Here is a 223850-nt window from a genome sequence, read left to right on the forward strand (position 1 = left end):
AGGATGGGGCTGCAGCCCAAAACTTAATGCCTGGACTGGTTTTTCGCCAATAGTTATTGGTTTTCCAGGATCTAGTTAATTAAATTACTTTTCTTTTCATTTTACAGTCATTAAAATAAGTGTTATTGTAACTATGTACTTTTCAGCGGTGATCTACACATTTTGTTTGTTACTTGTAGGCTTACATGCATGCAATTTAATATTAAAATGTAGCTTAGATCTGTTTGGTCCATTAACTCGCATGCACATTTTAAGCGCACATTTGGATGACTTTCCATTCTACCATTGAGATATAAAGTCTATAATAGCCTTAATTCTATTTCTATGATTCTACAGACCTTGGCTGGGAATGTGGGGCTCACCAAAATTGTTCCCAATTGGGCCCCGCACCTCCTAATGCCGGCCCTGCCCGCTTCCCTGCATTTGGCAATATCCCTCTACACATTTTCTACCCCAGAACCTGCCCAAATGGGCATAGTAACTGTATCTGCCTTTACAGCTTCTCCTGGCAGCTCATTTTTTACACCCAATTATGTGAAAAAGATGTGTAAGAAGGAACTGCAGATGCTGGTTTCAACCGAATATAAACACTCAAAGTTGGAGTAGCTCAGCGGGACAGGCATTATCTCTGAAGAGAAGGAATGGCCGTCATTTCGGGTCGAGACTCTTCAGACTGGTTAGGACTCTTAAACATCGGCAAGACCAAATACAGACTGGGCGATCATTTTGCCGAACACCTTCGCTCAGCCCCTGAACCTACCTGATCTCCCGGTTGCTGGACACTTTAATTCTCCTTCCCATTCGCCATGGAGGAGTGAGGCTAAATGCAAATTGGAGGAACAGCACCTCATATTTCACCTAGGCAGCTTACACCCCAGTGGTATGAATATTGATTTCTCTCACATCAGGTAACCCCGGCATTCCCTCTCTCTCTACCCCCCCCCCCCCCACCCACCCAAGTCACACCAGCTTCTCATTTTCACCCTACAAACAGCTAACAATGGCCTGTTTCCTTTATCATCGTTACTTTTTTGCATATCTTTCATTCATTGTTCTTTATCTCTCCACATCACCGTCTATATCTCTCGTTTCCTTTATCCATAACCACTGAAGAAGGGTCTCGACCCGGAAAGTCACCCATTCCTTCTCTCCAGAGATGCTGCCTGACCCGCTGAGTTACTCCAGCTTTTTGTGTCTATCTTATGTGAAAAAGATGAGCAATTGATCATCCAGTTTGTATTGATGCTTAAAGTTTTTTTTCAGGATTGTGAAATGTTTTTTAAATTGTTAATTTTACTTGCATGCACAATCTTGAGAAAATAAATAGACTAATGGCTGAAAATTTCTGAATATGAGTAATCTGATTGGTCTCTTTATTGTTAACTTTGGAATCGAGAAATTTAATCAGTTTACTTTCTCATGATTTTTTGTTTCCCATTTGAGAGTTTTGACTTGTTCATAGTTCATCAATCCAACTTTTTGATTGATTATGATGCTGAGTCCTATTGTAATCTTTCTTCAGGAGGTGCGTGGCAATTTACTCTCTACATGCCTCTTCATCAAACATTGCCCACCTGATGCCTTTGAAAATTCCAAGTGATTAGAGGGCACAAGATCAACAACTGTGCTTTACTGATGAAATAAATCTGTCAGCAAGGAAAAGCTGGTTTATAAATGCTGTACAAAACTGCAAAATGCATTGCAAAGTAAAATTACTGCTGGGAAAACCAAAGCGATTTTCAAACCTCACTATCACCAAGAGCAACGATGTAGGAAGATCAGCAATAAAACATTGGAAAGAGTAACGAGTTATAAATATCTGGATATCACCAAAGTAGATCTGAAAAGGAAATCAAGACTAGAATAGCTGTTGCCATAAGCTGCCCAATAATACTATTGAAAATCTGTTCAACAGAAATAATATACCAAAGATAGTGCTGCATCTGCTATGTGCAATCATTGTTTCTATGACGCTTTATGGCTGGTGCATGAATGCCCAACAAGACATTAGAGAAGTGAAAGATTTGATGCGCACTACTTCAGGAAATTATTCTCATTTGAGTTAAGAGCAGAACTCAACCACTTGGCTCCTCAATGACTCTAATGCAGTAGGACACTCACATCCCTCTGCTTCTCAAGAGCTCTGCAATTTCTCACCATTTAGATAATGCGCTTTTTCATTTTCCTATCAAAATTGACAATTTCACATTTTCCCACACTAATTACACAATCTGACAGATCTTTGCCCACTCATCAACAACCATTTCTCTTTGTAGCCCCATTAATTCCTATTTAGAGCTTGCCTTCCTACCTATGCTTGTGACACTAGCAAATACAGCAGTCATGCTTTTGCTTTATTTATACACCATTCAATACATCTTGGAACCAGAAAAAGACCCAATTATGCTGACCTGTTTCCTGTTAGCCGGGCAACATTCCATCCATGCCAATATGTTACCTCCCAGGTTGTGAGCTTTTATATTCACAATAAGTTTAGATCTGGCACCTTATCAAATGCCTTCTGGAAAACTAAGTATATCCACTGGTTCCATTTTATCTACAGCACATGTTATTTCTTCAAATAACTTTTTTTTCTTTTTTTTTTTTTTTTTTTCTTTTTTTTTTTAAAGCTACTGTAATGCGCCTTTTTAAATTGCCCCTCGGGGACGAATAAAGTGCTTTAAATTGAATTGAATTGAATTGAATAAATTGGTCAAACATGATTTCCCTTTCACAACACGATTTGCGTTTTGCCAAATTATGAGTTTTCCAAGTGCTTTGCCGTAACATCTTTAAAAATAATTTTTAACATTTCCCTATGACAGCTGCTGACATAACTGGCCTGTGGATTCTTGCCATCTGTTTCTCTCTCTTTGAATAAAGGGAATGCATTTACTATTTTCAATCTAATTCAAAATTTAGGTTTAGGTTTATTATTGTCATGGGTACCAAGATACAGTGTAAAGCTTTTGTTTGTTTGCTAACCAATCAAATTAAATAATACTCTGTATGAATATAATCAAGCCAAACACAAGTACAAGATGGAGCAATGAGAAAGATACCGATAAAGACATAAACATGTACAAAAGATAAAGATAGAGGAGTGCCAAATACAACTCTCAGCATTGTAGCATAACAGTTCGAGAGGATCACTCCAACATATGAGGAATGAAATTCCTCGTATGTTGCAAAACATACTTGGCAAATAAAGCACTATTCTGATTCTGATTCTGATGTCTGCAATGAGGTAGGTTGGAGAATCGGGGCTGTAACCTAGCTTATGAAAGTACCATTCTGAAGTCTGATCACAGAGGGGAAGTAGCTGTTCCTGAGTCTGGTTTGTACACACTTTTAAGTTAGTCTATCTTCTGCCCAACGAGGGCAGAGAGAAGGAATGGCTGGGTCAGAAAGGTCCTACATTATGTTGGTTGCCTTCCCGAATTATTGGGATTTGTTTACAACCCATACTGTTTGTTTACAACCCAACAGTATGAACATTGAAATCTCCAATTTTACTTTGCACCCCCTCCCCCCCCACATTCCCCCCCTCTCTTTCCTGTGTCCCACCCTGTCCTTCTCCCTTAATGGGAGAAGTACTCCCAACAGCAAAGAGATCTAGAGGAGGCGTTGCCTCAAAAAGGCAGCCAGCCCAACATCAAGAACCCACACTTTCCTGGTCCAGCTCTCATTTCACTCCTGCCTTTGGGAAGAAGGCAGAGCAGTCTGAAAACTGTAAAGTGTAGATTCAGGAACAACTTCTTCCCAACAGGCTATTGAACACAACAAAGTCCAACTAAACTACGAACTACTTTGGTTACTTTGGGGTATATTTTGTTTTCGGCACTATATTGTTTTTTAAATTTATTGAATTTATTTTTTAATGTTTGTTTATTATATTGTCTATTGAGTACTGTGTTTACAAACCTGTTGTGCTCCATCAAGTAAGAATTTCATTGTTCCGTTTCAGTACATATGACAATGAAACACTGTTGACTCTTGGCTTCAACTTTAATTAAATTTCATTTGAAGGCTTCTAAAAGTCCACTTAAATTCTCTGTATACAACTTCAATCACCTCTTCAAAACTTTGGGCTAACGAGTGTGATGATATGCATGGTGTACTTACCTGAAGGATTTTTGACTCTCCCAGTCCAATTGCAAATATTAACCCAAGAGAAACAATATCATTTTAAAACAATTTTTGGGTGTTTTCTGGGGCACAATAGGTTTTTCTTCTTTCCCAAGATTTAGACAAATTGCTACATTATAGAAGCTACTGCAAAAAAGGGAACCTACCACTTTTTCTAAGAATTGTTTAAAGGAAGCCTTCTGGGCATGCAACATCTTCCACTATTCAGTTTATTCCAAAGGGTGTCACAATCAAATATTTTAGAAATGTAGTATCATGTTTATATAGGAATCACTCCCTGACTACTGGACTAAAATACTAGGCTAGATTCTATGCTTAATTCTGTGGAATGGGACTTGAACTCACAACCTCTCAGTACTTCACCAAGGACTCAATTAGTAACTGAAGCATCCAGTGTGCAAACAGAATGTAAGGTTCACCCATATTCATTTATGATTTGATTTAGGAAGAACCTAAAAATAAATACTTCACAACAGTCATGATCAAGTGTTTTTTTCCCCACAGTTAAGGCAAATGTATTCACTGCGGTTTTGCTTATACTAATCACCACAGGAATGACAGAAAAAAGGAGAGCAGTTCTTTTTCTTGTTCAGCAATTCTTAAGTTTTGTCATGCTGACTCCTGTCTCCTGCCATTTTCTTGCCATGATGCTTGGACTGTGGGAGTATGTCAAAGGTAATACTTATGAGCTGACTCAGAGTAGCTAAAAATTTGTGGTACTGAAACATTACTCCCACGTACCTTCAACCTTTAGTATTTACAACAATTAAAATAAAACTGGTTAATCTCTCATTGCATTGTTCATGGACAAATATATACTCTAAACGCCCCGTTGTCTGTTTGCCTCCCACTCTCTTTCTGTGTTGTTCTATTTGTTATCCCACTCATTCATTCCTTTTGTTTCATTTGGTTATAATGGAGCATAAGAAGGAGTATTGCACCAGAGCTTGCCTATTATGTGGTTATGAAATACTTTCTTTTAGTTTTTAACACCTGGGCATCACTGGCAAAATCAACATTTTTTGCCGGCCATAATTGCTCTTGAGAAGCTGGCAAGGAGCTGCGTTCTTGAATAGTTTAGTTTGGAGATACACCATGGATATAGCCCTTTGGCCCACCGTGTTCATGCCGACCACCAGGAAATGATGGCCATTCCAAGACATGATGTGCGACATGGAGGGTATCCAGGAAATGTTAGTATTCCCATGCTTTTGAAGCTCTTGATCTTCATTAGTTGGGGTGAGGAGGGGGAGACTCTTCAAATAGTTGTGCATTTTAATACAGTGCAGTATTCATACATCAATGGTTTTTAGGGTGGTAAATTAGGTGCCAAACCAGTGGGCCCTTTGTCCTGGACGGTACTATGTCTCATGGATGTTATGGAGCTGCACTCATTGAAGTACGCATCCCATCACACTCCTGATGTGAATTATAGATGGAAAAGCTCTGTGGTGGCAAGAGATGAGACATTTGCCTCAGAATGCCAAACCTCTGACTGTTTTTATAGCCAAAGCAGTTAAGGGCCTGTCCCACTTGACGATTTTTTCGACCACTGCCGGTGGTATATCAGGGTCGCCAAAAGATTTTGAACATTTCAAAATCCAGCGGCAACAAAACATATGTTGTGACATTTGAGGAAACACCGTGCGTTAATACATCATCACGTCGCGTCACGCCGTGTCACACCGCATCACGCTGCGACTTTTTCGGTGACCTGATACGTCAGTCAATGATGCCGGCAGTCGTCGAAAAAAATTGCCAAATGGGACAGGCCCTTTAAGTGGCTCATCCAATTGCGATTCAGGTCAATTATGACCTTCAGGATGGTGGGGATCCAGTGACAACAATGGTACTGATATCAAGTGGGGCCACAGTGGCGCAGCAGTAGTTGCTGCCTTACAGCGCTTGCAGCGCCGGAGACCCGGGTTTGATCCCGCCTAATGAAGATAAGCGTACCATACACCTTCGTTACCACAAGTTACTTGTGTTTTCACTTTCAGAGACCTATGAACGTGGACCCGAAGAACTCTCTGTGCATCAGAGTAACAGTGAACCCTGTCCTCCATCAAGTACCTGAATAGGATAGCTTTAGAGGGATATGGGCCAATATGGGCCACGGATATCTCATGCCACTTTTTGCTCTCCTAATTTCCATCTTAAGCGTATTCCTAAATCCTTTATACTCATCAAGGGATTGACAATCCCATTTGCATATTCCTGACATCTGCCTCCTCCTTTTCATGATGAAACATTGATTTCCTACATCACTCTATCTTGCATCCTCATGTGCAGTCATCTAATCCAGTGAGAGGCAAAGAAAAAAAGAGGAAAATAAACACTGCGCCAATCAAAAAAAATCTCACCCAGGTGATTACATTAGTCCAGAAGATCTTATGATCCCATGGGACAAGGATTGTCAATTCCATAGGTCTGATGTGATATCTAGTTTCATCAAGAATCACTCCAGCTATCTCCAGCAGCAAAGTTGTCTAACATTTGCCATGATTATTGGCAAGGCATTTCAGAGACTCACAACTATATGAGAAAACAAGAACAGCCTAACCCTGACTATTCCTATCTTTATACTGTTTAAACTGATGTCTGATCAGGTAAACCCATCAGATTATAATTTTAGAAAAAATATCCATATTAGTTTAGTTGAGTTTAATTTAGTTTAGAGATATAACGTGGAAAGATGCCCATGGCCTACCAAATCCACGCTGACCAATCATCAATACACTAACTCTATCCTACACCCGAGGGACAATTTATAGAAGCCAATTAACCTACAAACCTGCACGTCTTTGGAATGTGTGCAGGAACCGGAACACCTGGAGGAAACCAACTCGGTCACATGGAGAACGTACAAATCCTGAGATCAGGATCGAACCCAAGTCTCCGGCGCTGAAAGGCAACAACTCTACTGCTGCGTCACTGTGTCGCCCTTGCAGATATTGATTGTTAAAATTGTCTCTATCAGCAACAAAACTCTCCACATACAGGAAGTATACAGTTCAATTTAGAAGTAAAATTAATGGGAATTTATTTTTAATTTTGAGCACACCAAAAATTATTCTCAAGTTAACCCCTTTGACTGTGACTGTAGACTTCAGTCAACAGTCAACTTTTTCTATTCTTTGTCACTGATCAGGGTTAGCTTTCACACAGATGAACTGCTGTGCTAGCCACTTTATTTACTTCCAGAATCACAACTGAAATATGGGAGGCAACCACTTTTTCAAAGTTAGGAGATATCATCAAAACGGTCAAAACATCAACATGTTCAGGTGCAAGATTTGCAAGTATTTATTACAAAATTCTAAAATTAACTTAGATAACCTTTACTTGACCATCTTTAATGTACCGTGGGTCACTACAGGTTAATTGAGTATTGCTTAAAAGCCTTCCATAAACATTGGGTTCAGCATAGAGGTTAAGCAGTTTGTCTGGGGTCAAGAACTTTTCTGTGTGCTAAGTTGAGGAGTTGAGCATGAAGTTACTGAAGGAAGTTGTTGAATTCCATTTACTCTGCAAAAATCTGGCTCCATTTTTTCAGCTTTAGCACACCATATGTATTGCTAACTTGCTCATGTATTTATAGTCTGGTTTTGTCATTGAAAAAATACTGTACAAAGTAGAATTACAAATGTATTGTGGCACCTTATTTTTAATTTTGTATTTTTATACGTATTTGTACTCTGCTCTATGGCTTCAAAACTCATTATGTATATAATCCAGATACTTCAGTGCAGTGCAAAGGTGAGGGAGTGCGATATTGTCAGAAGTACCGTATTTCAGGTAAGATGTCAAATCCGCACCCATTTGCCAGTGCAAGAGGTAGCAAACTATTCCATGGGACTATTTTAAAGGAGACCAGAATCGTTCCTGTGCTATCATTCCTATTAGATCGAAGACTAGACATAAAAATGTTTTGTCATCTAATATGTTTAGGTTGTAACTGGCCATGCTTTGAAAATCAAAACAACACAGCAGATGCTGGAAATCTAAAATTAAACAGAAGACACCAGAAATAATTAGCCAGTCAGGCTGCATTAGTGGGAAGACTAACTGTTCTGGCAATGGACATAAAACATGGACCGCATTTCTCTTCTCACAGATGTGGTCTGACTTGCAGAGCATTTTCTTTAAAAGCATTTAATTGGGTGGAAACTACTTTGGGTTATTCTTAGAATAGGAACACCATAAAAATAAATTTGTCAATGACAAGCAATTTACCAAATAATTTACAAAATCATTTACAAAGTTTAATAGCAAATACTTTGAAATCACTGAATGCTAGGTTAGGAGTACTTAAAGAATGAAGAAGAATAATGATTGTGTAGGAAAATTATCGAGACTGCAGTAAGGCTGGGAAAAGGTCTGATCAAATAACAACATCTAAAACACTGAATTACAGAGTTTGTCTGAAGATATCAACAAGTCGTCTGGTTCTCAAATAAAGGTTTGCAATCTGGCTAGTGCAATAAAATGAAATAATTTTCTTAGTTAACATTAAAGCTGAATGTGAAGTTAAAATAGCTTATTTTCTCAGTAAAAGATGGTATAGCACATAGTGTCTGTCCATCTTGGTTCAGGGATTAAGCTTCCATCTTCTTCTGGGGTAGGTATAAGTGATGGAGGATGGAGCGGGGTGGAAATCCAAACTACCTTATTTGAAACACAAAATTCTAGTATTATAAATGGAACCTTTCCTAGTCTTTCATGAACAATTTTCACTCCTAATTAGAAAGCTAGCCATTTTCAAATTAAATATACGGGAAGCATTACACAAAGCTCCATAACTTGTCTTCCATACCTGACATGTTGCTTTTCAGTAATGGTGGGGCCCACTGAGGGTTCAAATGTAATGTACATAGCAAGTGATCTGATGTTAAATGAAGCAGCCATGTAACAATATACTGAACATCTGGTCTTAGTTTCCTTGGCAGTGGTTATAAGTATCCAAGAGGATGAGGAGGTGTCCTGGCTAAAAGTTCAACAGTATATTCTTACAAAAAGGGTCAAAGATTACACAGGAAATACATCAAGTAAAGAAGTACAACTAAAGAGAGATAAAGGAGTAACTTTAACCCCAATGTGTGGTCTGTTTGGAAGTGTATGGGGGCAGGGGGATGCAGTGGTTAAGTCTTCAGAAGTTGATCAAGGAAGGGAGGGTGGCATCTTGATGTTCAACCACACACTTTACAGGTCTGAGAAAATCCATCCATTGACTGCTGGGGGTATTCCCTGGTATGGAATGCCAATGTGGCATCGTCGACAGAGAGCAACTCACTAATATGGACCTGGCACACTGCTGTCTTCGCTCAGGGGGGGGGGGGGGGGTTGCGGGATATCTAGGACAATTTAAACAAACTCTCTACATTCAGGTTTATGTCAAATGTTGCTCTGAATACAGTTGACCAGATCTGTCTAGACCGTCACAAGAACATAATAGGATTGGGAGTAGGCCACCAGGCCCCTCAAACCTGCCCCACCATTCAATATGATCTTGGATGATTTATACTGGCCTCAACATCTCTTCTGTGCCATTTCCCCATCACCTTTAATCATTCAAATATTTATCTATTTCCACCTTAAATATATTTAATGACATGGTCTCCACTACCCATGGGGCAGTGAATTTGAGATATTGTCCAGGATCGGGCACACATTGAAAGACCTGGTCCCAATGCAAATGTTGCTAGTAGGGAAGTGTTGGGGAGTCATGAGAGGAAAGTGTTGACTGGGGACATGGGACTCTAACCAAAGTATTGTACATTCCCTTAACAATAGTTGTTCCCTGCCTCAGTTATTTTTCCACAGGCTGATTAGTGTGCTGATTTTTCATGGTAAAATCTGCCTTGACACCAGTGCAGGTGAAGTTGTCCTTGGAACCCACCAGGGCATTGTTAAATTCATCTTATTAAGAACTTGTTAAATTCTTATGATCATCTCAGCTATCATAGCACAGTTCTGAGTAGTCTGTCTCAGCCTCTGCTGAAGCTAAATATCAAGTATACATCAAGTGTAGAAAAGAGAGTCAAGATCTGGGATTGCAGAAGAATGCACGTATTACAGGTTCTACATTCCACCGAGATGGAACAATTTCATATAATTAGTAATTCAGCCTTGGAATCTACTATTTCCAGCAGTCACTACTTTTTATATTGCTGCTGGAAATCTTATGGAATTACTAATAATCTCTGTTTCACACCGTCTCCTGACCTATTTTTTATTATTCACAGTTGCCTCTATCATCCTATGTTTTTCCCCTAAACTATCAACAATGTGTCATTTAATCTCTCCTTCCCTCCAGCCTTTCGGAGACCTTTCTTTGCGATCTAATTTTTCCTTCCCTATTTATTAACATCTCAAAACTTGTTTGATCTTCTCTCAATTTTGAAGAATTTTTGAAGACCCATATTCTGTTCCATTCTTTGGACAAACACAAAATTTGCTTCTTGACGCTAAATTTTTGTTGGAAATATTTGGGGTAATTGGAAAGCAAATGGGTTTTCAACTTGTATGGAATGGGGAGGCATCAGATCAATGCCATGTAATAGAAGGATGTGGGATTAGTTTGTGTTATGGAAAGGGTTGAGACAAACACTGTCATCTGGATGCAGCTGGAGGATTCCAATTGAAGAAGAACAACAGCAACACACACAAAGCTCTTTACACAGTCATCAGTCCTTAGTCCCAGCTTTTTACACTATGTGGAGTAATAATGCAAAGGAAGAAGACAGTGAAGATCTCATGAAATGAATGTCCATGAAAGACTTGTGCCTCTGAAGATTGCTTCCTATCTTGATAGTACAAGCACCAAAACCATTCCAAAGTTGACCTGATGCAGGAGCTTGAGGTAAGTCCCCCACTCTAACCCATGTGGTTCTTAACTTCACAATGCCTTCAACACATTCAAAACAGATAATTGGCAACATTAAAATAAGGGTACATTTATCAAGAAGTTACCATGTATAAATTGGGGAGCACAAATGGAAATGGAAACCATAAACATTCCTACTGTACAATCAGTGATTAAGAATACACTATGGAAAAAGAACACTGCTTCAGAAGTGACCAATCGTACTGTGGCTCATCCATTTGTAAACCTGATTTAAAAACAAACTTCTAGAGGAACGTTGGGTCAGGCAGCATGTGTGTGACATAATGAACAGACAATGTTTTGGATCAGGAGCCCTCTTTAGAAAATCGTGCATGACCCTCTGAGTTCCTCCAGCAGTTTATTATCTGCTGAAGATTCCAGCATCTGGTCTCTCATGTCTCCATCTGTAATGCTGGTTAGTTTTCCTCTCCCATAGCACTGCTTGACTTGCATGGCATTTCCTTCAGCTCTGCATTTCAATCTCCACATTTGTTTGTGCTCTCTCTCTAACCACCCTCATTTCACAACTTTCTTTGCTAACGCTGCCTCTCTCTATTTGCCTTCATTACCCTATCTACCAAATGACTTAATCTACAGCTCATTCCCAACACAGCCCTGGCTTCACCCTATCTTTGCCCTATCCATCCCTCCCCTATCTTCTCTATATTATAATACCAACTCTTTGCTCTATTTTCCACTGTTGACAAAGTCCTTGATCTAAAACATTTCTCTGTTTCTCTTTCCACAGACCCTGCCTGGCTTGCTGAATATCTCCACATTTGCTGTTTTTATTTTATGAAAACATATGACTCATTGCTTAATCCACAAACATGAATGAACTAAGCTGATGCATTCTGCTATCACCAGAGCCATTACTTGTTTTAAGGATCTAAATATAAAATTACAGTTGCTGCCATGACTTGACTCGATGCCACATGAAAGAAGGTTGGAGTATTGTATATTGAATATTATAGTTCTAACAGCAAGTCAATGACCTGAAACCCTATAGGAAATGAGTTACGCCTTAACTCCCAAAGCACTTTCATCACCTACTTGGCACAGGGCAGCCATGTGATTAAATAATCTCCACTTGCCATTGCATGCCTGAAATGTAGCCATGTTTTGATGTCAAAGACAATCACTCTCACTTTATCTCTCAACTTCAATTCTTCCAATCCACATTTAGGCAATCGTTGTAATGAGATTGGAACTGAGTGGTTCTGACAAAATGCAAACGGAACATCAGCTGCAGATTGTTGGACAGTATGTGTAGCTTGATTGTAGTCATAATATCAAAGCCTGGACAACTTTCAGCAAAGGCTTGATAGTGCAGGTGACATTCCTGATATTTTTATCACTTTCCTGTGATAAGCTAATGGTAGCTCCAACACTGAAGAAACTCAAGTTCATTTAGGACTAACCACCCCACATAAAAGGTGGTTAATATTCAACCCTAAAAAATAATTTTAGCTGCAATGTGTATTATCTCCAACATGCAACTAGCTAAGACTTCTAGAATAATATCTCTCAAATGCATAACTGCCATTACAGAGGAATGATCATTCCCTCATGTGGCTGTAAGAAGTGATGAACTGGAGTAAAGCAAAGTGGGCGTAATGAGTGAATAAGGTCAATTGCCACATCAGGATAAAAGTGAATGTGCCATTGTGATAATTCTTCCTAATCCAATGAGAATTACAGTGCTTCCAGCATTAGGCCCAGAAATGGGGTAGATTTACTCCTGCCTCATGCCATACATTTTTGTTAGCATCTGCAGGTTTCTTTCCTCCATAGAAATAAAAATCATAATCCTGCAGTGCAGATGGCCTCCAACGTGGTATTAAAGAATGTAGTCAAGAGTCAAGAGTGTTTTATTGTCAAATGTCCCAGACAGATGAAATATGTACTTGCAGCAGCACAACAGAATATGTAAACATAGTACTCTATAAACAACATAATAAATGAGAAAAACAAGTTCAGTATATATATATATATATATATATATTATACATACACATAAAAACAAACAATAATAGTGCAAAGAGACAAAACCAATGCCCCCAAGTCTATATAGTTCAGAGCTTATATGGAGGTTGTAGTGTTTAATAGCCTGATGACTGCAGGGAAGAAGTTGTTCTGAATCTAGACGTTATAGTTTTCAGGTGTTTTAGTTTCTTCCCGATGGCAGGAGAGAAATGAGTGTGTAGCCAAGGTGGTGTGGGTCTCTGATGATGCTGAGTATCTTTTTGAGGCAGCAACCACTTTGGTGGTGGTGAGGTCAGAACCTGTGATGGTCTGTGCAGTGTTCACCACTTTTTGCAGTCTTCTTCGCTCCTGGGTGTTCAAATTGCCAAACCAGGCCGTGATGCAACCAGGCAATATGCTTTCATAAGACAAGTTTTCAGTGCATTCTAATGGGCCCGTCCCACTTAGGCGATTTTTCAGGCGACTACAAGAGACTATGAGGTCACCACATGCTCACCGGAGGTTCCCAGGGTGTCGCCTGCATAGTTCCCGCATTCTCGTAACTAGTAGCGGCTTCATTCTGGTCGCCACTAATTTTTCAACGTTGAAAAATTAGCGGCGAACAGAATTTTGACACCATGGAGAGTGGCGAGAATTCTCGTGACCTAGATGCAGTGGTAGTGGGTTGCCAGGAGGTCATAGATTGCCATAGGTTGTCGTAGGTTGTCGCCGGTGCTGGTCGGTGAATTTAATTGGCTTATTGGGGGAAAAAAACGTAAACAGTAGTTTTCAGAACCAAGGATAACTGACCAGTAATGTTAATGTCCGCCGAGCTTCACAGCTGTGTATCTTTGGCTTCTTAAAAGATGTCTCCACTCCTTCTCCCCACCCTGTCTCCCCCTTCTCCCCCCTCTTTTAAAGGACTTAAGTGACCCTTCCCATACACTGTGCTTTCACTGTCTTAATTACAGCGCCAACCTTCCTGTTAATCGTGGTGTGTGTCTGTATCATATTAGTTTTGCAGCGTGTGAATTTCACTCAGACAGTGCTTCTCCCCGCTTGCCCTGTCCCCCGCCTGCATAACTGGCTGGTGAAGGAATCGATGTGTGTATGTGTGTGTATGTTCCAATCTTGACAGACGCCATTCCAGTTGTCATTCCAGACGCCAGTTTTTCAGCGACCTGCTACGACTTGAAAATTCGCCTAAGTGGGACAGGCCCATAAGGCTTCTCTTTTCTTCTCTGTTGTCTAATGTTTGCATGTGTGCAGCTCTTAATTGTGGATGTGAAACAGAGTTGTGTGTGTCATCATTGTACTTGGGCAGCTTGAACAGTTTTTATAAATCCATTGCAGACACTTTTATATCTCCAATTTAGAGGTGGTCTCCTCCATTCCCGGCACTTTGTAATTGTTAACATTCAGCATAAAACGGAATTGACAAACGGAAAAGCACGTAAGCAAATGGGAGAAGGTAAAATATTCTCGAAAATGTGAAAATGAATAGGAAGCAAATTGGTGAAAAAAAAGGCAGATGACCAAGACAAAGGTACTGATGACCAATGAGATGGTGGAATTGCAAAACATATGGAGGAAAGACAAAACAAAGTCCCTTCATTGCACCAAGTTTTTGCATTCCTATTACTCATTCAATAGTGTATCTGCAATAATAATTGTACACATCTTCATCCTCAAGGTAGAGTTATTATTTAGCTTGTCTCCTTAGCCTTAAAATTGTTGTGTTTTATCTGCATGCATTTATGTCATTGCATTAGTCTGAAGTTATATTCTTTAATATTTATTTTAAGCAGATCGACATTCCACAAAAGGGAAAAGAAAGGAATTGTAGACAAATATTTAATAATGTTGCACAGTACTACATATTTATAATGTTGCTGTTTTGCATTAAAAATCCAATAATCTGATAAGAAAAATAAATAACACAGCATATCAGAAATTTAATGTCAACTGTATTCAATTAGAAAAAAATTCAGATTAAACTCACCTTATTTAAGAAATGTGGACAATAATCCTCTGTATCTGTGGAGAGAGAAACTGAATTAACATTTCAGGTCAAATTGAAGGGTTAGAAATTAAGGGTTAATTAAGGGTCAGAACATTGTTTATGAGCATTAGGAAGTCATGATCCAGCATTGTAGGACTTTGGCTTCATTTGGAGTATTGTGAGGAGTTTTGCTTGCCCCAATACAGGAAGGGAATGGAGGGTTTGGAAAGGGTGCAGAGGAGGTTTACCAGAATGATGTCTGGATAAGAGGTATTAGCTACAGGGAGAGGTTGGACAGACTATGGTTGTTTTCTCTGGAATGCCGGAGTTTGCAGGGACATCTGACAGAAGTATATAAAATTATGAGAGGCATAGATAGGGTAGGCAGTCAGAATATTTTTTCCAGGATGGATAAATCAAATATTAGAGGGCATAGCTTTGAGAGGTGTTATTTTAAAGGAAATGTGTGTGGTAAGTTGTTATACACAGAGGGTGATGAATGCCTGGAACGTGACGCCAGGGGTGGTGGTTGAAGCAATACGTTAGAGGCATTTAAAAGTATTTTGGATAAGTATATCAATATGCAGGAATGGAAGGAAATGGGTTAATGGCAGGCAGATTAGTGATAGTCTCGGCATCATGTTTGGCACAGATATTGTGGGCCAAAGGGCCCGTTCTTGTGCTATACTATTTGAACTTCCAAATCAAACAGGTTTTAAATTGCAGGGAAAAATCAGGGGTGGAGAAAACATAGGTGATGGAGACAAGTGACAAGATGCCGGCACATAGCTCTGCCACAACAGATCAACAGTGAATGCAATCTCGCTGGCTCTCCATCATATACTGGACTACTTGGACACCAGGAACATGTCCGTCAGGCTGTTGTTCATCAACTTTATCTCAGTTATATCTATATAAAATAATTCCTTTAATTAAATAAATCACTAATGACAAGTTAGTATCAATAAAGAGATGAAATGTATCGAATTGTTTTGAAAAACCATCTAGACATACTTGTATCAAACATGGTCTGGCCTTTGTTTGATTTCATTCCTGTAGCCAAGCAGCAAACTTTTAATTGCTCTCTGAAATGGTTATGCTAACATTTCAGTTCAAGAACAGTGTGAAATGAAGAAAATACTTTGGCTTTGCCGATTACACTAACATCTCATAAAAACAAGCTGTGGTCTCCGGTGAAATAAAGAACTAGAAAGACAAACTTAAGATGGAGTGGCGGGCATTACACCAGAGGAAGATTAGGAAAATCATACATAAATTGATAGAAAGTGTGGAGAGATCAGCAGTGAATTCTTGGTTTAGTTTAGCTTAGTTTAGAGATACAGCGCGGAAACAGGACTTTCGGCCCACCGGGTCCGTGCCGACCAGTGATCCTGGCACACTAACACTATCCTACAAACACTAGGGACAATTTATAATTTTACCAAGTCAATTAGCCCACAAGCCTGTACGTCTTTGCAATGTGGGAGGAAACCGGAGCTCCCAGAGAAAACCCATGCCGGTCATGGGGAGAACATACAAACTCCATCCAGACAGCACTTGTAGTCAGTATCAAGCCCATGTCTCTGGCGTTGTAAGGCAGCAACTCTACCGCTGCACCACCTGTCTCGTAACCCTAAAATAATATTGAAAAAGCTCCATCTTCTCACCTTACTATAATTGCTGAGATTCCTGAGGCTGGAAAATATGAACTGCCATCAAGTTCGGAGCAGAGAAATATATCTGAGTCTTAAACTTCATTAAAACAGCTAAATTAGAAAATCACTTTCTTATGCAAATTGATTGCTCTTTCTGAGAACCATATGCTGAAATTGGAAGTGTATGGAAAGAAGAAAGGGAAGAAAATATGGAAGCTCAGACTCTCATCTTTCAATTTTTCTTGACTACAGAGGAGTGGTGCCTAAAGATCCCCATCTTATGCGATGAACTCTCTCCATTTCAATCCTCTTAAAGTGACTAAGACAGATAGGAAATATGTCAGTTCAAAGCTCCCCAGCTATGGATAACTTCAAAATCATAACAGATCGAAAGTGGATGCCATCTCGCTGGCTCTCCACTCCGCACTGGACCACTTGACAACAGGAAAATGTACATCAGGTTGTTCGTCATTGATCTTTCATTCATCTTCATTATCCCTTTCAAACTCATTGTCAAACACACAGAATTGGGTCTCTGCTCCTCGAATGTTAGCAAGTTCAAGGATATGACTTGACTATGGGAAGGTTACGCTGATTTTCCGTGAACCTGTCCTCATTAGTGGGATAGCAGTGGGGAGAAACAACAGCTTCAAATTCCTGGGCTACACATCGCTGATGATTTGTTCTGGCCCAAAACATTGAAGCAATTACACAGCAAATTAATCAATTCCTCTTCTTCCACAGAAGTTTGAGAAGATTCGGCATGTTGTTGAATACTCTATCGAACTTCTAAAGTTGTGTGGTGGAAATTATACTGACTGGTTGCATCATGATTTAGTTTGGTAACTCGAATGCTCGACATTGAAGGAGGCTGCAGAAAATGGTAGACAATGCCCGGTCCATCATGGGAATTTACTTCACCACCATCAAAGAGATCCACAGGAAGCACTGCTTCAAGAAAACAGCTATAATTAAAGAACCACACCACTCGGGTAACTCTCGCTTCTACCATTGGGAAGAAGGTATAATAACTTGGGAACTGTTACCTTGGTGTTCAAGAACAACTTCTTCCCATCAAGCTCTTAAACAACCCTACACATCCCTCACCACACTGTGTCAGCATTGAACTACTATGAACTTTGTGTAAGTTTACTCTGCATACTTGAGCTTGCACCATTGTCACCCAGTTTGCCTAAAAATAACTGAGTTTGTATATTTGTCTTGATTCATTTAATTTAACTACACCAAGTAAGAATTTCATTGTTCTGGTCCTGGTGCATATAACAATGTCCCTTGCTTGCAAATCAGGAGCTCTTAGATTACTTTGTTGGTGGTGGGAGAGAGGAGAATATAAGATCCAAGAGAAGTTTGCATGTAATGATTGTCTCACTAAAATGGCAGCACCCATGCCTACATTTCATTCCAAAACAAGATCAGGATGCATTTCATGATTAAAGTATGGTGTTTGTGGGGGAGGGGGGTAAGTATATTTACTGAGCAGATAGGGTGCAGATGGTAACCCCTCGATTTCGATATGCTCCGAGGGCAACGGAGCAATTCACAATATTATGGTCAAACATTTGGCCTGACGTTGAAATGTTGATGTAATTCAATGAAAGGAATGAGGTAGGCCTGGGACTACAGATGATGTCATTGCTCGATGTCTCTTTATGTTTACGAGGTGTAATATGCCTTTAAAATAACTGCAACATTCAAGCAAACAAAAGGAAAACTAAACCCACGTATTGCAGGCCAGAATTTTCGTCCAACCCTGGACCTGGGACAAACCCCCCCACAGGTAACGTCATCGCGCTTGGTCGCGTCATTCAATTCGACGAGGGACGTATATGAATGACGCGCGCATCGGCCAATCGGGGCGGGGGGCTTTGATGTCGACGCGCTGGATGACGTCACGCGCATGGCGCGGGAGGCGGAACTTGGTTACCTTCAGCGGTTACGGTTGGGCGGAGGGAGGGGGAGATGCCGGGCGGGGAATGTTGTTCGTCACCGCGTGCACCTCTCCGCGCGTGCTCACTTTTGAATGATCAACGCACCGCCCGCGCGCGATGATTGACGCGGCGAAAACACCACCTCGGCCGAATGGTGCAACGCTGATTCCGCCCACCTCCCCTTATCATTGGCGACGGTGATCGCGGAGGGCGGGCAATCGTGCCAGATCCGAGCGCCGATTAGACAACACCCGCGTCAGTTAATCAGATCCCGAGGCTTTTTTTTCATTGTGAAGTTAGGTTGAGCAGCAGTAGATGGAGGAAGCTCCTTAGTGAATGTTGAGTGTATTCTGTTAGAGTCTGCTAATAGAGCCATGACTGGATTTCTTTGGCTGGGCAGCATGAATTGTGAAAGGTCATGGCACTGAGTCCTGATGATGAAGACTATGACACCTCCCAGGTCAGCCTTTAAGAATCATTTTGCTACTTTACTTAAAGGCTTAATATGCTTGCGTGTGTTGTGTGGTAATATGAGGAGGAAAGTCTCAGTAGTGTCTGCTGTTGCTACTGGGCAAGGCCTTTTCATACCACTCTTACAAAACACACAGCACTGGGAAATAATGGTATCCTTTTCAGAGACAAGTGAAAGGTTCAAGCAAGTGGGATAGTTTGTAGCTCAAGGTGTCAATCTCTCCATTTGGGGGAAAAAAGTGACCTAATTGATTATTCAAGCTAACCGTGCAGGAATTTGCTTTAATGAGTCATAAATCTTTTCAGAGATTACATGAGATAGCAGGATATCGCCTTGTTGTGCATCATCTGTACATAAAGATGGTGTACACATGGAATGAGTGTAACTGATCTTTCTTTTGTGGTGCTATTTAAAAAAAATAGTTGTAACTCTAGATAGGTTCCCATGTGCTTCAGTATAATTTTGAATGTATTTTGAAACGTTATGAAATGCAGTTTAAAGCTGTAAATATTTGTGGTTCAAACCAATGTTAGATCTCGTTGCAGAAACCTTTTCACCTTAAATTAACTAAAATAATGATTGGTTAATTGGTAATGGTTTGCTATATCAATATATTAAATATCTACATCAGCAATGCCCTTGTGTTTGAATTAAAATTTAAAGCATTACTGTCTCAATATGTCATGCTCATTACAATTTTTAATGACAGTTTTTAATATGTCTGATTATTTTTTTTGAATTGGTTCTAGGAGTAATTTTATTAGGAAGGGAATTTCATTGTTATTCTGACATCAAACAGGAAATAAAATGATCGTTGAGCCTACAAAATTAACCTTTAAATTTAATTAGCTAATGTTTTACCAAAAGTCTATTGTTCTGCAATGCAAGAACTTAAGGGGATCAGGGTTACAGGGTTTTTTTGTATGTTCCTAACTTTACTGAAGGATCAATATATGTAGACATTGAGCTGCATTTTTGCAAGCTAATAATTATCTTGCATGGGTACTCTGAAGTGTTAAGATGGCTCTTGTGGAAGTTTTATATTGACTTGTTTGCTATATTGTGTGAATGGTGAAGGACAGTTTGTTCTTTGTAATTTTGCAGAAATGGTCAGTTTCATTTTCTTGTGATGATTGTGAAGTACTCTCACTTCCTTTTTAGATTTAAAGGAAACCAGTGTGACTTCTGAAATGCAGATTTTAGAGCAAAACCTTGTATGTTTCTTATATTTCTTATCTGTTATTGCCCTCTGGACATACTGCTGTCTCAAGTTGGCAGCCATTAAGCTTGCCAAAGCTAATTTTGTAACCTGTCCCAGGTTCTAAACGATTTTAGTTTAATTTTCAAACGCTGAAATGTGAATCTGCATCAAAACACCCTAGCTATCCCATGTCATGTTTAACTGGAAATAGCTGTGAGGAATGGGCAATGATTTAACTGAATTTGAAATGTGGAGCAGCTATTATTTAAAGAAAAAAATCAAATGTTGTGATGAGTTATAAGCTATCATTTTTTTGGCCACTGGGATTGGACCCTCAAATACCATGTTGTTTGTCCTGCAGCATCACAATGGTACCTAATGTAATCACTTGCCATATTGTTAATTAATACAATCTTGTTTAAAATTGGGCCTATCAGTGAAGTTGGTGAATATGTTTATGTTGTGCAGCAAGAGCCATAACTGGATATCTATACAGTTCAGACTTCAAACTGTCCTACTTTTGTTGCATTTTATTTACTTTTTTTTATTAATAGATGTTTGTTTACTTTAGTTTTAGTCTGGCAAAGCATTAAGTAAAGGCTTCATTTTGGCAGTGTGGATGGCTCAGTAAGTTCCTTTGTGACCAGTTGGCAGTGTTTTGGACAGTAAATGCTTTGATTGCTTTTATGATTTGGTTTATCAGGGTAAGATTTGAGAAGTAACCTGAGCACATTTCATTTGTCTTAGCTACCGTGTTGTCTTGCTGCAACACTAATCTTAGCTGCTGTCTTGTGGGTGCCTGCAGAATTTCTGTGGTTGCTATATTGGTGAGTGTGTTCCTTGTCAGCTGGTACTGTAACTGCAGAAGTAGTTTAAAGTTTATAGTGGGAGTGTAATTATAAATTGTTTCAAACCTCTGCATGTCATTTAATTATGTTTCAGTACTTTAATATTCTGTATTTTAACACAGCGATTGTGTTTTATACTGCACGCTTTAAGCTAGACCGCTGTCTAAAAATAAGATGGAAGCTGATTGCATAGTAATTTTCTTAAAGGAAATTGATCATTTTCAGGGATTATGGGATAGAGCGGACAAATTAGACCATTTCATCGCCTGACTCCCCTCCATGCTGACAGATAGGGGAAAAGGCTTTCATGTTCCACTGTGCTACCTCACTGAGATGACAGTAGGTCACCTGGTAGCTTTTGATGTAGTAAACCCAATTGTTTAGATGCCACGTATCATTCCCACAATGCAGGAATCTAGTCAGAATCCCTATCACTATCCCAGTCTATTTGTGGAAAAATGACATTCAAACATATGTGTACTCTGTTTCATACCCCCAAAGACATAGAGCTATTTCTTTTAGTATTTTCTTTTCCAGCAAGGCTCTTATGGATGTATTTTTGACTTGGAGTGGCAGAAAATATTGATACTCTGGTTAATTATCAAATGTTAGTAACTTGTATTTTACAACGAATTTTACTGTAAAGTTGTTTGCGGGTCACAAGTTGTTTCAGAGTAATGTAGGATAATGGAGATTAATAGAGATGGGGTTAATGCAGGGAAATGCTATTGAAGTAAAAGATCAACCATGATCTTACTGAATGGCAAATGGCCTACTACCCTTTTTCTCCTATTGAAGAAAGGTTCAAGTTGCAGGGTGGAAGGCATCAGGATAGAAAGGTGGACTAGGAGATAGTGGTTGAATGAGAAGCTAGATTGTGGATATGGGGGAGTGGAATTTGGAGAAGTATTTTTTGGGATACGAAGGGTACATCAACAGTGCAAGGAGGATACCAAGTTCGGCAGGGCGAGGCTCAGAAGGATTGAGTACAAGAATTTTGAAATCAACTGCGTAGTGTGGAAAGCCACTGGAGTTTATGTAGCTGTGAGGGTTGTGCCTTCTTGAGATGCATTTTGATGGCACTGTAATGCTATGGGATAAATTGTTATATAGTCGAAGTTTAAAAGTGACAAACTCTCTCATTTTGAACAATTTCGGTTACTTTTTGGCAGACTTAAATTTTTTAAGCAAATGCTTTCTTCATTCCACTCGAACTTTGTATCAATTTTGGTTGCTTCCTCTTTAAGTACATGTTGAGCCTTGCCTTTGCAACACCAAAGTTTGTTTGTGAGAATGTTGCTGTACTTGAAATTACAGTCTTTGCATTTCAATGCTTTTTTTACAGTTAATATTTATATTAATGGTTTTTTATTTAGAAGTCTTTCCAGCTGCACCTTTGTGGTTCCGAAATGTTTAAGTTTACATATTTTATGTAAACTTGAAAGTAAATGTGTTCGGAAACTGAATTGTTTGGGTTTTAACTTTTAATTCTCGTGTCAATTACAGTGAAACTCCCAAATTCTCGCGTCCAATTGTTTGGAAATCCTGATGGTCTGACATTAGGCTTATTAGTCCAGGGTGTGAGTTGGGGGTCCAGAGCGCAAAGAGGATGTGCTCTCAGACCCTGTGGTACGGAATACATCTTCAGATGAAGTTGTGGTCTGGAATACCAAAGGGGCAGGAACATGGGTGGGTTTGCAGCAGGAGTACTTGTATATTTCTGGCTCCCTTTAAACTGACTAGGTACATGCAACATCTATTCCAGAGAGAATCCAAAGAACTATAGGCTAGTGAGCCTCACAGCACTAGTAGGGAAATTATTGGAGGGAATTCTTTGAGATGGGATTTACTCCCATTTGGAATGGACTAATTAGGGATAGTCAGTATGATTTTATACGCGGTAGGTTGTGTCTTACTAATTTGATTATGTTTTTTTGAGGAGGTGATGAAGGAAATTAATGATAGTAGGGTGGTGGATGTTGTATACATGGATTTTGATAAGGTCCCTCATGGTAGGCAGATCCGGTAGATTAAGGTGTACAGGATTCATGATGATTTGATCGTATGAATTCAGAACTGGCTTATTGATAGAAAACAGGCTGGAGATCTGGGACCAGTGGAATTCTGCAGGGATCTTTGCTGGAACCCCTGTGTGTGTGTGTGTATGTATGTGTATATGTGTGTGAGTATGCACATGTGCACGCGCGCACACACACACACACACACACACACACACACACACACACACACACACACACACACACACACACACACACACATCTGGAGGAGTTGTAGACAGTGAGGAATGTTGTCAGAAGATAGTGGGATATAGATCAGCAGTAGAAATGGGCAGAGAAATGCAGATGGGGTGGTAAAGAAGGTGTATGGCAGATAGGGTGGTAAAGCAGGTGTATGCTTCCCTTCATTGCTAGGGGCATTGAATAAGAGTCAGGAAGTTATGATGGTGCTCTGTAGGACTTTGGTTAGGCCGCATTTGGATTATTGCGTGAAGTTCTGGTTGCCTCATTACAGGAAAGATGTGCAGGCTTTGGAGAGAGCGCAGAGGAGGTTTATCAGAATGCTGCCTGGATCCGAGGGTTTTAGCTACAGGGAGAGGTTGGATGGACTTGAATTGTTTCTTCTGGAACTCCAGAAGGTTTGGGAAAACCTGATAGATGTATATAATTATGAGGCATAGATAGGGTAGACAGTCAGAACCTTTTTCCCCAGTGTGGAAATGTGCATTACTGGAGAGCATTGCTATTGAGAGCGGAAAAGTTTAATTGGGGGGGGGGGGGGGGGGCAGTTTTTGTTTTACAGTGTCGTGGGGTGCTGGAATCCACTGTCTGGGGTGGTGTTGGAGGCTGATGCGATAGTGATGTTTAACCAGCGTTCTTCTTCCTCGTGTCCGGCCATCTTCTATATCACGTCTTTCCGGTCGGTCAGTGACGGTTGACAGTCGGTGGTTGCAGAATTGGCTACTTCAGTCAGTCACTGTGGTTTCTGTCGTCAGCATTGCCCGGGGATGCGCCACGTGGAGGCTTCTGCTTGCATCTCAACCGGCGTTTAGATAGGCACATGGAAATGCAAGGAGTAGAGGCATGTGGATCATGTACAGGCAGATGAGATCAGTTTAACTTGGCATCATGTTTGGCACAAACATTGTTGGCCGTAGGGGCAAATCCTGCGATGTACTGTTCTGTTCTATATAATACTATTGTTTAACTTTTTTTTTAATGAAGTTAAAGTGTTTGGTTATTAATAGGGATATCGTCCAATAATTGGGAAAATCTGCTTGTCTGGTGCTACCAAAGTCCCAAAGGTGCTGCATTAATGGACTTTTACCAAAAATAGTTTGCAAATTATCTGAGCTACGAGTTGGGACTCACTGTAATTCTTTGATCATTGTGGTTTTTCTTCATTTTGGACCTTTTATTGTACGGGTCTTGTAAGATGCTTTCTGACAAAGTTGCTACTTGGAGTAATTTATGTTATCAACTGACGATCATTCTAAAGGTTTAGTGATTTGTGACTGAAGAATTTGATTGTGATGAACTGTCAGTTAAAGGAAATAATCTGATTCATTCCTCCATACCCAGGAACACTCAGTAGACATTGGGTTGTCTATATCTCTATATATCTAATTTTCAGTACAGAATCTGTGCGATTTTATAAATAATTTTTTTTGATATATATTTTGTCACAGTTTGATCTTGCATGTTTTTCAATTCCTTGGAAAAAGTGGAGAAACTTGTTTGTTTCTTGAACCCCTTTATTTCTTTCCTTTAATCATCCAAACCCATATCTTTCAGTGTCTGACATATGATGTACTTTCCAGCACTTCCTTGATCAGACTTTTCTTTCTGCTTGCTTTTTTCCCAAGGAGATGTTTGGCTCTGCTGCTTGCATTGCATGTAATGAGATAAGAAGTTCAGCACATGGGGATTCCTCGTTGAATTGCCTCTGTGTATTCATGGTTGCAGAGCCCTTTGATATATTCTATTATGTTCGTTTGTAATGTTTTATGATGAAGAGAAATTTCTCCAATATAATGACCAGGAAATTCTCTTCAATTATATCCTTATTACAGGAATAAATGACGTTAAGCTAATTATTTTATGGATATTCTTGTTCATTTTTGGGATGGCGAGACTACTGGCGCGGCCATAATTTATTGTCTATCCTTATTTGCCCTTGTGAAGATGGTGCCGATACAACATTTTGAGGCACTATAATCCTCATGATATTGGTACTTCCGCAGTCTTTACACTTTACACTTCTGCGTTTTGGACTGTTATCTTTTTGTTGCTGGGATAATGTGACCTGGATGGCAACTTGCAAACAACGGTTCTCCCTGTCCCCTTACTTGTCCTTCTAAGAGGTGAAGGTTACAGATTTGGGAGATGGTCTTGAAGAAGCGGTACCAAATAATTACACTGCTGACGTAGTCTGCTGATGTTTAAGAAAGTGAATATTTAGGTTGGTTAATGGGCTTCTTTGTTTGGGATGGAGTTAGTTTCTTGAATGTTTTCATCCATGCAGGTGGAGTTTGTTAAGTCATTCTCCTGAGTGTGCTTTGCACTTAATGGAAAGGCCTTTGCGACTAATGTGGGTTGCTCAGCATTTGACCTGTTCTTGTTAGCCTCAGCATTTAATTGACCTGTCCAGAAATTTCTGGTCAGTCCTGAACTCAGCGATAATCTCATGACTATAATAGTGGCTTGACTGTCAAGTGGATGTTGTTCAATGCCTCACATTTATGTGGCTCAGTTGTAACTTGACAATGCCTACATGTTTTTTTTTTCTGTCTTAAGACATACAAGCATGCTTCACTTCCTACAAATGGAATTCAGCATTGTTCGATCCCATCCTCTCCCATCATGATTACTGATCTATAAAAATCATTACCGGATCCTTTTGTGCAAAGTTTGATAGAGCAAATGGAGAATGTTCTTCCCTGATTCTCATTAATTTCAATTTTGCTAGGGATATTAAATGCCTCCATTGACCACTTGTAACCTGACATCAGGAACAGCCATTTTCACCTTCTCTTGTGCAAAATTTTCAATACTTGGACCAAGTTTGTAATCTAGAACCAAATAATTTGAGACAAATTTGAAAGCTGTCATTGGAGAGTAGCGCTGCTTCATTGCATTGTAAAGAGCACCATTGATTGAGAGAAATTTAATTTTACCGGGAACTGGATATGGAACATTTTGAGTATTAAATGCAACACCAATTCTGTTATGGTAATCAAGTATTTGAAAGTATTTTGAACCCAGTACAAAATGGTTGCTATATAAACAAAATTCTGAAAATGGCAAGACGGGCAGCATTTGTGGAGAGAAACAAGTTCATATTTCAGATCAATGACCTTTCATCGGCATGGTTATTGTTTTTCGATGAAATGCGTTGTATGACATTTGTGTTTCAGTGACATTGATCCATGCATATTGTTTCGTATACTATTGGATACAGCCCTTATTTCCCTAACTCCTCTTTTACAATTTCTGAGTACTTTAATTTATATGTCAATTTTGTTGCAGCAGCTTCATAAACTACAGTCTGGAGGCCTGAATAAAAATTCAAATCCTACCATTTTAGTTGTGGAATTTAACTTCATTTACTCATTTGAATTTTTTTTTTAAAATCACTAATGACCATAAAACTACTAGCTTGTTGAAAAGTCATACATGGTTCTGTAACTGTCTCCTTGCTCATGACTCTCCCATTCGTGAAAACATCTCATCATCCACCCTATCGGGCTTTCTTAGCATCTTATATGTTTAAACAAGGCCATCTCTCATTCTTATGGACTCCAGGGAATACAGTCTCAAACTCTTTGGCCTCTTTTAATAGGGTATATCTCGCTCATCCCAGAATTGACTAGGTAAATCTCCTTGCACTGCCGGTAATGCTACAATATCCTTTTAGGAAGTAGGATTGAAACTGCATAGTACAGTGATGAGGTCTCACTACCCAGCTATAACAAAACCTACCTTTTAAACTCAATTGGAGGTAAGCGCAATTTGGGTCGAAACCCTTCTTCAGACCTATTAAACTCTATTCATTTTATTCTATTCTAGTAAACTCAATTCATTTGTTGTTAAGGCCAAAAAGCAATACACTTTCTTAACTACTTGCTGGACCTGGCTGCTAACATTTGTGCCATGCACCAGAATATCTAGATTCATCTGCTTCACTGTCTTGCAATCTCTCCATTTAGTTAATCCACCTTTTGATTCTTCTTGACCTCTCGCATGCCCACATTAAACTCCATTAACAAGGTTTTTGTTCAGTCGCCCAATCTATCCATATGTATTTGTAAAATCACAATGTCCACATTGCAATGTGCCCTTTACCCACTTTCATATCGTTGGCAAACTTGGATACATAGATTTTGTTCCATCCTCTAGGTCATTTAATGTAAATGGTAAATAATTATGTAAGAGCCAAATTGTAATCCCTGGAGTACATTTTGCCCTTCTGATAAAGATCCATTTATTCCAGCTCATTAGTTTTATATGTGAGACACAATTTTCAATGCACTTATTACAATACCTTGGGCTCTTAATTTATGCACCAACCTCTTATGTGGCATGTTGTCTAATGTCTTTTGGAAATCTAAATACGCTACATTTGTAGGTAACCCTCTATTGACACTCCCCATCGTGTTTGCTAGTTTACCAACTTTCAGGGGACGAAAAACTGTCATGCTTGTCAAGTTTGGACCATATGTATAGACCCACCAATTAAGTTGTTTCTTAAAGCACTGTCTGATAATTGCTAAGCATGCTCTTTGTTCAAGATCAATGAAGGATGGGCAAAAATTAATTTTACATCCGATTTTTGAAACAATCAATCCACTGTCACTCAAACTTTCTATTCATGTAGAGACGTTTTGTAATGGCAAAAACTATTTCTTTTAGAACTACCTTGATAATGGAATATGGTGCCTATGAACGATGCAAATATAAATTAGTTATTTAACTTGCTAGTTTCTTCAGATGTGAATTTGTTCAAAATTAAAAGTACAATTTTCTCTGAAACTAGGCTTACATTGAGTAGCTGATTTATTTTCTTGTTTTGAATGCTTAAAAATAAAAATTGAAAAACACCTGGAGGGGAAATTTTTTTGAAAAGTCAATAATGAAAATTAATTTAACAGATTGTATGTTATAACAAAATAAAAATGGAACAATTTCCTCTAGTTTCATTGAAACTAGTGTTTTTAAGACCTAAAACTACAGACCCTAATTACAACTAAATTACAATTGTATTCTGGTGTTTCTTTTGGAACTAATGAATTAAGGATTGACTCATAGATTTTCTTTGATTTCAGTAATCACCATTCAATTAAGAGCTATTTTTGACGGACAAAAATGCACTGAGCTTTTCTTGCTACTGGAGACGCTTGGAATTGCACATGCTAAAATCTGGAAAAAAAAATGCTGGAGGAACGTAGAGGGTCAGCCAAAATCTAGGAAGGCAATGGACAGAGGACTGGTTGCTAGCCCCCTCCCCCCCAAAGCATGGTGTGCCCACATTTCTCCCACCACCTAAGTCATGCTGCTCCCTTCTTTGAATGCTCAGCTCCTGTCCCCCTTCTATCTTTCACCCCTGGCCCTTCCCTCTGGCTTTTAGCCTTCTCCTCAAATCAGTCTGAGGGTGATTTCTGACTCAAATTCATCTGTCTATCTCTCCATTGCTGCCTCGCCCACTAGTTCCTCTAACACTCTTTATTACTTGCCACTTCTATTCTTCTTTGGTAGAGACTTGGTGGAGCTAGTCTCTATTGAATTAGAACTAATTTGGTAGAAATATGTTCTATCAAATTCTTAGCTCTGAAAACAACATCTGTGTCTATGGATGTTGAGTAACAGCAGAATTGAGCTAGCTATCCTGTAGTTAGCATCTTGAGTGCTCGGCACGGAGCTCAGTTGGGTGAATTGTGTGGAGTTAACATGGAAATGGAAGAGTATGCAGAGTGGACGTTGGTACATTTTATTTAATTTTGTTTTGTTTGGAGAATCACAGTTGCTTATGTCTTTTGCAGGGTTAAGTTATTGCAAAAATTCATAAAGCTGAGGGAACAGTGCTGTCCTTTGGAGCTAGAAACCAGTGTGATAAAATTGCAATAATTAGTGCCCCAAAGGGAACTTGAATTGCTATTTAAGGCAATATGTTGAAAGAAAATTGTTTTGGATTCCATTTGCCTTCTCCATCCAGGATTTTTGTGTTTAGAATAATTGCATTTGTTCTTCAATTTTAAGGAATGCAAGACTCGTTGTTTTACAACAAATATATTGACATGAATTGCTTCTTAATTGACCTAAAGTCATAGCCACAATAGTGTAGAATCTTTTTCAAAGCCTCTAATTGGTATCATTCATTGACACTTGGATTTTGTATGAATAACTAGTTATGTATTAATTTTTATCTTAAAATGTGCAGTCAATTCAAGAAAATGCTGTGGCCTATGCATGTACCACATAGGACAAAACATGCACAGAAGCAAAGAAGGTAGAATAAATGATTATGTGGTGGAATTGATATGGTGTTTGCAGAAGAAAGGTGCTCAATTGCATGGTTCACATATTTCTGACTCCTATAAAGTGTACCACTATGAAATAAGGCATTGCAATGCATAGTTAAACTGCCCCCATTATGAGCAATACAACAGTCTGGAGCTCTATGAACAGCATTGCCATCTTTTGATATGATGATCAACATGCTGTTCCACGTGAGTTGCAAAGCAAGCATTTTTCCAAGGGGCATTTCTGGATTATAATCCAAACTGAGTGTAATGATTTTTCAAAGCAGAGATCTGGTTTTGCTTACTTATTTATGCTTTATAGCATCAAGAATTACATTTGCAGTCTTTGTCTTGAACAAAAGTATATATTTTTGATACGTCATTTTATTTACATTTTTTACATCATTAAGGTTAGTTATCTGTCAAAAAATAAGCATTTGGATCCATGTTTATGTTTGCATTTTATTTGAACTCTGGTGTATAGAAAATGAGGCAGACAATTTTTGATACAAATTTTTCCAACAAAACCACCAGAATATACTTTTCTTAATGTTACTTGAGGGATAAAAATTGGACTGGAAGAATGGCCTCGATCCATCTGAGAGATAAAAGGGGATTTCTTAACATCTCCTCTGACAGTGAACTAATCCTTTGGGAGTGATATCATACAAACTTGGATTGTGTTTCTTCTTGATCTTGATTCTAATTGACTGCCTAATTTGCTAACATGCTAGTTCTGAGTGGCTGATAACCCCAATATATGATCCATAGGTGAGCCAAGAGATCCTGATAAGGGAGGTAGTGGGTAGTTTGGGAGGCAGTCCAATCCTTGTATAACTTTAGTGTTTTGTCTGTTCCCAAAAAAGAGACCAGGTTCTTGTGCCTTTCCGGATGTCACTTCTCTGCAGCGAATCCTTATGAGGATGTTGCTTTACATTTCCCAGAAAGATATGCATTTCTGGTTATCTTTCCCCTTGAAGGGACTTCAGGAGTCTGGTGTCAGGCTTATGAACAGCGTAGCTCACACTAACACTGATTTACTGTATTTAGCACCTCGTAGCTGGGAGCTTTACTTTGGGAAAGGAGATTACTTTGCCTCAACTAAATCCTAGTAGAACAAGCAATATTGGTGGTACCTCTCCAATATTTTGAGGTGCCTAATATAAGGTAGAGCATTCCCTCTGAAGTATTTGGGAACATGGTAACTACTGGCCACTAAATCATGAGCTCAGTGCCAAGTTTAAGGCCTTGAGTTTCAGATTATTTTCCTCAGCACTGTAAGTTGTGCTGGCAAGGTGGAACTGATGATGAATTTCATTATTGATGTCTGCCTTTGCTGAGAGATGACTTCTATTTGGAAAGTGTTCAATATTTTCTATTGTCTCATCATCTACCTTTTTTTATGAATGTCTCATGTAAGGCTTGTGCTTGGGTATGTTTCAATGAACAAATTAGCAATGACTTAAAGCTTGACCCATAAATGTGCACAAAGCAAACCGCCTTAGTTGTATGCAGCATGGTAGGTTGTGACGGCTTTAAAATGAAGGTGATAAATATTGAATCGTTTCTCATTTATCCTGATTATTAGCTGCACCATAATTGGCAACTTATTAGATGTGAGGTACAATATGTTGGCAAAGAAGGTAGATTTGATGGGGATATTGGCAAGCTCAATGCATTCTATGCTTGCTTTGAACTGAAGCTCAGATGGTATGACATCATCCTCTCTGACTGCCTCTGGTGCGCTTGTGCCCACAGTCACTATTGCAGATGTCGAATTAGCCATCCTGAGAGTGAACCCGTAGAAAGCATCAGGCCTGGATGGAGTTCCTGGCTGTGTCCTCGGGACCTGTGAGGACCAGCTGGCAGGTGTTTTCATAGATATCTTTAAACTCTTGCTATTTCATTCTGAGGTCCCCACCAGCTTTAAGGATACCACTATCATCTTGCTGCCAAAGAAAAGGAAGGTAGTATTAATTAATGATTACCGTCCAGTGGCTCTGATGTCTATCATCATAAAGTGCTTTAAGAGGTAGGTTATAGTGCACATTAACTCCAAGCTCCCAGATGACCTTGATCCGCTGCAATTTGCCTATTCGTAACAGGTCAGCAGCAGACACTATCTCCTTGGCCCTGCACCCGTCCCTGAAGAATCTTGATAACAAGGACGGCCAGTTAGTGTATGTATAACCGACTAAACTGCCCTAGAAGTCCACACTCTCCTCTGCAACTGGATCTTCGACCTCCTGACCGGGAGACTGTATTCAGTGAGGATAAACAACAAAACATTCTTCACAATGATTGTTAACACACAGTGTCTTGCAGGGATGCATTCTCAGTCTACTATATTCCCTATTAACTTTCAATTATGCCATCTAATTCTAACTACATTTACAAGTTTGCAAAGCTAGTGGGCTGCATCTAAAACAATGACGAGACAGAGTACAGAAAGGAGGCGGGGAGAACATGGTCAAGGCAATAACCTCTCCCTTGGTGTCAGCAAGGCAAAGGTGCTTGAAATTCACTTGTGGGAGTGAGTTGATGTGCAGGTCCCTGTCAGCATCAATGGTGCTGAAGTGGACATGGTTAGGAGCTTCAGGTCCCTATGCGTAATTATCACTCTCACATTGAAGCTATGGCCGAGATAGTACACCAACCCCTCTACTTCCTCTGAAAACTAAGAATGTTTGCCATTTTTTTTAGTTTTACAAATACAGAATGGAAGCAGGCCCTTCAATGATAATAAAGTAGGCTTTAAATTTGTGAGGCATGAATGCTGCGTTAACCAGCATTTTTCAAGAGCACAAGAAATGAATTTGCAACTGGAGAAAGGATTGGGGTACAGGTGCACAACCTTTTATCCGAAAGCCTTGGGACCAGACACTTTTCGTAATTCAGAATTTGTCGGTCTTCGGAATGGAATTTTTTTAGCGTAGATTTTAATGGCTGGCTCAGTGGTAGAGTGCTCGGCTCATATCCGCAAGGTCGCGAGTTTGCGCCTTGATCCCGGCAGTAAACTCGGTCGCGAGTTTGAGTCTTCAATGTAGTTTTTTCTTGCAGAATAAATGTTTGTATGAAATGTAGTGTAGGAGAGGTGTACTGACTGTGTGGGCAGAACTTTGGAAGTGATTGCCCACCAGTCTAAAAAGCCGCTGTGTCTCCCTGTCCCTGGGATAGCAGGGGGCGATCAAACAGCACAATACCCCCCTCCCCCTCCAACTCCAGAGGAATCCGCTCCCTAATGGGCCGCTACGGCGACAAGTGGCTGTTTGCCCACAGCCCGAGCTGCGCCCCCTTATCCGCCACCCCAAGAACAAGACGTACCTTGCACACCATCAGCTTCTGCCCCTACGTGTTCCTCTGGAGTTGGAGCGGGGCTGGGCTGGAGTTGCTGCTGGCTGTGGGTCTCTGGGATCTCCGTGCTCGCAGTGGGCCTGGGGGTCGGTGTCCCGATGAGACCCCCCTGGACTGGAGCTGAGACTGGGAACTGTACCGCCCTTGCCCCCTCCCTCTGCAACAGCAAACAACCCCACTCTCCTGCAAGGGCGGTACAGTTCCCGGAGGATGGCAGGTGGCCGGAGACGTCAAGACCAACAGGAACCCGCTCCCCGATGGGCCCCTACGACGCCCCGAGCTGCGCCCCGTCATCCGCAACCCAGGTTCCTCTGTAGTTGGAGCGGGGCTGGGCTGGGCTGCTGCTGGCTGTGGGTCTCTGGGATCTCCGTGCTTGCAGTGGGCCTGGGGGTCGGTGTCCCGTTGGTCCTGACGTCTCCGGTGACTGTCACTGTCCTGCTGCAATCGCTGACTTGAAGACAGTGCAAAGCCCCCGCGCCGGTGCAGAGGGGAGGGAAGGGGTCACACACATGGCCGGGAAGCAGAGGGGTGTAGGTGGGGTGAAACTGAAGCGAGCGACAATCTGCTGCTGCCTGCCCGCTGAGTTAAAAAGTTCCCACGCAAGACTCACGATACACTGTGTATCGTGAGTCTACCGTGGGAACTTTTTAACTCAGCGGGCAGGCAGCAGCATATTGTCAATTATTAACCCTCCCGCACAATATACCCTCACCTTCTCTTTTATGAATGGGGATTTAGTTCCCCTTTCTTCGAGGACCGACCGGAGGTTCCGCTGTCACCTCTGCGGGCCGCCCTCGGTGAACGTTTTCAAGGACCTTTCTTCAAGGACCGAAAAAATGTCCGCTATTCGGAGGTTTTCGTTATTTGGATCTTCGGATAAAAGGTTGTGCACCTGTACTAAGTATAATAATACATTATTATAAGGTCATAAGTGATAGGAGCAGAATTAGCCCATTCAGCCTATCAAGTCTACTCCACCATTCAATCATGGCTGATCTATCTCTTCTTCCTAACCCCTTCTCCTGTCTTCTCCCCATAACCCTTGACACCCATACTTATCAGTAGAGCCAGGATTTTGCCATAAATGCCATGTGCCTTTTATGCCTTTTATGATGATTTCACCAGGATAATGCCTTTTTCACGATCGAGTGCCTAAATCAGCCTTTTTCTGCCGTTTTGCTCAAAGGTCGTGCTATTTCCTCTAGTTGTACCATGATTACAATGTCGTTTTCTATGTTAATATTAATATTATTATTAACGTGTTAACATAGTATAACATACAAGAAAACTTCCGGGGCAAAATCGGGGGCGTCACCGTCGCTCGTTCATTCGTTCGTGCCGCTGCCCGCTGGTTCAATTTTATCGAAGATCTATTTAAGAAACAACTGCAGATGCTGGAAAAAATTCAACGGTAGACAAAAAAATGCTGGAGAAACAGTGAATGAGGCGGCATCTACGGATAGAAGGAACAGGCGACGTTTTGGGTCGAGACTCTTCTTCAGACTGATGTGGGGGGGAGGGGGAAAGAAAGGAAGAAGCAGAGACAGTAGGACTAGAAGGAGAGCTGGGAAGGGGAGGGGGAGGAGGGAGAAGACAAGGGCTAGCTAAAATTAGAGAAGTCAATGTTGATACCACTGGGGTGCAGGCTACCCAAGCGAAATACCCAAGCTTGTCTCCTCACTACATTTACTGCTGGCTCCAGTCACAAGTATGAGTTTTTGAGTGATCTGTGTAAGGCATTCATTGATGCTGGAATTCCACTGTGGAAATTGGAAAACAAATCTCTCAGAGGTTTTTTAGAGAAATACACAGTGGAACATATACCTAGTCATCATTATGGAAAAATTATGTTGACAGCAACTTCAACATTGTTGTGCCGAAAATTAGAGATGAAGTTGCATGCAACAAAACATAGATCCCAATAGGCAAGACAACTGATGCTGTGGGGAGATATATTGCCAATGTGGTCATCTATACACTGGAGGCAGGTCAACCATCAAAGGAGTATTTGTTGACATCGGAAGTATTGGAGAAGTCAAACAGTTCAACTATTGCTCAGTTGTATACATCTTCACTTGGTGGACTTTGGCCAGAAGGTATAAAACACGATAATGTACTTCTGTTTGTGACTTAAAGTTTTATTCCCCAAAATGTTGCATTTGACATGCTTAGCTCAAGGACTTCATAGAATTGCCAGGCACAGACGTAGCATGTTCCAAATGTCGATCGCCTACGCAATGTCAAGAAAATCTTCCTCAAAATACCGTAATGTGTGCAGTTGTTCAAGGAAATAACACCCGAGATTCCGCTACCACCTCAGTCTGTTTTGACTAGGTGGGGTACATGGCTCTCTGCTGCACTCTACTATGCTGCAAATTTTGAAAAGATAAAATAAATCGTCAACTGTTTTGAAGAAGAAGGATCTGCTGCAGTCAGGATCGACAGTGAAATCATGCAGAAAAAGTCCCTCCACCATGATCTTGTGTTTATTGCTTCCAATTTTGCTAACTTCCCACAAGCTATCACTTCCCTTAATAAACGTGGTGAAACATTAGTGAATAACTTGCAGGCTTTCAACAAAGTAACTGACGATATTCGTAAAGTTCTTGGCGATGTAGGTAAAGACATGCAAGGAAAATGTGAGAGTGATTATAGCTAACAAAGATCTTGAAGAAATAGAAAACATAGCTAAAGTTCTCAAAGGTAGTTGTAATGCACAAGATATCAATATGAATTTGCTGTAGCTTGTTTCGGGTATGCACCAGTGACCTCAGCTGGGGTAGAAAAAAGTTTTTCACAACTGAAGCATATTCTGTCTGACAGACGGCATAGTTTACCACAAGATAATTTGAAAAAAATGTTAGTAATTTTGAGCAACCAGGCAACTTTGGTCATTTAATGTAGTATGCCTTTAAGGGCCTGTCCCACTTACAAGACTTTTTCGGCGACTGCAGGCACCCGTCATAGGTCGTTGCAGGTCAGCGAAAATTTCCAACATGTTGAAAATTCAACGGCGACCAGAAAGACGCTACGACTCTGTGGGTGACTGAGGAGACTACTCACGACCATACAGGCGACACCCTGGCGACATGTCGCGGGGTGAAGCCTGTATGGTCGTGAGTAGTCTCCCAAAGAGTCGTACCTTGTTCTGGTCACCGCTGGATTTTCAACATATTGAAAATTTCCGGCCTGCAACGACCTATGACGGGTGCCGTCTTGACCCGAAAAGTCAAGACCCTTCTTTCAGACTGAATAATGGTCTCGACTCGAAACATTACCATTCCTTCTCTCCAGAGATGCTGCCAGTCCTGCTGAGTTACTCCTGCATTTTGTGTCTATCTTCAATTTTTTTGGCCCCGCTCTAGGAGGCGGATCAAACGGCCGTGAGCCCCAGGCTGAGTTTGACGATCGTTTACCTGCTTCTGCTGCTGTTGGAGGTGAGACGTTGCGTCGCGCCAGGGTCTTGGGCCTGTCCCACTTTGGCCGTCAGTTACGCGACAGGCCGGAGGCGCTCGAAGATTTTGTTCGCTACAAAATTTCGGAGTGCCGCGCGATACCGCGCACAACTCCATACCCCTCCGCGCTACTCAGTGGGACCGGCCCCGCGTGCCCACACGATGCCCGTGCGCCTCAACGCGACAATGTGTCGCGTAATTTGCGTGCCAAGGACACGTAAGTGGGACAGGGCCTTAAACATCCTGGCTCTACTTAGCAGGAATCTATCTGTATCTGCCTTAAAAATATCCATTGACGGCCTCCACAGCCTTCCGTGGCAAATAATTCCACAGATTTACCACCCTCTGACTAAATAAATTCCATCTCATCTCCTTCCTAAAGGAACGTTCTTTAATTCTGAGGCTATGACCTCTGGTCCTAGACTATCCCACCAGACTTGATGGGCCGAATGGCCTAATTCTCCTCTCACTTATGACCTTGTAATTTATTTTTAATATCCATCTTAATACCACCAGTGGGAGAGTCCACTATCCAAGCCTTTCACTATTCTCGTGTAAAGAAAGGATAATTTACTCTCAAATTAACTTGTTACCAGCTCCAAGCACTGTAGCAAAGTGATCAAAGCCAATGGAAAGCTGTATATAATCTATATAACTAAAAGTCTCATCTTGACCACTTCCTGTCTGCGCTGTATATTGATTTTAGAACAAAAGCTACCGTATATCACTATGATTTTTGGCCATCTTATTCACAGTCCTCCACCGCTGAGGCAGCCCCGAGGATTTTTCCGATCAATGAAAAATAAAAAAGTTATGAGTGTTTAAAAAATCTTGATCAGCTGACTGGTCATCTCGCCTGTCAATCACCACGATGAAGGTAACACGCCTTCCGGGGGGGGGGGGGCAGGACTATAAAACCCCGGATGGCTGGACGCGAGTCGGTCACTCTGGAAGATTGCGAGGGAGAGTCCACAACTATGAATCTAAGCTGTAAATCAACTGAACTGTGAGTCTGCAATGTACTTGCAATAAATGATTTGTTAGCCCTTAATGACAATGCAATGAGTTGTTTGGCAATTTGGTGGCCTGCACTCTGCTTGAAATGCTATTAAATTGAATTTGGTGGCCTGCACTCTGCTTGAAATGCTATTAAATTGAATTTGGTGGCCTGCACTCTGCTTGAAATGCTATGAAATTGAACTTGGTGGCATGCGCTCTGCTTGAAATGCTATGAAATTGAATTTGGTGGCCTGCACTCTGCTTAAAATGGAATTTCAAGGAATAACCGTGAGTGAACTACCAGCCCTGAGTGACTGAGCTGCCAGCCCCCCAGGCCTGAGTGACTGAGCTGCCCGCCCACCAGGCCTGATTGACTGAGCTGCCAGCCCAAGAATCCATTCGGCCCACAATGTCCATACTAGCCCTCTGGAAACCATTACCTTCAGCCCACAACACCCATACTAGCGCTCTAGAAAGCCCCCCCCCCCCCCCCCCACCACTGGCCACCAATATTGGAATTGGTGGAGAGGTGGAATATTGCATTGGGGAACCAGCCCTCCTACGTGAACATGGGATCCAACGGGTCCCACTTAGTCTAGTAGCTGTCTAAATAGATTATGTTTTGTAATAGTTTGGAGCTGCATTTTAGCAGAAAACAAAACATGTTGGAGATGCTCAGCAAGTACCATTTATGAGGAGAAAAACATTTGATGTTTTTATTTTAATCTCAAGGGCTGCATGTGCCGAGATGGAAGATGAGGTTATGTTCTTTGAGCTTCCATTGGGCTTCTTGGGAAATGTCTTTGGCCTTCTACAGTGAGATCAGCAAAGGATGGAGAATTACATTGCCAGGCAATTGGAATCTTTGAGTCACTCTTACTTTCTGAGCAAAGGTGTTTTGTGAATGGGATATCTATTCTGCATTTGTAATTTTTGTGAGCAATAGATTTGGTTTCACTGAATTGGAAAAAGTGCAAATGATTTGATGCTTCACCAGGACAGACCTAGAACTCTGAATGATGGATGCAAAGTTGTAAAAGGGCTACCTGCTGTTGCGCTACCTGCAGTTGCTTAGGAACAATAGGAGATGCATTCTGGATGCTTGTGATATAACTTGAGTGCTTACATTTCATAAGTCTGGCAACATTGGTTTAACAATCACATTTAATCTATTCATGACTTGGGTTATGGGCTACTTCAATTATTTTCATTTTTATTCCTGACTCTATTTTGCTTTTTTTTAATCATTTTCGCTGTTCCTTTTCCAACCATCACCACCACTCTCTTCCCTGATTTTTCTCCTCTTCATTGGACCAACACGTCCAAAGGCTTTCTATACGAATAGGATAGTTCTTAACAATGCAGATGAAGGCTATTTAGTCCAACAGTTTCATGCCATTTTTCTCTCTCTGCATTCCTATGGAAGTAGCTTCAAATTATTTAATAACATGTGATCGCAATGACTAGGCAAAAATGTTTTGCATGGATGTACTACAATGAGATAATTGAACTTATATTTGATTAGAGATTTGCAAAATATCAAGTACCAATGTATATTGAAATACAACAAATTTTAAGGAAGACATTTACATTGTCATTCTAAGAAACAATCATATTATTAACACAATTTTCTGTACTGTCTAATAATAGATTGGACGAGCGTATATTGAGACAGAATTTTAGGATCTGGGGATTATTTGTATGAAATATTTGAATGCATCTAAAAAGTTTAGAATTGTCTTGTGGAACTAGTACTGCAAACCAATTTATCTCCTTGCCCAATAAAACATTAATTTTATCCATTTAACATTCCCATTATTCTGAGAAGTTGCATATACACATATCATAGAAGGTGAGTTAAGATAACAGTCTACATTCCATTAACTTTTTGATCTTTGTGACAATGAAGATGGCCTTTGATAATAAATGCCTAAAATTATTAATAGTAATAAGCTACATAATTGAGAAATCTGCAATAAAAGCAAGAAAATACAGGAAACCTGTAATAAAACCAGAAGGTGGTCAAATCCATTTTTAAAGGCAGAAAAAGTGAAAAATCTTCGGGCCAAGCCATATTTGTTGAGATGTCAACAGTTTATGTTTCGGGTCAATTATTATTTTGATTGACCTTAATTATATTCTCTTTTTCTTTCTACACATGCTACCTGTTCTGAGTATTGAAGCATTTTTCCCAATTTTAATCCTAACTCTTTTTCTTGTGCATTTCTGCATTTGAAACAGCGTTTAGCAGCCTTGACTTCGCTGTGCTCCATTATACCTTATTTATTCATTCTTCCTTACCTGGTGTCATCTCAAGTTTTGAATGTACTCTCTGCTATTTCTTCTTCAAAGTCATTGAGTAGACTCCCCACAATTTCAAATTTGAACAAAGAAAACTTTGGCTTCAAATGCAAAAGCTGGACATTTGAAATTATGGATGGCCCTTGCAAAGTGTATAGTATTTTGCGAGGCATGATTATGTTTAAATCTCACTTTTTTAGAAATATTTTGTATGCTTTTATGGCAGTATATTCTACTGCACTTTAATTTGTTGTTGAGGCAGGGTGCTTTTGAACATTTTGGTTGTTGGGCTCCTGCTGAAAATATCAGTTGTATCAAATATGCTGCTGGAAATTCTGTGGGATAGGAATGGGATGATAGCTGGAAGCTATGGATTCTGACCTGTCACAGAGTCACGAAACAGGCCCTTCTGCCCAACTTGCCCACACCAGCCAACATGTCCCAGCTACACTGGTCCCACCTGCCTGTGTTTGATCCATATCCCTCCAAAACTATCCTATCCATGTACCTGTTTAACTGTTTCTTAAATGTTTGGATAGACCCTGCCACAACTACCTCCTCTGGCAGCTTGTTCCATACACTCACCACCCTTTGTGTGGAAAAGATACCCCTCATATTCCTATTAAATATTTTCCTCTTCACCTTAAACCTGTGTCTTCTGGCCCTCAATTCACCTACTCTGGGCAAGAAACTCTGCATCAAAGGAACTGAGAAAAATGAATGTAGTAGAGAGGTATGAGTATGTGGAAATTTGAGTAGGATTGGGATGTGGGGGGAGAGATAAAAATCGGATGAGTTTGGGGATTGCTGGATTGTGTGCAAGTGGTCGGATTGAATCATCAGTGAGTTGAGGCAGTGGATGGGAGGAATGGTGTCAGGACTGTATGAGCAGTTAGGGAGTGGAATGATTGCAGAAGAATCAAAGATACGCGATGGACTTGAACTACAGGGAACTCAAACTGCTGTTACAATAATTCAAATATTGTTGACCCATGAAATTTCTATGACCGAGAAAATTTAGACCGTTCCTCAAACCTTCAAAGGATTTTTGTGGGAATGGCATAATACCTGCCATAATAGTGACTATTATGGAAACTGACAGTCAAAAGTGGCTAAAATTCAGAACTGTTTAGAGTGATGTGAGACATCTTGGAACTGATTGTTAAAATGTAAAGGTATATTTTCAAAAAGTTTAAATAATGGTTAATGTGCTTTTATTAAAAAAAAAAATCAAAACCAAAAGTGATTATCCAGAGTCGAATATTTTTCCCATTCAATCAAGATGAATGATAGATGCTCTGTCAGTTTTCAACAAATATAGGCACGTCCTTTCTTGATCTTAATCCAATATATTGCACGGTTAAAGTTCCCAATCGTGAAGCTTGAGCAATACAAAATTAGTTATGGGAAAAATACTTTTGAGGAGGTGAAGAACTGAAGCTTTAATTTTAACAATGTGTGATATTTTTTAATGAACATTTTGAGGCTACTGTGACTAATGTTTAAGCATTACCACCTATTTGAATAAACAGGAAATGTTTATGGACTATGACGTTAAAGGTTTAAACCAGCTGCATCTCTTGTGAATGAAATAGTCATAGCTAGAATTAAAAAAGTTATCTTACTATAGACGGCTGTTTTGAAGTTAGATGTCAAATGTAAATGTGGCTGTCACTGGCAAGAACATCGATTGTTGTCCATCGCTAACTGAGAAGGCAATAAAAAGTCACAATGAAAGCCTGTTTCCAATAGGCCTGACAGAATGAAGATGGCATTTTGCCTCCCTGAGGAATGTTGATGAACCAGATGGTTCGACACATGACAATCCGTAGTTTCATGACTATTACTAATGCCCACTTTTAATTCCAGATTTATTTAATTACTTGAATATAAATTCCCCAGTTGGGATTCAAACTGTGCCTTGAAACGGTAATCTTGGCCTCTAGGTACCAGTTCAATAATTTAAGCACTGTTACCATTTCCTATTTTCCTGTATGACAAACCTTTCAACGATATTACAACATACAGTTATTTTAATGCATTCATGTTAGATATAAATGAAAAATATTTGACATTGAAAAATGTTTTAACCAGATGGAAAAGATACCGGTTTTAAAGGTAGTTTCACTGAATAGTTTGTCTGCTCTACGTGAATTTAAAAGTGAACTTCCTAGCTTTGACTTTGCTTATTCAGCATTTCCTGGCTGCATGCTAAACCTGATTACTGTTTGGGGAAAAATGTGTTGCAATTTAAATTTTGTGGAATCTGTAAAAAGTGTGCACAAATTAAATGGCTTGCATTAATAATGACATTTAGCATTTTGGCAGCCATTAAGATCTAACAAGATTAATATTTGATAAACCATAATATTTTAAATTCCATGAAATGTTAGTTGTCCCTAATTAAAGTATTTTTGTACATGCAGTTTTTCTGACACTGAGCCAGGCAAAAGCACAGATAGTCCATTAATATATTTGCTGCTGAGTACCTCAGAGCTCTCTGTTGTTCTTTTTGCCTATTGTTTGGTAGTTGTAATGAATCTGGAAAGCAAAATGCTACTTTATTTTCACTTGTTTCTTTCCACCCAGCACATTGCTCTTCCTTTAAAAGTAAACCAGGAACCATTGCACTAAATTTACAATGATTTTTTAGAATCAAATATTCTGAATGCACTCAGCGCACTTGTATGAATGCACCTGCTATTTTTGCAACATGTTCTGAAAATCAAATCAGTACTTCTGTGATAATGTCAAATTTTGTTTGAAATGGTTGCCCCATTACAGGGAGGATGTTGAGACTTTAAGAGGATGCTGAAGAGGTTTACCAGAATATTGCTTGGAATAGAGCATTTTAACAATATGAGAGATGGACAGACTTGCATCGTTTTATCTGGAACATCGGAGGTTGAGGGGAGACAATAGAAGTATATATAATATGAAGTATATGTCCTATAAAGGGCATGGATAGGGGAGACAGTCAGAACTTATTTTCCAGGGTGAAAATGTCAAAGACTAGGGTCTATAGCTTTAAGGTGAGAGGAGCAAAGTTCAAAGGAGATGTGAGGAGCAAATGTTTTACTCAAAGAATGGTGGGTGCCTGGAATGTGCTGCCAGGGGTGGTGATGGAGGTTGACACAATAGTGGCATTTAAGAAACTTTTAGATAGGCACATGGATATGCCAAAAATAGAGGCACATGGATCACATGCAAATTCGGCAAGGACATTGTGGGCTGTAGGCCCTGTTCCTGTACTGTACTGTTCTAGAAGTGAGCGGCTAAATTACAATGAGAAGGTGACCTATCAATGTCATTTGCACTGAGATTTTGTGACTTCTCAACATGGTACAAATTTGCACATGATATTGAAAGAGTTAGTTATTAATTGATTGTTGTCATATTTAAGCTTTCCTGTTGTAAAAAGCCAATTGTAATGCATGATGGGATTTGGACAACTCCCATCGTGACAAGGGTTTTTTTAACTGGAAATGAAATGAATAGTTTGGCCTGCCTAAAACAACTCATTTCGGCCCACAAGACCCCTATTAGCCGAGAAACCAGTCCCTTTTGCCCTGCAGGCCTGTACTAGCCCAGGAGGAGTCCCTTCACCCCACCAGTGAGTATTCCCCCTGCAATTATTAAACCTCACCTCAGTATTTTTCTCCCTCCATTGGCTCCCTGTGAGATCCAGGCCAGGATAGACTTTCCTCCCTCATTGCTGTGATCTGCAGAAAAAGTTGAAAAATGTCTAAAATTGATTCTCCACCCTCTCCCGCTTCTCTTTCATAGTCTCTCACCTGTTTTGGGCAGAATTTCTGGCAGTTTCTGAGCAGCCAGCCCACCAGGCCTGAGTGACTGAGCTGCCAGCCCACCAGGCCTGAGTGACTGAGCTGCCAGCCCAAGAATCCATTCGGCCTGCAATGTCCATACTAGCCCTCTGGAAACCAGTCTCTTTTGCCCACAATACCCATACTAGTGCTCCAGAAATTTACAATGAGTAAAGTGCAGCTGCTGATAAAGTGCACAGTAAACTACCGCAAATGACAATGTACCAAGGATAACATTCCAATCCTTTTGGAGATAATTACTTAAGATCTTAATATGTACTTAAGGATAAAAAAGACATTGATTTGAAGGATGTCACCTCTTCCAGTGAGCTTTTTCACAATACGGCACTGGAATGCCAACCCAAGGTTTTTGTTGTTGGGCCTCACTTGGGAATCTTGGCCCATGACCATTCTAATGTGTGCCACACCTGACACAATTATGGTTTTTAAAATATTTGTATTTGCACTGATACTAACATACTAATACTTCTGTACTACTGTAAATTGGATCAGCTGTGCTAACTTGTAATCAATCACGACTCTTGTATACAAGAAAGATTGAAAAGGTGATAATGATACAGCCTTGTCTGACACCAGTCTTCATGGCTCACACGTCATCAGAAAACAAACATAAATTGGAGTCTCATTTCTGTGGGAACTGAATTTAAGGAGGGTACTACAGTTGTACCTGTTTGAAGTCAACGATTTTCATGAAAAACTCACTCCAAAAATCCATCTACTGTTCCCTCAATTTCATTTGAATTTCTCACGCAGTGCAAATCATGTCCTTGGTGTCTCCAAGATGAATGAAGACTACACTGCATTTCATGATGCAGCTCTTTGACAATTGTGATAAGTCATTTGAGAAGGACCCTGGCAACAACTTTTCCCATCGGCAACAACAGGAAATTATCACAGATCTTGTTTTTTTTTGACAATGCACACAAGTATGAAGTTCCCAGTATGAAGTAAAAGTCCTGTTTTATTTATCTGGGATATAACCCATACCTGGAGTATTGTGTGCAGTTTTGGTCTCCTAATTTGAGGAAGGACATTCTTGCTATTGAGTGAATGCAGCGTAGGTTCACGAGATCTTAAATAAAACAGGGCCTTGGGAATAAACAGTATAACCACAGAACACCTAAAATGTGGCTGTGAAAAATTTCACGTCACAAATCCACAACCTTATCATCTGCCACAGGGAACAGATCTATGGTCCCTGATCTTAGGTTCACAATGTTAATTCCCGGGATGGCGGGACTGTCATATGATGAAAGAATGGAGCGCCTGGGCTTGTATTCACTGGAATTTAGAAGGATGAGAGGATATCTTTTAGAAACATATAGCATTATTAAGGGATTAGACACGCTAGATGCAGGAAACATGTTCCCAATGTTGCTGGAATCCAGAAACGGGGGCCACAGTTTAAGAATAAGGGGTAGGCCATTTTGAACTGAGATGAGGAAAAACTTTTTCACAGAGTTGTGAATTTGTGGAATTCTCTGCCTCAGTAGGCAATGGCGGTCGATTCACTGGATGCATTCAAAAGAGAGTTGGGTAGAGCTCTTAGGGCTAGCGGAATCAAGGGGTATGTGGAGGAGGCAGGAACTGGGTACTGATTGTGGATGATCAGCCATGATCACATTGAATGGCGGTGCTGACTCGAAGGCCCGAATGGCCTATTCCTGCACCTATTGTCTATGTATCTATGTATAAAATCATGAGAGGAATAGATCGGGTAGATGCCCAGAGTAGGTGAATCGGTGACCAGAGGACATAGGATTAAATTAAAGGGGAAAATATTTAATTGGAATCTGATGGGTAACTTTTTCACACAAAGGATGGTGGGTGTGTGGAACCAGCTGCCAGAGGAGGTATTGAGGCACAAACTATCCCAACGTTTAAGAAACGGTTGGACAGGTACATGGATAGGACTGGTTTTGTGAGGTGTGGACCAAATGTGGGCAGGTGGGACAATAGACAATAAGGGCAGGAGTAGGCCATTCAGCCCTTCGAGCCAGCACCGCCATTCAATGTGATCATGGCTGATCATCCCCAATCAGTACCCTGTTCCTGCCTTCTCCCCATATACCCTGACTCTGCTATCTTTAAGAGCCCTATCTAGTTCTCTCTTGAAAGTATCCAGAGAACCAGCCTCCAGCGCCCTCTGAAGCAGAGAATTCCACAGACTCACAACTCTCTGTATGAAAAAGTGTTTCCTCATCTCTGTTCTAAATAGCTTACCCCTTATTCTTAAACGGTGGCCCCTGGTTCTGGACTCCCCCAACATCAGGAACATGTTTCCTGCCTCTAGCATATCCAAACCCTTAATAATCTTATGTTTTGATAAGATACCCTCTCATCTTTCTAAACTCCAGAGTATACAAGCTGGGACAAGTTGATTGGTGTGGGCAAGTTCGGCCGAATGGCCTGTTTCCACACTGTATCACCCTATAAATGTTGATGCAAGAAAATCAAAGATTTCTCTTCTCAATGGTGTCATTAAAAGCAACCTGTCAACTCTCAACCAATGTAGGATGTAGTGTCCATAGCTTGTGGGCTGCCCTGAAATCCACCATAATTGATGTGTGTATAATCTGCTGGCATTTCTGCCAAGATGAACCAAGAATGACTTGGTGTGAATCTCCAGGACATTGACATTTTCAGTTAATTAGTTTCTCAATGGCTATAATAATGACACCCGGAGATTCGGAAGCTCATACCGCAGGTCTGTGGACCGGGAGCCCGCGGGTTCCTGGTGGGAGACCGCTTTTCGGGGCTTCCGCAACGGCGACTTCTCCCGCCCGAGTTGCGGGGTTGAAGATTACCTGGAGCGGGGGCCTACATCACCGCTCCGCGCGGCTTGGAATGGTCGCGGGACTTTGTGAGCGCCCGCCGGGGCTCCAACACCAAGAGCCCGCCGGGGCTCCAACACCAAGAGCCCGCCGGGGCTCCAACACCAAGACCCGGTGCGTGGCCTTGCATCACCCGGCGTGACTTTAATGGCTGCGGGATATTTAACATCGCCCGCCGGGGGCTTTGACTCTGTCTTTGACTCTGACATGGGGGGGAGAGGGGAGTGTAGGGGAGAGATATGTTTGTTTTGCCTTCCTTCACAGCGAGGAGAAGATGCGCTGTGAAGGATGTTTGTGTAAATTGTGTTGGGTCTTGGGTCTTTTTTGTTTTGTATGTATGGCTGCAGAAACGGCATTTCGTTTGGACCTCAACGGGGTCCAAATGACAAATAAATGTATTGTATTGTATTGTATTGACATCTGAATATTCTAAGAAAGTTAGGTTTATTTTAATAAGGGGTTTCTATGCACCTGCCTCGGTTAACCTAGAAAGGTTGGCAAGATTTGGCTTGAATTGTATAGAGTATATTTGACCTATTGCGGGCCTCTCCACCACATCTCAATGATTAATGCAAGACAGCAAACTAGATTGTATATGGTGGATTTGGGTGAATTTATTTGATACTGATTGGCACTTTTATAAGGTCAGTGGAATATTGTTCCTATGGCATTCTACCAATTATTCTTTAAGTGCATCTCTTTTGTTTTGGAAATACATTTTTCAAACTGAATTTGCTTCTTCCTGTTTGGGGGAGAAAAAAAACCTTGAAACCAACAGCTTCCTCTTCCTGGCCGTTTGTAATACTTATACTTCAACTGTGGCCTTGATTACTTGTCAGGCGCTTTGCTAACCCAGTAGCCTGAAATTTCTGTTTTTAAACAAAAAAAGTTCCACATGTAACAGCTGGATTTATCTCTGTGGCGAAATGAACATCCTTACAGCTGATTGCTGCTGACAAGTTCCTAGTCTGGACTCCTTGTGGAGTGCAGCAACAGTGCATGAACTGTATGCAGTTTCCTTAATTTATGTTGGAAATCTGCTAATTTTAGTTCTTTAACTCCATTTTGTTTCAATGGAACAGCACAGCCAAGAGAGAGTTTGAATGTGCATTTTGTAAATTTTTAGTGTTTGATATTTTAATATTTTAATGTAATTTACAATTTTTTGTAATTATATTTTTGAACATGGGAGATATTAATAAACCTTCCAGTTCTTTGAGTTCATTGATAGCCAGTACAGCCTAGGATTTGAACAGCTTTAAAACTTTTCTCTGGGTTATTTATTGCCATTTAAGTTGAACCCAGCTTCCGTGAGGAAGTTCATGCCAAGCAACGTGATCCAACGGAGTAGGTGTAATAGTTGGGATCTGATGGGTGCAGATGTCACTGACAGGGAAGTCTGCTTTTGGTAGTTTTTTCACAGGATGTGCTCACATGCCCTTTATAAAGTTGATGTGGGTGAGCTGTGTTAAGATGGTGGAATTCTAAGATAAATGCAGCTGTGCAATGTTGTTTTCTGCTGTAAAAACTCCTGAAAATTATCATTCAAGTAAAAACCTCAAAAAACATACTTGCTTTGCAATGATTTTTGTTTTGCAATAAAATGGAAAAGAAAAACATAACACAACAACATGGGATGAAATCAGTTTATTGTTTTCTATCTCCTCTGTTAAAATTTTGGTCACGGGACATGTTTTTTTTACAAAGTCCACACCCATCATCAAGTACTCGTACTCATTTGCATAATTTTACTTCATTCTCCTTGGAGGACCTGGACAGATTAGGAGAGTGCAGAGAAGTGGCAAATGGAATACAGCAGAGGAAGTCTTGCACTTTGGTAGAAAGAATAAAGGCATAGTCTACTTTCTGAATTGAGAGAGGATTTCCGAAATTGGATGTGCTAAGGGACTTGGGGGTGCTAATGCATGAATGCCAGCATTCATTTCGAGGGGATAAGAATATAAAAGCAAGGATGTAATGTTGAGGACTTGTGATGTGTCACTGAGGACATATTTTGGACTGCATATCTGAGGAAGGATGTCCTGGCTTTGAAGAATGGTCCAGAGAAGCTTTACGAGAATGATCCTGGGAATGATTGGGTTAATGTATGAGGAGCGTTTGCTGGCTCTGGGACTACTCACTAGTGTTTAGAAGGATGAGAGAGGGCAGAATCTCATTGAAACCTACTGAGTTATGAAACACCTAGATAGAATTGATATAGAAAGGATGTTACTAGTAATAGGAGAGTCTAGAACCAGAGAGCACAGCCTCAGATTAAAAGGATGTACCTTTTTTTTGAATGGAGATGTGAAAGAATTTCTTTAGCCAGAAGATGGTGAATCTGTGGCATTCATTGCCACAGACGGCCGTGGAGGCCAAGACAAGTGGTACTTTTAAAGCGGACATGGGTTATTGATTAGTAAGGACGTCAAAGGTTACGGGGACCCCTAAAGAGAATGGAGTTGAGAGGAAAAGAATAGGTCAACCATGATTGAATGGCGGTGTAGGGTGGCGCAGTGGCAGAGTTGCTGCCTGACAGCACCAGAGACCCAGGGTCGATCCTGACTATGGGTGCTGTCTGTATGGAGTTTGTACGTTCACCCTGTGACCGCTTCGGTTTTCTCTGGGTGTTCCGGTTTCCTCCCACGCGAAAGATTTGCAGACTTGTAGGTAAATTGGCTATTGTAAATTGTCCCTGTTGTGTAGGATACTGCTAGTGTATGGAGTGATTGCTGGTTGGCATGCACTCATTGGGCCTAAGGGCCTATTTCCACTCTATCTCGTCTAAAGTAGACTCAATGGGCTAAATGGCCCAATTCTGCTCCCATGTCTTATATTTCTAAGATTATTTTAATGAGAATCAAAGAAGCAAATATTTTGAATATGATGAGACCTAGTTTCTTAAGAACATATTTGTTTGAGTTATTTGGAGAACGTGTGAATAATTGCCCAGGCCTGGCAGCCCTGCAGCGGGAATCCAATTCTCTGACTTCAGTGGCACGTTATTGACATTCTATAAAGGATGTGAAGGATGCTGCTTAAATGCATGTTTATTTTTCCTTTGAGTCAGAAGCACTTTGGTTGCTGGATTTCACTTGTACAATAAAATGTATTCTTTATTAGAAACTAGATGGGCAGTGAAAAGAGTTAAAGGTTTTTTTTGCAGAAGATGTTTGAATTTGATAAATTAGATTTTTCAGCCATTCTCTACTTAACCAAGATCGGGAGTGCTGGATTGCATTAGATAGTTAAACGTGGTCTCTTGGTTGGGCATAAAGTTTGCAAAAGTGCAATTTCACAAGCAGTTTGAAGAAGAGCTGTGAAAGCTGCTGGTGTTCTGGCCAACAGTTAACATTCAGTCGACATCGCCGTGGTCATTTATTTTATTATTGTTTGAAGACTCTTGTATGTGTATATTGGCTTGAATGAGTCAGTAACTGAGAAATAAATGCATGTTTCACGCAATGGCCATCTTTTGTAGGAGATTGAACAAACACTCCTTGACATTGCATCTTCTGCTGAATTTCTTAAATAACCTGTGGCTGCCATTCACCAGAAATCTGAATGTACTACTCATAGAACCAATACAATTAGGAAGAGTAGATCAGAGGTTGAGCATTCTATAGTTAGTGGTCTTTTGACTTTCCAAGCGTTTTCAGTCTGTAAAGTACGTCAGAAATGTGATAGAATTCTTCCTTGTTAATTGAATGAGTGTCTGTCCAACAGCTCATGAAGCTTAATACCATCTAGGTAAAAGTATTTCCTTAAGTGACATTCAACCCACCATTCATTCCTTCCGCCACATTTCTTTCTGTGGTCCTAGTTTGCAGAATCAGTAATATAGAGCGCAGCAACTCGACAAAATTAAACACTACCTCAAAAAGGACCTGCAGTTTAATTCAAATTTTGTTATTTGCTGGCCTGGAAATGTATTTCCCTTGTTGCTGATTCAAAATCTTGGAATTACACTCCAAACGGCATTTGGCTATGCCATCACCATGATTACAGTAGATAAGAAGATGTTTCATCACCATCATTGCCTTGCTAATGGGAAACAAGGACAGGCATTACATGCTGGATTTCCTGTTGATGCCCATGCTATCAAAGTTAGCATTTCTTTGGATGTATTTTGTAGTATTCATCATTTACTGCTGTGTTCATTGCTTACGCCAAGAAAATGCTCTGAGGAGTCTTTCTGTACTGCATGATATTCAATGGATTATTTTGTTCTTGGAAAGATGTGCTATGCTTTGAATAATTGAATGCTGGAAGTAAGATGGGATTCTAGTTAGAAAACTGTATTTTGAAGTGCTTATTTATAGATTCTCTCTCAACATAACACAAACGCCCATTTGACCTAACAGGTCCAAACCACTACATACTTAATGTTTGAGCCACCCCCTTCACTATCTTTTTTACACCCTCCCACAGGGCCTGAAATATGCCAAAGTTGCCTTTTAATCACACGGTATGGCACTTTACTGTTTTTGAAATAGTCAATGAACCAATTTTTTTTTTTACCAGCATATGTTTTACGGTTATATTCGGTTTGCATCAGGGTGCTATGTGTTCATATATTTGACTTTGTGGAGGATTAGTGGTCAGCTCATTTGTTTTAAGTTTCATTGTTGCTAACTGCATACATAAAAAGTTTGCAAATTGATGAGTTGCATGGGTGTTCAATCATGTAAGCTGCTTTGCCCTTAATGGTGTTGAACAACTCGTTTCTGAAAGTTCAGTCAATTTGAGAATATTTTGTCAATTTGCTCACGTGTCTTTTCGAGGGTGGAAAGGTTTTGAGGTGTCAGGAGGTGAGTAGCTCACTGCAGGAGACCCAGCCCCTGTCGTTGTAGTCATGTTATTTATGGCTGGTCCAGTCGAGTTCCTCATCAATGGAGAACACTGCCCCCATCACCTCCCTGTAGCATTTTCCATTGTTATTTGTCATTGCCTAGCATTTGGTTGGAAGTTCCTACTTCGTGATGTGAGTGTTCTACCTCTAACTCGTAAGCAAGGTTACCACTCACAATTTCCTGGTGCTGGGATGCTTTGCACACTGACTGTATTGCTCTACTTTCCTGGAGTAAATAGCTTTGCAATTCTGCTCCCAGCATCCTGGAGACAGAATATATCATTGCTGCTGTTCTCTGTTTAGTTTCTGGCTCTGGTTTCTTGTCTTGGCATCATTGGCAACGTCACCTTTCTTTCTGTTCCCTCTTCACCCTATGCTTTGCCACTTTTCCTAATTTCCTTGTTCCATCATACTATAGAACTCTCTTTTGTCTGAAGAGATGTTTGGGCATCTCTTGCACCTTGAACATTGGTACTGCAAGCTTTTCTTTCTCCAGTTGTATGATGTAGCCCTAATCAGCTGCTGGGTCGCTTTAAACTCTATAACCTCTTGTCTCAGTTCTCGGGTAACACAATGGCGTAGCGGTAGAGTTGATGCCTTGTCGTGCCAGAGACCAGGTTCAATCCTGAATATGGATGCTGTCTGTACGAAGCTTGTACTTTCTCCCTGTGATTGTGTGGGTTTCCTCCCTCATTCCAAAGGTGTGCAAGTTTATAAGGTAATTGGCTTCTGTAAATTGTCCCTAGTGTGTAGGATAGAACCATTGCACGGGTGGTCGTTGGTCAGCACGGTCTCTGTGGGCTGAATGGCCTGTTTCCACGCTGTATCTCTAAACTTAAACTGAACTAAACTGTCTGGATTAATTACATTCCTTCTCAACATTGTCCTGTTTCTCTGTTGCTGAATACCACATAGGATGTGTCGCCTATGAATACCACGGACAACCGACTATGAGTATCAAATGCAGATGTGGTAAGGTTTGCAAGAACAGCCGAGGCCTGAAGATTCACCAGACCCGGATGAAGTGTTTGGAGGGACAGGGAGTGTCACAACGCACAAGTATTTTACCTGGTGAGACGCAGGAGGAGCCGGGCCCGGAATCACCCCATAGAGCCCGAAGCCTCCAAGTGGCGCAACTAGTCCCTCGGAACAGTTCTCCGGAGAAGGTTCGAGTCAGATGGCCTCAGGCCTGCAAGACGGCAGTCTGGCATCAGTTCGACGAGGACGTCGACAAGGTGCTAGAAGCAACTGCGAAGGGAGATGTGGACCGAAGGTTGAGGACGATGACGACAATCATCATCAGCCTAGCTGTGGAAAGGTTTGGAGAAGTGGAGAAGAAGCCGGCCAGAACACCTTTCACCATGAACCAACGAGCAACGAAGATCCACAAGATCCGGCAGGAGCTAAAGTCCCTCAAGAAGCAGTATAAAGAGGCCAGATAAGAGCAACGTCCCCCCTTGGCTGAGCTGCGAACCATCCTGAGGAAGAAGCTGATGACCCTCCGTAGAGCTGAGTGGCACCGAAGACGCCAGAAGGAAAGAGCCAGGAAGCGAGCATCCTTCATAGCCAACCCCTTCGGCTTCACCAAACAACTACTCGGGCAGAAGCGCAGTGGGAGTTTGGCTTGCTCTAAGGATGAGATCGACCAGCACATCCAGATGACCTACAGTGACCCCGTCAGGCAGCAGGAGCTGGACCAGTGCAACATCCTGATAAAACCACCTCCACCCATCAAGGAGTTTGATAGTAAAGAGCCACACCTGAAAGAGGTCCAGGACGAAGAGAGCAAGAGCTGGCTCAGCCCCTGGCCCGAGCGGAGTCCCCTACAGGGTCTACAAGAACTGCCCCTTGTTACTGAAACGGCTGTGGAAGATCCTGAAAGTCATCTGGAGGAGAGGAAAAGTGGCGCAGCAGTGGCGATTCGCTGAAGGAGTCTGGATGCCAAAGGAGGAAGATTCCTAGACGATCGATCAGTTCAGAATCATCTCCTTGCTAAGTGTTGAAGGCAAAATTTTCTTCAGCATAGTGGCGAGGCGGCTGACCAACTTCCTCTCCAGCAATGGTTACATCGACAGCTCAGTGCAAAAGGGAGGCTTATCTGGAGTGCCAGTGTGTCTAGAACACACGGGAGTGGTGACCCAGCTCATCAGAGAAGCCAGGGAGAACAAGGGTGACTGCACAAGCTGATCCAGACAGTCATGGCCAAGCATCATGTGCCGGGCCAAGTGGCAGATCTCATCCTGGACTATTACAACCAGTTCAGCATGAGAGTCTCATCAGGGTCAGTAACATCAGAGTGGCACAGACTAGAGGTTGGGATCATCACAGGCTGTACCATCTCTGTGATCCTTTTTGCCTTGGCGATGAACATGATTGTCAAGTCTGCTGAGCCAGAGTGCTGGGGCCCTCGGACCAAGTCAGGAATACGCCAACCACCAATCAGAGCCTTCATGGACGACCTGACTGTCACCACTGAGTCAGTGCCAGGAAGCAGGTGGATCCTGCAGGGATTGGAGAAACTGATTGGATGGGCAAGGATGAGGTTTAAGCCAGGAAAATCAAGGTCACTGGTGCTGAAGAAGGGCAAAGTCATGGACAGGTTCCGCTTCAGCATCGAAGGGTCACCAATCCCAACTGTCTCCGAAAAGCCAGTGAAGAGTCTTGGCAAGGTGTTTAACAGCAGCCTGAAGGATACAGCATCTGTCCAGGCAACCTGTCAGGAACTGGAGAGCTGGTTGAGAGCAGTGGACCAGTCGGGGCTTCCCGGCAAGTTCAAGGCATGGATTTACCAGCATGGTATCCTGCCAAGGATACTCTGGCCACTGCTTGTCTACGGTCCCAATATCCATCATAGAGAGATTGGAGAGGAAAGTCAGCAGCTTTCTCAGAAGGTGGCTGGGACTGCCCAGGAGCCTTAGCAGCATCGCCCTTTACGGAAATAGCACCAAGCTCCAGCTGCCCCTGAAGTCCCTGGAGGAGGAGTTCAAGGTGACTCGGGCCAGAGAGGTGATGATGTACAGGGACTCCAGGTGGCTCAAGCAGGGGTGGAGGTGAAAACTGGGAGGAAGTGGAGAGCCGGCGAAGCCGTGCTGCAAGCAGAGTCCCGGATACGCCACAGAGTCCTGGTGAGAGCAGTGACTCGGGGAAGAGCAGGCCTGGGAATCTTCCCATCTCCCCAGTTTGACAAGGCCAAGGGGAATGAGAGGCGCAGGCTGGTCCAGGAGGAAGTGAGGGCAGTGGTGGAGGAGGAGAGGTGTACCAGAGCAGTTGGATTGAGGCAGCAGGGAGCCTGGACAAGGTGGGAGCAGGCCATGGACCGAGAAGTCACATGGACTGAGCTCTGGCAGGCTGAACTACAGCGCATCAAGTTCCTGGTCCAGGCAGTGTATGATGTCCTGCCCAGCCCATCGAACCTCTTCATCTGGGGCAAAGCGGAATCTCCAGATTGCCCGCAATGCTCAGGCAAGGGGACGTTGGAACACAACCTGAGCTGTTGCCCAAAGTCTCTTGGGCAGGGCCGGTACACATGGCGTCACGACCAGGTTCTCAAACCCATTGCAGAAGCCATCAGCATGGGAATCAGCAGCTGCAGACGAGAACGCCCCACCACCCAGATGATCACCTTCGTGAAGGCCGGAGTGCAGCTGCCAAGAACCACAGCAGTCAGGAATCAGTCAGGAATCCTGGCGACTGCGCAGGACTGGCAGCGTTCCGTAGACCTGGTGAAACAGCTGAAGTTTCCACAGCACATTGCCACGACCACCCTGAGGCCAGATATCCTCCTGGTCTCAGAGGCGACCAAAAACATCGTCTTGTTGGAACTGACAGTGCCGTGGGAGGACCGTCTGGAGGAGGCCCACGAGAGGAAGATGGCCAAGTATGAAGAGCTGGTCATAGACTGCCGTAAGCAAGGCTGGAAGGCAAGGTGTATGCCCATCGAGGTTGGCTGCAGAGGTTTTGCAGGGCAATCGCTCTACAAAGCCTTGAATGCACTGGGCATCAACGGAGTGGCAAGGAGAAGGGCCATCAAGAACACCACAGAGGCAGCGGAGAAGGCATCAAGATGGCTCTGGATCAGGAGAGGAGGTCCATGGGGAGGAGCGAATGCCACCTGAACACAAGTCGTGGTCTGATCAACCACGGCTGGGTCGCCTGGGTGAGGGTGTCTGATGTTGAAAGACCCGAAACACCCAATGACCCTAGGTTACATCACTGATGATGTGTTCAGGAGCATCTATCGATGTATTTGTATCAAACCACATAGGATGTGTCGCCTAATCCTGCTTGATTTTGCCCAGCCATTCCAAATATGGAACAGTCCTGCATGATTTGATTTCCAGTCAAAGCTGAGAGTAACTTTGCTTAAAAACAGTTGTGTTCTTGGGAATGTGCTTGCATATTAAATCTGGGTTAATTTTTAATTCTTATGCATTGCTAAACCTCAAAGTATGAGACCCAAATTTGTTTTTGAAAAATATTGTAATAACAATATTAATAATTGGGTATTTATTTTCAATCAAAGAACTGATGGTGTTACTTGTCCCTTCTCCTTCTGTACCTTTTTTTTAAAAACTTTTCCTGAGGTTAAATTCAAGATTGACATAAACCTACAAGTTTTCATGTGTAAAACACACAGTACTGGACGAACTCAGCAGGTCAGGCAGCATCTGTGGAGGGAATGAACTGGCAATGTTTCATATATGTCTGGCTTTGGATTTTTGTAACTGGAAGATGAGTTTGTAAAATATGAAAGCTGTTCAAAGGCAAATTAGCATACAAGATAATTAAAATCTATATTTTCATGGTTAGGAATACACACAGTAATTCATAAAAGTACTATTCTTGCACTGCAGATTTGAAATTTACTATAATTTGATTTATTAATTGCATTATAGCTTTATTGAAAATTAGCTAAGTAGAGTATTAGAATATGTGAAAAAGGCAAAGGGTTGCAATTAATTTAAGACTAAATATTTGTTATGGAAAAAATTACACACACGCAATAAAACAAGTGCTTTAGTGATTTAAGTAGATTGTTTACTATAGGTACATTGGACACCAGCTACTAGCTGGACTAATATCCTGCGTATAGGGTTCAAAAACTGGATTGATATTCCTCCAAGCACAATGTTGCCATTTGGAGGAATGTTGCATTACACTTGATCCCTATCAATTCGCCTACAGAACCAACAGAAGTGTAGATGATGCAGTGTCCCTCTGTGTGCACTCCATCCTCCAACACCCGGAATCCAGATCCACATATGCTCGCATTCTTTTTGTGGATTTTAGCTCCGCTTTCAATACCATCGTTCCTGTAAAGTTGATACACACTTTACAGGAACTGGGGGTCAACTCATCTCTATGTAAATGGATCTATAGCTTTCTATGTGACTGAAAACAGGTGGTAAAAATTGGTAACCATGTCTAGGTTCCTGAACATCCTGAACATCGGCGCCCCCCAGGGTTGCGTTTTATCACCTCTTCTGTACTCTGTATACACACATTTTTGCTGTTCACACTCTGACTCTGTCTTGTTATTTAAGTTTGCAGATGACACATCTGTGGCAGGTCTTATTACCAATAACATCGAAACCGTTTACCGTAGTGAAGTAGAGGAGCTAGTAAGGTGGTGTGAGAACAACAACCTCATACTTAACATCTCAAAAACTAAGGAGCTGGTTGTTGATTTCAGAAAGAAGGCCATCCCCCTCCTCCCTCTCTTCATCAATGGAGAGGTGGTTGAGAGGGTCACCTCCTTTAAGTTCCTCGGGACCACCATACATCAATCCCTATCATGGGAGTTCAACACCAGTAAGTGCCACCAGCGACTCTACTTCCTGCGGCAGCTCAAAAAATTCAGGGTCAGTCGACCAGCCATGACCCACTTCTATAGGTCTACCATAGAAAGCATACTCACATTCTCCATGCTTGTCTGGTATGGTCACACAACCTCGCAGGATAAGATTCGGCTGGAGAGAATAGTGCGCCGAGCTTCTAAGATCATCGGTTGCAGCAGACTTCCCTCAGTGACATCACTTTACTCAACAAGACTCACCAGAAAGGCCAAAAAAATCATAGCAGACCACTTTCACCCGGCACATTACCTCTTTAATCTCCTCCCATCAGGAAGGAGATATAGAAGCATTAAAAGTAAAACATCTCGCTTCAGAGACAGCACCTACCTCCAAGCCATCAGATATTTGAATTTGCACTAATCACTCTGCACTTTCTTTTGCACTTGCACTTACGCTTAACATGACGCTGCTGGGTACTGTCCTTCCTGTATATATTGTCCTTCGTACGGTATTGTCTGTATTATTTATTGTGGTGTATGTGGTGGTTGTATTGTACCGTATTGTATCTGAGAGCGAACCAAGACACATTCCTATCAACTTGTTGACATGGCAATAAACTTCTTGAATCTGAATCTGAATCTGGATCAGTTACTTCTGGCATGCTGTAATGTACTTGATTACTTCACAGCCAAGCTGATATGAATAAATAAAAAACATTGAAGAACAAATCTTTTGTTTTAAAGAGTTTTGTTCTGTCAGATTTGTGGCTGTTTAAAGACCATCTGGCTGGATCTCATTGAATTCTGCCAGCCGTATGGAATTTGAAAAGAGGAACTACAGATGCAGCTTTACAAAAAAAGGCACTGTACCAGAGTGACTCAGCGGGTTGGGCAGCATCTCTGGTGTTTAAAAAAAAAAAAGTTTTTTAATTTAAAAATAAAAAAATTCTGGAGTTTAAAAAAAAAAAAATCCCCAAAAGAATTAGAAAATGCAGAGTTATTTATACAGATAGAAATGAAAGGTTAGATCTAGCTCCCATTACAGGGTGTTAGCAGCATCAAGTGTAGGATCTCATTTTGGGATCCCAAAATGTCATCGCTGGTTGGTGTCTGCAGACACCTTATATAGAAGCACAGGTGGCGAGTCATTTTGAATCATAGAATATAGAACAGTACAGCACAGGAACAGGCCTCTCAACCCACAGTACCCACGCCATACATAATGTCAGGCCAAACTGACTCAACGTTACCTCCATGTTCTCCAGAGATGTTGCCTGACCCGCTGGGTTACTTCAGTACTTTTTTTAAGCTGTATGGAATTGCTGATTGTAGTCTCAGTGCTCTCCCTACTTTTACCCCAACCCCCAAATCCTCAGGACAGGAGGTAAAGGCCTAAATTAATTTTCCCTTTGTAGATTCAAGTTGGATAGCATGTTTTTTAGCAATGACAAGGCCTTAAATTATGTATCCAGAAGGCAACTGAAGTTATTGTTTCTATCAAAGCTACTGAGGGCTTTAAGTTTTAAACTGTTGCTAAAAATGATTAAAAGTGAAATTCAATTATCAGAGGTAATCAGACTTACATTCTATTTTATTTGTTTCTGTTTCAAAAAAATTGCCCACACTTTGGTTTTCATCAGCAGTTCTAAAATCCTCATTGAAATCTGTAGGGTTTGACCAGATATCAAAGAGAATCTGCGGAGAATTAATGGAAATTGGGAAAAATAAAATGGGATCAATTTAGGCTTAATGTAAATGGGTGGTCAATGATCAGTGCAGAATCAGTCTGAAGAAGGGTCTTGACCCGAAACGTCACCCATTCCTTCTATCCAGAGATGCTGCCTACCCTGCTGAGATACTCCAGCATTTTGTGTCTATCTTCTGTGGCTTGAAGGGCACGTTTCCGTGCTATTTCTCCCAATTACCTTAAATCTCAAACTTCATGTTGATCAGCATGTGCACCTAAGTCCAAGATTTGCTGAATTATCTGGTCAGACAAAGAGCCTTGCTTCGCAAAGGAAACTGGTTAGTGTAGAGTGATCGGTTCCAGAGAAGAAAATGAAGCAATTCCAATGTCACAAAACCTTTAATGTCCGTTTGCTGCTATATCAAGAGTTTGTCTCCTGTAATGCATTTGATTCTGTAACAGATGGTCCAACTAGGGTTTTGTTTTTGTTATCCTTGTCCTTGGGGCAACTCTGATAAATGGTTAGGTCCATTACATATTGCTCTTCCAGCTGAATTACATGTCAGAAATAGGTAATGTAATGTATTTCTTGTTGCTTTGATGCATTGTTGCCATTCTGTAAAACTGGATGGCCTATATTTCAGCAGCGTTTCTTTTATTCCCCTCAACCATTTTTAAGTGGTTGCTTTTCTAAGTAGGGATAGCACACTAATGTTGGGGGTGGGAGGAGAATTGGTTTTAGAAATGTTTGCAGTTTCATTTGACTAATTTGGGACAATTTTAATTTTTTCTATTAAAGTTCCGAAGGTTTTTTTATACTTCCACTCTGGTTTTGTGGGGTTTGTGGTGATTGAGGCTAATGTGTGAATTGTAGACTTTTTTTACAGATGGGGGAGGTGGTGGTTAATGCAATGGGTAGATTGTGAAATTGTCTGCTCCTTCCATCACCTTGCTCGATCTCTGTGCGCTGTTGCATGGCCTTAAAATTTTCAATAGCTTTGGTTTCATTTAGAGATGCAGCGTGGAAACAGGCCCTTCAGTCTACTGACATTGATCACCTGCACACTAGTTCTATGTTGTTCCACTTTTGCATTCACTCCCTACACACTAGTGAATTTACAGAGGCCAATGAACCTACAACCCGCACGTCTTTGGGAAGGGGGAAGCACCCAGAGGAAACCCACACTGTTACAGGGAGAATGTGCAAACTCCACTCAGCAGGCACCCAAGGTCAGGATTGACTGCAGATCTCTGGTGTTATGAGGCAGGAACCCTACCAGTTGTGCCACTGAGCTGCCTTGTTGAAGGGTAGTGTAGAGCAGCAGGGGGAGTTGATAGAGGACTTTTATCTTGCTGGTGTTGAGTACAAGGCTCAACCTTGTGTGCTGCACCTCAAGTACTTGCTTTAGGGTAACCTTGCTTCTGGAATATAATTGATATTGTTTGAACAACGTCATTAGTTCTGAAGATCAGTTAAAATCATTTGGGAAATTTGTTAGAAGTGAGTAGCAACTTTTGTGGCAAGGTAATTTGAGAAAAGGGGACAACGAAACCGCCTGTGTTTGACGAGAGTCTTCTCTGAGAATAGTTGCATTACAAATCACATTGGTTAACATTACAGTTTCCACACCATGGAGCTAGCATAAAGTGGAGTTTCCAGCATCAACAGCGAAACTTGCACAGGCTGTTTTACAACACCTACTGGCTGTTGAAGTCAAACTCTTTGTACGAATAAAATAGGCAATGATTGATGACCAGTGCACATTGTAATTTGTGACTAGTTCTTTGACCAAGCCAATTATTAATGTTTTGTGTCATTCCTAACTGTCACTATGTCATGTCACTTGCAGGCGGAACACCATGGCAAATTCCTTGTATGGGAATACTTGGCCAATAAACATTTTCAACTTTTTCATTCATTCATTGGGAGGAAGTAGCAGAGGACCCTGGCGATGATTTGGTCTGCGGTGGTTATTCGGGAGGTCCCACTGTATGGCATATTTCCACTTGTCACCAGATGGTCACAATCTCTGCATCTCAGAGGACCCCAGGGCCAACCTTTCAAGGTATGGCTAATGAGGCTGTGAATTAGAGACTTAATTTCAGCAGGAATATCTGCTCCCAAGGCCTAGTTGTCTCGAGTTGAAGTATGATTTTTTTCTTTCAACCTTTTGGTCACGTGTGGCAGCACAACTTGCTCTGAAAAGATGCTTTTATGATGAAATCAAGTTTCGCCAATTTGCGCCGACCAGCAATTCCTCGTATATTAACATTATCCGACACACACTAGGGATAATTTACAATTATACCAAGCCAATTAACCTATACACTTGTAAGTCTTTTGAGTGTGGGAGGAAACCGGAAATCCCAAAGAAAACTCATGCAGATCACGGGGAGAAAGTACAAATTCCATACAGACAGCGCCCATAGTTGGGATCAAACCTGGGCCTCTGCCGCTGTATGGCAGCAACTCTACCGCTGCGCCACTATGCCCCTCACTTAAAGAGCAGAATGGAAACTTAAGGGCATGTCCCACTTGGCCGTCATTTGCTCATAATTTATGAGTCACGACGCGCACGACGTGGCACGCACATGATGCGCGCATGTTGCGCATTACCCACGCATGGTGCGCGATGACATGGGCAGTGATGCGCGGCGTTGCAGGATTTTGTGATGTACAAAATCTTTGCGCGCCATCTGCCTGACGCACAAATGACGGCCAAGTGGGACAGGCCCTTATGTCTCCGTCACTCTCTCGTACCACCATCACTCCTTTAGGCTACAGACATTTGCGAATAGCCTCATGCCTTCTCTAAAAAGGGTAACTTGGACTAGTTGGATGAGAATGACTAGAAGATTGTAGGACAAATTTACTGTACATTTGTTCCTGGATTGGAAGGATGGCAGAGGTACAACAGATATTATTTTAATCTATGCTTGATGTGCCACTGGAGAACTTCACTTCATTTTCTCTCATCCCTAATAGTCGGGCCTCTTGATGGTAATTAATAGAACCTCTTTGGAGACTGCAGGAATAGTGGGTAGAATTTTTTAGTGACAATAGCTTTATTGTTTTTAATTGTTATCTTAATCCACCTTTAAATTAGCAAAGTGCCAAGATATTTGGGTATGCATTCTCAAGATTTTAATTAATACTCCTATAGCATGATTAATTGCAATGCTGCCTGGTCGAGCAGCATCACATTGTTTTGAGAATGTTAATGTTATTTTGGCTGAAATTGGAATCAAATTCAATACAGAGCATGTTTATTGGATCGGTATAATTTGAGTGAGCATGTTTTGCTTGTTTCTAAGGTTGAAATTTCATTTTAAAAGTCAAAGATCTCATTTATTGCCTACGAGAAATAATTTGATAATTGGATTACTATTTCAATTTTAATCTATTTTTAGGATTTAATATTCATATTGTTCAGATTTATGCACTGGTTGATGCTGGCCAAGAGGCAGAAATTAAAATATTTTAAATTACCAACAAATTATAAAGCCCTCACATTCTTGGAATTGTGCAAAAATCAACTGTCACAATTGCATCTGTAGCTTTTGAAACCTCAACAGCAGCCTTAGCTTAGTAACCTTCCAACCCAGCAATACACTCTGAATTGTGTTGTGTGATAACAATATTTTGAGCAGCTACAAGAACTGGGACACATTGTGCTTGGAGAGTTTACGATAATGATGATCATCATCTGGCCTCAATAATTGTGTACTTTTACTTTTTGCTTCTAATCTTCAAAGGAGCCACAGAATCAGTATTTGGTGAGATATTTAAGAACTTTATATATGTTCATCAAATCGCAACTATGATATGCTTCTGAAATGGATAAGTGCAGAACAAAAACATTTTGGAAAAATACCTAATAAATGGTCGACATTTTTTTAAGTCTTGTGATGCCAGAGTTGTCCTTTGCCTTAATATTAGTTGATTTTCCCTGAAGGGAAATATCTTAATGTGCAACTCATTTTTCAGCAAAGGAAAATTGTGATACGGAAAGTTTCAAATCTTTAGTTCAACTTGTTGAGAATTTTCCTTTAAATTGCTACGTTAATAAATGAAATCTTTCAAATTTTACGCACGCTGCCATTTTCCTTTGCCTTCACATCTCTAACTGAATTTGGGGTTGGAGATTTTTTTAAAACAAGACTTTTGTGACATCTGTCTAGGCCTTATGAATTGCACAATCGGATTGCTTCAAAGATCACAGAGTATCCTGCATGTAAAATAAACTTATTTATCATCTATATTACTAAAACTCTTTGTTTGTGCCAACCATGTGTCACTCTGCTCTGCGTTTTCCTTTCTTCTTCCTAATGCTACGTTCCATTGCATTAACCCCCTCCCTCTCTACCACCTCCCCCTCCCTCTCTACCCCTCTCCCTCTCTACCCTCCTCCCCCTCCCTGTCTATCCCCCCCCCCCCCGTCCCTCTCGAGGGAGTGGCGAGTATTGGGACCTATGGGTGAGTGGTGGAATATTGCGTTCGGGGACCAGCCCTGTGACGTCGCCCTCCCCTCAACGTGGTCTAGTTATTTCTATCATTTATTGCTTGACAATCCTACTGATTTTTTAAAAACATGGTGCTTAATTGAAATCTTTTACAAATTATTAGTTTACATCATTAATTTAGGTCATCCCCCAATACAGTAAAGCATTGAACAATGTGTCTGCTATCCCAATCAGTGCTGTGCCTCCTATTTTTTAAATATCTGCTTCCAGGGGGACAAAAGTAATTGATGTGTATGTCGTAGTGTTATACACACCAAGAGCAGACACAGCAAAAACTGTATGGCTATCCTTCAAAAATCATGACAGCATATCAACTCTATCCATGTTCTCCAAAGATGATGCCTGACTCGCTGAGTTACTCTAGCACTTTATTTCCTTTTTTTCGTAAACCAGAATCTGCAGTTCCTTGTTTCAATATCTATTCTACTCCTGTTTTGAAATGGTTTGTCTGGGTTTAATCAAATGTGTTGAATAATAGAAAGTAAAAGGAGATGGTAAAAGTACAAAAGGCCTTGCTGTTTCCATCTTTGTTTCATTTGACATGTATCATTGTGGGAAATTGTCAGTATTAATACTTGCCTGGACATTGCTGTGTTAAAATATGGCTGTGCTTAGTGCAAATGCCCATTTCTGTATCCCAGCAAAAGATCATGTAATTGACCAAAATCAAATTGAAATTACATTAAGTAGGTTTACTTCTGGAAGCAAGCATTGACACAGAACCTGCATGTTTCCCCATAGGACCTTGCCTAATTTAGCATACTCCACATTGTTGTGTAACATTCAGAAGAGCATTCCCCTTGAAGGCCCACTTTTCTTGCCAGCTGCACAGCAACAATTTATACTTTGGTTGCCACAGAGTATAGCCGACTGTCGCATTCCAGACTTTCAGGTTAAGGAAATTTGCCCCTCAGAATTTTTAATTCGTTACCTAAAAATTTGTGAAACAGAAAATTCACAGTCATAGTTTGAATGAAAAGTAAATACAGATTGTTTTTTCAACTTGACGCATTTATAGATGACATGACTTTCGGGTCGCCTTCATACAGAAATCAGAGGAAAACTTGGCAGCTCCTACAATCATTTGTCATTGAAATCTGGATCAATGAGAACTATGATGGGAAGAAGTCCTTCGTATTGGGAGACCAGGAAATGAATGAGGCCCACTAAACAACTCCTGGCAAGATGTAGCTATAGTAGTCTCCTCCATGAGTGAGAATCTCTACATACTGGTTAAATGCTGAGAGAAGCATGTTATAACAAGCTATGTTGAGATGACCACTGTTTATAACTCCAGGTCAGATATCCTCACTAAAAACGTATCTTGTGATGAGATTTAAGCCATTAAATGTGGTGCCACTCATTAGGAACTGAACATTCGTGCAAAGTAATTGAATCATGAACTGATTTTGCTATTGTTTCAAATGATTAGTTTCTATGTCCATCATTTGTATTTGTATTTAAATCCAATAACATCCAAAATAAATTACAAGCAAAATTGCGGCTGCCCAGTGTTTTATTATCATTTGAGAAGATTTATGTTATTATCATTTGCAAAAGGTAGACTACTCTGAGAGATGAGGTCTTGCTGATTTGGGAAACTAAGAATGATCAGTGAAAGACAAGTGATGCCCAGAAGATTTTGAGGCAGTAGGTGTCTCAAAAAGATCCAGCACTGTGTACTGACAGAAGACCTGTGGGGGAAAAAAAGAAACACCTAACTAGTGTGATGAAGAAACGGTAACAGTGGGCCTTAAAATATAAAGATTGCACATGTGAGGACTAAAGGAGTTATTCAGTGTCGGGGCCAATATAGTAGATATGTCAACAGTGAGAAAATGCCACATCGACCAGTTTGACAAACGTCCTGATGAAATGATGTTCAGGGATTGTTTCAGCTGCCACCATGTTCGTCTGCTGTACCCAGTTAATAGAATGATGAGATTGTTGCAATATATCAACAATTGCAGAAAAGAATGCTGTTAGATGGCTAAGACTTTTCCAAATGGATTTGGGATATTCCAGCAAGACCTCAAAGATGGTGACTCAATATTTCCAGCAGAAGGGGATGCGTGTCTTGGACTGGCCTGGTAACTTGCCTGACCTGAATCCGATTGAGAATTTGTGATCGATTATCAAGGAGAGACTGAAAGGAAAGGTTTGTACCATTTGTATCATCGGGGCCACAATTCTGCTGTGGCATCAAGATGTAAATTTTCTTGAACTGTCAGAATCTGGTTGATTCCATGTCAAATACTGGATAAAGATCTGTGGTGGGCATATAATGTAAATAAAACTTTATGGTGCGATAATAATGAATAAAAGGTAGATTTGTGGCATTTATATTGACTTGTTATATCCAAGAATGTAGTTGATTCAAGTAATTTGCAAAAGGATGTAACAAATTGAGGCAGGATTTTATTCATTCATTTTATTTCATTCATTCATGTCACATTTAGTGCAGTTGTGTCTGTATAATGGGATTGAGGGAATTTTATGTTTTAAATCAATCATATCTCTCGGTTCCCTCTCCCCTGACTCAACCTGAAACATCACCTTTTCTCCAGAGATGCTGAGTTACTCCAGCTTTTTGTGCCTATCAGGGATTATAGAATTGTCTGATTATAGGCAATAAAATCTCATATCCAGATGACCAATGGTATTTTCCGTGATTGTATTTTGCACTATGATCCTAGCTCTTCTGTGGCTCTTATTCTATTTGCATGCATTGTCTTGGTTGTTGTACGCAATAGTGTGATGAGTGTTATCGCCTATTGTGATGAGTTTGAGAGTTAATCATCATGGACAAACCCAACTAGGTGTAGGAGTGTGATTGAAGGTCTTCCTGCAAAATTACATGTCCTAGTGGTAATATTGGAAAATCTGGTTCTGTGAATATCTTTTGTCAGCGAGGCCTATTTGGGATGTTGTGATTTGGAAAACTCCCTGCCTTTTGCCTCCTGCCATGATGTCCCTGACCAGTCATTGTCACAGCGATACGCCCAGGCATTTAAGTGTTGACAATGGTGTCATTGCTAAAGTATTAATTGAATAAATATCTCAACAGCTAAAAAAATACTTCTAATATGATTTCTCCAAATAATATTACTTGATGTCAACCAAATGATCCTTTTTATTTGTTTAAGAAGGAACTGCAGATGCTGGAAATTCAAAGGTAGACAAAAGGGCTGGAGAAACGGGTGCGGCAGCATCTATGGAGCGAAGAAAATAGGCAACATTTCGGGCCGAAACCCTTCTTCAGACTCCTTTTTATTTGTTGAGAAAATGGGCAAACCAAAACAATGAACTAGTTCTTATATTATTCCATGATGGCCATAACATGAAGACTTCTGCACCAATTTAAGCTGTTATGGGTGGAAATTGGTATTGTGTAAATATTTTGGTGTGTACGCGACACTGAGAAAAGGAATTTACAATGTCTGGTCCAGTTTTGTACTTGGCTCAATTATCTTTTCACCTGAACATTGTTGCATATTCTGACTATAGTAAAAATTGAGTTATGATGGAACAACGTTTTGCCCATTTATTAGCAATTCCTACTTAGTTCATGAAAGCACATAGCAAGCATTATCTCAAATGCTAGGGGTATACTTAGGTGGGGGTTCTTCCATTATGGTGCTCTTATAGACCTCGTAGTTTAAAATAAAATTAGTTAGAGGTGAGTAATAAATACCAGCTTTTTCAATGACATGCACATTCAAAAAATTAAATAATAAATAATGAGCATTTTGCTATCTAATTCAACCTGAATTTCATCATAGGTAAACAATTACCTCCCCTCATCTATGTCTTCTGACCTTGCATAAAGAAATCATTTCTCAACTCTGTGGCATCAAGTGAGGTTTTGGTTTTAACATAGCTAGTTGGGAGAAATAGAGGCTTGGTGACCTTCAGCACATTGAAGAGCAGTATACTGGTGTAGTAGTTAACACTAGTTGTGGAGTCTCAAACACCAGCTCTCGAGTTGGTTTCCGTACTTGGGAGTTTGCTTGTTCTCCACATGAACAGGTGTTTATGTTAGGTTCTCTGCTTTCCTCCCACATTCGAAAGATCCACAAGTAGGTTAATTGGCTGCTGTAAGTTATCCCTCAGTGGATATGTGTCAAGAATCAAAGGGGATTTGGTGAGTATGAGACGTATGTTGGTCTGCAGGGAAAATAAGGAGTGAGAGGATGGATCTGATGAGCAGAATGGCCTCCTACATTGTAACAAGTAACCGGGCACTATGGATGCATTTTTAGTTTTGGGAAGAACTTTTGTAATATTGGAACATTATCAAGCAAGAATATTTTAAATATTTGAGCTTGTGGATATATTAATAGCATATATTGAGTTTTCTTTTAAAATGCCATGACCAAATGAATTAATTTATCTCCAGATATGCACTTTTACTGTGGCTGTAAACTTGTAGGGAGGATAATTTCCTTCAGAGGACCTTTCAAGATCTGTTTGGTTGGCCTGCCCAAGTATAGACCTGGTTTCTTCATAACTGCTTGGGTCATGGTTGGCAGTTAGTTTAGATTTTAGTTTAGAAATACAGCGCTGAAACAGGCCCTTCGGCCCACCGAGTCCGCGCTGACCAACGATCCCGCACATTAACACTATCCAACACACACTAGGGACAATTTACAATTATACCAATCCAATTAACCTACATACCTGTACGTCTTTGGAGTGTGGGAGGAAACTGAAGATCTCGGAGAAATCTCACAGGGCGAGCGTACAAACTCTGTACAGACAAGTACCCATGGTCGGGATCGAACCCGGGTCTCCGACGCTGTAAGCACTGTAAGGCAGCAAATCTACCGCTGTGCCACCGTGTCGCCCTATTGCAGTTCCATTGCAGTTTTGTGTAATTGTGCTTCACGATTTTTTCTTATGATGAAGCTTTGAGCAAAGATGGTGGCAATTCAGGAGATGGCCCCTAACTAAAATTCAACGCAAATAATCTCATTAGCAGCTGTATATTGGGATTGATTTGTTTCCCAGAGAAATTTCACTTTTCTTTTTAATCTTTATTCAACTATCGACCTGAATATTTAATGTTCAGATATCCAAAAGCAATTCCAAAAGTGGGTTATTGTGAAATATGATGTTTAACCGTCAAATATTGTAGTCCATTTGCATAAATTATGTAGGAGAACTATAAAAGTAGCAAGGTTCTGCTTAAGAATGGTAGTTGAATAACCAAGGCAACAAAATCTCAGTTGACCATGTTGCCTCAAAGGATATGATTTGGATAACAACGTATTCCTGCTGTAATGCATAACAATGTCAAGATATGAAGCAGCACTTGAATCTGTAATCGTTTGATACTGTGCCAAATTCATTTACCTAAGATTAATCACAAACAGACAGTGACAACGCGCAATTCATAAGATGTAGAAAGCATGAGGAAATCTGCCCCCAGTGAGTCAAAAATCATTTTCTTTTGCTAATCTGCATGAATTTTGGAGAAAACATTTCTTCAAGGATTATTTCATGCAATGTTTATAGGATAATATTAAAGCAATGTTACAAAATGTTGACCATTTGGAACGTTGTGGTTTGCAGTGATTTAGATCCCCATATCTGCATGGAAAACACTGCCGGTTGGTATGGGGACTAAGTCACCGTTTCGCAACATAAAATGTGAACTAAAGGTATCTTAAGGACCACTTTTATACATAAAAATAAACCGCTTTCTTTTACCTGTCACCTACATTAAATCCGTCGGCGTTGACGGCTTTAGAAGCTGATTTTAAAATTAATCCAGCGCTGAACGAGTCGGACGATTTTTTTTTTTTTTAAAAGAAAAAAAAAAAAAAAGACAGTACGCCCGTCGGAACGATTCTTCAACAAAAGCTTGCACTCCAACCAAATATAATCCAGGACAAGGTAAGAAAAAAACCGCGTTTTAACCCCGCCCCCCCCTCAAACGCACCAAAATCGCGCACACGGCCAGTGGCAGAATTGCAGCGCCGCTGAAGGTAAGTATTGTAACATACCTACCAGAAGGAACAACTGTCAATTAGAAATGAAACTGAACTAATTTTGAGAAGAAAGGTAATGTCCTTTCCTTCAACATAGGTTTGAGGTAGTTGAGGCAGGGACAACCCAACATTTAAGAAACAGTTAGACGGGTACATGGATAGGACATGTTTGGAGGGATATGGACCAAATGCGGGCAGGTGGTGTACTAGTGTAGCTGGTACATGTGTGGCAAGTTGGGCTGAAAGGCCTGTTTCCACACTATCACTCTATGACTCTTAACGTCTTTCATGTTCATTGCAATATAAGGTGTCATTAAAGCAGCCATTCAAGAAAATCGTTTGCCAATTTTGACCAGTCTTCAGATATGTACACATTAAAAGAATATATCTCTCTTTCTGAGTGGCATTAGCAGGGAAGGCTAGTAGTGTCTCACTTAAAGCCCTGAATTGGCATATTTTTATGAATTGGCTATTTCCTGAAGTAGCAGAAGAGAGGTCACCTTTATCATGTCAATTGGCAGGCATATCAGACAATAAAGTAGAAATCGTAAATGATTTTCTTAATGTGTAGTCATTAGTCAAGTGTAAATTATGTCTTCTGGCTCCTAATTAGCCCTTATAGTTGAAAAAGATAACATTACTCAATGGTTTTTTGTTCATTAATATTCAAATATTGTTGCCTAGCTTGTCTGTTCTCATCTTCTTTTGATCAGTTATGTAGCATTCACTGTCATTCAAATATATGTGGTTATTGTTTCCAGAACATATTGTAAAATTGTCGTATTTCATTCAGTTTAGGTTTAGATAGTGTGGAGGAACAGGGAAACTTAGGGGTTCACGCTTTCAATTAAATATCTGTTTTTGATTACATCCTCTCATTTACTAATCCTGCAGTCTTTTCTTTGCTTTTAAAATGGAAATGAAAAATTGCCACTAAATATGGAACTTCCTGTTTTAAAACTGGCCCAGCCCATTTCTAAATTAAAAAATCATCCAAATGACAGTGGATTACTACTATTTATAATTAAATAAATATACTGTGTTGAAAAGGATACTTTGGGCAGAATGGAAACTATCTCGCGTTCTTGTCAAATATAATTTTCTCCTTATGAACTGTTTTGATTGTGAAGGTGGTATTTCGAGATCCATTCTTGGGAAATGGTGACATCCTGATTCTTTTAGTGGGCACAGCTGTCCCAGCATTGAAGCAATGCTAGGATTCCTTCTGACCAAGAAAATATCAGAGATTTGTTGCAGCACAGAAGGAGGCCATTCAACTCATGTTTTATGGTGGCTTCTGGAAGAACAGTCCTATTCTAATACACTTGTTTCCATGGCTTGCACATTATTATCTCGAGTGGCTTTTCAATTTATTTTAATTTCTAATGAATTGCAGATTATATAACAGTTTTTATTCTTCTATGTATCTTAAGGCTCTGGTCCTTCAACCATCTGCTAATGGGAATATCTTTCCTCTATCTACCCTATTATCACATAATTCTTGTTTAGATCTTCTCTCCACCTCCTGAGTGGAAGGAGAACAGTCCCAGCATCTTCATTCTAACAATGTCACTGAAATCCCTCATCCTCATAAACTTTTGCGTAACTTTTCTGAACCCTGTCTAGGACTTTCACTTCCTTCCTAAAATTAGCAGAATAGAAATCGATGCAATACTTCATTTGTGGCCTAACTGGTATTTATATGTATTCATCATAACTTCCCTAGTTTTGAACTCTGTCTATATTTATGATTTCCAGTATCCAAGGTGCTTGAGGAAAGAACTGCAGATGCTGGTTTAAATCAAAGGTAGACACAACCTGCTGGAGTAACTCTGCGGGGCAGGCATCATCTCTGGATAGAAGGAATGGGTGACGTTCAGACTGTTGTCAGGGGAGTGGGCGGGACAGAGATAGAATGTGGTCGGAGACAGTAAGACTGGTGGGAGAACTGGGAAGGGGAGAGGATGGAAAGAGAGGGTTATTTGAAGTTAGATTTTGATGGTTCCCAATGGCAGTATCCCCAAACTGCTTTATTTACCAACTGCTCTCTCTTAACATCTGCCACTTTCAAGTATCTATATGCATGTACACTTAAGTTTCTCTATTACGGCACAACCTTTTATACTGTGCCATTCATCAGTATTGTTTCCGCTTTTTTCTTTTTACCAAGGTGTACCATCTATTAAATTTAATCTGTCACTCGTCTTCCCTTTCAGCCAGCCTCTGTGTCTTGCTGTCCTATTACCTCACCTTGGAGCTTCATGTGATGTAATGAGAATTTCTATCTGTACCACCCTTTCTGTAAGAGAGTTCCAGACCTCTATTTTCTTATTCCTCATCTCACTTCTAATCTTTCTACCAATTACTTTAAATCTATGCCCCTGGGTTTTTGACCTCTGCGAAGGAAATAGATTTTATTGCTCCAAGCTCATTATTTTATTCACTTCAATTAAGTCTTCCCTCGGGCTCATCCTTTCCAAAATAAACAATGCTAGCTTATTCAATTTGCCCCCTCAGCTGCAGTATTCCAGACCTGGCAACGTCACTGTAAATCACCGGTGCATGCTCTCGAACTGCAATCACATATTTTCTGTGATCAAGTATTAGCATCATACTACATTGAAATGGGCCCTTTGGCCCACTTTGTCTGAACAGATCATGTATGCACCTATAAAAATGCAATTTTATCAGTAACTAGCATGTACCCTTGGCGACTCAGATACTCATCTAGATATTGTGAGAATATCTGCCCCGCACTCTGAGTGTGTTCCAGCTCAGCTTCAGCTGAAACTCACATGCCCATACCTGCTGGGTGAAATAATCTTCCTCCAATACCTTTCAAATCTTTTGCCCTGAAGCTACACTCTCTCCAATCTTCTCTACAGCTGAAACGCTCCATCTTGGTTAGCATGGTGTTGCGTTTTACCTTTAGACCTGCCAAAGAGCACAACCACTCGCTTATCGAGATTAAATTGCATCTGCCTTGCTTGGACCTATTTTAGCCACTGATCAATGTCATCCTGTAGCCTAACACTATCCTCCTCGCTACCAACAATACAACACATTTTCATATCCTCTACGTATCTATTAATTATGCCTCCAACATGTTCAATTTTGGCAGGTGAAAACATTGCAGGAATGGTGGAATAATTAAATCGAAATGCTTCACAGCAAGATTGGAGGAATGCTTTATTTTGGAAGTTGTGGACTGGAGACGTTGAGGATGGAAATGGGGTTGTCCATAGAGGGATTTAAAATGAGTGAGTTGTTACATAATCAGGAGTCAATGGATGTTTTGGGATGAATGGTGAAGAAAGTGCAAAGATGCTGGTAGAAAACGTTTTGGATGTCCAGCCTGGAGCCAGTCAGCAGTTCTTCAGAATAGTCTGATCTAAAGATTTACAAAATATACTTGTGAGTTTTGGCTGCAGGTGATCTGAGCCAAGGCTGTAGTTGAGCAGTATGGAGAGACTGGAGTAAATTGTCTGTGATGGCATTGATCTGAACCTTAGCTCTGGTTATATGCACAAAGAAATACATATTGCCCCTGGAGATTACTCCACCAATTAATATGATTTTGGTCCACTTCCCACCAATCCCCATGTCATCTGATTCCATAGTGATTTAAAACTCTAATATGCTCAACTTTGAATATAAGTAAGGTTTTTCAACTTTTCATTTTCAACCAATACACAAATGCCTCTGAAGACCTGCTTAAAAAAACAAGTTTTCTTTTGTTCTGTTCAATACTAAAGCTCATTGCCAGCAGTAAAATTTTGACCATGCAGAATTTGCATTTGCACCCTCGTACTTTAAAAATGCCCATCATTCAAAATGGGCAGATACACCACCAGCCAATCTCATTTGTCTGTGGGGTGGTGTGGTCAGAAGTGCAACTGTGGTGGCAAAAATAAAAAGTAAAAATAAAGATATAAATGGATGAGAACTTTCTTCAAAAACGTACAAAGGCGCGAAACAAAATGTTCTTGCTGAAGAAATAATTAAGACAAATTCTGAACATGCCTGTAATAATTACTGGAGAATTGTAATTTCTATGGTTTCTGGATAACTGGCCTGCAAGGTATAGAAGGTATAGATTTGCTTTGGGCAAACATACAAACTATTCACTCTTTTGTAAGCAATTTTTATGAATTATTGATAATTACATTTAAGGGATGCCGCAGATTCACTCCAATGAGTGCGTAATCACTCCAGTATCTAAAAATCTGGATGTTGGTGCATTATGTGCTGGAAAGGACTATGCGCAGCAGCCAAAACATAACCAACTTTTTTTAATTGTTTTCAATTTCATTAATAACTACACAGAATGAGTATTGATGTCTACAGAAACATTAAAAAAAAGTTCCACTATAATAGATTTTGTTAATCATAATCGTGGAAGTGCTTCAATCTTACTATTCTTTTATGTACAGCTATACCTTTATACAGTTATTGTGTAGATATTTTTGCCATATTTTGTATATTTTAACTGATTTGGTAAGGATTCTGGTAGGGCCTTGAGAGTGTTAATATACAGGGAATCCTTGAGGTTCATGTATCAATAATCCCTGAAAGTGTTAACACTGATACTGAAAAAAGCATTTGGCATGCTTGCCTTTGCAGGTTGAGGTATTGTGTATGTGTGTTGTGGCATCATGTTGCAATTATGCAAAACATTGATTAGACCATACTTAGAATATTGTGTACCAATTCTGGTCACTACACTATAGGAAGGATGAAGTAGTAATAGAAAGTGTGCGGAAGAGATTCACCAGAATGTTGCCTGCAATGGAGCCCTGCAATTATAAGGAGAGATTGTATAGGCTGGGTTTATTTTCACAGGAACATAGGAGGCTGAGAAGTGAGCTGTAGAAGTATTAATAGTCAAGGGTCATAGATACAATGGTCAAAATCTTTTTTACCATAGGGCAGGGATGTCTAGGAAGCGAGGATGCAGGTCTAAGATGAAGAGAAATTTTAAAGGAGGCGAGAGGGATATGTTTTTCCTGACATTGTGGTAAATATCTGGTATGAGCTGGCAGAGGAGGTGATAGATGCAGATACAATTATTATGTTCAAAATATGTTTGGACAAGTGCTTGGTAAGGAAAGGAGTAAAGGGATATGGGGCTAATATGGCCAAATAGAGTTAACATAGATAGGCATCACTGTTGATATGGATGAGTTGGGCCAAAAGAGCTTATTTTTGTGCTGTATGTTTCTATCATCTATGATTTTATATTTAATTTGTTTTTGAAGATGGAATGCTCTGGGGCATAAATGGTGATTTTTAAAATTAATATTAATAGAATTTTGTGTTATTGTTAATTCTAATTTAATTGCATTTTGTGGAAATAAATTGCATCTCAAAGATTAAGTCAAAATTACGTAATTTTCTTGTGTACTAATAAAAAGCAAAACATCCCTAAATTCATCAAATTACCATCCACTGGGTAGGGACTGATAGATTTGCAAACCTTCACATAATTTCCCCAGGCTTAAAGGGGTATTAAATTAGGACAAACACTGCTTCCTTCCTGGTTCTAAGATGAGGAAACAATCCCTTGTTATCAGCATCAGGCTAATGACTATCTATGCACGTCAGTCACCAAGTGCATTTATAGGTATATGTTATGAAGGTTTTACCACAGTTTCATGGAGTTAATTCCAGATCTCTAACCCTTCTTTCACCTCTCTAATCCTACTACTTGCTTTAAATTTGCAACCCCCTAAATTTCTCATCTCTGCTAAGGGCAATTTTATTTATTCTAACTAGACCCTTACAGAATTTAATGATTTTACAGTCCTGGTATTCATTCTTGTATATCTGTTCTGCACCTTCCACAATCTGAAAAGATTGGACCCATTCCAGAAGAGATTCATTGGGCAATTTTTTGGGATGAAAAGGTTATGACTAGTGGCTGAAAAAATTTACATCTGCATTCTTCTGAAGTATAAGGGGTAATTTTATTGAAACCTGTAATATTTTAAGTGGGCATGTAGAAATTAAGTTGTTTCTACTAGTGGGAGAGTATCCAATGAGGGACTGAGTTTCAAGAGAAACAATGAGGGGTAGAGTTTCAAGCGTTTAAAATTGAGTTGTGTAGGTCTGTCTTCATCGCAAAGGCTAGAGAATGTGGAATTCTCTGCCCCTGTGGGTTATGGAGGCTAGATGTCTGGAGACTATTACGAGGTAGATAAATTGAGTGCTATAAAACTGGCACAGCAGAGGAGCTGAGGCCTGGGTGAGTTTAACCATAATCATATTGAATGGAAAAGTTGGATTGGGGAGCCAGGTGACTGCCTACTGCAATTTTCATATGTTCCTATAACAGAAGTTGAAATTGTATGCAGCAGTCAAATCATGGACTAACTAGTTTTGTATACAGATCTAACATAACTTCCCTGCTTTTACTTTCTACACCTCAACTAATAAAGTAAAACATTCCAACTATTATTTTTATGACCTGTCCTGATTACTTTTCAAGTTCAGTTTTCAATATTAGAAAAGCTGTATGTAAGTAGATTAGATAACTTTATCGAGAAGCACGAATTGCTAGTTGATAGTCAATATGGATTCAGGTCAAACAGATCGACATCCATGGCATTAATGGAGTTAATTGAAGACATTACCAGTTCTATAGATAACAAGAAATATGCAGTGGGTGTATTTATAGATTTGAAAAAAGCATTCGATACAATTGATCATCATTTGCTAATCAAAAAACTGGAAAAGTATGGAATCAGAGGGGTTGTACTAGAGTGGATGAGAAGCTACATAAGTAAAAGACATCAGTTTGTGCAAATAGGGGACTGCAAATCAACATGCTTAGAAATAACTTGTGGAGTCCCACAGGGGGTCGGTTTTGGGCCCCAAATTATTTATTTTGTATATTAATGATATATGTAGGGTGTCAAACCTCTTGAAATTTGTGTTATTTGCAGATGACACTAATATTTTCTGTGATGGGGACAATTTGCAGCAGCTTTTGGAGGTGGTCACAGCAGAAATGAGTAAACTAAAAACATGGTTTGATTTGAATAAATTATCATTAAATTTAAACAAAACCAAACTTATGCTGTTTGGAAAACGCAAAATAAATACACAAGTAAAAGTAATGATAAATAATGTTGAAATAGAAAGAGTGTATGAAAATAAATTTCTGGGTGTGATTCTTGATCACAAAATCTGCTGGAAACCCCATATAAAACATGTGAGAGCAAAAGTAGCACGGAGTATTGGAGTGATGGGGAAAGCATGTTTTGAATGAGAGAGCACTGTATATTCTGTACAGCTCACTTGTGTTACCGTATTTAAATTACTGTGTGGAAGTATGGGGCAACACCTACAAAACCACCTTACAATCACTAAGCACACTGCAAAAAAGAGCTATTCGTATAGTAAACAATGTAGGATATCATGAACACACAAATATACCTGTATTTAAAATTACACACCTTAAAGATTAAGGATCTGGTAGAATTTAAGACTGCACAAATAATTTATAAAGCAAAAAATAAACTGCTACCTGTAAACATACAAAAACTGTTCAAAGACAGAGGGAGGTTATAACTTTAGAGGGAAACTAAACTTGAAACAGCATTATGCTCGGACCAATTTAAAAAGTATGTGTATTTCCATTTGTGGGGTGGTTTTGTGGAATGGTCTTGACGAAACGATTAAACAAAGTATGAATATAATGCAATTTAAAAAAACGCACAAAAGATATATCTTTGAAAAGTACAGTAATGAGGAAGGAGAATGTAAATCTCACAGATGTTAATGGTGCTTGTTCTTTTTGTACTTTTCTTTTTTTGTTCTTTTTTTCTTAATAGCTTGATTGGAGTAGTTTTATTTGAATTGTCTGTTTAGTTTATTTTATTGAATTTTGCATTTGTTAATGGTGAAGAATGGGGGTAGGACTTGACAAGCGTAGGCTTCTTCCTATCCCTTTTCGAACGAGTCTAATGTGTATTATGTTGAAATTGGCTTTTGATTTTTTAATTTATGTATGTACATATATGTTATGTATATGTGTAAGTGTGTATATGTATGTATATATGTATATGTATGTGTGTATGTATTTATGTATATATATATATGTATATATAATTTTCCTTTTATTTATTCATTTTCATCTTTTCTTTTCTTTTTTTTTTTTTTTAAATCGTTCGAAATAAAAGATAAAAAAGAAAGATAAAGATAATTTCCATATTGAAGGAGAGAAAACGGAAAACTGAAGAACAGTTAGCCTGACAACAGTAATTGAGAAATTGCTAGAATGTATTACTAAATTGGTAAAGTAATTACAAGATTATAATAATAACGCTGGACAGTGCGAGTTGTAGCTTGTCTGTATCGCACTTTATATCATTGACAAACTTTAGATATTTTATGTCATTTGGTCCTCTCAGCCAAATTTTTCTTTGCCTTTATGAATAGATGGGCTCTCAAGCACCAATCTTAGGCCAAGTGATAGTTTCCAGTTTCCTTTCTTCCTTCCATAATGCAGTCACATTTACGACGCACCAATCCATAGACAATTCCAGAATCAATAGAGTTGTGGAACATGGAAGGTACACAAAATTGCTGGGGAAACTCAGCGGGTGCAGCAGCATCTATGGAGCGAAGGAAATAGGTGACGTTTCGGGCCGAAACCCTTCTTCAGACTGATGGGGGGTGGGGGGGGGAAAGAAAGAAGGAAAAGGGGAGGAGGAGCCCGAGGGCGGGCGGATGGGAGGGTGGGAGGAGACAGCTAGAGGGTTAAGGAAGGGGAGGAGACAGCAAGGGCTAGCCAAATTGGGAGAATTCAATGTTAATGCCATAAGGACGCAAGGTCCCCAGACGGAATATGAGGTGCTGTTCCTCCAATTTCCGCTGTTGCTCACTCTGGCAATGGAGGAGACCCAGGACAGAGAGGTCGGATTGGGAATGGGAGGGGGAGTTGAAGTGCTGAGCCACCGGGAGGTCAGGTAGGTTATTGTGGACTGAGCGGAGGTGTTCGGCGAAACGATCGCCCAACCTACGCTTGGTCTCACCGATGTAAATCAGCTGACATCTAGAGCAGCGGATGCAGTAGATGAGGTTGGAGGAGATACAGGTGAACCTTTGTCGCACCTGGAACGACTGCTTGGGACCTTGAATGGAGTCGAGGGGGGAGGTGAAGGGACAGGTGTTGCATTTCTTGCGGTTGCAACGGAAAGTGCCCGGGGAGGGGGTGGTGCGGGAGGGAAGGGAAGAATTGACGAGGGAGTTGCGGAGGGAGCGGTCTTTGCGGAAGGCAGACATGGGGGGAGATGGGAAGATGTGGCGAGTGGTGGGGTCACGTTGGAGGTGGCGGAAATGGCGGAGGATTATGTGTTGTATTTGCCGGCTGGTGGGGTGAAAGGTGAGGACCAGAGGGACTCTGCCCTTGTTGCGTGTGCGGGGATGGGGAGAGAGAGCAGTGTTACGGGGTATGGATGAGACCCTGGTGTGAGCCTGAAGAACGAGGACATTTCCGATGCCCTGGTATGAAATGTCTCATCCTGGGAACAGATGCGGCGTAGGCGGAGGAATTGGGAGTAGGGGATGGAGTCTTTACAGGGGGCAGGGTGGGAAGACGTGTAGTCCAGATAGCCATGTGAGTCAGTGGGTTTGTAATGTATGTCGGTCAGGAGTCTGTCCCCTGCGATGGAGATGGTGAGGTCAAGGAATGGTAGGGAAGTGTCGGAAATCGTCCAGGTGTATTGGAGTGCCGGATGGAAGTTGGTGGTGAAGTGGATGACGTCAGTCAGTTGTGTGTAGGTGCAGGAGGTGGCACCAAAGCAGTCGTCAATGTAACGGAGGTAGAGGTCGGGGATGGGGCCCTGGTACGTCTCGAACAAGGATTGTTCAACGTACCCGACAAAGAGGCAGGCGTAGCTGGGGCCCATGCGTGTGCCCATAGCTACGCCTTGTGTTTGGAGGAAATGGAAGGAGTCAAATGTAAAGTTGTTGAGGGTGAGGACCAACTCCGCTAAACGGAGGAGAGTGTCAGTGGCTGGGTATAGGTTGCTCCTCTGGTCGAGGAAGAACCGGAGGGCTCCGAGGCCATCCTGGTGGGGGATGGAGGTGTAGAGTGACCGGACATCCATGGTGAAGATGAGGGGGTGAGGGCCCAGAGAGTGGAATGCGTGGAGGCGGCGGAGAGTATCTGAGGGTCCAGATCAATTGCCTCTTTCAAAACTCTGGTGTATAGATCACTATATCTTTGCAATGTATTAGCTTTGAGTTTCATCAATTTCTCTTGTACTATTATTACTTCCAATCCCTCATTCTCAAAAGACTTTGTTTTGTATATTTCTGGCAGCTTTTTGGTGTCTTGTTAATTCGGACACAAAATAGTTTAATTTTGCTGCCACTCCAGTATAAAGCTCCCATCTCTGTGTAACGCAACCACATTTTTCCTTACTAGTTTGCACTTTACCTACTTATACGTTCTTAAAATTCATTTTTAATGTTTCTTGCCAGTTTACTCATTGATTCCTGGTTTGTTGTGGGAGATATTGAGCAGACCGAGTCACTTGAAGACAGAATCCTTGGCAAGGCTTGATGCAGTAAATGAAGGAATGATTGCTTCCCACTCTATCTACTTGAGTCACCGCTTTCTGGGAGTTATGGACTCCAAGATCCGCTGTACGTTAATGTTGTTAAGGGTCATGCCATTTATTGTACATTTTTCCTTTACATTTAACCTCACACTTGCTCTGACTAAACTCCATCTTCAGTTTTGTTTATTGTCATGTGTACTGAGGTACAGTGAATTAATTTTGTTGCGTGCTAACCAGTCGGCGGAAAGACAATACATGGTTACAATCAAAGTGTACAGATACATAATAAGAATAACATTTAGTGCCAGATAAAGCCAGTAAAATCCAATCAATGATAGTCCAAGGGTCTCCAATGAGGTCGACTGCTCTCTTGTTGTGGTAGGATTGTTCAATTGCTTGATAGCAGCTGGGAAGAAACTGTTCTTGAATCTGGAGGTGTGCGTTTTCACACTTCTATACCTTTTGCAAGATGGGAGAGGGGAGAAGCGGGAGTGGCCAGAGTGCAACTCGTCGTTGATTATTCTGCTGGCCTTGCCGAGGTATAAATGGAGTCAATGGAAGGGAGGTTGGTTTGAGTGATGGTTTGGGCTGCATCCACAATTCTCTGCAATTCCTTGAGGTATTGGATGAAGCTGTTCCCAAACCAAGCTGTGATGCATCCCAATAAAATATGTTCTGCCATCTGACATTTCTTCACCAATTTCTGTAGTTGATCTATATATCCCGCCGTATACTTTGACAGCCTTCCTCGCAGCCTGCTCCCTCAACATCTTGATGTCATCTGCAAACTTACTAACCAACCCGTCTACATTTATGTCCATGTCATTATATATATATCATACAGCAGATGTCCCAGCACAGATCCCTGCAAACCACTGGTCATAGACCTCCAATATTGTTCTTCCACCATAACCCTCTATCTTCTATCAGTAAGCCAGTTTTGAGTCCATACGACCAATCTCATGCATTTTAATTTTCTGGATCAGACTACCAGGGGATTTTACCAAATGCCTTACCAAAGTCCAGTTCGTTGCTCTCTCCACATTTTCACATTTTGACTTCATTTCAAATTATGCGCCAGTGGTATATCTTGTTTGTGTGATATTGAATAACGTCTTATGACATTTTGAAAAGTCTAGTTGCGATATTTCAGTTTCAGTTTCTACTTCATTTGTACATTTACATTATGATCTTTATTTATTGCAAACTAAAGAAAATTAACAATGTGAATATCACAGCTGCAGCATTTTTTTTGTCTCTCTATTTGCATGAATGTGCTATTTAATGCGCTTGGCTTGCTCAGCCTGATGACACCACAGCTAGTGGACATGAGGAAATAACTGAACTAAGTAGACAGAATTGGAACGCCCAAAGAGATTTCCTAGAATGCTTTGGCTCATCTATACATAGAGTCAGTAGTAATGATTTTACTCTATGAATCAGCTATTAAGCTGGAAATGGAAAGAGAGCAGGAAAGATTTACTAGGATGCTGCCAAGACCCGAGGGACTGAGTTCTAGAGAGAGGTTGGGCAGGCTTGGAATTTATTCCTTGGAACATGGGAGACTGAGGGGTGGCCTTAGAGGTGTATAAAATCATGAGGGGCATAGATGGGGTGAATGCAAACAATCTTTCTCCCCAGGGTTGGGGAATCAAGAAGTTGAAGGCATACATTTAAGGTGATAGGGGAAAGGTTCCATAGAAACTTGAGGAACCATTTTGAGGGTGGCACGTATATGGAATAAGCTGCTAGAGGAACTAGTTGAACAATAACAACATTTAAGGGACATTTAGACAAGTACATAGACAGGGAACTTTTAGAGGGATATGGGTCAAACATAGGCAAATGGAACTACTATAGGTAGGCATCTTGGGTTGGGCAAAAGTTCCTGCCTCCAAGCTGTATGGCTATGACTGTACCCACACCACAGATTCTACTTAGTGTCAGTGTCAATCCTTTGGTCCTTTGCTCATATCCAATCACATTTCTATCCCTTGGCAGCATCCATCCAATAGAATAAGAATCATAGAAACATAGAAAATAGGTGCAGGAGTTGACCATTTGGCCCTTCAAGCCAGCACCACATTTCAATATGATCATGGCTGATCATCCAGAATCAGTATCATGTTCCTGCTTTCTCCCCATATCCCTTGATTCAGTTAGCCCTAAGAATTATATCTAATTCTCTCTTGAATACATCCAGTGAATTGGCCTACATTGCCTTCCGTGGCAGAGAATTCTACAGATTCACAACTCTCTGGCTGAAAAATATTTTCTTTATCTCAGTCCTAAATGACCTACCTCTTTCTTAAACTGACCCCTGGTTCTGGACTCTCCCAACATAGGGAACATTTTTCCTCCAATCCCTTAAGAATTTTATATGTTTCTAGAAAATTCCCTCTCATCCCTCAAAATTCCAGTGAAGAAGCCCAGTCGATCCATTCTTTCATCATATGCACATCAGACAGGCCCCCTCACTGTCCATCTTCAAAACCAGTCTTAAAACCCTTTTCTATTCCTTGGCTTTTGACCCTGCATGAGACTTTGCTCCTGTTTTAGTGTTTTTAATGTTTTTTATTGTTTTTACTCTCTCTTTTAATGTTTTTATTGTCTTGTAATAATTTTTTTATTCATGATTAGTCATGTACAGCACTTTGTTGCAACAGTGGTTGTTTTTAAAGTGCTCTATAAATAAAGTTATTATTATTATATATCAGTCCCGCCATCCCGGGAATTAACCTGTTGAATTTACACTGCACTACCTCAACAGCAAGAATGTCCTTCCCAAATTAGGAGACCAAAACTGCACACAATACTCCAGGTGTAGTCTCACCAGGCCCCTGTACAACTGCAGTAGGACCTCCTTGCTCCTATACTCAAATCCTCTTGCGATGTAGGCCAACAGGCCATTTGCTTTCTTCACTGCCTGCTGTACCTGCATGCTTACTTTCAGGTCTCCCTCAACCTCGGGTGTTCTCGAGAAAACAATTCAAGTTGTTCAACTTTCACTTGTAGCTAATAACCCCTCACCCAGGCAACATTCTGGTAAACCTGTTCTGCACCCTCCCAAAAGCCTTCGCATCTTGCCAAATCAAAGTTTTACGGAGCTGCATCATGACTTCCTGATTCTAATACTTTATGCCCCAACCAAGACAAGCATAGCATATGCCTCCTTTACCACTCTATCTATTTCTGTTGCCACCTTCAGGAAATTATGGGCCTGCAAAATCTCTCTGTACATCAATGCTGTCAATTTATTTCACTACACTCAGCATAAGGGAAAATAATAAACTTAAACCTAAACCTAAAATCAGCCATATACCTTCCCGTTACATTCAACCTCCTAAGGTGCAGCACCTTACACTTGCTTGGATTAAACTCAACCTGCCATCTCTCTGCCCATTTCTGTAGCTGATCAACTTCTCATCGCGCTGTCCCGCACCCTCACCTGCGCGGAGCCCTGCGGAGCGCGCAGCACGACCTGAGCAGCAGTTTAAAAACACTAAGTGACAAATTTAAAGAAGTGAAAGTTAAGAAGCCAAGAAGTACAGAAGACAGAACAGGGGTGACGTCACTCGAAGCGCGAGCAGAGGCATCATATCCATTGTGACAGTACGAGCAGAGGCAGGCAGGCAGGCAGGCAGAGCCATTGTGACGTCATCAGCGAGACCATCTCGTTTATTTACCAAGTTATTTGAATTTTTTGAACATTTTCATAAATAATTAGGGGAAATAATACATAAAATTTGCAGATGAGGCGATTTTTGGCATCATGGCATAAATCTCTATCGGAATATGTAAAAATGTCACCGTTAGCACGTCGTGTTTTCGAGGAGATGTGAATCGCAGACGAACGAACAAATACACAAATAAATACATCCACAATCAGAGTTTTATAATTATAGAGATAGAACAGTACATCACAGGAACGAACCCAAGTTAAACTAATCGCATCTGCCTGTACATGATCCATATCTCTCTAGTCCCTGCGCCTCCATGTGTCTCTTAAAAGCCACCATCGTGTCTATGTCCCCCGCCACCTCTGGCAGTGCGCTCCAGGCCCCCACCACTCTCTTTGTATAAAAGAAACTTGCCCCAGACACTTCTATTAAACTCTTCCCGCTCTCACCGTACAGCTATGCCCTCTTAAGTTGGACATTTGCACATCGATGCTGTTAAGGATTTTGCCATTAAAAATGTATACTCCTGGCATTCAACTGTACCACCTCACACTTGCCCGAGTTAAACTCCATCTGCATTTTTCCGCACACTTCTGCAGTTGCTCCCTGTGCCACTGTATCTGCTGACAGCATTCTTCACTGTCTGCAACTCTTCCAATTTTGTTATTGTCAGCATACTCACTCACCAATCCATCTACATTTAAGCCTAGTGTGTAGGAAGGAACTGCAGATACTCGTTTGAACCAAAAATAGGCACAAAAAGTGGAAGTAACTCAGGGACGGGCAGCATCTCTGGAGAAAAGGAATGGGTGACGTTTCGGGTCGAGCCCAGGCAGATCATACCATACAGGAGTTCATCAGGTAGTGCAAAAGAGAATTAAATAGAGTACATAATTTAATGTTACTGTTACAGAGAAAGTGCAGGTAAATAAAAGTGCGAGTGCCGCAAGAGGTAGATTGTAAAATGGGTAATATATATCCTTGGTATATGAACAAGAGTCTCAACCCAAAACGTCACCAAAACTTCGCTCCAGAGATGCTGCCCGCCCCCGCTGAGTTACTCCACCTTTTTGTGTCTCTGACATTGAAGTCTAGGTGTTTTGTTTGTCTCATTTTAATACTATAAAAGTTGGCCTTAGCCTGTTTACAGTAACAGCTTTCAAATATTTACCCAATCTACCTTTGTTAATGTGGCCCTGGCTGCACAGCCCACATTGCATTAGGGAACTATAAATGAGCACAATGCCAAACCATCAGGATTTCCATGTAATTCCAAGGATTATCAGAGTTTTATTATAATCCTTAGGCAACTTTCATAACCAGCAGTAGTGTTAAACTTAATGCTATTTTAAGGCTTCAATTCTGGGTCTTTTTTTGTGGTTTTTACCATTCTTTTTCTTTGTTCACTCAGCAACATGGAATGTGTCACTTTTTGCATCTGTAATTTGTCTTTTGGAGTATCGTGATTCCAAGTTTACAAATTAGCCCTGGATGTCAAATAATATTGAAGCACTGGTTTGGTCAGTCACTCAATTGATTTAAGTCTTTCTCCAAAAGAGGTTGATTATCTAGTGTTGGAAGGTGTTATCGTATTTGTCTTATCTGACAGGTAATCCATTGAATAACTCTATTGGATTCACTCCGAGTCCCATCCTTTAAAACCTGCTGCATTGCTAAAGCTCATCCATCACCATTCAGCATTTTATCGGGATGCATCACAGCATGGTTTAGGAACAGCTTCATCCAAGACCGGAAGACATTGCAGAGAATTGTGGATGTAGCCCAAACTATCACGCAAACAAACTTCCTTTGCCTTGACTCCATCTACACTTCATGCTGCCTCAGCAAGGCCACCAGCATAATCAAAGACAAGTCTTATTTTGGTTACTCCCTATTCTCCCCTCTCCCATCAGGCAGGAGGTACAGAAGTTTGAAAATGCATGCCTTCAGATTCAAGGCTAGTTTCTTCCTGGCTGTTATCAAGCAACTGAACCGTCCTCTCACCAGTATGGTCCTGACCTCCCATCTGCCTCATTGGAGACCTTTGAACTATCTTTAATTGGACTTTATCTTGTACTAAATATGTACCTTTTATCCTTTACGTGTGCACTTTGGACGGCTTGATTGTAATCATGTACAGTCTTAGATTGGATAGCACGCAACAAAAAGCTTTTCACTGTCACTAGTACATGTGATAATAAACTAAACTAAATTGTTTTTCACCAGAGTAACCAGTCAGATAAGACTTGGGAACATTGCATATTAAGTCATCATGTTCTGAATGGAACAAACAAAACGATAACACTTAAAGGTGGTTTGGCTCTGACATTTTTTTTCTTGTTAGATTATTTGTTAAAAGAATTATAAATTCCTCATTCATGTAGTCAAATTCTTAATTAACTGAAGCATATCAGGAAATTGCTTTCTGCACTTGATGCAGAGAGGCTAAGTGGTGAATGGCCCAGTCGATTTAAGAACAGTACTCTCCTTTTATATGATCTAATGACTAGGTTCACTGCCAATTTGCTCTGAATGGAAAAATGTGACAGTTACAATGTAGTCTAAAGTATTTTTTTTTTTGAATGTTGGATGTTTTTGTAAAGATATTATTACTTTATTACAGTCCAGGGCTTCAGCAAGACTAAAACCTCGGCCAGCCCCTTCATCAGGACCCAAACTCCTTCCTCACAAATCAACCAGTGGTGCACGCAGACGCAGAACACGATGCCGCAAATGCGAAGCATGCTTGCGAACGGAATGTGGAGAATGCAACTTCTGCAAAGACATGAAGAAGTTTGGAGGCCCTGGCAGAATGAAGCAGTCCTGTATCAAGAGGCAATGTATTGCTGTAAGTGCAAGGGTATAATGCTTTGATTACTCTGGCGGTGGGCAGCATGGAAACCTATTTCGGTGAGGATGATGTTATTCGTTGCTTAATTTTGAGAATGCCGTAACCAATCCGGTTCAGATCATCAAGGTTCGGATCATAGAATCCTATGGTACGGAAAAGGGCCCTTTGGCCCAATTTGTCTATGTCGATCAAGATGCCTCATGTAAGCCAGTCCCATTTGGCCCATATCCCTCTAGACCTTTCCTATTCAAGCACCAGTCCAAATATCTTTTCATTGATTTCATTGATATACCCACCACCCTCTGAGTGAAAAGGTTCATAGTAAATCTCTTATCCTGCATGTTTACTTTCAGTGACTGGTGCACAAGGACATCCAGGTATTGTTGCACTTCCCTTTTTCCTAATCTGACACCATTGAGATAATAATCTGCCTCCTTGTTCTTGCCGCCAAAGTAGATAACCTCACATTTATATTATACTGCATCTGCCATGCATCTGCCCACTCACTCAACCTGTCCAAGTCAACCTACAACCTCCAAGCATCCTCTTCGCAGTTTACACTGCCACCCAGCTTTGTCACCTGCAAATTTACTAGTGTTACTTTTAATTCCATCATCTAAATTGTTGCGGCCCCAGCACCGAGTCTTACGACACTCCACTCGCCACTGCCCGCCATTGACAGGGACCCTTTTTATTCCTACTCTTTGTTTCCTGTCTGCCAATCAACTCTCCATGTCAATACCCTACCCCCAGTACCATGTGCTCTAATTTTGCCCACTAATCTCCTGTGTGGGACCTTATCAAATGCTTTCTGAGAGTCCAGATACACTACATCCACTGACTCTCCTTCATCCATTTTACATCACATCCTCAAAAAATTCCAGATTAGTCAAGCAGGATTTCCCCATCATAAATCCATGCTGATTTGAAATAATCCTTTTACTGCTATCCAAATGCGCAGTTATTACTTCTTTAATAATTGACTCCAGCATCTTCCCCACCACCGATGTCAGGCCAACTGGTCTATAATTCCCAGTTTTCTCTCTCGCTCCTTTCTTGGAAAGTGGGATAACATTAGTTACCCTCCAATCCACAGGAACTGATCCTGAATCTATAGAAAATTGGAAAATGATCACCAATGCGTCCACGATTTCTAGAGCCACCTCCTTGAGTACCCTGGGATGCAGACCATCAGGCCCTGGGGATTTATCAGCCTTCAGTCCCATCAGTCTACCGAATATTATTTCTCGCCTAATGCAAATTTCTTTCAGTTACTCTGTCTCCCTAGATCTTCTGTCCTCTAGTACATCTAGGAGATTATTTGTGTCTTCCTTGGTGAAGACAGAACCTAAGTACCTGTTCAACTCCTTTGCCATTTCCTTGTTCCTCATAATAATTTCACCTGTTTCTGTCTTCAAGGGATCCACATTTGTCTTTACTAATCTTTTTCTCTTAACATATCTAAAGAAGCTTTTACTGTCCTTTATATTCTTGGCGAGCTTACCTTCGTAATTCATCTTTTCACCCCGTATTGCTCTTTTTGTTACCTTCTGATGTCCTTTGAAATTTTCCCATTCCTCTGGCTTCCCGCTACTCTTTGCTATGTTATACACTTTTTCTTTAAGTTTTATACCGTCCATAACTTCCCTTGTCAGCCATGGTTGCCTCTTACTCCCCTTAGAATCATCCTTCTTCTTTGGAATGAAATGATCCTGCATCTTCTGGATTATACCCAGAAATTCCTGCCATTGCTGTTCCATGTCATTTCTGCTAGGATCCTTTTCCAGTCAACCTTGGCCAGCTCCTCTCTCATGCCTTCATAGTCCCCTTTGTTCAACTGCAACGCTGACACTTCTGATTTAACCTAGTCCCTCTCAAATTGCAGATTAAAACTTATCATGTTATGGTCACTACCTCTTCGCGGTTCCTTTACCTTGAGTTCCCTTATTAAATCTGGTTCATTAGACAACACTAAATCCAGAATTGCCTTCTCTGTGGTAGGCTCCAATACAAGCTGCTCTAAGAATCCATCTCGGAGGCACTCTACAAACTCCCTTTCTTGGGGTCCAGAACCAACCTGATTTTCTCAGTCTACCTACATATTGAAATCTCCCATAACCACAGTGACATTAACTTTGTTACATGCCAATTTTAACTCCTGCTGCAACTTGCACCCTATATCCAGGCTACTGTTTGGGGGCCTGTAGATAAATCCCATTAATGTCTTCTTACCTTTACAATTCCTCAATTCTATCCACAGCGACTCTACATCGTCATTCCCCATGTCACACCTCGCAAGGGACTGAATTTCATCCCTCACCAACAGAGCTACCCCACCTCCTCTGCCCACCTTCCTGTCCTTTCTATTGGACGTATAACCCTGAATATTCAGATCCCAGCCCCGATCCTCCTGCAGTCATGTCTCTGTAATCCCCACAATGTCATATCTACCAATCTCTAACTGAGCCTCAAACTCATCCACTTTACTTCTTATATTTCGCGCATTCATATAAAATACTATAAATCCATTGCTCACCTCACATTTCACATTGATTCCTATTTCACTTGGCCATATTATCCTATCCCTTCGTGAGCTTTCTGGTCACCTGCCTGCATTCTGCCTGCCAGAATGCCTGGTCCCCCACCTGTTAAGGTGCAACCCGTCCCATTTGCAAAATTCACCCTTACCCCAAAACAGATCCCAGTAGTCTAAGAATCAAAATCTCTGCCCCCTGCACCAGCTCGTCAGCCACACATTCAGATCCCTTACCTCCCTGTTCCTGCATGAGGAACTGGAAGCAAACCGGAGATAACCACCCTGGAGGTCCTGCTTTTCAGCCGCCTTCCGAGCTCTCCAAAGTCTCGCTGCAGAATCTCTTTCCTCTTTTTCCCCAATGTCATTTGTGCTGACATGCACTACTACTTCCGGCTGCCCCCCCTCCCCCTTGAGGATGCCCTGCAATCGGTCTGTGACGTTCCGGATCCTAGCACCAGGGAGGCAACACACCATCCTTGAATCCCGCCTGTTGCCGCAGAAACCCTTGTCTGTACCTCTCACTATGGAGTCCCCTACTATCACGGCTCTGCCTGACGTCTGTCTCTTCGGCTTTGCCTCAGCTCCACGTTTTGACTCGCAGACCTGTCCGCCGCACAGACTGGCAATGTCTTCTGCCCCGACAGCTTCCAAGAGGGTGTATCTGTTTTCAAGAGGTACAACCCCTGGGGTCTCCTGCAGTCGAAGCTTCCTTCCCTTCCTCATCGTCACCCACCTTCTCTCTTCCGGTAACCAGGAAACTCTCGTTTTCCCAGATGATCCTGAGGTCATCCAGTTGCCTCTCCAGTTCCCTAACACGGTCTTTCAGGAGCTGAACCTGGACACAGTTGTAGCAGCCAGAGGCACCAGCAGTGTCCCTGACCTCCCACATCCTGCAAGCGTCACACTGAATCAGCTTGCCTGTCATTTATTCACTGCATCTCATCCTCTCCAATTTATGGTGTAGTCTCCTCACCTCAGCCTCCTCGCCTCACATATTTGTGTTTTGTATAATTGAACAGTAATCCAAACACAGAATATTGCAATTGCTGAAAATGTAGACCCTGGATATCTCAAATGTTTTTCTTTGCGTTGGTGCAGGTGCTAACTAAAGTCATGACATTAATGGATGGCAGCTTTCTAATAAGTTTATAATAAACACATTAAATTACCTAATTTATATAATTTAAACATTGAGCTGTATGTGCAAGTTCAAATGTAATGGAATGCAGGGTCTCAAATATGTTTTCTTTAATTAGATACCATATTGAAAACTCATAGTAGTCCACATAGATTAGTTATCATTTAAATATAATTATCGAGTGCTGTGATGGCAGCAATTCTATATTATTTTTACCAGCAGGAACTTTCCAAGGCACCTAGGCTGCTGAAACGTGGTATATTATGAGCACATTTGACATGATTAAGTTTATCTACATTTCACTCGAGTAATATAATGATAAACATTTTCAAGGTTGATTCTACATTTATTTTAAGAGATACTTCAGGAATTCATTTGTATAATTTTAAATAGTAGATTGCCAGTTAGTTTAACCACTCCTTTTATAAGGTTTTTGTGGACAAGTATTTTTTGTTTGACACCATATTTGCATAAGCAAATTTTGAGTCTTTGCCAGCAATTCTAAAAATAATTACGCAAAATCTAATTTAAACAACTAATCAGAAAGGAATCTGCTTGTTAACCAAATGTTCTGCAAGCTGCTCCCAATGGGTGTGCAAAAACAATTTAGTAATGAAGTACTTCCGGAATTTATTCTGCTTGACTCAAGGGCACTAGGGGAATTGACAATGTCTCAATCTTTTCTGAGTTAGAGATTAAGAGTTCAGCCTTCAATGCAGCACCAAACACATCATATAGGCCAGCTCACGGAAGTTTTGAGGTACTGCTTCGCTCTCTGAAGTGTAGTCTGTCATGTTGTAAAATACCTAAAGTAAGGTCTTGCCCACCATTTAGGTGAAGGTAATAGAGTCTAAAGAAATGCATCGCTATTCAACAAAAAACGAACTTATTCTCCTGTTCTGGCTAGCAATTCACATTTAAATTACATAATGAATAACAAAATAACATGCCGCCCTTTTCATTTAGTGTTGGTGGTCCTTGCTTTAAATATGACAGTGGTCACATTTCAATAGTCATTCATTGTGAAGAGCTGTAGGATACTCATGAAATTAATTATTGTCATGAAATCTTGCCTCATAGTTGGATAGTAAATAAGTTTTTGAAGGTGGGTAGATATTAGTTACCAAATATTAACATAGGCTAGCTTTGTCGTCTTTTGAAAGTGAAAGTGATACATTTTGTCAAAGCTTTCTGTACTTTAGGATGTTCTGCAATACAGAGCTTGCTGTATGCCAAACGAATGTAGATCATCCTGGAGTCGGTCTTGGAGTCATCCCAGTACAGAATGGGAACATTCAGCCTATTGATTATGTGCTAGCTTGCTGTTGACAAATCTAGTTCTCTCATTGCTCTATCCTATTCCAACAGTCCTGCAAGTATATTACCTTGAATACCTATCCAATTTCCTGTTTTGAAATCATTTGGCCATCTCTACTTTTATAAAGTTTTGCAGGCTGCAACTTCCAAGATCCCTTCAATAGTTTCTCATTAGATTTAGTGATAATGAATTAAATCAAATTTCATAAATCAATACCTGTAGAGTACTCCAGTGCAACCTGACGTGGTGACTCAATCCAATTTTACCTTCTCTCTGTGGAGATTTCTAGCCTCTGAACAATGGATAAATAAGCTTGTTTTCTGAGATTGAAATATGGTGGAAATCAAACTTGAACAATAGTGATATTGTATCAAACTTTGCTATCACCAAATTTATGCTGTTTCTAAAATAGTAGGCAAAAAAACCTGAATGGTGATTTTATGAATATTTTATGCTGAGTATTATTGTGGAGCAGAATCTATTGACCTCTATTACTTTATTGCAGCCTGTGCTACCACACACTGCAGTATGCAAGATCTGCGGTGAGGCAGGAAAGGAGGACAATGTGGTGGATGAAGCGGAGAAATTTAATGCAAGCTTAATGGAATGCTCCATCTGCAATGAAATAATACACCCAGGTTGTTTAAAGGTATGCTGGATTTAATTGACCTGATGGCTTAGAACTTAGAGAAAAATTGATCTTGTCTCTTTCATTTTTGAAATAATTTAATAGAATTAATTCAAATAATGAAAGATCAACAGTATGTCTTGTGTGAATAATTGAATGTCAGTGAGATCATGCATATTCACAACATGTACAACAGTTAGTGACACCAGGAAATTATTTGTTTTGGTTTGCTGTAGAGTATTGATCATTTTGGCTTTATTGAATAAAGCTCTGCAAAGAAAGTTCTATTCCTAAAGTTTGCATCTGGTCTGAATAACTCCATAAATGGAACCTTCAGACAATAGGTGCAGGAGTAGGCCATTCGGCCCTTTGTGCCAGCATGATCATGATCACTGTGATCATGGCTGATCATCCACAATCAGTACCCCGTTCCTGCCTTCTCCCCATATCCCTTGACTCTGCTATCTTTAAGAGCTCTATCTAACTCTCTATTGAAAGCATCCAGAGAATTGGCCTCCACTGCCTTCTGAGGCAGAGAATTCCACAGATTCACAACTCTCTGGGTGAAAATGTTTTTTGTCACATCTGTTCTAAATGGCCTTCCCCTTATTCTTAAACTGTGGCCCCTGGTCTGGACTCCCCCAACTTTGCACACAATATTGTACACAATACTCCGGGTGTGGTCTCACCAACTGCAGAAGGACCTCTTTGCTCCGATACTCAACTCAACCTTCATGCCTATTTATTTCCCGTGTCTTTGAAGCCAATTTGGTCAGAATTTAATTCAAGCTGTTGTCCCACCTCTTGTGCTACTACTGAAATTTTGGTTTGGTGAAAAAGCGTGCAGTATAGACGTGAGAATGTCAATTATTGTAGCAATCCATTTAGTTAATGCCTCATGTAAAGCCGTCTAGTTAATGCACTATGTAAGTTGTGAATTGAAAGCAGGGTCTTGCTGGAAGAATACCCTAATCATACTATAAGATTTTTATACGAAGGCAGGGAGGATAGAAATTCTTGCCTATCTCCGAAATGGGAGCGTTATTGTTGATACACTGGGCATCCAGCCTAGAACCAGTGAAGGCTGATGAAAGATTGGTGGAAAGGGTATCGACCAAGAGTCTGATTCAACGTGAATCCTCTGGGTCTTTTTTTCAGATTCGATGCTTGTAATGAGTGGTATGCCACAGGAATTGGTGCTGGGTTTCCGTTCAGTATTTAGATGTGAACGTAAGTGGCATGGTTAGTAAGTTTGTAGATGACGCTAAAATTTGAAGTATTATTGAAGTGAAGAATCTACATCTTTAACTGAACTGAGGAATGGCAGATGGAGTCTAGAACATAGAATAGTACAGCACAAGAACAGTCCCTTCGGTCCACAATGCATACACCAAATATGATGTCAAACCCATTTCTTATCTACTTGTGCATAATCCATACCCCTCCATTCCCTGCATATCCATATGCCTATCCAAAAGTCTCTTAAATGGCGATGTTGTATCTGTCTCAACCACCCATATATAGCTAGTCATCATGTGCTGCCTCTAATAAACTTCCATATTCTACTAGTGAATAAAAATAAAGAAGTAAAGTCTCCATTACATCAGAGTTGTCACTAACCCCAGGTGACAATCTATACATTCCGCCCTTTTGTTACAGAAGAATCTGAGTATTGGAGTAAAGACATCTTGCTGCATTCATGAAATCCTTGGTCAGCAGAAGTATCATGTACGATTTGCAAAGAATGTATTTGCTGTAAAGAGTACAACAAAGATTTCTTGGACTTGTTCTAGACTGATGTTTGCAAAAGGATGAGAGATTGAGTAGAAGAGGTCTACATTTCCTAGAGTTTAGAAGCATGATAGGAGCTCTCATTTGAATTTACAAAAGTCTGATGGGCTTTATGTGCCCGATATAGGAAGGATGTTCCCACAGGATAAGATGCCTAGAAACGGTCAGTTTGGAATTAAGGGTAGGCCATTTAAGACTGATTTGAGGCTAATTCTTTATCTCTAAGAACTGAAAGCACATTGAGTTAATTCAAAATGGAGAACAATATGTTTCTGAGATAATGAGGAATGTGAGGATTGCAAAGGAAAGTGGCACAGAGGTAGAAAATAAATCACGATCTTGACAAAAGTAGAGATTTAAAGGGCCTACTCCTGCTTCTATATCTTGTGTAATCTGTTGGCTGGATTGCTGGAGTTGACGACTTCTAACAGCTCGAGGTTTCTACCCGGAGTTGTGATGCCACATGTATGACATTCCGTGGCAGGTGTTGAACTTCCACACGAGTACATGAGCATCGTTCTCCTTCCTAAGTAACAATAGAAGTAGAGGCAGATTACTTCATATGTTGCAATAGTCAGGCCATGAGTTTTTAAAGGAGGTGGCCACTTTTTCCATTTGAGATAATTTATTTTCCGACACGCCTCATCAAGGTCTTGACCGACATTCCTCTGAATTCCCAATAATGTAAAATTATTATCTTCCTGGCCATAAATCCTATTGTCTTACACCAATCTCCCCTTTAAAAAAAGATGCCCACTTTTACTGCAACTCCTGTATTCGGCAGCATATATTCCAGTTGTGAAAGGAGGCAGTAAGTATCTCTCCTTTGAGGTGTAGTCATTTCTTCAATTGGATCAGTTGGTGCTAACAACTCCTGGAATTGCATCCATGAAATTGCACTTAATGATACTGTTGATGTTACTTGTTTGTTCCAGTCATTAAAATGAGTTGCGTGAATGCATTTCAGGTATAACATCGGCAAGGATTTTTTTCATAACTCATTTCCAGTACAATGTTGCTAAACCACAGTTGTTGGACTACCTGCAAGCTTTATCATGTAATTTGAGGCTGCCAAATATTATATAGTTACATTTGGACATTTTATGCATGACAGTGTATATATAGCACCTTAATGTAGGTTCTATCTCAAGACACTTCTTAAATGAGCAAATAAAAGTAAAGAGGTAGGAAAATTGAAAGTGAATTTTAAAGATGAGGGCTTTTGGCATGCAAAGGCATAACTAATAACAGGAAAGTGACAAAAATGGTATATGTGCAAATGAATATTATTAATTTCCTTTTCTAGTGAGTATGGTGTTGACATTCTGGGGCATGTTATGCGATATCAACTTGTGGTTTGATGGATTATAATATAAGCGAGTCAATCCTGTGTTGCGATTGTTCCGAACCTCTTACTGCCACATAGATCCAGTGATGCACATTCCATCGTGACTTAGTGGTGTCTACATGAAATTTTAGTGTTTCCCCCTGTGACAACATGGCTTTTCCCTAGGTATTCCAGTTTCTTGCCATATCCAAAATACTAGCCAATTTATAGATTAATTAACATTTGATGGGCATCTGTGTGAGTTTACTGGGAATTGTAGTTCTATTGATCCCCAAGTGAGCAGACATAGTTTCATGAGTGATAGGAGCAGGATTATGCTACTTGGCCCATCAAGTCTACTCTGCCATTCAATCATGGCTGATCTATCTCTGCTTCCTAACTCCATTCTCCTGCCATCTCCCCATAACCTCTGTCACCTACACTAATCAAGAATATCTCTATCACTGCCTTAGTTTAGTTTGGTCTAGAGATACAGTGTGGAACCAGGACCTTCGGCCCACCGAGCCCACGCTGACCATCGATCACCTGTATATTAGTTCTGCCCTATTCACTAGAGACAATTTACAGAAGCCAATTAATCCACAGACCTGCACCTTTAGAATGTGGGAGTAAATCAAAGCACCTGGAGAAAACCCATGCAGTTCCAGAGAGAACTGACAAAATCCATGCATTCAGCATCTAGTCATGATCTAACCTGGATCTCTCGCACTGTAACTCAACTTCTGTGCCATTGTGTCTTAATGGGCTGACTGGCCTTCTATATCATAAGAAAGTATGAATATAAGAATTTAAATAAATCAAAAACAATGAAAATGCATAATGTATACATTGTACATTTTTAATATTCATCTTAATATGTTTTGATTTTCCTATAAATCCTTTCATTTTCTAACACGGACTCATTAAAAGCTATCTGAACACCTTGAGTTTTTTGAATTACCTTATTTATTGAACTGCCCATTGTCGACTTAAGAAGAATTCCATGGATTGCACGTAGATAGGACCGTCTATTTCTGTGATTTGCGTCAACTGCTATTATCCAAGGAGACAATCCACAGATGTTGCTAGAGCTGCACAGGCGTTGGGGGATGGGTGTCAGAGAAGAATTGGGAATGGAGGTGGGAGTGTGCTAATGAGCTCTCTTGAAGCTTTGCATCTCCCATTTCCAGGTAGAAGATGTTACTCTGCCCTGAATGTATGAAGCTTCCCCTTTAAAACAAAATAAGCTTTGCAATCTACTGATGTGAACTTCATTTATGTTATGCTAATATCTGGACATATTTTGATTTTTGCAATGTAAATCTTATTACCGAGAGCTTAGATTTCGGAATGTTTTCTCTTGATCTGGAAGGTTCAGAGTTCTTTATGGATAGGAAAGGTTTAGAAGGATATGGGCCAAATGCGGGCAAATGGGACACATCTTCGTCGGCATGAATGGGTTGGGCTGTTTCCGTGCTATATAATTCCATGACTTTGTTGACAAGTGTTCTTCCTACTTGAGGTAAAAAATCATCGAGCCTGCATTGAAAAACATGTTGCAGATAATGTCAAACTTTGTAGCAGGTGAGCTATTAAAAAGTTTTGTATGCTACTGCAAATTTGATTGGATGTTTGTTGCTGTTCAGCACTTCCTTTCAAATTACAATTTTAATTTATTTAAATCATTAATATGGTTGTTTAACTTAGTACATTACATCATTCAATGCAGAAAATTACTAATTTGCTTTGGGTCTGTTATGGTTGCAGGTATATCAAATGCAGTAATTAATACATATCTATTATCTTTTGAATCAGGTGGAAGAGTCGGAAGGGGTTATAAATGATGAGTTACCAAATTGCTGGGAATGTCCAAAGTGTAACCAGGAGGGAAAAACTGGAAAAGTAAGTACTGACAAAATGTGATTTACTTACAAGGAAAATTTGTGATCTAATAGAATTTTTAAACCTAATAGGCACAGCTATGTCAAGAACTGTTTGGATTAGATATAATCTGAAGCAAAAATTTAAAATAAAATAAATACTGTGTAATCTCACATTGATGTATTTATTATAAGTTAATTGTCGCATAATTCCCAATGTTACCCTCAATCAAGATTTCCCATTTTCCACCCACCCTCCTTATTTCTTTCCCCACCACATTATAAATATTAAAAATTCAAAGCAGAATGTTTCCTTATTTAGTATACTTTAAAGGAATGTTTGTGTACACATCACTAACAGTTAGTGCAAAACCCAATCAAAAAGGTTATTACAATATTGGCCAGAGAAATGGAATAGAGAAATGTTTGGAGGACATACGAGGAAGTGGTACTTCAACGTTTGTTTCTTTTTTTTGTTTTATCTTTAATCTTTGTGACTGAAATGAACACTTCCAAAAACAATATTTGGTGACCTGTCTCATTATAAAAATTTCCATCAAAAGTATTTGTAATTGATTCCACCCACTACTAGATATAGCAAGTGAATATTTAAGATTGGCAATTTTTCAAAATTTCATGATGCACATAATTGATAAACCAGACTAGAATATAAAGGGATATCCCCATTGAAGGTGAAGATGGAGGGAGAAGAAGGTGAGATTGTTTTTCTCACTGGTCTGAGGGTAACTCCAAAGTAGGTAATCTGACTAAAACACAATAAGTTTGAGCGGTTTACAGTAGTTCTCTAATTAGCTTTATTGTTTGTGAGCATTTTGCATTTGTTGGGAGAGGAATAAAGTGTGAAGCCATAACTAATCCAGCCGGCAAATAGAATATGGAACAGTACAGCACAAGAATGGGGTCCCTTGGGTCACATTGTCTGTGCCGAACATAATGCCAAGACCACCTCTTATCTGCTTGCACATCGTTTGGTTGAATTGGGTGATCAACCTCATGATAGGTATCCATATCTGTCGATCACCTGACTGACAATATTCCCCACTTTCTATTGCACAACCCAAGCTACTTAAAATGAACAATCATTTGTACTGTGAAGCATAAAAGAGAGCAAGCAGGTGTTTGAGACCCATGTTAAATGTTATATACATGTGATACAGTGAATACATAAAACCATCTTTGTAAATTTCAGCAGCACCAGGAATGCATGCACATAATTAATCTTTACTCTTGTCACGATATTTATAGATCTGTTTTTGTAGTACAGAAATAATTTGAAAAGTGAGCGCAATGTAAAGGTCTACACAACAGTTGCAGTATTTTTGTTTTCCAGACCAGTTTTAGGGAAATAGGATTATTTTACAATACAATTTTAATCTTCTGGGGTGAAGTTAAATCCAGGTATTTAATGTGTTAATATGAAATGTTATTATCTAGAATTTATCACTTTGTTAAACATGTATAGCTTTATAGTTATAAATAAATAAAGTACGGGGGGAAAATGGATTAAAGTAAAGTATATGTAGACCACATACCACACCAGGCAGTGCTGCGCAAGCTTCTCTGCAACAGCGGGTGGTAATGTGCGTTTATTCCCATTTCCGATCTTCATGCAGAAGAGAGGCCCTGGGTTTAAATTCGCCTCCAATCTTCCTGGGTCTCTCTTAAAGGAGTTTAAAGAAGGTGAAGATGGAGGGAGACGAAAATCTGAAGATCTTGGACGTCCAAGAATGGAGGAGTATCATTCCAATAGGCGGAAATCTGATGATGGGCTAGGACTCAAACGAAGAAAAGACAAGGATCTACCTACAGATTTGGGCCCAAGGAAAAAGGTATTGCATTTTTTTAATGTTTATGTTAAAAAAAATTATTTTAACCTTTTTAAAAAGTCCACCCAGATACAAACATAAATTCACATTACAAGGATACTGTTTTACAAAACTACTTGCACATCTGCAAACTCTTTGTAAGAATACATGGAGTTTTAGGTATTTAGGGGGGGTGGCGGCGAATTGTGGATTGTACTGACCTTACATCAATTGATGTATTGGATTATGTGAAATGTATTAGTTGAAACAGGAAATGAGCTGCAGCAATATCTGATTTATCTTCATTAATGTCCATATCAAAGAATAACTTAATTTTGTGAACTGCAGTTGTTAACTACCAATTTTATGAATATAAAGAGTTGTGGTTATTGGAATGTGCAAGACCCAGTAGGAAATGAAAGCCCCAGTGATAATGATGAAGGAACATTGAAGCAGGACAAAGCCAGTTTGCATTTCTAACTCGTGCTACCATTTAAATAGATCATGACTGAAACATAATCTAACTCAATTTACCTGCTTTTTTAATCTCCAAGACCTGCACCCCAAGCAGATCTTTTAATGCTTTTGGTTATGAAAAATATAGTCAACTCAGAATTTAAACATTATCAGTTGCTTTTTGTAGATGGATGAGTGTTCCAAAGTTCTACCATTCTAATCCTTCACTCAAAGGTTTAAACTTTTTAAAGACTGTATCCCTGGATCTTAATACCTCAGCTGGGGGAATGGTCCTTCAAGGATTCACTGAATAGCTTTTTTTTTAAATTCATTAATTTGCAAGTATGGGTGTTATTGATAAGGCCAGCATTTATTGCCAATCCCCAATTATCCTCAGAAATCAGTGATGAGCTACCTTTTTGAATCGCTACGGTCTTTCTGGTAAGTACTTTAAAAGGAACTTCGTACTTAGACCCAACAATGATCAAGGGACATGATGGTAATACTTTTCCAAGTAAAGATAATATCTGATTTCGAAGGCAATTTGTAGGTGATAGTTTTCCCCTTTTCGTATGTTTGAAAGGCCACCAGAGGCGCCGGAGAGATGGCAGCCTTGCCGGCAGTCTGTTTGTCTTTTCACTCTTTTTGTTATTTTTAGTTTGTTAAAAGTTTTTGTTTTAATGTTCTTCGGTTTGTTTTATGAGGGGGGAGGGAATCGGGGGAAACTTTTTTTCAAGTTCCTACCATGCCGGAGATGTGATCAATTTTCGGATCACAGTCTCTGGGCTCTGCAGCCTACCATCGCTGGAGCTGGAAGCCTCCTCGGACTGTCGTGAGCCCCACCGCAGGGCGCGGACTTAACATCGGAGCTGATCCCTTGCCTGGGATCGCTCCCACCGCGGAATCACCATCAAGGGCTCGCAGTCTTCTGGTGAGGCCGAGTCGGGAGCTCCAACGTCGTGGAAGGTTCACCAGCCCCGTCGCGAGGTTCGATCGCCCGGCGTGGGTGAGCTGACATCCCCTCGATGCGGCAGCTTGATCGCCTCGACGCGGAGGGCCCGAACGTCGCCGGCTACGGGAGTCAAAATCGTCCTGTCAACGGGGGCTTGAGGAAGAATTAAGGGAAGGACTTGAGCTTTATTTCGCCTTCCATCACAGTGAGGAATGTGTAGGAGTCACTGTGGTGGATGTTCATGTTAAAATGTGTTTTTGAGTGTTCTGTTACTTTTAATTGTATGACTGACCTGCCAATGAAATTCCTCGTATGTTGCAAAACATACTTGGCGAATAAAGTGTGATTCTGATTCTGATTTGCTTGCAGTCCTTGTCTTTCATGATGGTAATTATTGGGAATTTGGAAGGTGATATTTAAATACTGTAGGTGAGCAATTGCAGCGCATTTTTGTAGATGGCATGTATTGCTACTGACTACTGGGGTAAAACAAGTGAATGGTTCAAATTCAGATTAGTTTATTATCAAATACACCAAGGTCCACTTAAATTCTTTGATCATTTAAGATCACAGTAAACAGCATATATATAGTAATGATACATATAACTGATTATAATGATGAGTGCAAATCAGCAGAACGGTACAAAATTGTAGTGTAACATTAGAGTACAGTATTTCCCGGCAATGAAGACACACCTACGTCGAAGATGCACCCCACCACCTCCACCGGTTGCGCCTGTGCTGAAGGACACAGTGGCTGGCTGGCCAGCAGAAGGCGCTGAGGTGGTGGCCGGTTCCGCTGTCCGGTCCTGGCGGCTGCTCGCAGCCACCCGAGCTACTTCTCTCCCAGGCCACAATGCGGTGGCTCTGCGCCCAGGGCGCCGCGGCAGCAGTGAGTGAGTTGCTGGCACAATCTCCGACCCCCTCCTTCTCAACGCTCCTGCCCTCCCTGCAACTGTACCCCTGGCGGCCCAGCCAAGTTTACTACTTTGTGCAGCCCAGGCCGGTGCTGACCCAGGCCAGACTCCCCACACGCTGTGGAAAGGAACTCTCACCCCAGCGGCGCTGTCCTTTTACAGCCGCTCCAACTTCACACAGATCCAGGTTCAAAGGTGTGGCAGGTTCTGCGGAGCAGTCGCTACGAGAGTGGCATTGCTTTGCCTAACCTTCGGCCTACGAGATGCAGGTAAATTTTCGGGCCTTATTTTAGAGTAAAAAATAGCGTCTTGGACGCTGGGAAATACGGTACTTCAAATGAATATTAAAGTACAATAACAGAATGAGATAGAGATAAGAGTGCAGGTCAACACTTCCTGATATGGTGTGTGAAAGAGGTGATTGGATAGCAATGAGGAAGAAGCTGTTCTTGCATCTGAGCTTTCAAGTTCCTGTATCTTCTCCCAGAAACATAGAAAATAGGTGCAGGAGTAGGCCATTCGGCCCTTCGTGCCTGCACCGCCATTCAATATGATCATGGCTGTCGGTATCCAACTCGGTATCCTGTACCTGCCTTCTCTCCATACCCCCTGATCCCTTTAGCCACAAGGGCCACATCTAACTCCCTCTTAAATATAGCCAATGAACTGGCCTCAACTACCTTCTGCGGGAGAGAATTCCAGAGATTCACCACTCTCTGTGTGAAAAATGTTTTCCTCATCTCAGTCCTAAAAGATTTCCCCCTTATCCTTAAACTGTGACCCCTTGTTCTGGACTTCCCCAACATCGGGAACAATCTTCCTGCATCTAGCCTGTCCAACCCCTTAAGAATTTTGTAAGTTTCTATAAGATCCCCCCTCAATCTTCTAAATTCTAGCGAGTACAAACCGAGTCTATCCAGTCTTTCTTCATATGAAAGTCCTGACATCCCAGGAATCAGTCTGGTGAACCTTCTCTGTACTCCCTCTATGGCAAGAATGTCTTTCCTCAGATTAGGAGACCAAAACTGTACGCAATACTCCAGGTGTGGTCTCACCAAGACCCTGTACAACTGCAGTAGAACCTCCCTGCTCCTATACTCAAATCCTTTTGCTATGAATGCTAACATACCATTCGCCTTCTTCACTGCCTGCTGCACCTGCATGCCTACTTTTAATGACTGTACCATGACAGGTCTCGTTGCATCTCCCCCTTTCCTAATCGGCCACCATTCCGATAATAATCTACTTTCCTGTTTTTGCCACCAAAGTGGATAACTTCACATTTATCCACATTATACTGCATCTGCCATGCATTTACCCACTCACCCAGCCTATCCAAGTCACCTTGCAGCCTCCTAGCATCCTCCACACAGCTAACACTGCCCCCCAGCTTCGTGTCATCCGCAAATTTTGAGATGTTGCATTCAATTCCCTCGTCCAAATCATTAATATATATCGTAAATAGCTGGGGTCCCAGCACTGAGCCTTGCGGTACCCCGCTAGTCACTGCCTGCCATTGTGAAAAGGACACGTTTACTCCTACTCTTTGCTTCCTGTCTGCCAGCCAGTTCTCTATCCACATCAATATTGAACCCCCAATACAGTGTGCTTTAAGTTTGTATACTAATCTCTTACGTGGGACCTTGTCGAAAGCCTTCTGAAAGTCCAGATATAACACATCCACTGGTTCTCCCTTATCCACACTACTAGTTACATCCTCGAAAAATTCTATAAGATTCGTCAGACATGATTTACCTTTCATAAATCCATGCTGACTTTGTCCAATGATTTCACCACTTTCCAAATGTGCTGCTATCCCATCTTTAATAACTGATTCTAGCAGTTTCCCCACTACCGACGTTAGACTAACTGGTCTGTAATTCCCCGTTTTCTCTCTCCCTCCCTTTTTAAAAAGTGGTGTTACATTAGCTTCCCTCCAATCCTCAGGAACTACTCCAGAATCTAAAGAGTTTTGAAAACTTATCACTAATGCATCCACTATTTCTGGGGCTACTTCCTTAAGTACTCTGGGATGCAGCCTATCTGGCCCTGGGGATTTATCGGCCTTTAATCCATTCAATTTACCTAACACCACTTCCCGGCTAACCTGGATTTCACTAAGTTCCTCCATCTCATTTGACCCCCGGACCCCTGCTATTTCCGGCAGATTATTTATGTCTTCCTTAGTGAAGACAGAACCAAAGTAGTTATTCAATTGGTCTGCCATGTCCTTGTTCCCCATGATCAATTCACCCGTTTCTGACTGCAAGGGACCTACATTTGTTTTAACTAATCTTTTTCTCTTCACATATCTATAAAAGCTTTTGCAGTCAGTTTTTATGTTCCCTGCCAGTTTTCTTTCATAATCTATTTTCCCTTTCCTAATTAAGCCCTTTGTCCTCCTCTGCTGGTCTCTGAATTTCTCCCAGTCCTCTGGTAGGCTGCTTTTTCTGGCTAATTTGTACGCTTCATCTTTTGTTTTGATACTATCCCTGATTTCCCTTGTTATCCACGGATGCACTACCTTCCCTGATTTATTTTTTTGCCAAACTGGGATGAACAATTGTTGTAGTTCATCCATGCAGTCTTTAAATGCCTTCCATTGCATATCCACCGTCAACCCATTAAGAATCAATCGCCAGTCTATCTTGGCCAATTCACGTCTCATACCCTCAAAGTTACCTTTCTTTAAGTTCAGGACCCTTGTTTCTGAATTAACGATGTCACTCTCCATCCTAATGAAGAACTCAACCATATTATGGTCACTTGCCCAAGGGGCCACGCACAACAAGACTGCTAACTAACCCTTCCTCATTGCTCAATACCCAGTCTAGAATAGCCTGCTCTCTCGTTGGTTCCTCTACATGTTGGTTTAGAAAACTATCCTGCATACATTCCAAGAAATCCTCTTCCTCAGCACCCTTGCCAATTTGATTCACCCAATCTATATGTAGATTGAAGTCACCCATTATAACTGTTTTACCTTTGTTGCACGTATTTCTAATTTCCTGTTTGATGCCATCCCCAACTCCACTACTACTGTTAGGTGGCCTGTACACAACTCCCACTAGTGTTTTCTGCCCCTTAGTGTTTCGCAGCTCTACCCATATCGATTCCACATCCTCAAAGCTAATGTCCTTCCTTTCTATTGCGTTAATCTGCTCTCTAACCAGCAACGCTACCCCACCTCCAGGGTGGCAGGCATTTGCGATTCTGCCAGCATTCCTGATGCAGCAGATAGTGCAGATAGACCAGATGAAAGGAAATGATGCTGTAATGGACTATATTAGATACATAGATACATAGACAATAGGTGCAGGAATAGGCCATTCGACCCTTCGAGCTAGCACCTCCATTCAAATTGATTATGGCTGATCATCCAAAATCAGTACCCCGTTCCTGTCTTCTCCCCATGATTCCACTAGCCCTAAGAGCTCTATCTAACTCTTTTTTTTAATGCATCCAGTAAATCGGCCTCCACTGCCTTCTGAGGAAGAGAATTCCACAAATTCATAACACTTGGTGAAAAAGTTTTTCCTCATCTCCATTCTAAATGGCCTACCCCTTATTCTTAAACTGTGGCCCCTGGTTCTGGACTCCCCTAACATCGGGAACATGTTTCCTGCCTCTAGCATGTCCAATCCCTTAATAATCTTATGTTTCAATAAGATCCCCTCATCCGTCTAAATTCCAGTGTGTACAAGCCCAGTTGCTCCTTTCTTTCGCCATATGGCAGTCCCGCCGTCCCGAGAGATCAGTTTGAAGAAGGGTCTCTACCCGAAATGTCGCCTATTCCTTCTTTCCATAGATGCTGCCTCACCCACTGAGTTTCTCTAGCATTTTTTGTCTACTTTCGATTTTTCCAGCATCTGTAGTTCCTTCTTAAACAACCTGTTTTGTTCCCCTCTCCCACCTGGTTTTATCTGCTTATCACTAAAACACTTAATCTACTGGGTTTCCTATTCCATTTGCCCATCGGTTCTACCTTGTGGTTTCACATATTAGGTTCCATCCTCTACCTCCCTCTCCCCTCTTCACCTGGTTTCACCTGCCAGCCCCTACTTTACCGTTCACTCACATCTCTTTACTTACTCTAAATCTCCCACTTACTCTCAACCTTGCTGCAAAGTCTCAACCTGAAACATTAACAATCGCTTTGCCTCCAAGATGCTGCTTAACCTATCCAGTTCCTCCAGCAGTTTGGGGTTTTTTTTTTGCTCCATTGATGTACCTTTTAATAATCACTCTTTTCTTAAATTCGAAGTGGATGACCTCACATTTACTTACATCAATATTCATTATCCAGTGTGTTGGTTATTCCTTAATCTATTTATATGTCTTTGTAATTTAATTTTGCCATCTACACTGCTACTTATGTGACTTAGCTTTGTCATCAGCAAATCTATATATATCCTACGAAACTGGGTCATTTAGCATCTCGGTTTTTGCACTACATTTTCCAATTTCCATGAAAGATAAACATTGCTTCACATTCGGAATTTCAAATAGGAACTTCTCTGTTAGTTCTGGGTCGTTACAATGTCTCACGCAAAAATGTATGCAGGACTGTGGTCATGTTCAAAATCATTCAACCATGTTTAATCCCCAGTGTGTCATACAGCATGGAAACAGGCCCTTTGGTCCAGCTTGCCCAGGCCGATCAAGGTGCTCCATCTACACCGATTCAACATGCCCGTGTTTGGTCCATATCTCTCTAAAACTTTCCTATCCACCTGTCCAAATGTCTTTTCAATGTTGTTATAAAACATCTGAGAGCCCCTCTTTCCCCCCCCCCCCCCCCCCCCCCTCCCTCCCCATTCATTATAAGCATGCCCAATTCTATCATCAGGCAACTCATAGAAGCAGTCCAGTCTTTTGTGAAGCTAACAATTTAAGAGGAAGTATGTTTGTGGCTGTTGCTGTAACCTAGAGCCTGGTGTGACCCCTTTGTCTGCTTTCTCAGCTCCCCTCTAGGGACACTAATCATTGCATGATCCACCAGCAACCTCTCCTACCCACTCCCATAACTGAATCCTGAAGCTCTCAATCTTTACCCAATCCTGTCTCCACCTACTTAGCCCAACCAGGAATTTATTCTGGATCAATTAATACCACTTCTACCAGTTGCAGCTCCCCAGCCCAACTCCCAATCCCATGCAGACCCTTGCCCCCCTCAGAATCTTGAAAATCAAAAACACATGCAAATCAGAGATACATAAAGAGTGATACATGCACAATTCTTCCTTTCTGCTGGATAGTCATTAAAATAATCCAGCGGAAAGACTAATGCATAGATTAATGCCTTCAGTCAGTCTGAAGAAGGGTTTCGGCCCGAAACGTTGCCTATTTCCTTCGCTCCATAGATGCTGCTGCACCCGCATTTTTGTGTACCTTCGATTTTCCAGCATCTGCAGTTCCTTCTTAAACACCATTGAATTGCTTGACTCTGAGAAGGAAGAGTAGTTAGAGTGATAAAACTTAAACAGGTTTGTTAAATATTTATGCATTTCCTCACATTCTGTTGTGAATTTGAATCTTCATTCATTGAATAAAGTATGGGGAGATGTACTGTTTTAAATAAGGCCAGTCCCCAAATTGTATTTATATACACTTTGCTGCCTTTTTTTATTCTGCCTGTTCAATCCAGTATACTTTATTCTGCTGGCAGAAAGTAATGTATTTTTAGATGCTGTGGTGGCAGCCTATTTTAGGCTTGAGTATGTTTTTCATTAAACCTTGAATCACATTAATTTTATCTGATTGGTCAGTTGGACAGTATTAAACATTTTGCAATTTGAATGATGAAATGAAACCTAAGAGGGCAAAATGTGATTAAGAAAATAATGTTGAACTGCCACTGAAGGGATGAATTGAAAGCAAGGCGGTGTAAATCTCAAATACTCCATCTTGGAGCTGTGCCCTTTTTTATGCTGTTAAAACTGTTTTTAGAATCATAGAACAATGCAGCATAGGAGGAAGTGCTTGCCAGGATTTTTACCATTGCTGTTTTGGAGTCAGTTGACTGGGCAATGTTCAAGGTCTCGGCAACGGACCTGAATGAATTTGCCTCAGTCGTTACAGACTTCATAAGGAAATGTGTGGAGGACTGTGTTCTTACACAAACTATCCGAGTGTTTCCTAACCAGAAGCCTTGCATGAACCAGGAGATGTGCATTCTTCTGAAGACCAAAAGCTTATGTCTCCTATATTTCAAAACGGAGGATGTAAATATTCAGCAACCAGGCAGCATTTGTGTGTGAAGGTACACAAAATTGCTGGGGAAACTCAGCGGGTGCAGCAGCATCTATGGAGCGAAGGAAATAGGCGACGTTTCGGGCCGAAACCCTTCTTCATTTGTGTGTGACAAGGGAAACAATTACCAATGCTTCTGGAACAATGACTTTCCATCAGGTCATCTTAATCATTTTTTAACAATGTCTTGATCTGCCTTATGTTCAATTCAAGGAGTGGCTTTAATCCAGTCACTCAGTCGAATAGATGAATGAAAACTCCTGAATTAAAGACTGGTAAATATATTCCATATACTATTATTGGTCATTCATAAACTGGTCGCATCAACTATGTAGGGAAAATTAACAAAAGTAAATACATTTTTGAAGACTTCAGATTGCGTATTTATGTCTCAATGTTTTTCCTACAGAGTAGTGTATGTAGAATAATCCCCTCAAACTGTAACTGTCATGATAATTCTAGCACTTTCTTATCCCTTATTTCCCTCTTTGTCTGTTTTTAAATAGTCATAACTTAGCTCTTCTCATCACCTTTAAACCCTTACTTACTAAAACATTTGCTACTTTTGTTGGGAAAGTAGTGAGAGTTCTAAAGCTTTGCCAGAGCCTGCTATCTCATCCATTGACATTCATTAATCTAGACCATAAAAAATGTGTCTACGGAGATATGAAATAATCAGAAAAGCTAATTTAATGATGGGTCTTTAGCCTGGAGAATCAGAATGCAAGAGGTGAGAATTTTGTTGCAATTGTATAACATCCCATTTAAGCAGCAGATACTGAATGCCTCTGACCATACTATATGACGGAAAGAATGTTTTTGGAGGATATTCAGCAGGAATTTATTAGAATTATAATCAGAGTTGAATGGTTGAATCATGAGAGAATGCTGCACAACTAGAGCTACATTCCCAAGAACTGAAAAGGGTAATTAAATAAAAGCTTTCAAGATCGAAGTTTCAAGATGAGATTGGTAGAACTTTGGAACCAATGCCAGTGAATTCTGGGTTAGTTGTCAATTTTAAAGTTAAGCTAGAAAGGTTTTTATGAATGCATTCAGTTAAGCAAAGTTATTTTTATGGAGCAAGGTCCCAGATTTTGCCTAATGGCAAAAAAGTTAAAAGGGTGAAATGCTTTCTCTTAATGGTCCCAGATTCCTTTACTCAAGGACAAAAATGAAATTCGTAATGCATCTGATTCAGACTTAACACTCTGAAATTACAATCCATTATCTAATGTTTTTTAATTACTGATCTTTGACTAATAGTGTGGTGTGTAATTTATTTTGTACAAGAAGTGATGTATAATGCAGCAAAGTGAAAAAGTTGTATGAAAAATTCTAACCATGATGTACTTTTTTTAGCTGAGAGGAGGAAAAGATGACAAACTTCAAAAGAGAAAGGTAGGCAATGTTGGCTTTAGAAGAAAATATTATGTTGCTCGGTTTTATTGTCTCCAGTAAACTAATATGAACATCTTCGTGAAACAGTTCTATACACCAGTAGGCAACAGGCATTAAACTGCTTTTAAACTGATTTTTTTTTTTCAATTTGAGAATACCTGTTCAATTTTTAAGAATTTTGGATTATAATTTCAGTTTTGTGGAAACCACAGTGGCAGGTTGCTGAACTAATTCCAGGTTGAACGACCTTTTGTGGCCACTACTCTTCTGAGTTCTGTGCATTAGTCACTCTTTTAATGCAGTTGAAATGTTTGGGTGTCAAATAATTTAATAATATCTATCAACATAATGATACATCCTGTTTTGTTTAGAACAGTGGTTCCCAACCTTTTTTTGGTCATGCCCCACCTGATCACCTCTAAAATCCTGATGCCCCCCCCTCCCCCCTTTTTTTACCCAAAAAAATGTATTTACTCAAAATAACATCTGAAACATAAACTACATATGTTTACCTGATGGAAAATCCAAAAAAATTAAAATCGAAAATTTGGACCCAGACCACCTCAGTCGCGCTCAATTGCCCCCCTTAAAAATCAAATTGCCCCCCTGTGGGGCGTACGCCCCACGTTGGGAACCACTGGTTTAGAATGTTCTTAAAATCCAAAGGCATGGAGCTTCAGGCCTTGAGTGCAGTGATTCGTTGTGATCAACCCCATTAGTTGCATTCATCTGATAACTTTGAATGCAAAATTGCATCTTCATCCTTGTGTTAGAGAGAATCATCTGAAAATATTTCCTCTTCCACTCCTGTAACTATTTATTGGAACTGTGTTACCAGGGTGCAATTTTTTTGAACAGCTAAGAAATAGCCAACTGTCTTATGTGCATTTGATCAGGTGCTAATGTGCAGAAAGGTGTTCATTTTGTTGGTGATACAGGAACAGGTCAGGTTTTTTTTGTTTCATGAACCTTAACACTAATGTCACGCGTTTTGGGTGTATTGTTTAATTGTGCTTATGCCCATCATGTCATAAATAATAGCCCTTATGCTATCCTGCTTGGGTTCATTTACCATTGCATAGGTTTGAAGTTAATTAGAATTAAGTGCAGTAATTATGGGTTGTGCAACCTTTTTGTTTATGATCGTTTACCTAGGTTGCTGGAGTGATTTTTAGCTTCTGAGATGTTTAAAAAAAAAAATAATGGGATTTTTAGTGAATATAAATGACATTCACTGTAAATTGAAATTTCAGAAGTTTAGTGTTACATAGAAACATAGAAAATAGGTGCAGGAGTAGGCCATTCGGCCCTTCGAGCCTGCACCGCCATTCAATATGATCATGGCTGATCATCCAACTCAGTATCCTGTCTTCTCTCCATACCCCCTGATCCCTTTAGCCACAAGGGCCACATCTAACTCCCTCTTAAATATAGCCAATGAACTGGCCTCAACTACCTTCTGTGGCAGAGAATTCCAGAGATTCACCACTCTCTGTGTGAAAAATGTTTTCCTCATCTCAGTCCTAAAAGATTTCCCCCTTATCCTTAAACTGTGACCCCTTGTTCTGGACTTCCCCAACATCGGGAACAATCTTCCTGCATCTAGCCTGTCCAACCCCTTAAGAATTTTGTAAGTTTCTATAAGATCCCCCCTCAATCTTCTAAATTCTAGCGAGTACAAACCGAGTCTATCCAGTCTTTCTTCATATGAAAGTCCTGACATCCCAGGAATCAGTCTGGTGAACCTTCTCTGTACTATGGCAAGAGTATGTCTTTCCTCAGATTAGGAGACCAAAACTGTACGCAATACACCAGGTGTGGTCTCACCAAGACACTGTACAACTGCAGTAGAACCTCCCTGCTCCTATACTCAAATCCTTTTGCTATGAATGCTAACATACCATTCGCCTTCTTCACTGCCTGCTGCACCTGCATGCCTACTTTTAATGACTGTACCATGACAGGTCTCGTTGCATCTCCCCCTTTCCTAATCGGCCACCATTCAGATAATAGTCTACTTTCCTGTTTTTGCTACCAAAGTGGATAATCTCACATTTATCCACATTATACTGCATCTGCCATGCATTTGCCCACTCACCCAGCCTATCCAAGTCACCTTGCAGCCTCCTAGCATCCTCCACACAGCTAACACTGCCCCCCAGCTTCGTGTCATCCGCAAATTTTGAGATGATGCATTCAATTCCCTCGTCCAAATCATTAATATATATCGTAAATAGCTGGGGTCCCAGCACTGAGCCTTGCGGTACCCCGCTAGTCACTGCCTGCCATTGTGAAAAGGACACGTTTACTCCTACTCTTTGCTTCCTGTCTGCCAGCCAGTTCTCTATCCACATCAATATTGAACCCCCAATACAGTGTGCTTTAAGTTTGTATACTAATCTCTTACGTGGGACCTTGTCGAAAGCCTTCTGAAAGTCCAGATATAACACATCCACTGGTTCTCCCTTATCCACACTACTAGTTACATCCTCGAAAAATTCTATAAGATTCGTCAGACATGATTTACCTTTCATAAATCCATGCTGACTTTGTCCAATGATTTCACCACTTTCCAAATGTGCTGCTATCCCATCTTTAATAACTGATTCTAGCAGTTTCCCCACTACCGACGTTAGACTAACTGGTCTGTAATTCCCCGTTTTCTCTCTCCCTCCCTTTTTAAAAAGTGGGGTTACATTAGCTACCCTCCAATCCTCAGGAACTACTCCAGAATCTAAAGAGTTTTGAAAACTTATCACTAATGCATCCACTATTTCTGGGGCTACTTCCTTAAGTACTCTGGGATGCAGCCTATCTGGCCCTGGGGATTTATCGGCCTTTAATCCATTCAATTTACCTAACACCACTTCCCGGCTAACCTGGATTTCACTCAGTTCCTCCATCTCATTTGACCCCCGGTCCCCTGCTATTTCCGGCAGATTATTTATGGCTTCCTTAGTGAAGACAGAACCAAAGTGTTTGAATCATATTGTTTGTTTTGTTTTTGTTTTTGTCTTTTGTTTTTTTACCTTGTTTGGGATGTGTTTATTTTTGTGTGGGACTAAAGATGGAAATTAGCCACTGGCTACAATCTTGCATATTACATGCAAATGTTTTATTAATATGCACTGTCCCTAATAAAATCAAAATCAAAAAAAAAAAATCAAATCAACTTAAACTCTTATGGTTTTTAGTGCAGATAAAAAGGTTAATCTTTGTAGGTAGATTCTTTAGAATATCCTTTCAGATCAGTGCCATGCTGGGATATTTTAACAATTTAGCAACTGATTTGTACCGTGCAAAATTGCAAAAGGTAAAATTTCTTAATCCACATACTAGTTGTCACCCTTGCAGAAGATGACAGAAAATAGTTTCTGATGTTAATTGTACCAAAAGTGGGTCACAATGTTCACAGGAAAACTACAAATACTTTTGGATTAATATAACCCAGAGGCATTGAACCTGTTTATAATAGTAGATTTGCAGGTCTCGGTATACTGTATGTAGCAATGTTACAACATTTTGAGATTTTAAAAATCAAGTCTGCAATTTATCTCATCAGATAAAGCATAAAAACAAGTTTAATTTGACACTTAATTCACTTTCATATCTTCAGTATTAAAAAAGTTATGGCCATTTTCATACTCGGAAATTAGCATCTTGTTCCCTATTGCTTTTCCATTGACTTCACAAAAGCTGCGATCGAGGACAGTCAAAAGCCCATAACTTTCTTAAAAATTAAGAGAACTGAATGAAATTTTCAGTTATTGTAGATTGAAGCATTCTGAAACAAATATAAAACATCTTATTTGGATGACCTGAAATTAAAGCATAAAATTAGTTAATTACCTAATTGTAGCTAATTACAAAATTGACCGTTGTGATGGAAATATTAATAAACACCCAGACTGCCCTGAAAATTCAAAAATGTGATATTCTCAAAAATGTGATATTCTCATCAGAACTTTAATATTATTGTATAATATGCTGTAAGTCCGTAACTGATAGGTAAATAAATTACAATTTCTAGCAATTGACCAGGTCTTTATGGGGAAGATCAGTTGCTAGCTGGTACATTGGCATATCATAATCAGTAGCATCATCATACTCCTCAGATTGTAACCAATAAGCAACTCTGTGCAATTCCTCAACTTTTCAATTTTGGCATTGTAAACTACAAGTTTTTGCTCTTCAAACCACACATGACATGCCTTTCTGCCCACTACTTTCCCATTAACCATGTCCTGTAGATTCCATTTCTTAAGAATTCTTTTTTTTTTTAAATAGCCTATGTATCCAAATAACAAACTAATCCCATTCACACAAGAATTCACAATATAACATGATTTTTAATCTGCCATGAATTTATATCCCAGATGGAAGGAATTTAATGTTTAATTCCCATAAATTAATCTAGAAATATCCACCCAAAATATAATCAAATTATTGTTTTTTGCACAATACATGTGACTCAAACTGTTGTGAATATTTAGTTTAAAAATAATGATCATGGAGAGAGAGAGAATAACACAAAATATAGACAATTTAGATGGCTTATCTCCAACAAAAAAAAGGGCATTTTAATCATCTTGCTTCTGGAACGCAATCGATTGGAACGTTGCATTTGCGGTGAATTTGAACCCCATATTGGCAGGAAAAACACTGCCGGTTCGCATGGGGCCCAAATCACATTTTCGCAACGTAGATTAAAGCCATCCCAAGAAGCAAGATTATATGTAAAATAGACGACTTACACTTTGTTTCGTCCCGTTCTTGCGATCCATCACATTGTAGGCATTGAGGGCGTTCGAGGCCGCTTTTTATTTTAATCCAAATATTAAATTGTCCAACGACTCTTTCTTAAATGTCATCCATCTATTTATTTATTTATTTATTTTTTAATTTAAAAAATAAAATTGCGTGAACGGGAGGCGGATCGATTTTTCTGCAGCACTTAGCAGCCCGAGGAAGTGCGCCTCCGATAGGCAGTACAAAACGGCATTTTAGTCCCACCGCGCCCCCCCCCCCCCCCCCCTCCCCTCAAAGACGTCAAAGTCACGCACACGGCTTTGTCTTTTGGATGCCTATTGTAATGTACTTGCAGATGGACCCGGGACTATGCTGGGGAGTGTTAGTCTAAATGCCACAATTTCAACAGGACATTAGAAGCTTCTAAACAGGTCTTTCTACTTTATTCTTGTCTAACAGCAAGGCACTCCCAACATGTGACAACGCATTCTATGATGTGATTATGTTCTTATATTGCATTGCATATTTCCATTTTGCACAGAAATGTGTAGGAAGGAACTACAGATGCTAATGGAATGTTGGCCTTCATAACAAGAAGATTTCAGTATAGGAGTAGAGAGTTTCTTCTGCAGTTGTATAGAGCTCTGGTGAGACCACATCTGGAGTATTGTGTACAGTTTTGGTCTCCTAATTTGAGGAAGGACATCCTTGTGATTGAGGCAGTGCAGCGTAGGTTCACGAGATTGATCCCTGGGATGGCGGGACTGTCATATGAGGAAAGATTGAAAAGACTAGGCTTGTATTCACTGGAGTTTAGAAGGATGAGGGGGGATCTTATAGAAACATATATGGACTGGACAAGCTAGATGCAGGTAAAATGTTCCCTATGTTGGGCGAGTCCAGAACCAGGGGCCACAGTCTTAGAATAAAGGGGAGGTCATTTAAGACTGAGGTGAGAAAAACCTTTTTCTCCCAGAGAGTTGTGAATTTATGAAGTTCCCTGCCACAGAGGGCAGTGGAGGCCAAATCACTGGATGGATTTAAGAGAGAGTTAGATAGAGCTCTAGGGGCTAGTGGAGTCAAGGGATATGGGGAGAAGGCAGGCACGGGTTATTGATAGGGGACGATCAGCCGTTATCACAATGAATGGCGGTGCTGGCTCGAAGGGCTGAATGGTCTCCTCCTGCACATATTTTCTATGTTTCTATGCTGGTTTACACCAAAGGTAGACACAAAATGCTGGAGTAGCTCAGTGGGACAGGCAGCTGTCAGCAGTTACTCCAGCATTTTGCACAAAAATATACTATATCTCTGAACCTGTTGCTGTGAATTTCCTCAGTGTTGCTCTTGTTCACATGCATCTTTCAATAATGGCTGTCTGCTGTCTTCAGATATTGCTACCTTTCCTCCTAAATTAATTTTAGATGTTAGATTTTTCTATATAGCATTCACAAATGGGAGTGGTAACTAATTGTTATCAATTTGATAGAATCCAAGGAAGATGTTTATGGCTATTGAATCCAAGTGTCATTTTTCTAACTATGACTAAGTTGTGAATATCGTAGAGGCTGTTATGTCACTGGGTGAGACAGTTGTAATCGGTTTAAGAAAATATTTATTTTGCTGCATTAATGTTTATTAGTACTATTAATTGGGCAGGCAGATCATTACGATGGCATCTAATCAATCTATGAATCTGATTTTAATTCAGAGGACAATGGGTCATAAATTCTGTGCAAAATTAAATTTTATATCAGATAATGATGTTTTTGCAGGTGACACAAATGGTTGTTGGTAGTAGGGCCACAGAATGATATTGATCAGTTGGTAAATTTGGCAGAGCTCTAGCAGATGGAATTTAATCCCAAAAAGTGCAAATTAATGCTTATTTGCGAGGTCAACAAAGGGTAGGATATATAAAAATGATGGGGCCAAGGATTGAGGAATAGCGGTGCCTTTGGGGAAAAAGTCTGTGGATTTTAAAGAGGTCAGCACAGATAGATGAGATGAGTATAAGGGATGCTTGCCTCCATTATTTGGTATGAGAATATAAAAGCATAGAGGCCATGTACATCATGACAAAACATTTCTTTGACCACAAATGGGATATTGCGTCCAGTTCTGGTTGCCACAGTGGAGGCAGGACAATAGCTCTGAAGAAGGTGCAGATGGGATTTACCAAGGTATTGTCTGGGATGTAATGTTTCAGTCATGAGGCAGGATTGGATAGATTGGGTTAGTTGTCCTTGAGGCAGAGGAGGCTGAGGCACCTGATAGATGTATACAAAATTGAGGGGCATAGATAGGGCAGTGAATTTGAAAATCTTGCCCATAGCAGAGATGTTTGAAACTAGAAGACATTGGTTTTCGGGTAAGGAGTAAGAGGTTTAAAAGCGATTTGAGGAATAATTTTTTTTTTCAACTAGAGGATAGTTGGAAATTGGAATACAATGTCTATGTGGGTGGCAGAGACGAGTACTTTCACAAAATGTATGTAGTATCTGGACAAGCATTTGGAAGGCGATGGACCAAGCGCTGGTAAATGAAATTAGTATGGATGCATACTTGGTCAGCAAGAACAGTGTAGGACATGGGGTCCTATTTCTTTGCTAAAATAACTTGAAAAATAATTTGCTTATTGCTATGACAACTATTCACTTTGTATATAATAATTATAAATTCTTCTCTATATTACTGTATACATTATTTTAATGTAGTGCATTATGTCCCTTATAAAATACTCTTAATTGCACCTAATATATAACAAAAACAAGTGTATCTTTTTTATATTTTAGCATAATCTAAGAGCAACCAATGTAATCATAAAATGAAATCTTGCATTTTCTGCATTCGATATCTGACTAATTTCTTGAAAATGTTAAAATATTTGAAATCATCTATAGGTCATATTATTGCCTTGCCCTTGTTCCATGCCCTTCTATTCTGTGATAAATTAAAAATGTGACTGCTGCATCACAAATGCTGTCCATTGCTTTGTTTGCATTGTTTTGTATTTTCTATTACATTTTTGTTAGCACACAGTACTTCATTTGCAAAAAAATCTAACTTTAAGCAATGCCCCCCCCCCCCTCACATAGCTCACGTGTTAAACTATTGGTTGGAATTTCAATTTAATATGTATCCCTGCATTCATGCACTAACAATCTCAACCATTCAACTTTACAGGTATGGTATATGAAATGGTTTTTGTGCTGTCATCATTGTTGAACATGTGATTACTAATTTGAATGTGACCTGATCTGATCTTCAAACATCAATTTGCTGATGACTAAATAATTGTTTTATTTGAAGTTGAGATAAGTATTAACAAAGACATCTCTTAAGCCCCTTGAATGGAAATTTTAAAATTGACACGTAGCCTAAAATGTCACAACTGAGCCACCATTATCTTTTAAGTTTGCTCGTCTGAAACAGTAATTCAACCACCTCTCCATGCTGAGCAAATGTTGGTGCATATTTTTGTTTTATTGCAGATTCCCTTAATCAGCAGCTTTTTTTCTTAATAAAGTATTACCATCACTTATACTTTGGTTAATGTTTCACTTTCTTCCATTGAGTTACATTTTATTAATGCAATCACACTTTTAAATGTGAAGCAAAGCATGTTGTCTCTTAAGCTTTCAATATACTCATACTGGTCCTTGGTATCAGAAATATTGGCTGGTATTGTTGAATGGAATCTCAATCACTAGCTCAGGACACTAATACAACAATGTCTCAATTAGATTCTACGTGATTATCCCATCAACCTGATATAAAATGCTTTAAATTATTTTCCAAACCTCTTGTCACATTTCCAGCAGCTTCCATCCAATTCCAAGCCTGAATTCTAAACATTATCTGTTTTTATCACATTATATTTAATTAGTAAAAACCATATCATTTTGTACAAAGCAACAGTAACAGAGAGCAAGGTTAATATTTTAGTGGTCAATATATAGGTGCAGGAGTAGGCCATTCGGCCTTTCGAGCCAGCACTGCCAGTCAATGTGATCATAATAATAATAATAATAAATTTTATTTATGGGCGCCTTTCAAGAGTCTCAAGGACACCTTACAAAAATTGAGCATGTAGAGGAAAAACATGTAAGGGGAATGAAATAAATAGTAGAGACATGACTAGTACACAAAGTATACATGGCTGATCATCCCCAATCAGTACCCCGTTCCTGCCTTCTCCCCATATCCCCTGACTCCGCTATCTTTAAGAGCCCTATCTCGCTCTCTCTTGAAAGTATCCGGAGAACCGGCCTCCACCGCCCTCCGAGGCAGAGAATTCCACAGACTCACAACTATCTGTGTGAAAAAGTGTTTCCTCGGCTCCGTTCTAAATGGCTTACCCCTTATTCTTAAAATTTACCCCTTATTCTTATTTTCATCATAATTAGACATGCTTACATTAAAAATATAATGAGACATTGAAAGAGTGCAATAAACACTTTATTCATTTCTGTGTTCCTTGTCAAGAGGGCTCTTTTGAAGATTCTTTTGAAACTGCTTCAGGTGGCTCCAGTGATATTCGAGATTGATATCAAAACAAATTTTCTAGTCCTATATGTGCAGTATTAATGATCACTACATTCTGGTTAAGCCTGTACTTCAGGTTAGATGATAACAATTGCATGGTTTGCTGGTCGGTGTCCCTTCTTCAGCAGGTGCAACTAACATTGTTGATTGTAATGTGGCCACTGTATTTAGCATATAAAATTTAAGTGAGCAATTTTGAGGTACATTATAATCGTAGGCATTTTAATTACAACAGAAATAAGATCAAAATGGATGCACTGGGTTTGGTTCCCAAGTTGATTGACATTTGTCAAACTTTACTTTGGCAGGAATTTCATATATACATCGAAAAATATGTTTTTTTAAATCATTGCAAATTCTGTTGATGCAAACCTGAAAATTGTGATCATTAGTCAGAAAGGGGGGGGGGGGGGGGGTTACATTCTCAATTTATTGAGTGCTGTAAAGAAAAAATAATTGGAAGTTTTTATCTTCTCATTTTGAATATTGTCAATTTTTATGTGATTATGAAGTTCAGAATTTGAATGTATATTTTGTTTTACTTAACTATTTAAATTTGACTTTTGTTCCATAGAAAAGGAAAGTAACTCCAGACTCTGAAGAATCTAATAAAGTAAACCACCTTGAAAGGTCAGAACATGCAGATAGGATAGAACGGATACGTCAAATGATGAAACGTGTCAACAGAAATGAAGCTACCAGCTCCAGCTCCAGCTCAGATTCTGACTCCGATTCTAGCTCTGGTTCGGAATCCAGTCTACAGAGATCCGAAGGAAGCAGTGGGGAATCTAGTCCGAGGTCCATTGCAAAGACAGATAGCCAAAGGTCAAAGCTCAGAAGATTTTCCAATGACATTTTTAGTGAAGAGGATGACGAGGAAGAAGAAGATGAAGATGAAGAGAATGCAAGGAATACAAAATCTAATTTGCTTTCCTTGGCTTCAAAAGTTGGTGAAAATAACTATTATTCCTTAAGAGGAGAAAATATTCAAAAAAACTCTTTCAGGACAGTGGAGGTTTCATTAAAGAAGAAAAATGGACCATCCAGTCAGCTTTGTCACAAGGTTCTTGGAAATATATCTCGTCCACGGATACTAAGCAAACTTCCAGTGCAGTCTCCTCCCAAGCCATTTCAAATGGAGAGACATGTGGTTCGTCCTCCACCTCATAGCCCTGAACCTGATTCTTTACCACTTACCAGTGGATCAGAACATGTGGTGCAAAGAGAGGTGTGGCTGGCAATATTCAGTTACCTGAGCCATAGGGACCTATGCATCTGTATGAGAGTATGCAAGACGTGGAATAAGTGGTAAGTGTCAAAACTGAGAAATGTACTGTAATTTGTGATCTACCTTCGACCAATGATAATTTCGGCAGTTACACTGGGTAGCAAGGTAATGAAGTGTGGCTACCTGGGTTATGGTCTGATCTCTTGTACTGTCTGTGTGGAGTTTACATGTTCTCTCGGGCTATGTGGGTTTCTCCTGGGTGCTCCAGTTTCCTGTTGCATCCCAATGCTGTGCTGGATGTTAAATTAATTAGCTATTGTAAATTGCCTCTATGGTGGGAGGATCAGGGGGAGTTAATGGGCAAGTGCAAATTGCAGATTATGGAATATTCAATCTCAACAGACTCACTGGGCCAAATAAATGACTTTTGTGTTTTGAGAAAATATGAAATCATTTTGTGTTAAATACTGGTGACAATACTGTTGAAATATGAATGGATAACTCAACACTTAGACGCTATAGTTGCTGTTTTAACTTTGAATTATGTGGTGTTCTGAAGTTTAATGTAGGGAATTTGCAAGAATATTATGTGAACATTTGTTATTGCAAATGTAGAAGCTTTAACAAGAGGCAAATGTGAATTTACTTAGATTGAACCATTTGAATTATCCAAAAATTGTCAGTTATATTTTTGCTCAAGCCTATATAGGCTAAGAATTTATGGCTTATAAAATAGAAAATGCTGTCACTATAATTTTTTTAAATATTTGTTGTAATAATTTATATATTTATAGCTTGCATTAAAAAATTAATGCTGCCATTTTGATAAACTGACACTTGAAATTGGGTTGGAGAATAAGAGTGCAGATGCTGTTGTCTGGAGCTAAAAACAAACTGAAGGAGGATTTTAGCAGGTATGGGGGTATCTGTGGAGATAATGAATGGTTGAAGTTTCAGGTCAAGATCTTACATCATGATTGCAAGTGTGCAGAGGAAATGGCTAGTGGAAAGTGGTGAGAGGGAATGACGAGGTGTGATGGATAGTGACATTGAGGGAGAGAGGAAAAACAAGCGGAATCAAATGGCAGAGGGATTAGTGGGTTGAAATAATGGTTTGCAACACTAAAACCACACCTGTACCTGACAATTGGATAATTACAGTTAGCCCAATATTCACCACTATCTTAATGTCTCGCTATTAATCCCACATCTACTATTAATTTCTCAATGAGATCAGGTTTAAATATAAATGCTGTTATAATATAATGATCAACATCAAGTGTAAGGCTTTCTTGCTGTGTGAGATTCATGTGAGAACCAATTACCACCCCTGTTATGGGTCAGCTTTAAATTTTCATGATGGTTAGTATGTGGTTGGTGATTAAGATCTATTGTAATGGTTTATTAAATCAATGAATTCACTGTTAATGTGAACTTTCATCAGAACTGGCTAATTTTAATACATTGAAGAAACAGTTTCTGGAAATTGTTCAATTTGATGTTGAGTTCAGAGCTGTAGCATTCCCAGCTGAAAGGTGATATGCTGTAGTTTAAGCTTACACTGTTTTGCCAAACCCCAGTGTAAGAGGCCAAAGACAGATGTCAGAATCGGAATGGGATAGAGAAAGTGGCAAGTAACTGGAAGCTCTCTGTCACCATTATTTACGAAATGGAGGTGTACTATAAAGCGGTCACTCAATCTGTATTTGTTTTTTGTTTGTTCCCAGTGTGGAGAAAACCACACTGAGTACTGAATGCAGCATATGAAATTAGGAAAAGTACAATTTGAATTGCTGCCTTCATCTGAAAGAATTAGTGGGTTACTGGATAAAGGGAAAAGGTGAAAGAACGGGTGGACTATTAGAAGAAGTGCACAAACTGATATCTTTGTCGACTTTTATGAAGGTCATCTTTGAAATGGGTCACCACTAACAAGATGTTAAGACAGGAACAGAAACATTAAAAATTAAAAAAATAACAACTACAAACCAGACATCAAAACAGAGAGCCACCCACCAGAGGTACTGAGCAGGGAAAGACCAGCCTAGTTAGTTTGTATATGTTAATGTTAAAATAAGATATGAAGAAACTTTAGTATAAGGTTTAAAACATTATAAAAGTAGAAAAACTCTGGAGCAAATACCCAACACAACCACAGAATCAAACCGCTAAAGTATAAAATGTAACTGTTCAACATTTTTTTTTAATGGGCCCAGTAAGTCCCATTATTGAAACATGTGAAGAAAATCTCAATGTTGTGATCTTAGGAAAGTTCAGTAAAGTCATTCTCAAGGGGCCATTCCACACACCCTTGCAAAATTGTTATAAGCTAACAAACTCTGCCGAGCAATGCTCCATAATTGTATCTTCTGAATGTTTATATTTGCGTTTCTACTGAGCATAGACCTTGCCCAAAGAGTCATTGTTACCTTCAAACCGAACTGCAACATCAATGACTGCAGATGTGTTTACCACCTTGAAAATGGCGTCATCCTTTTCCATCTACATCTAAAAACTGAAGTTCTTCAAAATAGAACTATTCCTGTTTGGCAATTTAGTTTCACAACAGTTCTACAATTCTGTCATGCCTCTTCATCTGGGGCATTTTTACTGCCAGGATCTAAAAACATGGCAGTCCTTGTTTCTACTGTCCCAATGTTTTGTGTGCCAACTGACAATGCTTGCATGATTGTCCACAATCATTGAACTAATTTAGATCAAAATCTTCACTAAAACGCCCAATGCACAGGTTAATCTTGGTTCCCATGTTTTTCACATATGACCCTGGAGTAATAAAATCAGGTTCTATATTGTTAATCTTCCTTTTGGTATTATAAATTAAAATCTTATTTTTGACCATCGTGACAACCAGCTGTTTAGTATTTCGAAATGCACCCTACCACAAAATATATCCACTATTTTAAGGTTTCTAGCCATGCCCTTATGAGAATTGCTCATAAATGCGATCTCATTAGGAAAGACAAGTGCTGAACATGACCATTCCTATTTTGCTCTAATGATCATGAAAGTGGATCGTTCTGCTTAATTCACCGTTTAATTTTAAATAGGATTGCTCTTACAGCCCCATATAAATAAGGCCACAGGTAACTGGCCTTGCTTCTTAATTGTGAACTACAAATTGATCTACTGTGAGAACCTATGTCATTATCCTCAACTTATATAAGGGAGGATGTTATATATAACCTCTCCTCATCTTTGGTATCTGCCATATCAGCACATCTTGCCAAAGTACATCACACCAACATCCATATTGAAATGACATCTTTTTTACTTATGGCACCTGAACATTTTTACTTTTACATCTGAACATTCCCTGTGCTCTGGCTGATATGTCAAAGAACCACATACTTCCCTGTTGTACTGCTTAAACTCAAAGTTGTAGAGTAATGGAATTGAAATCAATGTTCTATTGATTCTGTGAATCAGTTAGTAGCATACATGAATATTGAACTTTTAATCACTTACCCTTCTGAAGGTGCCACAATATGTCAGGCTACAGAACTGTCTCGGATATGGTAGTGAGCAACACAGGGGCCCCACGGGACGGTTCTCTCTCCCTTCTTATTCACCATCTACATCGCAGACTTCAGATATAACAGACTCCTGCCACCTGCAGAAGTTTTCAGATGATTCTGCAATTGTGGGCTGCATCAGTGAGGGGAGGGAAGCTGAATATAGAGGTGTAGTCGATGACTTCGTTGAGTGGTGTGGGCTGAATCACCTGCAGCTCAACACCGACAAGACTAAGTAGCGGTGGACTTTAGGAGGAGAGAAATACCCCTGTCCCCTGTCTCCATCAATGGTGTGGATGTGCAGTTTATCAGGGAGTACAAATACCTAGGAGTGTACCTGGACAGTAAACTTGTACTGGCTGAGTGAGGCCCTGCACAAGAAGGTACAGAGCCGCCTGTACTTTTTGAGAATGCTACGTTCCTTCAACGTAAGATGCTGCAGATGTTCTACCAAACTGTGGTAGCCAGTGCCATCTTCTTTGTTGTCGTGTGCTGGGGCAGCATGGCGAAGGCTGCGGACACACCAATGAGATTAATACATTCCTCAGGAAGGCTGGCTCTGTCCTGGGGCGGAGTTGGATTTATGGGAGGTGGTCTTGGAAAGGAGGATGCTCCTCGAACATTGGTCAACCTGAGGAGTACCTTCAGCAACAGATTGGTTCCACCAAGATGCAGCACAGAATGCCACAGGAGATCCTTCTTCCCTGTGGCTATAAAACTGTACAACTACTACCCTTTCTGAACCCCCTCCCAATATTTGCGCATCCCAATCCTTTCCACTCGTTACTTTAATTTCATGTTTCATGTATTTTGTGTTTTATGACTGTTGGCAGATCAATTTCCCTCTTGGGATTAATAAAGTTCTATCGTATTGTACCAAAATGACTTTCTGGAGTTACAAGCTTCAAAGCTTTCAAATTTGGCCAGAAAAACTAGCTGCTTGCCAGTTCTTAATTAGTGAAATCACGTTCATAAAGGAAAGATGTTGTAAAATATAGTCCTAGTTCCCTGTTACCTTGACACTTTGCATTAAAAGGTAGACGGCATCGCAAGGAGTAATGGAAAATAACTCAAGCATCCAATGTGTAAGAAGGAACTGCAGATGCTGGTTTAAACCAAAGACAGACACACAAATCTGGAGTAACTCAGCGGGACAGAGAGCATCTCTGAAGAGAATGAATGGGTGATCCTATCTCGACCCGAAACATCCCCCATTCCTTCTCTCCAGCAATGCTGCCTGTTACTCCAACTCCACGCTGAGTTACTCCAGCTTTTTGTGTCAAGCATCCAATGACTTTGCTAATGGCTTTAGCTGGAGTTATCTGCAAGGTCACGCTGGCTAAGGAATTAGCAGGGAGCACAGGTAGGCCCGAGCAAAGTCAAAATCAATTTTATTCGTCGCATACACCCGAAGGTGCAGTGAAATGAATTTGCCAGCAGCAATACACTTAAAAAGAACACAATACACAATAAGATTTAACACAAACATCCACCACAGCATTCTTCACTGTGGTGGAAGGCACAAAGTTCAGCCAGTCCTCCTCCCTTGTTCACCCGTGGTCGGGGCCATGAATGGTGGAGTGCGATCAGGTACCGTACATTTCCATCCTATTCCTGTCTCCAAAGGGCTTGAAATGTATTCCTCTCTGATTTAGATTATCGACATGCATCAAGACCTTTTTTTTGGGAATCATAAAAATATCCAGCTGATGAAACAGGATTGTTTAACTTTTTTTAATGTTTCGTTTTGAATATTAGAAATTGATTTTATACAAAGAACAATCTTGTCACTCAACACCACAGATCTAAAAAATGCTACTGGATATTAGATTAATAATTACAAGATTAATAGAAAAGGATCAGAAAAGGCTGAAGTTACATTCAGTATTTCCTATCCCCAAATATCATCGACCCCACGTCAGTTCCCAGCAAAGCAATCCAAACAGTCCCATTTCCTTCTGCTTAATATTTCTCTGTAGCCCTGCAACTTATTCTATCTCAGTTGGCCATCAACTTCCCTTCTTTTTGTCACTTACTAAGGGTTAACATAACAGCCAATAGACCTGCCAATATATGTTTTTGTGATGCAGAGACTGAGGTACCCAATGGAAATCAACAGTTATGGGTCAAAAATACAAATTCAGTACTGAACATAAGTGCCTCGAGCTTTGAGGCAGCAGCACCCTTTTGCACAGGAACTTCCGGACCCCCACCACTTTAAGATGAAAAGCTTTTCTTATCTATAATTATACCAATTAATTTCACCTCACTGTTTTTTGACCCAATTGGTCAAGAAAATGGGTCTCATGTTTACTCACTTCAGACATCAAAATTCTATATACCAGAGTTAGGTTGTACTTCTGTCTTCACTGGTTCAAAGAAAACAACATTAACTTATCCAATCTTTCCTACAATCTTCCAATTCTGGCAACATTTTTGTAAATCTGTTTTACATCCTTTCCAGTGTGATTATATCTTTCCTGACATGTGGTGTTTAGGGCCATGCACTAATGGCCTGACCAGTGTTGTAGACATATCAAGCATTACCTCCTTGCTCTTCTATCTTCAGTTGATTAAGGGAAGGATTCTCTTTTTAACCATCTAATTCATCCGTTTTCTTTAAGTATCTGTGTACATATAAATCTAAAAACATCCTCTTCCACTGGATGACTCATTATGTCATTTATCGTAAAGACCCTTGCGTTGTTGCCCCTCCCCAAATGCAATACCTCGCTCTGCACTGGATTGAATTCAATTTGCCTTATTTGACCAACTAGCCATATATCTAGATATTCTTGCAGTCTAAAGCTTTCATCTTTATCATCTGCATGCTGCTTTATCACAGTAACAAGTGGTTGAGCATTAAGCGCTAAACCTGACTGGTTATACTACCTTCCAATTGCAAAAACACCTACCAACCATTATTCTTTCTGCCACCAAGCCAATCTTGGATCCAATTTGCCTCTCTCAATTCCCATGGACTTTTACTTGGTTGGTGAAAAGAACAATGCATCATAAGCACAAGTATTAGAAGTGCAATGACCATAGAAACATAGAAAACAAAGAAAATATGTGCAGGAGTAGGCCTGTTATTTGGCTGATCATCCAAATTCAGTACCCCGTTCCGGCTTTTGTCCCCATATCCCTTGATTCCCTTAGCCAAAAGGGCTAAATCTAACACTCTCTGGAAAACATCCAGTGAATTGGTCTCCACTGCCTTCTGTGGCAGGGAAGTCCACAGATTCACAACGCTCTCGGTGAACAAATGTGACAAATTTGGCAACAAGAATGGAATGTAATCCTGGCAGAAATTAGGGTTTCGTGAGGTATTGTACTAGTAGCCATATTGTATATACAGTGCCCTCCATAATGTTTGGGACAAAATAATAATAATAAACTTTATTACGGACTCGAGGTCCAGACATGGGGCTACGTTACATAAAAATGCATTGCATATTAAAAAAATATCATAAGTGCATATAAAATCTTAATATATCACTTATAAAAGCATCATAAATTATATTTTAAAAAAACACAATACATGAGTTGAAAATCCAGATTAAAAGAATGATCAATGTCCTACAACGAGACAACGATACCAGTGTCTCCACAGCTGGGATTCGTAGCGTGTAGTGCTAACCCTTATGTTTGACAAGGCCACAATGATTACATTTTTAGAGTCATTTATCCTGCAAATGAATTTATACATATGATTTCTTAGGATGGCTTCTAAAGCACTAACTACTGCAGCCACAAACATATTACTGGCACTACACCATCTAGGTTTCCTTAGCAGTGTTCTCATGGCATCGTTATATGCCACCTTTAGTCTCTGCAAACTTGTCTTTCCATAGTTGGACAACAGGTGCGCAGTGTAGAGTGGTGTGCAGTACGCTCTAAATAGCAACATCTTCACCACATTTGCACACGCACCAAATTTACACAAGAGAATATTCGCCTGTACATACAGCATGCATCGTTGCCTATAAATATCCTCATCATCTGTCATTTGTTCTGTAATAAAATGCCCTAGATATTTTACCTTATTACTAAGATGGGACAAAGACCCATCATTTATTTATTTGCCTCTGTACTCCACAATTTGAGATTTGTAATAGAAAAAATTACATGTGGTTAAAGTGCACATTGTCAGATTTTATTAAAGGCCAATTTTATACATTTTGGTTTCACCATGTAGAAATTACAGCTGTTTTTATTTATAATCTCCCCCCCCCCCCCCCCCCCCCCCCCGTTTCAGGGCAACATAATGTTTGGGACACATAGCTTCCCATGTGTTTGTAATTGCTCAGGTGTGTTTAATTGCCTCCTTAATGCAGGTATAAGAGAGCTCTCAGCACCTAGTCTTTCCTCCAGTCTTTCCATCACGTTTGAAACTTTTATTGCTGTTTATCAACATGAGGACCAAAGTTGTGCCAATGAAAGTCAAAGAAGCCATTATGAGACTGAGAAACAAGAATAAAACTGTTAGAGACATCAGCCAAACCTTAGGCTTACCAAAATCAACTGTTTGGAACATCATCATCACTTCATTGATTAATTCTGCAGTGTATAGACACATCCTATCTGGTCAAGTTCAAACAAATGCCTCAAAACTCATTGGCTGGCGGTTCATTCTACAGCAAGACAATGATCTGAAACATACTGCTAAAGCAACAAAGGAGTTTTTCCAAAGCTAAAAAATATTAAATTCTTGAGTGGCCAAGTCAATCACCTGATCTGAGCATGACTTTTACATGCTAAAGTGAAAACTGAAGGGGACTAGCCCCCAAAACAAGCATAAGCTAAAGATGGCTGCAATACAGATCTGGCCAGAAACCAGAAAAGACACCCAGCAACTGGTTATGTCCATGAATCGCAGACTTCAAGCAGTCATTGCATGCAAAGTATATGCAACAAAACACTAACATGATTACTTTCATTTACATGACATTACTGTGTCCCAAACATTATGATGCCCTGAAATGGGGGGACTATGTATAAACAAAATGTATAAAAAATACCCTTTAATAAAATATGACAATGTGCACTTGAACCACATGTGATTTTTTTTTCTATTACAAATCTCAAATTGTGGAGTACAGATGCAAATAAATAAATGATGGGTCTGTGTCCCAAACATTATGGAGGGCACTGTAGTCACTGGCTATGAACTGGGCACTGGTGTGCTGGATAGAAATGTTAAGGAAGAGAAATAAATGAAAATTGGCAGCCTTGTTGATAACATTTTCTGATTTGGATATGAGGAAGAAATGGTATGTATTGAAGTTATTGGTGAACTAGTAAACTGAATCAAAGGATATTGCGCATATTCCACAGAGCTGCATGCTTCTGTTGTAACATTTATTTATTGAAATCATTTGAAAGGTACTTGTTTCAATAAATATATTTTTACATTCATTCTACTTGCTTGTTGCAGTGTTAAAAATAACCCTATATGCATGCGTCATAAATTATTGGACACTGCCTATTTATATTTGCTGAAAACAATGGCATTACCATCCCAGAGACTTTTTGGTTGGTCAAGTGACTACTTTTTTTAATTAGAAAAAATGCACCTAGTCATTTGAGATAAGTTATGGAGAGATGGTTGAAGGAATGGGACTGTTAGGAATATTCTCCTGTGCTAACACAAATTGATGGACTGAAGGGCCTCCTTTTGTAACAAGAAAATATGTTATGTTTGACTCGAACTTGATTATGTTCACAAACCTCTGCGGTAGGATTGTCAGAGTCATCCAAAGGCCACATCCTGCCCTAATATGTGAATGATCCCAAAATGCTCTTAAACATTTATTGACTGCGAGAACAAAAAACTCTGGAGAGGCTCTGCAGTTGATTTTATAACCACTGTGAAATTTATTTAGAAAATGACACAACATGCCTTCATTAATACAATCTTGCAAATACCTTATTTTACAGGGTTTGTACGAACTTTCCATATCAATGTATTCTGCAGATTAAATTATTTTGAAACATGAAGATAATACTGAACAAAGTCATTTATCTGCTAGTCCAACTGAAATAGGGAAAATAAAGCCTTGGCTTTTTTCTTCTTGCCATATTCTGTCTTAGTGTAAAATAATACTGCTGTCCTTGAGAGTTTAAATCTTTGTTACAACTGAGACAGCAGATTCCATGGATACAGCCATGACGTAATGGAATTTACTATGGACAAGATGTGCTGCAATTTTGTTCAAAGTATCATTTTTCATTCTAGCTGTGTACCATGTCCAATTATTGTAAGTTCAAATGAAATGTGATCTGATTACATTTCCTGCAATAATTCTAGATATCGAAGCCTGCTCTTGGTAATCAAAGGCTCAACTTCATTATGGTTGCTGATAGATGGTAATGGATAAGAAAGGAGGACTTTTCTTCCTCATTCAGAATTAACTTCAGTGTGACTAATACAAGTGACAGAACAATTCAAATTAGGAGATTCAAGAACAATAAAATATTTTTAACATGGTTGTGTTTTGTATTTAGTTGAGAAACTAGCATTCTGGTTGTTCTCTGCATCTGCTACAAAGTTGATTGTGCAGTAAATATAGGACATAATTTAACAATGTAGCAATCATAAAATTTAAATTTTGTTACTTTGATCAATGGATTTGTAATCTGCAGGGACTTTCTTTTCAGTTAAATTTAACTATCTTAAGTGTAAGAAGACCTTATAAATCGGTTGGAAATACTTTGAGGCAAGTTTAATTTATCTGTAAATTAGATCTGTTGTTGCATGATTAATAGACTGGGGATAACTTTCAATTTCATTGCGTGAGTTGTAACCTCCAGAGGTAACCTGAGAGAACTGGTCTTTCTGTTGTAGAGACTGCAACATAGTTTTCAGTTGTGGCAAACTAAAAACACTCCACATCTTGAACAAACTTCCTCCTCTTTCCCCATACTCTGTGTTTGGAATTGAAAAGTACAAATACAGGTTAGCATTCTAAGTTTATTTTAATCTAATATAGAATAAATGTATACTTGAAGCTCCAGTGTGTATCCTTTTGAACTTATACTTTGTGCACTATTTGTGATAATAGTCGTGAAGCCAAAACAGCAACACCAATAGTTTGTATTTATGAGCACATGGTATTTCACAGCATTATTGTCAAACAAATTAAGCAACCAACATCAGAAGATATGGTAATGATGACCAAAGATGGATAAATCTAAAGGTGGAGAAGTTAGACTTAAGCGGCCTTTTCACGGGGCGAGTTGACGCAAGATGTCACCAGAGTGAAGAGGTCGTGGTCCAGCACGAGTCTCGCACGATATAACGGCAGTAGATAAAGAGTTCCCACGGTACTCGGCATTTCTGCTATTTGTGCGAGTGACTTGTCCGTTTCCCGACCTTTCCCGTTAAATCTTGAATGAACATCGTGAACTACACGTGACACAAATGATGTAACTTTTTTTTTCACACACTATATATATCCTCCCTTGGTTGAATTGGCTCATTTGGAGACATATTTTACTGTGTATGTGGGAGACACAGATGGACTGAGCACAGTCAGGGCCGGTTTTAAGCCGATTTGACCGATTGCCCCCAATTGGGCCCCGCGCCTAATGGGGTCCCCGCACTAATGTTCCGTATTTCGTACGGAAATACGAATTCTCCTTGATAAATAAAGATTATATTTTTTAATTCGCCATGCGGATTTAAAAAAAAAACGACAATGTATAACAACCGCTGCACGGCCATCAGACACAAACGATTTGTTAACTAGTACTGTTAGCACTTCTTAACATGAAGTTGTTAACAAGTTGTTATATCAATCTGCATCCATCCACATTCCTCAGTAAATGTTATTGTGTTTTGAATGAGTATTAATGACGCCGTGTTCCTTTTTATAAAATTCACGCGGCGTCATAAATACTTGTTTAAAACACAATTACATTTACTGAGGAATGTAGATCGATGACACATTGAGAATTTCTTTAAACTCACCATCATGAGTGAGGGCCCCGGACCGCGAGAAGGGGCTTCTTCCTGGTGGGCAGGTTAGTCATTCACCTACCGACCCACGTTGTGTCTCTCTGTGCTTTGCTCTCTCTCTCCCTCCTTCTCTCTCTCCCGCTCACCATCTCGTCTCTCTCTAGCTCTCCCACTCCCTCTCTATCACCCTGTCTCCTCAGCATTCCCGGAATCATTGACGTTTAGCGGTAGACAAAAATGCTGGAGAAACCCAGCGGGTGAGGCAGCCGCCTTGACCGCTGAGTTCCTCCAGCACTCTGTGTTTTTTGTTTGGCTCTGAAGTTGAAGGTGGCTCAGCGGGACGGGCATGGGCTCTGGGGAGAGGGTTGCGTTTCTGGTCGAGACCCGTCTTCAGACAATCACAAGTACTCTCACCGACGAGAGTTCAATTCAGTCTGAAGAAGGGTCTTCTCTCCAGAGTCGCCGCGCTGCCTGTCCTGCTGAGTTACTCCAGCTTTATGTCTATCTTCAATTTCAGAGAAATACAATTTCTCACGGGGGGCTTATAACGTCTCTAAACCCCTCTGGGACCCTCTGAACACCTCTAAACCCCGTCTATCCCCCCCCCCCCCCCCCTATTTCCCTCTACAACATTTCTGAACACTTCTAAACCTATCTGAAGCCCTCTAAACATCTCTAAACCGTTTAAACCCCTCTAAACTAGGAGGCTACAAGGTGACTTGTATAGGCTGGGTGAGTGGGCAAATGTATGGCAGATGCAGTATAATGTGGATAAATGTGAGGTTACCCACTTTGGTGGCAAAAACAGGAAAGTAAACTTTTATCTGAATGGTGGCCGATTAGGCAAAGGGGAGATGCAACGAGACCTGGGTGTCATGGTACACCAGTCATTGAAAGTAGGCATGCAGGTGCAGCAGGCAGTGAAGAAAGCGAATGGTATGTTAGCATTCATAGCAAAATGATTTGAGTATAGGAGCAGGGAGGTTCTACTGCAGTTGTACAGGGTCTTGGTGAGACCACACCAGGAGTATTGCGTACAGTTTTGGTCTCCTAATCTGAGGAAATACATTCTTGCCATAGAGGGAGTACAGAGAAGGTTCACCAGACTGATTCCTGGGATGTCAGGACTTTCATATGAAGAAAGACTGGATAGACTCGGCTTGCACTCGCTAAAATTTAGAAGATTGAGGGGGATCTTATAGAAACTTACAAAATTCTTAAGGAGTTGGACAGGCTAGATGCAGGAAGATTGTTCCCGATGTTGGGGAAGTCCAGAACAAGGGGTCACAGTTTAAGGATAAAGGGGAAATCTTTTAGGACTGAGATGAGAAAAACATTTTTTACACAGAGAGTGGTGAATCTCTGGAATTCTCTGGCACAGAATGTAGTTGAGGCCAGTTCGTTGGCTATATTTAAGAGGGAGTTAGATGTGGCCCTTGTGGCTAAAGGAATCAGGGGGTACGGAGAGAAGGCAGGTACAGGATACTGAGTTGGATGATCAGCCATGATCATATTGAATGGCTGTGCAGGCTCGAAGGGCCAAATGGTCTACTCCCGCACCTATTGTCTATGGTTCTATGACTGCGTCCAACTGCTGTCTGGTTCGTTGATCGGTTTGCTAGATGTGAACTATTTTGTGAGAGAAAAATGCTCACGGCAGACCAAACGTGTTAAACAGAAATTGGTCAGATATTGAGCTTTACACAGTTCAAGTTCAAGTTCAAGTGAGTTTATTGTCATGTGTCCCTGTATAGGACAATTAAATTCTTGCTTTGCTTAAGCACACAGAAAATAGTAGGCATTTACTACAAAACAGATAAATGTGTCCATATACCATGATACCATGACCACAGTGAGAAATCATGTGAAATAATCACTGAATTTTAAATGAATGTACCTGCATGTTATACTGTTTAGTTTGGAGATACAACCAGATAGTCTGGTTGATACAACCAGATTAGTTTGGAGATACAACCAGATAGTCTGGTTGATACAACCAGATTAGTTTGGAGATACAACCAGATCCACTGAGTTCGCACCGACCCGCGATTTTTGTTACAGATTTGACAATTTTGTTTGGCGGCCAATCAATCGTTGTCTCTAAGGGGGTTGCATCCAATCACCAACCAGCTTGCTTTAAAATACCCGTCCAATCACAAATAGATCTCCTCCCGTCCAATCAGCCGCTGTCTCCAAGGGCATTGTGTCCAATCACATAATGCAGTTTAATGGTAATTAGCTGCTACGGTAAAGGTTGGAAGCAGCGGAGCTACTGACAGTGAAACGGGAGGGAGCGGGAGAGATTCACACAGTGTAGAATCCATCACACCCTAGTGTACAATTTCATAATATATACTAAATAACTGGGCTGACACACCTTGGCTGGGAATCTGGGGTTCACCAAAATTGTTCCCAATTGGGCCCCGCACCCCCTAAGGCCGGCCCTGAGAGTAGGGGCCCCGCCATCAGTTTTCTAATTGGGCCCCGCAATTCCTAGCACCGGCCCTGAGCACAGTACCTCGGTCTTACTGTGTGTGGGAGAGGGGGAGAAAGAGACGTACACTCACAGAGGCAGAGTCTCTCAGCCTGTGTAAGAGGGAGGGAGAGAGAGAGAGAGGCACACACAAGGTGGATGTGAAATCTCACCTGCCTGTTTCAGTGACAGACACCCGCCGTCAGTAAATGAAGACACCCCCATCTGTCTCCCCCTCCTCTCCCTCGACTCCCCCACCTTTCTCTCCCAACTCCAGTCCCGTCCCGACCCCCTGGGAAACTGAATAGAGCAACAGTCAACTGCTGCCTGTGCGCTGATATGACAATAAAGGCTACTTTACTTTACTGAGTTAAAGAGTTCCCACGGTAGACTGTAAAACTGGGACCCTGGTTCTGGACTCCCCCAACACCGGAACCCTTCTTCAGACAGCCTAATCGGAATTGAGTCTGAAGATGTGTCTCGTCCCGAAACATCAGCTTTTTTTCTCCAGAGATGCTGCTTGACTCGCTGAGTTACTCCAGCTTTTTGTGTCTGTCTTCGGTTTAAACCAGCATGTACAGTTCACTCCTTACACGGGTCTCTGTACAACATTGATTGGTAGCGTTCCGGACCCCTGGACCCGAGGACTCCGACCTGTATCTCTCAAAGAAGTACATGTGAAAAATTTCTCACGGACCATAAAAATGCGTAACCTTTCAGTAAAGTCCTTTTTAAAGTCCCTTTTAAAGATTATAGTTATTTTCTTGAATCTCATTAACATAACTCATGAATAAGTTGATGTCCATATGCGGATGCAAATCTTTATTTTTATTTATTTTTTAAATTCAATCCCACATAAGATAATTTTTACTCACCTTCTGTCCCCTCTGTCCAGCTTCCGGGTTCACCGTTCGCAGGAGTTCCCACGGTACCCGCAAGAGTTATTACGGATATCGCACTGGCCACTACGTTCATATAATGTTGCAATACTCAACCACAAGTGTACAAGTCACTCTTGGAGAAATTCAAACTTTCTTGAATTTTCTCCCGAGTGACCAAGTTACACGATGACCTGCCGTTAGCGCTACGGTGGTCCACGGTGGTCCACGAATGCCGCACTGTTATCGCACGAGGTTCCCACGATGTTAAACTCCGGTTAACTCTTGCGTCAAATCGCCCCGTGAAAAGGCCGCTTTACAGTTAAACAATGTTTCATAGCTTTGGTTTTGGTTGCTTAACAATGTCTGGCAAAGGTATTTAAAACCAAGTTGTGAAATTTACAATAACCTCTGCATTACCAAATGTGATGAATGATCAGATCTGGGTAGAAATTAACACAACAGCAAAATTTTGGATGACTTCAAGTTGAGCCAGGAGTCTTAAACTAACAAAGACACCTTGGGTTTTGGCAGGAGCAGAAGTCTGATGTCATAAAAATGGAAAGGGTAGCCTTGGAGTATGTTCAAATCTATGGTCCAATGCCATATCTTGAGCCTTCCTGTACCATCACTTGTAATGGCGGATCCATTACCTGATGGATTACAGAAAAAGCTGAGATACCATTTATCAGCCAGATCAACAATGATGGAACGGAGCACTGGAAACATTGGGAATTGTATCATACATTCGTGCATTTCTGTATCGTGCATTCTTACCATTAATTCTATCTCATCTAGTTATTCTGTTATTGTACTTTAGTATTTTGCTTTTGCTCTACTTTAGATTGCACTACAATTTTTGTACGATTCTGTTGTTTTGCATTCATTGGTGTATTTATTGTTGGACCTATAATTACTGTATAAATATAGGCAATTGCTATGTTTCTCAAATTTTAATTTGCCAATTGTGGAACTCTTTCCTTCAAAGTTTAAATTTATTTACTTTTTTCTTTCCAAATCTTTTTCATTTTCTGTTTGAATCAAGTCTCATTTAGATTTCCTGCTTTAACTCTACAACTCTGTGAAGGTATTTCAGTCTTGTAGTTTGAAAGGGCATACTGTCATAATTCTACCATTAATGGATTAATGCAGATAGTTCTTTATTCTGTGTAGGAAGGAGCTGCAGGTGTTGGTTTACACCGAAACTAGAAACAAATGCGGGAGCAACCCAGCGGGGAGGCAGCACCTCTGGAGAGAAGGAATGGGTGATGTTTCGGAAGAAGGGTCTCGATTCGAAACGTCACCCATTCCTTTTCTCCAGCGATCTTGCCTGTCCTGCTGAGTTACTCCAATAGTTCTTTATTCTGTATTATGCTGCTTATTGCCAAGCATTTTGAATAAAACTCCTGGTATACAGGGGCTACCCAGGTTACAAATGACCTGACTTATGGAAATCTGACTGAAAGCATTGCCACAGAACTCAAGTTCAGAGTCTCAAGTTCAACTCAAGAACAGAGTCTGAAGAAGGGTTTCGGCCCGAAACGTTACCCATTTCCTTCGCTCCATAGATGCTGCTGCACCCGCTGAGTTTCTCCAGCATTTTTGTGTACCACAGAACTCAAGACAGGTTGTAACATTTGTGCAAAAACATTTTTGAATAAGAAGCAATTCACTGTTATCAGTGTTAATCTGAAAAGGGAACCGTTAATGGATGCTGCATATGTTTTTTGCAGATGCTTTGAGATTTTGGGTTAACTTAATTAATTTAAAAAATGATCGGAAAAATGATTGGGAAAATGAAACAAACTGTGGAAATGCACAAAGCATCTTTATTTTCCAGTCCAACTTGCTCTGGTTTCAAAACTGGCTGAGATGTATTTCTAAATATGAAATTTGGCCATGCAGGTTTGCCACAAAATCTGGGGGTTAACTAATTAAATTCAAGTCTGTTTTGTTAAATTCTACACTTATTACATAATGTATGAAGTCATTTTGTGGCTCGATAAAGTTTTGATTATGTTGGAAAGCATTTTATTAGCATGACCATAATAAGCCCCAAATTTGACACATGCAATGATACTCTTTAACAATGTATTATGCAGCCTTTAGATTTTTTAGCTTGCAATAATAAAAGTAAATTTAAAGTTATTAGAAAGGCCTACAAGGGAATCTGTTATTTGGAGTGAAACTCCTCGCTGCTCACTCTCCTTTTCCCAATGACACAATCGTTTTTATAAAGTGATTTTATAAAACATGGTTTTATAAAGTGATTTTTTTAATAACGGGATTCTTAGATGCGCAACTATTACATTATAGCAGAACTACTTGTATTGCACACAAATACAGTTTATATTAAATGATACTTTAAGTTCCTGACAGATATCTTGCTATTTTAAAACGGTGTTACTTGTATTTACAACAGCAACACATTGTGTAGTTTTTAGCATAACACCTTGAGGACATTTAATATATGCTTAGAATTCATGTATTAAGCAGCTGTGGCTCGCCTGCAGTTAGTTTGTCTTTTTTTCTTTTTGTCTTTTTTTGTCTTGTTAGGGGTATGTTTTGGTTTATTTTTAGTTGTGTATATGTGGGGGGCGGGGGAAACTTTTTTAATCTCTTCCTTGAATGGGGACGTGACCTTTTCCTTGTCGTGTCTCCGTTTCGCTGGGGCCTAACATCGTGGAGCTGGTGGCCTCCAACTGGAATCGATCTGATGGCACCGGTCGCAGAGCCTGTGGACTTACCATCTTTGGAGGGTGGTGGCTGACTTTGGAGGCTGTGGTGGCGCTGTGGCTGCGACCCGACTTCGGCTGCAGGCCCTGTGGACGTTAACATCGGGAGCTCGCAGGCCTCTGGTAGGAGACCGATTTTCGGGAGCTCCCGCAATGGCAACTTCACCCGCCCCGAATCGAGTGGTTTGAATCGGCCCGTCGCAGGGCTTTTCATCGCCCGGCGCGGCTTAATCGGCCGCGGGACTTACCATCGCCCACCGGGGACTTTAACATCAAGAGCCTCGATCACCTCAATGCAGCAGTTTGACTGCCTGACGGCGGAAGAAGAACAGGGAAGAGATAAGACTTTTGCCTTCCATCACAGAGAGGAGTGTTTGGAGATTCACTGTGATGGATGTTTGTGTGAAACTAGTGTTAATTGTGTGTTTTGTTTTTTGCTGTTATGACTGCAGGGAACAAAATTTAGTTCAAACTTTTGTTTGTTTGAATGACAATAAAATGCATTCTATTCTATATTAGCAAAAATAACAATTTGCACAGAATTTAAGAGAAATCTGGTGCAAATTAATTAAATGCAAAGCAGAAACCAATAAACCTAAAGAAAAAAGCAATGCTGCGAGCAAAATTACCTCAAACAGAGAAAATAAAAGTGAAGGGAAATTAAACATATTAATAACTAAACTGAAGATGTTTGCTAAATGCCTGCTAAAATGATCACTTTTCTCCATGATCAGCATCTCAGGAGATCAATTAGTTGGATTAAAAACTCTGCATACAAAAAAATCCCTTCATAAATGTTATCTTAATGAGCAAAATGCACTTTAAATAATTGAGTAAGTGTCACACTATGTTTAATTTTGTAAATAGTTGATTTGCTGATCCCAGCCTTTGAAACAATAGCTGTCCTATGTAATTGTAGTAGAAAATATTTCTTAAACCCACATTGTATGAAACTGGGCCCTGTTAAGTGGTATAGATCGACCAATCTAGACTGACAGTGTCAACACTTAATTAATTGCTAACATCAGGAAAATAAAATCATCTGCTGACTGAGATTATTTTACAATTTCTGTTTCAATATTACACAACCTTTTTCAGATGATTAACTGAGCTAGACCTATGATTCTTTTTTAAATTAAAAATAACTATAGGTATGGCTCGCAGTTAATCATCTAAAAAGGCTGTGTAATATTAAAATAGGAATTATAAAATAATCTCACTCAGGAGCAGATTTTATTTTCCAGATGTTAGTAATTAATCAACTGTAAAGAAATTGATGCAGTAAGTCATTGTTTCATCATTTTGGCTCATTTTCTGTGCATGCGTCAAATAAATGCTCTTGAACTCTTGCAGCTCTGGTAGATTCAGATGGAGGCAGTGGATGAACAGTAGACAGGGTGCCAACAATGATTTTTGTCCTTGAGGCCACTGGTGTGAATTTCATTTGTGCCCTAGGATACAAATGGGTGGTTGGTTGAATCAACAGCTCTGAGTTAAATCAGAACCTCTGCTGGTGATGGGCAAATGGTTGGTGAGTGATTGCTGGTAGATGAATGGCTAATAACTGTTCTGAGAATGGAGGAGAGAAAAACAATTTCACAAAATCAGGAAGGGTGGTGCGCTACAGATGTTGGAAATACAGATGTGTATCAGTAGTGGTAGAATTTGTACAACTCTGCAAATGGATTAGTGGGTCTCTGGTGACCTAGCCTGTCCGTGTCTTTGAGGGACTGGAGGAGGCATTGGGAGCTAGTGAGTTTGTTTGGAGGATTTGTGTGGACCAAATGATAAAAGGCAGATAAATTAGTGGATCAAATTTTAATTCTGAGTAGTGGACAACCAGTTGGCTCCATTCTGACCACTGAAGACTGCATTGTTTCTTGTTTTCTGGCCAAACTTCGATTAATTATGCTGAAGCACCATTTATTCAGTCCTGATGACAAATGTATTATGTGGTATTTTATCAACTCTCATTTGAATGTCTGATGTTGGTCTCTCATTTGTGAACAAGACCATGACATTTCTGGAAAAATTATCTATCTTGCCAAGCAGCTCAGATTTTAAACCCGATTGGTTTCCCAATAACAACAGAACATCAGCATAATCGCTAACAATCTGAGTCTAACTGAAAGAGTCTACAAAACCTCCAAGCATAGGATGCAGCGAAGATGGATTGTTACAGCATCTAGCATGACCCAACTATTGCAACAGCCATAGACTGCATTGACAGTATAACTCAACACCATCATCTAACATTTAATGCTCATCCACCTCTATCCATTTCACTTGAAGACAGCTCAATGTGTAATCTCACAAGAAACTAAGGGTATAAAACCTCAACTTTTTCAGTATCGTCAGAGTAGATGTTGTCCTTGATTTAATAAGCTCCATGAATTATTTTAAGGTGTTGGTGTGGGTGTTGAATTCCATGTATAAAGTTTGATTTCACTGACTTCAATACTCTTAAATAATGCATCATACTGCCTTTAGTATCTTGTGCTTGCGTACAGTAAAATAAACATAGACAATTTTATGTTTGAAAATCCTTGACTTCAATTTTACCCCTCCAATTTAATCAAAATTCATAGCTCAGCTTTGACTGGTTAGTGATTGCATATTTGCAAAACCATGCAACATCGAAATGTAAATGTGCACTCTATTTATGGGGGAGCTGCATTAGTTGCATTGGACTCTTATTAATTGTTCACTACCTTCGAATCTTCAGTTTACCTTTAGATTGAAGCAATTTTGGAATATTTTTTTAAACTTCCCATTTGGTGGATACTTGCCAATTTCTGACTGCCACAAATCCAATTAATTTATCACTTACATATTTTCTGTTGCAACCAATGCCCATCAGATTCTCATTTCACTAATCCCCGTCTTTCCAATATGTCTAATATTAGAGGCCCCCTTTTCCGCTGACTGAAGTAAGCTATTTAGTTACCAATTGTGCTGTTATCTTCTGCTTATTACACCTGAACTTGTTTTTTTAATGTGCTGGCCTACACTCATACTTTGACATGATATCTGGCAGTTGATTTAAGTAGAAAGGCTTGTGATGTGGCTTTGTTTAATGTATTATTTTTGACAGTTATGACATTCATCACAAATTCCAGTTCAATTTTTGGGGAAACACTCAAAATGTAGATTACTGGGTTTTCGGAAAATACTTGGCCTGTTTTGAATAAATCACTGGATAAATTTGCTCAACAAATATGGTGCAAACTTGCAATTTTAAATACTGTTTATATACTTAGCAAGTTATATTTAAGAATTTAGCTCTGTATATACTGAATTTGGTGTGAGAACTGTTGATTGTTTATTTAAAGTGAAGAGGCAGCAAATGTAATTGGCTGCAAAGAAAGGTTTGCGGTATAGAACAAGGTGTTTATTGAAAAATTATTGTTGATTGAAATGTTAAACAGCTACAGTGCCCTCCATAATGTTTGGGACAGACCCATTTATTTATTTGCCTCTGTACTGCACAATTTGAGATTTGTAATAGAAAAAATCACGTGGTTATAGTGCACATTGTTAGATTTTAATAAAGGGCATTTTGATACTAGTTTCACCATGTATAAATTACAGCAGTATTTATACATAGTCCCCCCATTTCAGGGCACCATAGTGTTTGGGACAAAGCAATGTCATGTAAATGAAAGTAGTCATGTTTAGTATTTTGTTGCATATACTTTGCATGCAATGACTGCTTGAAGTCTGCGATTCATGGACATCACCAGTTGCTGGGTGTCTTCTCTGGTGATGCTCTGCCAGGCCTGTATTGCAGCCATCGTTAGCTTATGCTTGTTTTGGGGGCTAGTCCCCTTCAGTTTTCTCTTCAGCATGTAAAAGTCATGCTCAGATCAGATGATTGACTTGGCCACTCAAGAATTTAATATTTTTTAGCTTTGAAAAACTCCTTTGTTGCTTTAGCAGTATGTTTCAGATCATTGTCTTGCTGTAGAATGAACTGCCAGCCAATGAGTTTTGAGGCATTTGTTTGAACTTGAGCAGATAGGATGTGTCTATACACTTCAGAATTCATCAATGAAGATAAGTGAGCCAGTACCTTCAGCAGCCATACATGCCCAGGCCATAACACCCCCACCATTGTGTTTCACAGATGAGGTGGTATGCTTTGGATCTTGGACAGTTCCAACTCTCCTCCATACTTTGCTCTTGCCATCACTCTGATATCAATTAATCTTCATCTCATCTGTCCACAAGACCTTTTTCCATAGCTGTGGTTGCTCTTTTAAGTACTTCTTTGCAAACTGTAACCTGGTCATCCTATTTTTGCGGCTAACCAGTGGTTTGCATCTTGCAGTGTATTTCTGTTCAAGTAGTCTTCTGCGGACAGTGGTCATTGACAAATCCAAGTCAAATCAAGTTTATTCGTCACGTACGCATACGAGATGTGCAGTGAAATGAAAAGTGGCAATGCTTGCGGTTTGTGCAAAAAAACTACAAAACAGAATGGAACAGAATCACATTCACATATTACATATTTGTGGGAGGGAAAATTAGGAAAAAAACAGCAATTTAAAAAAGACACCACACAACAGTAAATTGGCACAGTAAAGTTAGTCCCTCGTGAGATAGGAATTTACAGTCCTAATGGCCTCTGGGAAGAAACTCCTTCTCATCCTCTCCGTTTTCACAGCACAGCAACGGAGGAGTTTGCCTGACCGTAGCAGCTGGAACAGTCCGTTGCTAGGTTGGAAGGGGTCTCCCATGATCTTGTTGGCTCTGGAGTTGCACCTTCTGATGTATAGTTCCTGCAGGGGGGGCAAGTGTAGTTCCCATAGTGCGTTTGGCCGAACGCACTACTCTCTGCAGAGCCTTCTTGTCCTGGGCAGAGCAGTTCCCAAACCAAATTATGATGTTTCTGGACGAGATGCTTTCCACAGCCGCTGAGTAGAAACACTGGAGGATCCTCAGAGACACTCTGAATTTCCTCAATTGCCTGAGGTGGTAAAGGCACTCCACACCTGACTCCTGAAGAGTGTTTCTGATTTGTCGGACAGGTCTTTAGGGATTTTTCTTTATTATAGATAGAATTCTTCTGACATGAGCTGTGGAGGTCTTCCTTGGCCTGCCAGTCCCTTTGCGATTAGTAAGCTCACCGGTGTTCTATTTCTTCCTAATGATGTTCCAAACAGTTGATTTTGGTAAGCCTAAGGTTTGGCTGATGTCTCTAACAGTTTTATTCTTGTTTCCCAGTCTCATAATGGCTTCTTTGACTTTCATTGGCACAACCTTTGGTCCTCATGTTGATAAACCGCAATAAAAGTTTCGAAAGGTGATGGAAAGACCTGGTGCTGAGAGCTCTCTTATACCTGCATCAAGGAGGCAATTAAACACACCTGAGCAATTACAAACCCCTGTGAAGCCATGTGTCCCAAACATTATGGTGCCCTGAAATGGGGGGACCATGTATAAACACAACTGTAATTTCTACATGGTGAAACCAAAAACTATAAATATGGCCTTTAATAAAATCTGACAATGTGTACTTTAACCACATGTGATTTATTTTTTTCTATTACAATTCTCAAATTGTGTACAGAGGCAAATAAATGAATGATGGGCCTTTGTCCCAAACATTATGGAGGGCACTGTACATTTTATGTCTCTTAACTCTTGAATATTTCCACCGTTTTATATTTTGTATTAATATGAATCTATTCTTACTGTTTCAATCCACCTTGAGAATTGTATGTCATCATAATTTTCATACCATAGCTAGTGGAAAAATCTTGGAAAAGTGTTTTAAATGGCTAACTGAATTAACTGCAAGTTTTTATGTATAAGTAGTACATGCAGAAAACTACCCAAGGCTGGAAGTTATTAGCTTATAGTTATCAGTGAATCTAGTGTTATATCTATTATTGTTTGATCTTGTGCATGGCTTATAAAGCAATCTCATTCCCTGATTGAAGTTGTATCGGAGTGTCTGAGGCTTGCTTTATTTGCTGATCTCAACCAAGGAAATATCTGGGACAATACAATTTTACTGTTTTTCCTACTGTCACCCTGATCCTCTGGCCAGAGGAAATCAGCTTGGATTTGTAAGCTTGCTCAGTGAGAATCACAAGAAAGGGCTATTGTGGATAGGAATAGGTTTGACAGTCATACTTCTTTCCTTCAGTGACCTTCAACACAGATTCTCATTTGATTAAAAAAAAGTATATTTAGGCAGAAGAAAACATCTTTAGCAGTGTTCAATGTATTATAAATGAACAATACTCATCCTCAAAGCATCCTTGATCCATTGTACTCGTAAACTATCTGATTATTTTCTAACTTTTATAGTTTATTTATGAAGTAGTTCCATTTATATCCCTGTAAAATAACCTATATCATTGTTTTAATTTACTGTCACTGACAATTTATTCTGTAAAGAGCAAAAGGTATCCTATTAAGAGTCTTAAAAGTTATCATCAGATAATGACCCACCTTTATTAAATGATTTTCTTTTAGCAATCTGAGTTGCACAATGCCTGCTTGAAGGTGTATCACAAGGTTTGTGAAATACTAATATTTTAGCTCGGTAGCTTAGAAGCTGAATACTGTGCATTGCTTCCATGCTGTATAGGTGCTATTCCTTTCAGAAATAGGTATGCTGATAAATGTGTACATTGATATATAAGCTGTCAGGAATTCTGATTGGGCAGATTTCAAAATGGGGTTATACCTGATATTCATGAATCACTTTGCTCAATACTTGTGCTTTCTTTGTATGTGTGAAATATTCTAGATCAATTTATAATGAACAACCTAATTATCTCAATAATATATTTTAATAATGTATAACTTGAGGGCAGTTAAAATGCCTACTTCCAGACTCTGTTTTCGAGCATCTATGGATTGATCAGCATTTTTTTAGGCTGGCCTGGATGATTCCCACTGATGGACCATGTGTTTGCAGGTTTGATTTTTCCACGGCTGTGTTTGATTTTCTGTGAAATGACCTTTGGTCACACTTACGTGCCTAGACTGCTCTTGCCATGGAAGCCAAGGTCAAGTTGACAAAACTTTCTCACAGCAGGATCCTTCCAAGTGGCCACAGAAGACAGTTCCCAGGTTTCACAATTTCCATTTGCTCAATATTACATCGGAAGGGATATTGAGGAATGATTTTGACTGATTTCAGCGATGAACAGTTATAAAACTTTCAATATGCAGCTTGTTGTGGATCGGAAGACCTTCAGCAGAGCAAGTGCCATTTTTGCAATGAAGAACACATGACTCTTTCATCTTGTGAACGGCCTTGCTACTGAATTTCCAGTAGCTAGTAATGCCAGATAGCATAAGGATTGCATCTGTATACACTCCAAATACTGTAGCCTAACTGTGCAAGGAGGACTAAACAAATAGAGGTGGAAAATGCCATAAGAATCCTGAAGATGGAATATTATTTTCTGCACCAGTTCAGAGGAACCCTATAGTTGTCATTGTCGTCTTAAGTTGCACATCTTTAAATGATAAGGTAGAAGATGACGAACAGTACAAGTTAGAAGAGATTGACAGCCTCATCTATCAGCCAGACAGGAAGAAATACTGTTGGCACAGGTACAAGGAACTCCAAAGGAACCTTCATAATTCTAGTTCCCAATGCAAGCTAATTAATTCCCTTTGGTATATGCCAATCATTGCCGGCAACTTTATGTGCCAATATTCAGGTGGGGAACCCATGTTACTTCAGTGATTTGCTGAAGGGGTGTGATTCAGTCTGATAGATCACAAGAATGTCACAGAAACAACTTCTATTGTGTTCTTCTGTGTGACCTCCTGGCCTTCCTTGATGCACAGGATCTTCCCAATAGCATGCACTTATGACTGGGACGGAGTGAATTTTAAGCTTCATTCTCTCCCTATGCCCTTTTCAGTGCAGCTATACTACGTGTGCTTACTATCTAGTTGTCATGGGGAGAGTGTCTTTAGAGGCTTTTGCCATTCCCAGTTTTCTTATTGTACACTTTCTGCGATTTGGACTTCATTTGCAATGCCATCATTTATTGCCCATCCATAATTGCCCTTGAAAAAGAGACTGCACTGCCGCCTCAAACTACCAAAGTTATTCTGGTGAAGATAATCCTACAGTGCTGTTGGAGAAGGAATTCCAGGATTTAGACCTAGCAATAAGCTATTGGAATGGGCCTCATTCATGGTGGAAAGGGTTTGGGGTGTCAGGAAGTCACTTACTGTAGGATACTCATGCTAAGACCTGTTCTTGTTGCCATGGTTTTTGAGTTTGTGGTTGGTGATCCACATGATGTTGATGATGGGAGACTTGGCAATGGTAGAGCTACTGAGAGTCAATGAAAGCTGGTTAGATTTTGACCTATTGCAACTGGTCATTGCCTGTTACTTCTGTTGCACAAATGTTACTGGACAATTATCTTTAGCTCATGTCCAAATGTTGTCCAGCTCTTGATGACTTCAAATAAGGGCCTCCTCATTTGCTTAGTAGTTGCCAAGAATGGTGCAATCATCAGCAAACAATTCCACCTCCAATATAATGGAAGTCAAGTTGTTGATGAAGCAGCTGAAGATAGATAAGTCTGGGACATTACCCCAAGGAACTCCTACAATGATGTCCTGCAGCTGAGATGATCGACCTCTGATCACCCTAACCAGCTTGATTTCTGTGAGCTATGAATCCAAGTGCTTTCCTTTTAATGCCCATTGATTTCAGTTTAACAAGCGCAGGTTGATGCCACACTAGGTCAAATGTAGATTTGATGCTAAAGGCAGATACTGCTGACTTGTATTTTTGAATTTGGGTCTTTTGTTCTGTATTTGGGCCAAGACTGTGATGAGGTTTGGACTGAGGAGGTCCTGTAAGACCCAATGTGTGTGTTGACGTGGAGGTTATTGAGGACTAAGTGCCACTTAATAGTACCATTGATGACAGCTTCAAGAAAACTTGATTAGCCAGTTTGGATTTTGTGAACAGAGCATACCTGGGCAATTGTCCACATTGGCTAGATTCCAGTATTAGTTAACTGGAGTAGTTTGACTGGAAGTGTGGCTATTTCTGGAGTGTAGAATGCTTGTGCCATAACAAAGATATTGACTGACCTCATAGTCTTTGTATCTAATGTGCACTGCCATTTCTGCACATTAAGATATCTGAGGTTTTAGAATTGGGTACTGTCCTGAATATGTGTGTAACTTGCCCTAATGCCAATTGACAATGAATTTTGGCCAATTTCTCATGTTTCTGGGAAATCCAATTTGCAGAGAACAACAATACTCAACCAAAAATAGACAAAGATCCAAATTCTTGGAGATCTGGTTTTCATGTGCGCACAATATGTTGTGTCGCATGCATAAACAATTAGATCAAGAATCAAAGTGTAGCTAGGATCTTTAGTAATCTGCACCCTTCACATCTGCTGCAAATATGTATTATTAAACACACATCTCCAAGGGTTACTCATTGTGTTCTACTTGATATTGTTTGACAATGTAATCAATGCAAATCATGGTGTATTTTGGAGACTGTTAGGAAAGCAGTTGCAAAAGGGTGAATGTTCCTTTCAGAATGTTTAGCATTGATGGCTTAATAATATTAAACATTTTCAACTATCCAGAAAGATTGCTGTGAGATCACTGAAAGTTAATCTGCAGTTGCTGCAAGTAATTGGAAAAGCAAACTCTGAATTTTGCAAGGGGTTTTAACTACCAGAATAATAATTTATTACTATAATTATAGGACTGGTGTGACTGCATCATTGTATACAGATTTGGTTTCCATGCCCATGGAAGGATATACTTGCAACGGAGAGAGTGCACTTTAGGCTTACTAGACTTGATTGATTACTGGGATGTGAAGATTGTCCTGTAAGGCAAGATTAAACCTCCTAAACTGTATTCCTGTAGAATTCGGAGAGATGATCTCCCTGAAACACACATAATTATGGGTCTTGACAGGATGGATGCAGAGTTGACAATTGCTAAAGGGGTGTTTAGAACCAGGGGTCACGAAGTAAGGGATCAGCTATTCAAGACTAGGATGCAGCGGATGCTGACAAATTCTCTTTCATGTTATTGACATGTTTTGGGACTGTTCTCTTCCATGATTTTCCCTATGTACCATGTCTATATCCACATTACATACATCACAAATAAAAAGTATTCTAATACGACTTCATTTGCCTCCCATGGCGCCACACATAGAAGAACTCACTGATCCTTAAGGGGACCCATTCTCTTCCCAGTTAGCCTTTTGCTCTAGCTATATTGAATCACATTCGAAAGTAGTCTTGCATTGAATGCTACTGCATTTTGTACTGAAACTGTGAAATTTGAGTTGCACTGTGTGCGAAAGCATGCTTTGCAGATACAGTTCCCCTGCAAATAGATCACAGAATCTCATGCCTACTTTGTAACTTAGCTCATATAACTGTAAGCAGCTTAAATTATTTCTCAAGGTAATTATTTATTATTTAGATGCAGTTTTCATTAGAAATGTAAACATTTAATCTGAGATTATGTGAAATTAAAATGAACAATTTGGGTTAAAATATAAAATTTACACAGATAAATCAGAGTATTCTTCCATTTGGGTATGTTGACATTACTTTATTTTAAAGATGCTAGAAGAAATCTTTCCTTTGTGTGAGGTAGAGAATGATTTTTGGAAGATTAAATTTTAACTCACAGCAGTACAGTGGCACAGATGGTAGAGCCGCTGCCTCCGCGCCAAAGACGGGTTCAATCCCGACCTCTGGTGCTGTCTGCATGGAGTTTGCATGTTCTTCCAAGTGTGTAGGGAATGGATGTGAAAGTGGGATAACATAGAACCAGTGTGAACGGTTGATCGATGGTCAGTGTGGACTCAGTGGACCAAAGGGCCTGTTTCCATTCTTTACCTTTCAATCATTTCAATCAATTGCTCAAGTATGACCATTCTACATATGGAGGTGGCTGGTTACTGTTTCCCAAACAATGTACCTGATCAGAGGGTGGAGAACCAGTAGTCCATTTAGAGGATTAACTTGACAAATTATTTTTCTCAGTTCATTTTATGCCAATCATAACTGAGTTATTCAATCTGAGCCAAATTGTACTTTAATTTTTGCTGACTACAGGGTTAATGCCCTGAATCTCTGGATGTGCTGTAGATCTGTGCGGCGGAGGCATTGCTATTATGAGGCATTCCAATGCCATAAGAATGACAGAAATTAAAAGCTATTTGTGGCTGTTCCAAATGGAACCCCTGCCTTTCATTGATTCATACTGCAGTTGCAGTGTTGACCTATGCATAAATTAAAATTTAGACTTGCTGTTAGATTTGACGATCAATAAAAATTAAAAAGATTGCACCAAAATTCCCAATGTTGATCTCTGCAATCTTAATAATAAAACAGATCTTGAAGTACTCGAGATTCATTTTCATGAATCATCAAGACTTAAATGCACCCTGGTAATTCTGATGATTCATTTTTTATATGTGAATGGACTTTGGCATTAATGTCCTTTGACCCTTAAATGTAGCAGTTTAGGCCATAATGTATACTGGCTGCTCCCTTTCGTAGCTGAATTATAATTTAATGGCAAAAAGGTGATGGTGAAATATTACACAAAACTAGTTATTGATATAACATTGTTGGTAAATATGTGATTGAAGTAGATTAACAAACATGCTGTTAGGCATTTAAAATTATGGATGACTGGATACGTCTTGGGGGGAGGGAGAGAGGAGAGAGAGCCTAGATAGTGTAAATAGGAAGAACCTGTTTTCCTATTGGAGGAGTCGAGGATCGGGAGGGAATGGATGGTGGGCAGGGAGATTAATTGGTTGGTGTCAGCACAAAACTTCTCATTTAAAAGCCCCAGTAAAGAAAGATGGGATTAAAGTTGGTGGCTCATTTTTGACTGCCACAAACACGATGTTCTACTTTTTAAAGTTCTTTGGCTAGATCTCCTGTGATGTTGTGCATCATATAGGCAATGATATTTTGCTTCATCTTGACAGATGTGGTTGGCCATGTGATGTAATATTTTGCTGTTGGGTTTTAGCATTGTCTTTTAAGATAAATAGAATTGCTGCATAGAGTCTTTCATTGTTTGCTAGTCACAATTCTATCTTTGCCTTTTAAGTCTTGGTTTCAAATGTCAGGTAAGAGTTTGTGGCCAGCTTGACTCCAGTTGCTGATGAGTGTCCTGAACAGTTGTTTTTCAGGATAACATAAAATTTATGTGCACTATTTAAAGAAAATCTAAGCTCTATGTGTTGGTGTTTTACATTACAGAACGTGCTTTAATGATCATTAAATCCCTAGTCCACCATTAATATAGGGTTTCTGTTTCATTATAAGGCATGGAGGGAGCAGGGAATCTTATTTCCAGCTTCAGTGATGTACTCAGATATACACTGGATAAATGTGCTGTAATGCCTCAATAGTTGGTCTGAAAGCTGCTCCTGAACCATTATTTGAAAGTTATTTTGAGCTGCAGTGTCTGTTCATGTTATATTTAGAAACTGTTAAGAAACCCGGCTTTGAGGGTAGAGTGGAATAAGGTGGATGTTGCATAGCACCTGGATTTGAGATTTAAAGTATTTTTGATATTTTCTAGTTTTAGAACAGGAACTTCATCTTTCCCGCTCAACAGACACCAAAGGATATTAATAGTATGGTTATTTGGGGGGAGAGAATTTTGAAGCAAATAACATAATTGGATAATAGTTTTGAGGTTTGTGAGCTCTTCTAGTTCCAGTACATTATGTGAATAAATAACCGTTTCCAACACAATAATAATCTACACTTTTGCTTGATGCTCAAAAGTGTACATTAGTGTAATTAGTGTACTGGAACTAGAAGAGCTCACAAACACGTTAGATGCTTGTATGTTAATATTTTTGAAGAAAGAAGAAATATTATAAAATATTAACATTCTTAACTGAGGTTTAATTCATTTGAAAATTTATTTTTCATTTTAATTAACCAAAAAAATGCCCAGCCATCGTAATTCTCACATTCCTAGCCAAAGCCCAGTGGAATATCCTGAAATGCACTGAGAACATTGTTAATTTGTTTGCTTGATTTTTAACTTGAACCAAAACAGTTCTGAATGCCGAACTGTACATATAATTTGTCATATGATTGATAAAATAAACCAACCCACTCTTTGTACTCATTTGTATAAAAGAACTTGAATATCCTTGAGATGTAATTGCATCATCTCAACATAGGGCTGCTCTGAAAACTGTATATAAATCTGTTTTTGAAGAGATTCGTAGTAGTGCAACCGCTTTGTGCTTGCTGCTTGCCTTTCTAAGTGATATATACTTCACTGAGACTCCAACAAATAATGGATTAACTTAACTGTACAACTAGTTATACTTTGGATACATTTGTGAATGGCTTTATTTACACTTCAGGGAATATAAGAGACAGGCCAGTTGGCAGCATGGAAGATGTTTTGGTTGGTGAGGGGAAAATCATGCCTCGAGAGATTTGATTTTCAAATCCTTTGCTATTGCATTTATGGTTTTTGGAGTGGAATTCCAAAATGCATCTTTTTCAGATATTGTGTTTACATAAATGGAGTTCTGCCACTGATGGAAATAAGTGGCTGGAGTCTGGATTTAGGTAGGGTAAGCTCTGGTGTCATTGCCATTTATATCGCAATTGATGCTTCTATTCTTGTAAACCACCTGAAATCAGGATCAAGCTAATTACATAGCGCATGCTGTTGTGTAGTAGTTTGGTAAGACTACATCTGGGTACAATGTCAAGGGTTAGTCTCTTTATTTATGGAAAACAATATTTGCCTTGGAGACAGAGACGCAAAGTAACTCGGCAGATCGGGCAGCATCAGAGGAGACCATGAATAGGTGACGTTTAGGGTTGGGACCCTTCAGATTGGGAGGCAGTACAGAGAGGATTTATTGGATTGAATCCTGAGCAGAATGTGTTATCAGGAAAGGTTGAATAGATTTGTCCAATGGTCACTGGAATTTAGAATAATGTGAAGTGAACTTATTGAAGCATATAAGGTTCTGAGTGGGCTTGACTGGGTAGAAATGTTTTCCTGGTGGGTTAAACTGGAATAGTGGAGATAGATGTGGATGCAGTGCAGTCCATTACACAGGCTAACCTTCCTTACTCCCCTTGTGTCCCTTGCACTTTCTTTAATCTCCACTTTCTCTGCGGCAGTAACATTGGAATGCTGTAACACTGTTCTACACTCTAGTTATTTTTCACTACACTACCTGCTGTACTTATGTAGGGCATGATTGTAATTGTATATGACATGATTTGATTAGTCTGAGGAAGGGTCTTGACCCGAAACGTCACCCATTCCTTCTCTCCAGAGATGCTGCCTGTCCCGCTGAGTTACTCCAGCATTTTGTGTCTACATGATTTGATTAGATAGTGAAACACTTTGTTTTGCATGCTATCTGGAACACATGACAAAAATAATAAACCAGTACCAATATCAATACCAATAAAGATTTGCCACTGGCTATCACATTGCGGTAGATTTGTGCCTCAAATGCCGAGAAAAATACTGCGCGATATAATGGGCCCAAATTGAGCTGCTCGCAATATTAAATTTTGTATAAAAGGATCTTTAGAAGCCCTTTTGAATGTAAAAATATACAACCTACCTTCTGCTATTTTCTTTATGAGACCCTGCGGTTGCTGACGGTCGCGGGTTTAGAGATTGATTTTTAAACTACTATAACTATTATTCAAGGCCTTTAAACCTAATAATAGCTTTTGCGACGGGGTCTATCAGCGATTTTTCGTTAATAATTAACTAGGCTGAACATTTTCGATTGGAACAGCTTAGAGAAAATCGCGTTTTAAACCCGCCCCCTCTAAACGGCGCCAAAATCGCGCACAACCTCAGCGGCAGATATTCAACGACGCTTCAGGTAGGCTTTGCAACATACCTACTATTTAAGTAACACTACCCCCAAAAAAATAAGGGTGGCCTGCGGGCTGCCCCTTTGTTATTGCAAAAGATTCCTCAAATTTCATCTGGCGTTAAGCTGGAAGGCTGGAGATTTGATCAAGAAGTACTGGACTTTTATTCAGTTGCAATATGTGATTTTAATGATGCCAAAAATTGTTGAGTTGCCATTGTGATCTGACAGAAGGGTTGACATGTGCATTTATGCTGTTCTAACTACAGAAACCCAGAATTTGCTATCAATGATTTCTTCCACTGCCCCACCTTTTTGGGTGCAACAATGCTGATGCAGTCAAACATTTTTTTGTGGTGATGCTTTTCTAGTGAGGATGCACAATATGAAGCTGTCCATTGGCAGAAACAGCATGTGGTGTTTCTGCAGCTGCCCTTGCACAGCCAATGTTTTTGTTTTATTTTGCATAGGCACAGTGTTCCCACACTGGGCAAGTGCACACAGTATTAGGGTCACACGAGTAAGTGTGGAGGATCTGATCATGAATAGATATGTGCTCACACAGGAAACAGAGTGGTTTATAAATTAGGTGCAATACACTGCCAGTTTCACAGTTGTTGAGCAAATTTGATACTGTGACTCGCACTGGGCCTGGCCACTGATTCGACAGTGTTCAAATCCTTTAGCAGAAGACTCTATCACAAAAAGGAAAAAAAACCCATTCAGTTGGTCTGACAAAACATAATGATTGAAGGAACCGAAAGAAATCTCACATATGTCACAATAAGCAAGAAAGCTTGGTCGACAGTTAAATAGCTGAGCAATGAGCCCCAGAAAATGTAGCAAATCTCTATTGCACCAGATAAACAGTAGCACACCTACTACTTGAAAATGACAAACCTCAAACAGACAGTAGAAAAAGAAACTGCAATGAGAGGGATGTTAAGCAAGCAATTTCAAAACCCACTTCATGTCATCAATGACCTTTTCCATTTCAGCTTGTGTAAAGACCAGCAATTCCACAGTCCATAACAGTAAACGCTCACACTGAACAGACAAATAAATTGGGATCAGTGGTAAGGGATTAGCTGCTGAGACTGTTCAATACCTTGATGTCTGGAGATGAATATGCATAACTGCACTACTGAATTTGAGTGAAGATCCCTCGGATCAGGCGAGCTTTTGGATCGTTCCCTTGATTTATCATTTCCACAAACCACAAGTGGAACCACACTCTAGACTCCTGACAATGTGATCACTTATCAGGATCTCAGTAATAGGCAATTCTGTCAATAATCGAATGTTGCTTTGGAAGATCTGTAAGATGGCAAAGGACAGTCATCTGGTCCAGTTAGTCCACATATTTGTGGAAAACTGTTCCTATGTCAGATTCAGAAAAATCTTTCAAAATGTTGGACTACTCCAAGGAAGTGTATAGGAAATCCTAGTCTTTAACATTTACGTCAATGACCAACCGATTCATCCAAACACACAGAGCTTTATCCACGTCGGTGATCTGAGAGTAGATGTGCTGGTGAGGGATCTTGTCTAGACGAAGCACACTGTAGGTGCTTGGCTCACTGCTGGTGATCAACTGCAATCAAATGCAAATAATTAAAAGGACCATGGTGAGGTTAAAGTAAAGACAAAAATAGAAGTATTGTTGGCCATGTGCTCAGTGCAATTCAATAAGCACAAGGTCCTTGTGATGGGTAAATGGCACAATGAGGAATGAGGTATGGGGAACAATTTTGGAAGAGTTCCAATGTATGGAAGATAAAAGGAGATATGTGTAGGAAGGAACTGCAGATGCTGGTTTAAACCGAAGATAGACACAAGAAGCTGGAGTAACTCAGGCAACATCTCTGGAGAGAAGGAATGGGTGATGTTTCGGGTCGAGGCCCTTCTTCAGATTGGTTAGGGATAATGGGCTGTCCCACTTAGGCGAATGCAGGAGACTATACAGTCACCACATGTTCTCGGGTAGTTGCCGGGGAGTCGCCTTCATGGTTGCGAGGAGTTCCTGCATTCTGGGAACTAGTCGTGACCTCATTATGGTCGCCGCGAATGGAGAGTAGCGAGAGTTCTCGTGCCGTAGGTGGGTCGCCAGGAGGTCCTAATGGGTTGCCAGGAGGTCGAAGGTTCTCATAGGTTGTAGCCGGTGCTGACCAGTGAATTTCATTGGCTGATTGGGGGGGGAAAAAAGGTAAGCAGTAGTTTTCAGGATAACCGACCAGTAACGCTAAATGTCCGCCGAGCTTCACAGCCGTGTATCACTGGCTTCTTAAAAGTTGTCTCCACTCCTTCTCCCCCCCCCCCCCCCCCCCCCCCCCCCCCCCCCCCCCCCTTTTAAAGGACTTACCATACAATGTGCTTTAGCCGTCTTAATTACAGCGCCAACCTCCCTATTCATCGCGGTGTGTGTCTATCACCTTGGCTTTGCACCGTGTGAATTTTTTAGACGGGGCAAGCGGGTGTGTGTGTGCGTGTGTTCCACTCTGACAGTCGCCGTTTCAGTTGCCGGTTTTTCAGGCGACTGCTGGCAACTTGACAGTCGCCGGCAGTCCGCTGAAAAATCACCTAAGTGGGACAGGACCATAAGGGAAACGAGAGATATAGACAGTGATGTGGAGAGATAAAGAACAATGAATGAAATATATGCAAAAGAGTAACGATGATAAAGGAAATGGGCCATTGTAAGCTGTTTGTAGGGTGAAAATTAGAAGCTAGTGCGACTTGGGTGGGGGAGGGATAGAGAACGAGGGAATGCCAGGGCTACCTGAAGTGAGAGAAATCAATATTCATACCACTGGGCTGTAAGCTGCCCAGGCGAAATATGAGATGATGTTCGTCCAATTTGCTTTTAGCCTCACGCTGACAATTGAGGAGAACGAGGACAGAAAGGTCTGTATAGGAATGGGAAGGAGATTTCAAGTGTCCAGTAACCGGGAGATCAGGTTGGTTCACGTAGGCTGAGCGAAGGTGTTCCGCGAAATGATCGCCCAGTCTGCATTTGGTCTCGCTGATGTATAAGAGTCCACATCTTGAACAACGGATACAGCAGGAAGTTGCAGGAGGTGCAAGTGAACCTCTACCTAACTTGAAAGGACTGTTGGGGTCCTTCGACGGAGTCGAGGGAGGAGGTATAGCGACAGGTGTTGCACCGTCTGCGGCTGCAGGGGTAGGCACCTGGGCAGGGGGTGGTTTGGGTGAGAAGGGACGAGTTAACCAGGGAGTTGCGGAGAGAACGGACTCTGCGGAAGGCGGAAAGAGGTGGAGATGGGAAAATATGGCTAGTGGTTGTAATGGAAATTTTGGGGGATTATGTGTTGTATGTGACGGCTGATGAGGTGGAAGGTAAGAACTGGGGGGGGCTCTATCTGTTGCGACGACGGGGAGAAAGGGCAGAGCTGCGGAGTACTGAGGAGACACGAGTGAGGGCCTCATCTATGATGGGAGACGGGTGCCTCCTTTCGGTAAAGAATGAGGTAATCTTGGATGTTTTAGTATGGAACAACTCATCTTGGGCGCAGATGCGGCGTAGATGGGGGAATTGGGAGTAGGGGATAGAGTCTTTGCAGGAAGCAGTGGGAAGAAGTGGTCGAGATAGTTGTGGGAGTCAGTGGGTTTGTAATAGACGTCAGTCAATAGTCTATTTCTTGTGAAGGAGATTGTGAGATCATGTAAGGGGAGGGTGGTGTTGGAGATGGTCCAAGTAAATTTGAGTGCAGGATGAAGTTCATTAAGTCCATGAGTTCTGCATGGGTGCAGGAGGTAACACCGATACAGTTATCATCAATGTAAAGGAGATAGAGTTTGGGGATAGGACCAGTGTACACCTGGAACGGGGATTGTTCAATCTACCCTATAAAGCGGCAGGCACAGCTGGGGCCCATGTGGGTGTGGCCATAGCTATGCCTTGGACTCGGAGGAAGTGGGAAGGTTGGACCGGGGGGGGATAGGATGGCGTCGAGGTATGTAGAAATCATTTCCATGGGACAGGAGCAGGCAGAAACAATGGGTCTGCCAGGGCAGTTGTGTTTGTGGATTTTGGGGAGAAGATAAACTGGCTGTGCTGGGCTGGGAAATGAAAAGGTTGGAGGCTGGGGAAGGAAGACAGCCAGAAGTGATGAAATCAGTAATGGTGTTTGAGATTAAGGCCTGGTGCTCATCTGTGGGATCATGGTCCAAGAATAAGTAGGAGGAGGTGTCTGAGAGTTGTCGCCTTGCCTCAGCCCGGTAGAGGTCAGCGCGCTAGACAACCACGGCACCTCCCTTGTCGACGGGTTTGATTATAATGTCAGGGTTGCTGTAGAGAGGTCTCAAGAGGGTAAAAGGTGATATAGTGGTTAAGAAAAGTTTCGAACAGTTGAGCCGAAACGCAACAGTTTGAAGGCATTATCGCACTCTTTGCTCATCAACTATTCAGGTCGTCTCATTATTTCTTCCACCTTGGCTATGTTATTTTAAAATTGTGTGTTGAAATCTTTGTTATTTAATGGTACACATCTTAATTTTTATCATTTGACAGTTGGAGAGGGTGCGTCAGTGTGGGTTTCATCCAGAAGAAGAAAAAAAGAAAACTTTGTTTGGAGAAAGGATTCCCATGACCCAGTTAATTTAATGTTAATATAGCTCATAAAAATATAAAAGAGACCAAGATATACCAAATAGATTTTTAAAGAAATATCAAAGAATGAACCACTTGTATACATTTTTAAATTGAATTCAAAGAAATCAATGTGTTTTTAAAATGACTCATTTATACAATGCTTACTTGTAAACATTATTAGTGACAGCCATTTGGAGGAGTGGAATGGCATGAAGTGACTGTAAAGACAGCATGTTGTTGACATTGGATCTGGGACATAATTGGTCAGCTAACTTGCTGTACAATTTCCAGCTGGTATATAAATGCTGCCACATGCTGGTGAACTTTGGATTACATTCCAGTTTTACCATTGCATGCTCAAGAAATTGGAAATGTGTGTTGTCAATAATAAATAAATGTCAAACGCATTTGTACGTGATATCCTAAAAATGTGGGTATCACCCCATTGGCCAGAAATGTGTTAGCGTATTTATTGCAGAATCACAAAACTGAAAATGCACCAAAATTGCTTCAGTTCCCTTTTAGTTACATGCTATTGAAAATACAACTGCTGCTGCACTACAATGGTTCTGGTCAGCAGAGGTAAAAACACCAACAGAAGTGGAACAGAAATTTGACGATGTGCTGTACAAGTTGATTCCTCAGCAATATTTGTAATTAAGCAGTTTTAAAGTGCAACTGACCTGAGTTTTTATTGCTTTTAGTATAGGGGGGTTGCACGGAAGGTCACTTGGTCATAGGGCTCGACGCACGAAGCCGCTAAATCCAACTGGAAGACATCCGTCACTTCCGGTATATGTTATTAATGCTAGAAACGTGTACTTTCCTACCTGTTAAAAACCGCCAAAATGTTGAATTTTTGCGCTGAAAAAAGTTGTGGGAGTCGGGGTAAGTGTGAGAGACATGTACCCAACTTCAGAATTCCAAATGTGAAGCGAAATGAAGGTATAGAGAAGCGAGAACTGAAGGGACTACAGCAGCTAAAGTGCTTGGTAAACATTGAAAATATTGGGAATTATCGCGTTTGCTCACTGCATTTCATCAAGTAAGGCATTATTTGTGTTTTTTCTTGATTCCTTTGGCATCTAAAAATTCTCAGAAGTGATAAATCTGGCTGTAAATTTTTCTTCAGATGCGTTTTCAAGAAATTACAGCCAGATTTATCACTTCTGAAACTTTTTAGGTGACAAAGGAATCAAGAAAAAACACAAATAATGCCTTACTGTTGATGAAATGCAGTGAGCAAACGGCCAATGTTCGCCAAGCACTTTGGCTGTTGTTGTCCCCTTCAGCTCTCGTTTCTATCTACCGTCATTTCTCCTCACTTTTGGAATTCTGAAGTATGCTAAATGTCTCTCACGCTTATCCCGATTTCCATAATTATTTACAGCGCAAAAATTGACTATTTCAGCGGGTTTTAACGGGCCCACTACGCTGGAAACAATGGTAAGTACCTATCTGCAGTACATCGGGTGTAATCCATTTGGAGTAGCGTAGCAACAGTACGGGTCCTGGGTCGTGACCCGACTGCCGTGAAACCTCCCTATTAACACACCTAAACCTAATTGAAAATTTTAAAAGTATACATCGTTATGCATACTTTTAGAAATCTGTCTTTAAAATTAAGAGTGTTGTACCTCTAAATTGAATAATACCAACAATTTGTGGACAACATAATCTTGGCTTGGCTTTCTAATGCCATTATTATGGAATATATGAATTTTGGTAGTTAAATCTGCATTATTATTTTGAGATGGAAATTGAATGCACACTTTGCACAGCACAATCTTAGTATTGGGCTCTATCACACTGTCATAGTTGCTTGATGCTAACTTGCACAGTAATATGGTTTCTAATGATCGTCAAGTATTGGAAAAGTTATTTTAATATGTGATAATTGTAATAATATTTATTAAAGCTTCATAGACTTTTTTCCAATCCCAAGATATCTGAGTTTCGAATTATGTTCCAAATTTCTGTGAACTTGCATACAGTTAAATAATTGTGAACTACACCGTTTGGAGTTACAATGCAAGTATTCATATTGGAGAGAGTCTTGCAAACCAATGTGGTTTGTAAAACTCTCCAATGTGAATACTTGCATTGTGTTACTTTTTAGCTTTTGTACTTTAATGTAACCTCTGGCCAGTGTTACAAATTGCTTTTGATGTAATAAGAATTGGCATCCCTTTAAGAACAGAATTTATGTGCTGTTTTTATTTGCTGGGACTGCATATAATGGTGGTATTTTGTCAAAATGCATATTTGATAACTTTTAACCAGTCTACTGAATCGTTTCACCGGCTGGCTTAATTTCTTATTGTTTGCAGGTGTTGTGACAAGCGGCTATGGACCACCATTAACTTGAGTCGCTGCAAATCGATCACTCCAACAATGCTGAGTGGGATCATCAGGAGACAGCCCATCATTCTAGACCTTAGCTGGACAAATGTCTCAAAGAAACAACTCAGTTGGCTCATAAACAAGTTGCAAAGTAAGGGTGGATTTGGTTTGTTTATCTGTGCAAATAAGAAGAGGTGTATTGTATCTTGTGTTTTTATAAATCACTATTTTCGAAAAAGGCGACTGTGCTATCAAATTTAAAATACAATATTTGAAATATTAGAATTGTTCAATAATTTAACGTTACTAATTTAAATTTGGGTATGAATTTTAAGATCATTCCTTTTGTTCAGAACTTCTTTTAAAGTTATAATATGGGAATATTGTAATGAAGATTATTTCCATCAAGCCTGCATACATGGATAGATTATTTTGCAACATGCTTGGTTTCTTTTGCCATTGTACAGTTTGCAGGCCCATTTTGCAGTATACTGGCCATTCTATGGACACTAACCAATTCAGGAAATTCAAATTTGTTTAATGCTTTCCAAAAGGTAAAGATTTCCCAAGGCATTTAACGTTCACTAAAGCTTTATTAAATAATCACTGTTGTGGCAACCACTTTGCTCGAGGCAAGGTCTTAAACCACAGAAGGTAAATTACTAGTATTTTGTGTTTGTTACAGTTGAATATTGCCACTTCAACCATTAAGGGCCTAGGTTATAAAGAGATTTGATAGGCTGGATCTGTTACCCAGGAACAAATGAGGCTGGAGGGGTGACCTGATAGTGGTGTGTAAAGTTGAGATGCAATGAGATGCAATACAGTGGCTTGCAAAAGTTTTCATACCCCTTGAACTTTTCCACATTTTGTCACGTTACAACCACAAACGTAAATGTATTTTATTGGGATTTTATTGATAGACCAACACAAAGTGGTGCATAATTGTGAAGTGGAAGGAAAATGATGCATGGTTTTCAAATTTTTTTACAAATAAAAAACTGAAAAGTGTGGCGTGCAAAAGTATTCAGCCCCCCTGAGTCAATACTTTGTAGAACCACCTTTCGCTGCAATTACAGCTGCAAGTATTTTGGGGTATGTCTCTACCAGCTTTGCACATCTAGAGACTGAAATTTTTGCCCATTCTTCTTTGCAAAATAGCTCAAGCTCAGTCAGATTGGATGGAGAGCGTCTGTGAACAGCAATTTTCAAGTCTTGCCAGAGATTCTCAATTGGATTTAGGTCTGGACTTTGACTGGGCCATTCTAACACATGAATATGCTTTGATCTAAACCATTCCATTGTAGCTCTGGCTGTATGTTTAGGGTCGTTGTCCTGCTGAAAGGTGAACCTCCGCCCCAGTCTCAAGTCTTTTGCAGACTCTAACAGGTTTTCTTCCAAGATTGCCCTGTATTTGGCTCCATCCATCTTCCCATCAGCTCTGACCAGCTTCCCTGTCCCTGCTGAAGAAAGGCATCCCCACAGCATGATGCTGCCACCACCATGTTTCACTGTGGGGATGGTGTGTTCAGGGTGATGTGCAGTGTTAGTTTTCAGCCACACATAGCGTTTTGCATTTAGGCCAAAAACTTCAATTTTGGTCTCATCTGACCAGAGCACCTTCCTCCACATGTTTGCTGTGTCCCCCACATGGTTTGTGGTAAACTGCAAACGGGACTTCTTTTGGCTTTTTTTCAACAATGGCTTTCTTCTTGTCACTCTTCCATAAAGGACCGATTTGTGGAGTGCACGACTAATAGTTGTCCTGTGGACAGATTCTCCCACCTGAGCTGTGGATCTCTGCAGCTCCTCCAGAGTTACCATGGCCTCTTGGCTGCTTCTCTGATCAATGCTCTCCTTGCCCGGCCTGTCAGTTTAGGTGGACGGCCATATCTTGGTAGGTTTGCAGTTGTGCCATACTCTTTCCATTTTCGGATGATGGATTGAACTCCGTGAGATGTTCAAAGCTTGGGATATTTTATTATAACCTAACCCTGCTTTAAACTTCTCCACAACTTTATCCCTTACCTGTCTGGTGTGTTCCTTGGGCTTCATGATGCTGTTTGTTCACTAATGTTCTCTAACAAACCTCTGAGGCCTTCACAGAACAGCTGTATTTATACTGGGATTAGATTACACACAAGTGGACTCTACTAATTAGGTGACTTCTGAAGGCAATTGGTTGCACTGGATTTTATTTAGGGGTATCAGAGTAAAGGGGGCTGGATACTTTTGCACGCCACACTTTTCAGTTTTTTATTTGTAAAAAAATTTGATAACCATGTATCATTTTCCTTCCACTTCACAATTATGCGCCACTTTGTGTTGGTGTATCACATAAAATCCCAATAAAATACATTTACGTTTGTGGTTGTAACGTGACAAAATGTGGAAAAGTTCAAGGGGTATGAATACTTTTGCAAGCCACTGTATATAGCCAAAGTGTCTCTCCCGTGGTAGCGGTGTCTAAAACAAGAGGGCATAGATTTAAGATGAGAGGAAGGTTTCCATTTTCCCAAAGTGGTAGCTGATATCTAGAACAAGCTTCCAGATGAGATTGTGGAAGCAGGACCACATTTAACAGTCATAACATTTAAGAGGCATCTGGACAGGTATTTGAGTTAGAAAGGCATAGAGAGAGATAAAAGAGTGCAGAGGCTGGAATCCTCAGCACAAAACAAACTACTGGAGGGACTCAGTGGGTCAGGCAGCTTCTGTGGAAGGAAATTGATGATGTCTGAGGCCATGACCCTTTTTGAAGACATAGAATGTGGAATTAATGCAGGCAAGTGAGATTAGTATAGATGGGCATGATAGCCTGCATGAACACGATGGGCCGAATGGCATGTTCTCTATTGTACAACTTTCCTATGACTGAGGGAGATTTTGATTTAATCAAATTAACAACTGATAATTATGTTGTTCCTTGAAATCAGAGGATTAGATAGAAACATAGAAAATAGGTGCAGGAGTAGGCCATTCGGCCCTTCGAGCCTGCACCGCCATTCAATATGATCATGGCTGATCATCCAACTCAGTATCCCGTACCTGCCTTCTCTCCATACCCCCTGATCCCTTTAGCCACAAGGGCCACATCTAACTCCCTCTTAAATATAGCCAATGAACTGGCCTCAACTACCTTCTGTGGCAGAGAGTTCCAGAGATTCACCACTCTCTGTGTGAAAAATGTTTTTCTCATCTCGGTCCTAAAGGATTTCCCCTCTATCCTTAAGCTGTGACCCCTTGTCCTGGACTTCCCCAACAATGCAGTTTATGCAGTTATGATGTATACACTGCATGTAAGAAAGTATTTTGTTCAACATATAATTGTTAGCGTTTGTCTAAATTAGTTACATTTCTATCTTAGCCGTTGCTTACAACAAAAACTAGTGCACTCCAAATTAGTCTATGACATAAGTTTGAAAGAAGTTCAGAAACTGACCAAAATCAGACTGGTGTTAAGTGTTTTAGCTTGAGCCTTCCTCCTTGTATGAAGTGGATTTGTGCCTCCATTCACGAGGATGATTGTTTTTCTGAAGTCTGCAATCCACCAATTAATCATACACAGTGCATTTCTGTGGTGCTACACACCAGCTGTAACACAGTCAAAAATGGAAGCTTAGTGCTGCTTTGTATCCGTAGGAAATGATAGTTTGGCAGAGTTCTCTTTTTTGAGTATATGCTTATAAATAACTCCCAATGTTGCACGAAATGTTGTTGTAGCAGGACCAATTAAGCATAACCACAAGTATTGGTTTATATCTAATGACCATGAAACTAATGAGCACACATCTTAGATGTGTTTATTTTAACTACAGATTTCGACTTGTATTTGAATACAGCAATCACTAGTTAATCTGAATAATGCAACTTAAAATCAATTTGAAAATCCAAGCCTTGAGCACTATTTTGTCCTGGAAAGATTTAATTCTGAAGGAACAGCTCGTCCCTCTGGTTTTCATTCTTGTACTACTGCCAAAAATAGATCTGTGCAGATTGTCTTTGATTCTGCAAAACAGTAAATGGGAGAGGGGGCAGGGATGAAGAGGAACAGAGGTAGCATTTTCCCTCAGAACTAGAAGGGGTTATGTCTGTCTTCAGATCATTTCAGCATACACTTATATTACAGAAGCACTTTAAACATGTAATGTGAGCATTTGACTATATTAAGTGTGCCTTCTATTATATGCAGCTGAAATTTTGATCTGTCCGTTTATACGTTGAAAGTAAGGTGACCGGCTGTCCTTTGGGAAGACGGCAAAGTGGTTTGGATGATAAATTAATTCTTATAGAAATAAGAAACTTATTAGAAGTGGTCAGTGATTGCTTCTCCCTGAAAATCATAATGTTGTGAAAAGCTTGAAGAGCAGAGGATGATTTATGTGGAAAGATTGAAGTGTGGAGCTAAAAGTGGAACAGCTTGCTGTGATTAAAATTTGAAATGTACAGCACCACACAATGACTCAGCAGCTTCGTGTGATTTTTTTAAATTTATTTTTTAAAGGCAGCTAATTGTTTGTGTCTACCAGAGAGTCGTGGACACAACATCTACAGATGGACGTATTCAAAAATAAAGGAGATTCTGCATTTGCATCTGGCAATTGTAATTTAATCCAAGACCAATTTTAATGCCCCAAATTTTCCATTTTAAACTGATTCAGTTCACAGTGCAGTTCACAGTCCTGTTGTATTTCCTTGTGGTTTTTATGTCACATGGATATGAAAAAAATGAGCTTTTAAGTGATTCTATTGTCACTTAGCTGTAGTTTGCAGTGTGAAAGATAATTAGTGTATGGGTGCATGCCTTAAAGTAGAAGGTAGACACAAAATGCTGGAGTAACTCAGCGGGACAGGCAGCATCTCTGGAGAGAAGGAATGGGTGACGTTTCGAATCGAGACCCTTCTTCAGACTCTCGACCCGAAAGGTCACTTTCCTTCTCTCCAGAGATGTTGCCTGTCCCGCTTAGTTACTCCAGCATTTTGTGTCTACCTTTGATTTAAACTAGCATCTGCAGTTCTCTCCTACGTACCTTAAAGTAGAGTCCAGTTGTTCAAAGGGATAATTCTCCTTTGATGTTCTTGTGTTGGTTGAAAACTCTGCGTCTTTACACACAGTTTAGTTAGTATCAGGTTCTGAACCTGTGCTCTCTAATGTATGGGATATAATGGTGTAAGTGTTCTTCTGTTAGCTGTGGCTTCTCAATTGCAACAAAATGGTATCTGGTAGCTCAACTGTAACTAATCCTGTTTCTTATGTTCTAAAAATGGAGAAGATATTGAACAAAGCACACTAAATTCTCTGTGACAATAACACTTATATGTGCACCCAGATGAGTTAGTAACGTTATCGTTTATTCTGATTATCGGGTGTATTATATTTTGATACAAACATAGGATATGGAAAATACAACCTATTTTGCCGTTAATATTTTAAATATAAAGGACCTTTTTTTCTGAACCTTCACCCTTCACTGAAAGCATATCCTGGGTTTTTAGTTCAGGCCTATGTGTAATGTTCCCATACTTTCCAGATTGCTTGCTGAACCAGCATTTTAACTTTCAGTGATCCATGTACAAAGAAGCCAGGTCCCTCCAACCACAAATATATTTTGATCTGATGCCATTTGAAAAACAAAGGTAGTATTTTCCAAAGTAGATTACATAATTTTTCCAGGTTAATATTCCATTTGCCACATCCTTGTCCTCGCTTAATCTTTCTGTAACTGTTTGTCTTTCTCCCTGGCCCAGCACTCCTCCTCTGCCTCTTTCTTGCAGCCCACACTGCCACCTGGCTTTGTATCATCACCAAATTGACTGTATTATACATGATCCCCTCATCCAAATTATTAATATAAATTGAGAAGTAGAGCTGCAGCACCATTTGTCATGGCCTCTCAGTAATATTTCATTTCCTGCCGTCAACACAAAATACCAACTAAAGCTGTCAACTGCGTCATAGAAATTATGTCAACTTTCAGTTATATAATGAAATGTTATTTTGTCGTACTTGTGATGCATTTGTGGAGGCGGAGAGTACCCAACAAAAAACAAATACATTTTTGTATTTCATAATAATATAGAGATCAATTGACTGTAGGGTAAATATTCATTGAGATACCAGTAGAATGCTTCCAGTTTTTTGCCCAAAAATTAAAACAAATGTTTTTCTTCACATTTGAAAGTCCAAGTAGTCTTTCTATACTCGAGGGATTAACAATAAATAACATAGCTTTTCCTCTAAGGCAGAAAGAGAAATAATTCTGTTGTAGGCCAATGTCCCTCCACTTGCCACCACATGCTCCCAAGTGCCTTTTTATATCTAATAAATGTTGTGTTCTGGTGTGTGAGAGGTAGTGCATATGTTCAAGAATAGTCACAAAATATATAATCTTTTAAAAGCTTCTGGTAGCTCTGAGAATGGCATTGGTTAACAACTTATGAGCAACTTGTGTATATGTTTCTTGTTTCTTTAAATTAAGTAATATTAACTTTTTTTAACAGATTTAAAAATTCTGGCACTAGCAGGATGCATCTGGAGTGCGATCTCTGCACTTTGTACATCGAGTTGTCCTCTTCTACGCATGCTCGATCTTCGTTGGGTGGAGGATCTCAAAGACTCGCAAATGAGGGAGTTGCTCTCACCGCCTACAGATTGCAGAGTAGGTCAGTTGAAGGTGTAGTGCAAAGGTGCAAGCTGCATAGTTCAATTTTTCAATGATTTTGTAAATATGTTCCTGATTTGCCCATTAACGCTCACTTTACTGACAATAAAGATCAAATAATCTGAAGAAGGGTCCCGACCCAAAACGTCACCCATTCCTTCTCTACAGAGCTGCTGCCTGTCCCGCTGAGTTACTCCGGCTTTTTGTGTCTACGGTTTAAACCAGCATCTGCGTTCCTTCCTATGCAAATAGTTTTCATCACTTCTGATAGGTTGAGGCTGCCTGATTACGTAGAAAGGTTGTCTGTGTATTTTGAATAGAACAGTCTGCTTGGTGTTCTGTCATCAATTTGTTTAGCATTAAATTGATTGTTGGTAAATGTTTTCTAACAAAAGGAACCCAATCTCCCCCATCTTTTGTTTCCTTCCATGCTTCCTACCCTTCGCCCAAGAAAAATATAGACATATCCCCAGTTAATGAAATAAATTAAAAAATGAGACGCTTGATTCAGAAAGTAAGTGAATATGATTCAAATTGGGAATTATATACTTGACATTACACCCTGTGTGTGTCCAAGTCTCCATTAACTATTAAGATTAGTCATGTAAGATTGCTGGGTTGGATTGCGTTGACCTGTAATTGGGGCATTCAATTAATGCTACTAAAACTGTTTGGATACAATTAAACCAGAGTATCATAATTTTTCTATTTAAACTCTCTGAGTCTACCACTGATTTTTGAATAAAATGACTCTCTGCCTCTGATACATTTGGTTGTGCAGTTTTTAAAGGAAATATATAAAACTGCATTGAATGGTTTGTGTGTAATACCATTTTGCCATGTAGGGAAATATATAAAAAATTTTCATCAACAAATGTGGAATATGGATGAACAAGCTGATGGATAAAAAAGTGTAGATTGTAATCTAGTAGAATCCACTTTGGTAAGATATTTGTTCATGACAGCTCAATGGTATTTACAAGTTTCAACCTTGATGTAGTTATTTTAATTAAACATACTTACTTACTACTTTTATTACGGACTCAGGGTCCAGATAAAAGACAAGACATTACATAGAATAAATTGCATACAAAAGCACAATAAATTACTTACAAAAGCACAGTAAATTACTTACAAAAGCACAATACATGGTTTAAGATCAAGAATTTAAAAAAATGTCCAACAACGAGACACCTATACCAATGTCTCCACAGCTGAGATTGGTAGCGTGTAGCAAAGTGGAAACCTTATGTTTAATAAGGCCAAGATAATTTAATTATCAGTGTCATTAATCCGGCAAATAGATTTATACATAAGATTTCTTAAGACAGTTTGTGAAGTATTGACTCCTGCAGCCACAAACACTTCACTTGCACTACACCATCTAGGTCTCTTAAGTAATATTCTCATGTCGTAATTAAGCTACTAAGCTACTAAGGTCTCTAAGCTTGCTTTTCTGTAGTTTGACCATAGGTGTGCAGTATAGAGTGGTGTACAATATACTCTGAACAGAGACAACTTCACTCCATCTGTACACGCACTAAACTTGCATAAGAGAATGTTTGCTGGTGCATACATCATACGGCGTTGCCTATAAATATCCACATCATCTGCCATTTGTTCTGTAATAAAATGTCCAAGATATTTTCCTTATTACAGACACTAAGATTATTATTGGACAATTTAAAATCAGGAAATTTTAGATCTTTATCCTCTTTGGTTCTACAGATCATAACAGCACTCTTACCAGCATTATATTTAATATCATGTTCCACACCATACACAGAACATATAGTAAGGGCAGAACATATAGTAAGGAGCTGCTGGAGACCAGCGCTAGATGGACTAAAGACCACAAGATAATCTGCATACATAATATGGTTCACTAGAGTATTACCAATCATGCACCCAGTATTACAGGCTTCCATTGCTTGGACAGATCATCAATGTATAGATTAAAAAGAACTGGGGACAAAATTCCCTCTTGTCTGACACCATTGCTAACCCCTATTTAATATTTTTGTGAAACCTTCACGGAGCTGTTTTGGATATCGCTAAGAGTTAATCTCATTAAGTATTAGAGCAAAAAAGGAATATGGCATTGAGCAATGGAGAGCATGTGGAGTTCAGGGAAGTGTCATGATTTTAATGCCAGTTGACAAGAGCACGAGGCTAGTTTCATGAGAGTCGACATTCCATAAGAGCATTCTAAGGCCTGTTGTTAAAATGTCAGACAGGTTACAGTTTAACACTCTGTTGTCACTTCCATATGTTCTCCCCTCTCCCCAGTAAGGGTCACCCTTTCCTTTTCCCTCTCACTTCCCCCCGTGCTCAGGTTTATTTTTGCAAATGCCTTGCTATACTTTCTAACTAATTTTAGCACAACATTTTAAAAGAAGATGCTCTTCCATTGTTTTCTATAGGTCATAACCAGAGCAAACTGTGCAACCTGACAGAATTTCATTTAGCGGGTTTGGATATTACTGACTGCTCGTTGGCGCTGATGATACGCTACATGCCAATGCTAAACAAGCTGGACCTGAGTCAATGTAACCACGTGACTGATCAATCCATTGCCCTCTTGACAGCTGCTGGATCTTCCACACGGGAAACACTGACTGAAATTAATCTTTCAGGTAAAGGACTTGCAGCATCTCATCAAGATCTTTTATTTCCTATGGTCTCTGAAAGCAGGAATATGATCCTGTAGATAAAGCCAAACATAGTCAGTAGTGACAACTATTAGCCAATTTAATCAGGTCACTATTTAAAGAAGCCACTTTGGAAAATGGGGAAATTGGACCAATCGTCTCTCTTGTTAATAGTCCACCAGTGATCCTTTAAGAGATCATATAATATATTAATGCAGGAGAACAGACATTGCTCTCCAAAAACAATGAAAACAGCTTTAAAATACAAAAAATTGCAATAGTAATGGTGTTTGTCAACATATGTTAATAATTCACCTTTAATCGGCTTCTTTCAGGTTGCCATCGAATAACAGACCAGTGCCTGTTGCTGCTTCAACACTGCCCAAACCTTAATCGAATCGACCTTCGGAGTTGCAAACTGATTTCTCCCCAGGCTTGCCAGCAGCTTGCGGAAGGGCTGGCAGGTGTCACCTCATTTGAACTCGTGGAAGACAAACTGTTAAAGAGAAGCAGTTTACAATTGACAAAGTAGCCTCATGGATGCCGATAAGCATTGCCAGAATGTTCCTCCAAGTCCTGACTGAAACAGCGCAATTGCAAGCTCTGGGGGAAATGCCTCCACTCTTCTAGCCGATTGCTTTCTGTGTGTCTGTATGGACCATGCTGTGACGGTCTGGAGTCGTCATGGCAATCATGTCCTTCACTGCTGCTGAAGTCAGTGATCCAATGACAGCTGTATAGTTTTGGAGGAAAATTACTGGTGTAATTATCTAGGCCTCAAAAATGAAGCATGATTTTTGGACAAAAATGTTTTTATATTGCAAATACAGGGTTTTAAGCATTACGCTCTGGTAATAATTCCTTCCTCCTTTTCTCTTCCCTCAAAAGTGTAGATTTAGAAAATATTTAAAAATACACAGAACTTGGAGGTATACGTAAAATTTCTGATATAATGCTTATTTGGAAATAAAAACACATGGGCTTAAAGATGGGCTGTAATTTAATTTTGGAAAAGACAATAACTGTTCTTGTCTAAACTTGATTGCAGTCCAAAATAATACTCATTACTTTTAAAACAGTACATTTTAATTATTTTTTTTATTCCACTGAAATGCCCGCTGTTTCTGTAGACATTCAGTTTTATCACACTGCATTTCCAAATCTTGATGAATAGGTGGTGCACGAATCTGCACCTTAATACTGAAATGAGATCAGTCAGATTGCAAAACTACAGTGGTGAAATAATTCCTGTAATTAATATCTTTGTGTCATTCCTTCAATGGATTTTTCTCGGTGGCTTCCTATTCCTTGGTCTAAACAAACAAGCTCATTTATTTAGGTTACATTGGTTGCTATGAGATTTGAGTTCTGTTCAAAATTGTGGAGAAAGAACCTGCTTTGAAAATGAAAGTCCTCATGGGCTGTATTGTTTTCCTGTAATATGTTTTATTACAACATTTTGGGATGTGTTTTAATAGTGAAAATGCTTCATAGCAACCCAAATTATCTAATTAAGTGAGTACATAGTGCTTTAATGGGGGGAAAAAATCTGAAATGTGCAGTGATTGACTTTCGTAAATATGAATACTCTGATGGAATAGCTTTTGTCCACTAAATGTGACAAAGAAAATAAAAACATGATAAGATTTAGACCACTAAGTAAACAGATATGTAAGATTTTTGAGAGTCCTATAACAGCTTGTTATATTCCATCACTGCAGTTCTAGCCAAGGGACAGAAATTTGGGAAATTTTAGCCAGGTTAAATGTCTTGTTTTGTTTTTGCACTGGCAATGTCTTTTTTAAAAAGAACGTGCGTTGGGTTAGGTACTGGATTTTATAGTAACTGAGTTTAATTATAAACCATTCCTACCCAAACATACCCCTTGCCAAAATGGTGGGCCGTTTGTTCCATTGTACATTACTGGTTCTCTAACAATAGGTTTTTAATTGGATCGGTAACAACCAGCCTGTAAATAACAGCAGAAAATATTTTTTAACTTAAGAATGCTGCCAAACACAACTAAATGGACATTTTATAATTATTTTCAGTTGTTACCATAGAAAGAACACTGGAGAAATTGCATTTAAAAAAAAAAAAAAGAAAAAAAAAAAAGATTTTAACTTCTAAAGGTCTGAGTGAGTTAATTTGTTCTTGCCCTGAAGATGAGAAGCCACCATGTAGACTGGGCCCGCTCTGAAATACCCATCATTTGTAATTTCTGAAGCTCTGGTGGAGCTTCAGGGGCTTGGTTCTAGTTTGGCCTGGTGATTTGCTATACTCACTTTATTTTACTAATTTAAACGTGTGTTCTTCCTAAGAACAAAGATTCTTGAGTTCTGTGTATTATTGGCTCGATTTTCCACCAAGTAAAAGTTTCAGTCATTAATCTGTTCCCTGTGGAGGGGGAAGTTAATTGATGGAGAACCTAGACTCCATCAATTGATGTCAGACATCAAAAGCAATGCAGAAATATGCTTGTCTGCCTTGCTTTTCAACTAGAAACGTTAGCAGTGTATGCTTCCAAGTACTGGCCACAGAATGCTACCTATGGGTAATACCTGATATGAATGTCATCTAACAAAAGAAAATAGATTAATTATCTGAGAAGGCACTATATTTCTTTCACATTTGCCCTTGAAACTGCAGATGGTACTTGCACATGGACCAATTCAAGACGGTGGCAGATATAAAGATCCTTGCAGTATGTTGCTTCATTCCAATGGGATTTGAAATAGATTATAATGTAAAAAAGATATGTAATAAATGTATAGCTAACGGCAAAGCTTTGGTTTGTTAAATCGAAAGGTAAAATGGCCAGGATACAATCTGAAAAAGTGTGATATTCTTAAGAAATTGTGTTCCCTGTTCATTGTAGTATAGGCTCATAACCTTGTTGATCGAGAGGCAATGTTCCACACATGGGCATCTGAGTGTCTCAGTTGAGCCATCCACCGTTTATGCTGTAAAAACACCTGATATAAATAGTCCCAAAATTTTCATAGTTTTTTTTCTTTGTAATAGGCTTTTCCTGCATTTCTGCCCACCAACTTGTGTCTTTTGATTTAGATAGTACTGTACAAGAGTTCATGGTGGAAACTTGGTTTAATAGTTTGTTCTATTTACATGTGTGCACTATGAAATCAAGCTCTGTGTATAAATACATTTTATATGCATAATAAGCTTCAGTACATTTGTTCAAACACTTGTCTAAAGGTGCAAGGAAGTCATCTTAATATGTATGTTATTGACCCTATTACAATAACATGTTTACACAAATTGCCGAATGTTTGACATTCAACATATGTTATATACTACTTTGCAAATTTCCTGTGGTCTGCAACTTTAATCCCCAATGTAGAATTGACATAAATTTTCTATTAGTTTTCTTCCCAGTGCATTGTTGATATGAGTAAATTACTCCAGAAAATTGCAGTTAGCAAGAACTTTGTGCTAAATTGAAAACCTTATAAAGGTTGATTTTCTTTAAAAAAAAAAAATCCAAATCAGGACCTGGAACATATTTCAAAATAGATTTTAATTGGGCAGTTTTCATCTCTTAAATTTATCTCTTGTAAGATTCACAATATTTTAGATTTTGCCTATTTCTGAGCATTATAACAATGTTTATTTTCTGCAAACTTGATGTTTCTATTCTCAAAAGGATGAAATGAATCCTTCAAGAAGTGATTGTGATAAAGACAATAAGAACCAAAAGCTGATGGCAATGAGTAAGATATAGACTATACTGGATTTGATATCGGTATTGAGAGGATTCGACTGCTTGTCTCTCAACTGAAGCAAGTGTGTTGTTTGCTCATAAGAGCAACTTTTCAATCTATTGATGTATAATCAGGCAAGAGCTTTGCTTAACTTAGTAGACACACATCACTGGGTCATTTGACCTTAAGAAAATGGACTGGTTTTCGAGCAAATTTGCCGAGCTCCAAAACATGAATCTAGATGTTGAAATTCCCAGATTTACTGCCAATATTCAAATAATTTGTAAGCCAAAGCCTGTTGTTTTTTGCATTTTTAACCCAATGCATTTTCAGATGTCAACAGTACAATATCTTCCACATGAATCTACTAATATGACCAGCTCACTTACTAAGTCCCAAATATATATAATTTCAAAAGAATGCAAGTTACAATTTGCCATGAATAAAACCGTGCAAAAATATTTGCACCTAAAAAAGTTAGTTCTTAAACCTCTTAATGAAATTTGTCAGACTTGCTTTGTGAATATTTTTCTATCAAATATTTAAATGAATACAGTTTGTGGATTATGAAATTTAACCAGTAAACTATAGAAATATGACTCTTGCAATTGCTGGTTTACATTTTCTTGTAATTTTCGCAGTGGAAGCCTAATTTGTGCAGTTCAATACAACCTTATTTTTGTGTATTTGCCGTTAAGGTCCCTAAAATTTGTACAATGCCACTCTGCCATTGTGACTTGGTCAGAGGTGGGCTTCTTAATAAAACTATAGGTTAATTCAAATGGGCTGTAAGGATATGAAGCCACTGCACTTTTCTAACGTCTATCTGCAGTCAGTCCTCGCAGACTGGATGTGTGCATAAGTAATTTGAAAGGTTTTTGCACTCAAATGTAAGTTTTCTCATCATCTATTTGCAAATATTCAGCTACTGTTTGACTACTGTTGTAGCTAGCAGTATTTTGATGTTTCTAGGCAGAACAATTTGGTTGTTTTTTAAATCTCTGGCTCATTTTGACTAATATCCATTTTCTTTGTTATAAACTACCGTCATTCTAGTCTCCAACCACTGGATGTCACTCGAGTAGTTTATAATTTACAGCAGTGTGTCTGGCTATTAGTGAAGTTGTCTACAAGAAAGTTGGACATTGTTTTCCTTCAGTACCTCTGCCACTCTCTCTACTGCTATTTGGTTGTATCAATGTCATTTTCCTGCCATTAAGCTCACCATAGACACCAGCAGGTATAAACTCGTAAGTGGTTGTGTTAAACCCTCTCCTGCCAAACATTCTGTACATCCTGCAAGATTGCTGTTGTCTAGTCTTTCTTTCCTCTCGTGTAATAATCAAGACTCTAGAATACTAATTCATCCTTTTATTGCTGATAACGTTCCATCCCATGGCAGTTCTGATGTGCCATCAGATCAAGAACTCTTGGTGTTCAACCAAACAATCACTTCTAACATTTTGACACTATCCTTTGTTCTTCAGCTAACTTTGTAGTTCTATCAGTGCCTAACGTCAACACTTGTATTGACCTCCTTCATCCCAGCATTAGAATGCAAAACTACAAAAATGTAGCGACGCCTGGCTCCTGTAAACCAAGCACTAAATGTAAAAACAATCTTGCCGTTAATTAACACAGCATTAAGCGGAACATTTTCTGCATGCTTTCCTTGAAGTGAAGGTTGAAGTAGTGAACTACTTATATTGATAGCCTCTCTCATTTCATACCAACACAAGACTAGACCCATCCGTAAATAATCTGCTCCAGTGTCTTTGCACTAGCCTGCACATTTTGATGAAATATGGAATTCACCCCTTTTCATACTGAGCTCTACTGCAAAGAGAGACCACCTTGCTTAACTCCAGGACATTCTTACCAATTTTATGGAAATATAATTAACCACAGTTTATCACTAAGTCTGCTTCCCACTTTGGTATCTATTTGAAGACACTTTTTTTCTCCTATGACCCAACGTTGTTCCGTGTCAGGGAAGCAAAATAGGTCTCTGTCTGGACTTATATTCTTGCAGTTATTCATTGTTCGTGGTGGGGAAAGTGAGTAACGCCAATAAGATTACCCTGGTAAAGAATAAGGAGGCAACAACAGTGTTAATGAGTAATGCATACTTCCTACATCTTCTCTCCCCAACCCCACAATGCTATTATCCATTCAATTCTACCTTGTTAAATTATGACAATCTCTAGACGGGAGGTGCGTTTATCACTTTGCCTGATTTGAAAGTTATTCACTTGGCTGTCAATTTAATTTTATTGATAATTTCCTCTACTTTTTTAATATGCATAAAACTGTTTCTAAGAAACTATCAATGTATTCATAAACTTGTCACAAGTTTCATTTAATTTTTTTGCAGTTAAAGCAGCATAGTCACATTTTTTACTTTAAATATATATTCACGAGATTTGCTTTCTTCTCCTTCTCCACAATCTCACTAACTCTAGTTTCCAAATTTAAGGCAGTATTGGCAGTGGTGTATCCCTACACAGAGTATATCGCAGCTTCATTTTGGTGTTTTCACAGGACAAAATAGGGCACTTGAAAGCACGCCCAGCCAAACGCTAACTAGCCCTTTCAGAGCTGAGAATGTTCTGCCTGTAAACCTAGCCTCCCCCCCCCCCCCCCCCCCCCCCCCACCATTTACTGCTATCACTTGCACAGGTTGCTTTCAATGTTTTGGTGTAACAGAGAATGAAGGGCTGTACAGCCACCCACGTTTAGTTGGTTTCATTTGTCTTTCTTCAATCAGATTGACTTGTGTGTATTAAAGGGTTGATTAGATTGGCCTGTTCATATAATGTGCTGTAAGGAGTTTGAAGAACTTCTGTGTGGGGAATGTGGTTTCTTGTTTCATAATGCCTGAATTCTAGCCTTAGGAAGATAACCTCTTAACCCAGACCAATGAATATTCTGCCCTGTGGCTTTCTGAGTTTATAATGCACTGTTTCTTGTCATTAAGGAGCATCTACCTTTGACTGACGCCAGACTTTCTAATTTAATCTTCTAACCATTCAAAACTTTTACATTAGATTTGTTCATCTTTTGAGCACTGGGATATTTGTCCATGGCTATAACATACTGCAGCAATCCCACAATATCATCCCACAGCTATTGACAAATGTTAAACAGAAGAAGCTGGTATTGTCAGAAAAAACTGCACACTCCATGTCCAAGTAACTTTTGAATTTGACTTGGAAATTTGAAGCAGTTTCCATTAGTTTAAAAAGTTGTGTATAAATGCAAGTTGGTATCCTGATCAATTAGTTATTTTCAATATTGTATTTGCTAAGCTAAGAATGATTCTATCAAGTATTGAGAATAATGTCTTCAATATCTTGAAGCATCTCCCCCCCAGATTTATGAAGTATATTCCTTTATAAATCTGCACTTTTTACTGCTGGCTCTTCACAGTATTGAAACAGTTGCCCAATAGTTTGCAGCTTGTAAATATGATATTATCCCAATGATATGACTGTTAATATTAATGGACAAATAATTTGAATCGATATGAAGTTCTTTACTTATTTTCGCAGGCATGTTAATCTTTTAATATAGGCAGGTTAATACCATTGTTAAATGTAAAGTAAGCAGAGGAATGGTGGAGTAATGCAGTAAACACAATCTTGTGGATCTGCTAAACGTGCTATTAAAGCAATTTGAATGTCTATACTGCTAAAGATAAACAATTGCAATATATCCAATAGCATTCCCATTCTCAGGACATACGTTTTAAAGTTGCATTGGCAGCTTGAATTTGTGAAATAGTTATACTGTTCGTAACTTTTGAAATCATATCCTATGCCAGTACTTTAGTCTAGGGTCTACATATGTTCACCTCTTCCATTGAATTCTGCCCTAATGGTTACGGTGCGATTGTCAGTGGACTTTAAATCATCATGCATGCTGGGCTCAATGCATAAGCAAAAGCTTTCTGCATTGAAACCACAAATCATGTTGTTTATGAATTTGCATGCTTCCAGTCCTGTGGTATTTTACCTCTGACCTCCCTCCCCAACCAGTGGACGTCAAAACAAATTGTGTTTACTGCATTCTTCTGTCAGTCCTCTGCTTACTTTATATTTAACAACGGTGTGACACTGAGAAGCTTTTGGTGGTGACGGTATTTATTTTTCACTGCAACTCCACTGCATTTGCTTAAAAGTTGTGTTGTGCCATTTCATTCCTTGTCACTTTCTTTTTTTTTTGTTTAAAACAAGTTGTTACTGCCATTGTTATGTTGGTTGTTTAAGATGTTTATAAAGCAAAAGAAATGGCTTTGGAAGATTTCAAGATGGTAGCAGACTAAAATGTATTGAATCTTTATCACTTGCCTTGACTTGTCAGAAATAATGCATGGAATAGTTGTAAGACGTGTCCTAGAATAATCTGAGTCGAGTGAACAAGAACCATCCCAACTGTTACTACGAAAGTCATTAACCTATTTGTGTTTCCCTTCCATCTGGCCTTCCCTTCCCAACTGCCTGTGCTTTTCTATATGTACAGTACTTCACAAAAGAACAATCAAAATAAAATAGTGCGTCAAGAGAAAAATACTAAGGAGGGGCCTCATTGCTGTGAGCCACTCCTGTTATACGGGTGTAGGATATTTCTAAAGTTGTAACTGGTGGAATATTTATTAGGAGCATGTGTCGAAATATCATATACTGTATCTTGCAGAATAACTACTTAATGTTATTTTGTTGCTTATCTGAACCTCCATGGTCTAAATCCTTTGGTCTAGTCCTTTGGACAGTCTCTAAAATAGTTATCATTTAAAATTAACTATTGGTGTCTCAGTTCTTTTAGGTGCCATATGTCATCCAATTTAATGGAATTGGATTGTCCCCAAGATATGTCCCCCAATTTAATGGAAAGACACAAGGACATTCTGGTTTTTAACCCATGCCTTTAAACTGAGTTTCTTGCTTGCTTGTTAGTATTCCTGCTTCTGAAACCATGTACTGTGGAATATTTAAACGGTTATAACTCAATTTTCTGGTTAATGTACTCAAGGGGAACTATTGTCATGGTGGAATTCTGTTCAAATTTAGTCCAACTTTAGAGAATCTCCCTGTTTGCAGCATTTGAACCAAACAGGGCACTATCATCTAGATTTGTTAATTGATTAATTTATCTCTTATTAACCTGCTTACCTTGTATCCTCGTATGAAACATGATAGACTAGAACATGAGTGGGCATTCCCACTCAATCACCCAGTATGTTATATCACTGATATTGTGGGGGGAATATTCAGATTTTTTTGTTCATGCCTGTTTTACCCATGTTCGTTCATGTTTTGGCAGCACTGTTTGGACTGGTTTAATGGTTAGCTGGGCCAATGTTAGAGTCCAGCATTGATATTGACCAAGTACATTCTGATCTTCAAGTGGGAACAAAAATAGAGGGCTGCTTAAGGGACACTCCACCTCCCAAGGCTTGAGTTTATTGTTAGGTACATGTGTCATATACATTTAGTGACCAAAATATTTAGAAATGGCCACATCAATTTGTGTGGGACGCCTAATTCAGGTTATGAGTTTTGTTCCTGATGTTCTCCTTGTTAATAGAAAATAAATGCAGAATTTTGTAAAGATTTGAGTATTTTCTCAGTTGATGTTTTATAGGATTATACCACTTGTAAATAACGTTTTGCTGGTTGGTTCTTAATCCTTGTACAGCCAACTCTTATTTTGAATTTGTAGCTGCACAAAACATGCTGTACTTCAGAAACCTCAATTATACTTGAATAAAGTTTTACTTTAAATTTAAAGTTATTCCAACTTTTCTAATTTTGGAGAGTTTTCACAGAGACCTGGTGTCTTGCTGTGAATTTTAATCATTAGAGTAATGTAGTTTTGCTACACCTCTGGTTTCCCCAGGTATTCTAGGGTGGTGTTGCCCACAGCTCTGTACTCCCATTGACGCTGATACTATGCCTGGCACAAGTGAGGTCACTGGCAGCACATATGCCACCGGAAGACTTCAAGCGCACAGGCAACCAAATTTCCTGACCAATTTCCTGAATGGGAAAGGTTCGGAAATGTGAGTCACTCCGGCTGATTTTGCATCATGTGGAACAAACGCAGAGCAAGATCCATTTCCCAGGAAATTGTTCCTCTCCCATCTTCTTTGTTGTTCAGTGCATGGGTGCTAGGTCAACTCCATTGCTCACCTGATATGACAGATACGGATGGGGTGGGAGATGCAGTCTGAGCAGAGGCAAAATAAATCATCAGATCAGCATCACACACTGGTCTCCGGGGTTATGCTAAAGACAGGTTGTTTTAGTTGTTACTGCATTGAAATTTCTTGGGGCTTTATATTTACAAACTTGCACCTGATCATTAAAAAAAAAAACTCAGCCAGAAAATGTGCAAATTATTTCTTGGCTAGTGAATAACATAACTTTCCAGTGAAAATATAGTATAACCATAGTGTAATCATCAACACATGCCTCACTCTATATTGTACACCTTAGATTGTACTCGTGAAATTCCTATATTAAAATAGGTCCTTGCTATAGAAAGACTGAAAAGGTCACTGTCTAACTGCACAAAGCCAGAGAAGCAAGATTAAAAACTAAATTTTTATTAAAACCAACATTTCACAATTACACGTAGCACTCCTGATCCAAGCGCACATTCAGTTCCAACTGATACAATGAATGTCAGAGGTCAGAAGAGGCAGGATTTAGGAAATGTCATATTTAGAAATAACCAAGCCTTGATGGGAAAGGATACAATTGGTGAATCTAAAAAGACCACAATAATGCCAGAGCTACAAAAATGCTAGTTTAAACTCCAGCTTTTATTGTTAAAATGTATTTAAAATGTTCTATTTTTAACACACAGGCCTATAGTTATTGTTAAAAAGGTTTTTTTCTTTTTCTGACGGTTAAAGGTTCATTGATCAAGGCCACAATGTTGCGTTTTTATAGCACCATAGACTTATTTCCAATTTCTGACGACTTACTGATAATTATTCCTTTATGCAACTGGTAAATAGCCAACATTTTTGTTGAAAGTTAAACATTATTTTGTGTGAAGCACTCTAGTGTCCAAAGCTATTGCTTTGAGTATTAAATGTAATTTAAAATAATAAGAATTAGCTGTTTACCCTTGAGAATAAAATAAACTTCTATACTAGATGTTTTACTTAAATGAGGTACAGAAAGGAAGAAGGTTATTCATACAAAATAAAAGTTCTGATCCAATTAAAATATATGTTTTGTTTCACGAGAAATTATCCTTTCAAATCTTGCAATCGTTCTATTAAGGGTTGTTCACCTAGTTTCCTTAGCAACAGTAAAACTGATCAGAACCGTTGCCCATTTAAAAAGAGAAATGGATGAGAATTCATGTGATGTTAATGGTCTTATGGTTACATCTGAATGCTTAATGGTTCTCGGTCATGTTCAAGCTCCATATATAGCAGACATGGCCTTGTTTTGTAAAGGGGGCTTCCCTGTGCAGTATCTCTTTCCAGAATTGCACTTACCAGAAACAATGAGCTCAGTTTGACTAAGCTTGTGGAAAGGAATTGCAAAATGAGAAAACATTGGTTGATAAATCAGCTTAAAGTGAAAGACCCATCCTTGGTAGGAACTTGAGATTTAAAAGCTGAATCTGTAAAAGATTCTGGGTCACTGCTGGGCTGCAATTAACTCTGCTTTAAACCCGATTCTGAATTGGTTATTTCTTTTGAACAAACAACTGGTATAGAGTTGCTTCTCGGTTGACTAAAAATCCCAAGGTTCTTGTGAATATATGCTGCATCAGCATTGAGTCATATTGCAAATTCAACTTAAAGCTAACAAAGTAAATGGTTATAATGAAATGTTTTTGACCTAAAATGTTAATTCTGTTTCTCTCCATGACTGCTGACTGACCTCCTGAGTATTTTCTGCATTGGTAAGTGATGTTTGAATTGGCATGATCTGGAATGCAAATTGCAGTTCCTCTCGTTATCCACCTGAGATGTGTATTAACTTTGAGTCTGTAGAATACTGCACAAAGTGAGGTTTCAGTAAAAAATAGCTGGCAGTCTCTGATGATCAAACCCAGAAACATTTACCAACATAACCTCTTCAAAAAGTGGCAATAAAATATTTTTGAATATTCCAAGTGTTCTATATCAAACGTGTTCTATCTTGTGTACAGGTTTAGCCGTTTGTCTTCAGTTTCAAGGCTATGATAATTTTGTCTGTCACTGCAGGCAGGGAGCAGCAGAGGGTACTGTTGCCTGACCAGTGATTGCTGGCATCTTTGTCAGCCTGGTCAATGAAAATCCATTCTCGATTGTGTAGATGTTAATCCTGTAAATAATGTTCACCGGTCCTCGCAGCTCGGTCAGAGACTCTGCAATGCTCAGGTGATGCTAACTACAGGGGTTATCCGTACAATTCTTTTTACTTGTTATTCAAAAACAGATTTCCAGAAATACTTCCATTTATACCCCAATTACAGCAAGCATGATTCAGTTGGAACCTAGAATTACTGTACAGCCTCTTAGTAACAATGTCCACCATGTCTGGCTGCCCAGCTGCCAGTTTAAATGCGAAAGCTTTCTTCCCTCCCGTCAATGTGCTTTAGACGCAAATAAACATCTGTTCCGATGCCTTGCAAGGACTGAATGGAGAGCGTTCCTCCCAGGTACTCTGCATAAGCACGAGATGTGGGCAGACCAAATCCAAACCTAGACAAAAAGGGAATCTTAATTACTACAGCCTATTCATAGAATCCATAGGTCTCAAAGGGAAGATGTACCATTCGATAACCTCACGCTAAGTGCATTCTACACTAGATATAATAAACATAAGTGGAACCCCTTCATATTTAGCTCATTAGCTCATGCTGACAATTGCACATTTTAATCCACGCCAGTCGATTGTTGCTAATCGTGAATTACACATCAACCAGAAACCTGCTGGTCGCTGATCCATGCATGCGCAAGCTCAGTCATGTTACTGGGAGTGTTAGTAAATGTCACTGGTTTGTGCAGAATCCTCTTCTGTCCCGATGTTGGGATGAGTCCTGACCAGGGGCCACAGTTTAAGAATAAGGGGTAGGCCATTTAGAACGGAGATGAGGAAACATTTTCACACAGAGTTGTGAATTTGTGGAATTCTCTGCCTCAGAAGGCAGTGGAGTCTGATTCACTGGATGATTTCAAGAGACTGTTAGATAGAGCTCTTACGGCTAGTGGAATCAAGTGGTATGGGGAGAAGGCAGGAACGGGGTATTGATTGTGGATGATCAGCCATGATCACATTGAATGGCGGTGATGGCTCGAAGGGCCAAAGGGCCTACTCCTGCACCTATTGTCTATGTATCGATGTCATGGCTGACCCTGACATCTTTTAAAATTGTCATAAACCTGCCAGTGATTTTCCATACTGGGAAGCGTTACTTGCACGTTATTCACCACTTTCCCACTCTTTACTTACCCGTGCATGGGCCCTGACTGCAGGCCGCTGCTGACCAGGTGACCGTAAAACGGGTTGGTTCTGGAATCCTGGCTGGTCTCCTCGGCTGTGGTGAAGTGATAGTTCATCACGTTGCCGATGATGTTGTGTGGAATCCCACCTCCGCGGTCTGAAATCCTGCAGCAAGGGAACACAAACCATGGCCTCAGCATGATCTGACACCTCTGACCATTAATGCTGCTCAGACTCAGATTCAGTGAGCAGAGAAACAGGCCCTTTAGCCCAACATGTCCCTGCTGGGTACACAAAAATGCTGGAGAAACTCAGCGGGTGCAGCAGCATCTATGGAGCGAAGGAAATAGGCAACGTTTCGGGCCGAAACCCTTCTTCAGACTGATGGGGGGTGGCGGGGAGAAGCAAAGGAAAAAGGAGGAGGAGGAGCCCGAGGGCTGAGGGATGGGAGGAGACAGCCCGAGTGCTGGGGAAGGGGAGGAGACAGCAAGGGCTAACAAAATTGGGAGAATTCAATGTTCATGCCCGCAGGATGCAGACTCCCCAAGCGGAATATGAGGTGCTGTTCCTCCAATTTCCGGTGTTGCTCACTCTGGCCATGGAGGAGACCCAGGACAGAGAGGTCGGACGGGGAATGGGAGGGGGAGTTGAAGTGCTGAGCCACCGGGAGGTCAGGTAGGTTCTTGCGGACCGAGTGGAGGTGTTCGGCGAAACGATCGCCCAGCCTCCGCTTAGTCTCACCGATGTAGATCAGCTGACATCTAGAGCAGCGGATGCAATAGATGAGGTTGGAGGAGATACAGGTGAACCTCTGTCGCACCTGGAACGACTGCTTGGGTCCTTGAATGGAGTCGAGGGGGGAGGTAAAGGGACAGGTGTTGCATCTCTTGCGGTTGCAACGGAAAGTGCCCAGGGAGGGGGTGGTGCGGGAGGGAAGGGAAGAATTGACAAGGGAGTTATGGAGGGAGCGGTCTTTGCGGAAGGCAGACATGGGGGGAGATGGGAAGATGTGGCGAGTGGTGGGGTCACATTGGAGGTGGCGAAACTGACGGAGGATTACCTGTTGTATGTGACGGCTGGTGGGGTGAAAGGTGAGGACTAGGGGGACTGCCCGTGTTGCGAGTGCGGGGATGGTGAGAGAGAGCAGTGTTGCGGGGTATGGAAGAGACCCTGGTGCGAGCCTCATCTATGGTGGAGGAGGGGAACCCCCGTTCCCTGAAGAATGAGGACATTTCAGATGCCCTGGTGTGGAACGCCTCATCCTGGGAGCAGATGCGGCGTAGACGGAGGAATTGGGAGTAGAGGGGATGGAGTCCTTACAGGAAGCAGGGTGGGAAGAAGTGTAGTCCAGATAGCCATGGGAGTCAGTAGGTTTATAGTGGATGTCGGTCAGAAGTCTATCACCTGCGATGAAGATAGTGAGGTCAAGGAATGGTAGGGAAGTGTCGGAAATAGTCAAGGTGTATTTGAGTGCCAGATGGAAGTTGGTGGTGAAGTGGATGAAGTCAGTGAGGTGGGTGCTGCTGAGGACCCTGCTGGGTGTCAGTGACTAAAGGCAAATTTCCTCTCCGTTCACCGAAAATAAAAATCCACTGCCAATGTAAAATATAAACAGACAATGCACTGATATTAGCAGGAGAGTCGGCATCTGTAGAAAGACATAAGTTTTGAAATAGGAACAGAGTTAAAGTTTCAGGTCAGAGATCCTCTGAATCAGAAAAATTGACCATTTCATATTTCAGATGATGTCCAACCCGTGCTGAATATTTCCAGAATTATCTGTTTTTATTTCTGATTGTATATACACAGCATGCACACTCTCACGCCCCCCCCCCCCCCCCCCCTCCCCTACCCAACTGCATTACATACTTTAGGATGCTAACAGGACCCAATGGATTGCACTGTGCCATATAGGATGCATATGGTACCACGATGTATGGGGTGTGTACCAGGCAGCAGTTGCTGCAATTTTCTATCTGTCTTTGACAGAGTACGATGCTCCAAATTACAAGCACAATCCACTTAACTCTTATAATGAGAGCAGCCAGAGTAGAAAGCAATGTTTGCTTTTCAACTCTCCCACACTGCACTTTGTACAGCTTTTTCTGCTCGAGCTTTGGCCTTGTGATGTTTTCCTTTATCACCAGGGGCGTAGTTATGTACTTGTACTTGATGAATCTGTAAGTCAACTGCTCACTTCACTACCCACTGAGTTTGCCACTTCCTAAATGCAGGATGCAGAAACGATGAGACAGCAATCCAACCGGGAAAACCATGGTGCAGACCACTTAATCTCCCGGCAGTCCAGCTGAGTGGTAGAATGCCATTTATTGTCATTCAAACAACCAAGGTTCAAATGAAATTTTGTTCCTGCAGTCATAACATCAAAAAACCAAAACACACAATTCCACACAAACATCCATCACAGTGAATCTCCAAACACCTCCTCACTGTGATGGAAGGCAAAGGTCTTATCTCTTCTCTGTTCTATATTCTTCTCCCGCAGTCAAGCAGTCAAACTGCTGCATCGAGCTGATCGAGGCTCTTGATGTTAGAGCCCCCCGGCGGGCGATGGTAAATCCCGCGGCCGTTTAAGCCGCGCCGGGCGATGTAAGGCCCTGCTCCGGGTCGATTTAAACCCCTCGATTCGGGCGGGCGAAGTTGCCGTTGCGGGAGCTCCGAAAAACGGTCCCCCACCATGGACTCGCGAGCTCCTGATGTTGCCGTCCACAGGGCCTGCAGCCGAAGCCTCCGAAGCTCCGGTCGGGTCGCAGCCGTGCGCCACCACAGCGTTCCACGCTCCGAAGTCAGCCACCTTCCCTGATGGTGAGTCCGCAGGCTCTGCAACTGGAGCCCCAGATCGATTCCGGTTGGAGGCCGCCGGCTCCACGATGTTAGGCCCCAACAACAACGGAGACTAAACAGGGAAAAGGTTGCGTCCCCGTTCAGGGAAGAGATTAAAAAGTCCCCGCCCTTAAACAGAAATATAATATAGAATAAAAGCAGAAAATGCTGACAAGGACACCAACTACGGAGAGTGTCTTCGACATGGAACTTAATGTGAAGTGGAACAGAACTGGAATGCTAACTGTTTTTCTCTCCACATTCGCTGCACACCCTGCTGAAGAAAGCTAATGGCATGTTGGCCTTCATAACGAGGAGTTGAGTGTAGGAGCAAAGAGGTCCTTCTGCAGTTGTACAAGGCCCTGGTGAGACCACACCTGGAGTATTGTGTGTAGTTTTGGTCTCCTAATTTGAGGAACGACATTCTTGCTATTGAGGGAGTACACCGTAGGTTCACGAGGTTAATTCCCGGGATTGCGGGACTGTCATATGATGAAAGAATGGAATGACTGGGCTTGTATTCACTGGAATTTAGAAGGATGAGAGGGTTTCTTAGGAAAAATGGTCCCAATGTTGGGGGAGTCCAGAACCAGAGGACACAGTCTAAGAATAAAGGGGAGGCCATTTGAAACTGAGATGAGAATTTTTTTTTAAAAATCACCCAGAGAGTTGTGAATTGTGAAATTCTCTGCCTCAGAAGGCAGTGGAGGCTGACTCACTAGATGAATTCAAGAGTTTGATAGAGCTGTTACGGCTAGCGGAATCAAGGGATATGGGGAGATGGCAGGAACGGGGTGCTGATTGTGGATGATCAGCCATGATCACATTGAATGGGTCTAAGGGCCGAATGGCCCATTCCTCCACCTATTTTCAATGTATCTGCTGGTCAGCATGGACATGGTGGGCCGAATGGCCTGCTTCCATGCCACATGACTATTTCTATTCCAGCCAGTACCTTTTAATCCTAAACCCAGACTCAAGGCAGAATTGTTTCCAAACAATTAACAGAATAAATGCCAAACCATAATATGCTAAACAAGAAGAGACTTACATCAGCTGCAATTTGAAAGCTGAAAGTTTGGTCAGTAGGCAACGCACATGGAGGAACATCTCCACACATAACTGGAGCATGGGCACGACTTGGAAAATGAGGGCAAAACATGGCGCCTCTTGCATGCGGCCTCAGTAGACTATTTCTGATCAATTGCTAATTCGAGGGTGATGGTCTAATGGACTGTTTGTAAGAAATGAATTTCACTGTGCGTTTCTACTTTGCCCATGTGACAATAATGCACCAAGTCACTGGTTTAGTTCTCACCACTGAAAGCCATGGGCTTGCTGCACAGGCTGCTGTTAACCTCAGGAGATGCTCAAATCAGTCCACAGGTCTTCACGGCTTCCAGAGACTTCACGGCTGAACCAGTTGGCACCTCATTTGGATTCCTAAATCCCACTGGCAGAACGGCTGTTTTATACACGAGAGAAGGAGCGTCACGAATGAGGCAGCAAGGATGAGTTATTTGTGGAAATCAACAATTAAAAATGGGCTGTTAAGTGAAGAGCATGCTAAGAGCAGAGAGAAGGTTGGCAGCGCACCTTGCTGCTCAGTATTTCACCACTGTTCCAACTCCAATGCCCCTAAGTCAATGAAGGTATTGCCAAAAGCACCGTTGACACAAAGGTAATGTTCAAACAGACAGTATCTGTGTGTAAGGGGAGAGGCCATCGAGGCAAAAACAGGCACAAGTTGAATAACCCATCCATCTGCGTTAGTATGCAACTATAAATTATTTACCTGATAACAAAATCAATATCGTTGTTGGCAATAGTGATCACAACATCAGGGACGTTGTAAGGGGTCTCCAGGTGACTCTCCATAGTGGCTCTGTGAGAGGGGAGAGACGTAGTTAGGAAAGATGTTAAGCTGGAAAGATAACAGAGAAGATTTACAAGGATGTTGTATAAGGGTTTTGGCATGTTGGACTCCCATCAGTCTGGGAATGGAGTGCAGAAGCTGGGATGTTATAGTATAGACATTGAGGCCACTCTTGGAGTATTGTGTTCTGTTTTGGCTACCCTGCTATAAGAACGCTGCCATTAGACTGGAAAGAATGCAGCGAGGATTTGCAAGGATGTTGCCAGGACTTGGGGGCCTGAGCTATTGGGCAGGCTGGGACTTTATTCCTTGGAGCACAGGAGGATGAGAGGAGATCTTATAGAGGTGTATAAGGCCATGAGGGGAATAGTTAGCATGAATGCATGGAGTATTTTGTTCAGAGTTGGGGAAATCAGGAACCAGAGGACATAGGTTTAAGGGGAAAGATTTAATAGGAACCTGAGGGGCAACTTCTTCCACACAAAGGGTGGTGGGTATATGGAACAAGCTGTCAGAAGAGGTAGTTGCGACAGGTACTATAACAACATTTAAAAGACATTTGGACAGGTAAATGGATAGGAATGTTTATACAAAGGGTATAACAAAATTGAGGAGTTCCAGCTCTCAGCGCCTTGTTGGCTCTCTCCAGTGTCTCTTCACTTCCACACAAATTCACAGTCGATGCAACAGAGTCAAAGGGGCCTTGATCGTAACATACAGTATTCTCGGGGGTCTTGGTCAGAAGCGATTTGCTTCGTCTTGTGGGAGAATCTAGAACAGGTGTTAGAATATGGAGCAAAATCTGCAGGAGGAACTCAGTGGGTCAGACAGCACCTGCAGAGGCAGAGGGGATGTCAACATTTCTAGTCGGGACCCAGTCTCAGGACTGAGTGTAGAGGGGAGAGGCAGGTGAGGAGTGGGAGGATGGGCAGATGAAGCGTGGTGGGGATGTGAGGGGTGGAGATGGGAGACAAAGGCCGATGGGTAGAAACACAAGGAGAGGGAAATAAAATGAAACTTTTTTCTGGTTTTAGTTCAGATTTCCAGCATTTGGAGCATGGTTTTGTGATGGGACATGCAACTATCTTCAGCCACATGTGGTGTTCAGCCATATTCCCCATCATCACCAATACTGTCTGCAGTTAATCGAACCTTTCTAACAACGTATGGTGCCCAGATCTCTACATAATACAGCCAATGTTATCTACATTGGACTTTAGGTGCAGCAGCATCGATGGAACGAAGAAAATAGGCGACGGACACAACTGATCCATTTTAAATATCAACATGCATTTTACTGGTGTAAGCTGTTGCCAGCTCTTCAGCATTAAAAAAAATCAGTGTACCCAAGCAGTCCTTCCAGGTGAGGCAGAGGTTCACCTGCATCTCCTCCAACCTCATCTATTGCATCCGCTGTTCCAGGTGTGAACTGTTCTACATCGGTGAGACCAAGCGCAGGCTTGGCGATCGCTTCGCCCAACACCTCCGCTCAGTTTGCAAGAACCAACCTGACCTCCCGGTGGCTCAGCACTTCAACTCCCCCTCCCATACCGAATCTGACCTTTCTGTCCTGGGCCTCCTCCATGGCTAGAGTGAGTCCCACCACAAATTGGAGGAGCAGCACCTCATATTACACCCCAGTGGTATGAACATTAACTTCTCCAATTTCAGATTTCTTTCTTGCTTTCTCCCTCCTGTCTCCACCTCTTCCTTTCTTTTTAACCCCCCACCCCGACATCAGTCTGAAGAAACATCACTTAGTCCTTCGCTCCATAGATGCTGCCTCACCAGCTGAGTTTCTCCAGCATTTTTGTCTACCGTAGCCTTTTTTTAAAAATAACTGGTTATGATCTGGATTGTGAACGTGATCATTAAGGTTTCTTTAAAGAACACGCCGTGACAAACTCTGTCTCTGCCGCTGTGCAGTCTCATCATGCGTGCGTGTGATTTCAGTCTCACCACAGGTCAGTGGCCTGGTTGCAGGCCAGGGGGAAGAAAGCACACCCGTTACGAACTGACCATGTACACCAGAGTGTGGGATGGCGGAATCTGCAGGACATACCCACGCCACTCTCTGGTGCGCAAGGTCACATCAGCGATGTTTGCCATGTGAAGAGACAACACTCACCTCATTGCATTTTTCAGCAGTTCAGGAAGGATGTAGTCCAACGGCATGGGGAGGTAGGGAAACCTCGCTGCCACGTGACCATTTATCCGCACCCGAGGAGAGTTTCCATACTGATGCTCACACAGTCGCCTGTAAACACGGGGAAAACATGCGATTCGTAAGTGGTAAGGGAGCAGAATTAGGCTATTCGGCCCGTCAAGTCGACTTCGCCATTCAATCAAGTCAAGTCACATTTATTTATATAGCACATTTAAAAAACAACTCTTGTTGGCCAAAGTGCTTTACATTTGTTATAAGAATAGCACAACAAAACAAGCTACATACATATATACATGTAGCCCTCACTCAGAGGACGTCAGGAAAGGCTTGGGAGTATAGATAAGTCTTTAGTCTTGACTTAAAAGAGTCGATGGAGGGGACAGTTCTGATGGGAAAGGGGATGCTGTTCCATCTCTCCCTAGATCATGGCTGATCTATCTCTCCCTAACCCCATTGTCCTGCCTTCTCCCCGTAACCCCGATACCTGTACTAATCGAGAATCTTTCTATCTCTGCCATAAAAATATCCATTGACGGCCTACTGCGGCAACGCAAGGTGATGCTTGGGTGATGTTTAAAATGTATCAGTTGTGTAAGGGAAAAAAACACAATTTAAAATTGAACGCTGGGTTAAACAAATGCTCTTAGGATAACAATCTTCCTCACAATGTTAGCAAGTCCAAGGATCTGATTCTTGACTTTAGGAGGGGAAAGTTGAGGATCCATGAGCCTATCTTCATCGACGAGATGGCGATGGAGAAAGTCAATAGCTTGAAGTTGCAGCCCGTGCATATCTCTGACGACCTGGCACAAAGAATGCTCATCTCTGCTTCTACTCCCTTAGAAGATTGAGGACATTCGGTAAATTGATGAATACTCGATCAAGCTTCTCGGGTGATGGACTTGCGAGATTCTCTGACCCAGGGTTGTGGAGGAGGATCATGGTGGGTACCTATAGAGGAGGTAGGTATATTGGTTAAAGATTAATGAATTGAGAACTTGGGGAACTAGCCTAGAAAAGGAGTTGAAGCCTCGGGTACTAAATAGTATGGCAGGCTTGATGGGTTGAATGGCCGATTCCTGCTCCTATTTTCTTGTGTTCAACCTTCACAGAATCAAGGGATTAACAGCATAGTCAGAGGTTCCCTAGTAATCAGAGGTTGTGCAGCAAAGCATCTTCTTAGTCCCTTTCCTGCTCTGTCTCTGCCCTTCAATATTTATATTAAAACATTCATCTAGATCTACAATGAACAATAATCCACCGTTTGGCTGCCTTTTCGATTATTATAAGTTCTACGGAGGGAGTTTCCTGGTGTCTCGATCAATATTTCAGCCAGAATCACCACCAACATTCAATATTTTTTTGTCAGTGGGAACATTACCATGTGCAGTCATTGGCTTGCTTTGTGTTCACGGCAGCAGCTGCAGTTCAAAGACATTCTTCATGTGGAAAGTATTTGACAGTGTTTGAGATGTAATAGAAGTGGAAACGGGTGCAGAATGCACCAAACATGAGTGAAGAAGAGATGACGAGGCCCCATAACCTGTGATGATTGGATGTTGTTGCCCAGTGTGTCGCCTTTCCTGTTGCCGAGCAGATTTAATCCGAGAGCGGGAATTTGGCTGCAACTCCAGTAAGAAAGCCTTGGCTTCAATTCAATGTTCCACACTGACCTGTGTCACAATCTGCCTCATGTGTGTATTTCCAGCAAACATTACTGCGTGCTTACAGGACGCCTGGTATGATTCACATTCCCTGCACCCATTGAGAGACAGTGTCATCCGTCAGTATGTCAACGATTAAAATGCCTCCAATTTCTTTCTTATGCCAACTCCCATGTGTTGGACTAGTCTTCGACCGAGCCAGTGAATCTCCCAACTGAATCACAGTCCAATTACTAAAAGAAGAATCACATCAAAAGCAGAGTTTCTATGTACTGTGATCGTTTTACTGCTCAAGTTTCCTCCTAAAGTCATTGAGAGACACACAGACTAAATCCCTCAGTGTCATCAGTCAGTGTGTCAACGACTAAGATGCCTCCGATTTCTTTTTCATGCCTCTTCCCGGAGAAGGCTGGTGTCCACTCAAGGTCAAGACTGGCAGTAAATGGATTGCTGCTAATGATATGTATTTATGTTCTACTATGCTATTAATATACTGGAAGCAGTCTCACCGCTGTGTGACCCCATAGCTTGTTAGGAACATTCTACGTATAACTGCAGCGACAGGTTCCTGGATGTAAAGGGATATGGTCAGCTACCCATCAGTGTTCACACATTGCCCACCCAAATGAGCATAGGGGAGATGTAATTGAACTATGCAACTCAGGAAAAGGCTCTTTGACCCAACTTACCCATGTTGACCAAATTGCTTAACTTAGTTGATCCCACTTGCCTGTGCCCATACCCCTCCCAGTAGGGATGCAAATCTTTGATTGGCTGAGCTCATGAGGAACAGGGGAAGTCCTAGGCTCCAATCCTGAAGCATGCTGAGCTAATGGATCTCAACAAATATGGAATATGGCTTCAAAGTTCCTGCAGTAGTGAGGGAGAAGATCAGCCGAGTTTGCTGCTACTAAATGCTATCCAGCAACACCTTCCTAGAGCTATCACCATGGGTCAAGCCTGCTCGGACTCAGACTTGGATCATGTACAATTAGTTGAGGAAAATTAGGATATGGTTGATACCTAAAACCCGTACCAGTTAATGCTTTCAGGAGAGATGGTCTAACCAGGACCAAAGATAACTTTTGTCACTTTCTTCTTAATCACCCACTTCATCTTTCATGATGTTATTTACATTTTTAGACTTGGACACATACTTACTCTCAAATCATTATCGCTTGGCATACAATATTTAATATAATATATTTTCTCTGCATTCTCTGCACCCTTCCACAGGTTCTGGTCAATGCCTCCCAGTGTTAACAGGCTCAGGAGCTATTCACTTTGGCAGTTGCAAGAGGTTTGACCATATTCTAGAATTTGTTATTGACAAGAATAATGGATAGAAGTGCAGTAAAGATTATGATGTGAGACATATTAATTTACAATACATTAATTCTGCAGCTGAGCTAAAAAGCTAAGGAACTGGGCTATGCAGCGATTCCCAATGTCTTGTGCAAATTAGAGGCGTCATCTACCTTCCCAGAAACTAGAATGTCAACTTTCAGCAAGTGTTTGTAACACAGTTATGGAGTGACCCTGTAAAAATAAACAGGCTCTGTGTCACATGGAAAGTTAAGGCAGGTCATCAACCCTCAATGATCTGTCACAAACTGCTGGGTCATCGACAAGCACACACCTCACCACCTCCTGTTCAGCTGGTTGCAGTGACCATTCAACTTCCAGGCACCAAAATATCATGCAGCCAGAGCTTCTGATCAAGTGTTGTGCATTTGCAATCTCTTAAAACTTTCAAGATAAACTCAGAAGCACAAGAGACAGTGGATACTGTAATTTGGTGCAAAATAAAAGCTGGAGAAACTCAGTGGGTCAGGCGTCTGTGGAGGTAGAGAGATGGTCAAAGGTTCAGGTTGAGAACCTGCAGTTGGACTGAGGGATGAACATTTCCAAGAAATCAGAGGTAATGATTATGCACCATGTGATTCCACACGTTGTTTAGTTTAGTTTAGAGATACGTCATGGAAACAGACCCTTGCACACAGACACCAATTAATCTACAAACCTGTACGTTTTGGGGATGTTGGATGAAACCCACACGGTCACAGGGAAAACGGGCAAACTCCGCACTGACAACACCCGAGACCAGGATCGAACCTGTGTCTGGTGCCGTGAGGCTGTGGCTCTACCAGCTGTACCATTGCCTTATCCCGCTGGATAGGCTACACAGAAAAAGATTTCCAAATTTTTGAGCCCCATGTAATTTAATGTAATAAAAAAATTAATTAGCCAAGAGACTGCAGATTCTGGAATCATAAGCAAAAATCAAACTGATGGGGGAACTCAGTGAGCCAAACAGCATCCGTGGAGGGAAAAAAAGGGCAAACAACGGTTCAGTTTGAGACAACTTCTTCATGCTAAGTCACTCTTGTATCATCCATTTTCAGTGAACCTGGCATTTGCATGTGTAAACCTGCTCGAGTGTTATCAGGTCCGAGTGCACTTTGATGAGTAAACCACAACATGCCACTGCCTTGTTATTGGTCGTCTCCCAAATCTTCCACGTCCGAAGGAGGGCAAACTCATCTCTGAACGAGACAGGTCTGTTGTGCAGCACAAGGTGTCTGGCATAATATCAGAGGCGCTCTCCGAATGAGATGTTAAACTGAGATGGACATTAAATGTACAGCAACACAAATCTAAAGAGAGGGGACTCTGACAAGAGGGAGCTTGCACAGTCACCCTTCAACCAGTGTCACCAAAGAAGAATAAAGGACCCTTAATGCACTGCAGTTGATTGATCATTGAGATTCTATGTTTCCCAAATCTCTGTACTTTGTGAACTTTCAAGCACTGCGCACAATCACAGGATGCAAAACATATTCTAAAAATGCAAGTTTTATTTTCAAATAAGTCAAATAATCTGTCTATGGCATGCCCCTTTACACCTATTTAGAAATTAGTGTAACCCGAAAACCATAACAACTGTGATTTTCAAATAAAAACCAACAGATGAAGATCTGACAAAACAAATTAAACCTTTTGGCAATACTCGATGAGGCACGTTCAGCGGGAGGGCATGCACCATCTAACTTCAGAGGGTTAAATAATTGACTGATCTGTGGCCTCACCCAACGCTGGTGGGCTTAAGTATCTCCAGCACGTTCTGCTATAACCACTGGTTTTCAGATACGCTGTGCTCATATTAAACTCACAGTCCAATCTTCATACATAAGCAAAACAAAATTCAATATTCAGAGAGCGAATGATAAACACAAAAAGCTGGAGTAACTCAGCGGGTCAGGAAGCATCTCTGGAGAAAAGGTATAGGTGAAGTTTCGGTTCGAGACCTTTCTTTAGACAGAGTCGGGGGAAAGGGAGACGAGAGGTGTAGACGGCACATTGAACAAATGAATGATAGATATGCAAAAAGCAGTGATGATCAAGGAATAGTGGAGCGCACAATGGTCCATTGTTGGCTGTGTGGTAGGCGATAATGAGTTATACAGACGGTGAAATACAACAGGAAGATAGTGAAACTAGTATGATGACTAGGGTGGGGGAGGGACAGAGAGAGAGGGGTCACTTGAAGTTAGAGGAATCAATATTCCCACTGCTAGATTGTAAGCTGCCCAAGCATGTCCAGGGGGTATGTCATGTGCAAATGTCATTTTGTATTGACATATTTACATAAATATGTAATTCGGTGAAGATGGACACTTATAACAGAGGTTGGTGGATTTGGGCCATTGTATGAAGTGTGCACAGGCAGAGAGAATCCTCATCCCAATGGCCATGAACTTTGGGAAAAGCACAAGCCCAATTTTATGTCCACAAACTTCAACAGACAGAACATTCCCAGGCAGAAGTGTCAGCTATTCACATGGTGTCACTCCAGCGGCCTTTATTCAGAGGATCCCTCTCAATGAAACACTCTTGTAATGAAACACTCACCGAGCAAAGTCTACCCATTTCTCAATGATCCTCTTTGGAGAAAGTCGTGTGCAGATAATTCCAACAAAGTCAGGCTGCAGAAAAAAAAAAAAGACCAGTCTTCAGGAAAGTATTTGAAGAAAGGGATTTCTTGAGTTTACAGCACTGTTGTCGTTTAGACCAAATAGCCTGTGTTAATGCCAAACTGGAGCAACCCCCACCAAACTTCATCTCAATCCAGCAACAGGTCATTTCAAATCTGCAGTAGCAGTTCCTAGTTCAATTATCTGCATAGAATGTATTCAGGCAATGATAAATGAGTGTTCCATAGTGGAACAGGGAAAATAATGAATGATTATAACTTTGGGTCATCCGAACATTCGAAGATCATCTTCGCCACTTACACTCAGTTTTACGGCTTTACAACTGGACTTAGATATGATAATATATAAAAATTATTCTTGACAGAGCTAAATAATTAATTGTAACCATTCACAGAAAGAATGAGTAACAGGGTGAGAAAAGTCAACAGCATTCTCACAAGTACAAGAACATGAGCAAAAACCCAGGCTGCCAAAGTATTGCCCTAGATAATTTAGCACAACTGTTTTACGATTAAAATCAACTGCTCTCATTTTACTTAGTACATAGATCACACTGGTGATCATTTTTGTTCTGGTCCTTCTGTACCTGTAACTGGATAAAAACATGGACATCCTCAGTAACATGCAATGATGTTCAACATATGTTTGAACTGCACGCGCATTAGACTAATTTGCAAGTGTGTGAGATGTGGGAACAGTGCAGACAACTGATAATGAAACAGATTTTCACAATGCCTGTGAGACCTGCTTCCTGGCAAGTTAGAGGGAACTTGAATTGTCTGGACCATTGCTGTGGAATTTGAGTATTGTGTGCAGCTCTGTCCCATTACAGGAAGGGTGTGGAGGCTTTGGACAGGGTGCAGAGATTTACCAGAACAATGCCTGGATTCGAAGATATTAGATACAGGGAGATTGGACGGACTTGGATTGTTTTCTCTGGAACTCCGGAGCTGGTGGGGAGTCCAGATAGAAGTATATAAAATTATGGGAGGCATAATATGGTAGACAGTCAGAACCTTTTTCCCAGGATGGAAAAAAAAATCAAATACTACAGGACATAGCTTTAAGGTGAGAGGGGCAAGGTTTAAAGGAGAAGTGCAGGGCAACTCCTTTTACACAGAGGGTGGCGAGTGGCTGGAACATGATGCCAAGGTTGGTGGTAGAGGCAGATACGAAAGTAGCATACAAGGCTGTGGGCCCCAGGTGCTGCGGAGAGCTGGGGGCCCCAGGTGCTGCCGGAGAGCTGGGGGCCAGGAGCTGGGGTTGGGGTCTGGAACCACAGGGTCACGGAGGTGAGGGTCAGTTTACAGCCAGGACTGAGGTCCAACAGGCTCGTACATTTCCTACTGACTCAGCAGGCCCACTTTAACATCTATTATATTACTGTGTAAGCAGTTTATAAAATGGCAAACTATAGTTCGGAAAATCTGATAGGCGGCACTTTCAAGGGTGCCTGATTATCAGAGCTGCAGCAGTCACATACTGCCTTTAGGCTACAGAGTGCTGGCGTCGGTGAAATCTGGGTGACAGCTGCCATGAATCAGCAAATGGTTTTATGAGTAAACTTTTCCTGGAAGCCTTGTTGAAAATCTGCCAGAGAGATCAGCAAGGCGGACATAGCTGTGTAAATGATGCAGTCTAACTGAACTTGTATTAAAGCAACATGACAGTGACAGGATCACAGTGGGTTGACCACTGCTGGGTTGTCTGACGATTGCTGTTTCAGCTCACCTGGTTCCTTGCAAACTGCTCAGTTACAAATGAAAATATACGTCACCATGCAACTCACTACCTTCCTGAGCAGGCTACTTGAGATCTTGTAGAAGCGGAGCCGACCGGGAACGGTCACCAACAGAGCGCAGAGAGACGTCAGCGACGAGCGGGGTTGTCAGAGAGCCGTCGCCCCCGTGCGTCCTGGCGGTCTGTGGAGGTGGCACCGCCGAGAACAAGGAGGGAGCCGGAGGGGTGCCGAGAAGAAAGAGGGACCCTGCGCGGGGGAGGGACGCAGAGAACAAAGGTGGACTGGGGGGGTTGGGGGGAGAGGGACAATATTGAATGCTTTTGTAACTTTGTCGGTGTCCTTCACGTGGCGACTCTTGCATACTTGTACCGTATGCAAACAAAGAATCTCACTGTGCCAGCTATCAATCAATCAATCAATCAGTTTTTACCGTCCCATTATGCACTTACATTATCCTCATAAAGGGTCAGGTGCTGTGTTGCCAACATACGAATTCCCAAGCGGGAGGTCAAGGTGTTGTCCAGGAAAGATCGGATTAACGATTCGTCCTGCAAAACAAAGCAGCTCCTTAGAATGAAGTATGGGGGGAACATTCCCGTGGGGAGTCCACAGCTCACTGCGAAGGTTGCAGGGGCCAGGCAAGCGATGTTACATTAGTCCCACGGACTGAACCCAGGTTGGTGCTGACCACATTGCAGTACTGGCAGCAGAATAGAGCAGAGGGCCACATGAAAGGAAAGCCTTTGGCACCCCAGCTCACTTTTATTCACCTCCCTCACACCCAGCTTCAAAAGCACAAGGTCAGTGACTTGCAATCACCTTGCAAAAACAGGAAATGCTGGAGAAACACAGGTCAGGCAGCATCTGTGGAAAGAGAAACAGACAACACGGCAAGTCTGTGGCCTTTTGCCAAAGCAGGTCACGGACAAAAACCTCTTTTAACAAAGGGTGGCAGAATTAAAACATTGGCTGCTTTTCTTTCCACAGATGCTGCCTGGCCTACAGAGTTTAGCCAGCATTTTCTGCTCTTATTTCAGATTTCCAATATCTGCAGTTCTATTGATTTCCATTTACCAGCAATTAGATCCTGCAGCTTTTCCTAGTAAGTTGTTCAAATGCTCGTCCAGGCACTTTGCGAGTTCCAGACTCTCATTACTTCAAGTGTTCTTTAATATCCTGTTTCTCTTCCATCCCTTCTGCCAATGATCTAATCATCTTATATCTACGTACCCCCCTGGTTATCAAACTCTCTCCAAGTACTAACTATTCATTCTGTCTAAGCCTCTCGTTCCTTTGAACACACAATCAAGTCTTCCCTTGATCTCCAAAGACAAGAGCCAGTCAAGCTAGCCTTTCTTCATAACTATAACAGCATACATGACATCCCCATACATCTCCTTAACGCCCTCTGCCACCTTCACGAATCCACCGTGTACCAAGGAGTCAAGAACTTACACAGGGCTCTCTAGCTATTACCTAATTAGGTTCTATAACATTTCTACTCTTACATTTTATACTAGGCGATGGAACTTTATTTATCCAAGGAGGGATCTGCCAACAGTCATAAAACACAAAATACTATGCCTTAGTCTATAAAAGCAAGTATCCAAAACACTTCATACCTATTTCTCATAAAACCTTCCGAGGTCTGTGTATTGCCCTCTCAAAATGCATTTCATCAGATTTCCCCAGAACAAACTCCGCTTGCAATTCTCTGCACACATACCCTGTCCTCTGATACCTTGAGCAGCTTAGAACATCACTCCTCAATAAAAAACACACAGCCAGTTTTGCTATAATTGGCAGACGTTTTAATGAAGACTCCAAATTTTAATCCAAATGTAAAGTGACCTTTCATCAGAATACGGCTCCCTCTGAACACGTTGATCTAATTACTCATGCTTATTAAAGTCTTTACTGTGCTCTTTTTGACCTTAGATGATCAGGCCCTGCACACGTGGTTTCTATGACATCAATGCTATTCATATGTCCTTCACAGCAAATTCATAACAAAGCTACAAGTCTTCAGACATTTTCCTTGGGGGAGGGGCAGTGGGAAACAACCTATCTACAAGTGTTACAAGTACGTTATTTTTGACCATTTTTGTGTATGCATCTGTGGTTGTTTAGCTGAAGTTGCAACTATCAAAATAGGAAGATAGTTTGCAGTTGCCTCCCCTCCCCCTGCCTCGCTCCATTTGTCCCCTTTCTCCCTTTTATTTTCTCTCTCCTTTATCTGCCTCTACTTATCACTCACGATAGACACAAAACGTTGGAGTAACTCAGCGGGACAGGCAGCATCTCTGGAGAGGAATGGGTGACGTTTCGGGTTGAATCCCTTCAGGGTCTCGACCCGAAACGTTGCCCTTTCCTTCTCTCCAGAGATGTTGCCTGTCCCGCTGAGTTACTCCAGCATTTTGTGTCGACCTTTCATTCTGCTCATCATCTCCCTCCTCACCGAGATACACCTATCACCTGCCAACCTTCCTTCTCACCTCTTTAAAGGGGATCATCTCCCCCTACACTCAGTCCTGACACAGGGTCTTGACCCAAAACGTTGACTATCCCTTTGCCTCCATAGATGCTGCTTGACCTGCTGAGTTCCTCCAACAGTTTGTTTTTTACTACATATTCCAGCATCTGCAATCTCCTCTGTCTCTATATTTTGGAAGCATTTTTAAAGTTAGACCCAAAACGCTGCTAATGAGAGGTCCACAGGGATCGGCCACCTTAAGCTGATACAATATTGGTCTCTCCTCCATCTAAGGTTAGAAGTTGACCGATGAATGCACAAAGTTCAATTCCATTCACAGTTCACCGGATAAAGTGCGATGTGTCAAGTTCCAGCGAAAACTGTGTAGCTTGGTCTCCAGGTAACATAATTCACATCACACATGTGCCAGAAAACATCCATCCCAACAAGTCAAAGGAAAGAACACCTCCTTTTACCAAATGAATGGTATTACTGACAACATCCAGGCGAGTGGGAGGGGGTCACCATCAACTGGAGCTGCCATATTGAAAAACCTGATTACATGAGTAAGTTCTACAACAAGTAATTCAGCCAAATCCCTGCCCCCTACAAGGTACAATCAGGATTATGGATAGGGGCAGATTTGTCACATACAGGGACTTTTACATGCAGCCCAATGACGTGTGACATTTGGAACATCCAGTCGGAAAAGGTGGGGGATGGCGAGGGCTCTGGGAAATCTATGGAGCTTTAATAATTTTCATAAATTACTGAAGACTCCAGGTCAAATCGGGAGAGTTTGCTGCTGTGTTAATTGGCACAGTATCTCTCATCTCACCCTCCTCACCATGGGTGTCTTATGCCACTCCAACAGCTGGCAATTGCTGCTAAGAAATTAATTTCATAAGTTGATAAATTATAGGAGCATAATTAGGCCATTCAGCCCATTGTCTACTCCGTCATTCAATCATGACTGATTTATCTTTCCCTCTCAACCCCATTCTCCTGCCTTCTCCCCAAAACCCCTGGCACCCATACGAAACAAGAATCTATCACTGCCTTAGTTTAGTTTAGTTTGGCTCTGGAGATACAACGCCCTTCGGCCCACCGAGCCCACGCTGACCAGCAATCACCAATACATTAGTTCTTTCCTGCTCACTAGAGACAATTAGCTAATCAAGAATCTATCAATCTCTGCCTGAAAAATATCCATTGACTTGGCCTCCACAGCCTTCTGTGACAATAAATTCATCACCCTCTGACTGAAGAAATTCCTCCTCATCTCCTTTCTAAAGGTATGTCCTTTTATTCTGAGGCTATGGCCTCTGGTCTTTTGAGAGGGAAGGGGATATGGAATGGACACAAGAGCTCAGTTAAATGCTTTATTGAGAATATATATGCAATGACAGAATCTTGCTACCTGAATATGTTTACGGCATTCTTTGAAACCTTCAGCCAGCATCGTGACAACATCTTTGTGATCATCCAGAAGCTGCTGGACCAACTTTCCGTACTGTGTCTCCGTCTTCCCATTGGTGACCTGAGGGAATGATCGTAAAAAGGGAATTGCTGTTTTACCACAAGAGGTACAACATTTGTCTCACATAACAGGAAGATCCATCTCAATGGAATAAGGAAGAGGAGAAGGGATGGTGAGAAGACAGGCTCAGATATACTCACTGGTGGGAAATCTGACAGCATCTGGAAGGCCCTGATGTATAATTCATGCTGAAAAATACAAGCATTCACATCAACAAATCTTTTCCCACAATAAACAAAATAGCAGCAGCATCATCTTCTGTCATTCAGAAGTGACATGGCTGAGTGTGTGGTCACAGCAGGGTAACAGGTCACACGCACCAGGCATTATAGCTCTGCTCACAAAGAAGTTAGTGACAGGCAAAAATGAAGAAGTTGCAGGAGGTGCAGCAGTGAATTAATGAAGTGTTCCCCATTGGAACAACCTCTTACCTTTACCTCCAACCTCTGGTTTTGCATACCTGTATATAGTAACCCTTGCATCCCCCCTCTCTCTCCATCACTCCCCCAACCAAGTTGTACCAGCTTCAAAGTCATCTTGTTGAGTCTCATTATCTATGACTCGTTCTCACCTAACACACAGCTAACAATGGCCTGTTTCCTTGATCATCATTACTTGTTTGCATATCTTTAATTCCTTTGCTCTATATCTCTCTACATCACCATCTATATCTCTCGTTTCCCTTTCCCCTGGCTCTCAGCCTGAAGAAGGCTCACCTATTCCTTTCCTCCAGAGATGCTGTTTGACCCGCTGAGTTATTCCAACTTTTTGTGTCTATGTTCTGATGAGAGAACATTTCCTCCCAACTAGCCTCCCGATACATCTCGGAACTTTGTGTACCTCTATCGGGTCCCCACTCAGCCTCCAAGAGAAACAAACCCAGTCGATGCAATTCACTATGTGTGAATACTTGATGAAGTAATCGTAATGAAGTCATTTCATTCTTTTTGCTCGCTGGGTTGCTTGCTTTAAATATCTCCAGATAGCAAATAGCCTTTGCAACTTTTTAAATAGTGAAAAACGTTTCAAAGCAGAGGTCATGTCCATAGGCTAAACTGATGACCCAGTGATTACTAGAGTCGTTGCCACACAGCGCAATAGACCACATTCAATCCTGTCCTCTCAGGTCATGTGTCACTTTGCATGAAGCAGAAGTACTTCTTCTCAGTGTCTTCTCTGGATATTTCTAAATGTCTCTAATATCCTGCAAGTTTCTCCTTCAATGGCTCTTGTTTTTCCCCATTTGCTTGTTTAAATAGCTTAAATCGCTTTGTTTATTCCATTCACATAAAATAGACTTTAATCCTTTGTTTTTAGCATGGTCAAGCATAAAATTATGCTTTAAACTCTTGAACTAATACAAACATTTCAATTCTATCCATGTACTGTTTAAATACCACTGTCAGATTGTCCTTAAGAGCACAATGGTCAGAAAATGTGTTTCAAAATTTCCCTCCATTCAGTACTAACATTGAGTTTAGCAGTGGTTCTAACATGATTTGCTTCTCAGTAGATTGTACTTACCACCTGCAGAACTGTGGGATTGCAGCCAATGATGAAAGGAAGGCTCCGAAATCCCTTAATCCGATGGGCAATGCGGACAGGTAATTCTTTGTACAGGTACTTGGCACTCTTCTGAAAAATCAATAAGAAATGCAAGCCTTAAATTATTAATGACTCCGACATGCATGAATGTGTGTTATCTTTGCACCTACATTCAATGTGGAAGGAAACCTGTTTGATTTAAGTCAGGCTTCAAAGGCAAAGTTCAACACACCTCTCAGATTTCTGCAGGGTCTCTTATCTGCTACTTTATTATCTTACTGAAGGTATCCAAAGTCTAAAGGATTTCAAAATCTGTGCAATATATTACTCCTATACTTGGGTGTGCATCCTTAGAACTGTTAAGAAAATTAACATTTCTGAATAAATTGCAGTGAATAGTAATAATTTTGCAGCACAATTCAAGTGAGCAGCATCTCCATCAGATCTAACATATGATGAGCGTTTGACGGCACTGGGCCTGTGCTCGCTGGAGTTTAGAAGAATGAGGGGAGTCCTCATTCAAAGTGGGGGCAATTCACTGGGAGGTATTCAAGAGAGAGTGAGATATAGCTCTTAGGGCTAACAGAATCAAGGGATAAGGGGAGAAAGCAGGAACGGGGTACGGATTTTGGATGATCAGCCATGATCATTGATTGATTGATTGATTGATTGATAGAATTTGAAATGACTGGCTTGAAAGGGCCGAATGGCCTACTCCTGCGCCTATGTTTCTATGTCTAAGTGAGGGACAATAAGATGTGATACAACCTAGAATTAAAAGGAGAATAGGATGATAGGATTGCCCAATTGGGTGTTGGCATGGACATGATGGATATAGTAAGCAAAGAAAATCCCTATTTTCCTTGGCAATGGAGCCAAAATGGGGAGCATGGAATTAAAAAGTGGGAAAAAGATTAGAGGAGATAATTAATTATTTTTCATTACAAAGGGTGATAAGAATTAATTGTGGAGAATGGAAAGAATTTGGAACTCAGTGCATAGAGTTAAAGATTATTCATCATAATCAACTTGGATGGTACGTGAGCCTTGCCCACATGATTACAGATTTAGTGCAGGAAGGTGGCATTGGACTGACTAGCTCCTTATGAATGGCACAGATATTCTTCTATGCCATTAATATTCCACTGGAAATGCAGTTTGGGGCAGTCTACTTAAGGTTTGTTTCACAGAGAGTTGCATAGAAATCTTCCCTAAGACTGTAACAGTGATGCACCTGATGTTTTAAGTAAACTTTAGCCTAAGCCGTCAAAAAGTGGAAATTAATTACACTTAATTAATTATTAAGCATAATCAATAGCTGGCTCTTCTGGGAGTGAGCACCACAAATTGCTAATAAGACCAATGCCATAAACAAACTAAACCTATACACTTTTAATACCTTTGTATATGCATGCTGGACATAGGAGAAATGACTTTAGGATGTGCAAAATTCTCCTGCCAAAGTCTATAGCCTGGTAATGTCTGAACATTATCACTCTCAGAACCTGCACAAAGTTGGCTCAAAAAAAACATCTCAAAGAGATCCAGGGAAAAGCCTGGGAACCACATGCCTAACATCTATGGTCAGAGCAGGTACTATGGAAATGTTTAAGAAACATTCAGAAAGGTGCATGGATAAAATAGGCTAAGAGGGATATGAGCCAAATGCAGGCTGGTGGGACTAGTGTAGATAAGGTATGTTGGTCGGGCTAAAGGGCCTGTTTCCACACTGTAACACTCTACGACTCTATCTCCACAACTTGTTTTTTTTGTGCATTGTACAGACAGGCTTGAGAGCCCTTTGTTAGGAGCCCACTTAGAGTCATACAGCATGGAAACCTACCCTTGGGCCCAACGCCCTTGCTGAAGAAGATGCCCCATTTGTACTTGTCCCACCTGCCTGCATTTTGGCCCATATCCCTCTAAAACTTTCCTATCCATGTACTTGAGCAAATGTCTTTTAAATGCTGTTATAGTCCTTGAAATAAATTGCATTATCATTTGTAGAAAAGATGGCAAAGTGATCTCTGTTGAGGACGTAACATAATTGACCATTTTAAAATAATGTATCCATAAATGCTTCTGAACACTTAATACTTAATTGATCATATTGATGGGTTAACAACCAATGTCATTTTTCCTTGGCCCTTCCTTCCCTGGCCAATGAATTCCAAAATTCACGCAGCTTACCAGGATATGACTTCCATCTGGCGATTTCCCTGAATACAACATGGTAGTGGGTGTCAGTCGCACCGATGCCTAGAAAAACAAGACAGTGAAATCATTCATTCAGGCCCTTCAACTCACTGAGTCCGCACCAACCAGCAATCACCCCATACACTAGCACTATCCTACACACTAGGGATAATTTTACAATTACCGAAATACCAAAACCAATAAACCTACAAACCTGTAGGACTTTGGAGTGTGGGAAGGAACTGGAGCACCCCACACGGTCACAGGGAGAATGTACAAACTGCATACAGACAACACCCGTAGCTGGGATCGAACCCGGGTCTCTGATGCTGTAAGGCAGCAACTCTACTGCTGCGCCACCGTGCCGCCTGCTGCACAAGTTGCTTGAAATTAACATGGAGGTGCACCAAGAAAGGCAACAAGGAGGCTTTAATTGCAAGATTTCAGTGCAAGAATAAAGATTGCAATTAGTCATAGTGTGGAAACAGGCCCTTCAGCCCAACTTGCCCACAGCAACCAACATGTCCCATTTACATTAGTCCCACCTGCCTGCGCTTGGCCCATATCCCTCTAAACCTGTCCTATCTATGTATCTGTTCAAATATTTTTTCAAACATTGTTCCATATACTTACCACCCTTTGTGTAACAATTGTTGCCTCTCAGGTTCATACTAAACTTTCCACTCTCACCTTAAACCAACTAGGTTCTTGATTCCCCTACAGCTCTGGGGAAGAAGGCTCTGTGCATTTGCCCCATCTATTCCCCTCATGGTTTCATACACCTCCATAAGATCACCCCTCATCTCCTGCGTTCCAAGGAATAAAGTCCTAGCTTGCTCAACCTCTCCCTACAGCTCTGGCCCTTGAGACCTGGCAACAGCCTCATAAACTTCTCTGCACTGTTTCCAACTTCAACAACATTTTTCCTATAACTCGGTGACCAAAACTGAACACAATACTCTGAACATGGCCTCACCAATGTTTTTTACAACTGTAACATGACTTCCCAATGTTTATACTCAATACTCTGACTGATGATGGCCAATGTGCTGAAAGCCTTCTTGACCACCTTATCTACTTGTGCCATATATATAACACCTGGAGGGACTGTACCTAGAATATTGTTTACAGGTTTGGTGTTCCTATCCAAGGTTGTACTTGTATGGGAAGGAAACTAAAGTTTACCACAAAGGTTCACCAGATTACATCCTAAAATGGAGACTTCTCCATAGAGGAGATTAATGCCCCTGTCCCACTTAGGAAGCCTGAACGAAAACCTCTGGAGACTTTGTGCCCCACCCAAGGTTACCGTGCGGTTCCCGGAGGTTGCAGGTGGTTGCCGGAGGTTGCAGGTAGTGGAAGCAGGTTGGGAGGCTGACCCCCGGGAACCGCACGGAAACCTTGGGTGGGGTGCAAAGTCTCCAGAGGTTTCCGTTCAGGCTTCCTAAGTGGGACAGGGGCATAAGCAAACTGAGTGTCTTGTCTCAAGTTTGGAAGAATGAGATGTGATCTCACTGAGATGTCAAAATGCATAAGAATTTTGCACAGAGTAAATGTTTTTCCTGGTTTGGGTGCCTATGTTCAGCATCCAAAAAGTGTTCAGCAATCAGGATATAGATAATACGAGAGACATGAGGTGCTGTAGTAACTCAGCGGGTCAGGAAGCATCTCAGGAGAACAAATGTAGGTAACATTTCAGATCGGGTACCATTCTTCAGACGATAAGAAAAAACGTCTTCACCATGTGAACCTCTGGAATTCTCCAGCGGCAGGAAGTGCGGAGGCTTTGTTGTTGAGTTTGTGAATAGATTTTTGATTGGTAAAGGAATTAAGGAATGGAAAAATACTGCATAAAAGGGCCGCTGAAGTTAAATGGCTGGGGCCAGCCGTCCAATGGAGGAGCAAGTACAAGGAGCCGACTGGCCCAGTCCTACTTTTGTTTCATACGTTCATCTGTTCATGTGGTCACAGGGCTCAAAATCCTAGTGTTGGGTTTGATGTGGTCAGTCACTAACAATAGGGCTATCACTCGCATTTGAAAGTGGCATTTATAAAGGCGGTGGGGGAGGGGGAGGGGGATGGAGATATTCCAGCTCAAGCGGGTAGTCTGGATGGGAAGGGATGGGTTAACCAGAGTTGTGGAGAGAACGGTCTCTGCAGAAAGTGGAAAGAGGTGGAGATGGTAAGATATGGCTAGAGGTGGGATCCTGTTGGAGGTGGCTAAAATGTCAGAGGATTATGTGCTGTATGCGAAGTCTGATGAGGTGAAAGGTGAGGACTAGGGGGACTCTATCCCTGTTGCGACTGGGGGAGAAAGAGCAGAGTTGCGGGACACCGGAGACCCATGTGAGGGCCTCATCTATGATGGAAGAGTGGAATCCTCTTTGTGTGAACTATTTTCTGGTTTGTGTACAACTTTCTGAAATGTTTTTGTTTAGTTTAGAGATACGTGGAAACAGGCCTTTTCGGCCCACCGGGTCCACGCCGACCAACAATCCCCACACATTAACAGTATCCTATACCCACGCGGGACAATTTTTTAAAAACATTTCCCAAGCCAATTAACCTACATACCTGTACGGCTTTGGAGTGTGGGAGGAAGCCGAAGATCTCGGAGAAAACCCACGCAGGTCACGGGGAGAAGTACAAACTCCGTACAGACAGCACCCATAGTTGGCGCTGCATTAACTGTAAGGCAGCAACTCTACCGCTGCGCCACCATGCCGCCCCTTTGTATTATACTCGTGTTATACTTATCTCAAGTGTACTGCACTGGGCTGCAAATGGTGACACAACTATTCTGGACAGCCAGTTCTGACTGGGTAATTCCTCCAGCCAGGAGGCTGCCATCATTGGCTGGGGTCATTGCACACAATGTTCTACTGGCGATGGCCCTATGATTTATCTGGAAGAGCTGCTGCAATTCCATCATGAGTTCTGCTTAATATATCAAGTAGACTCTTGCAAAGACACTTTAACTGAGTGAACAGCTTTCATTAGTCCGTAATAGACACTGTTTACCACAGACCCGTTATAGATACTGGCCACCCAGTTGGAAACCCAGTGGTATCAGTAGAAAACACTTCAGCCTTTGAAAGTGCCAGTCTAATCCCCAACACACCGAATGCACCGTCCCTATCCAAATGTGCAGTACATTCCCAGGATATGTAACAACAATCTTGATTTTACACAGTCCCAGAAAATGTTAACACTAATCCTTAAGAATGTCGCAATATTCCTTCAAATGTACTGCAATTGTAATGTGACATAGCACAGGAAGAGTCCTTTGTACCTGTGCCAAATCTTCTGCAGTTCAATTCAATTAATCATTCTGCTTTTACCCAACCGCCCTGCATTTTCTTCCTGAGGATCCCTAATTTTTTTATCCAAATCCCACATGTAATTACGAAACTCACCACCACTCCCCTGTTAATCAGGGTATTCCAGATCATTTAAAGGTATTTCATGCCATGCCGCATTTGGTTCTACTGCCATCACTTTAAACCTCTAATATTAACAAAAACTGCTGGAAATACTCGGCTGGCCAGGCAGCATCTGTGGCGGAGAAGTGGAGTGTCAGAGACCCTTCATCAGAACTGGAGAAGTGAGGAAGTGCGAGTGCGTTAAGTTGAAGAAGGTCAGAGGGAGGATCCATGCTGGGAGGTAACCAAGGTTTTCCAGGTGGCTCGATGCTTGTGGAGCAGTTAATAGATGAATGAGGACAACTGAAGAATTTGGTTTTTTAAATGCTGAAATTAGTGAGATACAGATCGGCCTCCGTTACGGAGCAACTGTGTTCAGTAGCTGGAGTGATCCTGAGCTTCCTAGTGCCTGCCAGTTAGGTGCAGATTTTTTATCTGTGTTATGGGCTAATTCTCTCTCTGCCCTGCCTGTGGCTTCCTGCACTGTGATAAAGTGGCCCAACGCAAGCATGTGGAACCTTAACCTCCATCTGAGCACTTTGTACGTCAGAGGGGATTCTCCTGAACTTCTACAGGTGTATAGTAGAAAGCATATTGACTGGTTGCATCACGGCCAGGGTCGGCAACATGAATGCCCAGGAGTGAAGAAGACTGCAAAAAGTTGTGAACACTGCCCAGTCCATCACGGGATCTGACCTCCCCACCATCAACGGGATTTACCGAAGTCGCTGCCTCTAAAAGGTAGCCAGCATCATCAGAGACCCACACCACCCTGGCCACACACTAATTTCACCCCTGGAAGAAGGTATAGGAGCCTATATTTTCCAGGTTCACGAACAGCTTCTTCCCTACAGCCAATAGGCTATTAAACACTACAACCTCCAAATAGCCTCTGAACTACATAGACTATTATTGTACCATTATTGTTTGTTTATGTGGGCACTGTCATAGAGCTGCAAAATATAAGGTGCTGTTCCTCCAATTTGCGCTGTTACCGCTGGGGTAACCTCATATTTCGCTTGGGTAGTTTACACCCCAGCCGTATGAACATTGACTTCTCTACCTTCAAGATACTTAGTGTGCAAGAGCCCTTTCAGCAATGTTTTGGAGACCTCCTTTAATATGATTAGATGGGGATACAATGGCTGCCATGTCTGAATAACCTAAGTGGTTTCTTAGTGCTAGCATATCTTTCATTGGACTAAAATTCCAGCATAAAAGCTAAATATAACAATCCTAATTATGCAATGCATTTACTATTTTCTAAATGTCCTGAACATTAAGTCCAAGGCCTAGTTAAAATAAATGATTTGTGAGACAGGGTCAAATCAGTGTCAATATAATTCACAAAATAATAAATACAATTTCAAAACAAAATATGTGTATATAAGGGAAGGATCCTGGCTCTCACCATCACCTATCCATGTTCTCCAGAGATGCTGCATGACACGCTGAGCTACTCCAGTACTTTGTGTTGTTTTTTTGTAAAGCAACATCTGCAGTTCCTTGTTTCTACATTATGTGTGTACTGTTTAATAATTTACAGCCGTAGCTTTTTGAGAGTGCCAGCCTGCCAGACATGCATGGCCTAACTCTATGACAGTGCCCACGTGTGACTGGAACCAGGCTGTTGGAAGAGTTCCCGTCTACACAGAGGGACAGTGGTTATCTGGTATGGGGTCTCAATGGGCACACTCTTGGAGGGGCTGCCGTCCGATGGCATCTGTGGGAATGCAGGCCGTGGAGTGTGGGTGAGCTTGGGAATGGGCAGGGAGTGGGGGAAGAAGAGAGATCCTGAAATCCTGAAGGAGGACAGCACAATCGTGCTCTCCAGGGCCAACTGAATCCTCAGGGTCCCAGTGGACGGTGGGACAACTAGTAGAGCTGCTGCCTCACAGCGTCATAGTCCTGGGTTCACTCCGGTCTGTGGAGTCTGCACGTTCTCCCTGGAAATACATGGATTTCCTCTGGCAGCTCAGGTTTCCTCCCACACACCATAGACAGTAGGTTTTTAGGCCATTGCAAATTGCCTCTGGTTGTCGGCAAATGGTAGAATCTGGGGGGAGTTGATGAAAACAAGGAGAGAATAAAATGGGATTAATGTAGGATTAGTGTAAATGTGTGGTTGATGGTCAGCATGGTCTTGGTGTTGTGTTTTGGTGGCATATCACTATGACTCCATGGGTAACGCAGAGGTGTAAATTGCTGGATTGTAATCTCTACTTCCATCTCACGTATCATATCCAGTGGACACAGTGCATGTACCGACCGGCTGTCTGATCCCTGAGTTTTGGGAAACCAGAGGATTGGGAAGCTTTTAAAGAACAACAGAAGGTAACTAAAAGGCAATACGGGCAAAAAGATGAAATATGAAGGTAAGCTAGCTTATAATAGAAGAGGGTGGCACGAGTTTCTTCAGCTATATAAAGAGCAAGAAAGAGGCAAGAGTGGACGTTAAGCCGCTGAAAAATAATGCAGGAGAAATGATAATGGGGAATAAAGAAATGGCAGAGGAGTTGAATAACTTAACTGTGCATCAGTCTTCATAGTGGAAGACACCAGCAATGTGCCTGAAATTCAAGAGTCGGGGTGGAAGTTAGTGGAGTGGCTATTACTAGGGAGAAGGTAGACACAAATTGCTGGAGTAACTCAGCAGGACTGGCACCATCTCTGGAGAGAAAGAATGAGTGACATTTCGGGTCGAGACCCTTCTTCAGACTGATGTCAGGGGAGTGGGCGGTATACAGTAAAATGTAGTTGGAGACAGTAAGACTGGTGGGACAACTGGGAAGGGGGAGGGGATGGAGAGGGAAAGCAAAGGCTACTTCAAGTTGGAGAAGTCAATGTTCATACCACTGGAGTGTAAGCTACCCAAGCGAAATACGAGGTGCTGTTCTTCCAATTTGCGCTGGGCCGCACTCTGACAATGGAAGAGGCCCAGGACAGAAAGGTCAGATCGGGAATGGGAGGGGCAGTTAAAATGCTGAGCAACCGGGAGATCAGGTAGGTTTAGGCAGACTGAGCGGAGGTGTTCAGCGAAACGATCGCTGAGCCTGCACTTGGATTCGCCGATATACAGGTGGATATTACCTGGGAAACTGATAAGTCACCTGGACCAAATGGACTGCACCCTATGGTTCTGAAAGAGGTGGCTTTAGAGATTGTGGAGGCATTGATAGTGATATTTCAAGAATCACTAGAGTCAGGAGTAGTTCCAGATGATTGGGAAATTGCCATTACCACGCTGCACAAGAAGGGAGCAAAGCAAAATAGTGGGACCTATAGGCCGGCTAGTTTGACTTTGGTGGTTGGTAAGATTTTAGAGTCCACTATAAAAGATGAGGCTACGGAGTACTTAGAAGTTCACGATAAAATAGGCCGAAGTCAGCATGACTGTGAAGGGGAGGTCTTGCCTGACAAATTTGCTGGAATTCTTTGAAGAAGTAAATAGCAGGACAAGGGGGAGTCAGTATATATTGTATACCTAGATTTTCAAAGCCTTTGATAAGGTGCCACATAGGAGGCTGCTAAGGAAGATGAGAGCCCATGGTATCAAAGGGCAGATACTAGCATGGATAGCAGATTGGCTGGATGGCAAAGAGTGGCAATAAAGGGAGCTTTTTCTGGTTGGTTGCCAGTGACTAGAGGAGTTCCGCAGGGGTCTGTGCTGGGGTCGCTACTCTTCACTTTGTATATTAATGATTTGGACGAGGAGATTGAAGACTTTGTGGCCAAGTTTGTGGATACGAAAATAGGTGGAGGGGCAGGTAGTGTGGAGAAAGCAGGGACTCTGCAAAAGGACTGGGACAGGTTGGGAGAGTGGGCAGAGAAGTGGCAGATGGAATATAGTGTAGCAAAGTGATGATTTGGTCATGTATTTTGGTAGTAGGAATAAAGGTGTAGATTACTTTCTAAATAGGGAGAGAAGCCAGAAATTGGAGCTACAAAGGGACTTGGGACTTTGCATGATTCCCAAAATGTTAATTTACAAGTCGAATCAGTAGTAAAGAAAGCAAATGCAATGCTAGCATTTATGTCGAAAGGGCTCGTACATGATCCTATACACCCCCTCCAGGACAATGGAGGTTGTGGAATTGGTGCTACATTCATCCATACAAATGTAGAGCCACTATATTCCTGTTTGTGTCTTGCAGATGGGTAAAAGCTTTAAGAGATAGTAGGAGGTGAGTCACAGCACAACGACAGCTTCTATCCATTGGGCAGCCACAGGATTTGGGTAGCTGCTCTTAATTAGTTTTTGGTGGAAATTATGCAGTCCATACCCAAGTCAAAGTCTACCTCCATAGTTGTCCATGGAGCTTCATGTTCAAATTTTGGTTGCTGCATATTTCCTTCTGTAAGGATACATAATCTACCTCCTGTTTAATCATACTTTAGTTGAGGTGCTTTCAAGCTAATTTTAGGAAATAGAACAGATCCCTCCTCAGTATAAATAAGAGTTAGTTTTCCACTTGCCAAACTAACTCTTATTTATACTGAGGAGGGATCTGTTCTAGTTCCTAAAATTAGCTTGAAAGCACCTCAACTAAAGTATGATCTTGCTTTATGATTACTATTAGAAACATAGAAAATAGGTGCAGGAGGAGGCCATTCGGCCCTTCAAGCCAGCACCGCCATTCATTGTGATCATGGCTGATCGTCCCCAATCAATAACCCGTGCCTGCCTTCTCCCCATATCCCTTGATTCCACTAGTCCCTAGAGCTCTATCTAACTCTCTCTTAAATCCAATCTATGTTTCTATGTAGTGTCTGTGCAAAAATAATATTGAGTTGAAGAACTTCAGGTAAGTGCTGCAGATAGTAATGTTAGTTGGAAGACGAGATGCTGTTCCTTGAGCTTATTATTTGAGCAATATGCAAGGATGCCAGAAGTTAGCGTGAGTGCAGTCAAGATAATTAAAGTGACAGGTGACCGGAAGCTCAAGGTTGCCCTTGGAACTGAATGGAGATTTTTCTGCAAAGCAGTCACTCAATCGGTGACCAGCCAATGAATTAGACCAACTTGGAAGTACAAGTGAATGGTTGTGTTACCCGTATGGATCCCTGGAAGGTGTGAAAAGGTAACAGGACAGGTGTTGCAATCCCCTTGGCTGCACAGAAGAGTGCTGTGGGAGGAGAGAGTGATTGGTATGCAAATCTTTTTCCACAGATGTGGCTGTATTTTATTTAATTTGTTCCAAGTTAAGTTTTTGTTATGTTGACAACTTTAGACTGCATCCCATCACTCAGCTGTCCTTTTACCAAGGTCTGATGAAGAGTCCTCGACAACTCAATTGATGCTGCTCAGCCTGCAGAACATTTCCTGTATTTTTTTATGTTGTTATGCGTCATTAGAAAATCTGAATTATACACGAATAGATGGTACTGACACCTATGGCTTGCTCACCCTTATTGCATTATTTTACAAATGTACACACCCTGGAGTGATGCACCACCCTATGAAAAGTGCTACACAATTCCCAAATGCATTTCATTGCTCCAAAATGTGTTGTATATTTTCCTGTATGATACTACACATTTCGTGAATTTTATATAAAGTGTGCTTTGCTACTCTGCAAATGTGTAATGCTGTTATGAAATTTTGACATATTACTCCCCAAATTAATTATTAATCCAATGTGATGCAATACTACTTGTGCCTATCCAGTCTGCATCATACAGCCTGAAATTTGCATGCTTATCAAGACTGAACCATGCAACTTCTTAATTCGTATCACACATTCACCAAGACTGTACACAACCGACTGAGCACCCCCTGCTCCTGAATACCCAACTGGACAGCATGCGCCCAGCCGCAAGTTAAAATTCTTGGGTTTCATTCCACTCGCTAATTGAATATTGGTAAATTGCTTGACCAAAGGACCATCCCCACTACTACAGCTCGATGATTTGAATTCAATTAATAAAGAATAAAAATCTTATATAAGTAACAGTGCCAATGAAGCTGTAGGATCCAAATAAAAATACACCTGTTTCAATAGTTTCCAGGAAGGAAATCGTTCAGTCTGTGTTCAGACCCAAAAGCAATAATACAGAAGTAGCCTAACAAACTTTTGAGTTTAAACAATTGAACCAGAGATGCTTTGTTTTTGTACAAGATATTCTGTTAGAGCAGATAAGAATTGCACTTTACTATCTTTGGACCATGAATAGGTTAAGGAAATTGGAAGTCAAATTCCTGCCCTCCATTTCATTGGCAAAGTACAGACATTGATAGTTTCTTGATTAGTAAGGGTGGCAAATGTTACAAGGGGAAGGCTTTAGAACAATGGGGTTGAGAAAAATAGATCAGCCATGATCAAATGGTGCAGCAGACTTGATGGGCCAAATAGCTTAACTCTGTTCCAATGTCTCATGGTCCAAAATGAATCAGAATTTAAATCATTGAATCACATGGTTCCAAAATGTAAAATTCTAACAAAACCAGATTGAAGTTGATGAAGCCAATTAACTTATTTTACCAAGCTAAAATGTCATGCTTGATTCGGTCAGGGGAGTGAATGAGTAGAGGGTGAAATATCACCCTGGTTAGCCCCAACTGCTGTACCTGATATAGACATTGATACAGGCAGGGCTAGTGTACAGACTAGAATGCATAGCAAGAGAGGAGAGAAGACAATTAAAATAATTTTGGAAGGTGGTCACCTTATTCAGGGCGGTGGGTGAGTTGATTTCAACACCACCCACGTTCCTGTTTCAATATCCACATTTAGAGTATTGTGTTCAGTTCTGGGCACTGTGTTATAGGAAAGATGTTGTCAAGCTGGAAAGGGTACAGAGAAGATTTACAAGGATGTTGCCTGGAATGAAGAGTCTGAGCTATAGGGAGAGGTTGAGTAGGCTGTGACTATATTCCTTGGAGTACAGGAGGATGAGGGGTGATCTTAATGAGGTGCATAAAATCGTGAGAGGAATAGATCAGGTGGATGCACATTCTCTTGCCCAAAGTAGGTGAATCGAGGACCACAAGACATAGGTTTAAGGCGAAGGGGGGGGGGAAGATTTAATAGGAATCTGAGGGGTAACTTTTTCAGGCAAAGGGTGGAGGATGTATGGAACAAGCTGCCATAGGAGGTAGTTGAGACAGGGACTATCCCAACTTTTAAGAAACAGTTGGACAAGTACATGGATGGGATAGGTTTGGAGGGATATGGACCAAATGCTGGCAGGTAGGACTAGTGTAGCTGGGACATGATGGCCAGTGTGGGCAAGTTAGGCCGAAGGGCTTGTTTCCACACAGTATCACTCTATGACTCATTGTGGGTGTTTTCGGAAGAAACAAAATAGTTTTTTTCTTCCAAAAATCTGCAAGGGGGGGGAGGGTGAAATTTCCTCCTCGAGCAGATTCATCGTCATAACAGCGGTCATATGCGTGAGAAGTGAAGTAAACAAGTCTCCCAAAGACTTGGATCAGAGCACAGCAGAGCTGCCAGATATGTCGTGCAGTTCAGAATCGTTTTAAAACACCTCTTTATTGTGAATCTCGATCACAAAAAAACAGAACATACCACTCGGTTAGTTTCTTACTTCCGAACAGCAGCAATTGAAAGAAAAAAATGTTCAGAGTAAACAAAGTCTGCATACGGAAAACAGGTTGGGGGGGGGCAGGGAGCTGGGTTTTTACTGTCACAAGTGAGGTCGACCATGCGATGCGCCAATTTAGAACTCAGTACCGCAAGAAACATTATAATACTCACAAAATACTGGATCCGTCCTACACAAAAAAACATTGAAATGTTTACCTCAGCAATTGAACCCCTGTTCAAGTTTAAACTGGGATTTTATTTCACCCACTATGTATGAAACACAGGGTCAGATATTATATAAGAATAGCTGTTGTAATCAATTTGAAAACTCTCCAGCCACCCCCGTCCCACCTTTCAGAACAGAAACTTGAGAAAGACAAAAGATTTGTTATCGTGACCTTTTCAGCTGCTGCATCTATCGCGGATTGATTGTAGAAGGAGGAGATAGTTTTAGATCTTTCCCTGCTTAGTTCAGAATAGCCTGTCATGGAGGAGGTGGACCGCCACCTCGTCGAATCGCCGGCACTCAGTCGGGTTGCAGCGAAGCCGAGGACTCGAGCGGGGAATGGATACAGCGCGGATCGTCGGCCGCCGGCACACCACACAAACACCACCGCTCGCCCTCTCCAAGCGCTGGCCATCGTCCTCCACCTACTGAGCTGCGCACAGACTCTTTGCCTTTTGCACCCTTTCGAAGTCCTTTCACCCCTTTCCTGTGGGTTTAGTCCACGGACAAACACATGTAACATTTGCTTTCCAGACAATGGTGTCTCCTTCGTGGAGCACAGCAGCCCCTGCCATCCGGATCCATCTCGCAGCTGTGATCAAGGCACCACTGCTTGCACGGCTCACTCATGCAGCCAGCACATTTCTGCTGTCGCTTTCAAGGACAAACAACTGCCCAGTCGTATTCATCGGCTGGCTCCAGCCTCTCATGGAATTATTAATAACCACGGCACCAATGGTTTGAAGGGATCTTCCCCACAGCCGTTGGATACTACAGACGTCACGATAAATCAATTTTGTGTTTCATTGACATTACATTTCCAGCAGCACATGATTCGTTTTGTTTTTTTTCTTTTTCCCAGTTTTTTATTTGCATTTTAAAAAATAAAAAATAACGTGTCTTTTTTAATGTTCTGATTTAGTGAATACTGCAAATGGATAGAGCATTGTCGACCGCTTCACTGACCTAATCTTGCACCAGGTGTGTAAACAGAGGAAAAACTAATGACATCATTGCTACAGCACCGCTATAAATTTAAACTTCAGTCAAGAGTGTTGTCACAATTGTCATAGGTACCGACAAGGGAACAATGGAATTCTTACTTGCACAACAGGCCTGTTAACGCAACACACATAGATAATATATAATAAATAGAAACAAATCATTAATGATCAGAATAAGAGTACAAAAAAGCCCAAAGTCCTTAGTGCACCCGAACATGGTACATAGGTTAGTGTTGTGGAGTGTTCAGGAGCCTGGTGGTAGTTGGGGAAAGCTATTCCGTAAGTTCGTGATGGTAAACAGGAAATGTGACAATGGCCAGGGTAGTTTGTCTCAAAGATACCAGAGCAAGATCTTTGGTTTGGGTCTACGATGATTCTGGCTACTTTTTTGAGGCAGCGCCTCCTATGGTGGGGAGGTCAGTACCTGTCATGGACTGGGCAAGGACCACAACTTGTAATCTCCTTCATTCCTGGACATTCAAGTTGCCAAGTTCCCGATGTTGGGGAAGTCCAGGACAAGGGGTCACAGCTTAAGGATAAGGGGGAAATCCTTTAAAACCGAGATGAGAAAAACGTTTTTCACACAGAGAATGGTGAATCTCTGGAACTCTCTGCCACAGAGGGTAGTTGAGGCCAGTTCATTGGCTATATTTAAGAGGGAGTTAGATGTGGCCCTTGTGGCTAAGGGGATCAGAGGGTATGGAGAGAAGGCAGGTACGGGATACTGAGTTGGATGATCAGCCATGATCATATTGAATGGTGGTGCAGGCTCAAAGGGCCGAATGGCCTACTCCTGCACCTAATTTCTATGTTTCTAAACCAGGGTGTGATGCAACCAGTCAATATGCTTACTACCGTGCAACTATAGAAGTTGATGAGAATATTCGTTGACATACTGAATCTTCTTAATTTTCTGCGGAAATAGAGTTGATGGTGTTTAAGAAGGAACTGCATATGCTGGAAAATCGAAGGTACACAAAAATGCTGGAGAAACTCAGCGGGTGCAGCAGCATCTATGGAGCGAAGGAAATAGGCAACGTTTCGGGCCGAAACCCTTCTTCAGAGGAGTTGATGGGCTTTCTTTATGATTGTATCGATGTGTTGGGATGTGTCAAACGCCCAGGAACATGAAGTTGAGGACACTCTCCACTTGAATACAGGTTTGTGGATCATAGTCATGAAAATTTAAACAATGACTTGTGCGATTCTGTATTTCAAGTTCAAGTGAGTTTATTGTCATGTGTCCCTGTATAGGACAATGAAATTCTTGCTTTGCTTAAGCACACAGAAAATAGTAGGCATTTACTACAAAACAGATAAATGTGTCCATATACCATGATATAAATATATACACACATGAATAAATAAACTGGTATTGCAAATAACAGAAAGTGGTTGCTAATAATCAGAGTTTTGTCCGAGCCAGGTTTAATAGCCTGATGGCTGAGGGGAAGTTGCTATTCCTGAACCTGGTTGTTGCAGTCTTCAGGCTCCTGTACCTTCTACCTGAAGGTAGCAGGGAGATGAGTGTGTGGCCAGGATGGTGTGGGTCTTTGATGATACTGCCAGCCTTTTTGAGGCAGCGACTGCGATAAATCCCCTCGATGGAAGGAAGGTCAGAGCCGATGATGGACTGGGCAGTGTTTACTACTTTTTGTAGTCTTTTCCTCTCCAGGGCGCTCAAATTGCCGAACCAAGCCACGATGCAACCGGTCAGCATGCTCTCGACTGTGCACCTGTAGAAGTTAGAGAGAGTCTTCCTTGACAATCCGACTCTCCGTAATCTTCTCAGGAAGTAGAGGCGCTGATGAGCTTTTTTTGATAATTGCGTTATTGTTCTCGGACCAGGAAAGATCTTCAGAGATGTGCACGCCCAGGAATTTGAAGTTCTTGACCCTTTCAACCATCGACCCGTTGATATAAATGGGGCTGTGGGTCCCCCTCCTACTCCTTCCAAAGTCCACAATCAGTTCCTTGGTTTTGCTGGTGTTGAGGGCCAGGTTATTGCGCTGGCACCATATGGACAGTTGCTCGATCTCTCTTCTGTACTCTGACTCATCCCCATCAGTGATACGCCCCATAATAGTGGTGTCGTCAGCGAACTTGATGATGGAGTTCGCACTGTGGTTCGCTACGCAGTCATGGGTATAGAGTGAGTACAGCAGGGGGCTGAGCACGCAGCCTTGAGGTGCTCCCGTGCTGATTGTTATTGAGGCTGACACATTTCCACCAATACGAACAGACTGTGGTCTGTGGACGAGGAAGTCGAGGATCCAGTTGCAGAGGGATGCGCAGAGACCCAGTTCTGCGAGTTTGGTAACCAGTTTGGAGGGGATGATTGTGTTAAATGCCGAGCTGTAATCAATGAATAACAGCCTGACATATGAGTTTTTGTTGTCCAAGTGGTCCAGTGCGGAGTGGAGGGCCAGCGAGATCGCATCCACCGTTGATCTGTTGTGGCGGTACGCGAACTGCAGTGGGTCCAGGTTTTTGTCGATGTAGGAGTTGATTAGCCCCATGATCAACCTCTCAAAGCACTTCATCACCACCGGCGTTAGTGCCACTGGTCGATAGTCATTGAGGCATGTCACCTTACTCTTCTTGGGCACCGGTATAATTAATGCCCTTTTAAAGCAGGTGGGGACCTCAGACCTCAGAAGTGAGAGGTTGAAAATGTCCGTAAAAACTCCCCCATCATTTAAGCAACATTACTCAATTAAAATTGCGATATCCCAGCAAATCAAGTTATTAATGGATATTCTAACTCTCCAGCCATGCTGCTTTCGCAATTTTAGTGTTGAAAGTACTTTCCCCTTCTTCTTGTGTAGGAAAGAACTGCAGATGCTGGTTTAAATCAAAGGTAGACAGAAAATGCTGGAGTCGCTCAGCAGGACAGGCATCTCTGGAGAGAAGGAATGGGTGACGTTTCGGGTTGAGACCCTTCTTCAGACTGATGTCAGGGGGGTGGGCAGTATAGAGATAAAATGTAGACGGAGACAGTACAACTGGTGGGAGAACTGGGAAGGGAGAGGGGATGGAGAGAGAGGGAAAGCAAGTGCTACTTGAATGTTAGAGAAGTCAATGTTCATGCCACTGGGGTGTAAGCAACCCAAGCAAAATATGAGGTGCTGTTCCTCTAATTTGCGCTGGGCCTCACTCTGACAATGGAGGAGGCCCAGGACTTAAGACCCCAACAGTCTTTTCAGGTGAGGCAGAGGCTCACTTGAACCTCCTCCAAACTCATCTACTGCATCCGCTGTTTCAAGTGTCGACTCCTGTATGTTGGCGAGACCAAGCACAGGCTCGGCGATCGTTCTGCTGAACACCTCCGCTCAGTCTGCCTTAACGTACCTGATTTCCCGGTTGCTCAGCACTTTAACTCCCATTCCTAATCTGACCTTTCTGTCCTGGGCCAAATTCTTCGGGTGAAAATAGGGGGAAACCATTTTCAGTCATCTACCTCGACGGAGATGCAAGTTTTTTCCTTGTCGCTTCTTCGCTTCCCTCGCGGCCTAACAACTTGGATTGGTGTGGCCTTTCCTGGAGTCAGACCCAGAGCTTCTGAAGAAGGCGCAGCGTGGACTTTCCATCACGGAGTGGGGCGATCCCTTGCCGGGGATCGCCAGAGAAGTGCTCCGATAGCTGGCCTGCGGCCTGTAATATTCTGAAGCCTCGGTCTGCGGAGCTTCTAGCAGCAGGCATGGAGTGGACTTTACCATCGCGGAGTGGGCCGATCCCTTGCCGGGGATCGCCGAAGTGCTCTGACCGCCGGCCTGCGCCTATAATACCCTGAAGCCGCTGTCTCCGGTAAGGAAGTGGCCAATTCGGGAACTCCCAAGCGTACCTGCAAGAGTGTGTTCCATCTGTCCCTACATCGGAGTTTCGATCATCCCGACGAGAGGGCTTGTACATCGGGCCTTCCGTAGCGGCGACTACGGAGGGTCAAAGCTCCCAATCACGGGTGAACAAAGGAAGGCTGACTGAACTTTATTGCCTTCCATTACAGTGAAGAATGCTGTGGCTGATGTCTATGTTAAATTCTATTATGTTCTTTTTAATTGTATGGCTGCATGGTAACTCATTTCACTATACTTTAATTGGTGCATGTGACAAATAAATGTGAACCTTGAACCTCCCCTGACATCTATCTGAAGAAGGCTCTCGACACGTCAACCATTCCTTCTCTCCAGAGATGCTGCGTGTCCCGTTGAGTTACTTCAGCCTTTTGCGACTACCTCCCTTTCTTCTTCATCATCTTAAGCAGTTCGTTGGGATGGGTGAAGACTTAATTTCATTGCAGTTTTGTCGGTTCTATAGTGACTGATGAGGTCAGTTCGGGAACAGCAGCCTCTTCCAACATTGATGTAGGAGGTGGCTGACAGGGAGGGAAGCTTGTGATTTCTTGTGTTCCTTTTGGAAAGTGGCAAAAGGAACACAAGATTGTGCTAGGCATCGGTGTGTTCTCAAAGAGTAGTTCTTAACGTTTCTAATATCATCCCAAATGCTCCTTCTCAGTTTGAGTAGTCACAGGCTAGGGATTCCCAGCAGTGAGTGGAGATGTTACATTCCTTTGGGGAGACTTGAGAATGTCCTTGAACCTTTCCCACTGGCTGCCTGGTAATCTCTTTCTCTAAAATAACTCAGAATTGAGCATCTGTTTTTGATAGAATTGTGTTGAGCATATGAACAATGTGGCATGACTGATATAACCAACTGTGAATAATTAGGACCTCAATGCTGGGGATATTGGCCTGGAAGAAGACATTGATGCTGGTCTGCTTAAACTTTCAGCGTAGTTGTTGTGATATTGTGGAGACAGCAATGGTAGCATTGTTCTTGCACCTTGTAGGTATTTCGGATCTCATACAGAGTGGAGCGGATACCACTGCTGCCCTGTCAACCCAGAGTTTTGTCCTCTGTCTGAGGTCTTGGTCTTCAAATATCCTTTCAAGCAATGACTGAAGATAGCTCTTGACTCATCAGTGCCAACCTCTCCAAGAGGCTCTTGGAGATGTGAGAAGTCATCCTCCGTTTGCAGGCCCTCGTCACAAACCTTTATTGTCAGAGGACATTGTGGTGCAGTGTTGATAGAGGGCCTCTCGTGTGCTTTGGTAAACGTGTACAGATCATGGACTTAAATGCAAACACCAGCTGCATTCTGCAGTTTGATAGTGAGGTTGGGGTGACCTTGGTTCTGGAATGTAGTCACCATAGGTTAAACAACTGTTCATTACTACTGAAGATCAGCTCCTGAAGTCGAGCTACAATATGGCAGCAAAAAGTAATGTTAAAGTATTGTTAAAAATAACAGATCGATGACACAACCTTGTTTAACACTGGTTTCTCTGGTTAGTGTCATCGCTTGCATGCTGTTATAGAACGTATGTAAGATGGAGACAAATTACCATAGGCAGCCAAATATGGGAACAATGTTTCACTAACTCCATGCGTCAGGAGGAATATGGTTTTACTGAAGTTGAAGGAGGCCGACTGGTGCAATCTTCTTGGAGTTATCACATGGTGAAAATCATGCTAACTGCGCCTCCATGTAAAAACAAGGAACTGCTGATGCTGGTTTATACACAAAAGGACACAAAGCGCTGGAGTAACTCAGCAGGTCAGGCAACATCGCAGGGTCTGATGAAGGGTCTCGACCCGCAACACCCGCAGGATGCTGCCTGACCTGCTGAATTGGAGGAGCAGCACCTCATATTTCACTTGGGCAGTTTGCACCACAGCGGTATGAACAGTGACTTCTCTAATTTCAGGTAGTCCCTATTTTCTCCTTCCCTTCTCCGCTCTCCCTCAGCCCCCTGGCTCCACCTCTTCCTTTCTTCTTCCTGCCTCCCACCCTCACATCAGTCTGAAGAACAGTTTCGACCCGAAACTTTGCCTATTTCCTTCACTCCATAGATGCTGCCTCACCCGCTGAGTTTCTCCAGCATTTTTGTCTACCTTCGATTTTCCAACATTTGCAGTTCCTTCTTAAACATAACTGCTGAGTTACTCCATCACATTGTATCCCAGTGTCCCACCACGGTACCTTCAGATGGACGGGGAGCAGCTCTTTGAAGACTGAAGGTTAAAGAGGACTCGCAATCGCCTCCTCCATGGCAGACTGCAGGAAGATGCTCTGTAGTTACCAAAGGAGACTCTGCTTCTCTCTTGCAGCTGGTCACAACCATAGCACCTCAAGAGGTACTCTGGTATAAACCTCTTTTCCCAGAAAGCAGAGATTAAGTACCAGCATTGCAATGTCCGTTGTAAACATAGTCACTTTAATAATTCAAATGGACAAAAAGAACATTCAGAAAATTTGAAAAAAAATTTGAAAAAAAATCACGGTAAAATCAGGTTCTGTGAAAAAAAATTCATCTGTTAAAGATCTGACTGCAAACATAGTGGAAAAGGAATGTGAACATTCACCCATTTTTCAGAAAGTTGTCCTGTCCTTAGAACTTTAAAAATAGTACAGGAAATTGCAAAATAGTCAAGTTAACCAAAATTGCCCATTGGCCAACAGTTCATAAAGTATGTATTTGCCGAGACAGAGTATAATATTGCAAGCAGGCAGTCAAATGATCACTTGTAACTTGGATGAGACTCAAAAAATTGTAATACAATAGTAATTTCTGCTTGCTCTAATCACTTAATGAATGCATTGAGACATGGCATATTTATAAATCCAGAGGCACTTATTTGCAAGATATCACTCAAAGTTATTTAGATGTTGCAGTTCTAAGCTGTTAGTGGACTATTCTGGACCACTGGTTTTTACAGTGGGAGCTATGATACTCAGGCAGTCGCTACATGTTAAATATAGTCTCTATGTCCGATTTTTCAAACAAACATGAGTCTACAGACCAGAGAACTCATTATTAAGTTGCGAGAATGAACTATTCGCTTATAGTAAAATATAGCTATCTAGTAAAACATTTGAAAACCACAGGTTTATACTTTAGGAAACAAGGTGTTGTCCATGTCCCAATCAGCATCAATGGTACTGAAGTGGAGATGGTCGAGAGCCTGGATGTAAATATTACCAACAATTTGACCTGGAGCAACCACATTCAACATATGACCACGAAAGCACACTAATGCTTCTACTTACTCGGAATACTAAGGAAGTTCGACATGTCTCCCAACAACTTTTGCCACAGATCCACTACATAAAGCATCCTATCGGGATGCACCACAGCTTGGTTTGGGAACAACTTTGCCCATGACTGCAAGAAAATGCAGTTGTGGATGTAGCACAGTCCATTACACAAACCCGCCCTCCTCCCCCAGCAACTCCATCTACACTTCATGCTGCCTCGATAAAGTAGCCAACATAATCAAGGACTATTTACAGTCATTCCCTCTTCTCCCCTCTCCCGTCCAGCAGAGGATATAAAAGCTTGAGAGCACATACCACTGGATTCAGGAACAGCTTCTTTCCCACTGTTAATAAACTGCTGAGAAGTCTTCTCATAAACTGAGGTTTAGTTCCAATCTGCCACCTACCTCATTGCAGCTCTTGCATTTTTGTTTTATCTTCCTTTTCTCTGTAGCTGGAATGGTGTAACACTACATTCTGCACACTGGTATTCTTCTCTGTACATTATCTGTTGTACATGAAATAATTAGTTGTTTGCATTCATGTATGGTTTGATTTGACTGGAGAGCACGCAATTTTTTTCCACAGTATCTCAGCACACGTGATAATAATAAACCAATAATAAACCAAAACCAATGTTGCAAAGTAGGAATACCTCATTGACTCACCCGTCCAACAGAATCATACAATGATTACAGAGAACAGCATGTTCCCTGCTTAAAGATACATTATGCTCAGCTTCCTTTTTTCAAGTAAGTGAGATACTTTACAAGTAACTTGCGAACATAAACACTTCATAAACAACAACCATACATGGAATAAAAGTGTTTGAAACCTAATACAGTTCTGTTTGCAAACAGCCATATGCAATCGATAAATCACATCTCAGCCTGTAAAACTGGCTTTAGCCCAATTTACAACTTTTACTCCTTATACATTTTTGTTATTTTCCATTCTATGATTCATCTAACTGAATTATGATTACTCCCAAATGCTCTCGCATTGTCACCTTTCCAGCCCAGCACCCTCTCTTGGTTGGCCTGATTTAAAACTCCCCTTGAAATAATTCTGAATTTTAAACTTCCATTTCCTTCTACTCTAGTATTGAATTCGTACATGCTGAGACAGGTAAAATCCACTACAAATCTTCCCTTGGTTTTGTATTTCTATATTTTGTACATCTATATTTGTACTTCCATCTCCCTTGCACAATGAGATCTTAAATACAACTCCCATGACTGGCC

General features: G+C 40.9%; 2 protein-coding genes and 1 long non-coding RNA gene across 7 annotated transcripts; 1 reads left to right on the top strand and 2 right to left on the bottom strand.

Moving 5' to 3' along the window:
- The first annotated feature begins 18569 nt into the window (after positions 1–18569).
- LOC116988945 (lysine-specific demethylase 2B-like) lies at positions 18570–177601 on the top strand. Of its 5 annotated transcripts, none has more exons than XM_033045992.1 (11): positions 18570–19066; positions 86176–86400; positions 91901–92044; positions 96957–97043; positions 98710–98871; positions 108787–108825; positions 118697–119430; positions 158765–158928; positions 165279–165440; positions 167863–168075; positions 168426–177601. In XM_033045992.1, the coding sequence occupies exons 1-11, from the start codon at positions 19025–19027 to the stop codon at positions 168620–168622; spliced, it is 2169 nt and encodes a 722-aa protein (XP_032901883.1). In that variant the 5' UTR covers positions 18570–19024; the 3' UTR covers positions 168623–177601. The 5 variants fall into 5 exon arrangements, with proteins under 5 accessions (XP_032901883.1, XP_032901884.1, XP_032901886.1 ...); XM_033045991.1 differs by having other exon boundaries at positions 18644–19066; positions 98656–98871; XM_033045993.1 differs by lacking the exon at positions 91901–92044 and having other exon boundaries at positions 18642–19066; positions 98656–98871.
- Positions 123424–141043, bottom strand: LOC116988948. Its single transcript, XR_004416092.1, has 3 exons — positions 141033–141043; positions 123572–123579; positions 123424–123514 (listed from the first exon to the last, which is right to left on the bottom strand). It is a non-coding gene; the product is annotated as an uncharacterized LOC116988948 (long non-coding RNA).
- Positions 177602–178398: 797 nt separating the features above from the next.
- bckdk (branched chain keto acid dehydrogenase kinase) lies at positions 178399–215233 on the bottom strand. The gene is made up of 11 exons (XM_033045996.1): positions 214676–215233; positions 203303–203371; positions 201092–201202; positions 199708–199755; positions 199448–199567; positions 196004–196102; positions 193731–193804; positions 188116–188244; positions 185907–185996; positions 181277–181432; positions 178399–180525 (listed from the first exon to the last, which is right to left on the bottom strand). Exons 1-11 carry the CDS (start codon positions 215024–215026, stop codon positions 180381–180383), a joined length of 1392 nt encoding a protein of 463 aa, XP_032901887.1. The 5' UTR covers positions 215027–215233; the 3' UTR covers positions 178399–180380.
- Positions 215234–223850: the final 8617 nt, after the last annotated feature.

The sequence above is a fragment of the Amblyraja radiata genome, chromosome 28, assembly GCF_010909765.2.
Source record: "Amblyraja radiata isolate CabotCenter1 chromosome 28, sAmbRad1.1.pri, whole genome shotgun sequence".
Lineage (NCBI taxonomy): Eukaryota > Metazoa > Chordata > Chondrichthyes > Rajiformes > Rajidae > Amblyraja > Amblyraja radiata.

What these genes read in the sequence shown, in the direction of transcription:
- bckdk (XM_033045996.1), bottom strand. Translation starts at nt 215,026, where the DNA reads ATGTTACATGTGTTTGTCCGTGGACTAAACCCACAGGAAAGGGGTGAA. An exon ending in ATCCCACAGTTCTGCAGGTG is followed by an intron (nt 199,756 to 201,091) that starts GTAAGTACAATC and finishes TGTATTTTTCAG; the next exon opens with CATGAATTATACATCAGGGC. An exon ending in TGCTGTCAGATTTCCCACCA is followed by an intron (nt 199,568 to 199,707) that starts GTGAGTATATCT and finishes TCATTCCCTCAG; the next exon opens with GTCACCAATGGGAAGACGGA.
- LOC116988945 (XM_033045991.1), top strand. Translation starts at nt 19,025, where the DNA reads ATGGCACTGAGTCCTGATGATGAAGACTATGACACCTCCCAG. An exon ending in AAGACTATGACACCTCCCAG is followed by an intron (nt 19,067 to 86,175) that starts GTCAGCCTTTAA and finishes ACTTTATTACAG; the next exon opens with TCCAGGGCTTCAGCAAGACT. An exon ending in GCTCATAAACAAGTTGCAAA is followed by an intron (nt 158,929 to 165,278) that starts GTAAGGGTGGAT and finishes TTTTTTTAACAG; the next exon opens with ATTTAAAAATTCTGGCACTA.